The sequence below is a fragment of the Lutra lutra genome, chromosome 7 (genome assembly GCF_902655055.1).
Source record: "Lutra lutra chromosome 7, mLutLut1.2, whole genome shotgun sequence".
Lineage (NCBI taxonomy): Eukaryota > Metazoa > Chordata > Mammalia > Carnivora > Mustelidae > Lutra > Lutra lutra.
Window position 1 is genome coordinate 29,513,710 of NC_062284.1, and position 278,932 is coordinate 29,792,641.

The 278,932-nt window shown below is 54.8% G+C and overlaps 2 protein-coding genes and 1 long non-coding RNA gene across 8 annotated transcripts; 1 reads left to right on the forward strand and 2 right to left on the reverse strand.

The window, feature by feature from the left end:
• The first annotated feature begins 1,878 nt into the window (after positions 1-1,878).
• LOC125103779 (uncharacterized) lies at positions 1,879-9,425 on the forward strand. The gene is made up of 3 exons (XR_007128495.1): positions 1,879-1,943; positions 2,870-3,076; positions 9,196-9,425. It is a non-coding gene; the product is annotated as an uncharacterized LOC125103779 (long non-coding RNA).
• Positions 9,426-21,872: 12,447 nt separating this feature from the next.
• LINGO1 (leucine rich repeat and Ig domain containing 1) lies at positions 21,873-213,740 on the reverse strand. Of its 6 annotated transcripts, XM_047738958.1 has the most exons (6): positions 212,557-213,740; positions 191,008-191,122; positions 181,509-181,630; positions 96,137-96,311; positions 82,305-82,390; positions 21,873-24,793 (listed from the first exon to the last, which is right to left on the reverse strand). In XM_047738958.1, exon 6 carries the CDS (start codon positions 24,779-24,781, stop codon positions 22,937-22,939), a length of 1,845 nt encoding a protein of 614 aa, XP_047594914.1. In that variant the 5' UTR covers positions 24,782-24,793; positions 82,305-82,390; positions 96,137-96,311; positions 181,509-181,630; positions 191,008-191,122; positions 212,557-213,740; the 3' UTR covers positions 21,873-22,936. The 6 variants fall into 6 exon arrangements, with proteins under 6 accessions (XP_047594914.1, XP_047594917.1, XP_047594915.1 ...); XM_047738961.1 differs by lacking the exon at positions 191,008-191,122; XM_047738959.1 differs by lacking the exon at positions 181,509-181,630.
• A 49,248-nt stretch (positions 213,741-262,988) lies between these two features.
• On the reverse strand, positions 262,989-267,217 carry ODF3L1 (outer dense fiber of sperm tails 3 like 1). Its single transcript, XM_047738042.1, has 4 exons — positions 266,877-267,217; positions 265,954-266,064; positions 264,915-265,028; positions 262,989-264,298 (listed from the first exon to the last, which is right to left on the reverse strand). The coding sequence occupies exons 1-4, from the start codon at positions 266,995-266,997 to the stop codon at positions 263,817-263,819; spliced, it is 828 nt and encodes a 275-aa protein (XP_047593998.1). The 5' UTR covers positions 266,998-267,217; the 3' UTR covers positions 262,989-263,816.
• Between the last annotated feature and the right edge of the window lie 11,715 nt (positions 267,218-278,932).

Here is a 278,932-nt window from a genome sequence, read left to right on the forward strand (position 1 = left end):
GTTATAGATGAGCAGATTAAGGCTCAGAAGTTACATGACTTCCCCAAATGCACTGTGTGGCAGGTGCCACTGGGCCCGGTGGTCCTGACACCAGGGACTAACCTGGGGGGAAATGGAGGTGACGGGGGTAGGGAGGTGGTTTTATGTCAAACACAGACTCATCATCCTGTCATTAAATGGTCACTCGATGGGAAAGTTAGTCTGCCTCCAGTTAGTCTCAAAAGCCCTCAGGAAACATCGAGAAAGGCTCAGTTGATTCACCTTCAGGACTCCGACTCTTGCAAATCTCCTTCCCTTAAACAAAAATGACCTAAATGACAGGCTTCAGACTCAAAGACTGTTGATTTCCATGATTAGTTAATGTTTTAGAATGGAGTCTCATTTTTATCACTGTCATTGTATTTGGTTTTACACATACCTTCTATTTATGAAAATTGAGACTAGATTTTTTCTGAAGTTACTAGTAGAAAGGTTTTCTTTTAATTTTGTTATGTATATGAGAGAGAGCATGAGCAGGAGGGGCAGAGAAAGAGGGAGAAAGAATGTGCAGCAGACTCCATGCCAAGCAGACTCTCATGACCCCAAGATCATGACTGAGCAGAGACCAAGAGCTAGATGCTTAACCGACTGTGCCCCCCCCAAGTACCCCTGGGTAAATATATTTTAAAAGAAATATCTCTGGGGCTCATGTCGTGATCTCAGGGTCATGAGATGGAGCCCCATGGAGAACCCGCCTGGAGCTGGGCATTGGGCTCTGCAGAGTGCAGAGTCTGTGACCCTCTCTTCCTCTGCCCTGGCCCCCCAGCTCTCTCTCTCTCTCTCCCTGACTCTTAAATGAATAAACAAACCTTTTAAAATAAATAAATAAATAAATAAATAAATAAATAAATAAATAAATAAAATTTATCAAAGTAAAAAAGTAAGTTGGCTTAAAGAGTATTAGGAAAAGAATACAGATAGTATAAAGCTTTAGCAAAAGTCGTGGGTGCACCCTGAAAGCCTGCAGCTTGGGAGTCTCCTAGCTGACGTGGGGAGCCTGTTTGCTGCTCTGCACTCCCTCTGCACTTCCCACACATAGAACAGACACGGAGGTGCCAAGGTCCTGGGTCCTGAGCCACGCTTTGCACTTCCCTGTGTCTCCAGGCCTCCGCAGGCCCCCAAATCCATTGCCTCCCCCGACCAACCAACCCGGCTCTCTCTGCCTCTCCCCCATCCTGCTCTGGAAAGGGCCAGTGGGTCGAGGCCACAGGCTAAGAGCTCGAAGAGAGGGTGCCATGCAGGGTAAGCCTGGTACAGGAAACCCACTGATTGCTCTGGTTGTCCCTTGGCAACAGGAGATGATAGCCTTTGCCACCATCTCCAAGGTTGGGTCCTAAGAGTAGGGGGAGAAGGCACTGGTGTCAGGAGGAAGCTGGGGAGGATTTCAATCATCATGACTGTCACGACCCAGAGCCAGCCTCCCGCTCTCACCAGTCCCTTGGGAGCTGAACCCCCGTTACATTTTCTTAGCCTTCTCTTTAATCTCAACTAGCCCTTTCTCCACAAGCAGCCCCTACATCATCCTTGAAGGCTGGCACAAACCACAAGGGAGGGAGGTAAGGAGGGGAGTGGCCTGTGGGGACGTCCCCAGGAAAGAGCTTTGTTTGTGCTCCAGGGCAGCTGTCTTGAGGTTCCATTCAGAAGGCTGGGCCGGGACAGCCACCAGCCCAACCTCGGGACTGGCTGGAGCCCTCTTGTCCTACCCCCCCACAGCATCTGTGGTCTGGGCCAGGCCGGCTGAACCTGGGGCTGGCCATTTTGAGCAGTGTCATGGTCACTGCCTCTGACCTCATTGACCGCATTGTCCCACCCATCCATTCTGCATCCAGTGCTCTGGAGCTCCCATTCTGGCCACTCTCCCGCTCAGGCACTGGCTCCCTACGACCTACAGATTTGGGTTTGGAGTAAGCACATTGAGTACCTTCTGCTCTCCAAGCAAGATTCTGGGTGCTTCCATAAATATCACCCCCTTTGAAAGATGCTTCCAGGATTCCAAGACTGTTTTGGCAGCTCCACTGCCGTTTTGGCTAGATATCAGACCTCTGCTGCCTGCCTGCCCTTGCTGCTCTGGCTGTTGCCCCTGGGCCGAGCCCCTAGCATCTCTCAAGGTCAAAGTCTCAGTGCAGAGTTCAGGTTCTGGTCCTGAATCCCCTGACTGTCCCACCTGGGAGGCCCACACCCAAGAAAGACTAGGAGGACAAAGGACATGCAGCCCAGATGTCCAAGTGTGACCCTTTGGTTGTTCTCCAGCTGTATGAGCTCTCCCCCCAACACCTTTCTCTCCGGTCAGGAGTCCAGCCTGGCTCTACCCCAGACTTACTACTACATTAACCAGGACTGTGGTGAGTGAGGATGGACATTGCACAGAGAGGCCAACTTTAGACCCCAGGATTGGCTGGCCTGGCCTTGCCCACCTTGTTCCTTTGTCTGGACTCTACCCAGCCTCAGCAGCCCCACCCTCTCCAAACCCTCCCGGGATGCCTCCTGGGTCCTTGCCACCTGTTACACAGGAGCTAGGCCATCTCGGCTGGTTACTGAGGTCCCACGTGGCTCCTTGAGGGCTTCTTATCCAGGTTTTGTCAGATAGGTTGGGAGGAGGGTGTCATGGATGCCGTGTGTGGCCACTGTACACTTGAGACTTGCCCCGTCTGGATCGAGATGTGCCCTAAGTAGAACATACACACCGGATTTCAGAGACTGACAGCTACAAAAGAACGTAAAAGAGCTCAATAGTTTTTAATACTGATTATATGCAGAAATGATGATATTTTAGATTCCTTTGGTTAAATATATATTTAAATCCATTACACCTGCTTCTTTTTTCTTTCAGTGCCGTTCCTTACTAGCATGTGTGCCTTACCCTTGTGGCTCATGCTGTTTCTGCTGGCCAATGTTGATTTAAGGGCAGGGTTTCAGACGTCCCTGAACACAGAGCTGTCCGTGCAGAAGAACTCGGAGGACTTGGAGGTGTTGACGGTGGGAGCCCTGGAGGAGTTTTAGCCTCGCACCTGAAAGCCTGTTCTGGGCTTGTGAGGAGGTACATGAAGAACGATTGTGGCAGGTGTGGGGCCGACCAGGATGGGGACTGGGCAGTCTGCTGGCTCCTGGTGATGGAGGTCACAGGGTCTTAGCAGTGAGGTCCCAATGCCAGGGCCCTGAGTGCTTAAAGCTCTGGAACAAGCAGCGCTGGGATTAAATCCTAGCTCCACCATCAACTAGCTGGGGACCCCGGGGGCTCTGGGCCTCAGTTTCCTCATCTTAACATGGAGTTACTCTGAATACCTCCCTCACGGGCTCTTTGGAAGAGTAAATGGGTTAATGCATGTGAAGGAGTCAGAATAGCGTATGGCACATGGTAAGTGCTCGGCATGCAGCAGCCTGTGGCGTCAGAGCCCTGAGTCACCCCAAGGGGAGAGGAGAGAGGAGGTAGGTGGGGGGGGGGCAGCTTGAGAGTCATTTCCACTATGGCCTCACTATTCTCAGTTTCCTCCCTGTCACGCAAGGGCAAGTGGACCTGGGATGGCCCCAGGGTGGTCATGGCGACCCAGGGAGCTTGCACCCTCCACCTGAATCTCTTGCCCTTGGAAGGCCCCACCATCTCCTCCAGAAAGTCTGTGGAAGACTAGAGTCCCACTGGGGCCTGGCCGGCTGGGAAGGTGACCTTGAGGCCTGGTGGGGCGGGGCACAGGCCAGGCTGGTGAAGGGCTAATAGCTGGAGGACCCAGGAGCCTCAAATCTGCCAGCCCCTTGGAAAGCCTGGTCTTAACACCGCTGGAAATTCTTAAGCTGGGATTTCAGTTTAATTACATATTGATTAAACGGAACAAAGGCACAGGGGCTCCAGGGAGCAGGCTCAGTGAGTGCCTGATGGAATTTCAATCCTGCCTTTTTCCTGCCTCCTACTCTCTTAGAGGCTTGGAACCCTCCCTGCTGAGGGGGCCTGGTTCTACATGGGCTCTGTGGGCATCTCAGTCCCTGCCTTGGACAGAGGAACCTCATGTGCCCTGGGCTCAGCTCCCTACCCCAGCTCCCAGCATTCTCATCTACCCACCATCCCCAAAACCTGGTCAGGCTCAGAGAAGTCCTGCCCAAGGTCACACCTAAGGTCAGGGGGAGACCTGGCACCTGAACTTGAGTCTCCTGACCTGGCCTCTCCCTGGGCAGGGTACTACTCCCTAGAAGGCCCTGGGTGGTATGGAGACCTGCTCTGTCTTCTCTCTCACCACAATTCTACAATGAGAAGTGCCCAAAGATGGTCTTATTCAACAAGTACCTACTCTGTGTAGGTTCTGTGCCAGACCCTGGGAAGTGAATCAGCTATGGTCTCTGTCCCTCATGGAGCCCTCGATCTGATCTGGGGGACCAGGTGTGGTTTTCCTGTGGAAACAGCATCTGGCCTGAAGCTTAGAGGACAAGAGGAAGTAGCCAGGCAAAGGTGGGGAGAGAGGCGGAGAAAGGGAAAAGCATTCCAAGGAGAAGGAACAGCATGTATGAAGTCTTACAGACAAAGGAAGGCACTTCGATGGACCCGAGGAGGTTAGATCATAGAGTGTGAGGCCGGGTGTGGGGGAACAGGCTGGGGGCAGGCCCTGAACCCAACGCAAGAGGGTTGTGTGGGAGCAGTGGGTGTCACAACTTCCTCCCCACCCCTCCCCCGCTCAGCAGGAGAACCCACCGACCTCAGCCCTGGGCAGTGGAGTGGCCAGTCTGTATCTTTACCAGTGAATGATTGGCTCGAGGATGGGCACGTGACCCAGTTCTGGCCAATGAGAAGCGAAAGGAGGTCCACCTACTTCGACTTCCTGTTTTGTGCATACATTTGTTTAGATTTAAGGCAGTACTAGTTTGCTATTTTGTTACTTACAGCAAAAACCATGCTGACATATTTCCCTGCAGACCACAGGAAGGGACTTTGGACTTCACTTTGAGAGCAATGGTGGGGGGTTCCACTGAAGAATCTTAACATGAAAATATTATGAATATATTGGCTTAAATAAACTATATCATTAAAATTAATTTCACCATTTTGTTTCATTTTTTTTTTAAAGATTTTATTTATTTGACAGACAGAGATCTCAAGTAGGCAGACAGGCAGGCAGAGGGAGAGAGGAGGAAGCAGGCTCCCTGCTGAGCAGAGAGCCCAATGCAGGGCTCAATCCCAGGACTCGATCATGACCTGAGCCGAAGGCAGAGGCTTTAACCCACTGAGCCACCCAGGTGCCCCTCGTTTCACTTTTTTAATGAAACCACTAAAAATCTTAAAGTACCCATGTGACTCCATTATCCTTCTATGGGATAGGTTGCACCAGACCCAGGACTGACAAACTAGGGCCCGTGGGCCAAATTCAGCCAGCAATCTGTATATGTGCCACCTGTGAGCGAAGGATCCTTGGTGCATCCTGAAAGGCCTGTAAGAAAACAAAGATGAATGTGCAACAAAGGCTGTTCGTGGCCCATGAACCATAAAATATTTACTTCCAGCCTTTACAGAAAGTGTTTACACTAGACTCTAAGAGTGACAAAGGCAGGAACCCGTCCGGGTTTTGTCCTTCACCGTCCCCAGTGCCTACAGCAGGAGGAGCCCAGCCTGGCACACAGTGCATAGATGTTGAATTAATATTCGATGAATGAATGAATTGTTCCTACCCCACCAGCTGGTCTAGCTGCCCTTTCCCAATGTGCCCACTACATGGCTGTACCTGAGGCCCGTGGATTAGTGGTGGGTCGGGAACAATACACTCCCAGCTGTGTGTGCAGCTTCCTCCCACCCCTTCAGAGGTCAAAATCATCTCCATTATTTCTGCTGCTCCATGATTCCTGCCTGGGGGCAAGGGAGGTGGACAGAATTCACCCATCCCTTAAATCAAGAGAAATCCAGATCCTGTAAGGGACAAATCTTTTTTTTTTTTTTTTTTAAGATTTATTTATTTATTTGTCAGAGAGAAAGAGAGAGAGCACAAGCAGGCAGAGGCAGAGAGAGAAGCAGGCTTCCCACTGAGCAAGGAGCCTCATGCAGGACTCGATCCCAAGACCCTGGAATCATGACCCCAGCTGAAGGCAGCAGCTTAACGGACTGAGCCACCCAGGCGTAAGGGACAAATCTCTTGACAGAGAGAGGGAATCAGCGTTGGCCTGGGCAGCTGGGTTTAGATCAGTTCTTCTTCAGGGCCAGTTCTCCAAGGAGTCTGTCAGTGAAAGGCAAGGTGGCCCAGAGCCACAGAGGCCCAGAGCCACCAGGTCCAGCAGACCCAAGGCTTTACTGCCCCGCACAGGAGGCTGCAGCCTTGACGGATTAGAAACTGGGGCCTGTCGGTCATGTTCTCATGCTTTAAGAGAAAAAGTATGTCTTGGTGGTTTGTTTTTGGCTCCTTTGTGCTTTGTTTCTATTTATCTTTTTAAAGATTTGTATCTATTTGAGAGAGAGAGCATGAGGAGGAGGAGGGGGGAGCAGCAGAGGGAGAGGGCGTAGGGGAAGGGGCAGAGGGAGGTGGTAGGGAAAGGGGCAGAGGGAGAGGGACAAGCAGACTCCTTGCTGAGTGGGGAGCCCAACTTGGACAGGGGCTTGAGCCCGATACGGGGCTTGATCCCAGGACCCTGAGATCCTGAACTGAGCCAAAGTCAGATGCTTAACCAGCTGAGCCACCCAGGCACCCCTGGGCTTTGTTTTTACATCCCTTGCAATAAAAATGCTTCTGACCATCTTTACCCATCCAGTATAGGCAGTGAGAAAGGAAAAAGGATTTTGAGGATTTTGGTGGCTTTCCTCGTCCGTACACAACCCAGAGAGGAGGAAAGTGAGAGAATGTGGCTCTTGCTGGGACAGCAGAGGTAGTGGTAGGATTGCCCAGGAGATGCTCAAACCACCCCTCGGAGAGGGTAGGCGTGCTCATATGGGTGGGCGGCAGCATGGTTTCATGGAAAGTGCAGACTTTGAAATCAGACCTACTTCCTAGTGGGGAATCACTTTCTCTTCCTGGGCCTCAGTTTCCCCCCTCTAGAATGGCTTGCGGTAAGTGTTGCTCTGATGATCAGAGCAGTGGTTGAGCCAAGTGCCTGGCACACTGAAGGCCCTCAATGAACGGCAGTTGCAATGGATTATCTTCATTTCGTGGACAATTCCCTCACCAGGGGCCAGAGCGGGAGAGGTCTAGAGAGCTCCTACCAGAGTGGTATGGCCAAGAAAGTCTCTGGCCTGGAGAGGGCCCAGTACAGCTCATCTTGGAGCCAGAGACTAAGAAGGTACCAGTGTGAGAACCACTCTCCGGTCTGAAAGCCTCCCTCCCACCGCCTCTGTCCTGGCTCCGAGCTCCTGGAATGGGACGCCACAGGGAGAGGCTGGCAGCGTCTGCGATTATCTTCCCTCTCCCCTGCCCCCCCTCGTTTATTTGTTACTTGTTACATGAACTGTAATTAAGGAGGAAAAAATCTGTAAAAATTAAGTGATTCTGAAAGTGCTGAGCCTGGACTTGGGAGGGAGTGGGGAAGGGATTGGAGGGAGGCTGTGTCCTTCCTTCTTGACAAGGGCTCTTTGGAGAAAAAGTCCTAGAGGAAGCTCCTAGAACAATTCCCCCCATCCCCTTACCTCCTCTGGAAGTCCAACTGAGGAGGACACCTATGTGTGCCTGGCGCTGGGTGAGACAGACCTGAACTCTGATCTCTCAAGTAGATGTAGCTGGTGGGGGAGACAAACACCAAAATAGACGACCACACCGCAGATGACAGAGGGAAGCTGGGGCTCTGTCCTGACTTCTGCTTTCTTCTTGACTTGCTTAGGAACAAGCCCTTCAGGGCAATTCCTCATGGGGAAAGTGGGCTTTCTTTTATGTTTGTCCAAGACATAACCTCTCTTATGGGTGGTTCCCTTAGGTGACCCCAGAGAGAGCGACTATGTAACCCAGCCTGGGATAGGCGGGGGGAGGTGGCCAGGGAAGCCTTCCTAGAGGAGGTAACACTGGCACAGGGGTTTGAAGGGTGCTCAGGAGTTTAGCAGTCTGGGGCAGGGTTAGGGAAAAAGCAGAGCTGAGTTTCCAGTCAGAGGAAGTAACATGTGCAAAGCACAAATCTGTTTGCAGGGGGATGGGGATGAGGGGCGGGGTGGGAGTAACTAGAGAGGTGGAAAGAACCAGGCCAGGTGGCCTTGAATGCCAGCCTTAGGACCTTAGAAATCTTGGCCTAGGGGTGCCTCCGGGCTCAGTCATTTGAGCATCCATCTGACTCTTGATTTCAGCTCAGGTCATGATCTCAGGGTCGGAAGATTGAACCTCACGTTGGGCTCTGCACTCAGCAGGGAGTCTGCTAAGGCTCTGTCTCTTCCTCTGCCCACCCCCTCAAATCAATAAATACATCTTAAAAAAAAAAAGACTTTATTTATTTGACAGAGACACAGCAAGAGAAGGAACACAAGCAGGGGGGAGTGGGAAGGGGAAGCAAGCTCCCCCCTGAGCAGGGAGCAGGACCCTGGGATCATGACCTGAGCTGAAAGCAAATGCTTAATGACTGAGCCACCCAGGTGCCCCTAAATAAATAAGTCTTTAAAAAAAAATTTTGCCTATAGGTGATGGAAGCTATAGTGCTAAGTGTGTATGCATGTGTGTGTGTGTGTGTGTGTGTGTGTGTGTATAGGTGGTGGAAGTCGGGGGACATTTATGCCCCAATTTATAGGTGAGGGCCCTGAGATGTGAAGGCCTTGCCCAAGTTCCCCAGACTGTGGGCTGGACCTAGAAGGCAGGCGCCAACCTCTGCCGGCCTCTGATAACAGCGTTAATGACTCTAATTCACTTAAGTCCATTAATGAGTCTTTATTGAGCAGAAGCAGGCGCCAGTGGTGAGTGGGTGTGAGCTGCCATGTGAGTGCTCCAGAGTCCTGCCCCCAGAGAAGATGGCCATCTGAGTCACCCTGGACACCGACCTGGGAGGTCAAGATGTTTCCTCCTGCTTCCTGTCACCACCCCTGGGCTGCAGTGCCCCCACATGTCCCTCCAGGCTAGTGAAGACTTTATTCAGGAAGTAGATGGCAGACAAGGAGGTGGGCCATCACTGTAGTTGCTTATAACCTGCCTCAGCCTCATCCCTCTTGGGGTCCAACTTAGGCCTTGGGGAGGTGACAGGATGTGTGGCAGGACCAGCCCTGCTGATGCAAGTGTTCCTTCCCTCCAGGTGGAAGCATCTAGAAGCAGCTGTAGCAGGAACCAGAAGAAGAAGGAAGGCATCCCAGCACCCAGAAGGAGCTTCTGGCCCAGCTTCCCCGCTTCAGCTCCCAGTGTGTGTTGGTGTGGGGTAAAGTGGGCCCATCAGTGGGCTCCCTGAAGAAAACCTAGGAACACTGGCTGACAGAGGGTCCTAGAGCACAGGAGGACCTAGCCAGAAAGTATAACCTCAGCTCAGCTTATAATAGGAATAAATCATACATATGCATGAGGCTTCATGACTATGCATGTCCGGAAGAAGCCTAAATGCTCCAAGAGGCTGGCTCAGCTGAGCTTGGGACAGGGCAGGGGTCTCTGGCCCTACCATTCCTGTGGCCCTAGGACTTTAGTTTGTGTGGTTGACAGCTGTCAAAGCAGCTGGAACTGGAGCCAGCACCCCCAGTTCCTACCTTGGTTCTGCTCCTGTCTCCTGCTGTGAAACAGGGAAAATTACTGTCTGGCATTAGGCCTCAGCTATCCCACCTGCAAAATTGGGATAAATTTCTGCTCAAATGCCTTTGGGGATTGTGCTGAAGGTCAAAGCCAGCCCTGGGAAGTTTAAGAAGTGCCTTTTAGAGTCAGAGGTTGCCCATAACTCGCAGTTAAGGTCCCAAGGAAACAAGGCTACAAAATTAACTCCTTTCACAGACTTGAAAACTGTGGCCCTGAAAGGTAGAGAAGCAAGGGTACACTAGAGGATTCTAAGCCCTGTGGCCTGGCCCTTGCCCTGGTCAACTTCAGGACCGTGGACAGGGCTGCTTCTGCCCAACCTAGGCGCCCATGCTGCTCACTGTCATCTCACCAGGGCTTTCTGAGCCATTTGTTTTTATGTCTGTATGTCGGGCAGCCTGCGAGCAGGGCTGGCGTCCGACTGTGAGTCTAAAACTGACAAGAGGCGCTGGCGGAGTGTGGAAACTGTCAGCAGAGCAGCCGCCTGTGAAATTAACATGATATCGAAAGCGTCAATGTTTATTTACTGGAAATATCTGGACAGGATGCAAAGCAGGGCCGCAGCTGCTGCCTCAGGGGTGAAGGTGAGGGTCACCGCTGTCCATCTCTCTTTGCCAGCTACCAGGCCTCGCTAGCACTATCAGCCGACCTCCTTGTTAAGATTTCCACTTTCTTCTTGACTTGCTGAGGAACAAGCTCTCTTGGAGAAAGTATGGGTTCATTTAAGTTTATCCAAAAGTCATCTCCCTCATGTCCCAGAGTTCCAAGGATGGTGTCCAGGAGCTGGTGAACAAGGATGAGTCCTTGTTCTTCATGGCAGCCCTCCCTGGGCCCTAGCTGATTGGACCAGGTTGAGGTCACCTGACCATAACTCGGTCAATCAGAGTGTGTCTCATGGGAATTTAAAATCAGGGCACGACTATTAGGTTAGCTGCAGGAAATTGAGATTCCGGGTTGTGTGGGCTTCTGGCAGGGGCTGCTATCTTGGGGTGGTCAAGCTCAGCTAAGTGCACGTTGGTAAGTAAAAGAAAAGCTTGCTTATCAGAGATGAGGAGAATGGAGCAAATATGACAGAAGAGCAGAGATGAGAGAACTTCTTGATGGTTTTCAGTTTGGCGCAGGGAAACCTAGCAGTTCATGGTTCACTGTGCTTCTTTAAATTTCTCTGTAACCTGGGGCGCCTGGGTGGCTCAGTGGGTTAAGCCGCTGCCTTCAGCTCAGGTCATGATCTCAGGGTCCTGGGATCGAGTCCCGCATCGGGCTCTCTGCTCGGCTTGGAGCCTGCTTCCCTCTCTCTCTCTCTGCCTGCCTCTCTGTCTACTTGTGATCTCTCTCTGTCAAATAAATTAAAAAAAAAAAAATTTCTCTGTAACCTTACATTCAAAGGGCATTTTTCTGGAAAAGGGGAGAAACCCACTGAAACTGGCCCTAAAACAGAGACTGACCCTAGGACTCAGGTGACAAGAAACAGTGGGATTAGCTGGGAAAGGGTAGTCAGTGGCCCACGGTATGTGGTAGCAAAACCACTAAATGTGCTGTGCCTGTAGTTGTTGGGATTCAGACCTAGGTCCCACCAAAAGCCAGGCTCAGGGTACCACAGAAAAAAGCAGAATCAGAGACTCTCCCCACCGCTCGCCTCTGCTTCTGCCTGGATCCTCTGTGAACTTGGCTCCCAGGTTCACCTTTCCCAGTCTGTACTCAAGAGAAACACCGATATTGGAATTCTCTGGTTCCAAATTCAGATATCCTAGGGAAGGTTTCTGATTAGCTACACTTCGGGAAGGTGCCATTTTTCCTTGTCTACTCACACTAACAAGCAGATGTGGATATGGATCAGCTCAGCTGGGGTTAGCTACCCTCTCCTCCATGGAGCCATGGCCACAGCAGATGGTTCCATTAGAAGACAGAAGACAGTTCTTAGTCTCACCATGTGGTTGGAGCACAGGCACCTCACACAAGGCAGACAGAACAATGGATATCCACCCTGTTCTTTGAGCATGGAGCTCTGGGGGTGTCTGGCTTGCTACCATCACTGATTTCTCTACAGAAGGGACTTGGGATGATTTCCTCCATGACTGCATATCAGCTGCATGGAGCTGATCAGTGGGTAAAGTTATCATTCAGCCCAGTGTCTCCACTTCGCTTGGTGATAAGAATCAGCAGAGCTCCTCTCCAAACATCCAGATTCAGTAAGAATGGACCAGACCGGGGAATCAGGATTCTGACCTTATCTTATCCAGGGGATGGCTTGGGAATCACTGACTTAGGCTGCGGAGGATGAACCTCTCCTCTGGCCTGAAGGGAGACCAACCTAGAGGGATGGATGACACCGCGGTGTGGACTCAGCCAGCAGGAAGTCTTGAAAGTGGTGATCGGTACCCTGGCTGCGCTTTACAATCGCCTGGGGAACTCTTGAAAATTTTATTACTGCAGCATCAACCCAGGCCAATGACATCAGAATCTCTGGGAGTGGGAGTTAGGTAGCAGTATTTTTTTTAAAGCTCCCCTGGTGATTCCAATGTGCAGCCAGTGTTGCAAACCACTGGTCTAGGGAAAGTCACCATTTTTCACTCCACTCACACTCCTACTTAAAGACCCTGCTCCTCCCAAATCCCTGAAGACGTGGCCCTCCCTACCTTCTGGTCCCTCCCTCAGCTGACCGGACAAAGGGTGGATAATTGACCTCATCCTGGCCCATCATGGTTTCTCTGGGGAATGTAGAATTGAACACAGAAGCCATGGGGAGCCGAGGCTGCCCTCCTAGGGTAGCTGTGCTCATTCAGATAGCACCTGATCATTTTTTTTTTAAAGATTTTATTTATTTATTTGACAGACAGAGATCACAAGTAGGCAGAGAGGCAGGCAGAGAGAGAGGGGGAAGCAGGCTCCCTACTGAGCAGAGAGCCCGATGCGGGGCTTGATCCCAAGACCCTGGATCATGACCCAAGCTGAAGGCAGAGGCTTAACCCACTGAGCCACCCAGGGGCCCCACCCCTGATCATTTCTGCAGAGACAGACGGGTGACCCAAGGCCCTGTGCAGCCAGAAGCTGAGCCACCAGGAGAGAGGGGAGGCTGGCTATGATAGGCTTCTCTGAGACTGTCTGCTTCCAGAAAGCCCCTTGTGAGAGTACATCTTTAGGAGGGTTTATGCTTCTTGTCATCAGATCATTTTGGATACAGACAGCACTGAAATCTAAAATGTACCCCAGCCTGGAGCCCCATAGTCCTGGAGGGCCCAGCAAAGGACTGCAGCTAGCCCCTGCTGGGCATAGCCCACAAGCCAGGTACTTTCTACAGGAATCGAGGCCAAGCTTCCCCACAAACTGTATGGTGGGAAAGATTATCTCCGTTTTTAGGAAGAAGTGCAGTGCTATGCTCCTGGATGCCTGGCTGATTAGTGTGGAGCACAGACATAAACCAGGGTGTGCCAGATCTCTTCCAGTGAATCTCACCAGAAGCCAATTATGCAAATCAGGACAGAGTGGAGGTCCTGCAGCAATGGGGGAGTGGGGGGCTGCTGCTTACCCACCCCCCAGAGTGGGAACAGGGCACAAGAGGATGGGGCTGGCCATTTGAAAAACAGCCCCACTTCGCCCAGGCCCTGAGGGAGGATACAGGAGAACTGGAGGCCAGAACCGCACATGGGGCTTGCTCACACGTGGGGCACTGTGATCACTCTTGAAATCACTGCAGCAGTTATGCAGGCCACAGAGTGACAAACAGAGTGATAAAAGAAAATTATAATTGTTTGTCACCATGGACTCTTGATTTCTGCCCCAATGGGACAAGTCTCCCTCTTGGACAGGGCACCTGCCGTTGGAATAAGTCTGTCTGTGTATGAGGGGCAAACCCTCTGTTGCTCACCAGCTTTGAGTCTCCTGCTCCACGGCCTCATGTTCTGAATGAGGCCGGGCTCTGGAAGCTGTGTGGGGGAGGTGGCATTATTTATTATGGGGAGTCCATAAGAATAGTAGAAGCATTTACTGTTCGGTTGCTCCATGCCAGACAGTGTTCTAAGTGCTTTGCAGGCATGATCTAATTTAATCCTCACCAGCTCCACGGGCAACTTGTCCAAAGTCACACACAGCTGGTATGTGGCAGAGCCAGGATTTAGACCCAGGTTGTCTGGCTCCAGATCCCAAGCATCCCTGTACTTGGCCCCTTTGATCAGCCTCCATCTCTTGGTATCCCCTGTGTTTCAAAAGGCTCAAGGTGTGCTCTTGCTAGTCCCAGTGATGACAAGCTCTAGCTCTGGGACTGACTTCAAATGGGGGCCAGGGACAGTGGTGGCTAGGAAAAGAATATCTGGGGTGGTGACCTACACCATGAGCAGAAGGTTGCCAGAAGAAAAGAAATGAGTGTGTGAGAGGGTATGGCGCAGGAAGAGGTGAGTAGGGGACATCCCAAGCAGAAGGGAGAACATGTGGGGAGGTCCCAAGGGGAAAGCTTGGGCATTTGAGGAAAAGGAAGAGGAATGGTGCAAGCTCTTCAGATTCCTCTGGAGAGAGGCCATGGGGCTGGGTCATAGAGGCCCCCCACCCGGAACCTTCAAAGCCAGGTCCTCCCATAGACCTCTTAGGGTGGGCCACACGAGGTATCTTCCGCCAGGATGCTCACCGTCTGTGGCCCATGCAGGGTAGGGTGGGAGAGCTAACATCATTGGGATTTACTTTGGGCACGATATCTCCAAGGTACCCCTTCCACTCCTGCCCTCAGCCTAGCTCTGCAATCTAACCCCGAAAAAACCGAGGGCCTCGGGGCACAAGGGTGGGGAGTGTGGGGCATCCCCATGGCCACGCCCTCCCCCCTTCCCAACCCTGAGCCAGACAGCTCCACTGGTTGCCTAGGAGACAGCACCCAGCGAGCTCTTATTGGCCAGCAGCAGCTCCAAGGGCGGAGCAAGGCTGGGGCAGCTGTCTGTGTGCGCACACGTGTGTGCATGCTCAGGCTCCCGTGTGTATCGCTAGGTGTGTGAGCCCTGAGCACAGGGCAGGGCGTGGACCTCTGTGAGGGGGCGCCCGGCGGCGTGTGTGCGGTTCTTCCATGCGCTGCTCGAAGGGGGCTGCTCTGCGGGTCTGCGCTTTAGTGCGAATGTACAGGTGAGAGCGTGGTGGACCAGTGTGAGCGTGTATTATCTGTACCAATGTGTAGACGCAGGGTGTTTGCTTGCATGGGTGCGTGCACGGGTCTGTGTGGACACATAAATTGCTGTGTGGTTGTGTGGGGGAACAGGTGAGGTTGCAGAAATCCGTTTGCACCTGTGCCTGCTGCAGTAGGTGTGTGTGTGAGTGAGTATGTGTGAGCACAGAGGTGTGCATACTCATGCGTGCATTCTCTGCCTCTGCTTTCTCTGCTCCGCACCTCAAATCTTTCCTCCTTAGACTCAGATGTGTCCCTCTCATGCTCAGGCACCCACCATAGCTCCCCATGGTCCAGATGGCGCTATACAGAACGCCGACCTCGGCCTCCGCAGCCCTGCCATACCCCCTGCACATCCGCCCTCCCTTTCACAGGAACACTGAGAACTCAGAAGAGGGGTTCTATCCCTGTTACAGGAGAGGCTTCAAGGGCAGAGAGGAACCGATCAAAGCATTTTCCCTCATCCTAAACCGGGAAACTGGAACTGAAGGCCTGTGGACCCTTGAAAAGCCTTTGGTCTCCCGTCTGTACTCTCCACATGAAAGGTGACCGTCCCTTAGCCTCCCATTGCCTGTGGGATACAGTACTCCACCACTGTGGGGTGTTTACCAGCTGTTACTCCCTTATCTACCTCCCTACCCCAGCCTCCCCTGCCTACACCTGTGTTTGTTAGCCTCCTTTTGTGGGGAAGGGCTGGATGCCGGCTGGAGGGCCCAGCAGGGACCTGGGAAACCATCATGGGCCTCTTCAGCTCTTCGCCTCATCACTGAACAATCCTCCCTTCTATCCCACACTTCCAGCAGCCCCTTCTGCCTCTGGCCAACTGCAAGGGCCTTGCAGAAGTGTCTCTTTCCCTTCCAGCTGCCCCAGAGGACAAAGGGAACAGCTGGCTTCCTGGCTCCTAGCCAGTCAGGTGCCCACCAGTGGTCAGGCAGTCCTGTTTGGCACACGCGGCTGCAGGGCCTTCCACCAGTCTTACTGCCTTGTTGGTGGCCCCACCTGGACTCACCACAGAGCAGAAGGTTTTGTCTGAGCTCTTGGAGTCCATCTGGTCCAACTCCAGCTAGAGAGGGAGGGAAAGTAAGGTGGCGGGGGCAGGGACCAAAAGGGCAGAAGATAGGCAGAGTCCCTAAGGAGGTCAACTGAGGACTCCAGAAAGGTGATCTCCAGGGTGTGCTTACAGAGATGGGGCTGCTCAGATGGCCAGGCCTGTGGGGACTTTGACCTGGCCCCACACTGAGAAGCACCGAAGGGAGGTTGGAGGGAATGGGTAAGACGATGGCCTGAGTGGGCTAGGGCCCAGGTGGGGGGATAGGCTGGTGGATCCCTTGGGCCTCTGTTCCAGGTGACTGCACGGTTGGTACCAAGCATGGTGAGGGCGATTTATGGGCTCAGACGCAGGGCCAGGCAGTAAATGTCATTCTACGAGAGCAGCTATAATTCCTGCTTTGCTTCAGCAGCCGTGTGGGGGTAGTGATGTGGAATGGGGGACACCATTGAGGTCTGGGGTGAACCCTGAAAGCAGAGGGTGTGGGGAGTCCCCCTTGGTACAACCTTCTCTCAGGCCTGTAGGAAGGGTCAGCCTCAAAGCGCTCAGGGACTGGAGCAAGGTCACACAGTGACAAGTGTCACCTCACAGCACTGGGGTCTGGAGAGAGCCCCAGAGAGATAGACACCCTGTGTCAGCTCTGGGTGCTGCCACCCAGGTCTGTGGCCTTGGAGGGTCTGTAAGAAGCTCTGGAGCTGGCAGGAGACAAAGGAGATGAGGCTGTATTATGCTTACATCTCTCCTCTTTATGACACCACATTTCTTCATAAGTTGGGCAATGCCTGTGGGAGAGCAAATCGGCTCCCTTCTTCTGGGGCGGAGCACCCCTGAGCCAGCCTCACCTTGGGTTTCCCATAAGGATGCTTTCTGGAGGCCACAGCAATTGCCTCCCTGTTGCCACACCCCTGGTTTAGATGAGTCAGAGCTGCTGCTACAACTGACTCCTTCCTTTTGTGGCCTTGGACCTGTGACTTCCCCCTCTCTGAAACTAAGTTCCTTATCTGCAAAGTGGGAGCACAATGAACATTGTGTGTGTGTGTGTGTGTGTGTTTCCCGAGTTGCTACTGCTCAGCTCTGCAACCTTGGACAGTGGCTCAGCTTCTCTGAGACTCATCACCAAACCAGGGAGACAGTCATGCTACTCACAGCATTTGGGCTGAGCTCTGCATCCTGGGAACCAGACATGGTGGTCGTCCCACCCATCCTCCTCCTGCCTGGCTTTTTCTCTCCTCTCCGTCAGCTTCCTCCTCCTCTTGCTCCAGAACATCCTGCCGCCCCCTCCCCAGGATGAGCCTTCTCAGTGTGCCACAGCCCAGATCAAGAGTGAAGGGATGAGGGATACAGCTGGAGGGGCCGTGGAAGAGCCAGGCCCCAGTCCCTGTGACCAGATGGGGTCATATCCAAGGCAGGCTTCAGCACGAGGGCTGGGGCAGGATGGAGGTGGGAGATGAGACACTAGGGCACACTTCGTCTCCATGGCTCCCAAAGGACCTACCACCCTGGACTTCCCAGACACAAGCAGTCTGCTGGCATGATGATAGAGTCTGGGCTGGGGACACAGGATGAGCCATCATAGGTTTATGGGGAGGTTGTAAATCCCCCAATCAACTCCCTCAGGTAGTCAGAGCTGGTGTCCCCCAGGAAAGATCTGAACCCCCAGGGCTGTGCTGCATGGCCGCTCTTCTCAGACCCCCGCCCAGCAGTACCCAGTAGTATCCAGTGTCCCGGTAGGCCAGATTGCAGGTCTTCAGAACAGGCTGCAGGGCCTCTGGGTCCCACAGAGAGGCTAGGTGGCCTGGGGGCTGGGAGGGGGAACTGACTTGTAGAAGCCTTGATTGTGGCACCTGCCCCTGCACTCACCTGCCACCACCGACCCACCCCGGTCCACAGCAGAAGGTGGTCACGGGCGGGGATGTGGCTGTGGCCAGGTCTGCCCATGAGAAGCCTGGGTCTGGGGTGGTTCCATGTGAGGGGCCCAGTCCGGTGCTTTTTCTGCTGTGAAGTCCTGGTGCCCTGAGTAGGAATCCCAGCTTCATCCCCTCCCTGGTGGGGACCCCGGGGCAGTCACTTCTCCCTGAGCCTGCCTTCTCACCAGAAAGGGAGCAGATTAGAACCTCCTTATGGTGGGATTAAATGAGACGATGTAAGTGAGGGGCGCCTGGGTGGCTCAGTCCGTTAGTGTTAGCATCCGACTTGATCTCAACTCAGTTCTTGATCTCAGGGTCATCAGTTCAAGCCCCATGTTGGGCTCAATGCTGGGCGTGGAGCCAACTTAAAAGAAGAAAAAGACAATATAGGGGAAGCATCTGACCTGTAAACAGTAATGATTACTATTGCCATATTACCCCCAGGGTGGTGGGAGCTGCCTCCTGTTCTGCTCAAAAGGCCCCTGGCCAGGGGCAGCAAGTCTGGTTCAAATCCTGACTCTTTTCTCACTGGACTCTTTTCTCAGCTGGAGATCCATCTGTGGGGCAGTCATCATCACTCGCTAAATCCTTACGCCTGGGTAGACTGTAGAGGCTTGCGCACCAATGACCAGATCCTAAGAGGACAAAGAGGACAGAGGCACCTCTGCGGTCCCCATGGAGGTCCCCAGCAGGGGCTGCACTAAACCTCGCGTCCTGCATGCCCATGTCCTGTGACTTTGCGGCTCTTCCCACCAAGAGCTGGCAGCTGTCCTCCCTCCCCTTGAAGCTCGGCGGGCCTGTGAATGGCCTTGACTCCTGGCCTGGGCTTCGAGAGACCTGGCAGTCTCCGTTCGGCCGCCTTGGAGTGCTAAGCCACCAGCTAGCCCACTGGAGAGACTGCACGGAAATGGAGGAGCAGGCTGGCCTCCAGCCGTCCGGCCTCCCCAGCTGAGACAGACCTGGCCGGAACCCCCGAGGATCTTCTGGCCCCAGTCAGGTCTCCCTAATCAACACCACGCACAGCAGTGATGAGCTGTCTTTACCAGGCCCTGCCCAGGTTGCTCACTGGAGCAAAGAAATGGTGGTTGTTATTTTGGACCACTGAATTTTGGGGTGGTTGTCATGTAGCAATCAATGACTGATAGGGTCCCTTAGGCCTTTTAGCATCATCTTCACCTGAACTTGGCTTAGATCAGGTTGAGTTCTTTGGCCTCGGCTAATTGGATAAGGGGATGAGCATCTGAGTTAGGGCAACCAATCCATTGGTTGGCAGGCGGCCAATCAGACTTTTCTCCTCTGGAGATTGTGAATGAAGAGATTAGAGATCCTAGCAAGCCAGATTCCGCAGGAGACTGGAATTGAAGTTTTGGAATGGAAACTGCGGTGACTTTTAACCCTGTGTTGTCAGAGGAACATCAAATTGGGGAGAGAAGCAGGGAAGGTGATACAGACCACGGAACTAGGTTCTGTGAGGTCCTCAGTAAATCACTTGATTCCAGATGGTCTGAGCTGCACCCCTTCCTTATACCTCATGAACCCTGACTCCAGGCCCTGAAAGGCCCAAGTCTCCCAGGACTCTTGATAGCAGCCGGAGTCTACATGGATCCTCTGACCCCTTCTCCCTGGCTCCCTGTCACCTCCATCCCTGCAAACACACGCAGGTGGTGGCCTTGTCCTCCAGGGCCCCAGGGCATGACCAGTCTTTCTGTCCTGGGCAAACAGCAGTGATGGCCTGGGTCTGCTCCCATCCTCCCACACAGCCCTGAGGCCTTTGGCAGCAAATCAGAGGGCATCACCAGGCTTGGCTTCTACCCCAGTCTCAACTGAAGCTCCAGCTCCCTGTTTCCCACTGTCTCCCATATAGTCCCTTTCCTTCCCTGTTCCTGAGTTCACCTGCCACTTCCCTGCCTGTCTGTAAGGATGCCATGTAACAGTGCCAGTGATCACTGCACAGCAAGCAGCTGTCACACCTGAGATAGAATTGGACCTGACCCCAAAGCCCTTGCCCATCCATCACTCTGCTGTATGACTCGGAGTGGGTCACTTCCCGTCTCCGGGCCCCAGATTCTCACTGGTGAGGGGCACACCGGGGGCGGGGAGATGGGGGTGGCCGTGATCTGGGTGCTTGCTGCAGTCTGATTTTGCAACATTCCCCCTTCGATCTCACGGGGCTCTTGAGTTCACAACTATCTTCAATACATAGATGTCCCACGCCTAGGAGGGGGCAGTTCTAAAACCCAGGCTTCCTTTGCTTGGGTCAACCCAACCTCCTGCCCTGGGGCATTCACATTCCCCCAAAAGAACTCTCTCCCATATCTGAAAACAACCTCACAATTTTCTTGTGTCCTTGAAGTTCCTCAGAGGTCTGTTTCCCTCAAGGTAGCCAAGGAGAAATTGGCCCCTTGAACCTCTTGTTCTTACCAGAAACTTGTGAAGTCCCAGGCATCTCAGAGGGGTAAGTAACAATCCCACAGGCTGGCTCCTGAGGGAGAACAGTGCCCACCAACGTATCTAGGGCTGGAGCCATGGACAACCTGTGCACCTGTCTCTCTGGAGGTAAGCAGGCCTATCAGCTTCCTGAAGCTTCACATACCACTGGCCTCTTGTTATGTACAAGCCACGCCCTTGCCCAAGGACTCCCCTCCCTGCTCCTGTGCTCCCCAAAGTGGTGTCCTGCTAGGTGGGGGTCGCCTGGCTCTGAGCAGCCCTCAGCTAGGCTTAGAAGTCTGTGGCTTGGGAGTCTAGACCTCCCAGGCCCTGGTTCTGAAACTTCGAAGCTGTGCGGCTTTGGATACGCTACCACCCTCTCTGGTCCTCAGTCTCTGCATCTGTACCAAAGTTTGCCTTGATAGTAACCACCACCACCATTGGCAGAGGGCGTACTGGGCGTCAGGCAGCACACCAAACAGATCCACCCGCGCCCCTTCATTTAATGTCCTAACGACCAAAAGGAGTATAAGATCATCTCTTTACGTGAGAGATAAGCAGACCAAGGCTCAGAGGGGTTAAGTAACAATCCTGAACACTCGGTAAGTGCTAGAACAGGACCTCCAACCCAGATCTGACCGCAAAGCTGAGCCTATAATCATGTCTAGGCTGCTCCCCAGGGACCATCAACCTTTACCATACCAGCATCCCCGAATCCAATGGGGAGAGGCTCCTGCTTGTTCCGGGGGATAAAACCACAGTTCCGAGGGCTTGAGGCCTCCCCAGGGCCAAGGACAGCTGTGGGGTGGTTGCTGAGGGTGCAGGGGGGCAGGGCAACGTGACCCAGCTGCAAAGCTGCATCAGCAGCAGGCTCTCCGGACCCCTGCAGATGAGCCGAGGGAGGGAGGGAGGGAGTGAGTACCCCTCTGTGCCCGTCTGGGCTCACCATGCCCCCACCAGAGGCTTGCTTCAGAAGGTGCTACCCAGTCCGTGCCTGCTCAGGTTGGGCATGTGAGCCCTGGGAGGAGTCCCAGTCGGAGACGCTACGTTCTGGAAATCTCTGCCGAGGGCTGACTTCCCAAGGGCTTCCCCTCCACGTTCAGCTACGTCTGTGCCTGTCCATTCCTGCATCACGGACCCTTTGACCTGAGGACTTCCAGGCAGCAGGCCTCACCCCGCCTCGGAGCTGAATCCAACAGGTCCCCCAGGAGAAAGAGGAACCGTGGAGGGGAGAAGCCAGGCCTGCCTGACCCCAGCGCCCTCCCTGCCCGACGGAGATACTGGCCTTCCAAGCCAGGCCCCTCAGAGTCAGGGAGAGTTACAAGGCTACCAGACTGGCCCTTGGCACCTCTGTCATCTGGGGCAGCCCCTCCCAGGGCAGAGTGTGGAGTGGCTGGGTTCGGTATGAGTGGGCAGGGCAGCTTCTGACCCTCCAGGTCAGCCCAGTACAGGGGGCCCCATTCCCCAACCCACGACTCTCCAGAGCCCGGGCTAGGCTCAGCAGACGGTGCCGGCCTGGGCTACTGTTCTAGCAGGAGCCTCTCTAAGTCCCTGGAGCGAGCGGCCCTTCCCGGGCCTGCCCAGGGTCTGCCCCCAACCCTGACCCCATGGAGAGCCCTTCAGGAGCCCCACCCCCACGGTGAGATAATAATGACCATAATGAGAACAGTCACCCACACATGTGCACAGCGCTTTACAGGTTACAAAGTGTTTCACATACATCATCTCATCAATTCCTCACAACAGCCCTGTGAGGTAGGCAGGGCGGGGAGTCACGTTTTCCATTTGTACAATGTGGAGACTGAGGCCCAGAGAGGGTCAGTGACCTGTCTGAAGCCACACAGTAGGTCAGCGACAGAGCTGGGACCAGAGGTTAGGCCTCGGTCCCGCCTCCAGCCCCTGGCTCTCTCCACCGACTATGCTGTCCTCCAGGAGGACCCCAGCCCCTGTCCAGAGTCTCAGCCACACACGAGCCAGGCCCCCGACCCCTGGCAGTAGTGCTTCCTGGCATCTTGGCCAACAGCCTCCACCCCCATCAGGCAGCCCTATCTCTCCTCCACCTGCTACCTGCAAATGGCCAGCCCAGAGCCAGCCCGCACCTGCCTCCCCTGCCTACTCCTGTCAGCTGCCCGGGCAGGTGGGGCCGGAGCCTCCTTTCCTGTTTTCCTGAGTGATCCCTCCCCATAGGGGAAGAGAAGAGAAAGGAGGAAGAGGAGGAGAAAGCGGGGGGGTGGGGGAGGAGGAGGAAGAGAAAAACAAGAAACTGAGTTGGAAGAGGGCCCTGGAGCAATCAGGACGTCAAAAGTTTGCATTCCGACTAGCTATAGGAAATAGTTTTTTTTTCTCTTTTTATTATTTCAAGTTTTCATAAAAATCCATAATTATTGAAACCCAAGTTACAGAGGAAGTTCGTAACTTTTTTTTTTAATTGAATTATTGACTGTGCCACGTGTCGGTCTGTCGGCTTCCGACTCCAGTCTGTCAACGTGTGCCCCTGTGCAGGTGGGATCCCCAGGCCTGGCCTGCAGAGGTCCTGGTAGGCAGAGGGCAAGTGGTGAGGGCCAGCGGAGGGGGCGGAGGAGGGGAGCCGCAGGGAACAGGGTGTGTGTGCGTTTGTGTGTGTATGTGTGTAGGGCCAGGGCGGCAAGGGGAGGCGGGAGGGCCCAAGGAGTGAGCACAGCAGCCAGGTCCCTTCCCCTGCCCGGCCTGCCCCGGGGGTCCCTGCTCCCCTGCCCCATCCTCAGATCATCTTCATGTTGAACTTGCGGGGTGCATCGGCGGAGCTGATACCCGCGTCCGACTTGCGGGGCACGTACTCAATCTCGATGTTGTGCTTCGTGTTTCCCTTGCCCCGGCTCCAGAGGAACAGCAGCACCAGGCAGAAGAGGACGACACCCAGGAAGGAGATGAAGCCCATGGTGGTGGCGATGATGAGGGTCTTGATGTCGAAGGGGAAAGGCACGGTGGCTCGGGTGCTGTTGGCCTCTCCCTCACCCGGCTGGTTGGAGATGAAAGCGAAGGTCTTGTTGGGCTGATGGGGCCAGTCAGGCGAGTAGCTGCGCACGTGCAGGTGGGCGGGCATGGAGTCGTTGCCCCCAGCATTGGCTGCGATGCACAGGTACGTGCCGTTGTCCTGCACCTGGGCGTAGCGCACCTCCAGCGTGCCATCGGGAAAGACGGTGAGCCGCCCGTTGCTCTTGGCCGAGACCAGGTGCTTGCGGGGCGACAGCCAGAGGATGGCAGGTGGTGGGTCGCCATCTGCCCTGCACACGAACTGCACTGTGTGGCCCTCATCCACGAACACCTGCTGGGCTTTGCGGTCCCGGATGCGGGCGCGGCGGCAGGTGAAGTAGTTGGGCAGGAGCACGTCAGGAAAGTCCTTGAACTCCTTGCCCTGGACGAACTCGGGCGTGGCACATGTGGGCTGCTGCCGGTTGAAGTTGAGCCGCCAGCGGCGCCGGAAGACCCACAGCAGCCGACAGTCACAGGCCAGCGGGTTGGAGTCCAGGATGAGCGTCTCCAGGTTGCCCACCGAGTGGAAGGCCGACTCCTCCAGAGTAGTCAGCTGGTTGCCCGAGACGTTGAGCACACGCAGATAGTTGAGGCCGCGGAAGGCATAGGGCTCCACGACGGCCAGCTGCCCGCCCACCAGCTGGAGCTCCTGCAGCCGCAGCAGCTCATGCAACATGGAACCCTCGATGGCGCTGATGGGGTTGTAGGAGAGGTTGAGGAAGCGGAGATAGACCAGGTGGCGCACAGCCAGGTAGGGCACGGAGGTCAGGTTGCAGTGCGTGATGGACAAGGAGGTCAGGTTGAGGCCATAGAGGCAGTTGGGGGTCATGGTGTCCAGGTAGGGCCAATGCGAGATTTCTAAGACCTTGAGCCGGTACAGCCTCTTGAAGGAGTAGTCCCGGATGGCATTGATGCTGAGATGCCGGAGCCGGAGGACGATGAGACTGTGCAGGTGTGACAGCGCCTCTGTGGGGATGGAGGTCAGGTTACACTTCTCCAGCGTCAGCCGCTCCAGGCTGTTGAGGCCGCTGAAGGCGCGATGAGAGATATAGACGAGGTCGTTGTCGCCCACCTCCAGCGACTTGAGGTTGTACAGGTCCTGGAACATGTAGTCCAGCAGGATGACGATCTTGTTCTCGCTGATGTCCAGCTTGGTCAGGTTGCTGAGGCCCGTGAACACGCCCAGCGGGATGAGCTTCAGCCGGTTGCTGCGCAGCCCCAGCGTCCGAAGGCTGAAGAGGTTGTTGAAGGCGCCGGGCTCCACAGCGCTCACGATGTTCTCGTTGAGCTCCAGCTCTTCCAGGTGTGGGAAGCTGGCGAACTCGTCCTGGTTGAGCGTCTTGATGCGGTTCTTGCCCAGGTCCAGCAGGCGGGTCTCGGTGGGGATGCCCTCGGGGACTGCCACGAAGCGTTTGCGATGGCAGAGCACCGCGCGGTCCTGTGCCGAGCACTCGCAGCGTGGCGGGCAGCCGGTGGCTGAACCTGACAGCACCGAGCCCAGCACCAGCAGGAGGATGGGCTGCCAGCAGGCCAGGAGGGGGCTGGGCATGCTCCTCGCGCCCCCCGCCAGCATCCTCTCGCTCACCTGCAGCCAGGAGCAAGCACAGGACGGAGGGTGTGGTTAGAGGATGGTGTTTGGGCCAGCCCCGAGCTGGGCCCTCCTGCCCTGTTTGGGGGGGGGGCGGTCCCTGACACCGCCGGGGCGGTGAGGTCCAGATGCCTGGGTCAGAGAGCCTCCCACCACCCCATGCTGCGTCCTCCGTGCTCCTTACCCTGCCCAGAGCCCTCCCAGAGGAACTCCCCAGCATTTCTGGGATTGGGGTGGGAGTGCACAGAAGGGGCAGGGTCGTCTCAGAGGAGCCTGGTATGGGCAGTCCAGGCGGTGTCCACCTCCTTTATATTTTATGCCTCGCAGGCAAGCACCCCATACCCAGCCGCACACCCTGAGCCTCAGCTTCCCCTGGTGCTCATCAGGGATAAAGCCAGACCAGCTGAGTTGCCCTCAGGGATCACACAGGGAATCAAAGGGGCTCAAAGGCTGAAGCCTCTGGGAACAGCCTGCGGAGGAGCGTGTCTGGTCCCGGGCCTGCCAGGCCAGGGCTCCAGAAGCTGCTGGGGGCCACCCTCAGCCTGAACTTCCCCAAGCCCCGATACCTCAGAACCCTCCTTGCCCGCACTGCAGCTAAGCCCCCAGCCCGAGAGCCCTGGGATATCAGCAAACCCAGTTTGTCATGAATCTGCTCCCCAGTGGGCTTTCCGCGCAGAAAGTCCCAGAATGCTGGAACTCTGCCCTGATGCCTTGCCGTGGAGTCTCTCTGACTCTCCCCTTCCTCCGGGTCTGCTGTGACCCCCCCCAGACTCCTGAGCTCAGGGCTCAGGGCCCAGCAAATGAGTGTTCCTGGTCTTGGCCCCTGCAGTTGTTTCTTCCAGGAAGGCCCCTTCCCCTGCCTGTTGAAACCCCATCTCCACAGTCTGATTTAATGGCCACTGCTCCAAGAAGATTTTTCTGACCCCTCAGTGGGAGATCGGGGGAGATGAAGGACCACCAGACTTTGTCTCTCAGGGTTCCGATCTCGCTCCTCCTAGAGCCAGGGTTCTGGGCAGCTGCTGGTCTGAGGTGGGGGCCATCAGGGTCCACCATGGGCTGCCACAGGCCGACAGCTGGAGACCCAGTCCCTACTGAGGCACTGACGATGCAAGGCTCTTACAGCTGGGCCCTGAGAAACATGCAGGGTTTGGGTTCCCATGACAAGGATAATGGCACCAAGGGAGGGGCCTGGCTTGAGCACAGGCTACAGGAGGAGTAGGCAAGAGATGTGCGGGAGCTAGCCCCTCCATGACTCTCTGCCAGCCGCCTTGAGAGATGACTTGTTCCCATTTACGCCCAGACTGCCGCCCCATCTCCTCCGTCCCTCCTCTATTCCACTGCCTGGGAAACTGCCCCAGCAGGGCAAGGAGGGGGCTAGGAGGGCAAGTGTGGACTTCTCCAAACTCCCGAGGGTGGGCCAGAGGGTCTTAAGGGGCTGAACCAGAGCCCGACCGATGGCTGCCTGTTCATATACTCCACTCGCATGGTACCAGGGGGCGTTCTGTGCAGGAAGGGGAAGCCTAGGTGGGGAGGGTTCCCACATCTCTCCCTTAGCTCTCCCAGCCCCACTTCTACACTGGTACAGTGCATCTGCTCTCAAGGTCACAGGTCTTATCACTCAGCGCCCCTTCAGGTGATGGGGTCTCAAGGAGCTTGTGGCTCCAGCCTGCAGAGGGGGGTGGATGTGGGACCAGAGTTCTGCTCTGTGAGACAAGCCACACACCTTCCAGGGCTCCAGCAGTCTCTCCCAGGCCTGAGAGGTGCTCCCTGGTTGGTGACAGACTAAGTGACTGATTAACCAGAGGGGGCTCTGGGTGTCACTGACACGTTATGGCATCTTCAAGGTTTTGTTATCCCCAGCGGCTTTGTCCACAGCCCCCGCCTCTCTCATACTCTCTCTAGACTCTGGTTCGTCCTCCCCCACCCCACCCCCACCAGGCCATTTTCCACAGTCACACACGCTCCAGTGACCCACCAGAGAAGCAAACATCCTGACAGGCGATCAATAAGTAATTGGGCCGGCAGCTGGGGCCAGCGTGGGTGTGAGGCTGGGGTGTGAGGCTGGGGACCTGGAGAGCTAAACAGGACTTGGGGCGCCCAGCTCAGGGCTGGGCTGGTGGGCAAGGTGGGGGTTGCTGGAGAGGGGGCTGTGGACCGAGAGTGGGGGTGGTCAGGGCACAGCTCACCTGAGATGTTGGGAAACCCTCACACACACACCAGAATGAGGCTTTCAAAGCCACCACCACCTTGCCTCACCAGACCCCCATCTGCATCGCCTACCAGCCTGCCTATTACATGTACCCACCCAGGTGTCCCTCCGCCCCTTTTCCTTCTGGAGACCTCTCCCAGCCTCCTAGCCCAGTGGCCTTTGTGACCTCCTCAAAGGCCACCTCCTCCATGAAGCCATCCGTAACCTACGCAGTCAGAAATCATCTTTCTCCTGGAACATCGAAGCATCTTACACTTATTAGTAGAGATATTTTGCGACTCCTGTACAGCACATGCCTGTAAAAATCACTTGAGCCAACTGACAGAAAATATTGGGCCATAAGTCGATAAAAAGATAAGGCAGGCCAGTAAGGGAAGAATACCACCCAGTCCGGTGTAATGACAAAAGGGGTGAGCTTCCTGGCAACCTGAATGAAGAGGGAAATATGTTCCAAAGCCTCAGCACTTGCCACTGCAGCTGTGTGTTCGATGCTGGGTCAGTCATGGTAGCTCCTGCCTCACAGAACAGCCCCCCGTGATATTCTTGGACAGAGCGTACATAGGAGTTTTCTGCAGGGGTTGAGGGCCCTCTGAGTGAGCAGTGAGAGACCTGGGGAATTCAAATCTGTTGATGGAAAAGCTGACTGGCATGGCCTTGCCTGGCTGCCCTCCGCCCCCCATCCCACCCTGACCCCCTGCAGATCAAAAGGCAATGCACGCCAGGACCAACACAGCTTCAGGAGGGCACGGCCCGCAGACTGCCTCACCCCTCACCTTTTACATGTGGCTTTCCTGAAAGGAGAAGAAACTGAGGCCTGGAGAGTTTAAGAGGCCTGCCCAAGCCTGGCACAGCAGGAGCACTGCACACAGGCCAAGTCTCCCAGTCTAACCATCTCCCACCATGGGGTCCCTGTCATCTAGGGGCGGTGCCGGGGCTGTGTCTACGGGGGACACCAGAGCTGCTGAGCAGGCAATGAGTCGCTCCTGCCTTCCCGGCACCGTGAATCCTGCTGGTTATTCCTGCAACTGCAAAGGAGAAGTGTTTTATGCACTTTAATCAGCGTTTTGTTTCGAATCCCTGCCCCCTGAAGGGCTTCCCACAAGGGCAAGAGTTTAAAAATTGGACCAATAAATACAAAGGGAATAAACATCAAAGGCAGGCACGTGGGCAAGCAGAGGGAGAGCTGTGCCCGGGGCACAGTGTTCAGACCCCATGGCAGCCTGGGTCCTCCCAGTGCCCGAGCGGCGCGGGAGGCCGTGCCGTCAGACCTGCGTGCAGCGGGCCGCCTCCACCACCACACTCTCACTCCTGTGCCAGGCCCTAACTGCTTGGCTCTGTTGCTCCCCACACCGGCCACGCTGCTGTGTGACCTCAGGCAAGGCCTGCCCTCTCTGGTCTGCTTCCTCCAATGTGCAGTGAGGGGTGGATTCCAGGCTCCCCGAGAGAGCCCACAGCAGAAGCTGACTTCCTCCAGCTAGAAACTCAACATTCTCAAACCTGGTTAGGGGTGAAGAGGAGCGGGGGCTCGGGCTCCAAACTGTAGCTCCACTGGGGCTGGAAGGATCTATGTGAAAGGCCTTACCATGGGGCTGTGCCCTGTGGGGCTCAGGATGAGACAGGTGGCTGATGGGGACAGAAGGGGCAGGGGACTTAGGGAGGGAGGCCAGGGGTGACTCCATCCCAAAAGAGGTATTTTTTTTTTAACCATTTACAGATGAGAACCCAGGCTTCCAAAAGGGAATTCATTTGCCTTCAGCCTAGGCACAAAATTAGGGGGCAGCAGAGCTCCATTCCTCCTGGTCAGCTTGCTTGCCCGGAGAGCTGCCAGCTGTGAATGCTTGTGGACACATGGTGGGGGGGGGGGCATCAGGGCAGTGGGTGAGGGCCAGGACCCAAGGCAGGCACCTGTCTTCGGATAACTGCAAGCAGGCACCCTGCCCCCCCCAAACCCCACAAAAGCCTTTCCTCAACTGCGTGTGTTGAACACACTAAATTTTTCCTCCAGTGCCTGCCGCCACGGTCTCTGTTGGAGTCTCACCTAGTTCCGGTGCAGCACGGAATGGAAGGGTTAGTTACTTTACTTTTACAGTATCGATATTTCATGGTGTTCCCACTCAGCGTTCTGCAGGGAGCACAGGGCTCCCCAGCACACATAGGCGTGGGGTCCTGGGCAGGGAGGCACCCGCTGCCATGGCTGGGGGCCCAGGACCTCTGGGGGGTAGCCCGGCTGTGGGACCTGAGCGCCTGCAGCAGGCTGTTGCCCCATGTGGAAATGAGGTGTGCACCATCACGCCCTGTCCTGCCAGGCTCCGTGTCTGATGGGGTCTGCAGCAGGGGGCAGTGAGGAGGGATGGCTGGCTTGGGGAGGGGGCCGAGGGGGTCTGCCTGCAGCCCTATCCAGCTCTGCCTACCCCCACCCCCGAAATAAGCTGGAGAGAGGAAAGTTGACAGAAATAGAGAAGAAAAGATACACGGCGGTAGGCGGGGCACACAGGAAAGAAAGGGAGGAGGAGAGGCAGAGAAAACAGAGGAGAGAGATGGGTACCCAGGGCAGCAGGCAGTAGGGGCAGCCTAGGTTGGGGGGCGAGGGGCAGAGAGGGAGTGAGCTTGGCCCGCAGACTCAACTACCCACCACAGGGCCTGTTACTACATCCTGGCCTGGTCCCATCCCACGCAGGAGGGCTGATTGCTCAGGAAGGGGAAGGCACTCCTGCAAAGGTGACCAGGGAACAGGCAGAGTCCTCGTGACTTGCCCTGTCCCAAGTCCCCGCCTGCCTACCTGAGGTCCCCTTCTTGGCCTTCAGTTCCAGACATGGCCGCCCCCCACCCCGGATCCCGCTTCCTGAAATGAAGTGTGTCCGTGGCAGGGAGCAGGGTGGACGTGGGGATGGAGTAGGTCTGTCTAGGAAGCCCTCTATGGTCAGGGTCGGGGCCTGTCTCCCACAGTGCCAGCTGACTGCCCACCATAGGCCCAGAGCACTCCCACTCGGCTTGCAGAATCCAGCTCAAGAAGGGATCACCCCTCTGGGTGCCCCCTCTGGATCTCTGAGGGGGTCTGCTGTGTTTGCCTTGCTCCCTCACCCCCTTTCAGGGGTTTCACAGTTCCTGAGGACTCCCCTCTGTGTCACCCAAATTAGGAGCCCCCAGGGGAGGGCTGGGGCTGATGGAACCACGCCCATCTTCAAAGGGGCAGGAGAGCCAGTCAAACCAAGGCTGGGGCAGCTCCTGAGAACAGCCCCTCCTAGGCTAGGCTCTTCAGAGAGCTTCCTGGAGGAGGAGGAGGCATCCCCTGAGCTGAGGCTCCACAGGCCAAGAAGAGAAGGGGAGGTCATTGTGTGAGGGATGGAAGTAGTGCAAACTACAGGTCTGTGTGTGGGGGGGGGGTGGAGCATCCAGGGACTTCTATTGCTTCTCTCCTACCCCAAATCCTGACCAGTTGGGGCGCTCCTTCTAAAGCTACGTCCATTCATGGCTTTCCAGGCTATCCCTGCTGAGGTGTGAATGGCTGATAATGGTTGCAGCGTGAACTGCTAAGGGTGCAAACTCAGTCCAAGGCCAGCCTAATTGGGCCGGGGTTGCCTCCTGCACAGGGAGTGTGGGAGGGCAGAGAATCCTGAAAGGAAGGGTTGGGTGCTCCGGCTGGGCTCCCACCAGAGAAATCCAGCCTGTGTGGCCATGCGGAGCGACAGCACAGCAGCCATCGGCAGCCTCCGTCTGTCTCCTCCCAGGCTGCTCAGCCTGCCTTGGCCTGTCCTCTCCCTTGTCCTCCCTCCTTCAGCTGCCCCTCCCCCGACGGGGACAAAAAAAAAACAACCTGGGAAGAAAATTGAGGTCATGTCCTTTGTCGTGTATAATTCTTTATTTCCTCTTGCTCTTGGTTCTGGCAGAATTGCCTGGCCCTCAGGGCGCGCGCGTGTGTGTGCTGCGCGCACAGGGGATGGTGGCCCACCATGTGGGTGTAGTGGGCCTGCTGTCCCTCCCTCTCACCACTCCACTGGCCCAGTGCCTCCAGCATGCTTGGGAACTCAAGTTTCTTTCCATAGTGCTCAGCGGGCCTCTCGGCAGCAGCCAGGTTCGAGGCTGCTGGCTGGGCCCGGCGTGACTGCCTGCCTGCTCACTAGGGCAGCTGCCTCTGTGGGTCCTGGGCAAGCACCCACCCCCATGCCTCTGAGGGCGGGATGCCCTACCCACCCCACAGCCCACTCCACAGGAGCACAGCTGCTCTCAGGAGCTGCCGGCCTTCCGGCCAGCCCACAGCTCCAAGCCATTTTCAGGATAAATTATGAATTTTAATTGTCAAAGCATCTTAGTGTTTAAAGGCTTCTATATATAGGCTCTGGCCTCCAGGAGTGGCCAGCTTGGTGGGGCTGGGGTAGGGCAAGGCCCAGAGGAAGCCACATCTCAGGGAGCAAAGGGCACTGGGCCCACAGGTCCCATGCCAAGGCTCCAGTCGGGGCTCACTGCACACCTGCCCTGCTGTGTGACCTTGGGTGAACCCTGGACCACTCTGGGCCCTGACGGCCCCTCCACAGGCTTGTTCTGAGGGAAGAGTCCAGCTGGGAAGCTAGGAGCTGTCCTGGGAAGCGTGGGAGGGAGCCACTGGTTCTAGGAAACTTCCTTATTGTCTGTGCTGAGCCCACCCGAGGAAAAAGCATCCTTCCTTGGCTTGGAGCTGTCCCAGAGGACAGGCAAGGAGGGCTAGGCAAGCACCCACGTGGTGACGTGAGGAGGCTCAAGGAAAACCCATGTCCCTACCCACTACCTCTCCCTTCCCACCTTTTCCCGGCTCCTAAACACCAACCCAGGCTCACAAGGGCAAGAAGAAACCGCTGAAGGTCTCTGGCTTCATCCACCACCCAAGCCATCTTGGTAGGTGCCTGGCAGATCCCCTCATCCCTTCCTGACTGCCCCAGTCCTCAGGGTTCCTCTGTCTTGGGAACAACTTAGGTAGGCCCATCTCAGGCTTTGGAGGCCTGGACACCAGCCAACCCCCACCCTGCTAGGCCATCAGCCTTGAGCCTGAAAGAAGAGGAGCTCATGGCCTCAGAGGCCCAGGGCAGGGAGCAGGCAGCGGTAAAACCAGCAGGGGCACTGGAAGTCCCGAGACTTGATCAATAGGATGAAGACAAGAGCCTTTCATGTGCCAGGCTCTTAAATCTAAGCAGTTTACATACAAAACTTTATTTCTCCCACCACAGCGTGTGGAGGTAGGTTGTGTCATTATTCCCATTTTGCAGATAGAAAATAGAGAAGCACAAAATGAAAAAGGTTCTGTAAGTTGCTCAATCAAGGTCACAAAGAGGTTCTGTAACTTGTTCAAGGTCACACGGCGAGTAGGCTATGAACTCAAACACGAGCTTCCTTCCTCTTCACAACCATCTTATTAGGTTGGTACTATGATCCCCGTTTTACAGATGAAAAAACTGAGGCACAGAGAGGTAGGGCAGCCTGCCATGAATCACACAGTGATGGACAGCAGAGCTGGGACGGGGCCCGAGGTGGCTGAATCTGAGGCTGTCTGACCACTCCTGCAGACTATGCTGCCTTTCTCTGATTCAGTTTCAAGGGCCTGCTGAGCTGTAGGACCCTGTGGGCAAGTGGCTTCCTGTCTCAAGGCTCAAAACTCCTCAGGGAAGGGGAGGACAGTACCCCTCTAGGGGCTGGGGGCAGAGAGTTCAAAGAGAAGGAAGGAAAGAGATATTTGGATCGAACATACAGAGTGCTCTGCAGAATGACCCCAACAACCCTCGCCATGTATCCACTTCGTGGATGAGGACTGAGGCTCAAGACACTAGTTTACCTCCCCACAGTCCCCGAGATCATCTGACTCCAGAGGCCCGGTAACCCTAGAGACACCCCCCACACACAGGTGAGGGAAGTGAGGCCTGAGAGCATCAGGGACTTGTCCTAGGTCCAAGGGCATCTCAGGGCCACGGCCTCAGAAGAACCCAGCCTCTACCCCCCTTCTTTCCCCAGCGTAGTGCCAGGACACCGCGGTGGGGGTAGATCAGGGTCAAGAGAAGCTTTGAGTTACTAATGCCTCAAAAAGGTGAAAAGATTGAAAAACAACCCCCAGTACATCCCAAACCAAGGTCCAGTGAGTTTTTTAGAGCATGGGCAAGCTATAAAGAAAAATGCCCTTCTACCACCACTGAATATTCAAAGTGCTCTCTGCTCCAGTGAATCTTGGCCAACCCCTCACCCAAACCCATTTTTCCAACCTGTACACCGAGATCAAATCAAGAGGCGGCGAGCCCCTCTGCTCAGACGGGGCTGGGGCATGCTCTGCTCTGCTCAGGAACTGAGGACCCCTTCGCCCGGCTACATGTTCATGAGAAGCCCAGGCTTGAGCATAGGCAAACCTCTAAGAGGTGTCCCAAGGCACAGAGGGCAAAGAGCCTGGTGCAGGCCAAGAGGGTGGTGTCAAAACGCACGGGAGGCCCAATTCAGCTCAGTGTGAGGACTCAAATGGAAGACCAGATGGCCCAGGATGGAAGACCTGGCTTCGTAGCAGTGGGTGAGTAGCGTGCCCCAAGACAAAAGCAACCCGGGACACCAACGGGAAAGCCTTCTGCTCCCATACGCACCTCAGCAGCCCCTCTCAGCTCTGAGACACCCCCATCTCACACCCACGTAAAGGGACCTGAGATGGCCACCCCCCCTCCCCCCCAAGCTCCATCTACAGCCCTCCTGGGGCTGGGCCAGGCAGAGGAAGCCTGCAGGCCGGCGGGCCCCGCCCCCTCCCAGAGCCACAGGCAGGTTCTCTATAGAGCGAAGCAGAGGACACGGCAGAGAGAGATTAATTCCCTGAAAGGGGGAAAAAATAGAAAAACACACACACACACCACACACCCTAATAACATGTAATAAGAGGTTGGAGACAAGGAACAATGCCCTGGTAATGTCACCCTGGCGGCAATCAATTTGGGTGTCACATGAAATAGGCATAATTATTCCGCCAGCCCTGTTGCTCGTCTCTAACCAGCTCCAGGGGCCCAGGTCCGGGAGGGGAAAGCGGCCCCAGAATCAATCCTTGGGGCACCAGGCTGGCGGAGGGAGCGGCTCCGAATCACCTCGCCAGCACCGAGCTTCTTGGCCTCTGTGGGGACACAGGGGGCTTGAGGGCCCCCTGAGGGGAACTTGCTGCCGCCAAGGAGCCACCTTGCTCAGCCATCCCCCTCACTCTCTCGGGTGGGCAAGAGCAATCAGGGAGGACTCCCCAAGGAGATGGGAATGAAGGAAGAACAAGATACCTTTTTTCATCCAGATCTGGTTTCCAGTTCACCAAACTCTTATGAAGTACTCCCCAGTGCCTAACCTCAGGCCAGACCCCAGGGTGTGGAGAAAGGGTTTTCAGGGGGGACAATCTCTCTCCCTCTGCCAAGCCAGGACCGCCCCTGCCCATCCTCGGGGTGAACACAGAACCCCTGGGGTCCTGTGCAAGACTTAAGCTCTCTTTGCTCCTCCTTTATACCCCCTTCCCTGGGGAGTCCTTCTGAGTGCCCTTACCCATCCCTGAGCTCAGAGCTTATAGAGACAGCAGCCCCACTAACTGGGGAACTCTGAGGGACAAAGGGGACAATCGCTCCCTAAGCACCTGTTACACATTGGCTACAGGCCATCTCGGCCCCATTTCCTACATCAGAAACCCTGAATTCTGGAAATACACAGTAAGACCATAACATAACACCGTTTTACTCTCAACCAATTGGTAAAAACCAAGATGGCTGACCACACCGAGCGCTGGCGAGGGTGGGGAGCACTGCGGACACTGTTCTCCAACTGCAGGGCATAAGTGGTCCAACTAATCTGGAAGACACTTCACCACGTTTTCGAGGACAGCTGAATATGCCCACGCCCTACGGCCCAGCAATTCCGCTCCCAGCCGTGTGCTCCAGAGACCCTCTGCGTGCTCACGAGACCGGACAAGGTGGCTCCCGGCAGCATTGTCTGTGAGAACCAGAAGGGGAATGACCCACAGAGAAGAACGATAAATCCGTGGCAGTAGGTTCAAATGGCAGCACGTTACACACCAGGGCAAACAAATGAACTACATCTACCATTATTTGCAACAATATAAACGAAGCTTAGGAATATGAAGTTGAGGGGGGGGGAAGCAAATTCCAGATGGCTGTATCCGGTTTCAGGCTCTTTTTCAAAGTTCAAAGGTAACCCAAACTGAACAATTTCCATATACTAAAATACATGGCTTTAAAAAGGCAAGGGAGGGGCGCCTGGGTGGCTCAGTGGGTTAAAGCCTCTGACTTCAGCTCAGGTCATGATCCCAGGATCCTGGGATGGAGCCCCTCATCGGGCTCTCTGCTCAGCAGGGAGCCTGCTTCCTCCTTTCTCTCTCTGCCTGCCTCTCTGCCTACTTGTGATCTCTGTCAAATGAATAAATAAATAAATAAATCTTTAAAAAAATAAATAAAATAAAATAAAAAGGCAAGGGAATGCTAACTAGGTAATTAGGAGAGTGGCTGCCTCAGAGAAAGAGACCAAGGAATCAAGTGAGGAAGCCCGTGGAAGATGGACACGATTGTTAGAGCCCTAGTGTTCAGCTTAGGAAGTAGCATTGTTGTATTTGTAACACTTTTATTATCCCTAATGCTAAATACATTAATCAGTTACCAGGTCATGCCCAGATGAGTGAGCCCTGAGCCCCAGGGGTCAGGCAGAAGGCATTCTAGATCAAGCTTATCAGCTGGGGACTTGGGGCAAGTCATTCCACCTCTCTGGCTCTCTCCCTTTTCTCAGCTATAACATCAAATCTCCGTACCAGTTACAGGGAAAAGACTGAGAACACATCACCGATATAAATTATGAATAGCTAGCATTTCTTGAGAGCTTACTGTGTACTAAGCACTGTTCTAAATGCTTTGCATATATTAGCATACTTAATCCTCCTGCTGGCCCTAGAGGTAAATACCCTTGCTAGCCTTACTTTATGGATAAGAAAACTGAGGCCTGGTGAGATTAAGAAATTCAGCAGAGGTGGAGCTGAGGTCTGAAACCTGGCATCTGGCTCCAGGGTCCACGCTCAACAAGTTCACTATAAAGTGACATCAAATGAACCAAGTACACATGAGGAGAAGACTGTCGTCAGCACGGCTCTCCTGGACCCACAGCACCCAAGGACATACATTCATTCATTCATTCATTCATTCATTCATTCAACACATAAACAAAGGTCAGTATCAAGAATGCCTCAGATGCATTTGGAAATGAACTTGCCTTACCACACTCTTTCTACAAAGAACCCTCCCAATTCTGGAATCCCCGGTTTTCTATGTGTCTGCAAAGTCTGCTACCACCTCAGGACCTACTCGTCTCTCTCTTTCTGGAGGACCTCTGGCGACCGCAACCTCCCCCAAATAAGTCCCACCCTTCTCTGAGTTCGGGTGGGCTACTAAGTGTACTGCCTGGGCACCCTTGACATCACCTAGCTCTGTCTATCCATACAGGTAGAGGACTTCGTGTCCCTTCCAAGCAGTCCTTGCCACCAGCCAATAGATGCTCCCTGGTACCTCCCAGTGTCTTCCCTATCCTGAGGGCCAAGCAGGGGAGCTCAGTGGGTGGGTATATGACTGCCCAGGGTTGAACATTCAAGGCAATCCATGGGAGCCCCAAAAGGGCATAGTCCAGGGCAAAACAGACAGGAGACCCTGCGTCTGGAAGGCTCCATCTGTCCTCTGAGTGCCACACGGAGGACAGCAGGACCAAAAGACCCTGACTAGCAAGCTAAGGCTCTGACTTTGAAATCACCATTGTCTGCCTCCTCCCCTCCCTGGCCTTTCATGAGCCCCACAGGACCAGCTGACACAGTGCCTCATTCCTCCATGGGACCCTGTTTAAATCACTACGGTGCCTCCCTTCTCCAAAGGAATGCACTCTCGGCCCCATTGTGATCCTCCAGCTGTTTGCTCCAAGAGGCACCAGGAGACAGGACCAGATGAGCCATCCCTGCTACCTGTCTGGCTTTATGCTGAACAAAGACCCCCCCCCCCCCCCACACACACACGAGAGGATTTGGGGTCTTTTTTGTTTGTTTTTTTGGTTGTGTGTGTGTGTGTCTGAAATTCTGAGTTTTAGAGAACAGTAACTAGTAAAGGGCAATGTGGGTGCTCAGAGGCAGGGGAGGGAGCACTGGCCACTAGAATCAAAGAGGACTACCGCAAGGGGCAGAGTAGTCTCTCCAGGCACACAGGGCCCTCTGCCCACAAGCCAAGATTCTTGGGTTTTGAACACACACCTATCCCCCAAAATCTGGCCCCTGGAATGAGGACCTTCTTTAACTCCAGGCCCTGGGGGGCATTGCAGCCCTGACCAAGCCCTATCCAAGGCCCATCTCACAATTAAATTGGCAGGGGGACGGGACAGAGGCAGCAAGCACCGTCACAGGGGGCCTGCCCTCCCCTTTGCTAAGCCCCCCTCTCATAGGGGCATCCGGGTGCTGCCAGGAGTCCCTACCTGGGTTCCAGGGAGTTCTTGGCCTCACCCCTCTGTCGCGTTATCCTCTCCCTCCTGCCTCAGGCCATGGGGGAAAAGCAGGCAAGCTGTCCCAGCAGACCAGGTCCCACACAAGGACAAAGGGTCTGGGAACTGGTGACCCTCTCTTCCCTCACCCATGCTCCTTGCCGGATGTGGGGAAGCCCCAGGCAGCAAAGCTGCAAAGCCTGGGGGCCTCAGGCTCACAGTTCCCCAGGCATGGGAGGCACCAGTGTAAGAGCTGTTGGCAGGGCTGAGCCCAGAGCTCTGAGCCAGGCTGGACATAGCACCCTCAGGCTGCCCAAGCCAAGCAGAGGAGGACAGAAGGTGGACTGGGTTGGACAGGAAGGGGCTCATCCAGATGGGACTGATCCCCATCTCAGGGCCTTCCTGCACTCCCAGGGCACCTCCCACATGCCCCTTCTCCCCCACCCTGAAGCCAGGACCTCAGAGAACAAAGGGGATGCCTCCAGCAAAACCAGGGCTGCAAGGGACTGGGCTGAGACTCAGGGTAGGAACAGAGAGGGGAGAGCCCACCGGACTTGGCCCCACCCCTCCCCAAAGTGGAAGCCACCTGGAGGGACACGTTTGGGGCGGGGTGGTGCTCAGCCACCTCACAGAGGGTGGGGAGGGAGAACAGGACGCTCCCTCCTCACCTCCCTTTTCTCAGCTGGTTCCCACCTCCCACCGGCTGCCTAAGAATGAAAAGTGGGGCAGGAGGAGGTGAGAAACCCAAGCTGAAGACAGACAAAGGGAGGCCCCTAAAAGGTTCCAGAGTCCTCCATAGCCCCAACTCCCTCCTCTGCACTCTCCCCACCCCCATTTCCCTTTTCCTCCCTCTTGCTGGGCCGGAGCAGGAAAGGGGCTGCTCCCTGTTAGGGGAGGGAGCTGCTGCCCAGGCTGGAGGCTGTGGAGAAAACTGGTCCCAAACCGGCATCCACCAGCTGGCTGGTGCCTGCTGCTGGCCAGGGCTGCTTGGGGGGGATCTGGGATCTGTGGAGAGGTGCAGCCACCCGCTGAGCAAGAGGCTTACCCTCCAGGATGAATAGTGCTCAGAACAGGAGGGGACACGGGTGGGGGGGGCAGCAAGACTGGGACCCTAGCAGGTGCTCCTCCACAGCTACCCGTCCCAGCTAGCCAACCTGGAATTTGGTGGGGTGGGAGGAACGGGAAAGAAAGAATCTTCATTTCTGAGGCTTGAAGAGGGTCAGATCTGCGCCCCCAAAGGGAAATCTGGGTGGCGCCGGGGTGCCCCGCAGCCCCAGGAGGGCGCAGCCAGGCCAACGGCGGCCCTCACGGGAGCTCGCCGCGGGGCTGCCCGCTCGGGGATGGGCCTCGGCCGCCGAGCTCACCTGCATCTCGGGCGCACCGTCCGTCCGCTCGGCTCGGTCACCAATCGCATGTCTCCCCCGCCGGGCTTCAGCCCCTGCCCAGCCCCCTCCTCCGTCTCCTCCTCCCCGTTCGACACCTCCGCCCGGCAGTCCGCGCGCCCTCGCGGGGCTGTCTGTCCGTCTGTCTGCCCCACGCAGGTGGGAGCCGAGCCGGGGCCGGGGCTGGGGCAAGGGCGCGGGAGTGGGAAGGCGGGAGGCCGCGGCCCCGGCGGGCGGAGGGGCGGGCGCGCTCAGGACGTGCGACGCGGGCTCGGCGAGCCTGGTTCTGCGCCTCGGGCCGCCCTGGAGCCGCCGCCGCCGCCGCCACCGCCTCTGCCGCTGGGGCCGGGGTCGAGGCCGGGCGCGCTCCGCAGCGGGGCCGGGGCCAGGGCTGAGGCCGGCAGGCAGCGGCCCCGCATGCTGCTCGGAGCCCCGCGGCGGGAGAGGGGCCGGAGCGGCGCGGGTGGGGACTCCGCGCGCTCCCGGGGCCGGGGCCGGGACCCGCCGCCGCCGCTGCCGCCTGCGCTGTCGCCGGTCGCCCGCTCCGGCTCCCGCACCGACTGCCGCCCGGGCTCCGCGCTCTGCCGCGGCGCGGGGAGGGAGCGCGAGAAGCGAGGAGCGAGGAGCGAGGAGTGAGCCGGAGAGGGAGGAGGGACCGAGGGAGGGAGGGAGGGAGCGAGGAGCGGCGGGTGCCGGGCGGGGGAGGAGAAGGCGCGGCCGCAAAACCAAGGAGGGGGGGAGGTGAGGCAGGGGGCTCGTTTTCTTCCAGCCGAGGGGGCGGAGAGCGAAGAGCGCCCCAACCACTGCCCTGCACCGATGGGGCAGTGAAACTGGCAGTGGGGGACGCAGGCGAGGGGCGCGCCAGGCTCTTGCCGGCGCCGGGGAGCGCCAGGCCCGCACCGGCCGCGCCCCTCCGAGTCCTGGGCTCCGGGCGAATCCCGGGCCAGCCCGACCCAGGGGAGTCCGGGCTACGGTCCTCTCTGAGTGGGCACGCACCCTCTTGTGTGGCCACATGCGTGTGCACATGAATGTGTTCACACGTGTTAACCAGGGATACTGCACACTGCCCTGTGGACGGACACACGCACGTGACAGGGCAAGGCTCCCCACCCAGCCAGGGTTGTTTGGAGGACGGCGTGGGAAGGGTAAGGCCCGGAGCCTCTGTCCTGTCCCTCTTCTCCAAATGTACGCAAATCTCCGTAGGGCCCACGCCCTGGCGGCATTGGGGCCAGGCAGGTAGAGAGGGAAGCTGGGGGCGGGGTGTAAAGAGGAAGCCTCGCCAGTTCCGCGGCTTTACCCTAAGCGGGGTCTTGCCCCGCCCTTTGCAGCCCGGGTCCCCGCCCAACCCGGCTTCCCGTCCAGCAGAGGGCAGCAGGCCGCTACGGCCGGCTCTGGCCGCGGGCACGGCACCCACACACCAGCAGAGGGCAGTGCAGAGTCTCAGTCTGGGCATGGCTGTCCCTCACTTCGATACCAGGGATCCAGAGGATCCTGGGCTAGAGCCACGCACTTAGATGGGCCTAGAGAAAGCGATCTCTCTGATCTTCCTTAATCAGCTGATGCAGTGGATCCACTGGCCGGGGTGTCTTAGGGTGCAGAATGGACTACCGCCCTTACCATCTCATCTCCTTCTACGTCCCTTCATCTCCTGTAAGCCAGATGCCCTTTAACACTAAGTTAGTATGATTAGAACAAGCATCAGTGCTGACACCACCTGGCACGTCCAACCCTTCCCCACTATTGAGAGCGCATCCCATTAGCACATTAGCCCCCTGCCACCGGGAGCCCACAGGCGTAGGGGCTCTGGCAGGCAAAGAAGGAAGCTGAGGCTGGGGAAGAGGAGACTGGCCCAAGGTCCCTCGGTCTCGGAGACAAACCCCGGGATCCTACTCCCACCCCCGACCGCCCCCGCCCCTGCCCAACAGAGCCTGCCTGACATTCATTGCAGATACCTGCCTGGCATGGTGGGGCCACCAGTCTCCCCAGACCCCCAACACCATCTCCCATCTCCACTGTTCAGTCTCACACACACAGCCCGAAGAGTTGCACAGACCCTCTGCTCCAGCGAAACAGATTCTGGGTACTTCGCTGTCTCGCTGCCACACCACTGGTCTGGACAGTCCTGCCTGAAAAACCGTTCCCTGTGTCCATCCTTATCCTAGGCCTAGCTGGAGCCCCTCCCAGCAGGTGCGGATGCTGTTGCTGTGCACTCTACCTTCATCCTCCAACAAACCTCCGAGGAGGCGCTGTTGTTCTCCCGTGACGGAGAGAAGGAACCCGAGGCTCAGAGAGATTACATGGCTTGCCCGTGGTCACACAGCACCTAAAGCCTGGAATGGGAATTTGAATCGGCTTCCGGGGCTGAGTAAACCAGTAGGGGGCAGGCTTGGCAGAGGGACTTACAGGTGGGCGGGGAAGAGGGGAGGCGGCACAGGTGTCCTCGTCCCTTTCAAGAGCCCAGCGCAGGCGGTTCCCTGGTCCCTCAACTCTCTGCTGCCTGGACCCCCTTCCCAGACTCCCCAGCTCCCCCACCCCGGCTGCTGGTGAGTTACCCGTGAGCTCCCGCCCTCCCGCGCCGCCTCCTCCCACCAGCCCGACAGGAATAGACGCTCTCCAGCTCCTGCGTAAAGGCTCCGCCAGGCGCCCGGCGGGCGCGCAGACCCGCTGGGGGGCGGGAGCGGGGGCGGGGGCTATTCCTGGTGCGGCGACTGACGCAGGCACCGCGCGGCCACGGCATCTCCGCCCCCGACTCACCTGCTCCCAGCCTCAGTGATCTCGAAGGAGAAATGGGGGAGAGCCCACTGCCAAACCCCAGATGCTGGCTAAGGAAGTCGGCGGCGCCGGGGGCTGGGGCCTTCTGGGGCCCACAATTATCTCTTCGCGCCTTGAGGCAGCAGGGATGACCAAAGAGCTCTGTCTGGGAGGAACTGCCCCGCATCCTTATTTCTCCATTATACAGTATCCAGGCCGTTCCTCCTTGCCTGTCTCTCCAGAAGAAATGACTCCCTTATCTTACTTCGCCAATGGAAACAATGGGGTTGGGGAGGAGTTGGGGGAAGAATTTGGAGAAAAGTCCTTTTTGAGGGTCCAGCCTGGACCTGGTGAGAGTGTTGGCCTTGTTACTCCAAGACCCCATAAAAGGGTGAGGAGGCCTGTCACTGTGTCCTCCCCAGTCAGATGTCTCTGCATGAGCTATGAAACGGGCATCTCTCGGCTCCGGCTGGTGGGGTGGGCCCCAGCAGAGCCCTCTCAGGGATCCCAGAGCCATGGAGAATGTGAAACCTTGGAGGGGCCTGGCCCAAGGCTTGAATGACACAACCAGGGGATTGTACGCTTGAGCTACAGCTGAAGAATGTTCACCCACACTTTGAAGCCTCAGTCCTTGCTGGTCCACCTGCCTGGTGTGTCCTCTGCCCGGTTTCCACGGGTGCTTCAAGAGCAAACTAAGGCCATTCTCTTCCTGTCTTCCCTCCCCATACTAAAATGGCCTTAGAAGCAAGGCCCCAGTCTCCTCTATCTCTGTCCTCAGACTAGGAGCTCCCAAGAGCAGGCCTCAACCCACCTGTCTCACTGGAGGGCACATAGCAGATCCTGGCTTCAGAAAGAAAACTTAGCAAGTCCCAATAAAGCAGGAGCTGATGGCCCGAAGCAGCAGCCAGCCTGCAGTGGCCTGAGAACAGCAAAGCAGAGAGGCTGGCGCTCTCCTACCGCACAGATGAAAAACTGAGGCTCTGGGGAGAGCTGGTATCTTGTCCAAGTTCACTGTGTAAGAGGCAGAGCTGGACTTTGAAGCTCAGTGCGTCTGATGTCCCAGCCCAAGCCCTGCGCTCCCCCCAACTCTGGGCGGCTGAGGGTGCAGGAAGAGGGGCCAGGGCCCCCGGGGCCCAGGAAGGAATGGGTGGCACACGCAGGGCTACCCATGTTCCTGCTCTGTGCCTGCTTCCAGCCCAGCAGCCCGCAGATGATTATTTCTGAAGCCACTTGAAATTAATGACAGCTCTAAAATGGCTGGGACATTGGGGTCATGGCTGAGACCTCTAATTAGCAAGAAAAACGGAGACCAGGGTCTAGGGAGGTGGCGGGGGGCGCTGTGGAGGTGGGGGGGTGCTGGGCAGGCCACATGGGGCGTGGAGCAGGGGTGGGGAACAGGTTGGAGCCAGGATCCAGCAGGAGGTCCCTGTGGAGCTGGTGGACCCCATGTTCCAACTGATACTGCAAATTTGATTCTGAGTGCTCTGAATAACTTGCTGTGTGACCTTGAGGGGCCGCCGCCCCTCCCTGGGGAAATTGCCCCAGCCAAGCAATAAGGGCTTGGTTGGGATGGGGAGTGCGCCCCCACCTAGATAGCCAAGAGGGGGCTCCTTCAAGGCTTCTGAGTTCCTAGGAAGCTGAAGCCTGGGAGCTGGGGGCATTGCAGCCTCCAGGAGCAGCAGAAGCCCCATACTCACCTCTGGCTACGGCAGCCCTCTATGCTGGGGCTGCTGGGCTGCGGGTATAATGAAGTCGGAAAGACACAGGCTGGAGTGAAGTGGATCAGCACGTGGCAGAAAATCCATAGGTCAGGGCCCTGCACTGGTGCAGCTGTGGAGGGGGGCAGGATATGGGGGGCTTCTGAAGGAGCTGGCAGAGAAGTCCCTGTAAGAGGTGGGCCTGGAGCTGTGGCCAGGGTTAGGACCTTCTTGCCCCCTCGGAAGCCCCTCCTTGAGCCAGAAGGGACCTGGGGATGCCAGGGTCCCAGTAAGGCTTGTTAAAGAGGGTCAGGCCCAGGAACCTATAAGGAAAAAGACACTCATCCATGTGCACCCCAGCTCCTGGCCTCCATGTCCTACATGGGGCAGCCGGCCCAGGGAAGGACACTGGGGCTCTCAGCTCAAAGGAACCCTGCACATAGCACATGTGGAGATATGCTGATCAATGTGGAGGGACAACACTGTGGCCAAAGCTGAGGCCAAGACTCCAAGGGCAGAGGCGCAGAAAGCCACCACCACTTCCTTAGGGTGTCCTCTTACCTGGTGATCCCCCAGCTCAGGCATGTCTTGTCACTGACAGCTTTCTCAGACTCTCAATCCATTTTCTCCCACCCTTCCCCTCTTCCCTTTCAATTCAGGGCTCTGTGTGGCCCCCTCTTTCCAGAAGCCTACTCTGAGCACCTCAGTCTCCTACTCTGTATCCTTGGTTACCTCTCTGGGCCTCAGTGTCCTCCTTTGGAAGATGGAATAAAAGTAGAACCTGTTTCATGGGGGATGATGTGAGGATCTCATGACTTAAAAAAATATATATATATATATCCAATACTTGATGCTGGGCCTGGCACACAATAGGTGCTTGATAAATGCGGGCACACAGTAGGTACTTGATAAATGGTTATTATACTGTTATGGTTGTTCTCTGTTCCCTGCCCCCCACCCCTAGCCCTTCCTCTGTGAAGACAGGGGTTGACTCTAAGGTTCTTTTCAGCGTTCCCAATAGGAGAAGCCTCGACTAAGTTCTTTGAGAATCAGGAACACCCTGAAGGCAGGGATTGATCTTGTGTCTCCTCTGGTTTCTGCAGAGCCCACAGCCCTGATTCCAGAGCAGCTGATGTGTGCAAATTAAACTCAACTGAAATCCACTAATCAGGAAGGACCAGTAGGTTTCCCCGAGAGGAGGGGGGCCCAGGCCATGGGGGCAGGGACACTTAAGTCCTCAACTCTCACTTCCCCTTATCTTGGGGCCTTGGTCACCCACGCCTCCACTGGAAATGTTCCAGCATCCGTGACATTCCCTTAACTAGCAGCAACGTAGGCAGCAGCCTCCACTACTTGGAGTCGCACTGAGAACTGGGGGGAACCAAAAGGCTCCTGGAGGACCCAGGGCAGGAGCCCTTACTCAGCCCAGCCACACAGTCCTGCTGGGTTGGGTGCCTGGTTCCTGCATCCATAAGAGATGAGAGGCAGGGAATCTGTCTGGGGCCTGTAAAGGGGCTCGTCAGCCCTGCCCACCCCAAAGTCCCTCCTGATGTTCCTGACCTTGCAGTTAAGACCTAAGAAGTGTGCATTCCACTAAAAACGACCCTCCAAAACCACAAAAACACCCAAATGATTAAACTGAAAGCAAAAACAAAGAAGCAAATATAAAAGGCAGTTTGTAAAAAGGGACCACTCCCTGGCTCTTTGGGGATCTGGGCTCCAGGCTTGGCAGAGCAGCTTCTCCTGAGAGCCTGGGCTTGGCTGTCCCCATGGATCATGTCAGGGGGCACTTGAGCTAATGTGTGCAAACAGGCAGCACTATTAGCAAATCCATTCATTAAGCGCTTGTCTTGAGTTCCGTTGTGCAGCAGTCTTGTTTATTAACTTAAGTCGGAACCTGTTATTAAGTCAAAGGCAGAGGGTGGCGGCTCGGAAGGTGTCTAGCCTTATTGCTGAGCAGTCCTGAGTTCCAGTTCTGGCTCTATCTCTAAGCGCTGTGTGACCCTGAGAAAGTCTCTGAGCCTCAGTTGCCCTGGGATAGGCAGCTCCCGAAGACGACTCCCAATGGGTCCCTACTTTCTGGCATCTCCCCCACTGCATGCAATCCCCTCCCCTTGAGCGTGGGCCAGGCTAATGGAATCACTTCTAACAGAGAGAATCCGATAGGCTATCAGAGACGAGCTTTCATCTTGGGGACTCTCTCTCCATCACTTGCTTGTTCACTATGACACATAGCAGATGCAGTATTATTATTAGCCACCCTGTTGAGAAGCCCACATGGAAGGGAACTGATGTCTAACCAGCACCCCGCGAGGCCCTGACACTTGCCAATACCCACAGGAGTAAACATGGACCCAGACCCTACCCAATCCAAGCCTTGAGATGCCTGAGGCTCTGGCTGACACCCGACGGTAGGCTTGTGAGAGACCTGGAGCCGGACGCCTCACGCTAAGCTTCACTTACAGAACCTGTAAGATAACACAAATTTGTCTTTTCAAGCCACTAAGTTTCAGGGTGATTTGTTATGCAGCCATAGATAACTAACTCATACATACTCCATCTGTGAGATGGGCAAAAAACGTCTTTCTCCCAGCGTGGCTGAGATAATGCGGGCCAGGTACCTGCTGCTGGTCAGGGTGAGAAACAGCATAGCAACTTGGCAGGAAAACGTTTGTTCTAGTGAGGAACTGGAGACACCCTGCATGCCCATCACCAGAACGGTGTATAAACACAGAGTGCATGATCACACAGCCCTAAAGAGGGACATGCTGGAGCTCCACGCATCAGCTGGGTGATCCCACAAACACAAGGTCGAGGGAGAAAAAAGAACCAAAGCTACATATAAGATGGTACCACCAATATAAGTCTAAAAGCAAGCCCCAAACCTTATAAATTGTGCATGGATACCTACATATACAGGCAAAGTCTAAAAACATGCATAAGAATGACCAGTACCGATTCCAGGGGAGTGCTCCCACTGGACAGAGTGAAAAGGGAAGAGTTAGAGGCAGGCCTACCCGGAACCCCACACTCTGAGGGGCTCACTGTGAGTAGGCTCCACGGTTCTAAGCAACACATTTTGTCCTCTCAACAATCCCATGGGTCTATTCTATTATTCTTTCTTCTTATAGAGGAGGACTTTGAGGCACAGGGTTTCCAGGGAGAACTTCCTGGACCTTCAAGCCCAGTGGCAGGCCAAGGCTAGGTTCCTCACTCTGCCACATCCTCGGCGGAGCCACAATACCTCCCCGACCTCATTCTATTCTTCGGTAGCATGGGAGGGACTGGTCATCTTCCCCCTTCCTAGGTGTGGACTGAGATGCCGGGAGTCTTGATTCATCCTTCTGGAATATTTGTAGGGCTCCCATGAGCCAACCTGAGGCCACACAAGGAGGTGTGAACAAGAGAAGGTGTGACTAAGAGGATTCAATTCAACACGATTCAGTTCAATTCATTGACTCATTTCCCAGACAGACGATGGTTGAAGTTAAGGAGTATTGTTTGTGCACCTATGACACATTTGGCCTTGCATTCGGTGCTTTTATAAACCATGTCACATAAGCCTCAACCCCACCCAGCAAAGTAGGGACAGTTGTCATCTCTATGCGCCCCCTTCCATGATCAATATGGTCAATGAAGAAATGACCAGCAGCCTCCCCAGGTTACACAGCAGAGCTGAGATTATCATAACTGGCCCTCCCTCCATTCTGACCTGCCCTCTGTCTGGTGCTGGGAGCACAGACAGAGGGTCCAGGCTTTGCTGTCCTTTGGGGATTCCAACCCAGCCAAGAAGAATTTGGAGGAGTTTTGGGGAGAAGGAGGTGCGTGGTGGGAGCAACCAAGACGGGTTTCCTGGAGGGGAAGGGGCAGGTGATTCAGTGGGCTCACTGGTGGCGAGGGAGGTGGGGGATCCATCCATCCATCCATTCATTCCTTCACTCAACAAATATTCGATACAGCTTTCTCTGGGCCCCAAAGAGCCCACAGTCTAGTGTGCAAGACTTAATGGACTGCGATGCTTAGAGACGAGGAGAGCATGGGAAGACTCACGCACAGGAGTCAGGATGGATCTCTGGGAGGTGGAAATCCAGAGGCTAAGTAGGAGTCAACCAATGGAGTGTGGGGGATGGTGTCTGAGCAGAGAGAACAGCAGGTGCAGAGGCCTGACCCCTGGATGGTGAGGACAGACAGCTGGACCCCTGCATAGGCTCAGCCCTGTAGGGCAGGCCGGGCCCTGCTCCAGAGGGACTAAGAGCAGGGGAGTTCAAACTATCACAGTGCATGTAATTATGTGCAAAAATGAAGGCTAGCTCCTTAATAATTGATGGTGGGAGAGAGTAAACATCGGCAGAGGCACCCGGCTGCATCGCCCTGTCCCGTCTGGCTGGGACCCAGGGCGGCCGCCTGGCCACTAATATGCCCATAAATTATTGAAGTTATAAAAAAGGAAGCAGGTGTCATGTCGCACCCATAAACAGCTTGTTAGCTAAGACTAACAAAGGGGCGGCTGGCCGCCAGGCAGGGGCTCCCTAGCATCCCGCCTGCTTCCAGAGGAATATGGATGAGGGTAGGGTAGAGAGGGCCTGAGAGGCTGGCTGGCCCGGGTCCCCACCTCCTCCCCACCCAGACCCTCCTGGGGAGTCAGGCGGTACCGAGGAGGTCCACAGATGGAAAGAGCCAGAACCGGACCCGCGAGCTCTCCCTCACTGTGGTGGGCACGCAGAGGCCGGATAAACCCGCATGGAGGGCGTTACAGGAGCCTGAAGAGCTCTGGGGCCTGCCCGGCCTGATGTGCGAGGCCAGTGCTGTGGAGAACTGGGGGCTGGACCCAGAGACACATGGTGCACATCCCAGGGAAGTCACTTGCTGCTTGTGACCTTGAGCAAGTCACCTACCCTCTCTGAGCTGCTCTCCGTTCATGCCACCTGGGGATAGTCGTGCCTACCTGGGAGATTAGGAGGGTCCCGGGAGTTTGTGGTGTGATATTCCTGATGCATAAGGCACTTCCCCAGCCCCCCAATCTCATAGGAGCTCCTAATTAGATCAGGCTTAATGAGGCTTCCTTCTGTTGGGCTCTCTTTCCGCTCCATTAAGGCTGGCGTCCAGGATGTTAGTAGAAAGGAGAGAAAGCTGAGGAGGGGGGAAGGTGTCCAGCTGCCAGGGCTTGGTCCACCCCAGGCTCCACCAAACACGGGGTGTCCCCACCCACCGGGGAGCAGAGGAGGAAGGCAGAGGTAGGGCTGCCAACAGAGAGAGGCCTCACCGGGCATGGGGAGGGAAAGACAGGATGGAGGGAAACACCGGCATTTGGGGTCCTTGGTGATGAAGAGCTTGGCACCCCACTGTCTCTCAGGCTGAGGATCTTCGGTCTCTGGGATACTTCCTTCAGGGACGAGGAACCGGGCTGCCCGATTTGGGCACTTAGGCACCCCTGGTGTGTTCAGCTCTGCCAAAGGCCACACAGGGCAAAGGGGAGGCAGTCCAGGCCTCGGAAGGCACCCCTTTCCCTAAACAGGCAGCCAGCTCACCCACAACCTGCTGGAGGCTACACAGGGAGCAGGGCTGGGCACATCACCCAGGTTTGGGTGGCCAACAGGCTCCTCTCTCCAGTCCTGAAATATCCCCCACTGATACCTAAGTTCTGGAAGTGGTTTTCTTCTCCCAGAGGAAAGATGGGAATCCTGGAAGTTCTTAAGCACTGCACTTTGGGCTGGGCCTCTCCTCTGGGGGTCCTCTCTGCACCTCTTATCTTCTCTTAGGCAGCCTCGGTCTGTCCCACGGCAGCCTGTCCTGCACATGGATGGAGAGGCCACACAGGTCACTGCTGGATCCCAGAGCTTCAGCCTCCTGCTTCTCCCCACAGCAGCTGGACTCCATCCCAGGAGGAGGTGGGGAGATTCTCACGCCCCGTGCTCGGTGTCATGTTGTGACAACTGGGACAAGTGCTCTGACAGCCACCTTGGTGTGGCATTCCTAGGAGCTCTCTTCCTGCCCAAGAGTTCCCAGTCCTTGGCACCTGCCTGCCCATCACCTGCCCAGCGGGGTAGGGGGCAGCTGGGGCGGGTGCCTGCGGTGGTCGGCAGATGGCCTGGGCAGTGAGGGATGGAGGCGTCTCAGAAGGCTGTTCTTGGGACTGGGTGCTCACTCGGAGCCCTAAGGATACCTCCCTCCTCTGAGAGGGGACACCACTTGCCCAGGATTACATAGGTCATATGTGGGGCAGCTGGAACATGTCTGTCAGGTTTCCGGTTTCCAAGACTACACCAAACTGAATGGCTGCAGGGTACGGGGTGGGGGGAGCGTGCAGAAGGTGCAGGGACAAGACTACTGGCTGCTACAAAGACCCAAGCAGGAGACCGGGTTTGGGGGATGAACTGGTCAGGTCAGGCCATGGCCCCTCATGGCCCCCAAAATTCAGCATCAGCCCTTCTCTGACCCCTTGAGGGTCTATCTCTTCCTGTCTCCCTCTCTCCTTCCATCTCTTCAACTTACTTTCCTTCACTCAGAGGGCCAGGGAGATAAGGCAAGCTAGACCCCTGGACTGGGTAACAAGTGGCCCTGACCAGGCCCTCTGGATGGTGCTGGAAGCTGAGAAGGAATGGGGAGCAGGAAGGCTGCCTGCCCTGGATCCGGTGGGAGAACAGGGCTTTCTGGGGGTTCAGGGAAGAACCATAATTCTGGGCATAGGACAACCTCAAAGGCAGGAAGGGCCCTCTGTCCCCCCTTAATTGGGTCACATCTTAGTAAGGGCTGACGGAACTCTCAGCAGTGGTGAGGTTACATGGAGGGGTGAGAGGCTCATGGAGGCGTGTGGAAGGTATGCAAAGAGGAAAGCCCAGGACCCTCAGGTCCCCAGGGCTCCTTTGGGGCCTCCTCTGGCTGTGTGGCCTACATTGTCTTTCCTGCTGTTCTTGGACATGCCACCCTGCCAGTCACAGCACAAGGAGCAGGGAGGGCAAGTCCTGAAGGTGGCTCCCCCAAGCTCCATGGTCTAAGGTTTGTACCCCGTGAGGAGTCACAGCGCTGGCCCTGAGGCAGCAGGCCAAGGGAAAATCTCAGGCAGAGACTTAGGGGACAGTGTCCTTCCTGAGAGCTTGGTGCCACCCCCAGGCAAGGTTTTGGCCCTCCCACTTCATCTCCCTCTAGTATGGGGCTGGGTGGGGGGGATATCTGCAAACGGAAATGAGTGAGTGTGATACGTGGGAGAATCTTCTGGAATATGGACTCCTCTGGTTAAGGCACTTGGGCAAGCCCCTTCACCTGCTCCAAAGAGTGGTGAGGAATTACTGAGCTAATCCTTTCAGAGCCCTGGGAATTGGGCCCTGCATACACTTAGCCCTCTAGAGGACAAGCCATTGAGATCACGAGTTTAGTAGGTACAGTGGTGTCTGCTTTGTGTGTGTGTCCAATTTTTGTGGTTGTTGTCAAAATATCACTGTGTTGTGCTAGACATCTGTGCTGTGTGCCTCCCAGTTAAACATGACGTGCTAGGGTTCGGTGGCCTTAGCGGGACTCTTCTGTATCTCCCTCCCTTCTCCAAGGCTCATCAGTGCAAACAGAAGACCCAAGGCCTCATTCAGGGTTCCGAGCTACCCTGGGGCAGCAACTGGGGTCTGTATATGGGCAGTGCCTTCCCTCTCTATCCCTTTTCTGCCCATGCTGTCCTAGAAGCCCAGGAGGCCAGGTTGGTGGTGGGGAGGTGTACACTAGTTCCTGGGGTCCCCGGGGCAGGCCTGAGTATCTATCTGCTCCTTCAGGGCCCACCTGTTTGGGGCATTTCTGTTTCCTAGGAAATGAGGTTGACATGAGTAGAAGTGTGAATGACAGCAGGAGGGCAAGAGAGAAGCTGGCCCATGCACCCTGAGAGGCCAGGAAATGGGCTCTGGAGCAGGGCTGAGCCAAGAGCAGGCTGAGCCCTGGACAGCTTCTCACTGGCCATTCTTGCAGCCAGTGGACACAGCAGTGGCTCCCTCAGTCCCTCCAGCAACACATGTAGAAGGTGCTGCTCTGCCCATCTCACAGATGACAAAACGGAGGCTTGGAAAGGTAAGGTGACTCACCCTACTGAAGCCAGAACCAGCAGCCAGGTCCGACCTTGGTGACAGTTCTAGAGATGCAGGGTCAGATGTGCCATGGGGTGAGTGACCGGAGGCTAGGGCTGGCAGCCTGAGGTGGAGAGATCTGGAAGGCAGACAATGGGAGAGCCCCCACACTCTCAAACTGCAACATAGACATTCAGGCAGTGTGTTCACACCACCTGCTGGGGCGCGAAAACCAGCCATGAACACCTGCAGTGTCTGGTGGCTCATCAGTGGGGACAGAGGCCAGGTGTGCCTTCAGGAAACTTCCCCGTGACTCAGACTCATTGACCTCCTTGCACATACCCGGACACTCCTCCCCACCGCACACACCCCTGGAACTCACTTGCCCGGGAGCCACAAAGACAGCGGGGTGGAGAAAACCACCCACCCACTCCCCAAATCAGGGGGCTGAGGGGTCTGGAAGGAAGGAGCCTGGCCACCCAGCTTGCAGAGACTTCCCATGTCACAGCCCAGGAAGCTGGGGCCAGACAGTGTCCCCAGGGCATACAATGGGGTGGGCAGGTTGGGGTGGAATGGAGGTCTGGCTCCTTCTCACCACCTCATTTTTTGTCATCAGCCCATCTCTCTCCACCCGTGAACTCGGCAGGAATATCTTCACATTCAGTGAGCGTGCTGGAGGTTGGGGGAAGGGAGGCATGCTCCTGCACCTAGCCTGGCTAAAGAGAAATGCCCATAATGTCTGAAGTGTGGGAAGCACCGTGAGAAAATCCAGGCCCACCACGCTGGCCTTCCCCTCCCCAGGCAGTCTGGCCCCCCACATTCCCCGGGCTGCCACCTCGGTGAGCCCACAGCTGCACGCCGGCCCTCACTTTGTGCCGGTGCGTGTCTTACTGGTCCCACGGGAAAGCTGGCTCCGGACCTACTTTAGAAAGGCTGGTGGCCCCTCCTTTAGCCAAAGGTTAGCCTTGGGAACTGAAGAATAAAGCGAAGCCGAGTGAAAGGCCTTGCTGACATTTCTCCCCTTGCCGTGGAGACTATCAGCCTTACTCAGGTGCGGAAGAAGAGAGAGCCCCGGAAAGGAAGATTCCAAAAAACCCCCACTGATACCTCTATGGCCTAGGGGAGCCAGTGAAGGAGTGAGAGCATGAGCAGGCCTCCGGTTTCCCCATCTGTAAAGTGAGACAGCACCACCCAGCCAGCCAGCTTCAAGCAAGCACAACAGCATGAGAGGGTGGTGAAGGGTCTTTGGCAAGAGGCTGCTGGGGGTGTGACAGGGAGGACCCTCAGCTGCAGAGGGGCAGACACACCTATGGCCCCCACAGTCAGTAAAGGCACCAACTGCTCCTGCATGGCTCTAGCTGCTTGTCAGGGAAGTGTCTGCGGCCCTGAAGGGGCTCCACCCAAACACCCAGCCCCCACCCCAGCCCGCCCTACACCAGCTTGCAGGAGGACCCCAGTGTGAAACAGAGGGGCCAACCACCATGGGCACACATGCTGCCACACTCTGGTTCTGTCCCCAGTGCCCTGCTGTCATGGCAACCAAGAGAGCAGAACCGGGGGTGTGGATGGGGAAGGAGGAGAGGGGTGAGAGGAATGGGCTGTGGATCACGATTCCTCAAGAGGGCTAAGCTTTCCTTCCCTCCTCTTTGAGCCCCCAGATCTGTGTGCGGGTGGAGCAGGGCAGGAACCACACGCAGGAGAGCCAGTCCAGAGGCCAGCCAGCCCTCTCTCCCAGGAGCAGATGTGACAGAACAGAAACGTGCGTTCGGGGCAGGATTCAAGGGCCTGTCCCTGGCGTGGACGTCTCTATGCTGAGCCTGCCATGATTGCTCTCCCATCTCCTTCCACCAGCCTGAAGTCCCCGCAGGAAAGATTTCCTCCACTGGGCCTCAGACAGCCCTGTCCCCAGAAGCCCCCCAAGATGGATAGGGACTTTGACAGCCTTAAGTGCCTGGCCTAGGATTAGCTGATGGGCCATGGAGGGTGTGTTCCTCTAAACGTGGCCCCAAAGGGAGCCACAGACCCTGGGGAAAAATAAAAATGCCTGACACTTCCTAAGCATTACTCAGGGCCCTCCCATACTCTAGACATGAACTTGTTCCATACTCCCAATAGCAAAACGAAGAAAGCACTGTTAGCATTCCACTTTACAGGTGAGAGAACAGAGGCCCAGAGAGGCACAGAGACTCACCCAAGGTCACAGAGAAGTCAGTGGCAAAACTGGGACTGGCCCTCTGGGTACATTCTAGCTGAAGAGTGTGGAGGTGCAGGGAGGGCGCCCGGCTGGTTGGGTGTAGGGTAAGGGACTTAGGACTTGTGTAGTCTAACTGCCTATTTTATAGATGTTGGTTCTGAAGCCAGGGGACACTTTCCCTGGTGGCCTCCCTGGGTGGGAGTCTAGGGACAGGCGAATGGCCTGCTGAGAACCCAAGGCCCCCAAAAGCTCTCAGACCAGGCACTGCAATGGTCCCCAGGCTGTCTTGCCCCTGGCAGAAGGCACTAGAAAGCCAGAGCTGAAAGGGATCTGGTCCATCTGCCAGAGCACAGGCCAGTGAGGAGGCAGGCCCAGCTTACAAGAGGGTCTGAACAAGGTGGGTAGGCATCAGAGCAGGAAGGGAGGAGAGATGAACCCTGGGGGGGTGGGAATCCCAGGGGTCTCCCTAGAGCAGGCAGTCTTCTAGGACTGGTAAAGTCCTGACATGCAGAGGGGAACAGACTTTCTAGGAGAAAGGAACAGAAGGTACAAGGTGCAGAGGCTGGACAGAGTGGGGTCCGTACAAGGCCCACGAAGAGGCCACAGTTGTCCAGTGTGGGGTCAGCGTCAGTATATGCCAGAGGCCAAGTGGGAGCCCGGAAATTCCTCTCCAAGGCCTCCCTCCCAGCGCTGAGGCCAGCGTTTAACCCACTGCTGAGATGCCTTCTATAAGGCCCAGGGGCCTGAGATTGGGCCAGGAAGACTCACAAATGCACCCAATGTTAACTCTCACAGATGGCTTCTTTAGTCAGCCCTGCCTTTGAACCCGGGTTCGAGTGTGCAGCTCAGAGCAGGCGCTGGGTCAAGGGCAGGCATGCTAGATGTTGCAAGCCTAGCACGGGGCTGGTAAAACCTGGGTGTCCTCTGTGCCGCCACACCCCATGTCTGTCTTTTCCCTGTCTGCTTTGCCCTTCCCTCCCCGTGCCCCACCCTTCTTTCCTTATGTTTTCCTATCATTGTTCCTTGGTTTTATTTTCAGCTTTCAGCACTTTTCCTGAAAGGGAACAGCTGGGCTGCTGGAGTCACACAGGAAATATTTTTTTGACTACTTTGCAGATTCCCCTTCTTTATGAAAACTGACACCACCATTGCTAACTGATGGACAGACAGGGAGCAATTTATTTCCTTGCTTCCTTCTTCCCTCCCTCTCTGTCCTAGGATATCTAGGAAACACAGGGCCAATGGACAGCAGATGGGGGAGGGGATGGGAAGCTGGGAGGACTTTGGTATCAGGTGGCAGCTGGGGCTCCCAGTAGCACCATTAACCCCACTTTACAGGTGACGAGACTGAGCCCCGAGATCACCCAGATACGATAATAATTGCAATATTAACGCTAGCCATAAAGCTAGCACATAAGGACCACTTGCTCTGTGCCAGGCACCGTGCTGGACACTTCACGTGCAATGAACCTTCTGAAGCAGACACACCACTGGCCCTGTTGTATAGAGGGGAAAACTGAGGCTCACAGAAGGGCAGTCCCTAGCGCCAGGCCACACACTTGGGCCAGGAGAGCCAGAATGCCAGCCATGCAACCACAGATGTGGCCATTCCCCAGACGCACCCCTCCCCCCAACTCTAGCTGGCTGGAAAGTGGGAGAACCAAGACTTGAACCCACGTTTAAGCTATTCTCATTCTAAGGCTGGGTTCTATGTCCAACCATAGTTGATCGCTATTGCAGAGAGAACATTAAATGGCAATTCTAATCACAGGATGACCCACCTGATCCTGACCCTGACCTTGATTTCTGAGGCCAAGGGGTACAGAGCTCCTGGCCCCTGGGGATTTGCTGTCAAGTGACAATCACAGGGAGGCCAATTTGATGTGTCTCTGGCACGTAAGCATGGGCACAGCATGTGCACGGATGTGACAGAAGACCTGAGGCTCTCGGCGACTGCCACGGAGGACAGAAGTGAGGGGGAAGAGGAGGAAGTGAGATTTCAGGATAATCTTAAAAGTGAAAAAAAAATTATTACGTGTCAAAAGGAGTCGGGAGGCTTAAATGGCTCCCAGGTGGGACACAGAATAAAACAGACTTCGCTGTTATTTTCTGATGGTCTCCATGCAGGGAAACTGGTGAGGGTCGCCATAGCAACCCCAGGCATCCGGCAGGGGGTGGCCAGCCCCGAAGCTCTGTCTGGGTGGAGCTGGGCCAGCCAGCGCCTCAGGCCCCACAGGGTCTTGTCCTGGGCCACCAGCTCCTCCTGCCCTAGAAGTCACCACGATGGGGAGAGGACAGGCTGGAGTTGCCTGCCAGGTGGGGGGCCTGGCAACTGCATCTGAACACAAAACGTCTCAGGGCGGGGATGGGGTGAGGGGAAGGGCTGGGGGTTGTCGGAAGTAGTAAGCGAGTCCTGCAGGGTGGGCACAAGGCACAGAGTCCAAGCATGGTCACACAGACAGCAGGATGAGGATGGTGGGGGGGTGGGCATGCGGAAGGAAGGTCCCAGAGCTGGTGTGGACCAGGCACCGCGCAGAAGCCGGAGGCTCCCACGCTGCCCCAAGTCTGTGTTAATGGAGGGCAAGTAGACATTTTAGAGGCTGAGTCTAGAGTGAATTTGGCCTCACTGGGAGGCTTCAGAGGCAGGGGAGAGGTAGGAGAGGAACGTGGAAAAGGAAAACACCAACTGGGGACAAGTAGCTACGGCCGACTTATGCATCTGGGTCCACACATCGAGGCCACTTTTGATGGAAAACTGAACAGGGCAGGGGAGGAAGAGAGAGTCCTCCATTTGTGGAAGGAGAACAGGGAGCTCATACCCTCTTTCACTGTGTGACTTTAGTACCTGACACTCAATACCCGCTTTCTGAATAAAAGAATGGATGGCAGAAGACTGAATGAATACTGTTTAGAAAGCTACGTGGAAGCTCTAAGGAGACACCTTCTCTGTGATCATTTGCAGGCTGGTATTCCAAGATTGGAACCGCTAAAGAAACCAAACCCACTGGACAGTCTGCCTGTCTCGGCTGGTAGAGCACGAGACTCTTGATCTTGGGGTTATGGGTTCAAATCCCCACATTGGGTGTACAGATTACTAAAAATAAATAAATAAATAAATAAATAAACAAACAAACAAACAAACAAACAAACTTAAAAAAGAAAATAAAAGGAGCCAAACCGAGCTAAAATGCAAATGAGGAAGTGGCTAGACCTAGAAGCCAGAGTAATCTTCACACGGTGGGGGGCGGGGGTGGGGGGGTGCGGTGCCGAGGCACGCCCAGAGCTTCCCACAACCACTATCTGGAAAATGAAATGTGCTAACAGTTCCTTCTTAAGGCCAAATGCTAAAAGCCCAAATTTGTATCCAGTAGTGACTGATAATAATCAGTTTCTACCAAGAAAGTACCACATCGTACCTAGGTGTGTAGAGCTCTCTCAGTCGTGCTCTGACTTAATGAGCAATGTTTCGGGAGCCCACGCTAGCCTCCTGCTTGAAGCCACACTTGATCTCAACAGCTGCAGAGGCAGAACAAGCACGGACAAACTTGAGGGCCCCCGCTGGAGGAGCAAGGGCAGCACAAGGGTCTACAGACTGGGGGGCAGAGTCATGGCCGGCTCCTTGCCCCGGCCAACTGCCACACTCTCACTTCCTGGGGAAAGATGCCCTATGGAATGTGGGGGCGTGGGGTCCCTGAGTCTCAGGGAGCCTGGGCTGATGGCTGAGCAACGGTGGCCTCGGGAAACGCCTCAAACTTGAGAAGTCAAGGAAAGCCATGGAGTGGGAAACCGAGCATCGCTTCCCATTCAGGCCAGAACACTGCCCCATCTATTTGCCAAGGAGATGTCCCCCTGATGAAGGCCATGGGGCTCCGAAAAAGCAGGTACAGATATACCGTGGAGTCAAACAAGGTAAGCAGATGTCATAGACCCACCGGCTTTGGTCAAATCTTGCCTTCTCTGTGTATCAGTGAATCAGTGGGACAGAGCAGCCCTCCCAGGGCCATTGTGAGGATCCAATAAGACGAAAGCTAGCAAAGTGTTTCATTAGTGGTAAAGTGCCAAAAAGAGTTACTACTGTTCTTCTTGCCGTTATTGATTCACCAGGGAGAGAGGTCCCTTCCCATAGGCCCCAGGGGCGGGGGGCTCAGAAGGCTCTCTGGACTTTCCCGCAACATCCTTCCTCTGCACAATGAAATCCTGGCTGACAGCTCGTCTGTCCTTCTGAACAATCCCAACTGCTCTTGCCTGCAGCTGCTGCTGGAAAAAGTGATTCTGCGTGCGGGCGTGCGCGCACATGCACGTGCATGTGTGTGTCGCCACTAGAACATGGAAATCACATTTCCCCATGTCAGTATATCTTCCAGGTCACGTCTGTCACTCATACTATTCCAGACACACCCCGCCTCCAAGCCATTGTTCCTGCTGTTCTCCACCTGCAACCTGCTGCCCATCCTGGCCCAGCTATGTGGTTCAGGGTCCAGCTCCAATTCCTCCTTCACCAGGAAGTCCTCCTGGATTTCTCCAGCTCAGTGGTGATCAATGGTGGGACCGAAGGGGAGAAGGTGGGAAATTGGGCTCAACCTACAGCCTCTCTGGTCTGTGCCATGGCTGGTGACCAGTGAGCCTCCTTGAAGGGAGTGTGCCTCGCCACACCACCTGGTCTTCGCCAACTACTGCAAGGCAGGGCGGGGTCTCACAGGCCTGCTGAGTGCAGAATGAGGGATAGTAGATGATAAGGCCCTTTCCCCCACACTCACCACCTCACTTTGGGAAGGGGGAATGCTGGCCGGTAAAGAAGGTATCAGAACCCTTCTGTTAGGGTTGGAGATGGGGACTCGGGCCAGTCTCTTAGTGGGGGGAGACTGACAGCCAATAGGGGAAGGGACTTGCCCAAGGATGCACAGCCTTGTGTGGCTGTAGACTCAAGTGACCCAAGTCCTAAGTTACTGTCCCTGCCTGCTGTCCCTTACCCTTTCCACCTCCCCAGGCGCTGTTTACTCATCTTTGGTTCGCACATCTTGGACTCTAGGGCTGACCTGCAGTTTCCAGCCAGGAAGGATGGCATCTTCCAGAGGGATGAGGGAAGGTGCTGAGTGAGAGGCGGGGTCCCAGCCTGATGGGCCACCCGGACCACCCCGGGCCCTCTTGGTGTAGAACAGAACATTTGTTGAACAGAATTGAATTTACTGTTCGATTGCAGGAGATGTAATTTGATCTGGGTCTTATGAAACCCTTAATAAAGTCAAGGTATTACTGGTATCTGCTGCTTTTTTTCATTTGTTAAAAGCAGCACTGGGAGGCGGAGGGCGGGGGAGCTCAGCTGGGGGGTGAGGTAGTCTGTCTGCCCATCCTGGCTCTGCGGCCACCATGCCATGTACCCCTGGGAAAGACACCACCTCTCTCTGTCCCAGAAGCAAAGGTCTTCAACTGCAAGTGGGGACCGTCCATCAACTCTAAGGACCCATTCAGGGAGACAGCCAGGAAAGAAACAGCCAAGGTATAGCTCACCTAGGACCTGGGAGTGAAGAGGAAGAGAGCTGAACATTTATTTGGTGCCTTCTGTGGGCCAGGGTCTTCCCCTCAGCACACTGTATGCTCATGGCATCCCTGAAGGGTAGAGGCCTATGGTCGTCCGGAAAGAAGATTTACTAAGATCCCAGTTTTCTTCCTTTCAGGCAGGTGGTAAGGAACTGCACTTCCCCATCCCCTTGGAGGTTGGGCATGGCCACATGACTCACTTTGGCCAACGATCTGTTGGTGAAATTGACCTGTACCACTTAAAAGAGGGAACTTGAATAGCCAGCGTAGCCCTGGCCAGGCTTCTTCTTGCTGCCCTCACATATAGGGGGTACAGGTTGAGAGGTGACAGCTCCTTCAGCCTCGGATCTGGAGTGACAATGAAGAAAAGACCAACCCTACCCGCCGTGGCCATCAGGGCAAAAAGGGCACTGAAATTTTAAAGGTTATTATTACAGCAAAACCCACTTAGTCTGACTGATACGATGCCACGCCATTCCCTGTTTTTCTCATGAGGGAAGGGGGGCTCAGAGGGCTTCAGTTAACCTGCTGGGGAGCCAGAGTGGATTAGTAGCAAGTTCAGAATCAGTCTCCAGATGCCTGATGCCAAGACGGTGCTCTTCCTAGGCTGGGGTCTGGGGGCTGCCCCGGGCTGGCTAGGTATGGCCAGAGGCCAGCCACTGGGGATGGGGATCGGTCTGCTGCTTAGCAGCCAATCCTCCTCATGGTCCTGTCTTAGCTGAGGGCAGTGTCCCTGCAACCCCACACAGCGGCCCATCAGGGAGGCCAGACCGGAGCCTTGGTCTGGGAGGACTGGAACAAAGGGGCCTAGAACAGTCATGGATAAGGTTCTCATCCAGGCGCTGTTGCCCTTGCTGGGTGAGCTGGGGAAGTTAATCTCCTTCTCCGAGCCTCAGTCTTCTCAGGTGTCAGGTGGGAATAATACTACCCCCTCCCCAGCCAGTTATCAGAAGAATGACATGAGATGTAAAGACCTGGGCATCCAGCGGGGCTTGATGCTTGGGCTCCATTATCGCTGTGTGTTGGGGAGGGGTGGCCAGCGCTGAGGTGGCCCCACTCTCCCCACCAAGCTGCACCACCCCCAAGAGGAATAAAGCCAGACTTTCCTCCAGTTTTCTCTAGACACTTCCCAAAGGAAGCATGGCCCTCATCTCCTGGAGTCCTTCTCAGCCCCTGGTAGCGGGAAGGATAGCAATCTACACGCCCATTTATAGTCGGGAAAGGGCAATCTGGAAAGCAGGAGCTTGGCCAGGGTCACACATCAGGGCGTTCTGGTGAAGCTGCTGTCGCACTCAGTAGCCTCGTTTTCCAAAGATCTGGAGGGGACTTCCCAAGAAGGCAGGCTGGCTCCCCCAGACATGACCAATCAGGCTTCCAAGAAAAGGAGCTGGGGGAGAGCTGGAGTTCACTGGACAGGGTGGTCCTGCTTTAGAGCTGCCCACATGGCCCAGGCCTGCCTGGAACCCGGTTCCACCCTCAGACCACCCTAGCCCTCATTATCACCCACTCTCCTTCGCTTCCAGGAGAGCTCCTCTCTACACTGTTGGCTCCCCAGAACATGGCCATGCGGGGTCCCACTGGCACGCCTGCACTCAGGGTGGGTGCCCCTCCACAGTGGGGAGCAATGCAGGAAACCTGCGCTAGGGGTTATCACCCCATTTTACAGAACGAGGAAATGAAGGCTGGAGGAGGCTCATTTGCCAGAGATGCCACAGGTATGAAGAGACGGGGCCAGATTCACACCCAGATCTGTCTGCCCCCAGAGCCTGTATTCTTAGCACATCCACCCCGCTCCCATCCCTTACCAGATGGATGGCTGGAAACAGCCCTCTCCTTTCAGCTCCCTGCATCCCCCAAACCCCAGCCCTGCACGATTCCCTGTTCTCCAGGCAGCCTTCCACGTGGGAATCCCACTGCCGAACTAATAAAGCCCGAGGAGTGTGTGATGCACTCGGGTTAGAACGTTTGCCTTCTGACCTCCTCTGCCCCAGTGTTGCTACCTTCAGAGTGGGCACTCAGGGGACGGAGATGAGGACGGGAACCCGGAAAGAGGCCAGTGAGTTGGCTTGAAATCTCAGGCAGGGTACAGGCTTATGTGTTGAAAGGAAAAATTTTACCAAAGGCCTGGGCAAGAGTTCAGAGGGGACACCAGGCCCCATTTTGGCCCTGGGCTCAGCTCTGGGGAACACAGCCCCCCCGCCCCGATCAAGCCCCAAGAGCTCCAGAGAGCCCCCATCGCTCCCTCTGCCTCCCTCTATCTCTCTCCCTCTTGTCTTTTCCACCCCCTTCCCCTGCCCTTTTTCCCTTCCTAAAAAACACAGAGAAATGGGATTCAGAAGCCTACACCGCCTGCGAAGTATGGTTCAGCTTCCCCAAAAGAGGAAATGCCAGCGTGCGGGTTCTCATGGCAACCCCAGCTCCTCCCCCTGCGCCCACCCCATGCCCATATGGTGAGCTTCAAATGGCACTGACTCAGCTGGGCCCTGGGGTCCAGAGCTGGGCCATGAAGGGGTGATGCTGCCCTGGCCAGAGGCCCACCCATCTACTGCAGGGACCCTTGCAGTAGGGGGGGGGGGGAGGGGATGTCCAGCCGGCCCAGGCCCTCCCCAAGGAGAAGAGAAGTGGGGACAATATTTAAGAGCTGCCTGAACCCTGACCGGGGGTAGGGGCCTTTCTGTGGTCAACAGTGATCTGGCACAGCCTCCGATGGGAGGAAGGGGAACAGGGGCCATAGGACAGGCCTATACCTCCTCTTCCTTCTGCTTTTGCTCCCTGACATGTGCCGTGGACTTTGGGAGTTCCGTATTAGGTGCAGAGGGCCTCAGGGTGCAGGACAGAGCTGGGCAGCTCTCTGTGTCCCTGGCAGGGGTGTACCAGCTACCTGCCCCACATCACCACAAACCACAGCCCAGGGGCCCAGCAGCCCGGGTTTCTGAGCTGTGGAGTGAGGAAGGGAGGCTGGGGCCCTTGCCACACCAGAGCCACACCAGGGCCCCACCCCTTCATACTCCTGCCTGTTCCCAAGGCCCAGGGCACCACCTACCAGTCCGCCATGGGCACTCCTGCTTTTCCAGGCCACTTGGCATGTCTGTGACTAATGAAATGGAAGCCAGTGCCAGGCAGGCTTGGGGACAGCAGGGCTGGCGGCTGAGAAGCAAATCTTCTAGGACCTGGCACCCATCCTGCTTCCTTTTCCAGGGCTCCACAGGACAGACAAGCATAGCAGGGCAGTGGAGGGACAGCTAGGTCCCCAGTGCTACTACCTGGCTCTTCCTCCCTCCATTCTGCACCCCCGGAGCAGCTGCCCCAGACCTCAGCCAGCCCTGGGTCACCTTCAGAGCACCACCCTGAGGGGGCTTGGTGGGGAGGGGATAAGGTAGTGAGGAGCCCAAGCCCCAAACCCGAGAGGAGTGAAGGCTGGGATGTACTGAGTGTGGCATCATGACCATGGTTCTTTCTGCCACCTTGGGGCCACTATCCCTGGGTGCTCTGAACCCCAAACTTCCCTGTCTTCATTCCTCCAGTATCTTCCCCATTTCTAATCCCTCTCCCCAGGCGTGTCTATGAATGTCAGAGTCATGGAACCCCAAAGGGATGGGCCTGACCCACACACGGGTCGGGGGAGGTCCAGTGAGGGTCAGGAACCACACAGCAAGTCTGCAGTCAAGCTTGGGCCCCAAAACAGGTCCCCTGCTTCCCTGCCTGGCATCCTCTTGGAGTCTCAAGCTGCTTCCTCCGATTGTCTCTTACCCCCAGCTGACAGGAAGGATGGATGGACGGATAGACGGATGGATAAATGGATGGATGTGGGTGGGGGGAGCAGGGATTCGGGAACAGATGGGCTTTGAGGCTCCGCCGTGGGGGCCTTGGGGGAGGGGGAGGAGGCCCGGAGAAACTGGAGCTGTTACAAAGTTGCGAGTTAAAACATTCTCACACTCCCGCCTCCTTTACTGTTCTGATGCACCAAGACGTGACAAAAATGTGTCAGATTTTTAAAAAACCACACACATACACAAATGCCAGTCCCTGTCTCTGCCGCCCGCCCAAGCTTAGGCCATCTGTTTCCCGGGGGTGGGAGGGGAGTGGGGCTTGGCAGTCAGTGCCATCACTCTGGATACCCCCAACCCTGGGTCTGGACCAAGAGCCTGGCCCAGAAATGGCCCTCGGGTGATGGTGGGACATCTAGGAAGGTGAGGGCTGAGACGTCCGCTCTCTCCCAGCCCCGCTGTCCCACCTTGCCACTTGGCCACTGCCAGCTCAGTCAACCCAGTGGCCTAGCGCATCTCAGCCCCTCACTGAGCTGGGCTCTGCCCCTTTTTCTCCTCCCTGCTGCACGTGGGGGCCTTGGGCCTGGAGCCCTCCCTGAGACACCCAGAGCCCACCCTCCTACCACAGAACGGAAACTCCGGCCAGAGGGAAAAGAGACTTGTTTAGGTCCAAGTCTGCGCCCTTCACTCATTCATTCAACAGACCCACTGGGCACACCCTGACACCAGCATTCTTCTGGGCACGAGGGAGCAGACATGAGGTTCCCGCTCTGCTCTCTGGCAGCTCAAGACCAGTAATAGGGACAACTGATCAATGAGGAAAAGCACCTGAACTCTTCTGCTGCTCTTCCAGCTGAAGAGCGGTGAGGAAAAGAAAACAGGCAGGCTCGGCAGAAGGGCCTAGGGGAATATTAAGGTGACCAGTCACTCTGATGTGTCTGGGACTGTCCTGGGTTCAGCATTGAAAGTTTTCTGGGAAAGCCCTAGTCCTGGCCAAACCAGGATGTCAGCTGGTGGCTACTTTAAGTGGGGCACACCTGAGCTGAGCCCCAAGCTGGGGGACTTGACTCAAGGGTCTGGGACCCTGAGTGTGGGGGTGGGCTCTGGGGGGAGCTGGAGACAGATCACATAGGGCCTGCTAGGCTCTGGAAGGAAGCAGGGGGTTATCTGATCACAGAGTCAAACTTCATTGCGGTCAGAGAGCCATCGCAGGGAGCAGCCTATACAGAACTGCAAGAAACTCACTAAGGTTGGAGGCCTGGGGCAAGGACACCGGCCCGAAGTTCGGACACGGGTGCCCGAAGCTGGTAGGGACTAGATATTGCCATGTCTCTGAAGCTTCCTGAGGGAGTGGGGACCTCAGGCCAAGGGCATCAGGGAGCCACTGAAGGGTATAAGCAGGGCCTTAATATGGTCAAGCAAGAATTCCAAGTCAGAAACTCTAAGGCGCCAGGCTGGTCATGGCTCCATGAAAGGCTCCTTCTTACCACCCCCAGAACACCATCCACCACTGTCCTCACCCCCAAATGTGAAAGACTCATCATCCTTCCAGGGCCAGCCCAAATGCCCCTTCCTCTGCAAGTCTTCCTTGACTTGCTGAGAGGCAAGCATAACCATGTCTTACTCTGGACCCCTCCACGCTGAGGACCCCAGGGATGGGTTTTATGGGAACCCTCATGACAGTGGCCACACTGCCAGCTCCCACACTTTGTCACACTGGATCCTCAAAGCTATCTGACCCCGATCCACATCCTGGGTGTGGACGCAGAGGCTCAGAGAAGGGAAGTGGTTTGCTTGAGACCACACAGCATTTGGTGGTTGCAGTCAGTTCAGAACCATGGTACTTCTGAGTTCGGAGTCGCCGGGGCTCTGCCCTCAGGAGCGTGGGGCGGCAAGGAGCACGGAACGGCCCGCTATCTTCCCACGGAGGGATGGGTGGCTTGTACTGTCAACGCAGGCTGCGTGGGATGGGCTGTGGGGTGTGGCGGCCCTATGGGGAAAGCAGGCCGTGCTGGGAGATTGGCAGTGGAAGTCTCCCAGATCAATTACTGAATTTCCAGGCAGCCTGACCTTGAACGCTGGCAGGCAGGAGAGGCTGAGGGGGGCTGGTGGGCGGCCAATCTAGGAGCAGCTGCTCAGCCTCCCCCAATAGGGGGTACCCAGAGAATCCAGGAGACCGCGTGGTAGAGATGCAAAGGGACTGGGCCTGAAATGCCACCAGTACCTCACATTCGTTTGCTTGAAGTGGTGAGCGTCCCTGTTAGAGTGCAATAAGCCTTCCTCAGCCCTCACTGCAGGAGTTCATTAGGCCTGCCTCCTGGGTAGGAAGATTCAAGCACAGTTATTTCTCTTGGAGCCTCAGTCTCCCGACCTGCAAAATGGGGATCTTTGTCCCAGCTCCACTAACATTGCGGGGTTTCTTTGAGGCTTGCGTTAAATCACACTTCAAGACGGGCTTTAGGGCATGTCCAGCCTGGAGCAGAGTCAACGGTGCAGTCAGAAGGCCAGGTGGCTCTGTAGCCGCAGGAGACTCTGAGGGGTTCAGAGACCACAGAACACACTGACTTTGACTCCTCAGGGCATGTGTGTGATGACCCTTAGCACCAAGGGACTTTCTAAATGGTGCTCAGAGATCGGGAGCAGTGGGGGCGGGCAGGCTGCCTAGCCTGGGATGCCACCTCCCAGGCATCCCATGGGAGAACTGTGAGCCCCAGGGAGAAGCAGAGCCTCCCCTGCCCTCCCAAGGTGACCTCAAGCAAACATCTGACATGGTTTGCAGTGCAAACAATTGGACTCTTCTACAGCAAGTGGGAGCTGGGATGGAGGAGTGGAGGGCTGAGAGGCTGCCTTCTGCTTCCTCATTCTCCTCCTGCCCCTCAGCACTCTTTCCTTATCCTCATACCAATTAGAAATTCATCTGGGTTAGTGGATTGATTAGATGATTTAATACATGTCCAGTGTTAACAATAGCACCCGACACAGTAAAAACTGAGTGTTGGAGGTTTATTACTGTTATTTTCAGTACTATTGCTATAATGCTCTTCTGTTCAAATGCAAATACCACAGGTAGGATAAATTGCTATCAGTCACTCCCACCTTAGTATGAATTAGTTAAAAAGCTACTTTGCTTCTCTGCTCAACCTGATCTAAAGTCAGCTTCTCTCCGGATGAGGGCAAATTCTGAGCTTGTTGTGTGTGTGTTGCAGGGGGCAGATGAGAGGGTGGAGCATAATAAGCAAGTTCTGGGCCACTCAGCAACAGATCTCAGGGTGAACCCTGGGTCTTTCTAGCCTGGGTGGATAAGGTGGAGAGAGAGTGGAGAAAAGTCTTCAAGGGCTTCAGAGTCTGCCTCTGGTTCTCAACAAAACCAAGTGTCTAGTTTGGGAGGAGGGAAATCTGCTCCTTTTGGATTTCCAAAAGGAGGCAGGAACGTGACACCTTGGAGCAGGAACATGACACCTTGGAGAAGAGACCCCTCCCCAAGACAGGCAGGAGGGAGGAATAAAGGGTCTGAGCCATACCCGAGTCTGGATGCCTGCTCTCCACGGTGCTGGGCACTGCGGGGAGAGACTGGGGAGAGAGGAACAGCTTGGGGAGTAATGATGGGCAAACAGAGTGGGAAATGAAGACCTTTAGATGGCAAATGAGTTTAGCAGAAATGAGATGGGCAGAGGCAGTGATGAGGTTGGCAATGCTAGGTGAAGGTGAGCTGAGTCTCCAGTAGGCCTCTGTAGGAAGGTTGCCAGGGGTCACTCTCGTCCCCCAACCTCAGGAGCTGGCCAGGGTACAGGGCCCAGTGCCCAAACCCCCAGACCCACCCAGAACCAAGAAGACACAGAGGAGAGGTCGGTACCGGCTTTGGATTGACAAGATCAACAAGAGTGGTGGGGTCAAGTTGAAGCACGAGGGGCTGTGGTCATACTTATAAAAGAAATTCTTGGCGAGCACGGAGAATGAACTGGGAAGTCTGGAGTCCTAAAGACAAGTGGCTGTCCCTCCCAGAGAAGCCAGTCCCAGCTCTGCCTTCAGGCCGGGAGCAAAGCCTTGCTGAGAGTGTTGAGTTGTGGGAGAATTCGCCACCAGGAGCAGGTCTGTGTCCCTCTTGTGCGGGCACAGTCCCTCCCTATCCAAATGCCCGGGGAAAGCCTTGCTTTGGGCCTCCGCATGCGTATCTGTGAAATGGGGATAAAAGCACCTACCTTACCAGGCCATATGAGACTTCAAATGGGATCAAGGGCCAGTCGCTGTCCATCCTCAGCTAGGCCACCATTGCCAAGGGCAGGGCTGAAAGAAGCCCTCATCTGGCCAATGGCTTGGACAACATTTGCTGGGTGAACAGACAGTCCCAGGCCTCATACCACCCTAGACCTTGCATCCAATTTTCCTGACTTCCCCACCGTCTGCTCCTTTTTCCCTTCTGCCCTTCATGGAGGGGCCAAGCAAGCTGGGGCAGAGTGGCCAGCCCCCTACATTCACTGGGCCTCAGTTTCCCTATCTGCACAACAGCTGTCCTGAACCAGAGAACCTTACAGACCCTCCAAGGGCCAGTGCCGGGGAGAGATTATCTCAGATTCTGCCGAACCTTCACAGGCCATCCCTGCCCAGGACACTGCCCACACGACACCCTGCCCAGCTCTTTTTCCGACCTTCTTTCCAGTTTCTGACCCTGCTGATCAGGGAGGAGGCATGCATGTGTGTGTCTGTGCCTCTGGCCCTCGGAGTCCTGGGGCCTCCATGGATGCCGAGTCAGTCGGGCTAGCAGAGGGATGACGTGCGGGCAGCACAAGCCCAGGGCCTGAGTGCAGGGGTGCAGCGTGGCCTGGCTGGAATGGTGGGGACTGAAGGAGGACACGCGGGTATGGCCAGAAGGAAAGAGCGATGGGGCTGGCTGGGGCCCTTGGGGACAAGGGAACAGGGAACTCCTTTCCAAAGGTTCTCAAGGAGGGGCAGGCTGTCCAGGAGCCTCCTAATGACACAGGGAAGCCAGTCTGACCGGGAGACCCAGGCCTGCTCTGGGGCCCCATCTGAGGATGCCATGACCCGGCCCTCACCTCTACCTCTCAAACTCTAACAGTCTCCACCTGTCTTCAAGGCCTTCCCAGGCCCTCCTCATCTCCTCACTGCCAGGCCTCCAGCTCGGGGAGCCTTTCCCCTCTCCAGCATTGCCCTGAGGGCCCCGGCCTGGAGTCGTCACTCTATAGTGACTGGTGAGCCACCCTCTCCGTGGCCTAAACAGCAATCCTCGAGCCCCTTCTAGAGCCGACTGACCTCGGGTCCCACACTCTGAAAGTTTTCAAGTCTGCGAGGTGATTCCTGAGCTATCCAGTGCGCATGTCCTCTCCTGTCATACGCATGTATGTACACAGCGCACGTGGGTGTCAACACACATGCAAGTGACTCCGATATTTCAACAGCTACCCTCCCCTCCCCCCCACCAAGGGGCACACACGTCCTGTGCTGGAAAATAAAATGGGCGTCCCGGTGGGTCCTAGCCTAGAGGTTCTGGGACAGGCCAGAGCCCTGCAGGCGGGTAGGGACAGGCCTCTGGAGGAAGCTGGGAGGCCTGGGGATGTCTCCCTCCAGCTGACAGCCCTTTGGAAGACTTGTCTCACCTCCATCAGCACCAAGCTGGGAGCTAAGACTGCCCCCATGGCATCAGGAAGTCCTTCCTCCTACCTAGCTGAAATTAAGTCAGTTCTCTAACCCTTGAGTCGATTGACAGAGCGGTTGGCACTGAGGACCCCTCAGTCCTGCTGTGGAAGGACACAGAGGTCTGCTAGGTTACCTGAGAACTTTGTGCCAGGGGCAGTAAGAAGGAAGTAGCTTTGGTGTCTCCCAGGGGTGGGGGTGGAGGCTGCCAGTGTCCCTGGGCAACTGAGAGCATGGCAATTCCCCATGGTCTGTTTTCCCTGGAGAAACAGGAAACCCCACCACCAGCGGATGTCTCTCTGCAGTCACTGGGTGTGGTGGGGCCTGTCTCCAGCACCCACTTAACCCCTCGGGACTTTAGCTAGGTCCCCACTCCAAGCTCCATCCTGAAAGGGAAATGGTACTTTGAGCTGTTTCTCTGCCCACCTTCTCTCAGAAAACCCCTCCCTGAGGCAACCTCCCCGGACCCTGGCCCTCACCGCAGTGCTTGGAATCCTGCCATTAGGGATTCCTCCTCTGGTTCGGGCATTCTGTGCATGGGGTTCCTATTTCCTGGGCCCCAAACCTCAGGGGCCGAAGCCAGAGGGTCCAGTAGGGATGAGAAAGCCTCTATCACCCTCAGCATGGCTATCAGCAGAGCATGGCAGAAACGACCTGAGAGTCCCGGCCAAGGGAGACACTGAGACTACAGGGTGAGGTCACCTGGACGGGGAGGCCCAGGGAGGGCCCCAAGAGGGGCAAGCCCGGGGTCCCTCTGTGGGGCCTTTCGGGCAGGCTAGGGCAGGGCTGAGGCAGGCCTTGGCCATCGGACCACAGCCCAGGTCCTTGACACTGAGCATTTGCTGGGGAAGGTGGGGAGACGCTGTGGAGCCTTCTCTGGGAGACTGACCCAGATTTCTCTCCCTCTCTCAGCCACACAGGAACACCGAGCGCGTGTGTGTGTGTGCGTGCGTGTATGCATGTGTGTGTGTATTCTCAGCCCTGGCAGGCGGAAGGGTGGGAAGGGAGGAGGCTTGCTGAAAGCTCTGGGAAATGAGAGAGAAATCCTCCCCAAATCCCTTGCTGCTGTCGCTAATAGCTGAAATACGCCCTGACAACAAGGTAAGAGGCCCTGAGTCCCCAGGTCTGCCCTTGCTGCCCGGAGCCGAAGCCCCAGCTGAGCCAGAACCCTACCCTCTGACTCTCCTGACCTCTCTTTTCTGGGCACCTAGGTGCTGCTCTGGGAGGCGCTGAGCTCCCCATCATGGGGACTATGTAAGGCAGGGAAGGGGACCCTCCCTGTCATGATCCGCAGGCACTTAGAGATGGGTGGGGAACATGAAAAAGGGATGGACAGCCCTCTCAGCCTGAGCTGTCCCCGTGATGCCCACCTCCCCCCAACAGTGTCTGTGCCCAGAAGGCCACACCTGAGCACTCAGGGCCGGGCCTTGGGAGTGACAGGCTGCGCAGAGCCGGGCCCAGGCCTGCCAGCAGTGGGTTTGGGAGCTCTCCAGCTCCAGTGGGAAGAAAAGGGTGTGTCCTGTGGGGCTCTGGCTGTGTCCAGGGGCTCTCACATCCTTGTACAGAGGCGGCTTTGTACTCCCAAGAGCACCCTCTTCATTCATGTGGACATCCAGCCATATACATAGATAACAGGGGCACACCCATGACACGCACACAGAGGCCTGGGTGTACAGACAGAAGCAAGCCTGCACATGCATGAACGTGAGCTGCACACACAGGTGGACAGGTGCATGTCCATGCTTGTACACACGTGAACCTAAGCTAGGCCATGCCTGGTTCCTTCATGGGCTGCTCCGGGCCCCAGGAGGCAGGTGAGAGAAATTCTCCCCCAATCCTGGCCACCAGGTGCTCCAGAAAAATCTGGGAAAACCTTCTGGCAGTAAGTCTCCAGAGGGAAGCCTCATCCTCTGCCAGACTTCCGGGGCTCCTTGTCTGACCTCTGCCCTTCTGGAGCCCTTTACCACCTCCTGTCCAGCCAAGCATACTCTCCACCCTACCTGGTGGCACCCTGACTCTGCCCTAGACCCCGAGAGCAAAGGGACTCGTCCTCTCCAAGGACCCCAATATCCCTCGAAGGGCAGGAAGTACCCTACCTCAGCCACTGCTTGTGTGTGAGTGAGCTGGGGTGGGACCCCACCACTGTGGGGACCTCAGTGTCCCTCCTCCACTGAGGACCCCATTGGAGGGGCTGCATGGAGGGCTGGGAGCGCTGGCTGCTGGGAGGTGCGGCTCAGAGGAACGCAGCTCTGGTCTGGGAGCATCTGGTTCCTGAGCCCAAGGCAGCCTGCCAGTATGTGCAGTCAGGGGGCCCTTGGTCCTCACATGGCTTCCCCCAGGCTGGCTCAGACACCATGTTAGGGAACAGCACCTCCAGCCCCACGGACACTGGCCTAACACACACCACCCCACACTGGGCAGGAAAGGAGACGTACCGAACTTCCTGGCAATGTGCCCTGGGCCTGTGACCACTTGTAGATGCCCTGGCCTTTAGGGACTGTCCTCACAGACCCTCCAGGGGTCCCAAGCACCTGCAGGGGTAGGGATGCACCTATCCTCCCAATGGCTTCCACAACCAGCCCCACCCCTCCTCAAGCAGGCCCACCCACCTGTGTGTTTTATAATCGACCTGCCTCATTCTGAGCGCGACCTGCTCACTCAGACTCAGAGCTTTGTACAGGCTGTTCCCTTTGGCTGGAGTGCCCTTCCCTCTTCCTCAGCTTGAAAGTACCACCTTCTCCTGGCTGCCTTCCTCCCATGTCCTGCCCATACCCCACGATCAGAGTCTGCTCTGGTACTGCCTCCCCTGGGCAAGTTTTAGCCTGGTCAGGTCAGGTTCAGGTTTTGTCCCCCACAGGCTGTGTGCACCTAGAGTGGGGCTGGGAGCCCGTCATCTCAGCATGCTGAAGACCCTCCATAGGGCCCGGGGTTTGAGTACACAGTGGTAGGCAAGTGTTTGTCCAACAAAAGAATTGGCCTCCTTGCCAAGTCCCAGAATGAGCTGAGACACAGCTTCGAAAATCTCTTTGTGGCGGGGGGGAACATAACCCAGCAGGTAGGTCTGGCTCTGTCGGCATCAGGGAGCCTTGTAATCAGACGCTGGGGCCTCGTGGAAAACGCCATGGGCGGGGCATACAGTGCACGAGACCCAAGACCCTAGTCTGCAGAGAGCACACAGGGCTCCCTGGGCAACGGGTGCCCTCCAGAGAACCATGGAAGAGGAACCATCTGCTGAATGCAGCGCTCAGAGGACTGTGCTTTTGACACCATGATCCTCACTTGCCCGTTATGCTGCCTGCTGTGGGCCCTGCACTGGGCGTGGCAGGGGGACCAAGGAAGACACGACCGTTGCCTGTCCTGGGGAGCCCAGGGAGGAGAGAGGCAGGGGAGGAAATGACTTGATGTACTACAGCTGGAGGCAGAGAGAGGGCAGCTCAGCAGGAGAGCTTGGGTGTGCTCAATTTCCTTGTACCTCAGTTTTCCTCATCTGTAAAATGGGGATGATAAATGTATTTATCCCATAGGGTTGTTTTGAAGATCCGATTCTCGTAAGATGCTTTTAACAGAACCTACCACAGGATAAATAGTCCAGAAGCAAGAGCAGCCCCTAGAGCTAGTTTTACCATTAGTGCCAAGCAGCCCTACACTAGGCACGCATCAAACAGGCAGGCTGGTATCTAGGCGCTGGGGAGATATCAAGGCAAAGTAACTTCTCCCTGGATGATGGTTGGTTGGGCTTCATCTGCTCAAGGAACTGAAGGTTCTAGAGAGATATAAGTGGAGGGACACTGAGGGAAGAAGTTCCTGGAGTGGAGGGAAGAGGGGAGCCTGAGGTGGTGGACAAGGAGACTCCCAGGGGTCTGGGAGGACTCATCCTAGCCCTCCTGTTTGAAACAGAGCACGGCCGTGTGCAGTGACCTGCAGGAAGGGGCTGTGCTTCCATTGCCATGGAGGATAGCACCTTTGGGAGTATGCAGATCTGACTGTGGCAGGGCTGGGGGGATTCTCCCAGCTGGCACAGGGCAGAGGGCTGAGGAGCTGCTCTCCTGCCTCTAGCTCCCTGGGAAGGCTTCCGCAGAATCTTCCCGGGCTATCTTGCACGGACACTTATGGGCTTTCCCGGGGAGTGCGGAGGCCACTCTTCAATGGAAGCAAGCCTAGCAAAACAGTGAGGGGTGAGGGGCCAGAGAATGGAGAAGCCAGTCTGGGAAGTTAGCTCCCGGGGGATGGGATGAGGGCAGCTCTAGAGGGCTGTGATCAAGGACAGCAAGTCCCTGGGGGAGAAGGGGAGAGCTGCTGACCTTCTACTCAGCCCTCCACCTCTCCTCCTCCCTACCTAAGGCCAGTCCCCCATCAGCCTTGTCAGTGTGACATTAACAGGCTGACATGAATAAGCCGGAGCTTCTCCATTTGTCTGCCAGATCGGGCCTCAGCCGTGGAGGAATTGCTAATTACAGCCACAATAAAGAAATATCAATGATGGACATCAATATTATTGCCTCCTGCGGCCCTGCCTGTTGATGTAGACTAGAGATGGCAAGAGCCCTGGGACCATCTCTCCATGTGGAGAAGGAGGCACAGGCCAGCAGGATTCATTCATGAAATTAGAGCTTCCTCTGGGAAGCTTTCCTCTGGGCAAGCTCCCCTCCACCCGGGGCCACAGGCTGAGTCTGGGGACCAAGGGTCCCTGGGCAGGGAGGAGGAGCTAGTGCTCTTGCTCAAAGCCCTGGTTCACTGGGTGACTTCAGGTGTGTCTCTTTGCTTCTGCAGACCTCAGTTTCCTCATCAGCCAAATGAGTATGGTAATTCTAGTCCCGCTTATCTTGAGCAACGTGGAGGAGAGAATGAACTTGCAAAAGCAAGATTTAGTAGGGTGACGCTCAGACCTTCTGTGCAAATACAAGATTTTATGGGCTGGATAAAACCAGTGGGGTAGCTGAGGGGCTGGGGTGGGCGGACACTGACAATGGGACAGACATGTCCCAGGTCAGTGAACTCTCAGAAGCAAACGTCCTTCCCACCCTCCCAGCCCCACATCAAGCACTCAAAACTCGGTGGAAACCAAGCACGCTGAAGTCAGAAGACAGGCAAAGCCTGACTCACACATACGGCAGGCCGGCTGCCATCTGGTATCTCCGAGCCCCTGAGCCGGTGAGGGCTTCAAGGCTGTCAAAACCCTGTGTGCCATGCCAGGCACAGGCAGAACTCACACACTGGGGCAGCCACCCCCCTGAAAGGATGTCACACGTACCCTCTAGCCCTGAGAATCAGAGATCAGGGCAGACTGGAGAAGCATCTTCAGAGGCAATCCAGAGAGCTGGCAAGCTGTACCGTCCATGCCAGAGCGTGTCCGCACACAGACACAGGCACACCCAGAACACACACTTGTGGCCAAGTTCGTAAACCAGCGTGCACGGGCTAGAAAACAGGAAGCGCGCATGCACGCGCAGGCAGCATCTTAGGCCCAAAGCCCAGGTCCTTCCTAGTCCGTGGAAACCTCTCCCAGCTGAGAAAGAAATAAAAGGCCCCAGGTGGCCCTCCAGACACGTGTGGCCCCTCAGGCTGTGGCCAAGCCAAGCAGCAGCGATTAGGTGGCTGGGAAGTGAAGCCCAGCATGGCCTGAATATTTCACGGGAGTTTTGCTTCACAGAAAATCCCTTCTTCGCCTCCGTGCATGTCAGGGTGTAATTACCCATTAGGTAGCAGAGCAGAAGCCTGGGAGGGTGGGCGCGCAGCTCTGGGTCTGGGCCTCTCGCTCTGCCTCTACCCTGGGCCTCATCTAGCCTGGCAGGGCCCATCCCACCTCTCCCCTACCCCCGAGGGAGGGACAAGCAGATGCCATTTGGGGACACGAGGTGTCCTGGCCTATGGTCACCTCTGCCCGAGGTCCTCAGACTCTGGCCCCAGCTAAGGAAGTACCAAAGTTCTCCATCCTTTTGCCCACCCCGCTTAGGCTCTCACTGCAGGGGCCGCTGGCTTCTCACTCCTTCATCTTCCCCTTCCCTCAAGCTCCCTATAGTTCCCTGAGCAAATGGCAGAAAAGACCAAGAGAGAAGATGGAGAGAAGGTAAGAACTGGAGGAAGGGAGAAAGGGCATGTCAGCTGGGCCCTGGGGCCTCCCTTGCCTCCCAGTGCTTGCCCACCAGGGTGGGGAAAGGGGGGAGGGTCTCACACCTTCCCGCTTTTGTCTCCCTCCAGGAGGACTCTTTTTGCCCTAGAAAATGTCCGCTGGGCCTCAGTAAGCTCAAGTGGTATCTCCTCCAGGAAGCCCTCCAGGACCCCTCCCTGAGTCAGGAGCCTTCTCTGTCTCCTACAGCAGCCCCCCCATTTCCCTCCACCACTGTTCTGTAATCAAAGGCTGAAAACTTAAGACGCCTACAGGGGCCAGAGAGGAGATGACCAAGAGTGAAGGGGAACCATGATGCCATCGGAAGGGGTGGGACCTGAGCATGGAGAGCACCTGTCCCGACTGAGGCAGAGATGCCGAGTTAGCCCAGGGCCCAGAGATCCTGGCCTCAGGACAGATGCGAAAGGATAGAAAGCACGTTCCCACAAGGACAGGTACACATATGCTCCTAGTGGCATCTCTCATAATTGCCAAAAAAGAGGAAATAATCCGAAAGCCCGTGAATGAACACTTCAACAAGATATGGTATCTCCTTAATATTGGGCCATAAAAAGGAATACTGATACATGTTATAATGTGGATGAACTTTGAAAACAGTATCTTAAGGGAAAGCTGTCAGACCCAACAGGGGACCTGTACATGATTCCATCCATATGAAGTGTCCAGACTAGGTGAGTCCCAAGAAAGGAAGGAAGGTGGATCAGTGTTTGCCAGGGCCTGAGGCATGGCGGGGTGGGGAGTAACCACTAATGGGTACAGGGTTCCCTTGTAGGGTGATGGGCAAGGCTCTGAAATTAGAACAATCATTGTTGTACCCTTTTGTGAATATACTAAAAAAAATGACTGAATGGTACACTTTAAAATGGTGAGCGTTATGGGATGTGAATTATATCTCCATTGTAAAAAACCAAATTGTTTGAAATGGAACAAAAAACATGTGCCAGCCACATCCCTGGTTGGGGCCTCCAATTTTTGTCCTCCAGTTCACACATCAGGGTCTCCCACAAGAATGGAGAGTTGGTCCTCCCCAAGGCCCCTCTGTGGTCCCCAGAGCCAGCACCCAAGAGCCGGTTCTTGAGCCAAAACCATGACCGAAGAAGCACATGAATGCAGGGCGCAGCGCGTTCTGTGCTTTCCAAAGCCTGCCTCTGGGGGCTCTGGCCCAGAGACCCAGCCATGTCTCAGATAAAGCCACTGGGGTCCAGCTTCAGGCTCGCCTGTCCTGTGGTCACACCACCAGCTGGAGACAGAACCGGGCAGAGAACCCAGGCCTCCTGACAGGGAGGAGGCACAACCCAGGGCAGCCAGTGGCTAGCCCCTCGTAGGACAAACAGTGCAGGCGCCCCTGTGGCTGCTTCCTGCCTCAAGGGCCCCCGGTTTCCCTGGGCCTCAGAACGGAGTCCTTCTGCTCCATCTGGCCTCAGTCTTCTTTGGAGCCCCAAAGGCAGTTCAGCCACCACAGGGAGGCCCCTCCCCTCACTCCCTCATCAGCACACCCAGCCAGCCTGTAACTCTTCCCACAATCCTAGGCATAGCCGGCACCATGATCTGGACACCGAGTTTCCTTTGAGCTGGAAAGGTGTCTAGGAGTCTCAGGCTCTGATTGCCCCAAGACCAGGGGAGGCAGGCAGGGGAGAGCAGCGGAGGGAAAAGACAGGGAGGAAGAGAGGAGATGAAGGAGAAGCTGGTCTCAACTCCAGGATCCCAGGAAGGCTGTCAGAGTCCAGAGAGTGATGAATGGTTGGGTGGCCAGTCACCTTTAGGCTCATGATATCCCCCAAAGACACAGATCAGTCTCCCTGCGCAGAGTGAAGTAAAGGGGGAAGGAAGCCCTTCTGGGAGAGAAAGGCTAGCTTTAGACACGCAGTGACATCTTTATCCCCCACCCTCCTGCACCAATGGGCTGGGAGGCTGCCAGGTACTGACCTGGGGCCTCACACCGAGTCCTGACCCTGCTCTCACACTGAGCCCTAATCCCGGTCACACACTGAGCCCTGAGCCTGGTCACACACTGAGTCCTGAGCCTGGTCACAGACTGAGCCCTGACCTAGCCCTGACCCTGGTCACTCATTGAGTGCTGACCCTGCTCTCACACTGAGCCTTAATCCCAGTCACAAACTGAGTCCTGACCCTGGTCATACACTGAAACTGACCCTGCTCACACCTAGCCCTGACCCTGGCAGGGTAGACTGGCCGTCAAAGACTAGAAGAGGTTCCAGACACCTCAGCCTCTCTCCTCTGACTGCTGCTCAGCACTAGGTAACAGATTCGGTCTATGGGTGTCAGAGACAATTCCCAGCTCCAAGTGATTGCTGCCAACAGTTGCCCAACATACTTAATGGGTGGCTGATTTCCTGACCTTTTCAAGGCCAAGCTTGAGAATGTAACCAGCCTCTTCTGCTTCCAGGACAGAGCAAGTGTCTAATAGATGTCAGCTCCTCTACGAGCCCCAGCCCCAGGCTTCCTAGAGTAGCTGCCATCCCGCACCCACCCCACCACCTGGATCCAGCTCCACTTCTCTCTCTTTCCCAAGGGCCCAGAAGAAAGCTGTGAATTGCTGGGTCCCTGCCTCTTCCTCTATCACCCCTCCCCATTCCTGGCCTTTCCCAGCCCAGATACACATCACACCGGCCCCCATTCAGTGTCCTCAGCTGGCTGTCGGCTAATCCCTGCAGAGGTGTTAACTGATAATTAAGATGTTAGCTGTAAACTTAACGTGTGATTCCCTGCCAGGAGTATTCTGGTTTTAACAGGTTCCTCTTCAAAATGGGAAAACCTTCAAGACCCAGCCAAATGGCGACGGGAAGCAGAGTGGGGTGGGGGGGATGCATTTGTGCCTGGAGCCCTTCCAGCCTTCCTGGAAACCGCTCCCTTTTGCCTCTCCCTTCACCTGGGTGGACAGAACATGAGAACTGCCCCCCAGTCTCAGCTCTACCTCCTAAGAGTTGATGCCATTGGACACCAATTCATCACAGATGAATTCTCACAGAGCCTCAGTTTCCTCATCTGCAAATGGGTATATAGAATACCACCCCTGCAGAACTACGAGGGCACACAGGAGGCCCTCCATACTTGAGAGCTCCCATCCCATCCTCCCTAACTTCCTTTTGCCTCTTCTCTCACTGAAGGCAACTGTGTCAGCTTGCACTCCTGCCCCCACACCCTCCACCCCGCATCAATGACCAAGCCTCCATTCTCTTGACTTCCCAAATGTCTCCCCAGGCACAGATCAGTGGGACCAAATGATGGCCATGGAGCTACAGAGCAGAGAGGAAAACTTACTCGGTGAGTTATCAAAGCAACAGGCAGTCACTTAGGAAAAAAAAATACTTGGGTCCCTACCTCAAAGCACACACACAAAAACATTCCAGATGAACTACAGATTTACATATTTTTAAATCTCAAGAACAATTAGGAAACAATGTAAGACAACATTTTCGATTCTTTGTAGTTGGGGAAGACCAGAAATTGTAAAGGTCAAGAGTGCCCGACCTGACCACGGGATAGTTTTAAACATGTAAGGGGTTAAAAAAGCTCTGTAAACTTAAATGACAAAACCCCCCACAAACTGTGAAAAAATATTGCAACATATGACAGATAAGGGTTAAACCCCTTAACCCTCTTATAAATCAATTTGTTCCTACAAGTCAATAAGATGCATTTCACACATCCGCCACCTCCCCATCATTGAAACCAAGGTCATCTTGATCTCCCGCAGCTAATGCCTGATCAATGTTCTTCTGCATTTACTTGACCTCATGCTTGAAGCATGTCTTGCCCTTGGCTTCCAGGACCTCATACCTCATGGTTGCCCTTTCTTATTCACCCTTTTGGTTCCTCCCCCAACTTCTAACTGAAGGAGGCCCTCTGGCCAACCAAGTCTTTGGTGCTTCTCTTTTCTAGGTATATCCACTCCCTTGATGCTCTCAACTGATCTCAAGGCTTGAAATACTACCTTTATGCTGATAATCCCAGATTTGTGTCTCCAGACGCACTCCCCCCCAAACTCCAAGCCTCACACATCCAACTGTCAACTCCACCCTTCTGGAAAGGCATGACGCATTTTGCAGGTCACCAGCAGGGGCCTGCTCACCAGTGTGCCCGAGTGTGGTTTCTAGCTCTTGGTTGAATGCCCTACTATTATCACTTCACAGCTCTTAATACTTCTTTTAAACAGAGGGCTATCCGTTTTCATTTTGCTCCAAGCCCCACACACTATGCAGCTAGTCCTGTCCACAGATGAGCTCCTCTCCTACCCTATACCAAACTCACTCCTCCTTATTGTCTGTCCAGTCTCCGTTGATGGCAGCCCCACCCCTCCAGCTACTTGGGCCCAAACCACTGGAGTCACTGTTATTGACTGAATGTTTGTGCCCCTCAAAATTCATCAGCTGAAGCCCTAACCCCTGATGTGGTCCTGGAAGGTAGGGCCTTTGGGAGATAATTAGGATGAGATGAGGTCATGAGGGTGGGGCCTCTTGATGAGATCAGTGTCCTCAGAAGAAGAGGAAGTGACACCAGGGTTCTCTGTGAGGGGAATAAGTTAGAGGTGGGGGGTGGGGAGCACCCAGTGAGATGGTGGCTTTCTGCAAGCCAAGCAGAGGGGTCCTCACTGAGAACCGAGTCTGCCAACACCTTGGATCTTGAACTTCCTGGTCTGCAGAAGTGTGAGGAATAATGTGTGTTGTTTAAGCCACCCAAGCCTGTGGTGTTTGCTTATGGCAGCCCGAGATGACTAAGGCAGTTGTCCTTGGCTCACTGTCTGTCTCTCACACACACTCCACCTCATCCAATCTGTCAGCAAATCCTATTGGCTCTACCACTAGCACGCACCTGGAACCCATCCACTTCTCCCCACCCCCCATCAAGCCCCCCTCCCACTCTAAGCCCCCACCATATCTCTTCCCTAGATCATTACAAACACCCTATTGACTGATCTCAATGCTTCCCTGGCCCCTTCACGGCAGCCAGGGGGATCTGGGTAAAACAAAATTCAGATCCCATTTGCCACTATTCAGAAACTTCCATGGCTCCCAGCTTCATCCTGAGTAAAAGCCAAGGGTGGTCCATTTGGCCCTGAGTGTTTTGCTCCCGATCCCTCTCCGACCATACCTCCCGCTCTCTCTCTCTCCCCATATCCCAGCCACTCTGGCCTTCTAAGTGAGCCCCGATCAGACCCAGCCTGCCTGGCGCTCAAGGCTCCCATCCACGTGCCTCACTCTCTTGCTTCCTGCTGGTGCTGCCACAGTGCCATGTCCCAGGGAGGCCTTCCTGACTAGCAGACTCAGCAGCCCAACCTTGCCCATCCCCTGCCCTGCTTTATTTTTCCCTCCCTCACACTTAACACTCAACACACACACTAGATTTCACTCATTTATCTGTTTCTCTTGGCTGTCTCTTCTCCACTAGAGCCTGAGTTCCAGGGAGCAGGTCTGTGTTGTCAGTGTTGTTCTCTGTTAGGCCTGTAACCAAAACAGTGCCCAACCCGCAGTTGCTCAGTAGATGCGTGCAGAATGAATGGATGGAAGAATAGAAAACCCAGCTGAGGACAAGCCATCAACGGGCAATTCGCAGACAAAGGAATGAAAACAGCCAAAACCCGACAGAGATATGCTCCACCTCATTTGTAATCAAAGAAATGACAAAAGCCATTGTACCTAACAGATGAGCAGAGACTTAAGTGACTGCTAATGCCCACAACTGGCAAGGATGAGGGGACGAGGCCTCTTGTGTGTGGGAAGTCGGCCCAACCTTCTGGAGGTTGACCTGGTCGAACAGATCACACCTGGAAAGGTGTGTGCCCTCTGGCCCTGCTGGTCCACTTTCAGAAACACTCCTGAAGGACCCGTAACACAAGGGCACACGGAGGTACCAACGCGGAGGCCCCTTGAGGGAGACTGGTACACAGCCACACACTCACAACAATCTGAATGGCCACCGACAGGACTGAGCACCAAGACGTACTTTAAAGATCACCCAAACAATGGGCATAAAGGGATAGGGAAGAACTCTGGCATGATCTATACAGTATGTCATCAGGTGAAAATTCACGACGGAGCAGTGTCACTAGGATGAGCCCTTGTTTTTGCTTTTAAACTATGTTTCTGGGTGCCTGGGTGGCTCAGTGGGGTAAGCTGTTGCCTTCGGCTCAGGTCATGATCTCAGGGTCCTGGGATTGAGTCCCGCATCAGGCTCTCTGCTCGGCAGGGAACCTGCTTCCCTCTCTCTCTCTCTGCCTGCCTCTCTGCCTACTTGTGATCTCTCTCTCTGTCAAATAAATAAATAAGGTCTTTAAACTATGTTTCTAAGTACACAGAAAAAAGAGTCTGGAGGGACACATATTGAACTAGTTAGCAGTGTTTAGTCCTGGGGAGGAAGAGATGGTGGGAAAGGCTCACAGTTCAAAGCTTTAAATGCTTTGGGGTTGTTGGATAGATAGGTAGAGGACACACAGAGAACATTACCTTACTGGTCAGAAAAATGACTCCACTCGCCATGGGAAAACTTCCCGTGTCCCCAGTGTTACAAGATGCAGAGAGAGGGCATTCCAAGCCCTCCACTGTCTGGCCCTATCTTATCCCTGTTGCCCTCCACCTCCACCCCACACCCCAAGCACTCTGGCTTCCAAGCTCGTGAAACAATTTTCTATTGTTGGTTCTTCTCACAGCTCCAGGCCTGTCTCACAGCTCTATTCACAGGCACAGAGGCCTGGACAGCCCCACCCCATGACCTCCTCAGCTGGGACTCTGCTATCAGAGAGCCATGTGGGGGACAGCAAGGACCCTGAGATCACTCTCAATGGCTTTCAGGGGAACCCCCAGGTCTCCTGATTGTGACCTGAGCAGGCTCCCCCCCCATGCCTGGCTCCAGGACATCTGGCATAGGCACTGGAGGCAGCTGAGCTAAGGGAATCAAAGTGGGCCCAGCAAGGAGGACTTACCAGAAGAAGAGGGGGACTAAGGGCTTCAGAAAACTAGCATTGTTAGATTTAGCAAAAATTGTACAGCCATTGCAGTATTGGGGATATATTTATGCTAAAATATGATTTGTTATCTGTCTGAAGCTATAATTTAACTGGACATTCTGTACATTTTTCTGGCAAGCCTAGCCCACAGCCCATCCCACCTTTGGGGCTGAAAGCCTCCAGCTGGGGTGCCCAGGGGCAGCAGAGAAACGCCAAGTGGACTGAAAGTGAGCTGGGCTGCTCCTGGGGCCTGGGGGAGTACCTTGGCCCCCCACCCCAGGGAGTCCTGCTGAGAGCTGGGGCCTTCTGGGGTAAGAGCCGTCACTCAGGGAAGCACAAACACAAGGCTGGTGCAGCAGTTCTGGCAGAGAGAAGCCAGAGTGACAGCAAAGGGACCCCCACAGATGCAGAAGCTACCAGAGCTGAGGTACTTAGCGAGTGTGCACAGGGAAAGGATGCTGAACAGACCACAGCTAGCAAGTGTGTCAGGGAACAACTGGGCTTGCAGAATTATATGTCCTAGGGCCTCTTGGTGGCCCCCATTCCCCCAGAAGGCACTACTGTGGCTAGAGCCTTCGAACCCCATATGTGTCCCATACCATCGCCCCTGCTGGGGGCTCATTCACCAAGGCCCAGCCTGCTTCTCGCTCCCAGAGCCCTCCCGCCCAACACAGAGGCATGAGACAGTGGGAGTCCCTTGCTCTCCCCCTACCTGGGTCAGACGGCGCCGGGAGGCAAACAGATCAGTGTCTGGGGGCCCGGGGAGCAGCAGCCTCTCAGTCGCAGTCCCAGCATGCACTGCAGTGAAGAGCAGGAAGGTTAGTGCAGCTAAGAGGGGCTTCTGCTGCTCAACCCAGGATGGCCAGCATCTGCCTTCCCACGGCCCCACAACACCCCCCCTCTGCAAGCTCCCAGAAGGACCGCCCCCACCATCCATGCTGGTCCCCTGGTCCAGCCTGCGAATCTCTGGATGGCTGATCCCTCCTCCCTAGAGGAGGGCTCCCTGACCCCTCTCTTTGATTTCAGGGTGCCCCTCCATCCCACCATCCTTGGTCCTCCTCCAACATGGGGTCACAAGCTGCTGTTTCCTGTCCTCCCCTCATCTCTCTGCCTGGGCAGCCTGACCCACATGAGTTTCCATCACCCTCTATATACGGCCCCCAGTGGCAACCCCCCGCCTCCTCCCTCCCTAGTGCCAGCCACACCACCACCCTGCTGCTCCCTCTCTCCAGGGGCCCCCACCTCCTCCTGATCCTCACAGGCCTGGCTCCTTCTCCCGATCCAGGTTCAGCTCAAGGCACCTCCTCAGAAAAGCCCTCCCTGACCTCCGCGTGCATGTCACAGGACCCTGATTGACTGATCTGTCATTCGGGTTTCCCCGTCTCAGCAATCTCACGGAGAGCTTTTTTCCCAGGCAGGTTAATTGAGCTATAATTTACCTAGAGTAAAATTTACTCTTTCTAGCACACAGTTCTGAGTTTTGACAGCTGCACACACAGCAGCCGTGTAACCACTACCACAATCAAGACAGAGAACAATTCTATCACAAATCTCCATGTGTCCCTTTGCTGCCAGCTCCCAGCCAACCCCAGCCCCTAACAACCACTGATCTATTTTCCGTCTCTATAGTTTTGCTTTTTCCAGAATGTCAGACAAACAGAATCATCTCCATGTAGCCTTTTGAATCTGGCTTTATTCATTTAGCATATAATGCATTTGAGATTTACCTTCGTTGTTTCTTTGTTATTCCCAGTTTCATTCTTTTTTTATTGCTGAGCAGTATTCAATTGTTCATCCATTTACTAGCTGAAGGACATTTGGGTTCTTTCCAGCTTGTGGTGACTATGAATAAAGCCACTATCAATACTCACATACAGGTTTTTACATGAACATAGGTTGTTACTTCTCTTGGGTAAATACCTAGCAGTAGGATTGCTGGGTTATATGGTAAACATATTTTTAACTGTATAAGAAACTGCCAAACTGTTTTTTTGGGGTTTTTGTTTGTTTGTTTTTTGCCAAACTGTTTTCTAAAGTGGCTGTACCATTTTACATTCCCTACAGCAACCCACTAGAGTTGTAGTTTGCTCTGTATCCTCACCTGGACATGGCATTGTCCATTTTGTTGACGTCAGTGTAATAGACACGCAGTGGTGGCTCCCTGGTTTTAATTTTTCATGTACTGGGACGCCTGGGTGGCTCAGTTGGTTAAGCAGCTGCCTTCGGCTCAGGTCATGATCCCAGCGTCCTGGGATCGAGTCCCACATCGGGCTCCTTGCTTGGCAGCGAGCCTGCTTCTCCCTCTGCCTCTGCCTGCCACTCTGTCTGCCTGTGCTCACTCTCGCTTCTCTCTCTATGACAAATAAATAAATAAAAATCTTTAAAAAAAATAAAAAATAAAATAAAAATTTAATTTTTCATGTACCTGATTTATTGTTTTCCTACCATCTCTATTCGAAATTATCATCTTAATTTAATTATTTACCTATTTTCCATTTCCCCTATCATATGTGAGCACAGGGACCTTGATGTCTACTCGCCCAGCACTTAGCATAGAATATGGTACTGGAGGATGATGATGATGGTGATGATAGGAATGATCGTGGTGATGATGGTGATGGTGGTAATGATGGTGGTGATGATGATGGTGATGGTGATAGTGGTGATAGTAATGATGGTGATGGTGATAGTGGTGATAGTAATGATGGTGATGGTGATGATAGCGATGATCGTGATGATGGTGATGATGATGGTGATGGTGGTGATGATGGTGATGGTGGTGGTGATGATAGTGGTGGTGATGGTGATGATGGTGATGATGGGGATGATGATGGTGATAGTAATGATAGGGGTGATGGTGGTGATGGTGATGGTGGTGGTGGCGGCTGCAGTGGTGAGGGTTAACATTTACAGAGCACTTATCACGTGCCCAGCACTGTTCTGAGTACTTCACAGTACTGAGAGAGTACCGAGAGATAAATACTTTCAATATCTCCATTTTAAGAGGAGAAAACTGAGGCAGAGGGAAGTACTTAGCCCAAGGTCACATTGCTGATGAGGGGCCAAGTCAAGTTTCAATCCCAGGTGTTCTGGAATCAGACCCCACAGTTGTAATCAGTACACTCCATGGCCCACAGCGGCCACATTTGCTGAAGGCATGAAAGCCTGGAAGAAAAGCAGTATCTTCCCACTCTCTCTCATGGCAAGGGTATGCTCTTGGGCTTGGGCTCATAGCCAATGTGCCATAGACTGAGTGTGGGTGTTCCCTCCACCCCCAAATTCAAATGTTGAAACCGAAGCTCAGTGTAATGGTATTTGGAGGTGAGGTTTTGGGGGAATGGATTAGGTCATGAAGGTCTCGTGAATCTCAGGAATGGGATTAGGGACCCCGGAGAGATTCCCTGGTCCCCTGTGCCATATGAGGACACATGGAAAGATGGCTGTCTGTGAACCAGGAAGTGAGCCCTCACTAGACACCAAGTCTGCTAGCACCTTGATCTCAGGCTCCCAGCCCTCCAGAACTGCGAGAAATGAACTTTTGTTGTTTATAAGCCACCCTAGACTGTGGTGTTTGGTTCGAGCAGCCCAAATGGACTAAGACACAGCAGCTTCTGGGTGTCTCCTCTTGGATTTTCTCCCTCCAAATTGAACTCACGCTCATTCTCATTCCTGCTTCTCCTCTTGAGCAATTCATTTGATGGGATGGTGTTGGTATCAAAAGCAGTCAACGGGGTAAGGAGGGAGGAAAGGCTGAGTCAAACCTAGAGCCAGGTGGGTGGAGGCCTTGGATCTGCGCCTGCCAAGGGGCCTGTTCACTCACAGGGACTCTTCCTCAAAGCTCTTCCCATCAGGCCCTCCTAGACACTCTGGGCTTCCCCCACCTCAGCCACCTCAGGTGGAAAGGATGAACAGCAAGTTATGGCCTTGGCTCTTCTGAAACCCTGGCTCTGAGAGTGGTCCCACCACACCCCTCGTACAGAGGAGTTTACTGGTCGCTGAACATCTGGGTGCATTTCCTATGTGCCCTCCTCATCCCAGCACCATGTCCCCTTTCCTCAGCCTCCTTACAGTTAACAGAGGCTACATGAGAAGTTCTGGCCAATGGGTTGTAAACAGAAGTGACGTGTGTCATTCCTGGGCCAAAGGCATTTAAGAGCACAGTGCGACTCCACCATTTCCTCCTCTTTGCCACGGTGACTGAAAGAGACCACATGTTCCAGATGGGGCAGCTGCAAGATGGTGGAGCTTCTGTCAGTCTGGGTCCCGGTGCTACTGTACAGACCAGAGTCCACCACCCTCCCTGCTTCCCACACTGGACATGTAATGTGAGGTCAGACTGTAAAGAAAGGAAGGAAGGATATGGGAACCTCTGTTGTGCTAAATAACCGAGAGTTCCCAGAGAACCTGTTAGTGCAGCACAACCCTGCCAACCCTACTGCATCCCCCCTGGCCACCCGGGGCTCGTGACCTTGACATATTTGGTTTGAGAACATGTTTGGATGACATTCTGATTTGAGAGAACCAAGCTCCATTTGCGAGCCCCTAAATAACAAGGATTTCAGTGGGGGACAGAAGTATGTCAATCCCCAATTTCAAGTTTTCCCTAGCCACAGGGAAAAGGGGGAAATTTCAGGCCCTGTAGCAGGATTCATCAGTAGGACAATTCCCACCTGGAGAAGGGAGGTGTGAGCAGAGGCAAGTGGTAGAATCTCCATGAGAATTGGGACCTTGGCCTATGTTTAAGGGCTTGAAATTGACATTGGGGGTGCTTGAGTAGCTCAGTTGTTAAGCATCTGCCTTCGGCTCAGGTCATGATCCCAGGGTCCTGGGATTGAGCCCTGCATCGGCCTCCCTGCTCAGCAGGAAGCCGCTTCTCCCTTTCCCACGCCCCCTGCTTGTGTTCCCTCTCTCTCTGTGTCTCTCCCTGTCAAATAAATAAATAAAATCTTTTAAAAAAGAAAAAAGAAACTGACTTTAGAACAAAGGCTGGGGCATCTTCAGAGATTCACCCCTGGCTCAGGTCTGGGATCGGCTTTAGAAAGGCCCTGGGGACCCCTACTTGTCTGTCCTGGATTGCCAAGAGGGTCTTGGAGCCACAAACAAGAGCAAGCTGCCAGCTGAAATATGCATTTATATTTTGAACTTACTGGCACTTCACTTTGGCAATTATCACCTTAAATGTTGTGCACTCCTGTGGGACAACACAGGGAACAGGGAGAAAAGGCAGCCCCTCAAGGTAACAGCGGGCTCTGGCAGGCAACCCGAGGGGACAGCCCTTGATGTCCATAAATGCCCCCTGTGATGCCTCCTTTTCTCCAAAAAGTAAGATTTGTCTGTAGGGGATTATACTGCCTCCTGTCCAACCCCTCCTCGGGGGAAAAAAAAAATGGGTACCATATAGCTTCCTTGCCACTGTTAGAAAGACTTCCCCTTGGGGCACCTGGGTGACTCAGTGGGTTAAAGCCTCTGCCTTCAGCTCAGGTCGTGATCCCAGGGTCCTGGGATCAAGGCCTGCTTCGGGCTCTCTGCTCGGTGGGGAGCCTGCTTCCCTTCCTCTCTCTCTGCCTGCCTCTCTGGCTACCTGTGATCTCTGTCTGTCAAATAAATAAATAAAATCTAAAAAAAAAAAAAAAGAAAGAAAGAAAGAAAGAAAAAGAAAGAAAGACTTACCCTGTAAGGGCAAACTTGAAAAATTTCTTATGTATGAGTGTTGATGCTGGTGTCAGTATGTGCATCCAAAGGCTGGTCTGGCTTTGAACTTGGGCCAGGTTAGCTGGAAATCAGAGCGTGGCATTGCCCCCTGCAGAGGTCCTGGGGTGTACTGCAGAAGGGGGCTTGGGTTGAAGGTTGGGGGAGATGTTGAAGAAACCCCAGGGACAAAGCCAGGCTTGGCGGAACCTGAGGACAGGCCCGGTGGAACCCTGGGAACCCGGAGACCAGGCTTCCCAAAAGTAGTCATAAAAAATCCTCTCTCGGAGGTTTTGGGGTGGGGGTCTCTGTGTCATCTGGCGTAACTGTCCCCTGAGAAGCACTGAAGCAAGTTCTGCCATTATTGTGTTCAAAATAAACAGGTGTGCCTGACAACCATGCAACTGAAAACAAAATCCTACAAGCAACAGGCAGTGACTGCTCCATATTCACCTGGGAGTTTATTCTGATGATGAGAAATCCATAATGGTTAAGTTTGGCCAGTTTGGCAAGAAATTTTTAACTGGGTGCAGTCCTGAAGTTTTAACCCAGTCTGAACCCCTTGCACAGACCCTCAGAGCCAGGGATTTGATTGGATAGGCTCATGGGAAGAAACTGTGCCCAGAATCCGCTATGCTTTCTGCTTTTGTTTCCTATGGGCAAGTTCCTGGCCAATGATGCTGAGAATGACTCATCCATGGTCAGGGATCTGGTGATGGCTATGGCTAGAGGGGAGAGCTGGCTGGGCTGAGGTCTGCTCAGAACCCCTCTACCCCCCACCAAAAATACACCTGAGCATCTCCATTCAGGGAGGAAGGAGTTTTAGATTGGGCTGTTATGGTCTGGTTCTCGGAGACCGGATAATGTTGGGATGAATGCATGGGCTTGCAGAAAATGCCTAACTAGAACTGCTTGGGGGAGGACTCCCTGAGTGCAACATTGAATTGTTCTTCCCTGAATGGTTTTTGCTGACTGATTGGTCTTTAATTCACTGTCTGCCGAGGGCTTGGGGGCTGAAAATGGAGGACAGAGCTTCAAAGGCTCTCTCTCTCTGAGGAAGAAGTTCCTCAGAGAACTGAGGAAGAGCTGGCACAGGAGTGAGGTGACAGGTGGAAGGAAGATGCAGGGGAAGGAGGAGGGAAAGAGAGGCACACAGACACAGGTGAAGGTAAACGCCTGCCATCACCGTCATCAGGCTCATCCCAGAGAGCATTCAAGGAGACCCTCATGGGCTAAGCACTTCCTAGGCGCTAACACATTTAATCTCCACCAAAACCCTGCGAGGAGGTTACTGTGATTGTCCACATTTTCAGAATGGGGAAAGTGAGGCACAGAGTGGCGTAAGTAATGGGGCTGTATGTGCAACCCAGGCAGTCTGGTTACCGCACTTGTCCTAAGAGTCCTTGATGAAACTGGGTTGGTCAGATGAGAAGTGAATGAAAGGCTCCTCAATGCTGTTCGTGGGAATTCTGTCTGGGTGGGTCAGATCTGAGGTGCCGGGTGGTGGGGGGTGGGGACTTTCTGTCACTTAGTGTTGTGTCACACTGAGCAAGTTACTTAACCTCTTTGAATCGGTTCCTAGTCTGTAAGACATGCTTCATACGGCAGTCAAGAGTACAGAGTGCGCATGCGCGGTGCCACGTCTGTACAGTACGTGGCGGGGAACAGATACTCCACACCCCCGCCCGCTCCGCGCAGCCGCAGGACAGACAGATGGCCCGCCTCCAGAACTTGAAGCACGTACGTGTGTGCATACATGTATTCATCTGTGCCATGCCCCTGCATGCATTCCCCCCCAAGTCCTGCCCCCAGCTCAGGGCGGTGGTGGCACCAGCCACACAGCGCCCCAGCCTCACACCCAGGCATCACTCCGAAGTCCTTTCTCTCTCTCTCTCTCATCCTCACATCCTCTCACCATGGGCAGCCAATCCTCGAATATTTCCCAAACTCACCTTCTCTCTAATATTCCCCTACCCGTCCCACCTCCCGCCCAGTGCAAAGGTCTCAGCTGCTTCCTTCCCTAGCTTGCTGTCCCCCTCCACCCACCCTCTGCACAGTGGCAATCAGAGCGACCTTTCCCAGTCCCCAATCTGACCTCCACTTAAAACCCTTCCAGGAAACCTGGCCAAGCAGGATGTGAAACTCAGAAGCTCTGAGGAGAAGTCTGACAGATTTGACTAAATAAAGATCTAAAGCTTCTATATGGCCAAAGAGACCATAAACCAAGTTAAAAAGACAAACAGCAGACTAGGGAAATATTTCCAACACACACAACAGACAAAAAGTTTGAAAATTCCTAATATACTAAAAGCTCCTTTATATCAATAAGAAAAAGGAAAAAAAAGGAAAAAAAAAAAAAAAAAAAAAAAAAAAAAAAGAAAGAAAAATGGGCAAAGGATATGAACAGTCAATTCACAGAGGAGGAAAAACAAATGGTCCCCGACCGCATGAGAAGATGCTCAGCCTCGCTGTGGAGAAGGCGAGTGTTGAAACCACAGCAAGACGCTTTCCTGGATGAGCACGAAATTAAAAAGCTTGATAATGTGCAGCGTGGAGGACGGTGTGAGGGAAATGGCCAGCCACAGCTACAAGGGTAGGAGCATAAACTGGCCAAACCTTCTGGAAGAGCACTGTGGCAGTTTCCTATCCAAATGTAATAAACGTACCCTTCAGCCGGGCAATTCCACATCTGTAAATCTATCCTACACAAATGCTTACACATGTCAGCAAGATATATATCAAGGATGGTCACTGAGGGCATCATTTGCAAGAGTGAAAGACTGAAGATGGTCTATGTATTCCATCAACCCAGGACTAGTTACATAAATTACACCCCGGCCAAACAAGGGAATATTAGGCAACCATCAAAAGGGACACCATCAATCTGTGTCCCGTGACACTGACAGGTGCCCAAGCACACCAGAAAGTTGAAAAAGGGAAGTTGTAGAGTAATGTGCATAAGATGATTCTACTTCTTTTTTTCACAAAGTAATATACAGGGCACCTGGTTGGCTCAGTTGGGGAGCGTTTGACCCTTGGGGTGATCTTGGGGTTGTGAGTTCAAGTCCCATGTTGGGTATAGAGATTACTTAAAGATAAAAATCTGAAAAAAAAATAACAGACAACAATATATTTGCAAAGCACAGAAAAAAGTTCTGGAAGGAGGGCACATCAGACCAACAACAGTGGAGATCTTAGAAGAACAAGATTTAAGGGCAAAGAGGGAACTTCCATACTTAACAGGACACATGTCTACTGTTTCAATGTTTTTGCAATGAGCAATAATAAAAAAGAAAAAAATACCCCATTCCATGTTCCCTCACAGGCTGTAGGGTAAAGTCCTCAGTGTTGCACCCAAGGTCAGTCAGGACACAGTCCTGTGTGCCAGCAGCCTGGGATCTCCCCTTGACCTGTTCTTAAGTCTAGACAGAGCCAGATCCCTTGCATGTCCCCCAGACAGCCTCTGGATCTCGTCTATATGGTTCCCTCTTCTTGGCATGTCCTCCCCTGCCTCTGGGCCTCATCTTTCAAGTTGCTGCCTCATGTTGTCACTACCCTCTGGAAACTCCCCCTCAACACTCTGCCTTCATGCCCCCTCGCATGGCCATGGTGATGACCAGTGGTCGGGAAGCCACACCGGTGTATCTGTGTCTTTACTGTATGCTTTCCCCTGTGTTGACCTGCTCAGATCCTCAGAGCAACCCCAGGTGGGTTTGTCATCACCTCATTGAACAGATGAGGAAACTAAGGCATGAAGCAATTCCAGTCATCAGCAGAGCCAGTGAGTAGAGCTGGGGAGAGAGACATGAAGAGTGTCTCCCACCAGCTTGGGACGTGCCTTGTTCTGCCCACCACAGCCTGGGCCCCGGGAAGTCTGCTGGGGCCACCGGCCATCCCCCCCATCCTCCCCAGCCAGGGCTCTAGGAAGCATCTGGCCAGCCATGGGGCTGGTTTCCTCAGGGCCCGGGAGCAGGGCCATGTGGGACTAGCAGGCCCGGACAGCTGAGGAAAGAGTGGAGTTTGTAGAGGTGCGCCACTCACAAGGCAAGTCCCCCCACCTACCTCCTGTGCACCTACTCTGTGCCAGGCCTGGGGGTATCTGGCCTGGGAAGCGAGGGCCCTGCCTTCCACACAGCTGTCAAGTCAGACACAGGAAGCCAGGAGCCTTGGGGGGAGGATGCCGCGAGAGAGCTGCAGGGTGGTGTAGCGGAGGGTGGTGGGTGACTTCTGATGGCAGTGACAGCAGACAGGGTATCTCCATGAAGGAAGTGGCATTTGGGCCCAGCCTGGAAAGAGGAAGGGGTTTGGGCAGATGGAGTGGGGAGAGGAGCTCCAGGGGGCTGGAACAGCTTGAAAAGGGCCTGGGGGGGGGAAAGCGTGGGGAGGGCTGGGGAAGAGTCACTGGTTCTGGCTGGAGGACACAGCAAGGAGGGAGGAGGGATGTGGCAGTGGATGGGGAGGGAGGCCTGGTGGGAGGAGGGAAGGCTTAGAGAGAAAGAGGGAGAGAGGCGGAGCTGCCCAGAGGCAAGGAGCGGGTAATCTGGAAGAGTGGCTTGGCCTAGGTTTTGAGCTTGTTGGGCTAGAAGTGTGAGTAGGCCTAGTTCCTGACCTTGCTTGGTTCCCTCCCTGGTAAAGTACTCCTGGATTCAGTGAGACTGTGGTTTAGGGAGGGGGAGCTCAGGCCTGAGGACAGAGGGCTGACTCCCTGGGGCTATCTCCTGTGTAGTGTGAACTTGGGTGTGTACACCGTCACCAAGAGTTCCAAGTGCCATCCTGTGTTTACACTGGAGACGATGTGATTTCAGACCCTCTAACCTTGAAGACAGATGAGAGGCAGAGCCCCACAACCTTGGCAGGTCCCTGCCTCAAGTTCCCCCTGTAAATGGTGGGTAGTGGCTGGGTAGCTTCTCTAGGCCTGGTTTCTCAGAAAGGAGAGAAGAAGGAAATGGGGAAGAGGAGGAATCTGGAGGAATCTAGTGGAATCAGAAGGGAGGAGCAGGGGCGAAGAATGAAGGAGAGCCTCCTTCCTGGGACTTGTCCCCTAACTAGCTGGGACCCTTGGCCTCCCTGACTACCCACGCCCCAGCAGCCAGTGTTACCAGCCCCTCTAGGGGAAGTTCATTCCCAGGCAGGTGCACAGGAACAGTGGTGTGCAGGCCTGGAGGCCTGCAGGCCCTGGGAGCTCGCCCCACCCACCAAGCTAGTGCGGGCTGATCAACTTGCATTCCGTCCCTGCACACCTGTTTCCTCTTGGATGAAATGGATAAAAATACTGTCCCTATAAGGTAGCATTATCAGTGTCCCCCAGCCCTCTGGGCCTCCCCCACCTCAGCTCAGATTGCGCAGTGCCTGTTTGCTCATCACCTCCCCCACCAGCCTTGTGGGCAGGGACCACATCTGACTCATCTTGGCCATTCCAGAGACTAGGGTGGGGCCTGGCGCAGGAATCCTGCCCACAGGCAAGAGAGCTGGCAGCGAGGACTGACGAGCTGGCAGCGAGGACGGACAAACTGGGCCTTTCACCCTTCCCACCCCAGCACCGGGTGAGTTAATCTGTTTACATACCCATGACAATGCTGGGCTGTGTGGGACTGGGATCAGGGCTCCATCTAGGACTGGGATCAAGGTCCAGTCTGTCCAGATCAAGGCTCAGTGTGGGGAAGTTTTCTCTGCCTCCCCACCATGAAAGGCACAGGATTCTCCCCAGCTTTACCCACTGCTTGAAAACCACAGGTTCTGCCCTTCGGGTGCGGGGCCCTGTCTTCTGGGTCCTCATTATGCCCACCCCCTACCCTGGCACAGCTTGTCCTACACTCCACCCCACACAGCTATGCTGGGATTCCCATATTCCCTTTACCCTAGCCCCCAACTGACCCCAGCAGAAGTGGCCCCAGGCAAGAAGTACTTCCTTGCCTTCCTAACTGGCCTTCAGAAGCCCAGCAAGGATGGGCATCCTTCTGGCACGGATGCATTCCCAGGTCAAGGAGAAGCGGTTTTCGGGTTATCTCAGATTTCTCAATTATCCACCCCACGGCCCCACTCCATTAGCCCAGAGAGAGCCAACAGAGGTAAACCACGGTCTGGCTAAACACGCAGGGAAAGGTGTCCACTGGACCATGCAACGAGATGTGATCCCCGAAATGCCCCTGCCACTCCCAGCGCCTGAGATCCCTCCTTCACGCTCTTTGCTTTAAGCCACTTTTGCCAAACGTCCTCTGAAACCTCCGTTCTGGGTCAGTGTTCAGCTCTGAGTGCGGGGACTGTTGCATCACTCAGCCCTGGGTGACTCAGGCCCAGCCCAGGCTGGGCACCCACAGAACTCAGAAGTGATAGCAAAAGCAGAGGCTGCCCTGGGTGGGCAGCAGAGCTGGGCTTACTTCCAAGAATGGGGGGGGCTGCACCCACCCCCTGCAGCCAAGCCCCCCACCATCTCTGTCTGCTGCTCCCAAGCAGAGGGTCAAGTTGGTTTGCTGGCAAGACACATGGTTCTCATTTTAATTAATTAAAGAAAAATCTAATCACTGCATTAAACTTCTCATTACTCCACTTGAATACCCGTTAAGTAAATTTAATTACCAGAGGATTGGGTTTCCCAGCCTCTTTCATTAGCTTCTGATAAGATGAAAAGGGGGAGATGGAGAGGGGAGGGAAACAGAACAATGTCCCTCCCGACACACGGACGGCAGGGTGGCACTGTACCAGGGCTGCCGTGGTCAAGCTTGGGTGTCTCCCGGGGAACAGGCTGAGCCTGGGACCTGGAGGAGTCCCTCCCACCCCAGCTGCCCTTAGGAAGGGGAAAGCCTAGCACTCACCTGAAGGCTTCTACCAAGGCCACTCTTGGCTGTTATAATTTATACCCCACCACCTTCTAAAAGAATTAGAGGCTGCTGAGAACAGCACAAGCCGAAAAATAAGAAAAGAAGTCAGAAGAAGGGAAAAATGAGAGAGAAGAAGCCAGAGGGAAGGCCCCTGAACAACTCTATGCCAGAATCCTGAACATTTAGGAGACATGGGCCACAAACCAGCCATGAGCTTCCTAGCAGCCAGGGTAAAGAGAGCAACACACTTTGGCACGGCTGCTGGAACCCACAGGGTACTCATGAAGAAGGAAGTGTACACTGGCCCTTGGCCTTTCCGTCTGGAGAAAGGATGGAGCTGGAGGAAGGACTGAAGGAGAGAAACATTGGCTGGAGCAGTGAGTAGAGGCTTCCCAGAGAGGGAGGGACCTACAGAGGCCCTAAAGAGAGGATGGAGTAGAGAGCAAGAAAGGGCATAGCAGGTGGGGGAACCACATGGCTGAGGTTGAAAGGAAAAACAAAGAACAATTAGAGGAGAAGACACAAGGGGCAGAGGGAGGACAGGAAGGCCTGGCGTGGAAAAAGCTTCTCGAAAGGAGGGAATGAAGGTCTGCCCCATCACCAGACCCCAAGCCAGGCAGCCCAGCTCCCCAGGGTGGAAGGGACTGGTCCTGTTGGTGGGGCAGAAGGAGCCAAAGGCAGAGAAGGCAGCAGGCCAGGGGCCTCCAGGATGTGCCAGGTTGGGGACTTGGGTCCTACCTTCCTGTACGAGACGGTGCCAGCCCAGAGGCCCTCCACAGCCGCTGGGAGTGTGGGCTGCTTCAGCTCATGGCAGCCCCGTCTCCAGAGCACTGCGCTCTGCCAACAAGGAGCCACTACAGGCATGGCCCACAGTCAGTGACTGACTGGTGCAGGGGTTCAAAAGCCTGGCCTCCTCATCTGGGCGGCAATCCTACAGTGTCAACTCTACCCCAGGGCCCCCCTGGACCAACCCAAGGCTAGACTTTCCCTGAGACCATGACCTCATTCATTCCTGGGCTCTCATTCCTGCTCCAATTTTTTCTCTTCCTCCCTTCTCCCAAGAGCCCCCCTCAATAAGTCTCATGTTTACAAATCCTTGTCAGACTTTGCTTCTAGGGATCTTGACTGACAACACTCGCTCTGCAGCTCCTTCCCCGTTTGAAGAAAACAGGATGTTCCAAATTCCCCAGGAGGGAAATGGAAAGGGAAGAGACTGAGGGTTTACAGAGTACCTGCTGGATGCCTGTGCTTCCCATACATCATTTCAAGTAACTTTCATGGTATCCCTGACAGGGTTCATCATCAGATAAGGAAACTGAGGCTCAGAGAGGCATAGTAATTTGCCCAAGGACACACAGCACATCTGGGATACAAGCTGTCCAAGCTGCACAGACTCCACTGATCATTTGTCACTTGCCTCCCTCAGTGGGTGACTCCTTACACCAGCTAGACCCCAAGCTTCCTTTGGGAAATACCCTCCCCTCATTCCTGGTCAGATGGTTGGGGAAAGACAGACCCTGATCCCGCCCCTTCATGTTTCCAGGACCTGCAGACTTAAAGTGCCAGGACGATCCAAACAAGGATCCAATAGGGTGCAAGAGATCAACCCCAGGTTTTTTATTTCTTCTATCAAGAAAGAAGAAGTTGTCTCCAACCCTGACCCCAGAATTAAACCTGGAAGCATGTTGCCCCAGAAAGTGTTGGCAGACATCTTGTGACCATATCAGGTGAAATGCTCCTAGGAGTGGAGCCATCACCCAGGAAAAGAAGCAGAGAAATACAGACAGGAAACAGGTCCTGGTCACATTGTTCGAACCACTGGATCAAACCCTGCCTGAAGCCCAACCTATCTCTAGACCCTGCAGTGACATGAGCTGATAATTTTATTTTATTAAAACCTGTTTTTGGCTACATGCAACCAAGGGAATTCTGACAGACACAGTGTTCAGAAAGGTATCCTTCCCATTCCAGAGACCAATAAGTCTTAGCTGACTATCCCCAGGAGCCAGGGAGTGAGCAGAGAGGGGATGCCACCTACCGTGACTGCTACTGTGCCCCTCTGAGTCCTAAAGCTTGCAGAGTCCCCAGGCTGGGCTGAGGGGTGGGCTTGGGAGCAGGTCCAGGGGCTGCACTGGGACAGAGCCCTGTAGACGCAGGTGGGAGGCTGTATGGCCTCACAGACTCAAGGCAGCGAGGACATGGCCATGGGATCCCTGAAAAACAGGAGAAACAAGAGTGAGCAGTAGGGTTTATAGGGGGACAGAGGGGCTCGTGGACATGCGGGTAGGGCAGAAGGCAGCTACCCTGTGGCAAAGGTGAGACCAAAACCAGCCAAGTTCCTCTTCATTTCCTCATACCTTGCTCTTATTTCCCCTATTCACTGCACTCTGCACCCCGGCCCCATACCTCTCCCTCCCCTGTGATACCTCCAGACTGCAGAAAAGCCACTGCAAGAGGGGTTCCCTCTAACAAGAAGGGAGAGGTCGGGGGCAGGTGTGGCCGGAATCCCTGGGCCGCCAGCCCAAATGTGCCTGTTGGTGGGGAGAGAAGCAGCTTCGCCCTCGTGCTGCGGTATCACTTCTCCCGGCTCCTCTCCTGGCGGTACCCAGAGCTGGCTTAGGGCCGGAGGCAGCCAGAACATGGCAAGATGAGCGAGGCGGCCCTCTCCTCTGCTCTCTAGTCCAGACTTCTAAAAGAATCCTAGAGAGGACAATGCTTTCCCTGAGGGAACCAGCGATGTTTCAGGTGGGGGCAGAGAACAGCTCCAACAACCCCCAGCTGCCATCCTGCCTGAGGAATCAGGAGACCCCTCCCCCACTCTGTCTTCATGCCAGCCTCCCTTGGGTACTGTCCCTGGTTGGGGCCACCCCTCTCAGGGCCCACACTCTTGCCCAGCTTCTCTCAGAGGTCATGCTGGGACCTCTGGGGAGAGAAACAGGCATGGATATTTCAGACTCTAGATGCTACCAGAGGTCCTGGCCTGTGCAGAGTCACGAAGCCTTGTTAGGCCCTGGATGAGTCCTGTGAGCTCAGGGCTGCCAGCCTTCTTCTTGGTTCCATAAGAAGGCATGATGACAGAAATCCCGAACCAGAGCAGGTTAGGACTGATCGCATTTCTGGAAATGTCTCTAAACCAGCACAGTCCAAGAGCTTTCTGCACAAAGGGTAGCTGAGCTGCCCAGTGTGACAGCCACTAGTCATGACTGGATTCTGCAAGGTGGACAGTGTGACTAAGAAACAGATTTCAAATTTTTATTTAATTACTTTTTATTTAAATCAAAATAGCCACAGGTGGCTAGTGGTAAACAGAGGGGACAGTGCAGCTCTGGACCAAGCCTTGCCCAGCCCCTGGCCACAGCACACCAGGAACACTGAGGTCCACAGAGAGAACAAGGTAATAGATGCTCAAAGTCATAGAGACAGAGTGTGTGAGTGAGTGACAGAGACACAAAGGCCAAAGCAGAGCCTCGTTCCTCCAGCTCCTGGTGCCACAGCCCGCCCCCCGGTGGCCTCGTGTCCTCCCCCAGTGCTCATCCCTATCACCCTAGATGCCCTGCCTTTCCCACCACGCTCAGGACTGTCGCATGGAGTGGATTGCTGCCACTCCCGGAGTGGGCTGTCGGGCCCCCTTGGAAGGGACCCACCTCTCCCAGCCCTGCCGCTGGCCCATCCTTCCATCTTCCCCACACAGCAGCCTCAATCAATGTCCCTGAAGTTGCCTAGGGAAATCATCCATCAGAGGGAAGGGCTCCGGGCACACAGGTATTCACAGAAGGGTTACTTATAACAGGAAAGTACTAGAAACCGCCTAAACATCCCACGACATAAATGACACGTGACACCTCTGTTCGACGGAATATTATACAGCCGTTACAAGGGATAAACACGAGGACTGGTAGTGTCATGGAGCTCTAACGACACTGAGCAAGAAAGCAGAGAGGATGGGTGAGGGAGGGGGTCAGGCGGCAGTGGAGGCCCTCAGGCCGGACTTCCCCAGCAGCCTTTCTGAGCCATGATGGCGGCATCATGGGTGCCCCCTTCCTTTCTATTTATTTACATACCGAGTGCCCAGCATCTTCCACAGCACTTTCTAGATATTGACCTGTGTAATCTGCACAAGAAGTGTAAGAAGGAGCAATTATGATGCCCTGATTTTTTTTTTTTTTTGGACAAGGAAACCAAGATATGGAGAGAAACCAGTTAGCTAAGGTCAAGGGCCCCTTGTACTCCCCACACGTTAGGCAAGTTTCCAGCATTGTCTTCACAGGAAAAGGGCAAGGAGGCAGAGAGGGAACAATTGTTGCCTGAGGTGGGTGAAAATACAGGTGTGTGTGTATTTTCCCTTTTAAATTTCATAAAAATTCTTCTTGTGGCAATTGAAAGAAAAAAGTTCAAAGAATAAAAGGAATGTCTCAAAATGTCTTTAAAAAACAAGCACACACACACACACAAAAGGAAAACATACCAAGGTCAAGCTCCTGATGCCTCCAAGAGACCTCCACTGTGAACATAATCCATCTCCCAGCAGCAGAGCTCATGTCTCCGGGCTTTTCTGCCCACTTCCTGTCGCCCGGACTGCTCCCCCCTGCCTGGGCGAGAGCCTCACCTCTGAGGTCAGCAGGCAGCAGCTCTGTGTGGAGGTGGACTTCAATAAACACCTCCCGGCCCCCTCCACACAGCACGGCAGGCCAGCAGGCACACTGCCTGTGGGGTCCCGCCGCCAGCCAGGGCTGACCTTGAGAGGCCTCTGCCTCCTGTCCCAGGCAGCCCCATTCCACAGGGGGAGCAACTGAGGCCTGAGGGCTGAAAGACCTCAGCAGAGGTCACAAGGCTACCCAACAGGGATACACAGGTGTACACACACCCATGTGCGCGCGCATGCGTGCGTACACGCACGTGACCAATATGTTCACGCACGTCGAGCTTCAGGTTCAGGCCCAGCCTTCTTGTTAAAGGAACAGACGATTCCCAACTTACCCACACACGCTCACACACACACACACAATCGTTATACCATTAACTGCTACTGTATCCACAATCGGATAATCTGCTTTTTCTCCTTTCCCTGTTTCTGTGTTGTTTTTCATTTTTGCACCACACATTTATTGAGCACTTGCTGTATGCTAGGTATATTCTAGGGCGTGAGGATTCAGTGGGGGTACAAAACAGACAAGCCTGGTGCTCTCGTGGGGAAGGGGGGCACAGATGATAAGCGAATAAACAAGGAAGGTGATTGCAAGGAGCAACAAGTACAATTAAGAAAATCAAGCCAGGTAACATGAGAGCAAGGTCCTGGGGTGGGGCTAGGGCTTCCTCCAGCTGATGAGTCAAGGAAGGCCTCTGTGTAGACGCCACACCTGAATTCATACCTAGAGGATAAGGAATCAGTCTTGCCTTGGGCAGGAGGAAGAGAGCAGAGGGGGGCACCCGGGGTTTCTGAGGAGCAGCAGGATAAGGCCTGGCAGGAGGTGGGCAGAGGTGGGGACAACTGTGAGAAATGAAGCCTCAGAGGGAGGGCAGGGCCTGGGGGGGGGGCCAAGGCCAAGGCCTTGGGCGTCGCCTCTCCTGTGATGAAAGTCACCAGGGAAGGGCTGTGAGGTCTTCTTCATTGTGAAAAGTTCCCTGGGGCTGCTGCGTGGAGGCTGGTTTTAAAGGAGAGGGCACGGGAGCAAGGGGCCGGTGAGCTGACTGTCTCAGCTGCCAACCACATGCTGATTGCAGCCGGGGCCAGATGAGGGAAGACAAGCTGGACTGGGGATGCATGCGGGAGCAGGGCCAGCTCCTCCGCAGTGGGCAGGGGCGCAGGATACGAGGGAGTGGAGGTAAGGAAAGGAACCAAGGATGACTCCTAGCTCCCACCACACACCCGTCCTCCTTTTACCAACACCCCCCATACAATTTACACGATTAGAAAATGACACCGCAGATGAGCCAGTCCCACCCCCCACGCCGCCAAGGCTCACATGCCCTTGAGGCATCGGAAGTCCAATCCTGTCCTGCGTGTGGCATGTGGGAAGGAGCAAGACTGAGTTCCACCCTCAGGCTGAGAAGATTGCCCAAAGAGACGGGAGGGGCAGGGACGTGAGAAGGTGTGGGGCTGGCCCGGAGCCCTTGCTCCACCCCCTGCCAGCTGTGGGACCTGGGTAAGTTCTCCCACACACCCAGGCTTGGCCCCCTCGTCTTCCCCACCACCTCCCACACGAGGCTGGGATGAAGGGTCTGTGGGATGAGACAGGTCAAGCACTGACATTTATAAATATTAGCATCCTTCCCTTTTGTTTTAAAAGGGGGCCAAAAAAGCCAACTGGGGTTTAGACTGGTAAGCCCCCCATCCATTCTAATATAAATTCTAGAAGTGCTGCAAAGAACACAGGAAAGGCAATGGCAAGTTTGAGTTCACTTACCAAAGAACCCTGCAGGATACTCATTTCCCCTCTTGGTTGTTCAAAAGGATGACATGACAGACAGGGTCAAGGCCCTCATGACATCCTTACACAGGAGGTAGAAAGCTATGGGCCAGCTCACTCAGTGGTTAGCTAAATGACCATGTCCAAGAACGTGGGAGAGCAACTCACATTGGCTCCTTGCACGGGCAGGGGCTGGTCCTTGGCCATGCCAGAACACACTTTTGGCAGAGACTAGGATGGAACCTTAAAGGTAGGTCCAGCCTGAGAGGGGTCAACTAGAGAGGCAGGGTCCCCTGTTCAAAGCCTTCAATGAACCCTAGGAATGGGTCACAGTATAGAAGACAGAGTTACCAGAACCTGGGTAAGCTCCATGAGTAACTCCAGGAATCACTACATAGAGTGGCCATGGACTCTGGTCATGGACTCTGTGTTCCTGGTGGCCAGGAGATGTAGAGGCTGGGTAAGCCTGTTGCTTCAGCTTTGGAGACAATGCAGCCACTTCCAGAAAGCCATGCCCAGGCATCTATGTACCTGTCTAGAAGGTCTTTGATAATGTGAAATCTGCCCTTGACAGGAAGAGGTGGGCCTGGAACCCATGTTCCCAGGGAAAGTCTCAAAAGGCGTGGTCAGGATGTTAGGTCCCTGAAAAAGATACCTAGCATTTATGTGCCCAGAGAGCAGAGCTAAGCCCAGTGAAAGAAAAAGTTTCTAGGAAAACAGATTTCTGTCCATCATGAGGAGTAGTGAGTTCCCTGTCCCTGGGAGCATGCAAGCAGAAGTCTGGGAACCATGATGGGGATTTTCCACTAAATGGGGAAGTTGCTTTCGGCCATGTGTTTCTTTAATTCTATCAGCATGTGAATCAGGGCTAGATTGTGTGTATCAAAGTGGGTGTCACTAAAGGGAAAGGAAGGTAATGACCATAATAATAATTATTAGTACTACATTATAGATCACTGCACATTCCCATATATTCTCTAACTGGATCTTCTACCCATCCCAGGGCAGGATGATTAACCCCATTTACAGGATGAGGCAACTGAGGTCCAGATCAGGAAATGGGATCAGCCCAAGTTCCCATAGCACATCAGCCCCCAGATTCCTTCTACAGCCCAACACCTGGGGGGGGGTCTTCCCCTCCTGCACCCCCAGTGGTCATCCCACCACCCTTGCCCCAGAAGGAGCAGAAACCTCTCCACCACCTGGGATTTCATATAGCTGCCAAGACTCCTCATTCCTGATGGTTAGAAGTTCTTTTTGCTCATCCCCCTAGAACATGGGAGGGAATCCCAGCCCAGAAGGCTTTTCCTCCCAGGCCACCCAGGCCCTGCTCCTCCATTCTCCCTGCCTCTTCCCCTAGTAAATCCATCCCCAGCCCCGTACGTGGGGTCCTTCAAACCAGACATGCGTCCAGACCCCAGGCTTTGTCCAGGCAATGAACTCGAGGAGAAGGGTCCCTCCACATTGGCCTCATTCTTCTCACACCTACAAAGGAGGCTTGTGAATAGGGGAACCAGAGCCCACCCTGCCAGGTACCCCTCCTGACCACCTTCCCTCTTCCTAGCCAAGAGGGGCCGAGAGAGAGGGAGAGGTGTTTGGGTAGGGGAGGTAGGCGCATCCAGAGGAGGGGACTCATGGGGCAGCCACACCTGGCACCAGTCCTCACCACAGCACGCCCTGAGCCCTCAGGATCCTTTCACTTTCCAGGTAAAAGGGAATGAAAGCTCAGAGGGGTTAAGGAGCCTGGCCAAATTCAAAATATTAAATGGAACAGAAGAAACAGCTTTTAAGTCCCAGAGTCAGGGTTTGAACCCAGGACCAGCTGAATCCAAACCCTGGCACTTTCATGTGCCCCCAGTGGCCGGCAGGGAAGTCTCCCACGGCTCTGACCGGCAGCCTGGTGAGCAGAGGACAGGAGTAAGAGAGCAGGACAAAGGAAACACAGGGCAACTGGACGGATGAACTGACAGGTGGGTCCTGCAGGGGCCAGAACGAGACAGCTCCAGAAGCCACCCTCGTGATCAATGAAAGCCACCAAGTGCCACTCTGCTGCCATCTGCCCCTCAAATCCAGCCCCAAGTGTTCCCTGGGTCCCTCCCAGATATCCAGGTCTGAGCAGTAGATGAAACCTGCTGCCTTAGGCATCTCCCATTCATGGAGGGTCCAGGGCCAGGCCCCTGGGGACCACCCTGGAGGTGGGGTTGGGGAGAGGGGCGGGCAGAGGGAGTAGGGGAACCACTCCTAGCCCCAGGCAAGGCCATCTGCCCAGCTTCCACCAGCCCACGCCCAGCTAGAGGCCCTAGCGTCCAGAATGCCCACTGGGCACAGCGCACCCTCAGGCCCCATATGGCCGAGCCAGGTGTCCCCGCGCCCTGCCAGCGGCCCAGCACAGTCTGCCTGTCCCCAGAGTGCGCAGGGTTTAAGCAACAGCCTCTCGACTGAATATTTAAGAAGGAAAATACCTTTTTTTTTTTTTTCAAGAGAGAGAAAGGGAGGGAGGAGGAAGCCCGCAAAAAAGGAGGAGGGAAAGAGGGAGGGAGAAACCTACCCCATCACTGCAGTCAAGGTCACAGGCATCGTTGTGGGGCGGGCGCAGGCTAGGAGCCTTTAATCTGAGAGTTCAGGCTGAGAAAACTAAGCGCTTGAAGCCGGAGTACATTACTGCCCTGAATGATCTGTCGGCTTCTATTAGGCTAAATATCTCTGTATAATGGGGAATTATCCTCTGAAAAGGCAAACTGCCGGCCTCTCCGGGGAGGGGGCGTGGTGGGAACCTCTCGTTGTCGTGAGGGTTCTCCCACAGGAGGGGGGAGGGAGGGAAGAACAGGACCAACTCAGAAAGCCGCCCCCCACCCACACCCCCTCCCCGGAAAGTCACAGTCAGCAGCTGTTTGACGCTCCTGGCGGGTGCTAGCCTCCCTCCCCCTCTTCCTCAGACTCTGCCTCACTCCCTCCGCTTAGGAGCCTGAAAAGATGCCAGACCTGGGGTAGAGGACTGACAATGCCTTGGTGACAGCAGGTGACCCAGGGGCAGTCCCTGAGCCTCTCTGAACCTCCATTTCCCCATCTTTTAGATGGAGCTAATAAGAGCCACCTGAAGGCTGTACCAGGGCAGGACTTGAAACTGGCCCAGAGCCCAGCAGAGTGGGCACCCAGGACAATTTCACTCACGCTGTTCTGCCCACTGGTGAGGACCTCCCCCTCCAACTCGCCTCCTCCTCATCCTCACTCCCCACTGGGCACCAGCACCTCCTCCAGGAGACACTCCCTCAAGAACTCTGCTCATGGATATGTCCTCCAGCCAGAAACACAGAAACCCACCTTCTGGGCTCCCCCCCAGTGTCAAGCAGTTATGTGCCTGTGGACAATCCAGCCCGAGGGATTCTCGGACCAGGGCAGCATGGCCTCCTTTTCGGACAGGGCACCTAGACCTCTGCCCAGATTTGGCAGGCTCAGAGACAGGGGCTGGGGCCCCTGGAAGGTGACACTCAGGGGAAGGCAGTCAGCACCAGGGCCGCAGAGCCAGCAAGCCAGAAATCCCAGGAACCGAGTCCATGAGAGCAAAGCAGTGGGGAGATTGTCCGCAGGACCGTCAGGGCCCAAGGCAGGGCTGGAGCTGGGTCAGAGCAGCACCAAGGTGGACCTTGGTACTGGGTTCCCTGCACAGGGCTGCGGTGCTGCAGGCTCAGGCCCAGAGGGCTCCTAGGGATCAAGAGGGGCAGGGCTGACCTGGGAGGGGATAAGGGTCAAATGGCTCGCGCTAGGTGGGGAACAGGGCAGGAGGACTGTGAGTTGGGTGGGAGATGGTGCAGACCCTGGCTCCTCAGCATTCCCCTGCCACTCTCAGTCTGCTGGAAACCCCGGGACAGCGTGGGACCCCTCACTGCAGATACAGCCAATGCTGTTGTGGGGCACATGGCTAGGCCAGGAAGGCCGTTCTGAGGGCGATTCCAGAACCAGTGACTACATCCCAGTGGGACATCAGAAAGGAAGGCCGCCCTGAGGGCAGTTAGAGGCCGCCGTGCACTCCCACGTCCCACTATAGACCCAGAGGTCCAGCCCAGAGTCCCCACAGCAGGTGACGGCAACTTATTCCTTGATTCATTCATTGATTGATTCAGCAAATGCTCTCTAGTGCTTTCTGTGAACTGAAGGTACAAAAATTCTCAAGATTCCTACATCAGGCAGTTCAGTCCTAATGGGACAAGTGTGTAGGGGGAGCCCACAGGGAGATAAGAGACAATGACTCAGGGACTGTGTAAGAGTGAAAGCCCAAGTTGCTGGGGAAACAGGGTAGGGGGGCCCCAATCCAGGGCTGGGGTTCCAGCCAGGCTTCCAGGGGAAAGGTCTTAGAGATGGGCCTTGAGGGAAAAGGAACTGGGTTTGAAAGCAATGGTGAAGGTTTCTGCAGGCAGAGGGATGGCCTGTGCCAATGCCCAGGGGCACGAACGATGGGTGCAGAGGGAGACAGCTCCTCTCCCCTGGGGAGGGCCTTGTGTGCAGAGACATGGTGTTAGCTCTTATCCCAAGAACCATGAGCAGCTTGAAGGATTTTAAGCAGGGCTTGACAGGCCCCAATCTGTGCTCCAGAAATATCACTGCACCTGCCCCCAGGTCGAGGATGGAGGACACAGGAGAAGGTAGGAAGCAGTGAAAAGTTAGGACCGTGGCAATGAGGACACAGGAGAAGGTAGGAAGCAGTGAAAAGTTAGGACCGTGGCAATGCAGGGGAGAGAAGGTGGGCCTCAAGGCAGGCCAAGGGCTTGAAAGGAGGGGAGGGGGCAGGAGGGACTTGCCGAGTGAGGGCCGCGGTTCTAACACGGCAGTAAGACAGCAGCAGTGTCCCACCGAGCCTGAGAGGTGCTCCTGTCCAAACCACACTGTCAAACGTTGCAAACCTTTCTAAATCCCAGAGCTGCTTTGATCACACAACACTCAGGTGAGCTGGAAAAGCCAGGGATGAGTTACTTCGTTCACTAATTCAACAAAAATTCATTGAGCGCCTGCTATGTTCCAGGCCTTGTTCTGACTCTACAGAATGGGAACAGACCCATGAGTGCTGCCCAGGAAGTTCCAGGGTCACACGGCATGGGTGTGCATACATGGCTGTAGCCAGTCTCCAGTGGTGAGAGCTGGGGTCATAGCCCAAGAGACGGAGGGGCTGCCCGGGGATGGCCACCGGCCCGGGGCACTCATGGACTCCAGAACTTGGGAGCAAAACCTGAAGAGGAGCTGTGGAAAGGGAAGGCCTGACACTGGGAGCTGGCTCGGGGGCCGGGACAGGAATGAGCCTGGTCTGCAGTGGGAGCACCCCTTCTTCCAAGATGGGGTGGGAAGCCAGAGAGAAAGTATGAAGTGAGAGGAGGCAGGTTCATGGTGGAAAGCACCAATCTCCTCTGCGGGCAGGAGGCTGGAAAGGGCAGGTGGGGCATAGAGAGCAGCAGGGCCTTTGGGCCCACCTGAGAGACAACAGGACACGCAGGCCAGGCCAGAAAGAAAGAGGGGTCAGAGTGGGAGATCTGGGCCCCCTGAGGTGGCTATAGAGAGGGGAGATCAGGGAACCCAGGAGGGAAGAGCAGGCCCCACGACCACCCTAGCAGGTAGCCCGTGCAGTGGCCTCAGGCTGCCCTGTGCTCAAGGGTTACTAAGAGTCACCCCAGAGTGCAGGCTCCCAAGGGCCCAGCCAGATGTCTGGAAGAGGCCAAAACTGCCTAACGGCCTCCAGCTCCTGCTGCCACTGAAGGGATCACCGGGGTTGGCACAGGAGCGGCTCCTGCACTCTCGGCCCCAGTGGAGTCCCCAAGGCCAGCCCATCCATGCCAAGCACTTGCAAGCAGGCTCCCTACTTCCCTGGACCCTATTCTCATCAGTAAGCCTGGGCAGGACCCACCTCTCAGGGGCTCAGGCAGGGAAAGCAGCACCCAGTGCCCAGCAGGTGCCCCAGATGACTGTCCCCTTCCCTTCCCTGCTGGCGGGGCCTCTTGGAGTCCAGTCTCACAGAATCCCCAGGGCCTGGCACACACTTTTGCTCAATTAACTTTTACTGACCTACGTTTTTCTGCTAACCAGCTGGTAGTGATGAGAGATGATCAGAATCTTGCCTGCTGGGGAAGGGGCTAAGAGGAAGGTGGGACATCCACAGGAGGACACAGCAGGTGCCCCAGGGAGCTGACACGCAGACGCGGCAGAGGCCAGTGTCGTGGGTGGCGGAAGGAAGAGGCCTGGGTCTCACCACACCTGTTAGGGTTCTACAACAACCGGGCAAGCCGGCAGGGGAGGCGGGGGGGACGGTGGGAGCGGGGCTGGGGCACACCCAACTGGAGGACCCCTGGGTAGATGGGCCTTCTGGCTGCAGAGCCTTATGAGCTGCTCCTCCAACATACCCCTTCCCCACCTTGGAATTCACCCCACCGTGTGCCCTGCCCAAGTTAGAGCACTGGAAAGAAACTGAAATAAGTCAAAAGAAAGGAGGAGCCACTTCTGGGAGAAGGGGCAGAGCCTGGAAGGCTTCACAGAGGTGGTGGCTTCTAACTGCTCTGGGCCTCACCTTGCTCTTCCATGAAATGGGACTGCTATTCTCCTCCTCCTCCACCTCCTCCTCCTCCTCTTACTACTACTACCAATAATAATAGCTAAAGCACATGGATGCTAAGTCTGTGCTGGGCTCTGTGTGAGTACTTGGAGCCCAAGAGATAGAGGTAGAGATCAGGCTGAGCCCGCCCGTCTCCCAGACTCCCTTTGGATTGGCTTGTGGAGGGTTGACTGGGGTCTAGGCCTTGGGCGGCAGGCAAGTTAGGTGTCACTGGTGGCCAAGGTCTGTAAGTTCCCAGTGTTGGCAGCATCACTCTGAGTGGCCCTCTTGAGCTGGGTGGAAAGGGGCTGGGAGCTTCAGGATAGATGCTTCCAGACCCGGGTCAGAGGTGGCAAGGTCAGAGGCTATACTGTGTCTGCAACAGCAGCTCAGCGTGGCCCTTGAGGGGTACAAAACATGGTGCTGAGTATGTGCAGGGGAACCTGCAGCATCCCCCCTCCTGATTTCCCAGGACCAACCTCACCCACACGTCCGGTTCCAGAAGTTCTTGGGCTCAAAGCAGGGAGGGGTGGAGGAAGAGAAAAGAGGAGAAAAGCAGCCATGGCCATCACTGTGTGTCTATGCTGGGACTGCACACCAACCCAGGCTGGTATGATTATTCCCACTTAAAGAGGAAACAGGTTTCCATGGGTATGGCCCCTTGCCCAAGGTCACAGCTGGGAATGACTGAGCCGGGGCTCACACCCAAGGCTGTCTGTTCCTCACGGACCAGGATGCATGAAAGGCCAGAAGGGCTCATGGGGCTGAATGTAGAGGGCACACAAAGCATTATCAGCAGGGCAGAAGGGGTTCTTAGGAGCAAACTCTTCCTGACACCCAGGGCTGCATGTTGTCCTATACATAGGGCTGGCAGGGGCCTGGGCAGTTTGAGAAGATGAGGCAGGAGAGGGTGAGAGAGGTCTCTCCTTTGGCTTCCAGCAGCCCTCTGCTAGAAACCCTCTGCCCCACTCACCCCTCCCTGAAATCATCCCATCTTCCTGGTGAGATGGGGCACCTAGAAGGCCTTATGTGGCCAACAGGGCTTGAGAAGGACCTTTGCATGGGCAGGGCGGGGGGCCGGGCAATGGGGTGTGGTTAAAGGGAGATGAAGCTGAGCCGAGAGCTATGACAAGGCCACCTATGGGCTGAGGCTGGTGCAGGGAGAGGGTCGGGGAGGCCCAAAAGAACAGAAGTCACAGTGCCTGGACCCCCGTGGGTAGAGCATCATTCCTTCAAGTCCTCAGATGTGTTCAGTTTCCATAAGGCTTCTGAGCCTGGGTGAGGCCCACCTAGGAGTCCTGGCAGTGGGAGAGGGAACGCTGAGGACGGTCCCTTCCTCTATACTGTTTCTTGGCATGAGCATCTTTCCCTCTCTGGTCCCCATGTGCCCCATCTGCAACATGAGATATCCAGGCCTAAATGCTGGCGGACACCTAAGGGAGGTGGTGAGGTCCCAAACAAGCCTCCCGGCCCAGTGCCTGTATCGACTCCAGGCTGCGAGCTCAGCATGATCCTCACTGGTCTTCCCTTACCCTCTCAACAAGGCCACCATACAAATATCAGCACTTGATTTGCCAGAAAAGCAAACTGAGACTCGGGCCTAAGAAGGAACTCTCCAAGGTGCCCAGGAAGAACTGCCGACAAGCTTTCTGCACCCGGGTTTGTTCAGCACTGGACAGCTCTTGGCCACGGACCTCCTGGCCCCAGGCCTATACACACAGCCTCTTCCTCCTAAACTTCACCCAGCCTTCCCCACTGCTCCGGCTATGCTCATCTCTCCTGGGCCCCTCGCACAGCTGCCATCAGTGCACACGGGACTAATGAAGCTCTTCCTCCCTTTTACTTTTTTCTGGCTTAAAATCTCATTCTCTACCAGCTTCTTGAAGGCAGGGAACTCTCACCCTCTCTCCACTCTATGCCCCAGTCTGGGTACATCATGGGGACTGGCTTTGGAGCAGGCAGATGCGTGTGAGAACCAGGTTGGAAAACTCTAGGCCCATCACTGTACCCCCTTGAGCTGCAGATGCCCCTGCTGGAACACAAGATGGGCCTGTCCACCTCACAGGCCTCCAGGGTTTCCATCTCACAGGGCAAGTAAACCACACAAGGGGCTGACCCTCCCTCAATCCCCTCCCTCTTGGGACTTCACTCAAATTCTGGACCACTTCTTTCCCCCTGAAATTGTCCAAATGACTTACAAATGGGCAGACTCTTATCACTGATAAATGTCTGAGAAGGGTCAGGAAGCCCCAGGAGAACAGCTGGTCCAGTGCTCAGAATCCCACTATTAGAATATGATTGCTCTGTGGGCTCACCCATGAGCTTTGAGCCTGGGAGAGGGAACATCTAGGAACACTGGTGAGGGATAGGCCCTGGGGTACTGGTCCCTCTTCTCTACTAACATACCATGTGTCTTGGCACAAGTGTCTGTCCTCTCTGGCCCTCAGTTACCCCCTCTGTAGGATGAGGTATCCAGGTGGTGTCCAGGCTGTGTCCAGGACACAGGATGGCCCTCTTCATACTATTTCCTGGAGGCAGAAGAGGAAAATGCCTGTAGGGATGATGTCAGGGGTACTGGAAAGAACCCTCCAAACCTCTCAAATTCAGGACCGTGATTTCTAAATGCCTCCACTTGATCTGCCCCCCTTCCCTTCCCTTCTAACAAAGGGACAAAGCCCAACTCCTGGGCTTTCTGGGGCCCGAACGACAGGCCCCACCTATTCCCAGCCCCCGTGAGGACAGGACCTGCCTACATGCCTTGGACCTTGGAGGAAAGTCTCCTAGTGCACCCTCGGGCCCAGCTGGCCTACCCAGGGAGCTTCAGCCTGAGGAAGGCTCAACTGACAGCTCCCAGTATACATGGAAAAGGGAGTAAGATTCCCATAGGGTACCTGGGGAGGAAGAGCTCTCTGCCCCAGGGAGGAGTGCCGAGGGAGCCTGGAAAAGGGGAAACAGATTTATCCTAGTTCTGCCACCTAACTGGCTGGCTAACCTCAGAAAGTACCTTCACCTCTGAATTCCAGTTTCCCAATCTATAAAATGGGGAGAATAATACACACACACACACACACACACACACACACACACACACACACACACACACACAGTGTCTGGTACACGGCAAGAATTGGAGGAGCTCCAGACATTATGTATGACCAGATTCTTGGCCAGGGCATTGGCCTTTTCACATCAAGGCCCAGAGTAAATGACTCCAGTCTTGGGCACTTAAATAATAAGCCCCATGGGGGGAGATGAGCACTGAGAGCTCAGAGGGAGGGTGGCTGAGGAGTGCACTTGGCCTGCCCCGTGGGACTCCACTTAGAGAACCAGACTGAGCCCTGATCCTGCTCACACACTGAGCCTCAATCCTGCTCCCATACTGACCCCTGATCCTGCTCTTGCAGGAGCCCTGACCCTGGTCACACACGGAGCCCTGACCCAATCACCAGCTACTGTGGCCAGTTCACACCAGAGGCCAATGTCACAGTAGGCTCTAAGGAGGGCTGCTGCTCTCCCATCTTCTCATAGAGAAACTGCTGAGTTAATCTTTCATCATATGAACTGGCTCATGCCTATGTGTGCGTCCTAATCCCTTGTCCCTCCCTAGAACTTCCCCATGCCACTGGCTTCTGCCTTGAAGGTGCACCCCCCACCCCCTAGTAGCTTGGAATCCATCACTGTGGCCACGATTTCTAGGCCCCCTAACCAGTTCTCTCCCCTGACCACAAATCCACAATCCAAGCCTTTGGTTTCTCCTCTCTGACCTCAGAAGATGGAGATCCTGGAATGCCTGAGGGAAAAAGCCTTAGGCTTCATTCATTCACTGGATTCTCCATCCAGGCAGGGACACTGAGGTCACTAGGGGTGAATGGCAGCCCCAGGACTCCCATCCTGGTCCTGTGCTTTTTCTACCAGCCTTCTGACTGTCCCACCCAGCCAGCAGAGGAGGGTCCCCAAGAAATGGGGGTCTGGCAAGCCCTGAGCACCCTCCCAGATGCAGGAAGGGAGTAGGAGTGGCAGAGCCCCAGGGACCCACTCTGTCCTGGGCTCCCCTGCCTCAACTCAGGGCTAATTGTAGACCTCTTCTCAGGCTGAATATTGAAAGGCTCTTCTAGATCCTCCCTGGCGTAATGGGGCCACAGAACTCAGCTGCCCCTCCGCCCTCCCCTGGGCAGCTAAGAACTCCTAACCAAGGGCACTACAGATGTAACACTGGGGAGAGGGTCAGAAACTGAACCCAGGTGTGACCCTGGGTGAAGACCAAGTTGGCAACACTGGGAGAGGCCCTGCTCACCCACACCTAAAATCCCACCCCTTGCAACTCATCCTTTCAGGTAAAGAGCTGCTCTTATCAAACATAAGACTGCCCAAGGGTGGGGGTCACCTCACGGGGTGATGGCTCTGGGTTCCCATCCTGGCTGAGCAACCCCAGCTGTGTGGCCTTTCTGAACTACAGAGCCATCATCTATATAAAGGGGGTAAGAATAAGTCAGTCCCCTGATTGCAACTGCAAAGATCCTGACATCCCTGTCATCTCCCTCATCCACTGATATCCCACAAACACCTCATCCCTCCTCTTCCCCCCAAGCCCAGCCTTCTTTTGCCAGCATCCCTATATCTGTGGATGTCTCCACCACTGGCCCAGCTGGGCACACCAGAAACCTGGGAGTCCTTGGGACTCCTTCCCTACTCTCTCCCTCAAACCCAGCACCAGTCCTCAATGTGTCTCCAACCCCACGTTCTCTCGGCACCTCCATCCCCAGGCAGCACCCCCACCCCACCTGATGGATACATTCTTTGTCCTTGTGCTTCTCCACTGTCTCCCACATGGCGACCAGGACAGTATCACTGAGGCCCTGAATTAGACGAGGTCCCTTCCTGCTTAAAACCCTCCATCAACTTCCTCCTAGAACAAGAGGCACCCACCCTCCTTACCATGGCCCACATACTGTGCCTGACTCAGCCCTGCCACCCACTCTCACCCCGACCCCTTCCGGCTCTCTTCTTCCCATTCCATGAATTTTCTTCCAGCTCCTCAACATACCAGGGTTCCTCCAGGCATGGAATGCTCCTCGCCCCTCCTTGTACACAGCTTCCTCATCATCATCCATCTGATTATGGGATGAGACACTGTCTCAGAGAAGCCCTCCCAGACTGCGCTGTCTCAGTGGGCCACCCCCACCTCTGCATTCTCTATCATTCCCTTGTACCACTTGTCACAATCTGCAATTATACATCTCTTTGTTTACTTGTTTATTATTTGCCCCCCCCAACCCTTAAAACCTGTGAGCTGCACAAGGGAAGGGGCCATGGCTACCTTGCTGCTGTGCCTGGAACATTGGAAGTGCTCAGGGGACAGGAATCCCTCGAGGTTCATCACTCAGGAGCAGACGGGACAGTGCCCTCCCTGCTTCACCAGGCAGTCCCAGAAGCCATATCTGGAGTCCCAGAAGAGGATGTCAGCAAGCGCAGACACTCAAATAGGCATGGCTCTGGTTCCTTGGCCAGTGCCCATGGTGGTGGCTTTGCTAGGATGCCATGCAGACCTCTGCAGGAGACAGGGCAGCTGGAGACTGAGCAGAGCAGGGCCTGAAACAAACCACGGCCATGCGTGTTGTGAGCGCCTGGGACCTCCTGCTCCATCCGCTGGGCAGGCCCAAAGGACAGACATCCAGGTGGAGCAGGGAAGGGGAGGAGACACCTCGGCCCTCAGATGAGCCTGTCTCAGAGACAGGCAGGGCCCCTGCCCCTAGGGCTCCTTGGTCTGGTCAAGGAGACTTAGCCATGAGGCCCAACCCTCCTATCACTCGATCTCTGCATAAATCCATCCCAGGCAGTCAGCATGGTCCCGAGTGGCTCCTGGGAGAGGCGCCCACACAAACATGACTCCTTCCAGCCCACCTATGCAGCCCCTCCAGGGTCCTGAATGGCGAACAGGAGAGGGGACATGCGCTTGGTTATAGCCATCTAGGGCTGAGGGGGGCACAAGTGGAGCCACCTAGACCAGACTGGGAGGGAGTGAAGACCCACGGAGCATGCTTCCTAGGAAGGTGTCTGTGCTGATGGGGCTGGGGAGCGGTGCAGCAGCAGGGAAGGTCTGGGACAGGCCAGTACTATGCTCCGACTGCCCTGTCTTCCCTCCCAGAGGCCTTGTCACACACACACTCCCGCCAGCTTCTGACCACCAGGCTGGTGGTCCGGGGAAACAGGTCTCTCTCCAGAGCTGTCCTATCACAGGCACAGTAGCCCCTGTCCCAAGGGAGTCACTCTGCCAGGCTCTGCAGACATCACTGACATTTCCACATGCCGCCAGCCCCTCACTGTTGCCCACCTAACTAGTCAGTGGGGACCAGAGTAGTCTCAACAGCCTATCAGAATACTGAAAACTGAAAAGGTCAAGACAGAAAAAAAAAAAAAAAAAGCCCCACGGTCGGTATCTCCACCGAGGGACACCCTGAGGCCCTCATTTCTCCCTCTACAGCTCCCCTGACACATGCTGGCAACCTCAGGGGAGGGTAAGGCTTGGGCATGGGCCCCTGCTGTACCCACAGCTCTGGCCTTGGCAGAGCTGGGAAGGGGATCAAGAAAAAGGGAAGCAATCATCCCTATAAACACCCGCCAAAACACACACCTAACTCCCCGGGAGGGGGAGGAGCACAGGGGAGAAGAACCACACATACCCAGGGCCTCTGAGGGACACCGAGCTTTTCTTAGCCTCCCCTGGGGCAAGGGGAGTAGCATGGGTTCGCTTCCCACTCTGTGCCCAACATCAGGCATCACCCACACATGGCCACAGCCTGTGCTCACCACAACCCTTGAAGAAGAAAAAATCCCGCTCACTTTGCACGTGAGAAAACAGCCTCAGAAAGGTCATGTGACCTGCCCAAGGTCACACAGCCAGGAGGAGAGGAGCTCGGCATCAGGTGAGCACTGAGACAACAGGAGTTGCAGCCAGACACAAAGGAAATCCTGCAAACAGTTTGGACAGAAGCCTTGGTTCCGGGAAGACAATCCCAGGAAGATGGGCTGGGGTCCCGTCTCAGGAGGCTACTTGGGGGAGGGGGGGGGGGTTTGCTGGGCAAGGGGCTGAGAGCAGGGGCTGCACCTATTGACTTCAAGGGTCTCCCCCTGCTGTGATTTTCTGTGACCACCAGACAAGCTCTACCAGGCTCCAGGAGGGTGGGCTTGGGAAGAGACTGGACAGTCCCTGACAATACCGGGGGGGGGGGGGGGGCGGTTCTGACCATCACAGCATGAGCACCAATCCAAGCCTAGGGCCCTCAGCAACTCTGCTCTTTCTGTGGGAGGCTTTGACTTTCTGGGGCCACCGAGAGAGAGGAGGGTACCCAGATCCCAGGAGACAAAGGGTCCGAGAGGATGAAATGGGGGAGAGGAGAAGCTCAGCCTCCTGGCCAGACTAGCCAGTCGTGAACCCTGTCCCATGGTTTTAACAGCTCCAGGCACCAGCTCGTCCGGAAACCCCCATCTTGAGCAAGGTAATTACAGTTCTTCCTATGTAATGAGATGGTTTTTAAAGGCCATTCAAAAGAAATTCCCTATAATGAGGTGAATGGGTTTATAGTGTTACACATCAAGGCAGCTGGTAATTGGTGGGACTGGGGCTCAGTCCCAGAGTGCAGCCTTGGGAGTCCCAAACCTAAAAGGTGAGAAGAATAGGAAAGACTCCCAAGCCCGGGAGGGAAGACAGGCCCTTGGCCAGATAAGTGTCTGCGACACCAGCAAGCCGGTGTGCCAGGAAGAACAGACAAGGGCCTAGTGGGGCTGGAACCCAGCTGGGGCATGGGAGGCTGACAGAGGGGGGGCTGGACAGAGGGAGAGCCTGCAGGGGTGAAGTCACAGGATGGACATCTGGGCTCAGGGGAAGGAAGATGAATGTACCCAGTTGAACTGTGTCCCCCCACCCCGCCACCACCACCACCAATTTATGTCCACCTGGAACTCCAGACTGTGACTTTACTTGGAAACGTAATTAGTAATTACAGAGGTAACTAGTTAAGACGAGGTCATACCGGATTTGGGTGGATTCAAATCCAACAACTGGTGTCTTTACAAAAAGAGGTAAATTTGGACACAGACGCACACACAGAAGAATGTCATGTGAAGACGAAGGCAGAGATTGGCGTGATGCATCTGTGAGCCAAGGAACACCAAAGAATGCCAGCAACCATGGGAAGCTGGAAGAGGCAAGAAGGTTCCTCCTCCAGAGCTTTCAGAGGGAGCATGACCCCACCCACACCTTCATCTCAGACGTTCAGCCTCCAGAACCATGAGAGGGTGTATTCCTGTGGTTCTGAGGCAGCAGGTCTGCGGTCATTTGTTCCAGCAGCCCTGGGAAGTAAATAGCACGGCCATTCTAATGAGGACAACTAGCCAGCAGTGGAAAAGGCATTCTCAAAAGGTGGAGACGGCCCCACCTCGAGAAGTGTGCAAGCAAAGCTGGGAGTGAGTCTAGTCCCCCCTCCAGTACCCTGGACAGCTCCTGGGGGCAAGTCTGTGATTAGTCCCCCATCTGACCTCACTGTATGACGTCCAAGAAACTGGACAAGATGGAGCAATCATTCCCAACCCACAGATTTGGAAACTGAGGCCCACAGAAGGCAGACAACCTGCACAAAGAGGTCAGTGAGCAACAACAGCAGGCCTGGGATCCTGGAATCCTGACTGCCAGTCTGGGATTCTCTCAGGCTCCCTGTCCTGGGTCTGCCTCCTGCACCTTCCTGGTCTCTAGCCTCAACAGCAGCGAGTCCTCCATCCTGGAAGGCAGACAAAAGTCCAGTCTACCTGTCTCCACCTGTTCCATACTAAAAGTGCCGTCAATGCTGACAGCCTTGCTCAATTCCAACCAGATAATTCCAAAGGACACCGCTGACATGTGGCCTCTGATGTGTGTGCCGGGGTGCAGTCACTGGGACTGGTGCAGTCCCAGTCACTGCTGGGACAGATGTTACACTGGCCAACGGACCCTTATTGAGCACCTGCTGTGTGCAGAGCCCTGGGCACAGTGGAGGATGGGGTCAAAACCAGGGGAAGGCAGGACCCTATATCTCCTTGGGGACTCAGAGTCCCTGCAGATAAGACCACCCAGAGGACCCTACGGGGTGTCCTCAGACTAAGTGTTACCTCTGGTTGGGCATCCAAGGCCCTTTCCTAGACCCTCTCAGAAGGAGCCCTATCTGGAAGGGGAAGAAAGGGAGGAGAGAGCATGATCAAAAGAGATCAATGGCTCCTCTGGCTCCTTCCAGGCCTCTGGGCCCTGTGAGGAAAGGCCACCTGTGCCTGGCACTTCTGTCCCTCCCCCCGCCAAGGAGTAGCAAACTGAGTGGAGACCCCCAGCTCTGGCACCAACAGGGCATGCGTGCAGCCAAGCTTGCCAGCCAGGGCAGCCGGCTCTAAATGCTGGTTAATCGGCGCTACTCGGCAAAGAGACACAGAGGAGCACGCTTTGAAGTCACCTGGTGTGACTTGTCCAGTGGGAACAACGGGCCACCCAGCCGGTAGAGAGTTGTGGCTCCTTCTAATTAGGTGCAGCTTTGAACAAGGAGGCATCAGATTAATGAGGCTGACAGCGCTTGGTTTCACTGCATGGCGGGCTGCCTCTGCTCTCTCATCGCAGTTTGGTGCCAAAACCTTGTTCCCTAAATCAAAGGTTCTCCTGAAACTGCTTTCCGACGCGCCTTGGGTTTCTGCTGGGCGTCTCTGCCAGAGAGCTGAAAGCCTTCACCTCCCTCCCATCCCTCCCAGCACCGGCTTCTGCTTGGCTGAAGAAGACTTCACACGGCTGTGACACCCTGCCAGTCCCTGGGGAGGGAGCAAGGGGCACCACGAGAGCCCCATTTGCAGAGTTTGCTGGCTCAAGGTCACATGGCAGCTGGCAGGTCACACCCTGGGGCCCATTCCCCCCACTCTCCGCCTACAGGTCCCCTGCTGCAGCTCTTGGCGGCTGCAGACATGCTGGGCCACAGAGGATCCACTGGCCACTTTCCCATCATTGGCATCTGTTTGCAAGCCTCCAGGTCATCTGGTTCACCCGTCTTCGGAGAAGACTGAGATGTCTCAGGAGCCAGCCCACGCAGCCTTGTCTTCCCGCCTCTTCTGCTCTAGAAGGACACCTCCTCTTCAGCCCCTCTCTGGGTCTTTGCTCACACAGCTCCTCTCCCTCATCCCTCTGGTGCCCTTCTCTCCCACCTCCAGTTTGCGAAGCTCACATCGCCCTTCAAAAAAAGCTCCTTCACCACCAGGGTCACCAGACTTCTCTTTCCTTCTCTGAGATCCACTGGCCCTCAAATCCATCTCCTTAAGCAACTGTCCCTTGACCTGTCTTCCATTGTTTAATGTTACCACCTTTGCTCATTATGTTGTCCTGTCTCCCCTATGAGATGGTGGCACAGAGACAGGAGCAGCCTCTGTGTCATCTCTGTGCTCCCCATGGTAAAGACTGGCTGACAGAATCAAGATTCTAACCTCCCTTGGCTCTCTGGGAGATGCAGGGAGTGAAGACAGCGTCTTGTCCTTGGTTTCCCCATCTGTCAAATGGGAATGAGATCCTCACCCTGCTTCCTCCGTGGGGCTGCTGGAGCACCCAGGATGACGCCGGACAGAGGCATGTGTTCTGGGGAAGGTGGGGGGAGGGGGTCATGCCGTGGGTGGATGCCCCTGGGGCAGGGGGATGGGCCCTGGCAGGGAGGTTGGGGACCACTGGGCTTGGACACATCAATTCCTCTCTCTGGCTCTCATTTTCCCTATACGTAAAAATGGTCGGCCCAGGGATTCACAAGATGGATGCATTAACTCATTCAATTCTAGGGGCCACCTCTGAAGTATGTACTATTAATAGCTCCATTTCAGAAAGGCCAAGAAAGATGTAAAAAACAGCCTCTGGGTGGAAGAAGCAGTAACAAACCAGGGCAACATGCTAGTCCAGAACCTGCCTTCTTCCCTATTCCACTGACTTTCAAGCAGGCCCTGGCCAAGCTCTGGCCATTTCTGAAATTTGTTTTTACCTCTCTGGGCCTCTGTTTTTCCATCCGAGGGCTGGGTACATAGTGACACTTTGTAGATGGTTTCTGCTAGGCCAGGGCAGGCTGACCTGTTCTGGCTCTTCTGAGCCCCTTCCAGACCCCAGCTCCAAATCTTCCCACCTAGAATTTTCTTTCTTGCCCCTTTAATGCCTACCCCATCAAGCTATGGCCCCCTCCTCTCCTCCTTCCAATTTTCTGGCCACCTCTCCCCATCCACAGAAATGTCCTGTCTCCCTCTGCACTCTGACCAAGCCACCAAGGTGGCTTCACCGTGGTAGGGATGATCAGGGCCGGGGCTCACTGTTTCTCACCTCCAGCCTCTAGTGACCTTGGGCCTCCATCCCCCACAGCCTCCCTACCAGGCCACAGTCTGCCCCTTGTCTCTGCTGCAGCTCTGGGTCAGGCACCAACCCCCCAGCCCCCCACTGCCTCCCCTGAGCCCTCTGGCTGTACTTCCTTACTGCATTGAGACCATCACACCTGCCTCGTCTCATCCCTGTTCTTCTGTCCCCACTCCCTTCGCCTCACTTGGGGTCTGCAGTCCATCACTGTAATGTATCCTGCAAACCACTGTCCTGTCTCTCCCTCGGCAACCCTTTCATAAACCTCAATCTGAATGAACCCAACAGATACCCACTTCACATCACAGCATGGAGGTTTCGCCCTTCATGAGTGGAAACTCAGACCTCCAGCCCTGGCGCACTCACTACCCTGCTCCCTGAGAGGGTACTGTCGTACTTTTTCCACTGGCCCCATACCTCCCACCCCTACCTGACTGATCCCTGTCAATGGACACCTCTGTCTGCCCTCACCAAGAAAGCAGACTCCCTCATGGGCCCACTGCAGATTCTAGAACCCCGCCTGCTGGGGCCCACAGCAGAGGATCTCCTCTTCCTGCCTGGGAAGGGGTCATGCTGCCCATCAAAGCTGAACTGTTCCACTCAGACTCTGAACCCATCATCCGGTCCCAGGATTTTGGCTTGTCTTTGGGCACTGTCCATCTCGCCTTCTCTCCTGGATCCATCATCCTTCCCACTGGCAAACAATGGTGTTTTGGTACCTCCCATCCTTTAAAAATCCCCGCCTTTCCTTGTGCTGAGTTTAGAGAAACTCCCATCTCAGAAGGTTCTGCATGGTGTGATTCCATTTACGTAATACTCTCAAAGTAACACAGCTACAGAGATAGAGAACCAAGCAGCAGGAGCCCTGGGAGGGACGGTGGCGGGGCAGAGGGGTGTATGGCCACACAGGGACCCCGTGTGGTGTGACAGTCCTGCGTCCTGAGTGCGGTGCTGCTTACACAAAGCTACGCTGCCCTGGGCACACAGTGTGCACACCCACACACAAGCGCTTGTACAACTGGGAAATCCCAGTAAGGTCTAAGCCTCACCCCAGCGTTGAGGAGCTGGTTCCATCCTGCGCTAGAGTTGCACAAGCCTCCCCCACCCAGGGCGGCGGGCGGTGGGTGGAGGGCGTCTGGGACACGCCTGCGCCTTCCTCAGTGGTTTCCTGGGACTCTCCTGCCACCAGCCACCTCCCTGTTTCTTCTCCTCTTCCCCAGATTTCCAAGAAGAGTCGACGACGTCCTCTCTCCCTTCCCGCTCCTCCCACTCTCCTCGGCCCTCTGTGAAGTGGATTCCATTCACCTGACCCAATACCCATCTCGCCCCAGCCCCCCATGGCCCCCATGTTGTCTGCTGCAGGGCGGCATCTGCATGTCTATTGTGCCCACCCTCAGTTTTGGCTTCTGGGACCCCCCACCACCCTGACACTCCTCCATCTCCCCAGACACGCCCCGTCAGCCTCCAGTGCGGGCTCTTTCTCCCTCCTGACTATCCAGGCCAGCGAGCCCAGGGCCCACGCCTGTGTTACTCTCGAAGTAACACAGCTACAGAGATAGAGAACCAAGCAGCAGGAGCCCTGGGAGGGACAGTGGCGGGGCAGAGGGGTGTATGGCCACACAGGGACCCTGCGTGATGGAACAGTCCTGCGTCCTGAGTGCGGTGCTGCTTACACAAAGCTACACCGCCCTGCGCACACACAGTGTGCACACCCACACACAAGCGCTTGGCCTCTCCCTCCCCCAACTGCTCCTCTTCCCGGGCACTCTGCACTGTGTCTGTAAAGGCTGCTGGTAGCTGCTGACTCCCGCATCTCTGTCCCTTCTGTCCCTGGCTCAACCCTCCCCCTCTGCTCCAGGAAGTGGTCACAGACTTCTGCCTGTCTCCCAGTCCCGAACCTCCACTGGTCCTCCCCTTCTTGAAAAACAGTGTGGCTCAAGCCAAGAACCAGGGGTTCCTCCTTGCCTCTTTCCCCAACCTCCCCCTAGCCCCAGTTCTGACTCCATAATGGGTCTAGAATCATCTTCCGTTCTCTCTGTCACCATGGTTACCATTTTGGCCCTGGCCTCCATGACTTCTACCTTACCCTGTTTCCCCTTCGGGTCCCTCCTTCAGCAGCCAGCGAGATCTTCCAAAAGCAGAAATCCTATCAGTCACCCCAGCTGACGCCCTGTTTAACCCACCAGTAGTAGGTCACTGCCCCTTAGAAAACATCTCTGGTCCTCCCCACAGCCCCAGAGTCCCTGGCAAATGCATTCATTTGGCATCCCTCCCCCTGCCACACAATCTCCTCTTCCTCACTCAGCACCCTCCCTCAGGTGCTCCCTCACCTGAGAGAGGGCTGGGCCTCCTCTCACAGGTGATCCCATCCATCCCATCACTGCACCATTAGCAATTTCAAATTCCCTGTTTACTCTTATTTTACTGATGTCCACCTTTCCCACCAGCTTCAGAGAGCCTGCATGGTCAGCACCCAGCACACAGTAGGTGCTCAATAAAGCTTGTTGCATGAAGGAACAAGAGCTCCCTGGTCTCCTCCCCAGCAGCATCTCCCCCCCAACCTACTCCCCGTGGAGGCTGGCTCGCCTGTGCACGGGGACGTGCACGCGTCTATAAATACCCACACACTCCACTCTCCCCCAAACAGTAACTGATACCCAGATGACTCGACGACATGAGAGTTTCCCACGTCTTGCTGGGAGCTGCTTCCAGTGATAAAAGTTTGCTGTTTTATGGACCCGAGAAGACATCAGCCGTAATGTGCTAAAATTATAACCTAGCAGAGTCATTTGCTTAAATACTCTGGAAACCGAAGACTCGGGGCTGAGCGCTTTTCTGGATCACCCCGGATGCCACGCAAGGGCCTGGCTGTCTGGGATGCAGAGCTCCTGGGGCTGAGCACCAGAGCTTGGCCCAGCCTACTCTATAGGGTGGTTGTGTCACCTGTGGGATGCGGCGGGGTCCCGCATCAAGGCTGGCATGCAGCCTCGGCTCACACCTGGGAGCACCTTCCATTCCCGCCACACATCTGGTGGACACTCGGAGGAAACGGTGTGGCCTACTCAGCATTAGGCCACCAGGCAGCATCAGGACCAGGCAGGGCACGGCTGAGGGGGTAGGGGCATCACAGGGCTGTGTTTTGGCAATGAGATTTTGGCTGAACCTGTATATCATTGTCAGAAGGAGTAGTATCATATGAAAATGGCCTGAACCACCCCAAAACGTAGTAAGCTCCCATCACCAGGAGCCCAAGAGAACGGGACATTGTAGGGGGTTTTGGACTGGCTGCCCTTCTCCAGGCTTACAGGGCTGGGACTCAGTCGATGGGCAGAATACAGCTTCAGGGTCAAACAGACACATGTTCCAATCTCATCTCTGCCCCTGGTGGCTTGGGTGACCCTGGCCAAGTCACACGTTAGTGCTCAGATACAGTATCTTCACCTCCACAGAGAGTTAACATATACAAAATGCATACAGTAGGTGCCTACTGAACATTAGTCTGTCCCCTCCCTACTTCCCTCTAAATCAATGTAAACACCTCCATCTGGACCTTGGCACTCTCCAAACATCCTTCCTGCCCTTACCCAACAGGTGCCCAGGTCTACCCTCCTCATCATATGAGCCCTAGTGCTGGTGCCACCTCCTCCAGGAAGCCACCCCTGGCTGCTCTGATAAACACTGGCCTCCTTCTCACTTCCAGGCTGTGGTGCACACCTGGGGCTGGAGGGCTGGTGGGTTTGGGCACACGTGACTACTGCCCCTCTGGTTTCTCATGGTCAGTAGGTTTGGGGAGGGGAGCGTGCTGTGTGGGAGTGTGGGTGTCTTACAATAATGACAACAAACACTTACATTGCACTTACTATGTACCAAGCACCTTACAGGCAACTAACTCATTTAATCTGTACAAAAAAGTAATGAGAGAGGGATTATTCTGGTTTGGGTTTGTTTTTTAAGATTTATTTATTTATTTAAGGTGGCGGCAGAGGAAGAGGAAGAGAGAGTCTAGAGCAGATGCCACGGTGAGCACAGAGCTGGACACGGGGCTCGATCTCACAAACCTGAGATCACGACCTGAGTCAAAACCAAGAGTTGGATGCTTAACCAACTGCACCATCCAGGGGCCCCAGAGAGGCTCTCTTCTTATCTCTGTTTTACAGATGGGGAAACTGAGGCTCAGATAGGGTTAAGTGACTTATCCAAGGACACATGGCAATAAATGGCAAAGCCAGATTGGCACCCAGGCAGTGTGGTTCCAGAGTCAGTGCTCCTAATCTGGACCTGTACCCCTCAGCTTGTCAATTCAGACACGGTTTTCCACTGTGGGCCCTTTCACAAGTCCTACAGATGGTCAGGAGTCACCCTAGGGGTATGGTCATGGTGCTTCATGATCCTGGAGGCCAAAATGCAAGAAGAGATGCTCACACACGCACACACATGCGCACACGCGCACACACACACAGGCCCAGGCAGGCATTAGCGGACACATGAGGATTCATGCACACAAAAGAAGCTAAGAGGCCCTTCTCTCGCCTCGGTGCCACTGCCTGAGGGTCTGTCCAGTCTCCTCTCCCCAAGTCACCATGGGCGGGGGAGTAGAAGGCACGTGAAGTGCTGCCCACCACTGCTGGTCTGTCCCTATGGTCAGCTCCCTTTGCATAGGGGGTAACCTGGTGACTCGGGGGGTACTGGACACCCCCCAGATCACATAGCTGGTATGGGCAAAACCAGGCCCACATCCAGCCCAGGCCATGCCTGACAAATGCCTTCTCACACCATCCCCAGGCCCCTCCCACCCCATAATCCCCAATTCCAGTCATTTCCTCTATTCCAACTTGCTTTGAGCAGGATGGAAATAAGCAAAGAGGAAGAGAAAGATGGGAAAGAAAGGCAAGGAGGAAAGAGAGCCAGGAGAAGTGACAGAGAGGGCAGCAGCTGGGGAAGTGGGGTGACGGCCCCCCTCAGCACCCTGGCTTCCCACATGCCAGCCCCCTTGTGCGGCCACCAAAGCCACCTGGAGAGGAGCGCAGCGAGGCGGGGGTTAACTCTGCTGTGGAGCAGAAAATGAGGTTCCAGTTATTAGTTGATTTATTGCTCTGTCCTCAATCTGCGCTCAGGTCCTGGAAGGAAATGTTCCACTCGAAAGCATTAAGCGTCTTCAAAGAGCAGAGGCATTAAAAATTGAAATCATAAAACAGACACGTAAATACAGTGGAGGTGAGGTGGGGGGGCAGCCCCCTGGGCAGGCTGAGGTGGGAGTGGCAGGCCCAGGTCCCGGGCAGCCCATGGGGCCTCTGCTGACATGAGAGAGTCAGCTGGGTCTCGTGAGGCCAGGGGGTGTTCCCGCCCAGAAGTGGCCCCCCAGCGTCACGCAGGTGCCTGAAGCCCCACCATTACCCACCATAAGCACAATGCACCTTAGGGCTCCCAACTGCTCTGGCTTTGCAAACCCTTTCCTCCTGATAGAGGGCCATAAGCACAGCCCCTGTCTGTAGGATAATGGGGGGTAGAGGGGTGGGGAAGCAACGCAGACGGGCCAGAGAGCTTGAGGGCTTCTTCCTTAGCCATCATGTTGGTGGTGAGAGGAAGGGGCAGCCCTGGGAGCCTGGGGTGGGGGCAGCTACTTCAGTGCCCAGGCCCAGGTTGCTCTACATGGGAGGGGGACCCAGGTCCTCCTCAACCCTGCCCAGTCCCCACTGCACCCCTAGGCTTGCTTATGCAGCATGGGGAAGGGCCCACCCCAGCCCAGAGGGGAGGGCACTGTGTCTGCTCCGGTCCTCAGCACATCTGGGCAACAGAGTCATAGAACACGATGGGTAGCCCATGCTCTCACCCTACAAGGGCTCAGGGCCTGGTGAACCAGTGGGATCCAGGGCCTCCCCCCCAGCCCCTGGAGACAGGGTACCATCTCCCCCGATGCCAGCTCCTAGTGGGGACCTGAGCTCGTGCCTCCAACTTGTCACCACCTGCCCAGAAAGCCACTCTCTTCCAGGGCCTAGGGAAGGGCTTTACCACTTCCCTCAGCCGCACGTACAGACCTGCGTGGGAAGACACACACATGTGAAGACAGAGGGGTGGGGCTGCACCCCAGGCACACACATGTACACATACTCACGGGCATGGACGTGTGTACCCAGGCGGCCTTCATACACACGTGTGTATGTGTGAGCACACGCCCACACGTGTCCATGGGTATGCACAGCGGCTGTCAGCACTTGCACGGATGTATACGTGTGTAAATGTACATGTGTGAGCACCCACACCCATGTACACAGTAAGCCTCTGGGCCCTGAGAGCAGGCCTCAAAGGTGCGAGCCAGGAGCCGGTCTACACGGTTTTCATGAGAAAGGGCCAGGAGCCTGAGGAGTTACTAGCGGCACTTGCTCTGCAAGCAGGGACCCCTCTGCCTCAGCCCCTCTGCCTTGGCCACCCTCATAACCCTCAGAGGGGAGGGGGCCTGGGTTCTGTGCCTTCCCCAACCCTGGCCCCAGGTTGTGTGACTGTAGCCCCCACCCCCCGGCCCCACGTACTCTGCGGGCTACAGGGGCCTGCCCAACTGCAAACACGTCTCCCTCAACCAGGCCACACAATGGAGAGGAAGCCCCATAGCTTATTTCCTCATTTTTGGCAGCAAGAGAGTCCAGGACTGAGCTGGGGGTGGAAGACAGAAGCTGAGATGTCCCCCACCTTCTGTGGGGCCTAAATGCTCTTCTCCATACAAGACCATCCTGCCAACCCTCACGGGCCCTGGCAGACCACAGAGTCATGGGGCGCCTCTCTGAGACCAGGGTTAAAAACTCAGACACCCCTAAGTCAGGCTGGAATGTAAAAGGGGAGGGGATGGGAAGGCAAGATCAGCGGGTCAGCGGGGTGCAGCCACTGCTCCTCTCCACCTGGTGCTGCTGGTGGGGCACAGTCTGGCTTCTGACTTTTCCAGAGACACCCAAAGCCTGGTTTTCATGGCAAACCTCCCAATCTCTCCAAAATCTATGGACTGTGAATTCTACCGCACCCTAGAGCTGGAAAACACACTCTCTCACACAGGGACGTGTATCCAGACACTCACACTTGCACATATCCACACCCATAGTCTCACCAATACATACACACTTAGACATGTAAACACACAAATAGCTCTCATATTCTCACACACACATACACACGTAAACAGACACACATAAGAACACACTCACGCACACGTACTTGCACACAGTCACATACTCACACCTACACTCACACTCTCACAGAACTCCCGTGTGCCCGCATCTATGGGGTGGATTCTGCCTCTAGCCCCCATTCAGAACCTTGGGCCTAACCAGAGATGAGGAGTCAAGGCTGAGCAACAGGGAGACTCAGAGTCAGCAGAGGAGCCTGTCCCAGAACTCCCAGTTTCTGGCATCAAGGCCCCAGCTCTCATCCCCTAGTTCCACTTCCCTGGGAGTAGGAGACCGGTGTCACCACATCCTCCCCTCTTCCTACCTGCCTTCCCTCCCTCGGTCCCCCTTTCTCTGTACCTCCCAGCCCTGCACAATAACAACCATCTCGACTTTACCAGGGACTCCCCCCTTTTTCCTCCCCAGGGGCCCTTCCTCCTCACCCCACGCTGCCCCTGCCTGTCCCAATCCTCCACCCATCAGACCCAGGGTGGGGGCGACCCCCAGCTCACTCTTCAACCCTAGAACCACTTCCGGCCCAGGCACCCCCTTTACCCCACATGTAATTTTTCTTAATTGGGAGCTCGTTAATTATCCCCATGCTTTCCAAAGCAAATAAACAGCAATTAGAGAAATAAGTGGTATTTCTATTCTCCAGCAGACTCAGCAGCACGGTGTCCCATCCCATCCCCACCTTCTAATGACCCGTCCGGCCACCTGCCCTCTCTCCCGGAGTCCATCCCCACATGTGTGTGAGCGCAGTGCCCGCCACCAGGCCACCCCCCAGCAGCAGGTCGCCTCTTGGAATCTGTGTGAAGAGCCATAAATTGCTGAGAAAGGACCTCCTTCCCTGTGCACAGAAGGTTAGAGTATTTAAAGAGAGCAGTGGAACTGTTTTTATTAATCAGAACTGCTATAAAGAAAGCATTTTAATTAACATAATTATCCCGATTGAGAAAACCAGTCCTTACCCCATAGATACTTTTCAGACTAAAGATGCAAGCTGTCACAATCAGTCATAATTAAGTAAAGCAAGCCATTTTTTTTTTCTCTTGCTCCCTTCCCTTCTCGGGCACCGGCTCCTCCCCAGGTTAGATCTCAGAACGGAAGCAAGGCAGATGTCAGACCCTCAACCAGCTCAGACTCTCGCCCCCCAGCTGTCTCTGGAGCTGTATTTCTGAGAGGGAGATCCGCCCAGGCCAGAGGGTCCCCCGCCACGACCCCTTCCCATGCCTGGCCTCAGCATGGCCTCCCCGCCTCCTAGAGAAGGAAGGGACCCCATCTCAGACCAGCACCCACCTCACCGTCTACCCCACTGCTGAGTGATCAGTCCCAGAGCACCAGCCCTCCCTGGGGAACACCTGCAGGGACCTTCCTGGGTCTGCACACCTAGGGGGAATGAAGGGCAAGAACAGACAGCTAGAAGGAACGCTGGATCACCACCCTGGGCCAAGCCACCAATCCCTCCTGCCTGGATGCATACATTCACCCCCATCCACCTGCCCAGTCCACTCTTGACTCACCTTCAAGCCATTTCCCCCACATAATAGCCAGAAATCTGTCTACACCACAAATCTCAGTGTATCCCCATCCCCATTCCAGTCCACAGGGGGGCCTGGCCCAGCCCCCTCCAGTCACACCACCCAGAGCTTGCTCCACACCAGCCACACCGGCCTTTCCTCATCCCCTTGAGCTTCCACCACAGGGCCTTTGTACATGCTAGTCCCTCTGCGTACTGCCTCCACCCTCCTGGCTCATCTGTTCATTCCTCAGCACTCAGCTCAGGTGTTACCTCCTCAAGGCAGCCCTCCTCAACCAACCCCTCTTAAATTCCCTGGTGGCACCACATACCCTAACGGAGGTGGTAGATACACAGTAGCCTTGTGACCTTGCTGTTGGTTCTATCTTCAGCCTTAGCCTCCTCCGCTCAACTATTAGCTCCATGAAGCAGCCAGAGATCTTATTTCTGTTTGTGTATTTGATGTTTTGATTACACTTTTTGTTTGTTCACTACTGTATCCACAATGCCCACCACAGTGCCTGGCTCCTGGTAAGCACTTAAGAAATACTCATGGGGCGCCTGGGTGGCTCAGTGGGTTAAGCCGCTGCCTTCGGCTCAGGTCATGATCTCAGGGTCCTGGGATCGAGTCCCACATCGGGCTCTCTGCTCGGCAAGAAGCCTGCTTCCCTCTCTCTCTCTCTCTCTGCCTTCCTCTCCGTCTACTTGTGATCTCTGTCAAATAAATAAATAAAATCTTTAAAAAAAAAAAAAAAGAAATACTCATGGAAGGAAAGAAGGAAGAGGGAGAAAGGAGGGAGGAGGAGGGAGTCCCCACCCAGGGCATTCTCCAGGAGACGGCCCTTGCCCTGTGTCCGCTAAGGGCTAGAGGAAGTGAGGATGCCCCACCAAGCTGGAAACTGTCCACTCTCCTCATCCCATCTGGGCATCATTATACCATCCATTTTGTAGATATGGCCCCTGAGACAGGCAAGATGTACCTAAGGTTACAGGGCACCTACGCGGAGTCCAGGGCTGTCCCCAGGTCCTGAGACTGTCTGATTGACGTGGGTTGAGGAGGAAGGAAAGAAATACAGGAGGATCCTTTGTGGGTACAGTGTCCCCCTAGGACTTGGGGGGCACCAAGAGCCACTGGGGGCAGCTCTCAATATACGTGACCTTGGACCTTTTCATCCCCTGCTCTGGGCCTCAGCTTTTCCATCTGCAAAGTGGGCTGCCTGGAGCAGGTAATTTCCTCTGCCCTCCCCACCAGATCCCCCTCCATTCCACTCCTCCCTGACATCCAACACCTCCTAAGCTTCAGACCTCCCTCCCCCTCCCCCTGCAGAGCTGGAACTGCTGACACATGAACCCTCTCCTCAAGGCACTGCCACCCTCCCAGCCCACCCAGGGAGGTGAGGCTGGGTGCCGGCTGCTCCCCTCAGCCAGCACCTGCAGGGTGACATGTGCGTAGGTGACACCATGGACATATTTTAACCCGACATCCTGCAGTTTCCTCCCTGAAAAGGTGCTTATTTTTTAGTACATCTTAAATAGGAGCCACAAAGTGTGTTGTCAGCGCTTTTTAAATGGCTTGTTAATGTCCCCGTAAAGCTCTGTGCTGGCCGGAGGAGACAGCTCACTCCTGGCCCCTGTGCAGCCTGGACACCCTCGCAGCCTGCACTCTGAGCACAGACTCTCTTGCCAGGAGGTCCAGGAACTAGACATTCCCCAATAAAATATGTCCAGAGCCCCTATGGGGTCACAAGCCTCAGCAACACTTGGAATGGCAAGGGAAAGAGGCATGAGCACTGGTTTTGTAGTCAAGTGTTCTGAGTTCAAATCCCTTCTTAGCCATTTATCAGCTCTGTAACCCCAGGCCAGTGACCAAACCTCTCTGTGCCTGATCTTTCCTCATCTATAAAATAGCAATGCTGCCTACCTCAGGGCGATTCTGAAGAGTGAATCAGGTAACAAATACCAAGTACCAGGTAACATTTGATTCTTAAGGTCTGGTAATGGCATGACGGTTATGTATTTGAAAGGAACCTTTCTTTCCTTTTAGAGATATATGACACTGAAACATTAATGGATAAAATTTTATGATGTCAAAATAACCCAGTGGTGGTAGAGAGTGGGTGAGCATACAGGAAACAAGTCTGGTCATGAGTTAATGCTTAGTGACAGGAACATGGGGCTCAATAGATTCCACTTTGGTAAGTGTTGATATCTTTATATTGAACCCCAACACAGACCTAGTGGTATTCATTAAACCCAGGGCGCACTCTCTCCTAGCCACAGAAGACTCTGATGGCAAGAATCAGAGACAGGCCTCTGTAAGACAATGAAAGGCATCAATAAGGAACATTAGAGGCTCCAACAGACCCCAGAAGGGGGGCCAGGCAAGTGGGAGCCTCTAATAACCTGGACACGTGGGAGCCCAGAGGAGTCAGGCAGCCTCTGTTTCAGAGCCATGGTCCCAGCTGTGTGACCCCTGGACTAATGCTTTCCCTCTCTGAGCTGCAGGTTCTTGTCAAAATGGGAATGGTAATGTCCCACCCCATTCCACCCCGCTCCGCCCACAGAATGGGAGTCTGGCCTGAGGCAGAGGCTTCATTGCCTCAGAGTTGCCTCACCTTCTTCCGCCATTTTAAAGACAACCTCCACCACCGCTATGGTGGGCAGGCAGACCTCCGTGCTGGGCCCAGGGCTGCAGACCCACTAACACCCAGCCCTGCCCTCCGGAGAGCAGAAGTGCCAGGGAGAAGTCCTACTTCAAACTCCACTGCACCCAGCAATACCACAGGAAACGGGGCTGAGAAGACCTGGGACCTTGGGAAAAGAGGGACTCCTGGCCTGCATGAAGGGGAGGCTGGTAATGACAATGACCAGTCAACCACGGCAGGCCAATGGAGTGCTTCTGCCACCTCTAGAACCATGTCCCAGCCCTTCCCTGTCCCTCTCCTTCACCACCGCTGGCCAGGTGAGCAGCACGGCTATCCCCCGCGTGGCTGGGGAAACTGAGGCTCACAGGGCCAAGGGTGGAACCGGTGAGTGCAGAGCCAAGTCCTGCCCTCAGCCCCTGCCCCCACACCCAGGCCCAACAGGGCACGAGGATGCTGGCCAGGGCCCCCTGAAGCAAGGCCCCTCTAGGCCTCAGTTCCTTCCCCTGTGAAATGGGGGCAGCAAGACCCCCGCCCTAGCCAGTGAGCACCAGAGGAAGGTGGCACGGGCAGCGGAGGAGGAAACATCCCGAAGGTTCCAAACGGAGCCGAGGCGGCTGCGAGGTAAAGTTGGGGCGCGGGGGTGTAAGGCGAGAGAACGAGACAGATCTCTCAGGCTGGGGCTCAGGCGCTGTGATATTTTCCCCGGGTTGTATTTTTAGATGGACTACTTTCTCTCCCCTCCCCCTGCCTCAGTAGGAGGAAGAACACAGAAATAGCTGGGTGTGCGTGTCTGAGCAGCTATATATAGGGGCACAAACCCTGCTACCCAGGGCTTCTCCCACCCCCTGCCCCCTGGAGCCCGAGCGGGGAGGGAAGGGCGGCGGCGGGAGGAGAGGGTGGCAGGAGGGGAGGGCGGCGGCGGGAGGGGGACCATCCTCTTGCCCCACGGCCACAGGGTCCGCTCGGCAGCACCGGCTTCTTCCAGGCACCCCCTCTCCCTGCACCCACCCCTCTCCCTACGCCCACCTGTGTGCACACATGGATGGCCACACACACATCCCTGCACTGACCCAAGTCCCATGGCGTGCTGGAGAGGGACCAGAGCCACAAGCAAGTCCAACCCAGACAAATTCCTACCTCTCTGAGCTCAGTTTCCACATCAGCACAATGGGGAGAAGGTTCTGCACCTGCTTCATGGGCAAGTGTGAAAACGAGAGAAGATGAAGCATGTGAAGACCCCCATTCTGTAACGAGGAAGAGATCCACAAGGTCCCGGGACTGGAGGTTCCCCAGAGTCTCCTACCACCTCTCTTGGCCAGAGCCTTGACAGGGCCACAGCTCCAGCCTCAAGGTCAGGGGCTAGTCCATCCCCCCTGCCCAACACCCCACCCTGGCATGTCTCCACAAAGCCCATGCCTGGCCCACGGCAAGTGGAACCAGCTGCTTCCCAGGCGGCAGGTGGACACTGTGGCCACCCTCCTGGGGTGGCGGGGGGTTGACTGAGACTAAGGCCTGGCTTCCTGCCACCCTCCACTGGTTGTACAAGCCATGGCAGGAGCATTCGACCCCACACTTCATCCTCTCCACTCATGGCAGGGCTTCCTCCTGGGTGTCTGAAGCTGGTCTGGATGTGCCCAGTCTGGAAGCAGGTATAAATGAGTTTTGCTGCCTTTCTACCCCAGGACCTGAGGGGGACAAAGAGCCCTGGCTGGGAAATCTCAGGGACTGGAGTCCAAGTTCCAGCTCAGCCCTGTGAGCCTCGAGCTATGGCTTTCACCATCTACACAGAGCAGTGTTCTTGGGGGGCCTTTCAGGTGTTCAATCCAGGACTCTGAGTGCGGCTGACTCCCCACAGAAGAAAGAACTTCCATCCATCATCTTGTTTAACTCTCAAAATTCCCCTACGAGAAGGAAACCAGGGTCGTGTTACAGATGGAGAAACTGAGGCTCAGGGAGAGGAAAAGACCTGTCTGGGTTGCACAGAGAGCGAATGGCAGGGCCTGTTAGCCCGCTGGCTCCCCAGCCAGCCCCCATCAGAGGCGGGACCTGCCCCTGCCAGGCCTGGGAAAGCCAGAACATCTGGGACACCGGAGTCGAACAAGTGGCTCATAACCTTCCTGAAGAGTCCAGAGGGCTCATGAGGGAGGTATGCAAGCTGCTGTACACAGCTGTGCCAGTGGGGGTGCGTGGGAGCAGCCACCCCGTCCCCACTCCTGTGCCCATTCCCCAGCCATCAAGTGTCTGTGCCCAAGTGCGGAACTTCCTTTCTCTGGCTCTAGAGTCCCATTTGGCTCTCTAGGTTCAAATCTCCATTTGGCCACTGGGTTTTAGCCCAGAGCTTCCATCCGCTGAGCACCCAAGGTGAGAACTACCTCTTGCTGGCACATGAAGGCCTCTATGCCTTCATCTAAGCCAGGAGAAGCTGAGAACGTGACAGGCCAGGGCCCTGAGGTGCCCTGCGGGTGACCTTCCTCCCACAGACAGGCATCTGCTGTTGACTCCTTGAGCCCCGGGTCCTGCTTAAGTCCTCCAGAGTGGACCACCACTGGGTATCCACGGCCACCCTACCGCAGGACTCCCGAGCCCAGGCAAAAGCCCCAGCAGCCCTGAAGATGGATGGATGGGGCCAAGGCCAGCATCTCTGGGGTGGTTCACACCACTCCCACGGGGCTGCCAGCCCCTGCCCTGGGGCAGCCAGGCTTGTCCTAACTGGCCTGGGTGCAGCAGTGCCCAAAGAAGGCAGGACGAGGAACTCAGGTCCAGGGCAACAGCCAGCCCCCAGGAGGAAAGTATGTGAGCCCTGTTCTCAATGGACTCATACACCAGCACTGCACAAAAGAAGTGAACTTGAAGTTGCTGTGACCTACGTTCAGTTTCTGGATCCCCAGTGCTAAAGAATGAAATTGGAGGGCGCCTGGGTGGCTCAGTTGGTTGGGCGACTGCCTTCGGCTCAGGTCATGATCCTGGAGTCCCGGGATCGAGTCCCGCATCGGGCTCCCGGCTCCACGGGGAGTCTGCTTCTCCCTCTGACCTTCTCCTCGCTCATGCTCTCTCTCACTGTCTCTCTCTTCTCTCAAATAAATAAATAAAATGTTTAAAAAAAAAAAAAAGAATGAAATTGGACCCTGATCTTACACCATATACAAACATTAACTCAAAATGGATTAAAGACCTAAACGTAAAGATCTGAAACTATAAAACTCCTAGAAGAAACACAGGGGGAAATCTCCATGATGTTGGATTTGGCAATGATTTCTTGGATATAACACCAAAAACACATGCAACAAAATTGAAATTAGACAAATGGAACTATATCACACTTAAACGTTTCTGCACATCAAAGTAAATCATCAACAGAGTGAAGAGACAACCTGTGGAAGGGGAGCGATTATCTGCCAACCACCTATTGAAAAGGGGCTGATATCCAGAATATACAAAGAATTCCCACAACTCAACACCAAAAATCAAGGAATCTGATCAAAAGTGGGCGAAGGCCTTGAATACATGTTTCTCTGAAGAAGACATAACAAATGAGGCGGAGGGGAAGGAGGAGTGCCCTCAAACTGAGCCTCTTCAGAGAGGGACCCCCAGGCCAGGCCTGTGTCTCCTCCCTCAGACCGGGCCCCCTCCCTGACTAGCTGCCAGCAGAGAGCCTCTGGCTGCCCCCTCCCCCTACCCACCCAGCCAAGCCTGCTGCTGGTGGATTCTGCCCGGGGGCAGACACTTGGGATAGTTCCTCTCCAGCTGTCCAACAATGAGATAAACACTCAGCCTGCCAGGAGCCCATTCATCACGGCCACACCATGTGCCCACCGGCCCAGGGCAGGGCGCCAGGGCCCGTCTCTGAGTCTCAGCCCCCAGAGCCTGCCCAGTTCCCAGCCAGACTGCAGACCAAAGCCTCACTATTCCACTTCCTCTTCTCCCTCCCAGCCATACATACTCAGGCAGGTCTCACCCTCTCTGAGCCTCTCCTCCTCGTCTGTAATTGGCGGGGGGGGGGGGGGGGGGGGGGTGCATTATTCCCTCCCCAGTCCTCAGGAGGGGCCAAGGAGTCAAGGAGTTAGTGCGCACCAAATGCTTGGAATATCATGGATGCATAATAAAAGATGGGCCCCTTCCCTTTCTGTGGAATCCGGCTCTCTGTGTTCAAATCTCCACTTGGGCACTCGAGCGCTGTGTTGCTCTGGGCAAGTCACTTAGCCACTCTGTTTCAGTTTCTTCAGTAGAAATAGCCTCAGGGGTTGTGGTCAGGATTAAATAAATAAAGATTTGTAAAATGCCTGGAACAGTTTCTGGCATCCGGGAGGCACTCTGGAAGCATCAGCTGGGTTTGCTGTTGGTATGCTGTTGGTGTCCTATTTCATGGGCCCTTCCGAGGTCTGGACTTGACTGAATATATGCCCAGATTCTGCGCACTGAAGAACCCATCCAGTGCCGTTCCTAAAAGTACCATCTTCCTAACCCTCCTTCCCTGCAAGGCTTTATGGAGCCCCCGCTCCTCTGGGAATCCAGGCAGCATTGGGAGGGAGCAGGCAAGACTCCCCCCTCCCTGTCTTTGGAGTGTTGGGGGGGCAATGGGGAGGAGAGAGGAGGTTGGCACCTCCAGCAACCATCCAGACCCATGAGCACCTGCAGAACTGGACCACAGGAGAGTGTGCAGAAAAGCCCCAAGAGCTGAGCTAGGCTCAGGGCTGAGAGTCGGAGAGGCCAGGCACAGGGAGCTGCAGCCCAGGCAATGGGGAGATGCTGATAGTTCTTGAGGTGAGAAGTGGAGCAGCAGAGCGGGCTTCAGGACCTGCCCTGTACATGTACAGCCACAGCCGAACAGCAGACCCCCGGGGTTGGGGGAACTGAGGGGCACCAGCAGCAGGAGCTGTGGCCCAGTGCCAACCCCACATTGTCCTTGCCCTGTACCCCAGCATCACCTTTGTGCAGAGAGGGGGTCTTCCTGCCTGGAGCTGGCCAGCCCCCTGACCCAGATCAAGCATATGACCCCACTCCCTAAATCCGGAGCTTCTGTAGGGCACAAATGCTGTCCCCACCATGGCCGGCCAAGATTTAGAGAGGAAAGAGCACCCTTCATCTCCTCCTGTCTCTCGAGGCCAGACAGGCCTGGGTTCAAGGCTGGCTCCTCCCAGCTGTGCAGCCCTGGGCAAGTTGTTCAATCTCCCTGAGCCCCGGCTTCCTCATCCCCACCCACAGGGCACAGTTAAGGAGGAAGTGGGTAGTGGCTTTAGAACAGCTGACATATAGGAAGTACTCAAAAGTCCCCTCTGGACCTCAGTTTCCACATCTGCAAAATGAACGTTAAAAGAGATGGCCTATGAGAGCCCTTTGGCACCAGATGAGATCTCTGAGTTGGGCCCAGCACTGCCCTGGAAAAGGGGGAGTGGGGTGGGGTGTGGGGATCCCAACAGGATCAGGCCCACTTCGCTGTTCACCGAATTCAGCCTCCCTCAGCCCAGGTACCAAGTGCAAATGACACAATGGAGGGCTCCCCCCAGACCCCAACCAAGCATTCCCAGGTACTCTGTCCTCAACCTCCCCACCCCGCTCCCCAGGCTTCCATGTGAACTTCTAATCTCAGGACTCCTGTGCTGAGGAGGGGGCTGTGGCTGCTTTGATCCAACCTGACAAGTGTGGAGAAGCCTGTCAGGTCCCATTCCCCCAGACCCCTCCTGGAAACCCACTGCCTCTGGGGACCTATGCAGCTTAACTCCCTAGGAGGGCGGGAATCTTATAGCTAACATTTCCCTTTTCGCTCTGACCACCAAGAAGCACAGCGTTAAATATGCAACCCAGCATCTGGCTATATGCGTCTGTGCCCTAATGTGCCCCAAGCCTTTTCTTCCTATTACATCCTATGTTCCCCGCCCCGGATTATGTCTGTCTTATTAGATCCTGTATATGTTTGAAAGCCCTCACAAATACTTCATGGAATACGGTGGGTATAAATACGGACATGGTTAATAAGTAAAATGGCCCCCCTCCCTACCTCCCACAGAGCTGCTCCCCTATTACTCCTCGGGTAATAGGGAACTCGGTGCAGAAGGCCCCGAGTGGGGAAATGGGGCAAGAGGAGATAGAGGCAGACTTCAGCTTTGTCCCTCTTGGCTCTGGCCTCTAGTGCCACAAAGGAACTGGGAGGCCCTGCTCTCATTCTAGAACATTCCACAGCCCGGCTAATAACATCACTGACAACTATGACTGGAATTTGTTGAGAGCATATGACCTAGAAGACATCACTGCTAATGCAGGGTGTGAACACTCCAGCTAATCTTCTAACTACCCGGGGGCGGGGGGGGGGGGGGGGGTGGTTTCTACCATCATGCTCCCTTTTCCAGATGAGAACACTGAGGTATACAAAGCTTAAGGATCATGTTGACACAGGTCACACAGCTGGCACGTACTGGAGCTGGGGTCCACCTGGCTTTCTGAGGCCATGGCTCTGGTCCTTACCAGCGACTCATACTGCCCCAGGCCATTGAAAGGACCTGTGACTGAGGGCGGACAGGGCTCAACATGATATCCCAGCCTGAACCCAGAGTCCAGTCCCTGCTCCACACCCACCTGTCTGTGTCCTTCTATATCTAGACTGGCCCAGGCCTCCCCCTCCCTCCAGCTTTATAAGTAGGCATCAGGCTTAGCGGATGGGACAGGATACATTTACTCCACAAGTAGCAATGGGGGGATGAACAGCCAGAGGGGATCGCCAGATACTCTGGGGTAGCAGGACCGTGGGACAAAGGCCCAACCTTGATATCACAGTGGTGTGAGCCCATTCTGAGCCTCAGCTTCCACATCTGTCATATGGCCCACATCCTGGCTTCTTGGGGCATTGAGGGGCTCTCCTGAGGGAATGCCTATGAGCAAAACCAGAGCTGGGCCCCACCAGCCCCGCCCCACCACGTGGGTCAGAATCGTGCCCATGACTGCTCACCTGCGTGACCTTGGGGGAGTCACTGTACCCCTCTGGCCTCCATTTCTTTAGCAGCAAAATGAGGATAACAGAACAATTTTCACTTACCCATGCCTGACATACAATGTCTTAGCTACTAATTATCTTTATTATCCCTGAGCACCCCCCCCTTCCTGACAGGATGACTGTTTGGGGGGCTGGACAGAATCATAGGAGGCATGTGAGGGAGAACATGCCAGGCCTAGGTACCAGGCTCCAGGGCAAAAACTGCCCTCAGGTGCCAATACTGGTTCAGAGCCTCCCCCTGCCCTCGTTTCCCAGAAGGCTTTCTGCTGAGGGGGTGGGCGGCACATCATGGAACAGTCCCACATGTACAGGCAGCCAGGACCGCGCGTGACCGCTGCCCTGGACAGCCAGAGCCCAGGAGGGCTGGGGGCAGCTACTTTGGGGTGGCCTCTAGAGGGGGACAAACTGAGTGGAGGGGCTGTCTGCATGCAGGCACGGAGGAGAGGAAAGTGCGTCCTGGGAAGGATGGCTATGCCCCGAGAGGGAGCCTGAGAGAGGCCCAGCCCGTGCCCCCCTCCCACCACAGCCCCGCCACGTTTGCCCACTGACCTGATGCGGCCCCAGCTCCCACTCCCCGCACCAGCTCCTCCTCACCAGAATGGCAGTGGCTTCTCAGCTGCCAAGGGCTGCAGCTCTCCGTCCAGAGTCCTGCAGTACCCCGACCCCCGCAATGCCCCACACGAGGCTCTGGGCATGCACAGCTCGGTCCATGCTGTGGAGTAACACACGTGTGTTTTCACATTTATTGAGCACCAGCGGCGCCAGACTCCCTCCTTGGCCTTGCCTTTACCCCACATGCCGGAAGGATGCACCGGATGAGGAAATGGAAGGGCATGGGTCACACAGACAGGGGCAGAGCCAGAACTCCAGCCCCTTATTTCAGGGAAGCCCTGCCCCGGCTCAGTGTGCGGCACGGCTCCGCCCGATGAGGGTGGAAGGCCAGGTATCCCCACCAGGAAGGCTCTGCAGCTTCCCACCAGCTGCTGCCGCTATGGCAGGCTCCGGGGGGGAGGGGGAAGCAGTGCCAGCCCCACCCTTTTCACCCCTCTGTTCCCTCTGTGGAGGCGGTGCTGACTCAGCAAACCCACTCAGGCCCCCTGACACCAAGCTAGAAGCTAGAAGCCCTCCCAGAAATCATCCACTCAGCGAAGCTCCCTCAGAAATGGAGTCAGAGGAGATGTGGAAGTTGATGGGGAGGAGAAGCTGGGCAGAGGATGACATGTCTGTCCCCTGAAACTTCTGGGGCCTGCCCCTCATCCAACCACATTCTCTAGGCACAGGAGGCATAGCCTCCAAAAGGCTGACTCACCACAGAGCACGACCAAGCCTCCGAGGCCAGTGGCCGGCCACCCAGAGCAACCACAGCCTCAACCTGGCCTGCCCACCCACCCCCAACAGGCAGGCCCACCTCACCTGAGGGGCCCACAGCTCTGCACCCTGCTTCCTGAGGGGCCTCCAGGGTCCCCAAGCCTCATTCCTGCTGGTGCCTGACCCAAGCACCCCCAGGATCCCAACAACTGCTCCCTAGGGGGCTCCCCAGCACTGGGAACCCTAATTCCATCAGAGGAGCCACCCTCCTTCTTTCCTCCTGAGAGCTCATCCCCAAACCTCCTCACCCCTATCTTCACCCTGTGACTCAAAAGCCCCAGGAATGTGGTTGGAGGAGGCCAAAGGCAGCTCCAGAATATGGGAGTGGAAAGGGGCTGGCAGAGAGAGGGCCAAAGAGGGGAAGACGCTGGGCCTGGAACCCGCCCCGCACACACCCTCGGCCCCCGGCTCGTGTACCAGCCCCGGGCAGCAGCAGCTTACTTCACAGGCACATGCAGGCTCAGGGGCTTGTGAGGGGGACGCCTGCAGAGAGACAGGAGAAAAGGACGAGACAATAGTTGGATGAGGGATCCACAGACTCCCTGCCCATAGGACCCATCCTGCTGTCAACCTCAGCCCAGGCTCTGCCCAAACCCTGGAGTAGAGGGAGCCTGAGGAGACCTGCACACCAGACGGAGCACCAGCCTTCACTACCCGCACGTGCCCATGGCCAGGGGGATCCCTACCAGCACGTGCCCACGGCCGGGGAGACTGTTCTCTGGCCCCTGGACACAGCACTGAACCTTAAATCCTCCCTCTTGGGGCCAGATACCATGGTCAGAAAGGCACCTCCAGGCCTTCTCCTTTACCTCTGACTGGGACCTTGAGCTCAGTGGTCTGGCCCTTGACCCTGGGCCAGTCTCAACAGGCTCTGATTTCCCCCAACACTGCCAGCAGGCTCATCGGAGTCACCTGGAAGGCTTATGAAAATACAAGTGCTGGGTACTGGGCCCCCAACCCCCTAAATTTCTGCTTCAGCAGGTCCAGGCTGGGACCTGAGAATCTGCATTTCCCACACACTCCCAGGTGATGCTGAGGCTGCCATTTGGGGATCACACTTTGAGAACCACTGGTCTAGACGTGTCCAGACCACAAAGTACACAGCACACACCCTCAAGGAGCACGTAGGCTAACAGAGGAGATCACACACATGGGTGCACACACTGACAAAACATGGCCTCAGCGGGAAATGTGGCTTCTACCCACTAAGGAGAACAGATAAGCTGTGAGGTACAGGTTGGTGCAATCATGGAGGACTGCCTGTAGGAGGTAAAGACCTCACTGTCCACCTTTACCTGTTGTAGTCTCATTATACAAACAATACTTGAAGCTTTCTCTTGGTAAGAACCTCAGCTACAGGCTCCTGTCGAGGAAACACTCCTGGTTGCCTCTCCAGAGGTCCCGACCACCATCCCTCTGGTGTGAAACCTTCACCACACACTTACCCACAGAGAGGTACACCAGGTGGATGATACAGCAGGGAGCAGGCCCTCTGTGTGGGTGTATAACTGTGTTCCTCACCTACCAGTGGATCTGGGAGACTGCCTCTGTCCATGCAGAAAGATAAGAAGGGTCCCTGCTTGCATTCCCTGAGTGCCTACCAGATGCCAGATGCCACGTGCAATACTTTATGTATGAATCCCCTTAATTTTCATGATGACCCCTACGGTCTGCTTAGCTGTGTAGATGAGCAGACCAGAGCACAGAATGATGGTTGATAATGGGACGGAGAACCCTCAGCCTAACAGGGGGGCCGCTGAAAAGACGACCCAGCAGCATCCACACTCCCGATGGAGCCCAGCCTGCGCTGAGGTCCCGGCGGTGCCACACGGGGGCGGGGGGGCTCCACATGGGGGCACACCTTCACCTGTTTAAGCAGACCCCCGAGGACAGGTGCTTAGGGGCTCCTGGTTTCTATTTCCAACCTTGCTAGAAAAAGATACCACACCTCCTGGTACATGTGTGCGAGTACTGCTTAAGGGCAGCTCAAAGGGTAGACCCGTTTTAGATTTTGGTACTCCCCGTCAAACTGTCCTCCAAAATTGCCTAACCTGATGCCTACCTGCCCTTTTCCCCCGGGGGGACCCTTACTTTGTTCTTACTGAGAACAGTTCGCATTTACTGAGCATCTACTACGCACCAGACTGCTAATTTCCCCGTTCTGCAGGTGTAGCACTGAGCATTTAGGCTACCTGCCCAAGGTCACAAAGCTAGCAAGAAGCATACGGAAAATCCTCATTATTGTGAAGGAAGGGAGGGAGGCATGGAGGGAAGGAGAGAGGGAAGGTCCTTGATCCCACATACCCTTCATTTTTCTGTTCCTTTCATCGCAAAACTCAAGAGCTATCTCTACCAAGCGCCCAGGCCTCCACATCCCCTCCTGTTTTTCCCTCGCTCCCTTCTCCAGCTGGGCTTCCGTCCCGACCACTCCACAGAACTGCTCTTATCGAGCTTCCCAGAAACCTCCGTTTTGCCAGACCCGGTGGTCATTCTCTGAACCAGCTGCCTGCCTCCTCCTTTGGGAAACACTTTATCTCTGGGCCCCCAGGACTTGGCCTCTCCCGGTTGTCCTCCCACGCCTTCCTCCCCTCCCAACATCTGAGGCCCCAGGGCTCACCAGGGCTCCCTGCTCTCTCCTGTCTACTCATCCCTTGGCTGGTCTCCGCGGGCCATATGGCTTTCCATCCCAGCCATGCCCCCGATCTCTTCCGAGCCCCAGCTCTCTCCGAGTGCCAGCTGCCATGTCTGGAGGCCACTGTGTCACCTCCGCTTGCTCAGCCAACAGAACTGTCCAAAACAGAATTCTTTATTCTCATCCCCCAAACGTCTCCCTCGGCCTTGACTGCTTCTCTCTCACCCCATGCCCCAGGCCACAGCAAACCCAATCAGCGTGGCCCCTGGGCAATCCAGCACCCGCCCACTGCCCCTGCTAGTCTTCCCCTGCCCTCTCCAGCCCTTGCTTGGAGCACTGCTGCCCCAGACTCCTGCCTTGATGGGCCCCCTGCTCCCGCCCTGGCACCAAACTGTCCCGGCAGCCAGAAAACGCTACAGACCAGATCTTGTGGCTACTTTGCCATAAGCAAGGGGTTTCCACAGCAGAGAGAACGAGATGCCCCGCAGCCTGTCCACCACTTAGAACTGGCCTTCTGCCGTGTTCCCCCGAACCCCCCACACTGGCCAGTCTCAGGGTCTGTCCTTGCTGCTCCTTCTGTCCAGAAGGTGCTTCCCCCAGACTTTCCTGTCATTCAGGTTTGAATGGGACCCCCTTCATCTTCCTCGGTCACCTTAGGGCAAATGTCCCCATGCACCCCAGTCTTTCCCATTTTTTCATTGTATTTATGCCCACCCAACATCATCTTGCTTCTTTATTTGCATCCTTGTCACTTCGGGGTCTCCTCACAGTAACATAAGCTCTGTAAGGCAGGGAGGGACTGTGTCCTTCTCATCTGGCTCTGTTGCCACCTCTGTACTGTGTACAGTACTTGGCACACAGTAGATGCTCAGTAAATATTTACTGAATGAGCGAATGAACAGGCAGAGCCAGCTCTATGGGCTCCAAAGCCTGTGCTCTCATTTCCCTACACAAACTGCCTCTCGTCTGAAGAAATGGGGAGGCCCCGGAGGGCACACCCAGTGGGACTGGACCCTCCAGAGAAAGGCAGGCTGGTGGGCGCAAGGCTGAGCCAAGGCCAGCGGGCACAGCCGCTCTGTATGGGATAGCAGCGGGGCCTCAGCTCTCCCTGGGAGGCCAGGCCCAGCAGCCCATGCCCCGAGGGGGCCTGGGGCACTCACACCTGCCAACCTGTCCCATTCAGAAGAGAGCCTTGGGGGCAGCTGGCAACGGAGTGTGACAGGCAGGGGGCCAGGAGGCCTGCCAGCGGCTGCCAAGCAGCCAAGTAATCGTGTTAGCCAGCGGAAACTGGTCCAGGGAGTTTTTCCCTTCGCCTCCCATTTTCTCTCTCTTCCCTTCCCCCCTCCCTTGAAGCTGCAACGCTGGGAAGATTGATCTTTGCCTGAAACGGAGGAGATAACTCGATATAATGAACTCCGCCGTCCCTCTTGCTGTTTGGAGCTTTTAAAAAATTTAAAAGGGCTGGGGACAAAAAAGCTCGTCCTCAGGGCTCTCCCCCCTACAAAAGCCCCTGCCCCTCTTCCAACTTTCCACCTGCCTCCTTCCCCCTTCTTTTTCCCTTGGGGTGTCTTGATGGAACAAAGGTTAAAAATATCCCCTTTCTCTTGCAGGTTTTAAAAATAATTTTGTTGAGGTCAGGGCTGGATCCACCAATGGTCCTACCTCCCGTAGTCTCCGCCCATGTGGCGGCCCCCACTCCTCAGAGCCACCAGCCAGTCTGGGGGTGACCAGTTGACTCAGTCCACCTGTTCTCAAAGCATTTCCAAAGGGAGCAAGCAAGGCCGGGCCCGCCCACTGAGGTGCTGCCGGAGACGGCTTTTGTCCCACCAAATAGCTCTTTAAAGACCCCCCTAATGACAAAGGGAGCACAGTGCCAGCTGGGACCCAGTCCTTGCCCCCACCTCGCTGGAGGCCTGTGCCTACCCCTATCAGCCCCACTCTCCACCAGCCTGGCAGCCCTCTAGCCTGGAGCTTGGGGGCTCTGTGCCCCTACAGACATTCACATATTCAACCAACATTTACTGAGCACCTACTCTGTGCCAGGCATTGGGCCAGGAACCCAGGGGACAACCAAATCCCTCTGATTCCTGCCTTTAGTGGCCTTACATAAAGCCTGGTGGGCAATGCATGGTCACATGGGAGAGGGGGTGCACCCTGGGATAAGAGCTTTAAAGGAAAGGTCCTGGGACTCTGAACACGGACAGTGGCCAGGAAGGACTTCACTGAGGAAGTATTCTTGGAGCAGAGATCTGTAGGACAAGTAGGAGACCACCAGGCAGGGGCCAAAGTGAGGGGGAGAGCTATAGACATTATAGGGAGGGTCTGCTCTCAGGAACACGGGGCCCAGTCTGGGGCCTCTCACCTGGTGCTCTCTGGCTGCAGAGGGAGGTCAGAGCCCAGATTCCTTACCTGGCATTCAAGGCCCTTCCTAGCCTGATCTCTGTCTCCAAGAACCCCTCATCCCCAGGCTCCCTCTTCAAGGTGCAGCTCAAATCTTGCCTCACGGGCCCCAGCCCAGGAGTTGTTACTCCTTCTGGGCTCCCACATTAGCACAATCACACCGGCCTGCTGCTGGATATTATAGCCCTTCTTCCCCCCTCCCCCCCCCCACAGGCCATGCAGAGCAATCTCCTTGCGTCCAGAGCCCCATACAGAGCCAGGAGTGTGTGCCAAGGAGTAGGAAGCAACTGGGGACACCATCAGAACTTTCAGACACAGATCAGTAAGGCATAAAGGCATCAGGGAGAACTTCTGGAAGATGCAGGTTAGGGCTCGAATAAGTACAGATTGGGGAAACAGACAGGGGAGCCCAGGGCCACAGAGACAGAGGTTCAGGTAAAGGCCTGAGGAGGTGGCCTCCAAAGATGGAGGCCTGCCTAGGCTGATCTCCAACCTTCAGCCCCTAAGAAGTCATGATGGAGGGGGGAAACTGAGGCTCAGAGGGAGGAGCTGCCTCCACTAAGCTATGCAGCCTGGCAAGCGTGACAGGTGGGTTCTGTCTACAGGTGGCAGCAGTCTCCCTTGTCCTCATAAGCAGTTACTGCCACCATCACCCCCATGTGAGCCCGGAAGAGCTCACAGACCAGAAGTCAGGCAGTTACGACCCCAGGTGGCTAATGGAAGGGGGTAGGGAAGCAGGAGACACGTGAAGGCGTTCTGCAAGAAGGAGATGCTTGCTGGGCTGGCATCCCAGGGCCGCATCCTCAGCAAAGCCCCAATAATGCCTCCTGCAGATTCGCTTCCTTGCCCCTCAGGGGTTCTAGCCCAGCTGGGCTCCTGGGAACATGGCTCTACCCACCCAAGCCTGAGCCCTGAAGGAGCCAGCCTCCTCTCCACCCACTACATTGGCCCAAAAAGCTGTTCTGGGAACCTCTTGGAACTTGCCCTGGCCAGTCTCGGGTTTTCTATCATCCACTTTTCAACCCTGATGACCCAATTCCTTTCAGCCCCCTTGGGTTGAGGACACAACAGAGACTAAGTAAGGGCTCTTGCCCAGGAAGGCCCCTGACTGAGCCTTCCCTGGGTCCTCAGCTTAAGCCCCAACAGCACGCAAGGAAGCCCCGGAAACAGACAACACTGGCCGGCCACTCTCCCCCAAGGTCCACCACATCCAGCAAGAAATGGAAAGATGCAGCCTGACCTAGTAGTTCTATAAGCAAGGGGCTTGCCACCTTGGCCTCCCTGATGGAGCCCAATGGGGCTGCAGGCTCTCCAGGCACCAGGGACAGCTGGAGTTGTGCGAAGCTCGGGGTAACGGGCCCTGCCCTGCCTGGGGGCTGAAGCCCCAGTCCCTGTGAGGTTCAGGGAAGCCTATCCCAGAACACAAGGATTCACAAGACTTTGGCTGTAGCCAGAGAGGAGGGGGTCTTTAAGGGAATCGGGGTTCAGGGGGAAGGGGAGAGAGTCTGGCAGGGAAGAGGGGCAGAGAGGGGCTTGGGCCATACCCAGGGGACAGACCCCAAATATCAGGCAGATGGAAATGCTGGGCACCACCTTCTGTGCCCGGAGAGCCATAGGCTGATCTGGACAAAAGAGTGGGACTTTCAGGCTGTTACGTGGCCAAACAGGAGGCTGGACAGAGGGCCCTGCTCCAGTCCAGGCAAGCCAGAGGAGCTACGACACGCATGCGTGGAGTCGAGCGTTCTCTCCTAAGCCTCTGAGCGGGGAGAAGGCCAGGGGCAGCACCCCCACCGGCTTCCCCAGCAGGCCAGCCTATCTCCACACCCTCTCCTTCTGGGGGGCAGTCGTGGCAGACAGGGCCTTCCCAGAGCTACCCTCTAAGTAGCTGGCACACAGCTCACATCCCCTCCCAGCCACTGTCTGAGGGGGAAACCCAGGCTGGGTAGAAGCCGCAGAGAACATGGTTCCCAGCATAACAAAGAGAAAAAGCCAAATGATCTGCACACCCGTAACTCTGATTCAGCCCAGCAGAGTCGAGGTCACAAGGCAAGCAGGGGAACCAAACTGCAAAGGGTGACAAGCTGCTCCAAGGACAGTGGTCCCACACTCGGCATCACCTTCAGCAGAGACTGGAGGAATGGGTGCCACCTGACCACAGGGAGACAAGAAAAGAGATGCAGGTGTAAGGAGCCTTAGGGGTGGAGTGTGGGGTCTCCAGAAGCTTGAGAGAGAGCGGACGCATGAGGCATGGTGGAAGAATGGGGAAAGACCCCTCCGTGGTGCATTGGCAGGACACCCAGCCCACCACTAACTGCTCTGGTAGGGAATGGGATCTCTGGGCAGCTGGACTAGAAGGGCAGGGAGGCTGAGGGAGCAGAGCTCTCCCAGCTTCTCTGCTGCCTTGACTCTCTTGACTAGCCCCCTCCCTTCCCCCATTCCCCCAACCTCCCCAAATTCCCCAAACTCCCCGCCAGAAGGGATCTCCATAAAGGATTTGGGAAACTCCCTTCTCCCCTCTGGGCTCCTTCCCTCCTCCCCTCCATCAGTTGTGACCATCACTAACACACCTCTACCCACGGCTCCCAGGGACTACTAGCTAAGGGGCCGCTGGGAGCCCTGGGGCAGGGTGGGGGGCGGGGGGACAGGAGGGTGAGGGCCCTCCCTCTCTATAAAAGAAGGAGCATGACCTGATCCCCCAAGACGGAGGTGAAGGCTGAGTGGGTACAGATTCCTGCACACGTGGGCAGAGAGGGCAGAGCAGGCGGAGATGAGGCTGCCTGAGCTCTTGCGTCCTGGCTAAGCGGAGCCCCAGTCTAAAGAGGGTTGGCAAGGTTGGCCCCATCGCTTCAGCAGATAGAATCTCCTCTGAGCACAGATGGGGAGTGATTTCTTTTCCTCTCTCCTCTAGGAACCTTTAGATAGTCAAATTATGGTTCGAAATAAAAGCAGAAGCAAAGACATCAAGTTCAAGAGTTATTCTCACCTTAATGACCAAGTGGGGAGGACTGGAGAACGCAAGAGAGAAGCTGAAGATGGGCGGGGTCTGGAGAGTGGGAGAAGAGGGCAACCAAGAGCCTTCGGGCTCTGGGCTCCAAGAGAGAAGAGCAACAAGGCGGGCAGCTGATAGGTATTGCAAGTATCAAGGCGGGAGGTGGGTGCTGCTGGGGGCCAGGGCGGGGGCCCACCCAAACAGGCACAAAAGATGGAGGTGTGAGGAGCTGGGGAAGTGAGCACTGGGAGCCATACCAGCAGTTGGCCTGCCCTGTCTTGATTTAACCAGCCAGTCAAGTACCAAGTAATTTCTAAGCACCTACTATATGCCAGGCCCTGGGGGTCCTCAGGGAATGAGACAGACAAGGTTCTACCCACAAAGGTCTTGGAAGAGAACACACTAGGGTCAGAGCCTGGGTGCAACACCTCAAGGGAAATCTCTCCCCTGGTTGGACATTAGACTCCCCAGGCAGACACCAGGAGCACCCAGAGTAAAGAGAAGAGGCGTGGAATATAATGGGCTCTGGCCTAGATCCGGAACCTTCACCACAAGCTGTGTGTCCATGGGCAAGTCCCTTCCTCTGAGTCTCAGTAAGAACAGCAGCTAACTTTTACTAAGCACTTACTATGTACTGGGCATTATTCTAGAACTTTAAAAATACACTCATTTCCTCAATACAACACCATGAGGTAGGTACTACCAGTATCCCCCTTTCCTTGGAGGAAAGCAAGACACAACAGAGAGGTTGAGTGCTTTGCCCAAGGTCACACAGCTAGGAAGTGGAGCAGCCAGGATCCACAGTTCAAACAGCCTGGCTCCAGAGCTTGCACCCGTCATCAGGAACACCTGATTCAGAGGCTGCAGAGGCCCTCAGTCTGGTTCAGGCATCCCTTTTCTACCTAGAGTCATTGCCCCCCACTTCTGTCTTTGCCCACAGAAGTCCTAGTCACTCTCTGGAGTCCATTCCAAATGCTCTCTCTGCAGCGAAACGGGATGATCCCTCTCAAGATTAAGGAGGATTCAGGCTCAAAAAGATGAAGGGGCTTGGGGTGCCTGGGTGGCTCAGTGGGTTAAGCTTCTGCCTTTGGCTCAGGTCATGATCTCAGGGTCCTGGGATGGAGCCCCGCATGGTGCTCTCTGCTCAGTGGGCAGCGGGCTTCCCGCCCCCCTCTGTCTGCCTCTCTGCCCACTTGTGATCTCTGTCAAATAAATAAATAAAATCTTAAAAAAAAAAAAAGATGAAGTGGCTTGTCTAAGGTCAGGTAGATGGCTGGGGACAGAAGCTGCCATATGCCACATGCCTCTCACAACGATAGCTGTGGGAGTACTGTGTGACTGACGGTCAATGTCAGGGTCACCTGATGTTTTCTGAGAAGGATGTAGAGCACCCGAACCCGAAAGAACAGAAGATTACAAAAACTGGGGACAGGTTGGGTCAGCTGGTCAACAAGCCCTGCCTGGGTGTCCTCCGTAAGGAACAGGGATGAGCGAGGGACCTCCTCCCCTTTGACCCATGGTCTCCCAGGCCTCTTCCAACCAAGAAAAGCACCTACTCTTTTCTCCTCCTGCCCAGTGCCTGCCCAGCTATTTTTAAAGGTCTAGAACCAATATTGCTACCTCCTTCAAGAAGCCAGCCCTGATTGCCCCAGCAGCCCTTAGGGTACCCTGAACCTGCAGGCCAGCTGGAGGCTGGAGCAGGCTGGAGGGCAGAATTGCCTCCATGCCCCCTGGGTAAAGGGCATTCAGGTACAGGAGCTTGATAGGGGTGAGGGGAGTCCTCTTGGAGGAAAATAAGGCACCCTACCCTGCAGGAAGCTCAGGCAAGAGCCAGCCGTGCCCTGTGGCAGCAAAGCTAACACGATGGATAACACTATTCAGGAAGAAATAAATCCTGAGGCTCATGCACCAGGTGACCTGGGCGGGGGGCTGGGAATCCATCTTAGAGGTGCTTAATGAGTGTGCCAGCCTCATACATCTGCCTCCCACCCCTCTCTAGCGCCTTAGGCTCTGAGCCCACCTCTACCACTAGGTGCAGCCCCTTCCCCAAGCTTTCTTAGAATCAAGGATAAGGGTACAAAAGACATCCAGACCAAAACTCCCGTTGCACAGATAGGAAAACTGAGGCCCAGAGAGGACAGAAACTTACCCAAGGTCACATAGGGAGCCAACTTCAAAACTTGGACTAGAATCCAGGCCTCTACCCTCAGATCATGTGGTCCCTCCCTCAAGGCTGCACATTCTCCAGGGGCCTCTCCAAATCCCCTCTGCCCTCAAGCTCTGCTAAGGCCTCAAAGAAGAGCTCCTGTCCACTCCCATCCCCAGGCCCAGGCCGGCTCCTCCACAGCACTGATCCTAGATCCCTTGGTGCCTCTCTGTCCCTCCACTACTCCCGACAACATGACCATGTCATGGTGGGCACCCCTTGGGTAGGACCGAGTGTATGACTCAGGGCAGGTGTGCAAGCAGGCCCTTGTGGGGTCTATGTTAGGGACCAGATAAGTCCCATCTCTGGGGACTCTCCCCTAGGACCACACCCCCAGATCCCCTCCCCCGGGGTTCATCACACTCCCTGTGCCCATGTTAATTACCCTCTACCCAGTGACCACTCACTTCCTAGAAGAGCAGAGGTCAGCCTGGTCTGCCTGCCTCAAAATGCCCAATTCCCAGGCCAGGCTTCCACAGAGCCGATGAGCAAGCAGCTTGGAACAAATCCCTCAATCAAATTAACGAGAGACGCTGACCTGCCTGTGAACAGAGCAGTGGGAGCCACGGGAGTGGGGTGGGAGAGAGCCAGAGAACAAGGCCCACACACGAAATAGGAGCCAGGGAGCCTCCCCCGCCACCCCCGCCCCCCGCCCCGCATCTCCCCACAGCTGCCACCATGCCTGAAGTGTCACCATTAAAGGGAAACATCGTTCCACTGGGGTTCACAGGCATTAAAGCCTCCTATTAAAGGGAAAACATCCCAGAGAGAAATTGTACCCTCAGCCATTGCCCATCTCCACGAGTAAGCAGAGGAAGTGCGTGAGGGGAGGGGGAAATACCAAGAACCTACTATGTGCCAAGCATTGGTGGCAACACTGAGGCTTGGGGGTCAAGCACCTGGACATATGTCACTTGGCCTAAGAGTGGCAGAGCTAGGATTCGAGCCCAGGTGGGGACAGACCCAGAGCCAAGCTCTCTCCTTCCACACAATCCAGACAGGGGCTGTGGCTGCCTCTCTCCTGAGCCCTCCTCTGACGGGATGAGCTCTGGACCTCCACCCTCAGCCCTGTGGGGCCTCAGGGCAGAGCTTCACTGGGCCCCCAAGTGTACACAAACCAGGACACTGAACTCTCCCAGTGACCCGGCATTTTTCCCACTGCCCCACCTTCTGGAAATGCCACCCTCACCCCCACCACAGGACTACCAAGGTTTATGCTGAGGAAAAACAACTGTCTTTGGAATCAGGTGACCCAAATTCTAACCATGTCCCTTAACTTCTGTGGGCCTCGGTTTCCCCTTCTGTAAAATGGAGAGAGTAACACCCACCTTGCAAATTCAGTGCAGGGATTCCATCAGAGATCTGAAAGAAGCCCAGCACAGAAACTGGCACAAGGTCAGCCCTCAGGGTAGCCCACTCTGCCTCTGGGTGCAGCCACCCATCTTGACTTCCTGCAAGAACCCAGCCCTCCGGGTGGTCCTGCAACTCTAAGGTGGCTGCCGCAAGGGGAGGGCTCAGGCACAGTGAGCAAAACAAGGAGAACAGAGGAAGAAGCATTGGGTGAAGAAAGGCCAGGTCCCTGCCCTGGCCCACCAGGACAAGGTCTTGGCCCCCAGTCCCAGCCCAATTTTCCCTGAAGGCGCTAGAGGGAGATCCTGGATGAGCACCAGCCTGGCCCACTCCAGGGCTCCAATGAGGATCCTGCCTTGACCTTGACCGCAGGTAGCACCGGCAGAACACAGGCACACCGCCATCCAGGGAGCACAGTTCCACACCCCGTCTCTGGGCTGAGATCCTCCCTGAAGCTCCTCCTGGGTCCTCCCTCTCAGTCCTCCCCCACCCTGGCCCCACAGCCCAGAAGAGAAGACGGAGGCTCAGCAGGGCCGCCAGACTGAGTCTCCACAGCAGAGCGAGACCTAGAGCTAAGACCTCTAACTCCTGACCTTGTTCCTCCAAAGCTATCCTTCCCCAGCCCGGTTGCACCTAGGAGTCTGGGGCTCCTCCTGAAAGACTTCCTGAGGAGTCTGTTTCCTGCTTCCACAGTCCTGCGTGGGCCTCCTCACTGCGGCTCGTGAGGCTGCTCTGGCACTCCTGGGGTCCTGCCAGAAGCCCACCCTCAAGCCACCTCATGCCTCTAGGCTCTCTACCCACCCCACCCCCACCCTGCCACCCCTACCCCAACCCCACCACCAAGGGAATCTCCTGAAGAAAAGGGGCAGGACTCCCGCCATTCATTGGCCATCAAGGGAGTCGCTTACTTTCTCTCTGCCAATGAGCTGAAAACAGTCCAGGAATGTCAAGAGAGGTTGAAACCCAGAGGACTGGCCAGCTTGGGGGCTAGTGATGGGAGTAAGGAGGTACAGGAAAAAGCACTCAGGGAGCACTGGCTATGGGGCAGCCTCGTTCTAATTTAATCTCCCCAACAGCCCTGGGGAGGGGTATACTATGCCCACTTCACAGGTAAGGAAAAGTGAGCCTTTCTGAGGTTAAAGCACACAGCTGAGTTTGGATCTGAACTCAGTCTGCCTGACTCAGGCTGGGGCTCTCCCCACTGCTTCCCTTGTCCCTGCCCCCCAACCCCGAATGCCAAGGAGACGAGGAGACGTAAGCATTTGAAGGAACTGTCCTAGAGAAGGAGCTGAGGCCATTTCCCAGATTTCCCCTTGGAACAGCCTTGCCAATGATCCCTTCCTCCCTGCCCTCAGGGTCAAAGGCTGGGCTGCCTGACCCCAGGGTGGGAAGCGCCTGCTGCCTTCCTGTGGGGCTGTCTCCCTCTCCCTCCCTCTCCATTCTCACTAGCAAATGAGTAAGAAGAATAGAATTACAGTTTGGCTACACAAGACACAGAATTAGCAGGATTAAATATAAATAGCTATTAAAAGTGTCTTATAATTAAATTCATTTTCCAGTTATTTGTTTTACACACACACACCCGCCTACACGTGTGCACACACGCACGCGCTCCCATCCTCAGCTCCACACAGAGTGGGAGTCAGGGCCCCAGCTGCTCTCCAGCCTCCTCCCTGCTGTCGTCTTCTTCAGAGTTCTGTCCCGGCCCCTCCCGGGCTTCTCCTTCCCTCCACCCCCCCCCCGCCCGCTTCCGGTGCAGCCCCCCAGCCCCTTGCAGAAGAATGGAAACCACCGTTCCTGCTCTTCCCCAGTGCTGAGCCTACAACAGGCCAGACGCGTCACACTGTCACCTCCTTTATTCCACCCAAAGATATTTTTCATTCAATAAATATTTGCTGAGCGCCAAGTACTTAAACATGCACAGTCAGATTTATTCCATGAACCGACACTCATTCCTTCATGAAACGACTACAAGCCAGCGCCTGGGAAGAGCTAGCCATACTTTGGCCCACCGGAGCGGAGCCTCTGTCCTTGTGGAACCCACTCCAAGGAAGCCCAAGCCGGGGGTCAGGGCCAGGTGATGGGAAAGATACAGATGCCACCTGATTCAGAAGACGAGGAGGTCAGGAGGGACAGGGAAAGCCTGGGGGAGGGGTCTGATTCATCCCACTGTGAGCTCCCCGAGGGCCTAGAGTGTCCCAACATCTCTGTGGGATGGAGGAGAAGCAGTGGAGACGCAGAGCAGAGACATCACCCGGGACTGTCAGCCTAAAGGGACCTGAGCCGGGTATGAGCTCCATCTCTGCCCCCTTTTCTGCTGTGCCCTCAAGGGGCCCCTTCACCTCCTCCGGCCTTACATTCCTCCTCTGTAAAATGAGGATAAACTGAACCCCATCTCCTTACAGTAAAGCAGTGATTACACGTCAAGAGATTTGAGCTGTGCCTGGCACACAGTAAGTTCAATAAGAGTTAGCGGCTTTTGTGATTACCATTATTACTACATTATTGCTTGTACTATTATCCACCTCGCCTATGGAGCCAATGAACCTGGGGAGGAGAGAACTTAGAAAGGGCCTCGTAGAAATAGGAAGGATCATAAGACCATCAGAGTTGGGGGAGGGGAGGACCTAGGAGGAGCACAGTGAAAGTCTATGATGTGGCTGGGGAACACCTCCAGCTGGTCCCCAGAGAGCTTCTTGCAGAGGGGACCAGGGCTTCAGGCCTCTTCACCCCAGCCCCCTCTTGTCTGCTCATTGGCCTGCTCTTCAGCCCCTTCCCAAAGGCCACAGGGAAGCGCCAGCCCCAGAGCCTAGACTGTAAGGAAGGGGGCACTTCAAAACCTTTAGCCTTGGGACACCTGGGTGGCTCAGTGGGTTAAGCCTCTGCCTTCGGCTCAGGTCATGATCCCAGGGTCCTGGGATCGAGCCCCACATCGGGCTCTCTGCTCATCGGGGAGCCTTCTTCCTCCTCTCTCTCTCTCTCTGCCTGCCTCTCTGCCTACTTGTGATCTCTCTCTCTCTCTCTCTCTCTCTCTGTCAAATAAAAAAATAAATAATCTTAAAAAAAAAAAAAAAGCTTTAGCCTTTGAACCCAGGCATTCAGCTGGCTTCCATTGCCTCCCGAGGCCTAAGAAGACTTCATTCTCCTAAGGGGTCAGATGGCTGAGAGGTGGGATGCAAGTACAGGAGGAATAAGGTCTGACACCAAGGTAAGGGCATGGCCCCAAGAGATGAACCGTAAGGCCACCAACAAGTTCTAAGTCTCTGCTGTGCATCGAGTACTCCGTTCCATTGTTCTATGCAAGCCAAAGAACCACCCGCTCAAGCAGCGGGATTACCATGGCCCCATTCCTCAGAGGAGGTGAAATGCAGAGAGGTCAAGTGCGACTTGCCCAAGGTTCCACGACCTGCAAGTGGCAGAGCTGGGGACAGAACCCAGATCTATCTGATTCAAGGCTTTCCCTTATCCCAGGCTGCTCCTAGGAGACAACATTCCTGGAAAGCTCTGCCTATGTGCCCTGCTTCCTCCAGCCCCTCTCCTTTTTCCATTGTTGCCCTCAAGGCAGACTGTGACCCCACTGGCCCCCTGCAGAGCCCCATCCTCAGCCAGCCCCAGGAACACAGCAGTAAAGACTTTTTGTCCTCAAAGTAGCTAGCTGAGCTAATTAGCAGAGACTCCATCCTTTCCTCAGTGAGGACATTATTTCATTATCCAAAGCCAAACACAGCCCCACGGTGTCCAGCAAATACATCAGGCAGCTGCAAATCGATGGGCAGCAAGAGGCCTGCTCTGGCTCAGCCTCCCCACCGGGCCTGGGGCTCCGTCCCATCTTTCTGACAAGCGCCGGGAAAGAGAAAGAAGCCTGTGTTGGATGGGAAAGATTACAGGCTGCAATAAGGCACAAAGGCGCCATAGACAACTCACGCCTTTTGTCACGTCCAGATGAAATCGGCCAACTCCAGGTAAAGGAGGGAGGGCAGGAGAGGTTGGGGGGGGGGGATATAGGTAGCAGGCCAGGCTGTAGGCCTGGAGAGCCCAGTAGAAATATCTGTCTCTGGAGCTCTTCTCACAGGCCCCACGGAAACAAGCCCATGGTTCTGTTGTGTCTGCCATGCCCAGCTCTCGCCTTTGTGGTTCTGGTTGTTGATCTGTAGGTCCTGTTGGGGAGGGAAAAGAGATCTTGCCTCTTCTATCCCTCCCCATCATGGAGCTTGGTAGAGAGACAGGCACACAGTAGGTGCCTAATAAGTGTTTGCTGACAGAGCATTAGGAAATCCTTCTGTGGAGAACACTCTGAGGAGTTCCGAGACCAGGGCTGTGGTCAGCCCTAAAGCGAAGATTCTGTGTACTTTTGGGTAAGTCACTGGCATTCTCTTGGGTTACTGTCCCAGTCTTTGAAAGCAGAGTTTGAGGCAAAAGGATCTCTGAAGCTCTGTTCAACAAGGAGAAGGGTTCAGAGCTCTGGCTGTGCCAGGCGCTGTTCGTGGTCCTGAACCTGGGAGCGGCCCTCTCTGGGGCTGGTGGGTGCAAAAGATGGACAAAGTCCTTGAGACCGAGGATTGGAGCCTGGGAGGGTGGGGGCGAGATGGAATGTACAGCCGAGAAAGATAGTTTATTTGATTGCTGGTTCTGGGCACTGCCAGGGGCTGTCACCATGGGGCCTCACGCTCATGCATGTGGCCATGGCTCAGCCTCAGCCCTAAGGAACCAACAGTCTAGCCATTGAGACACATTGAGAACCAGTCTGATGGAAGAGGGGGCTGGAAGCACACACACATCAGCTGTGCACACACAAGTACCCACGGAGCAATATTTATGTCAACAGTGAGTGGTCAACCTCACAGGCATGGAGCTTTCTAATCCAGAATGTCTTCCAAGCACAGCCGCACTTGATTCCCCCCCATATCCAGGGAAGAACAGGGAACCCCTTACAGCCCCATTTAAAAGAGGAGGAAAGTGAGACTTGGTTCCTGGATCCTTCTCACTTCCAGAGTGTGAGAAGCTATTGCCCAATCCCTTCCTCCCCAAATTGTGCCAGGTGCTTGTCTTCAAGAGAGATGAGACAAAGAAGGCATGTGCTGTGGGAGAGCAGGCAACACGCCCAGAGCTTGGAGAAGTGGAAGCCAGGAGGGACTGGGGCGGGGAGGGAAGGAGGGAGGGAAAGGGGGAAGAAAGGGAGGAAAAGAGGATGGGGGGAAGGGGTACGGAGGGAGGAGGAAGGAGGGGAAAGAAGGATGGAGAAGGTGGGGAGGAGAGGACAGGAGGGGAGAGGTGGAGAGAGGGAGGAGGGGAGAGGGAAAGGAAAGGGAAGGATGAGGGAGGGGGAGGGGAGAGGGAGGGAGGGGAGATGGTGGGTGATGGGCCCAGGCAGGGAGATGGGATGGGGAGGGGAGAGGGAGGAGGGAAGGGAGATGAGGGAGGGGAGAGGGAAGGAGGGATAGGGGGAGTTGGGAGAGGGGAGAAAGGGAGGGAGTGGGGAAGAAGAAGATAGGTTCCCCTGCTACTGAGGAACAGATCTTGGCAAGGCCCTGTGCTGGCCCAGCCACCGTCCGCTCTGAATAATTTCTCCAACAGAAACTCCATAATTATGGGTAATAATCACTCTGATTTGCATGTATTGAGCACCTTTCAGCCTGAGATCTCCAAGTGCTTTGCCAACATTAATTAATTCATTAGGCACACCAGCCTCCCCGGGACAGGGTGACATGACACTCCGCCCAGAGCACAGCTGGCTCCAGGGTACTCAGTGGGTGGCCATCCCAGCCTGGTGCATGCTGGGCATCCTGGGGTGAGGAGCTCCGAGGAGGAAGAGCCAGGGAGTGTCCCCTCCGGCTCTGAAGCCCACCTCTGGCTGCCCCCTCAGCGGTCAGGGCTGCCCTCTCTGGGCCCCGAGAATGCCAGGCCACAGGCCATCAGGTGCACTGAGGCAGCCTTGCCCCGGCTCTGCCCTCAGTCAGTGCAGACCTTGGGAAACTCACAAGCTTCCCAGAAAGTTTTTTCACCTGTGCCAAAAAAAAAAAGATAAGGGGTCCAGCCCCCAAGGGGGTTGTGAAGCTCCAGGTAGGCAGTGTAGGTGGGAAGGGTTTAGACCTGAGCAGGGCTGTGCACGGGGAGGGCATCCCTTCCCCTCTGCTGGCCAGGCCTATGGAAAAGCGAGCCAGAAGGCCACAAACACATGCACAAGCTCTCCCTTCATGGCCAGGACCCGCCACAGTCCCCTTCAGGAGCACGGAGATGTCCCTCACTCCAAAAAGCTCGCAGCCTTGCCCCTATTGCCCACCCCGGGGCCTGGGCCCACACTGGCCTCAGTGCCAGCGGCCCTAGAGATCTGACTGGGAAGGAGGTTTCCCAACAGGCCAGGCTCAGATCAGAGCCAAGAAAGAACACGGCGGTGTGGGGGCAGGGGGCAGCAGGCTCTAGCCCCAAAGCAAGGCACTCCCCACACTCCCAGAGCGGCCAAATCCAAGGTCATCTCCTCCCAGTCCCAACAATGCTGATGGGCACACTGAGGCACGGGGGACGGGGCGGGGTGGAGAGAAACTCAGGCTTCGAATCAAATCCTAGGCCCATTGTTTATTTGTACCAACACCTTGAGTGAATCACTGCCTCTCTGAGCCTCCATTTCCTCATCTGGGAAGGAATGTAATAATACTAACCCTGGGCTAACAGCATGGCCCCCACCGTGGGTGTCAACAAATAGAGTTGTTATCATTTATTATGCCGTAGTCGCACTTTCTATTTAACACCATCCCTAAGGTCACATTGAAAAATCATTAGACCCTCGGTTTCATGTCACCAGTATTTCCTGAGGTTCTACTATGTGCCAGGCATTCCACTGCCCAACTTGCTAACTCTTGTCTTTTGTAAGAACCCTGTCCCCAGCTGGCTGGCTTCCTCCCGAGCTCCTCCACACTCTTGCCTCCTTCCTGATGCCAAGCATTTGCTCTTGTCGTTTCTTCCACCCAGATTGCCCTCCTTCCTCCCCTCTGCAAAACCAAATTCCTTTTCAATCTGCTGAGACCTGCTCCAGGCCCGTCGCCTGCAGGGGGCCTTCTCTGATTGTCCCAGTGTGGTTTAACACTTAACTGCTCCCAAGTTTCATCTCCCATCTCTTGGGTGGGACCAAGGGCTCCTCCAGAACCAAGACTGGCCCCTTCCTCATCTTGTCTCCACAACGTGGCGTGGTCCCCAACTCTGCTGGGCAGGTCTCCCTATACCTATGGCCCATACTGCCTGGGAGAGTGAGGCAGGAACCCTAGGCTAGGTTAGATGCTCAGACCCCTGCTGTCTCTCTCCTTGGCCAAGCCACCCTCCCTCATCCCTCTTCAGCCAGCATCCCTGTCTCAGGGTCACCTTCTCCTGGAGGCGTCTCTGGCTCCCAGGAATCATCTTGGTTCAATATTTGACACTACGTCATCAAGGTGCTTTTCTTGGGCAGTCTATCTATAGGCCCTGACTCTGGTCTGACCAGACAGGAGGGCTGAGCCCCCAAAACAAAAGTGGCCAGGCTGGGCTCAACAGACATGTGTGGGAGTTGGCCCCAGGGACAAAGCATCACAGGAAAGGGGCATCCAGTCAACCAGATAAAACTGACGTAGGGGTTAGAGTATCACAAAGACGCAGGCTGAGCCCACTGGGAGCCCTTTCCACCAATAGGCCTGTTTCCTCCTCGGTCAATGGGGATATTATATAGACTGAGTCAAGGTGGTTTTTGACCCAAAAATGCCATGTAGGCGTGAGGGTCGCATGGTGTTTTCCTGCAGGGCATCCTTAGGGAAGTCTTCTATTTCCCCCACAGCAAGAGTCATCAGTGGACCCTGAGCAGCAGAGACGTCATGTTGCATCCCCAAAGGAAAGGACAGAGGGTACAGAGCCAGGGTAAAGAGGAGCAGCAAGGGACCGGAGTTGCCCTAGAGAAGAAGAAAGAAGAGAAGAAAGGCAGCCGCAGGCCTCTCATGAGCAAGGGCCAACTAGCATTGCCCAGAACCTGGGGCTTACAACCCCCCCAGCCTGGCAGAGACGCCAGGACACCCATCCCCTGGTAAGGAGCCCATCTCCAGCTCTTTAGCCAAGACCTGCTCGTTAATCACCAGGGCCTGCCTCTCCCTGCCTTGGCTCTGTCAGGCCATAATAATATATGAATAACATTCATTTATTCACCAACTTCCCACTCAGGAAAAGATATATGGCATTGTAGGAATGGATTTATCCTGACACCAAGCTTTCAGCAAAGTGAGGCTAATTTAAACATTTATGTCAAAGGCTTGCCCCTCCTTTCCTCTCCCCTCCCCATTTTTTTTTTTAATGGTGGGAAGGTGAAGGATGGGAGGAAAGTTGAAAACGCACAAGCCTGCATGGGGGAGGGGCAGAGGCGACAGAGTGGAAAAGGGATCTCGGCCCGGCTTTCCCTCTGGCCTCACGCCCACCATCCACCCTGGCCCGGGCTCTGAAATGGAATCAACACAAGTGGGTGCAGAAGCAACAGCGCTGAATGGGAGGGGGAATTGGGGCGGGGGGGGGCAGCGTCCTGTTTGGCCGCTATCTGACCGTGCGCCCCTAACAAGCCCCTGCCCCCTCTCCGGCTTCCACTCCCTTGTCTGGGGAGCCAAGGGCCAAGCAAACTAGACACCATCCAGGTCCTCTCCAGCTGCTGGAGCTGGGTTCTTCTGTCCTCTCCTGGGCGTCTTCTCACCCCTGTGGTCCATCTGCAGGCTCCAGGGAGACAGAGAAGCCCGACTGGGCTCTGCCGCAGGCAGTCCTCAGCTGTGGCCAAGATAGCCAGCCTTCCAGGGAAGGAAGCTGAACCAGAAGGAGTTCAGAGCAGGCTGGGGCAGGCAGGGGAACAGCCAGACACTGCCCTCCTCAAAAGGATAGCCTCTGGGATGGGATGCCTGAGCTCACATCCCTGCTTTCTCATCTACTCTGTGGACTTGGCTGATTGCTCACCCACTCTGGACCCCCGTTTCCTCATCTAAAAAGTGGTGACATGTGTGCCTACCCCACAGGGTCTTTGGGAGGATCAGATGGGGCAGGCATCCATGAAAAAGCCCCCGGCACCACGCTCAGCACAGAAAAGGAAACGCAGACGACGCCAGCATCACGGTCATCGGGACAGACTGAAGGAACAGAGGGAACTATCTGGGTGAGGTCAGTCTGACCTGAGTCTCCCCAGGGCTTATCCCTACTTCTGCTCAGGCCCAGACCCGTCCAAGTGGTCCCATGGTGGGATCTGTTCCACTCAGCCCTTAGGAGCCCACCAGGCCCCTGGCAAGGCAGCAAGATTTCTCTTCACTACAAACTGAGACCAAACCAGCCCACCTCCAGTGAGCTAGATGCAAAAGCAGCAAAATGCTTAACAGCAGGGTAGGCAAGATGGTATCGGGCAAGGGCTGGGGGCAGGGGGCGGGGGGCAGCCTATGGAAATAAACCACCCCCGTGGGCACACACACATACACACACACTCACACACACCACCTTTCCCATGGCTTCCTCACCCTTCTGTGGCCTCTGGTCTGAGTTTACAAGCCCCTGACTGCCCCCAGGACAGGCCCCCTGAGCCGCAGGGTGAGCTGGTATGGGGGAGATGTACAGACTGGAAGGGCCCTGCTTAGGTCAGAGGCCGAGGGCAGCAGGGAGGGAGGATTCGACCCATCAGGCCCACTAACCCCATACTGCAGGGCCAACTTGACCCAAGTGAGCCCAGGACCACGGACCACGGCCAAGTTACCCCAGAGCCCCCATGTCCCCTTCTGAAGAAATGGAGCTGGGACTCCTGGATGGCTCCATCGGTTAGGCACGTGCCTTCGGCTCAGGTCATGATCCTGGGGTCCTGGGATGGAGCCCTTGCTTTGGCATCTGTCGGGCTCCCTGCTCAGCGGGGAGCCTGCTTCTTCCCCTCCCTCTTCCCTTCCCCCATTTGTGTGCTCATGTGCTCTCACCTCATTCTCTCTCTCAAATAAATAAAAAAAATCGAAAACAATGGAGCCAATGACACCAACTTCACAAGGTGGTGGTAAAGAGTAAGTGGGGCCTGTGGGGACACCGCAAGCCCAGTGCCTGACGCACTGTAGAGGCTCAAGGGGCACCCCTTCCTCCGATGCCCCGCCCCCCACTCGGGAAGAACAGGGACCTCGGAAAGCAGCTCGAATCTCATGCCCCACTGGAGCAGGAGACCCCATTAGACAGTGACGGAGTGGAGTCAGCCTCTGGGGAAAAGGGGACCCGCTTATGTGCGGGGGTCAGTTTCTCGGAAATCTTGCTCTAATTGAGTATCCTATTACAACACGCTGATTGGTAACACTGCCATTTTAATAGAAGAGTTCCTGTGTTATTTATAAAAGTCATAACCGAATAAACATGCCGGACCCTCTTCCCTGGTCACGCCCTCGGGAAGCCCAGCATCTGAGCCTCACCCTATCCCCAGGACACCACAGATGGGACCCAGGAGGTGGCGACACCCCAAAAACTGACCACCAGGTCTTAGAAGCTTCCTCCTTCCCCAAGCCCGGAGGAAGCTTATTTTGCTCCTCAAAAGGGAGTTTAGCAGTTACTCACACCTGTGTCCCCGAAGCAGCTTGCTTCTGTGTTGTCACTCAAACACACACCTCAGGACTCCTTCACCCCATGGTGGGTGGAGGGCGCCCACTGGGGTTGAGGAGAAGAACACTGAACAGCCCAGGCTGGCTATGGGGAAGGCCAAGGAGATGGCGTGAGCCAGGCCACTGAGGGTGTCCCAAGCCCAGCTCCCAGCCCCCACCTAGCAACCCCAGCCTCAATGGATCTGTCCTAAAAGCAAAGGTTGGGCCATCCACAGGGGTTATAAACTGGGCACCAGGTTCATCGTTTCGCCCGCACTCTGGTTCCCCATAGTCCCCACCCAGCCTGCTTCACTCATTTCCCCTCCCGGCCTGGCCTCTGGGAGATGGAGACACCCAGGCATCTAGTTCTGGGGTTCCAAATCTCTAAATTTGTATCAAGCCCCGCTGTGCTCAGCCTGGGGCTGGGGAAAACGAAGCCCAGGAGAAAGAGGATGTGAATATATCTCGGGGGTGGGGGGGGTAACCGGACTCACAGCTGGACCCAAATTGGGAATACAACCCAGGAACATACAAACCACAGAATTTATCATCAAAGGTTTTATTTTGTTGATGTTAACAAGTTTCCATTTTTAACTCCTGCCATTCTATTAAACCAAACATTTACTCCTAGGTATGGGGTGGGACAGTGCTCACACCCGTCACTCAACTGTGAGGGACGAGGCCACGGCAGCTCAACCCAGACACAGGACCACACTCAGTCAAAGACTTTTCTAGCGGCCTTGCTGATAGTACAGGAGCTAGGATGGATGTTCTTTGGTCTCAGATTTGGGGATGTAGTAACCAGTTTAAAGGATTGAAGTTGTTATTGTGCAAATATATGTAATGAGCTAAAAGCTTTTTTTTTCTGCTATGATTGCACTCTTCCTGGTTCAAATACCATTAATCTGGTCCAGGTTAGGTATGAGACACTGAAGGTAAATAACCTTCCACTGTAATTAAGTTCTAGAAAGAGAGATTCCGACAAGGGTTCTCAAAAGGAAGGGCACCAATGGCTGGGGGAGCCCAGGCAGTTTCCCAGCTCAGGGCATGGAGCCAAGTTCCCCAACTAGCTGCCTGGAGCCCCTTTGCCCAAGAACTCCCTCCAGGACAGTGGTGTCAGAGAAAATGACCAGAAGGAGCTCCCTGAGGCCCTGCCACATGCCTAGCCCCTACAGCTTCCATCTCCGACACATGGCCTCTTTGAGCCTCTGTTTTCCCGTCTGCAAGGTGAGCATAAATGATGAAGTAAGACCTGCCTGGGCAGCAGTGACCAGGGGGCAGTCCTCTGCTTCCATTTCCCTCATTCCTGAAGAAAAGGCCCACTGGCCTCCCTGAGACCCTGTTCTAGGCTATGCTGTGTGACCCCACTCTGGGCCCTGACCCTCTCTGCTTTCATGCCTTCCATCTGTGAAATGGGGTTTTATACCCACTAGAGTCTTTTGAGCCCTAGAACTTGATGATCCAGCCCTGAAGTCACCTGGACATGCTTGGCAGTGGCCACAACAGCCTGAGGCTTCCTGGAACCTAGGGGTAGTGGGTGAAAGGGAACAAGGAGAGGGCCAAGGCAGTTCTGGGTGGCCTTACTAGGTGAAGGCAGAGTGGGCTGAGAGCAGTAACATGAGGATAGGGAGTGCAGGCCAGTGTTTTAGGCCCCTTGTGGTGCTGGTCACATCTGGATGGGACTTGGGGCCATGGCACATACCAAGCACATCTTACAGTCAAAGACTCAAATACAAGGGCAAGATACAGTCTCACAGCTCCAGAGGAGGAGGCCTGGGGCAAGACTTCTCCAGGAAGCCTACCCTGACCACCTTCCTCCCTGGGTGGGGACCCCCTCCCCACAAGCCCTCCAGGTAAGTAAGATAGAGTGAGGCCACAAGAGGAACAGATATCTGCCCAAGATATGGAGGCTTCAAGCCTCCAAGCCTCCGCCCAAGAGATCTGGATTGGAGGCTGAGAAAGCAAAACCAGAGCAGGAAAGCCCTTTGGGGAAGGTACACAGTAGTCAAGACATCAAGCACGAGGTCTTTATCCCAGCAGGAACCCCCACCCAAACCCAGGTCTCCAATCTACCTGGTAAACACCTTTCTACTTCTAATACTCAGTCCATAGGCCCCCTCTTCCAAAAAGCCCTCCCTGACCCCCCACCCCAAGAGACATACCACTTCCTCCGCCGATTGCCCTCTGGCCAAGCAGCCCAATATACTTCTACCTCAGCCTCTGCAGTCCTCCCCACAACATCTGCTTACAGAGCTGCTTCCCCACAGGGCTGGGAGCTCCCTGAGGCGGGGAATGGGTCTGACTGCTCTCTGTCACCCCAGTACCAAAGCCGGGACTGTGCCTGACACAGAGTAGGTGCTTACCAGATGTCTAAGGGAGGAACGGAGGACAAGAGGTGAGGAAGCCCAGGAGAACCTCCCAGAAAGGGGGGTGCCCACGGGCTCCCGCCACCCCAGGCAGGCGTGCCCCGCCCCACCCCGCCCTCGCCTGGCTGGCAAAAGCTGCAGAATTAGGCACAAGTTATAATTAAGACGGGATGTTTGAAGAGAAACATAATCTCCGTTTCCGTGGGATCCGCGGGCACAACAGTAATTAACGTCTCATTAACATTCGCCTAATTAAGCAGTTTATGAAAGTGTATGGATTTGCATACCGCCACACCAAGCTCGCTCAGGCGGCAAAATTAACCCCTCAGGCCCGGGTGGGCCAGGAGCAGCGGGCTGGGTAAGGCCTGGGGAGGAGTGCGGCAGGGTGGTGACACCAGGCAGCAGAAGCCAGGGCTGTGGGGGGCGGTGATCACACCTCCCCAGGCCCACCTCCCCAGCCCCTGCTCCCCGCCCAGTGGACAGTCCACCCCTCCCCTCATGCCTCTGCCCACTCCCTGGGCCAAAATCAGAGTTTCTCAAAAAGGCCCTTTTTGAAGGTGGCTGGTCCCACCACCCCAGGCTTTGCCTGCCCACCCTGACCAACCTCTGGAAGGAACATTCCTTCCACCTAAAAAAAACCTTTTCAGCTCCAGGTACGTCTACCTGCAGAGTCTCAGTCAGCACTCCCAGCTCCCTCAGGGCCATGTTAGCACCATTCTACCCAGGAGGAGAGGCTCAGAGAGGCCCAGATCGGGCCCAAGATCACAGAGCAGGTAAATGGCAGAACCCCAGGCTCGGTGACCCCAAAGCTCCTTCTGCTTGCCCAGGCGGCAAGATGCTGGAGTCATGGACACTCCACTGCAGCAGCAACGCCCACGGCCCCAGCCAAGGGGAAAGGCAGGCTGCGCCCCATCACCGCCCCTGAACCCCAATTAACCACCCTCCCCAGGGGCCCCTCATCTCCCAACCCAGCCTCCACGGCTGGAATCAAAGTCACCTGTGCCCAGGCCACCACAGAGGCCTCGGTTCTCCAAGGGAGAAAAAGAAAGGGGCCTTTTAGGACGGTGTCAAGGATCAAGTAAAGCATTTCCATCTAAAGCACTTTGAAGCCTTGAGCAATGTACGCACTTGAGCTGCTCATTAATTATCTTACTCCTTGATCCCTGCTCCACGGCAGTCCTGCCCATCGTTTGTGCACCTGGGATGCCCGTCAGCTCTCGGCCCATCCCCAGGGCAAATTAGGACAACTTTCCTTGGTGGTGACGTAGCAGTATATAGCAAGAGCCCGAAAAATGCTCATTCCCAGCAAGCTATAAAAAGCATAAGCCATAAAGGTGAGAAATTTGACTTTGTTACAACTTAAATCATCGGTGCAACGAAAGACATCACAAAGGGAAAAGACAAGCCATGGACAGACCAGAAGAACGTACCTGCAGTACAAACAGCTGGCAAAAAAATGTGTTTCCAGGCTATATAAAGAACTCGGCAAATCAATAAAAAGACAAATCACCCACTTTTTGTAAAAGGTAAAGAGCAGAAGCAGACACTTGGTGGATGAGGGGACCCAAAGGGCCAACGAACATGACAAGACTTGCCTCTGCACAGAAGAGTTCCCGGAAATGCCAAGGAAAACTGCAAGACACGCTCTGGACCACTAAGTTGGTGGGGATCCAAAAGGCACGGGGCCGCGTGTTTCCCAGGGCCGTGGAGCAACAGGACCTCTCGTGCGTTGCTGGGGACCGTGGAGGCGGCCACAAGCATTTGGAGAAACAATTTGGCCTTATCTGGTAGAGCTGAAGACGCGCACAGCCTACCACAGAGCGATTCCAGGCCAAGAGAAACTCTCCCACACAGCGCGCAAGGAGGACGGACAATGCTCACAGCAGCCTTGTTTGTAAGAGTGAAAAGGGGAGATGCTCTGCACGTTCCCCAGCAGGAGAACAGATCAACGGGGGAGGGGGGATGTGCAGATTCCCAGCCGCAGCCTGAGCATATGCATTTACACTCACTCCTTTCCAAAACCCCATTACAACAATAAAGGATCTTTTTGTCTGTAAATCCACAAGGACAAAGAATGGGAGAGGAAACAGCAACATAATTTTGGAAGTTGGAAAGCAAATGAGTGAGTGGTAATTGATTTGGCAGAGCTGAGATAGGAGCATCCCAAGTCCCGGTCCTATTACCTGGCAGAACCCACCAGAGGCTCTCAGACACTGGTGGCACCAGGCGACCCTGGACAGAGGAATGAAGGACTGGTTGGAAGGCTATGTAAGAAGCAAGTAGACCCCCAAGAGGGTCCATCCTCAGCTCTGCCCAGGGAAGACTAGAGAGACCAGGCCAGGTGGAGGGAGGGGCCCCCACAGAACATGGTGGGAGCACGGCAAAGTGCAGATGCAGATTCCAGGGCTCAGCCCCAGCCTCCCTTTCCCACCTGGCTCCAAGAGGCTCAGCCGTCAGGGCTCCCCAGCCCAGGCAGGCCAGCCATGGGGAAGCACAGCTGTTGAGACTACCCACACACAAGGGACGCCAGTCAGACTTGGTGCCCACTCCTGACAGGATCTACTAACTGAGCATTCCCAGACATCCGCCAGACCAGCTCAGAGACTTCTGACCATTTTGGCCAAGGCTGTGGGATGGGGCTGGTACAGAGCCGGTGCTCCATGAATCTCTTGCCGAGGGAATTAACTGAGGAAAGCGCTAACAGGAAAGACAGAGTCCCAAACATGCCAGCCAGCAAGGGAACAGGCCATGCAGACAGAAGGAAGCCTAAAGAGATAAACGGGAGAGCTATTACTATCTTCACAGAAATCAAATATAGTATCCCTGAAGCAAGAGCGGGGTACAGCATGTTTTAAAGAGAACATTCAGCAAATAAAAAGGAATCCTTGAAATTTAGCATGTATGCACCAAACACTCTATGAGAAGCATAGAATGGTAACAGAGAGGAGACCTCCTCGAAACGGGCACAGGAAGGCACGGAGATGCGACAAAGGAGGGGAAGGACCAGGAAGTGAGGGGTCCCTCCGGGAAGCACCACATCGGGTTAACTGGGGCTCCAAGAAAGAGAACAGAGGAAATGGAGGTCAGGAAATCGTAAAGGAGTCCATCAAAAACTTGCCCAGAGCTGGAGAATGTGAATTGCCAATTCGAAAGGGCAGGCCCTCAGCAAGGCACAGCACCGTGGATTATCAGCACAAGGGGACAGAGCAGGTCCTACAGGCTTCCAGAAGGACATGTCCCAGCTGGCGGGCACAGGATCGATGCCCCACCGGCCAGGGAACCCCACCACACCAGCCCTGGAAGCAACAACAAAGCAACGGCTTCAAAGGGAGGGCCCCCCGTTAACGTTGTGGGGACGAGATCTCCCGCTGGAGTTCTATACCCAGCCGCCATCCAAATAAACCGGATGGGAGCAGGTCCGAAGGATCAGGGAGAGATTCTCCAAGATAAGACTGACACAGTACTTCATGTGTTTACTTACATTGAGTACTTTATATTTACCCAACTAGGGGAGAGAGTGGAATTGAATTAGCGATAAGCATAAAAAAGAGAAATTAAGCCCCCTTCCCCACTCCAAGAAAAAAACTATTATTAATGCCAGGGAACACAGCCAATCAAGAAAGGAAAAATCATCCGAGTATTCTACACGGCTCAGCTGGAGAGCTCAGCCAACCAAACATATGGGGGGGGGGGGTTAGTGAGAGGTGGTCAACAGAGCTAAATCCTCAGCTTCCACAGTAAAAGTCACTCAGCAATGTCTGAAACTGGAAAACCAAGGAACAGCCATATAAGCTAGTTGTTTATTTTTTTTTTAAGATTTTATTTATTTATTTGACAGAGAGAGATCACAAGTAGACAGAGGCAGGCGGAGAGGGAGAGAGGGAAGCAGGCTCCCCGCCGAGCAAAGAGCCCGATGCGGGACTCGATCCCAGGACCCTGAGATCATGACCTGAGCCGAAGGCAGTGGCTTAACCCACTGAGCCACCCAGGCGCCCCAAGCTAGTTGTTTAGAATGAGGGATGTCAACAGAGAGTCTGCTCCAGAGGAGTGGCAGATGGCCCACGGAAGGGCAGAGGACTATCAGCTTTGTCACATGGCAAAGCAACTGGCCTCCTCCCACCTCAGTGGGGCCACACTGGGGCCCAAACACCCCCTCCTCTGACCCCCCGCCCTGCCCTCCCCTGTGTCCATTGCCCAGAGCACCCCACCCCCCGCACCAGCATCCCACACTCCTGCTCAGCCCCTGCCCCACCTGTGCTGGGTTTCAACACCTGGGCCCCATCCCCTCCTCAAAGGGTCAGACAGGGAGGACTTCCTCTTCCTCCTCCTCTGCTCTTTGGCTGGGGGGTCTGCTTCCCGAGCATGGGGGTCTGCCCAAGCCAGCAGCCTACTAAGTTTTTCTATCTGTCACTTAACAGATAGTTCCTAAGCACCTCCTCTGTCCCAGACCCGGGGACAGGGCTGGGAACAAGGCAGCTGAGTATGAAGAAAAGAAAGCAATAAGCATAAATTGGAGGAAGAACCATGTGGGAAGAGAACCAGGTCTGCAGAGGGAGAACTCGAGTTCTTCAGAAACAATGACCCTGAGGGGCTGGCTGGGACAGTGACAGGGACGTGACGTCTGGGCTTGGAGAAGGGAGGAAGGGAACAGGTGATAGGAAGGGGGGACCAGAGATTCTGCAGCCCAGCCCCAGCTCTGTTTTGCCTCCCTGCTTTTGCTCCCCACGCATCACCCTGGCCAAGCCCAGAGCCAGGCTTGTGAGAGGACAAAAGGAAAGAGAAATCATGGCCCAAGCTTTCAGTGGAAAGTGATGCCCACCTCGCCAGGGTGATCTACTGATTCATTCCCCACTCAGGTCAGATGAGGCACGGCTGCCATGAGGGGAGCGCGGGCAGCAGGGTGTGGGCACAGATTCCCTATGTCAGGGAGTCCTCTCTGCCTGGAGCAGCCATTTACCACACGTGTCTTCCTGCTCTGTCCTTTCTCCTAAGCTTGACTTTCACTCAGGCCTCCCCTGCTCAAGATCTTTCCATGGGTCCCACAGCTCTCGGGAACAAATTATGGGTCCTGCCATGTAGTCGTGGCCAAGCCTATGGCCACAGAGCTGAATCAGGGACTAATTCTGACCAGAACAGAGAAGGTCGTCCGAGGCAGGGCAGAGCCCAGAGAGGGAAACCTCTATTAGCCGCCACAAAGTCCGCAAAAGCCTCCAGAGGGATCACATTGAAGCCAGCCTGAGGATGAATGGAAATCTGCTAAGAGCTCACACAGAGGAAGAAACCCCACCAGGCCTGTTCCCACCTCTAGGTCTTTGCTCTTGCTGGACCACCTGCCTAAAGGGTCCTCCCTTCTCCAGTCTAGTTAACCTACTCCAAGCCCCCCTGAGGTCACCGTTTCAACCAGTCTTCTATGACCTCTCGCAGCCCCCCCCCGTGACTTGGGCCTTTTTCTTTCCTCCCCCAGCACATAGTGGGTACTCCGGGAGATCTGTTGGCTAACAGAGTGGCCAGGATCAACAAGGGGGCGGGAGGGTACATTCTTCCTCCCACCTGGCCATACCCCGATATTGGCCTGAGCAATGTCAAAACCAACTAGGGTCAAGGACGGAGGCAGGGGGATTGCTGTGGTGACGGGTAAGGGAAGAGTGCGAGCTCCTCAGCACTCCAGCTGGTGGACAGCACCCATCCTGACAGGGTTGGACAACGGTCGTCCACTCACTGGCCTTGGGCCCCACCCCCGCCCCACACCAGGATCAGAGACAGTACAAGGAGGAGGGGCCAGGGAGGGCCTGAAATAACCACCATCACCCAGGACCCTGCTACAGGCCTCACAGCACCCCATTTAAGACCTGCCTCTCCTTACATGCTTGCTCTGTGCTAGATGAGCAACACACATGCACTTAATTCTGAGACCCTGATTTTCCAGGTGGAAACACTGAGGCCTAGAGAGGTTTAGGGAATTACCCACAGTCACAGTGTGGGAAGAGATGGGGCTGGGATCTGGGCTCCAATATGCCAGCCTGGAGAGCTTGGTTCTTGGTTCTCAGGGGCTGCCTGAGATGCAGGTCCTCAGGACCATATGACTTGGCACCTGAGTCCTAGGAAGCAGATACAACCCCTGGTGCTCTCAGCTGCAGTGGAGGACCCCATGGCACCTCTTCCCAGGCTTAGCCCCAGAGAGACAGGCCCCGGAACCAATGCCTTCCTCCCAGGGAGAGAAACTACTGAGTGCTGGGTGAATCTTCACGACTGCACAGAGGACTGGATCATTGCTGCACTTACAGATGGGGAAACTGAGGCTCTGGGAGGCTAAGGTACTCAGTCGGGTAATCCACTAGGAAAGAGATTCAGACCCAAGCCTGACTCCACACTATCAGGAGCCCTTCCCCGGGAATATCTTATCCTCCTCCACTTGGCTGGCCCTGGACTAGGACTGGCCAGGGCAGGGCTTAGCCACTCAAGGCCAAGGACCCAGGAGGCTGACACTCCCGGCCTGGCCCAAAGGGAGCATCTAGACACCACCACCTTCTATGCCTGCCCAGACCAGTCAGACGGATGGGCCCCAAAGGAGTGGACTGGCTACCAGCCTCAGGCCCCTGAAGTGAGGATGGCAACCCTTCCCTGCCCTCAAGTCACCCAGAAAGCCAAATCCTCCCCCACCCCATCCCACTCCCGACATATCACCTCTGCTTCGCCCACAGGTATCTGGGTGAGTGAGACAGGGTCAGATAGAGGAAGAGGACACACAGAGGTGGGTTGACAGCATCACAGCCCTGAGAGGAGGAACAAGCCCCCTTCTAGAGTTGGGGTTGAGCCAGGGGCTCAGAGGGTCCCTTCCAAATTCCTTGATGTTTGACCCTGGACCTCCAAAGGTCTGTGATGCTAAAATCTCATGCTTCTGGAAATTTTATATCAGCTACCAAAATCACACAACCTCCTACTTATGCCCCCCATCACCCAAACAGGAAGTGGGGTTTTCACCCACTTTTCTCCTAGGAAAAAGAGATCTGCCCAAGCCCCAGTGATGACAGGCCAGCCAGGGTCTCACTCTGGTGCCCTAACTAGGGCTGCTGTGCACTGAGTCCACAGCCCGCATGTCCTCATGCTTCAGAGTGTCCCATGAATCTGTCCACAACAGATTCCTCTGACCCAGAAAACCCAGGGTCTGAGAGCCATTACTTTGCAGTTGGGATTCTCCATAGAGAGTCTCCCAGGGTAGGAAAAAAGCCCCCATCCTCGCCCTGCCTGCCTCCTTAATCTCCACAGACAAAGGCTCTCAGTTGCTCACTGAGACCCCCGAGAAAAAGCAAAGGAGGTTTGACCTCTGGGCCCAGAAAGTTGGGCCAAGAGGCCTGGGGCCCAAGAAGTCCCGGGGACTGGACTGAGCCCAGAAACTACTGCCAGCCCATGGTCTGCTTGTCAACAGGGTGTGACTGGGCCCATTCCACAGATGCCGTAACTCAGGAAGGAAGATTCCAGGCTTCACTCCACATCCTGGGTACAAGGTACCTGCTCCCATCTCAGCTCTGGCCCTGAGACACTGTGAGGGACTGGGCAGGCCACCTGCCTCTTTGACCTTGAGTTTCTCTCTGTTCAGGGCATCCTCCATGTGGAGAGACAAACACTGGGGCCTTCCTCGGTATTGGTGTGACCACAGATGCTTTGGGGCCAGGGCTGGCCTGGATCCACAAAACCGCCGGCCTTCCCTAACTTGTGCTCTGTCCCCAGCCCTGGGAGTGATGTGGCTGGACTCCCACATCCCCTGGGTCAGGCAGGAAGACACAGGAGTAAGAGGACAGAGCTTGGTGTCAGCCCAGACTCAAATGTCACACACCAACCCCTAAAATTCTGAAGGGGTGGGGGACAAGTCTTTGAACTTCCCTTGACCTAGGTCTCCTCATCCATAAATGGAAGCCATAAGAGCTCCCCTAAAAGGAGGGGACATGTGTGAGCAGGCAAAACATGAGGCCCAGGAGGGGGGCCTCTACCCAGGCCTCTCTATTCAGTTCTCCTGCCCCCGCAACCCCCACCCTGGGGTCCTCCCACCCTGACACCTCAGCTTCTACTTTTGATGCCCAATCCACAGACATGGGGCGGGGAGGAGGGGGGGGTGCACTATGTAGTTTAAAGTAAAGTGGAATTTGCCTCTCATTAAAATGAACTTTGTCGGGACGCCTGGGTGGCTCAGTTGGTTAAGCAGCTGCCTTCGGCTCAGGTCATGATCCCAGCGTCCTGGGATCGAGTCCCACATCGGGCTCCTTGCTTGGCAGCGAGCCTGCTTCTCCCTCTGCCTCTGCCTGCCACTCTGTCTGCCTGTGCTCACTCTCGCTTCTCTCTCTATGACAAATAAATAAATAAAATCTTTAAAAAAATAAAAATAAAAAAATAAAATGAAGTTTGTCACCTCTATCATAAATTGGCCTTCTCGACTGCAGAAAAAAAGTCCATTAACACTTTTTTTCCTGCTCCAAATGAGGCAAGAGGGGTAGGTTTGAAAATCCCCATGGGCAGTAAAAAAGCCAGAAAAGCCCTCTCCCCCACCACCTCCAGCTGCCCCCCCAGAAGCCAAAAAATCATTGTAATTATCTGTCTGGGAGCAGGCTTGGGGAGAATGTCTTAGCATGGTTCGTTAAGGGGCTAATTAGCATGAACCGGCTTGGCTACAGGAGTTGGGGGACCCCAGGAGCAGGCTTCGGTCTCTCCCTCCCCTCCTACCATCCCCCAGCCTTCTGCAACCCAGCCTTACCTGGTTCTCGGGCATCTGTTCCCAGGACCCAGGTCCCCCGCAGTGGCCCTCTCCCTTAAGGCCTCGGTCTCCACCTCTGAGCTATGGAGGCCAGCCTACGTGATGCCTGGGCCCCACAGAGCCATGGAGACTCTATTCCTGGGAGGCTCTGTCTTAGATAGAACAGAGCACAGACAAAGCAGGCTGGTGGGAGCAAGGGTCTGCCTAGAGCTCTAAGTACATTCAATTCCAATATTGTAACAGTGATGACCAACATTTAATATGTGCCTACTATGTGCAGGGCTTGATTCAATGGACTCATTCCATCTTGGCACCAGAGCCCCCTCGAGGCCATCCCTTCCAAGATTCTTTTTTTTTTTTATTAAAGATTTTATTTATTGATTTGACAGACAAAGAGCACAAGTAGGCAGAGAGAGAGGAGGAAGTAGGCTTCCTGCTGAACGGAGAGCCCAATGCGGGGCCTGATCCCAGGACCTTGGGCAGAGGCTTAACCCATTGAGCCACCCAGGCGCCCCCCTCCCAAGATTCTTAACAGATGAGGAGGCTAGTCTCAGCCAAGTTTGTGGTAGCTAAGGGGTGACATCTGCACAAAGGCAGCCAGACTGAGCCCCCCACTCCCACCCACCCACCCTGGAAGCCAAGGCACCCCAGCCCCCTGACTCCAGCCCCATGCAGGAAGGAACAATGATTCCCCAGCTCTCAGCACCTTCTGACACAAGGGGCCCTAGGAGACAGAAACAATCATTACACAGTGATACACAGGAACAAAGGCACTCCCTAGGAGTCACACAGCCCAAGAGAATGAGGAGTTTAAGAATAGGGTTCTTGTGACAACTGGGTGGCTCAGTGGGCTAAACCTCTGCCTGCAGCTCAGGTCATGATCTTAGGGTCCTGGGATCAAGCCCGCATTGGGCTCCCTGCTTGGCGGGGAGCCTGCTTCCCCCTCTCTCTCTGCCTGCCTCTCTGCCTACTTGTCATCTCTCTGTCTGTCAAATAAATAAATAAAATCTTAAAAAAAAAAAATAGGGCTCTTGACCCTACTTCATAGCCCTGGAAATTCACTTGGGGCCAACTGGCCCCTCTCCAGAGGCCCTGCCCAGAGCAGAGCTCCTCAGTGTCCTCACCCTAAGGACACCCCCAAGGAGCAGCTACTCTTTCTGTGTCCAGAAGCCCACCTCCCATCCCCCACCTCCACCCCACTCCAGTTTCCTCAGGGGCCAAGCCCCACCCACCCTTCCTTAAATCTTGAGACCACAGCTCAGGCTCCCTCCAGCCCCCAGTAAGCAACATCCTCCTGAATCCCACAGCTCCAAAGGGGTCTCCAAGTCATGAGTTCTGGACGGGCCCATAAAGCCTCCCGAGCTCTAACCACCAGAGCAGCAGATACATGACCCCACAGGGGGAGCCCGCCCCAGCCTGCTGTCCTCCTCAGCGGCTCCCAAGGCAGGAGGCTCCCATTCTGATCCCTGCCCAGCCAGAGGGCCCTTTCTGGGGAGAACAGGCACGGGGAGCTAGAGGCCATGGCGGGGCAGTTGGGGGTGGTGAGTGCGTGCAGGGAGGGTGCCTTGATTTCCCAGAAAGTTCTCTCAGCTCCTCAAGTAAGCAGGAGAGTGTGGGCTCTCACTCCCATGAAACACAGAGCTGGAACCGCTGCCCTCGCCACGCCTGACAGGTGGTCTCCCCTGCCCGATGCCCACTCAGTCCCCAGCCAAGCGCTCCAGCCCCTGCCTGCCTCACTCAGGGCCACTGCCCCTCCCACACCCTGCAGGGTTTCGCTTTTGAGTTTTTGATTTTAATTAGTGGAGGGGAGTGAGTAGAGGGATGGGTGAAAGAGGTGAAGGGAATTAAAAGTACGTTTACCATGATGAGCACTGAGTAACGAACAGAAGCGTGGAATGGCTGTGAGGCACAGCTGACACTAATATAACACAGTAGGTTAAGCACCTGTCAGGTTAGAGACCACTCACACATGCTGGGATGACAGAGGTCACGCGGCTCCAGCCCCCAGCACTTGGTGCACACACACAACACTCACAACACTCACAGACGCATTCCCGGTGCCTGCCCCCCAAGCAGAGCCTGAGTGCCCACCACACGCACGGCCCATCGGCTCCCCTAGCTCAGGCCAGTCATGTCAGTAATGAGGGCAGCTGGCCAGCAGGTCATGGAGTCCATGGCTCTTCAGACGCTGCGGATGAAAAGAAGCTTGCTGACCCCAGGCTAAGCCTGGACCTTGCTCACAGAGCTCATCGATCCACGCTCCTGGAGTTGTGGCCTCACCCTTCCCCTGGCTCCAACTGTCTATGGAGCCAAGTGGCCAAGAGGGCCCGGAGTCAGGGTCCAGTGTCAGGCCCTAAGGATCCCCCTCAGCAGCTCCCAGACCAGAGCCCCGGTGCTCCTGGTTCCTGCCCCAGAGAGGCCGAGGGCTTCAGCTGAAGTCACACAGCACATCGGGGCTGTGCTGGCACTGGAACCCAGGTCATGAGCCACCTGTCCATCTGTAACTCTAACCGGAATCCCCCTCCCTGAATCTGGGGCTTAGGTGTGGTGCAGATCATGAGTGGAGCAGAGCCACAGCCCCATGCTCAGGTTATGGGCCTGCTTATTTCCGAGAACTCAGGATGGCAGAGCCTCGGGCCATGAAGGACAGGCCCAAACCTGCCCCTCTCTCCATTTCTCCATTTTCTCCCCAGGAATTTCTTCCCCAGTCTCCTTGACCATGCCCATCAAGCTCCTGCTTGCATACTTCTGATGACAGCAACCTCACCACCACTCAAAGCAGCCTGTGCATCTGTAACCCTAATCGGAATCCCCCTCCCTGGACTGAGCTCTGCTCTGGGGCAGCTGGTCTCCATTGCAGGTCAGGCTTTGAGGGGCAGACTTCTGGACCCTCAGAGATTTCTGGACAAGCACCGCCCCCTGTCATTTCCAGCTCACAGATCCCAGTCCTCCCGGCCTTCCACCTCCTGGTGTGTGTGCACCGAGTGTCCCTGGAGGGCTCCAGGCTGGCCACCGACTGGCTGGGTAGCTGAAGGCTAGCTCCTCCTATTCTCTGAAACAAGACAACTTGGATAAAGCCCTCACCCCCAGAGGCTCTGGCCGTGTGGTCCCATCACACTCAGACAGGGACAGAGTGGCCCATTCCAGGTATGTCTGAGCCATCCTAGTCATCAACTCCTTCACACTGGCTTCGCTGCTCCTTGTGAAAGAGCCTCCCCCACCTGGATCAAGGCTCTCCAGCACTCTCACTGATGTATGTGCCTCTCTAGGCCTAGAACATTTTGCAGGTGGGTCCCATGTGCCCATCACTAGAGTTAGGGAAGGCCTGTAACTTCATAATGTCTCCCTGACAGCTTGGCTTCTCTCTGAGGTTGGCCTCGGGCCAGAGGCTAGCAGCTGGAGGATCTCCTCCAGACCCTGGCCAGCACTGTCCCCCCAGATATCTGGTTCCAAGCCCCGATCCCTCCCTCAGCATCCCCACCATGCCTTCATTGTATCCCGCTGTCCCCGAGCCCCAGGCCTGGTGAGTTACAGCCCATCCATCCCTCCCAATGTCCCCGCCACTGCCACCATGGGCCCATATTACCGCGTGCACATCTGTCAGCCTGTGACCGCCAACCGCCGCCACCGTTTCCAGGGAGACAGACTCCATTTATGACATTATCAGAAAGTCCGGCCCCTCCCTCCCCCTCCCAACCCCTCCCACCACCTCCCTTTATGAGGACAGAGATTTGGGCTGTAAATATCACCACATGTCTTCCCTGCAGACTCCAACGGGGCCTGAATGGATGCCGCCGCTGAGGCCGCAGAACCCCACACAGGGAGCCACAGCTAGCTAATGGACGTGTGAAGTCTTCTCTGGCTGCCCTGGCCACGTCCCACCACACCCAGGGCCACCAGAGAGTTTGTCAATGCACCACGCCCTTGCTGCCCCACAAGCCCTAAGACAGAATCTGCTCCCAGTAGAGGTGGCCTGGGGGATGGGCACCTGCCCTGGGCTTTGATGGCTCCCAGCTTAGGGGCCCCAACATTACAGGGCCTTTCCATATCAGCCACCAAGCCCTCTCCCAACATCCCTGCAGGCAGCTAGCATGAGGAAGAAAAAAACAGAGACTCTAAGGTCACATAGCTGGTCAGTCTGTGGGGGGAGCAGGGATTTGAACCCAAAACCATGGACTGTCAAGCTCTTCCCCACAGTCCTGGCTTCCCCAGGCCTGAGGGTTAAAAACCGGACATGTTCCAAGTGTTTTCACATGTTTCTATGCACTAATGTAAGCCTCGGGGTGGCCCCCGGGGCCAGCACCACTAATTCACCCAATTTACAGACAGGACACTGAGGCCCAGGCAAGGCCATGGGACCAGCTTGCGGGTGGAAGAGCCAAGATTCAAAGCCAGGCAGGGTGGCCTCATAGCCTAGCTCATGAGGGCTCTGCTTGGAGCAGCCTTCTAGCCTGACCAGGGAAGGCCTGCCCACCACCCTGGGGGGCTCGGCCCCTTCCTCAGAGCCCGCCCTGCAGCGACATCCCCCCACTGAGATAACATTATAGAGGCCAGAAGCCCCAGCCTGGCCATACTGCAGGCGTTCCCTGATGCCTTCCCACCGCCCCCCACCCCCTCACACTCCCCCAGGATTCAGGGGCGATCAGTAGAGACAATCTGACTCCCAGCATCACTGTCCTCACGGTGGTTTAATGCACTCGTGTGGGCCCTCTGACCCCACAGCCCACAGGCAGGCATGCACCCCTCTCTCCCAGGGCCAGGACATGGTGGGGGGTGGAGGGCACCCCACCTGGGCACTCCCCAGGCGAGTGACCCCCGCACCGTCCCCCTAGGGCTGCTGTAACAGTCACCACAGGCCGGTGACTTACAACACAGGGACTTAACCTCCCACAGTTCTGGAGCCCTATACTCCGAAACTGGTTTCCAGGGACCCAAACCATGGTGTAGGCAGGGCTGGCTCCCTCTGGAGGCATTCGAGGAGAATCTGAGCCCTGCTTCTTCCAGGATCCAGTCGGTGACTGTCAGGACTCCTTGGCCTGTGGCCACATCATGCCAGTCTCTGCCACGGTGGTCACTCGGCCTTCTTGTCTCTGTAGTCAAGCTCCTTCTGCCTCCCCTTCTAAGGACGCGAGGGGCAGCGGACCACCCCCACCCCCGGAGAATCTGCCCCTCCCGAGATCCTAAATGTCACCACGTCGGCAGAGACTTTTGCCATACAAGGTAACTTGCACAGGTTTGGGGGATTAAGACACAGATGTGTCTGGGAGGCATCCTTTAGCCCACCACAGTCACCAACTAGCTACTGGACACACACCCCAGACAATTCAGAAGGACCTCGCCCTGCCATGATCACAGCTAAGTGCCTCATTTTACCCCAAGCCTGATCCTGCTGGCTTCTCCTTTCAGGTAATGGAATCCCCATCTACCCAGCCCCAAAACCGTGGGGTCAGCACTTAGCTCCCCTCTTTCTCTCACCCCCACCACTGACCCACCACCAGCAAGTCTTGTTGGGTTTACCTTCAAAATCTATCCAGAATCTGAGCACTTCTCTGAGCACCCCCACGGCCAGCACCATGGTGCAAGCCCCTAGCCCTTCCTCCCGATTCCTGCCGCAGCCTCCTCCTTGGGTACCTACCTCCCACGATGTTCAAAATGCTGCAGCCAGAGGGACCCTGAGACACAAGTCACAAATCCCACAGTGACTGCTGTGTCACTCAGAGCTAACACAAAAGTCCTTACAAAGGTTCTGCAAGTTCTGATCATGATTGCTTTCCAGTATCAGTTCCTACCCTTCTCCCCTTCCCCTTCTTCTCCTGCCACTAGAGCCTCCTCTCTGTTCTGCACACAGGCCAGGCCGGCTCCCACCTGGGAGTACTTGTTCCCTCGGCCTTCAACACTCTCCCCATGTAGCCACAGGTCTCCTTTACCTCCGCCAGGTCTTTACCTAAAAGTCACCTTTTCAGTAGGGTACCCCTACCCTTCACATCTCCTCTCCCCTCTTCCCTGATGTTCTTCTACTTGACATTATCACCAATACAATACATGCCTTGCTTACCCATCTTGTTGAACGTTAGCTCCATGACGACAAGCCTCCCAGGTCCAGTCTCCCACAACTAGTAGGTTCTCAATAAATAATCATCCATTCATTCACTCCCCAGAAAAGGACAGGACCAAGACACTGAGGAGGTACTGGGACCCCACGGTGAACGAGACACAGCCCCTGACAAGGCCCATCCCAGGGTGTTAAGCACAGCGGCAGGGAAGCCCAGAGTGTCATGGGGGTTCACAGTAAGGAGGGACCACTCAGCCCAGGGGATTGGGGAAGGCTGTGCGTGGGAGGGCTCTGCAGGATAAGTAGGAGTTTACTGACTGGATGAGGAGAGACTTTATACCTGGCAGAGGAGCAGCACGCACAGAAACAGGGAACAAAATAATAAGACCAGAATAATAAGGGGCAGGAGTTGGAAATCCCCCCAAACTGTGGCCCCAGCCAGGGAGGCTTGAGCTTGCCATGTCATCATGGAGCCCCTGGTATGCCCAGGACTGCTCCAAGGGAGACCTTGGGAGACATCAAAGCCAACGAATTGCAACAAATGACAGAGCATGCCGCTTCACTGTAGCCAGGGGACAGGAGAGCGGGGATGGCCCCCTGGGGACCAAATTGTGTCCCCAAAATTTCTATGCTGAATCGCTAACCCCTCACTAAGACTAAAATTATTTGGAGTAAGGAAATAATCAAAGTTAGATAAGGTCACACGAGTCAAGTCCTACTGTGATAGGATTAGCATCCTATGAATACTGACAGCAGAAAATCTCTTCATCCCTGTCTTTCTCTGTCATGTGAGCACGCAAGAAAGCAGCCATCTGCAAGCCCGAAAGGGGGCTCCTCAGAATCTAACAGTGCTGGCGCCCTCATCTCAGACCTCCAGCCTCCAGAGCTGCGAGAAAATTACCATCTGTTGTTTAAGCCACCCGGTCTATAGTACCTTGTTAGAGCAGCCAAGCAGGCTAAGGCAGTGGTGAAGTCAAGGGGAACTTCCTGGAGGAGACATGATTTGGGGTTGTCCTATGGCTCAGAGACAGGCCAGATTCTTGCCAGCTGGAACTGTGGCCACACACGGGACCCCAGCCAAGGCTTATCCTTCACTAGACCTGAAAAGCCTCGGCAGTTTCTTTGGAATTTAATTCCTCTGCTGAGGAGTACAGGGACAGGTGTGGGACTGAAGGAACTTCGCATCTTCCAACAGCCAGACTCTCAGAGATGGGGGTAGGATGCTGGGCTTCTGTGGCTCCTGAGCCCAGGATCCCAGGTTCCCTTTCTGCCCCCATGAAAGGTAACCCAGTCTGGCCCAATCCAGCCAGGAGTCAGCCTGCTAGGGCTTCCCGCTCCCCATGTTCTCACCCCTAAGGGGGCTGCCTGCAAATGGAGACCTGGGCTGGGCTCTGAATGACAGAAATGATTAGGATATACAGAGAGAGAGCAGGTCTGTAAATAAATATACATTTTTATAAGACACGTTTAATTAAAGTGGATTAAAATTAATTTGCTTTAAGAAAATGAGAAGTGTCCTGGAGGATTTCAGAAGCAGGGCAGGAGTCGCTGAATCTAAAGGCTCCGTAGAAGGGCCTGGGAAGAGGGTGAAGGGGGGCATCCCACTCCCTGAACGTGGGCGGCGTCCTCAGAAGGACGTGGGTCACATTACACGGCACTCTACACCACAGGTGGGTTCACTGGGGATGGCAGGTATGTTTAGACCCACTTTCCCGGGGGGATCTAAAGCCCAGAAAGGGCAGTGTTGTGCCCCTAGTTGCACAGCACGCCCGTGGTAGGGCTCGGGAGGAAGCTACCCATCTTTCTGCCAACCCTGAGCATTTCATTCATGTTCAGCACACCCAAAGTCCCTTACCCTCTGCGCCCCTGGCCTGAGCCGCTGCCCCCCAGGTTCCTTCTGTCGGCAGGGTGGGGCCTCTTACTCAGTGGCAATCTGGCTCCACCAGGAAGGCGGAGGGAAGAAGCCCGGGGTTGGGGACAGGAGGCAGAAAAGGAGAGGACCCGAAATCAACAAGCATTCCAGAATTTGAAGCAGTTTTTGGAGGAAAATGAGGTGCAGGTTCAGCTGTAGCAATTTGCTCCAGGGGAAAATTATGTTCCCATGCTCTATTATACAGAACAGAAGGAACATTTGGTGGGTTGAATACTTGTTAATTTATTTCTCTGTTTGCTAATGGGCCCGACACACGCGCATGCTTGTGGGCACGCATATGCTTGTATGCACGTGCACGCGCACACAGACACACACACACCCGGCGTCAGCAGGAGATGGTGCCAGGCTGCCCAAGGTTTCCTGCCACCCCCCTACCAAGCATCACGTCCAGAGGAAGGCCCTGTATGCGACTGAGGTGAGCCTCTCATTTCCTCATCGAAAAAATGGACTTGGCAAGGAGATGATGACTCGACGTGTTAGAGCAAAGCCTTTGACCTTGGAAGTAGTGTGAAGGGACGTGAGAAGCCGTTTTGAGAGCAGCTACAGACAAGCAGGGGTTCCAATACCGGCGGAGAGAGTGATGCTCCACTGGGGGGTTCCTTGGCACCTTAAACGAACCAAGTCCAGATACCGACAGTGGTCATGCTTCCCCTGGGCCCAGATCCATCTCGGAAAATGGTGCCCTCACCAAGCCTGTCACTCCGGCCAAATGGACAGCCCACCCCCGGGCCAACTCCATGTCTCCCCCTCCCATCCATCTCTCACCGTCCACCACCCCCCACCCCGGCCATGACCCCAATGCTCTCCTCCAGACTGGCCCTGGCCTCCCCACTGGGCTCCCTGCTTTCCCTGCCACTGACTCTAATCCATTCTCTCCCCACGGTGGCCAGATTTGAAAAGCACAAATCAGATCCTGTCACTCTCCTGCTTAGCACTCTCCCGAGCTCCCCACTGCACTCTGAATAAAACCTGCTCCTCCGTAGGGCCTCTGAGCCCCCCTCTCCTTTACCCACCCCCATTTCCCCCCCTCCCTCCTTCCCCAACCGCCTGCCAAGCTGTCTTCCTCCTGGTTTTTGAACACACCCAGCTCCTTCCCACCACCCGGCCCTTGCCTAACGGTCCTGCCCACCTGGAATGCCATCTCTTCTCAGACTTGAGATCCCAGCTGCACTGACACCTCTTCAGGGAGGCCCGCCCGGATGCCTCCTGCTCCAAAGCCACTCAGCCTACCCCAGCCACTCCCTGTCTACAGCCCCGGCTGCTCCCCTCCCAATTCCATCACAGTATGACATGACCCACATTATTTGTGGCCTGGCTCACTGTCCCTCCCTCGAGAACAGACACCACCTGTGGGCAAAAGCGGCATGTATACCCTTCCAGGAACTGCTTCCTGGGACTTGAGCAACACTTGGCATCCAGGACAGGGTTTCATACTCATTTGGGAAGGGAGCGAGGGAGTGAATGGATAGTCAGCTCTAGGCCGGAGCGGCTAGTGAGAAGGGGGCCAGGACGCTCTGTGCCCAGGGTCTCCGGTGCCCCTCCTCTTCAGCTGAGGAGAGGGAGGGGTTGGAGACAAGCCCTACAGAGCAGCACCGGTGATCCAGGACCCTTCCTCTAAACATTAGGAAGCAGTTCCAGGGACAGGTGTGCATCCTGAACCAACCACTCTACACAACTTCCCCGTCCTCTCTCACCTGTTCCCTCTGCTGCCTAACGGGCTAATACAGGACCCTCTTCCCCAGACTGTTGCATGGGGGAATGAGACCGTGCTCTCAGAAATGAGAGGTGAGGGTGAGGCTAAGAGCCCCCTCTCTCACAGGGGAGGAAGCTGGGAAAGACTGGGGAGTGGCCTGGGTGCCAGATCCCCAACACAGCCCTGTGTGACTCAGACCCCCATTATCTGGTCTCTGTGTGGGCCACACCTGGGCTGGGAGTGGGAAATGGAACCCAGGAGGCCTTTCTCCGCCGCCAGCACCTTCGAGGTGGTGTTCAGATTGTGAGCTGGCTTAGCCTCCCTTCCCCAAGTTCAGCACAAAGCGAGGAGGCAGCAGGGAGAGAGCCGGCTGGGGAGAACAGCGCAGCCCCCAGCCCTTCCCATGCCAGAGGCAAGGGATCTGGGAAGGAAGCACTTACCCAAGCTGATGGGTAAACCGAGACCAGTCCGTGTAGAGACTCCCAGAGTGATCCGAGGTGGAGGGGCAGGCAAGCCTGAGTCCTGGGAGGTGCGGGAGGCTGGAGAGGAAGAGCAGGACCACCTAGAGGAGGAGAAGGAACTACTATCTGGCGGGTACCGCTCCTTCCCACCTGGCCAAAGGCGCAGAGCTGGGGGAGAAAGCAGGGCTCCAGAGGTCCTGGTGTAGGTGCTCTAAGGACAGATTTAGGGCCTGCTCACTTCCACTCAACTGTCTGATGGGAGTGGAAGGTCATCACTGAAAGTCCAGAGGCCTGGAGGCAAGGCTGCCCTGGCAGAGACCCTGCTCGGGACCAGCTAATAAGTGATCGTGGCTGCCCGCGGCCAAGGTGCCTTCCGCTTACAGCCGGTGCACATTAAGAATTATTCCTCCTTCGAGCAAACAATTTGTTACAATCTCCATCGCACGCTTTTCCCGGCTGGGCGCCCTCCCATACATCCTGGATTAATCCCGGAAGTCACTCCATTCATTTAGGATATGCCTGAGTGTGCCTCCTCTTTTATTAGGGAAATTTTTCATTGTTTTGAAGCCCTCATAGGTTTTAATTTGGGGCTGAGACTTTAAAGCCTCCCTCAGGGACAGAGACTGGAGTAGGCTTGGGGCTGGAAGGCTCCCTCTGTCCACAGCAGGGGCCACCAGACTCCATCAGGGAGAGGAGCGCACTCATCTCTTCTTCAGGAAGCCAAGGATGCCAGACCCCAATGTTGTGTGACACTAGGACAGGCCCACAGCTCTGAGCCTCCCCAAGAGAGACAAAACCAGGGTGTCCTTTTAACTGAGCTCACTCAGAAGAGTCTGTCATCACCTCTAAAACCACAGCGTGGGGCCACTGAAAAGGCACGAAGTCTGGAGCTCAGATTTGAAATGTGAACCGGGACGGGTGAGTCACTAGCCTCTCTGAGACTAGTTTCCAGGGCCCTAGGCCAAGGCTAAGTGCCAGCCCCCTCTCTGGACTGTTGTGTAAGCCCAAGTTCAGAGCAAGTCTGACTCAACCTGGCACATAATGGGTGCTCAGTAAGGGGGAGCCCCCCAGCTCTCCCGTCCTGCCAGAGACCCCTCCCACTTCTCCAGCTCTTAGTCTCTTGACCTTGAGAAGCCAAACTGCCTGGTTCCTTCACCCTGGCTCGACACTGCCCTTGGACTGACCCCACCTCCAGTCAGAGCTTCCCCACAGGCCCATCAGGGCAGCTGCCACCAGCCCCTCCCAGGCCTCACCTCAGGCCTTCATCTCCCACCTGAGGCCCTGCAGCCCAGGGAGTCCTGTCTGTGCAAGAACCCTAGGCTGAATCCCCACACCTCCCCACAGGCTCCATGCCAAGCTCCTTGCTGGGATCTAGGCTGCGAGTTTGCTGTCCCCTTATGTCAGGAGACAGCTGTCCCACTCCCAACTCCCCTACCCCCACCAGGGTTCCAGGACCAGGACCTCTCTGGGCTTTGACCTATACACCCACCCGTCCGCCACCCTCCCACTGCCTGCTTTTAGGAACTCACAACCTACCCTGTGTTTGGTCTTTGCTCACACTTTGCTCACACTTTGCTCACACCAGATGCTCCACCTGCTTCCCAAAACCTCCTGAACGTTAAGGTCTGACCTTCCTCTAGGAAGCCCTCCCTGACTTCTCCAGCTCCCATCTCCCTTTCCTGAGGCTCAGAGCCTATCTCCTCAGGCACTCTAACTACACATTGCTACCTAAAAGCAGGGACAGTGTCACCTATTCACTTTGTGGCCACCAAGTCCAGGCAGAGCCCACTAGGTTCTCAGGAAGAATGGGCTCATTAAATGATTCAGGGGGAAGGGCACAGAGGAGTCCCACAGATGAAGTACACAAGTGTGAGAAGGGTATTGTTCTGCCTGTTATGCAGAGGTTAAGAGAGGTGAAGCACTTGTCCAAGAGGCGGGGCTGGGATGTCCACAGATCCACATTCCACATACATGGCCCCGTCAGCCCTCCACTGCGTACACATCATCCTCCCCACCTCAGCTCCACTGTTCTGCTCCTGGTGCTACCCAGGAGGAAACGGAGGCCCAGAGAGGCGTGTCATGTGCTCAAGAACACACAGGTGGTCAGCGTGCCTGAGGTCTCCCCAGGGGCCCACCCTCTCCCCGGCTGCCAGGTGGCCCTCTCCCAGGCCCCAACCAGAACAGCATACTCTCCCAATTACTGGCCCAGCCCCAGGGCTCCAGAGAACGCCTGCATGGTCGGCTGGCCTTTCTGAGGGGCCCAGCTCTCACAGTGCTGGGTGTGTACACAGACAGCCTCACTGCGGTGGCTTCCAGAAAGTAGGACATTCTGCAGGAGGGGGTGGCCGGTGTGAGCTGAAAACACTCCCGCCACCCTCCACGCCGCCTGGACAGCGGAGCCATCCATGGCAGGTCTCTTCAAATGACCTTGGCAACTCCTAGGCCTAGACCCTCCAGGGCTGGGGTAAAGGCCTGACCTGCCCACTGAGGGGAGGGTTTTGGCTAATGTATTCCCCCCCTCCCCACCCCACCCAGCTCCTTTCTGCTCAGCGACCTGGAAGGCCTCGGTGGTCAGGGGGAAACAAGCCCCTTTGAGCAAGAACTCCTCTCCACGTCGAGGGGTCCCCTCACTTGACTGAGCCTCTGCTTCCCCATCTGTGAGTAGGGTTCGGACAGGAGCTGCCTCTAATATCCAAGGCATTCGGGAAAGCGAGGCTGCCTGTCTCCGGCAGGATCTGAGGGTGCTCCCTTCCCGGGACACCTAGCAGATACTCAGCCCCTACCAGGCCAGCTGTGGCCTCCCAGGAAGCCGGCTGGGGGTGCTGGGGTGGGGGGGCCAGGCTGCAGGGCAGGTAGACACACCCCACCACCCAGCAACAAAGCCATCCCGGAACATCACCAGGAGAGCCGGGGGCGGGGGAACCTGCCATCTCACTAGCCCCACCACCTGGCTGGCCCCCGGGCACTAGGTCCAGGCCGCATCCACCATTCCAGAGGCCCACCCCGCCTCCTCCCAGGTCCATCGGGGCATGAGGGCGAGAGCCCAGGGTCCCTTGAGGAAGACAGAGAGGTCCTAGCAGAGGGCGCTGGTGCATTCAGCTCAGCCTGGGGCCAGAGGGGCTTAAAGGCTGAGGGGGCTTGTGTGGAGACAGTGCCCCCTCTCTGCCCTCCCCGCACCAACCCCCACCCCACAGAGCCACTGTTCCCAAGGCTGGGGCGTCTTCAGCATCCCCCCCCCACCTTCTCGCTGGCAGCTCAGGCTCCACCCTTCTCTCCAAACCCAGCTCAAGCCCTTTTCTTACTCAGAAGAGCCTCTTGATTGAAAAGGCCTCCAAGGCATCTCACAAATAAGAATCCTTTAATTGGGAAGTTGTTCACTTCTCAAAGAGGAATTTTAATTTGGCTTCCCCACCATCTTCTCTGCCCGAAACCTGGGGACTAAACACAAAGGCTAACCAAACCAAGCACCTCAGCATCCCTTCCACGCCCGCAGAGCACCCCAGAGGCAGAGGTAGGAGTGGCAGCGGCCACCCCCACCCCCGCACGGACCCCCAGAACACTCCACCCATGACTGTCGAAAGGTCTCGAGCCTCCCCCTTTGGGTCCACCTGCCCCACGTCCCTCTCAGCACCCCACACTCAGAACTTGGGGTGAGCAGGCTGGCAGGGCAAACCCCAGGGCCCCAACTGCTGGGTTCCCAGAGCCCAACACTCCCTGCATAACCGCTCGTAACCCCCTCTACCACCCTCCATCACGCTGGCCTGTAGCTGGTGACTTAGAATGGTGCTTACTGAGTATTTACTGAGTATTTACTATGGGCCGGACCCTGGTCTAAGCTCTTAGGTGCACCAGCCTACTTAATCCACACAAGGTGAATGCTGTTATTACTCCCGATTTGCTGATGAAAACACTAAGGCCCAGAAAGCTAAAGTGAACAGCCTGAACTCATACCTTTAGCAGGAGGCCGAGTTTGAACTGGATCCCAGGTGGGCTGACTCCAGAGGGGCCCATAACCTTCACACCCCCCACCCCTGCTCACCCATGGCCTATGAGCTCCTTGAGGGCCTGAATCCTAACCCTCTCATCTCTGTGTCCTTGGGAGAGCATAGGGCCTAGCAAAGAGCCACAGGTAATAAAACACCCACAGAGTCAACAAATGAAAAGGAACAAAAGCAAAGCGCCTTCCTATTCATTCTCTCCCTAGCTAAAAGCACGGGGGGGGGGGGGGGGGGGGGCAGGTAGACTGAGCTCCCCCCCCAGAGAAAGCAGCTGCCCCAGGTCACTCATCCTGGGGCGCAGAGGCCAAGGACTTCTTCCCAGCCTGACTCTGTGTACCTGCCTTCCATCCAGCGTGTCCAGGGACTGGCTTGTTGGGGGCACACCCTGGGAACTACGTTCCTGGGTCCCTGTTAACACCCCGAGCTGAAGCAAACCTCCTCCGAGGAGTCCTGGTCCCAGTGCTGATGTAGAAATCCCTCTTGGGGATTGGAGCAACCTTGACACTCCCCTTGCTTACTTCATGGCATGAGATGTTCACCACCACCAAAGCGACCTGAGCCACCATGGTCATTGCTGCGGAAATCCCAGGCCATCTGCCCGCTGTTATGAGTTGAATTGTGACCCCCCCTCCCCGCCGCCAATGGACATGTTGAACTTCTAAACCTCAGGGCCTTAGAGTGTGAGCTTATCGGGAAACTGGGTTACTGCATGTGTAATTAATTAATTAGGGTAAGCTCATAGTCAAGTGGGGCACTTAATCTCATATAGCTTTATGCCCTTAAAAGAAAGGGAGATTTGGACAAGACATAGAAGGAAGATGATATGGCCAGACACAGGAAAGACAGCCATCTACAATCCACAGATGGGTCCTTCCCGTCCAGTCCGGTCGACACCATGTCTCCTGACTTCCAGCCTCCAGAGCTGGGAGACAGCACATTTCTGCGTAACCCCCAACGTGTGGTGCTTTGTACACCAGACCCAGCAACTATGACAGCCACACACCCGGGTTTTCACTCCACTCAGCTGCAATAAGGAGGAGATGAGGAATGGGCCATGCTCTTGAAACACCCTGGTGCTGACTAGGGCAGCAGAGATGCCCAGAGGGCCAAGCGTGTGGCTGCGACCACAGTCTGAACGTAGTGGGAGCTGCTCCAGGGAGGCAGGTGTAGCTGGGGGCGAATCCTCCCTCAGGCCACAGACATCACCCGAGTCCCCACGCTTTGCCAAGACCCCTTGCCCACCGCGAGTTGGAAAGCAGAGCTCCTGGGTGCCCAACATGGCCCCCGGCCCATTGGAGCCAATTGAGACCCACCCACGGAGGCTTCCAGGAAGCAGGTTCAGCTGAGTCAGCACAAGGAGGAGCTGGGTCCAGAGCAGCGCTGCCTCCGACACCTGGGCTGGCCTGGAGAGAGCGAGGTCCCCATCCTGGCGAGAGTGGAAGGAGAGGTCAGAGGCCAAGCTCCTGGGGACCTCGGCACTCCCCTCAGCGTGAGTCTGGGCTGGCCTGGCACAGTCCCAGCCAGCTGACCCTCAGAAGTGACAATAGGGCTCATCAACCATCCAGATTCCTGGGTTCCCCTGGTGACTCTGGATCAGAGGTCCTGATAGGCCCCTGACGCAGAGCCAGGCTTGGGCCCCCGGCCCAGAGAGCTCCAGGGCTTGAGCCCGATCCCATTTGGCAAGAGCTTGGATAATGGGGCAGGGGACGGGGCCAGCACTGGGGCAGGGAACTGAGGCAGGAGATGATGAACAGGGCAAAGATAAAGACAAAGGTGAGGATAATAACAGCAAATGATGGGGTAGCACCCTACATAAAAGGTACAGCCATTCAAAGGGGCCAAAGTGTACCCACTTTGAGTGGGGGAGGCGTTCTGGAAGAGGTGGGATTTGGCTGGTGGAGAGAAAAGCTTTCAGGAGAGAGGTCATGGAAGGTGAGACCGAGCCTGCTGTGGATGGGGATGGGAAACAAGAGTCCCCTGCTGGAAAGAAGGAAGGAAAGGCCCTGAATGCCCAGGAGGAGGAATTTGGAGCTCCACCTGAGACAGCAAGGAGCCCCTGCGGGCATGTTGTGGAGGAGCCTGGCATGAAGGCAGGCCTGTAGTGACCACCAGGTGGGCTCAGAGGTGGCTGGGCTGCTCCAGACTCCTGGCTGAGAGAAGCTTGGGCCCAGCATCAGCACTCTGCTCCCTGCCCACAGCAGCCCTGAAGGATGTTACAAAATGGCGGTGCCAACTGCGAAGCCATTGGGGAGGAGCAGCAGGGAAGGTCGCTGGCAGCATTCCCTCTAGGCTGGTCATTCCAGAGAGCTCGTCCATCCGCAAGGCTGGAGTAACAGGCACCCCCAAGGGCTGGAACCCCCCATGGGCTGAGAGCTGGTCCAGCCCCAGAAGCTTTAAAACACCCCATCCCGGTTGCCCCGACTCCCTCCAGCACTCGCCCAGCCCCAGCCCCTGCCTCTGCTGCAGCCTCAGAGACCGGAGGCCTGCCCAGACCCGCCCAGCCCTGAGGATGCTGGCTTCTCCAGGGCACCACCTCCAGGCAGCCCTCTTCCAACTATTCCTCAGCTCCGCCCCCCCACACAACCGTCAGTCAGAGGCTGCTCCACCCACCCTGTTCTCTGGCTCTGATCTCCCCTGCGGGAAGCCCATCCTCAGGCTGTCACAACCAGCCACACCTCCCCGCCGAGGCCTGGCCTGCCATCTCTTTCTGGATGGAGGCTGGGACCTCCTAACCACCAACCAGCCTCTACTCTTCCCCCTCCACCCCCATAGCCTTGTCCCCATGAGCCAGTGAGCCGTAGCCCCTGAGCCACAAATCACCTCCAACCATCCTAACTCAAGGCCCTGCACAGCCCTATTTCCTGGCCCCTCTTCCCCACCGGCTGCTCCCAGCTCAAGGCCTGTCCCCTCCCCTCAGGTCTCTCCACTGCAAGGGCACCTCACCTAAGATGCCTTTTCCTGACCAGCCTGCAGAGAATGGCTTTCCCTGCTCGTCCATTCCCTTTTCCCGCCTTATTTTTCTCCATGGCACTTATTACTCCCTAAGCTTATACGATGAATTTACTTAATCTGGGGGGTTTTTTTTTTGCTTTGTTTTTTTCTGTCTAGTCTGAAGTACTGAGGATGGGCCTGGAGCTCAGAAAAGCCTCCTGAAAGTGACACCACACGCCAGTCTCCATCCCTGGCTCTCCACTTCCCGCCAAGGGGATGAAGGAAGGCTCTGATCTGGGAGTGGGTAAATGCCCAGAGCTTCTGTGCATCCTTGCTCCAAGGTGGAGACCCCAGCGGGGCTCTCCAGAGAGAGAGGCTTGAGTTTAATGTCCTGGAGCCCACCAGTGAGTGAGAAGTCAAGGGCTGCAGCCCCTGGGCCCCTAAGCCTTGCCTGTTCTTCCCCCACCCTGCCATCCTGCCCCCTCCCCTCCAACCACAGGAGCACCAGTGGACTGGGCAGGGGAGCTGGCACAGGAGGCAAGGAGGGAGCAAAGCAAACCCTGGCTTCCTCCAGCTGTTCAGAGCTTTGCTGGGTCAGGTCTCAGCACCCCCTGCCCCAGCACCCCTCAGAGGCCCCCTGGACCTGCACCCTCCTAGGTAAGGCACCCGCCTAACCCTCCAAAGCCCCCTGCTTCTACACCTTTGCTCCGCCTGGGCCCTCCCCCTCCCCCAAACCATCAGAACCCCACATACGTCTTCCCGCTCAAGCAAGTCCTATTTATAATGAAACACGGTTGGAAGTCATCAAAATATGTAACAGAGAATTGTTACCCATGCTGCAGTACACACAGGCTGGAACATTATGCTGCCATTAAAAATCGCATTACAGAAGAGTATTTCATGATGGGAAAACTATCTTGGTATAGTATGAAGAACAAAAGGCAGGTTAGAACACAGTAAGTATAGTCTGATCCCAATTATGTCATAAATACATATTTGGTAAAAGACTGACAGGCAAAACACCCAAATGCTCATGTTTTCTATAGAGAATGTGTGCTGTTTTGTTTTGTTTTTTTTAAATAATCAGAAACATAGAGCATTTTAAAAGAATCCGTTAGCCTTCATGGTTCAGCCCAGGCATCCATTCCTCCAAGCCCCCCCCCAGCCCCAGTGAGGGAGCAGCCTACGCCCAGCATTAGTTCCCCAGTCTATCTCTGTCTGCCCAGCTTCCCGCTGTCTGGGGCTGTCCCCCTGGGCAGCGGGGAGGACACTGTGGCCCCTGACAAGGCTGGGGACAGGGCCCAGCCTCCCTGATGCCCCTGCGCACAGCCCTCCCATCGCCCTTGGCGGCCTTGAAAATAACCCTGAACATATCCCCTCTCCCTGTCTCCCAGCAGCAATTACAGGTTAAACCAGAGGGGCTAATTAGCTGCTCGATCCACCCAGAACTGACTGATTAGCAGGAATATTTCGATAGAGAAAACTGGACTTCAAAGTGAGGCTTAGAGTTCAGAAGGAAATCCAGCCTTCGGCTCCCTGCCACACCCACCAGCTTCCTGGGTGGGAGGTGGGCGTTGGCTAAGCCTCGGCCACACCTTCCGGTCACCTAATCCTTCAGGAGAAGTGGTTCAAGGCCCATGGCCCTGCTGAGCCTCTGGGTTTTCTCCTTCTGAAAATAGGGATAACATTCCAGTCTACCCTGCTGCTCCCAGCCGTCCCCTATTCCTTCTCTTTAGTAAAATCCCTCTGCAGCCTTCTGGTGGATCCCAGAAGCCTGTCAAGAACAGCAGATTGGCCCAGATAAAAAGTAGAAGTCACTTGTCCAAGGTCATAAGCAAGCCAGGAGTCAAGTCAGGCAGCACCCCAGGTCCCCTTCCTTCCCCATCTACCATTTCTTCAGGACTCGCCTCACATGGGATGCACTGGGAGGGCCTGTCACCTCCCACATTCTGAATATCCTGTTCCTCGTGATTCGGTCCAAGCCAGCCACTCTGCTCATGCAGAGCCAAGGTCACCTGGCTGCCAGTACTTGTCACATGCACACACCTGAGCCCGAGCCCCCTCCTGCCCTGAAGGCATCTGGATCTGTGCACTGACTCTGGCTGAGAGCTCCGGTAAACTCCACAGGCTAGGGTCTGTGCCAGTGTCACTTAACAGTTTCTTGGGCCCTGACTGGCTCAGTCCACCCGTTCCTGCTCCCTCCTAAAGTCACGCACACATCTGGTCAACAATGTGACCAAACCAAGGCCAGATCCCCTCGGCTCGCTATCGGTGACCTCCCACACCACATGGGGACCTGTCAGCCAGCGTGTCCATGAAACCATGTCTTCAGAACACCCCAGGCTTGGGATCTCAAGGGCCAACAGAAGGGGGCACTGCCACATCAAACCGCCCGGACTTGGCTTCACCTAGGGCGGGAGAGAGGGGGGCACCCTCAGAAAGACTGCTCTTCCGTGGCTTCCCTGCAGCCTCTCCCTTGGGGACCCCACACCTTCCTCCATGGCTGCTGCCACCCCCACTGTGCCCTGCACCCCACAGTGGCCTCTTACCTCAGGTCAGGCGGGCGTTTGGGAAATGCAAGTGGGCTGGGGTCAGCCTGGGATTGACTCAGTAGCCCTCTTTGCCTGTAGGCAGCGGAGCCTCACGGCCTGTGGGCACAGGAGGCTGTGGGAGAAAGAGGAGATGATCTGTCAGCCAGAGCCAGGCCATGGTGGGGGGGGGCAATTCTAGAGAGTGGGGCTGGGGAGGGGGCCCAGGCACACAAATAGATCTGATTGTACCTGCATGGGCAATAAACACACATCACACACACACATGCGCGCACACACACACACACTCTCTCTCTCTCTCTCTCTCTCACATGCCACCAGCTGGGGCAGGTGAGGCCCTAGGAAGGGTGGGGTTTCTGGCCCCAAGTTGGGGGTGGGGTTCTGAATATGATTCCCCACCCACTGGCTCTATGACCTTGGGACAATCAGATCTCTGAGCCTCACTTCCCTTCTCTGTAAAATGAGGATACCGGTGTTCTTGCCTAGTCCACTGGGAAGATAAACAGAGAGAAGGGGTCCCCTGCCTGGCACTCAGTGGTATCCAGCCAGCACCAGGCCTGAGGGCTGGCCCTAGAGAGGGATGCAGGCAGAGCCCCCCCGGGAGGGGTTCTCTTCTGGAGACTGAGCTTCCTGGTTCCCAGGGACCCACCCACCCACCCTTTCCTTCCCCACCTCTCCTCATTTATTCCTTCACCATATAGTCTCCAAGGGCAATTTCCATGAGTGGGGGGTGGTCCTGGGGGGCTCTGTCTCCTTGGCAAGGCCCCCAGACACAGGCCTCGGGCTGGAAGTTCAAGGAGGCAGCTCTCGGGCATGCCAGCTGTGCTGCCTGGGCCAAGCTCCCTCCTGAGCCCTGGTTTCCTCCACTTCTCAGATGAAGGCCCGAGCCCCTTCCAGAGCCATTGCCAAGAGGTGCCCATCTGATCAGTGCTTCTCAAAGTGTGTGAAGGCCCAAGCCCCTTCCAGAGCCATTGCCAAGAGGTGCCCATCTGATCAGTGCTTCTCAAAGTGTGTGCAGGCCCAAGGGGAGTCTAGGTGGTACGCAGACAAATGCTTTTATTTTCACAGATATGTGTTTATTCTTCTGTGTATCAAAAATAACAATAATATTAGCAATACATCACAGCAGTGACTTCACGGACGTTTGGCTTGGGGAGCACTGAGAAACCCACCTTCAAATGTGAGTCAACAAAAAGGCAAGGATTAGGAAAACATGAGTACAAGCGGCCTCCAGTGGGGGCTCAAGCCCGAGACGGTGGGAAGGAGAGGCAGAGAGTGGGCCTCTCACCTGGCCTGGTTTCCAGCTGCCCTCCCCAAGGGTCAGCAGCTCCCTGCCTTCCTGGAGGGCCAGGCTGACCCCTCATTCCCCTCTTGGTTCCCCACCTGGCACCGTCCAGCACAGGCCTAGGTCCCTAGGAGGACTCACGAGGCCTTCCAGATGGGATGAATGGAAGGAAGCTTGGGTTGATGGGGTGCAAAGATGGCTGCCACCATGTGGGCAGAAGATAGCAAAGGCCTCTGGGTCCCTCCCAAGATCAATATTCTGTCAAGTCCAAGACGTGAATGGTGGAATTTCTCACCTACATAGAAGGTTAAGATGGAGGGATTCTTTGGAGGCCAGAGTCTTCTTGTTTCGTGGGCTGCCAACCTCTCGAAGAATGAGGCAGGGAAATGGGCACTGAGCAAGTCTCTGGGCCCACCGTGGCTTTCCTGACCTGACAACAGAGCTATGGGCAGGGTAGATCCCATAACACGGGACTAGCTTAGCCCCACAGTTAGCCAGCCCCAAACTCCACCCCGGGCTGCCAGCAAGCCCCAGCCCTGCCTTCCTAAGGCGGCTGTTCCTAAAGGACAAGATAGGACATAAGGGTGCCAGCCTGGGACAGATTGGTAACCAGAGCCTGGCCAGTCCCTCAGGCCTGAGTCCTCCAAGCCAGCCCTAGCCAGGCAGGGGTGCCCCCGGTGGCTGCCCAAGCTGGCTCCAGGTAGACCGGCACAAGCCAGCCAGGCCCAAGCCAACCCAGGCAGCCCTGCTCCTGGCAGGCCTCCAGACCACCTGGCTGGCAGCCCCGAGCCCAGTTCCCCCTGAGCCTGGCAGGGCAAGCCATTCCCACAGCACCACCCCAAGTCCCCAGCTGCCATGTTCCAAGATAATGAATGGGCCTCCGGCTTCCTTCTCCCCAAACCTTCCTGAAGCTCCCACTCTCCTCAGCGGCATCACAAGGAGTTGCTATGGCAATAGGACCACAGGCAGAGCATGACAATGATTTGGGGCAGGGAGACGCAGTGGGAGCCAGGAGCTCCCCTGGACCCGGGCTGGCCTGTGTGCAGAGTTCCACAAGGGACAAGAGATCCCGGCTGCCGGCCTCACAGCCAAGGAGGGGAAGGAGACCACCACAGAGCGGGGGGCTTCCCCCCTGCCCTCCTGGCTCCCTGCCCATTCAGGGAAGCCCAGGGAGCTGCAGGAACCAGAGGCCTGTGTGTTCAACAGGACTGCGACGTGCCCTGGGGACATGAGAACTCTACAGAAAGCCCCACTCCAGGGTGCTGCCACAGGGGGTTCCGTTCTGTGGAGCGGCGCCCAGCAGGTGCTGAGCAAACACCACCATCGAAGAGGACGGTCCAGGGGTGGGGGGCGCAGGGGATGGGGAGAGAGACCGAGAGACATAGATAGGCCTGTGCCTGCTCTGGTCAACACAGTCTCGGGACCACAGAGCTTGAGGGACCCACGCCCACCGAGCAGATGTGCAGATTGAGGGTCAGGGTCACCCAACCTGTCAGCAGGAAAGTCAAGCCCAGAACCCATGTCTCTTCTTCCCCAGACCTGAACACTTTCCCCAGCTTCCCATCCATGAATCCCTCCATCTATCCGTCCATTCATTCATTCACTCATTCATTCATTCTAGACTTGGTAAGGGCCTATTTTGTGTTGGTGATTGGGATAAACAGACGTAAAGGACACCGCTGCTACCTGCCAGGACCTCAGAGAGGAGACAGGCCATCATGGACAGAAGGAAGGTGCTGGGACAGAAGTCTAGAGGGACGCGGGGGAGCCCAGGGAAGGTCCCCTCAGAGACTTCAGTGCCCCACTTCTGAGCCATGCTTCAAAGAGACTCCAGGTCTCCCTGACTCGTCTCCCAGCTGCTCCTTCAGCCCAGAGCCTCCCGACGGCCCCATACAGAGATCTCCAGGGCGAGGCAACACTGAGCCCACCTGGGGCCCTCAACACCCAGAGGTGTTCCCCATGAGCACCCCCAGTCCCTAGGAATAAGGACTCATGAGGATAGTGCCTTGCTACACAGAAGGAGGTCCCAGAATGCCATGCCTGCCTGCCTTCCCCCTCTGCCTCCCCCAGGCTCAGCAGCTTCCTACCTTGTTCCTGCCTTCCCTGGCACTTCCCTCGAGCCAGACCTTGCACTGGGCCTGGGGCCCTGCCCTGAGCAGAGAACAAGTGAGCCCTAACCATCGGTCACTGCCTTTGTGGAACTAAGTCCCAGTTTCTCTGTCAGCAACAGGAAAGTTCCCTCCCGTGGTGTTTGGTTTTTTGGTGGGGGAGGCTAGTACTGAAAGAGCAGGAGGGAACACCTTCCAGAGCTGTATCCTACACGGGCCACACCTCTCAGCAGCTGGTACAGACCCCCAGGACCTATTCTAGCCAAGTGGAAACCGAGATCCCAAGAGGTGAACCCAGGTCGTGCAGCGCTGAGAAGGCAAGATGGGGAATGACGAGTGAGGACAAAGAGAGGCTGGGTCTGGGGCCTTGGAAGTGACAAAAAGATCTAAGAAGGCTCCCCAGGGGAAGGGAGACTTAGTTTGGCTCAGAGACTGCCCTAAGGCTCCCAGCAGGAAACGAGTGTCTCTGAAAACAAAACAAAACAAAACAAAAAAACTGGCCCATAGCCTGCCCCATCAGCCCACAAGACTTGGGGCTAGGCTAGGGGGGCTGGGCACGTTCTCCGCCAACCTGCCAGCCTTGCAAATCCACTGAGGACTGCCACAACTGCCATCACCTGTCCCTAATTACTGCTGTCCTATGGGAAACCAGCTAGGGGTAGAAAAACAGCAGAGACATAGAAAGGAGGGGGTGAGCACATGAGAGACAGAGGCCCAAAGAGATACAGAGTGACCACGACTCCAAAGCCAGAGAGACGGAGGGAAAGGCAGTGACAGAAAAGAAAGGACAGACGTGCCGTCCCTCCCTCCCCCAGAGCCAGGGCTGCAGCTGGCAGGAGAAGCCTGCAAACTGGAGCTTTGCAAAGATTTTTCAGCAATAAAATTCTTATTTGAAATGAAATCTTATGCAGTGGGGGAAGGCTTTCTATGCCAGACATTAAACCCAGAAGCCATAAAGTGAAAATTTGATAAATCCAAGTATATAAACACGTAAAACATCTGTGCATCAAGAGACACTATAAGCAAGCTAAAAGGCAAGTGAGACACTGGAAGGAAACATCACTAATATACAAAGAGCCGCTACAAATCAATAAGAAAAAAGACAAAAGAAGAGAAAATTGGCAGTGAATTAGAAATCCACAGAGGAAGAACTCAATTGGCCAATAAATGTATGAAAAGATGTTCTATCTCACTAGCAATCAGGGAAATGCAAATGAAAATGACATGATACCATTTTTTGCCCATCAGATTGGGAAAAATTAAAATGATTGATAACAACCAGTGCTGGCAAGGATGTAGGGAAATGAGCACTCATAGACCACTGGAGGGAGGGGGAATTGGCTCAACCTTTGGAAGGGTAATTTGGCAATGTCAGAAAACGCTTTAAACCCACACACCCCATAAGCCAGTAATCCTACTTCTAGGAGCTTCTCCTATAGAAACCATAGCAGAGACACTCACTTATAAATAGTCAAGGATGCTCACAGAGCATCACTGGTAAGAGTAAACAAGAAATTAGAAATTACCTCGGTACTTATCAATAAAGGAATGTTCATATAAAATCCAGCACATCTCTACTCTGGCATAGTCTGCAGCCATTTGACAGAAAGAGGCATATCTATGTATAACAATATGAAAAAAACTAAGCTGTACCATGCTATTTCAGAATGATCCTATTTTTATAAATAGCAATTTGTTGGTATATGGCCCAAAAGGCTGGAGGACAATACCCAGATGTTACAACGAACACCTCTTAGGAGGGGACGAAGGAGCTGCCATGGGCTCTTATCCACAAACGCACTGTTGGATTTTCTTTTGTAATCAGAAAAGCAAAATCAATAAAGAGTTAATGGGTTTTTCCTTTAAGTCCTGCCCAAACCTTCATATAAAATGCAGATCTAAGCAGCCGTGCTGTGATGGGAAGGGAAGGGGCCTACCCAGACACCTGGGCTCTGGAACAAGTTTGAAAACCTATGCTGGAGAAGGTGCAGCCCATATGCCTGCACCCCAACACCAAGGCCAACAGGCCAGAAGGTTACCCAAGGTCACACAGATGATCCAGACCCTCTGGGGCTAACGCCAGGGCCTCTGGCCCCTGAGCAGGGCTCTGGTTCTCTGCAGCTAGCATGGGAGGCTTCCCGAGGTGTCCAGAAAACCCTGGGATATCACATTCTTGGGAAAGTCTAGGCTGCAGCTCAGGGGAAGCCCAGGGGGCGGGGTAACCTGAAAGGGTCTTGACATAAAACTCGAGGGGAGGAGACTTTGAGGCTCAGCTCTGGGATCTTACAGGGTTCTCTGTATAAAGAGAGGGGATGGGTGAGCCCATGGGCCCACCAGGCAACAGGGCCTGGTGTGTGCAGGTGTGCAATGCTCACAGAGGAGGGGAGCCCACGAGGTCTGTGGGGAGGAACTGTGGAGGGTGTGTGTGTGCTCACGTCTGCAGTTAGAGTCAGTGGGACTGCACGCATGTGTGGGTGTGCATGTGTGAGCATGCGTGCATATGTCAGCACAGGCAGCCAGCAGACCTGCGGACAGGCCAGGAGCAGGTGGCAGACAGCAGAGCCCCATCCCCAGCTGGCCCTCAGCCTCATGCCTGACCCAGTGCCTCCCAGGGCTCCCCTCCCCTCCGCAGACTGGGCCGTCTGCCACCAAGACAGAAACAGGCCTGGAAAACTCTGTGCTTGTTGCTTCCTTTGCAGGGATGCCGCCCCTCCCTGGCAAGTCCCAGTGTCCTCCAAGAGGCCTCTCCCAAAAGGCTGGGGTGGGAACACCTCTGTCCTGTCCTGATGCCCCAAGCAGTGAGTGCTGACGGACATGATTTCCAGGGCCAGGGGTGGGTCCTGCTCTCCTCTGCGCCCAGAGCCCAGCGCAGGCCTAGCACCGACAAGGCATCAAGGACTCATGTTTGTGGAAAGAACGAGCAGGTGATCCTAACACTCCACCCCAGCTGGGCACAGAGTGGCATCTTCACGGGGTCAGAGCAGAAAGAGCACGGCCTGGGGACTGGTGACATTCTCCAGGTCACATGGGGAATGATGAAAGCAGGAGTTTCTAACTGGGGTCCCCAGGGAGAGGGGACTTGGGAGTCTGTGAGCCTTGAAACTGCACCAAACTAGATGGGAATTTACGCATACTGTAGGGGGAGGGAGCTCAAACCTCCCTCAGGTAGAGGGCAGGGCTGCCTGGGGAGGGAATGAGCTCCTCATCAGCAAGGGGTGCAGGCACAGGCTGGACCAGGCGAGGCCACAGTGGGTGAATGGCAACCCCGAGTCTCATTCTTGGACTCTCTGGGCCTTGGCTCCTCCTGTCTTACACCTCAGGGCTACCACACAGCGTCCTTGTGAGTCCACTCTGAGTGTGAAAGGAAGTGCCAAGGTCATGCAGGGGTGAGGCTCCAGACTACAGAGCTGAGTGTACAGTCCTCCCACTTGGTTGTGGCCTGAGTCCCTCATCCCTCCTCGGGTATGGGACAGACAGGCTTCCCTAACAGCCCCTTACTACTAGCTGGACCTGCAGAGCCCAGGTCCTTCTTGGGTGCCCCGTCACTATGTCCCGCAAGACGGTGAGCCCACAGAGGACAGGAGCAAGAGGTTTCATTATGAGTCTGGCCTGGGGCCGAAGAGCCCAGGGACCAGACAGTAACACTGAGCAGGGGTGGCAGCCAGGCCAAGGGCCCACGAACTCTCGGGGGCCCCCAAACTCACTCTGACCCCCCACGGGGCCTCTCTCAGACTGGCCTGGGGAAACTGAGGCACAGAGAGAGCCCACTGCCCAGGTCACACAGGGAGTGGGTGGCAGATCTGGGCCAGGATACCGGGCTTTCTGCCCCTAGCTGAGCTCACTCTGGGCATAAATGCACCTTGGCCCCCTCAGGCAACTGAACTCGCCTCAGCGCCCCCATAATCCTGCCAGAGAGAGGCACCAGGGCTCCAATCAAGTGATTCAAACGCAGGCCTAAAGCGTGTCCCAGATCCAGCCACTCTGAGCCTCAGTTTCCTCTCTAAAACAAGGCACAAAACCCCACCTCCTGCTCCTGTTGTGGGGGTCATACCAGCATGGACGTATAGTCTGCTTAGAGCGGAACAGGGGCCCTTCCTAACCACCCCTATCTGGGCCTCAGTTTCCCCAGCTCTAAGCTAGCAGTTTGCCCCAAGTTATTCCCCAGGTCCCCAGAGCCTTACACCTGTGTGAGCAGGGAGACCAGGGCCTGCCCTCGGGAGCTCCCTGATGGTGGGCAGACGACAGCTCTGGCCGGCCATTCACAGGACTCCCACACCCTGTCTTTACACTGCCCATCTCTACCCCTCCTGACTGGATCACACCCAGCCCCCTCCACTCCTCAGCTGCCTGTCCCCTTCAGGCACCAGGTTTGCATCCCCATTCCAGGGGCCACACGAGGCTCAAAAATGGGAAACCCAGTGGGAGCCAGGCAGTGATCAAGGAAGGCTTCCTGGAGGAGAGAGAATGAAGTGGGTTAAGTTCACAAGGGGCCCTGAATACCCAGATGAGGAATCCAGACCCCAAGGAGCCTCTGGTAGTTCCACAGGTACCTCCCCTACCTGAGTCCATGCATTGATGCCTGACCCAGCCCAGGCCAGCCTCGGGGCTGTGTCTCCAGCCCAGGTCTAAAGGGGAGAGGGGGAGAGGGGACTGGGCACGAAGCTTCCCCTGCCCCTCGTCTGTAGCCGTGGACTGTGACTCCATCCCAGAGAAATCAGTCCTGGCTGGTGAGGCCCCGCAGCCGCTGGGGCCTCACTGCAAACAGCGCAGCTGCCGGAGAGCAACGTCTGGCCAGGGAGGGCTCCCCGACAGATTAAGAGCAATGCCGGCCCCGGACTCATTCATATTCCGGTCGGGCTGCCGGCTTCAATATGGCTGAGAGACGCGAGGGCAGAGGCGGCCCTCCGAGAATGCCCGGCGATGATTCCTCTCCGATTCCAATTTATTTTCTATCATTAATGCTTTTGAAAAGCCCCACACGCTCTGCAAACAGGGAAGGAGCACAGGGCTCGGGAGGGGAGAAGAAGAGAGGAGGGCTGGGGGCAGAGGAGAGCACCGCAGAGGGGGTGGGGGCAGCCAGCTAGGGCCCTGAGACCTGGGTTCAAAACCCCAGGCCCTCTCCACCTGCCTATACAACCCTGGGGCAAACCTGGGCGATCCCTGGCAGTGGGAAATGGCCACCTGCTCCACCACCTCAGCGGATGGTTTCTAAGGTCACCTGAGGGGTCAGAGGTCAGCGGGCTCCGTACACCCTAAAGGGTCTTGAGTAACCCAGAGCCAGGCAAACCTGACTGACTCCGGCAACAGAGGACTATGAGCTGGACTCCTACCCTGGGGGCCCCCTCACCCCAGGGCCCCGGGAAGGCCGGGGCACCTCTTGTCACAGCACAAGCAGAGGAGAGAAGCACCAGGAATTTGGATCCTGTCTCATTCCCACCAGCTCACCAGGACCAGCCTCGCAGTGGGCAGCCCCTCCTCCCCGACCCCTGCTGTGAAGCCAAAGGGATCTCCCCAACATGTCCTCAGTTCCAAACCCTTCCAGGGCTCCCCCTCACCCTTGGGATCATGTCCAAACTCCCCACCTCCATGGAAAGCTCTTCCAGGCAACTCGGGGCCCAGCCCGATAGCCTCCCCTCCTCCACGGCCAGACCCCACCCTCGGCTCTGGTGCTCACCACCCCTCATCTCCGCACATGCTTTTCCTGTCTGGAATTCCCTGCTCCTTGGCCTCTGTTCACCTGCCACACTCCTTCCCCCTCATCACAATGCAGCCCAGGCCCTCCCCTGGGCAGCTTTTCCCGACTGCCCTGCCCTGCCCTGCACTGGGATCCTAAGTAGCCAGCAACCCCCTGCATGAGGTCTCAGAAATGCAGCAATAGATTTGTCTGGAGGATCCTCGCCCATCAGTGAGCTCCTGTGGCCAGTGGCTGCCTCTGACCCATCCCGGTGCACCCCTGGGGCTTGGCAAAGCGCCTGGCTCACAGTGGGGCTGCTGATCCAGTCCACTGATCTTAATTGAGCTTGTACTCTGCGTCACACTCTGTGCTGGGTGCTGGGGATGCGGCAGCAAAGACAGAGCCAGTCCTGGCCCTCGAGGGGTGTGCTCCAGGATGTCTGCTGAATGAATGAACGGACATAGGACCACCTTCTAAATGGGGAAACTGAGGACCGGAAAGGCAAAAGGCCCTCTCCAAGCGTGCTTCTGCTTCCCCACCCACATCTCTCTCTACTCCGTTTCTCTCCCAGAATCTTCTTAGCAGCCATGAGGAGGAACTCCAAACGAAAAGTTAGAAAAAAAAAAAAAAAAGGAAGAAGAAAATGTGGTGGATTTTTCCCCCTTTCTCCATAATGTAAAGAAAATTGCTTTTGCCAACTATCGCAGCTTAAAAGCAATTAGAGTTTTTGGAGGGGACTCTGGGCACAGGCAGAAGCGACAGAGTGAGCGCCCAGCACAGAATTTTTCCAGCATTCGTTTGTATCAAGCAAAAGGGAAAAAAGGTGTTAAAAGCAGCAATTTCCGCAGCGGAGATGGTGGAGATAAAATATTTACAGCCTCCAAGGGAGGGGCTTGGGAGGGGCAAGGGACCCCCGGCTCCCCACTCTCACTCCACGCTCTGGGAGGCCGGGAAAGGGAGCGCAAAGAACGGAGACAAGCAAAGATGAACCACGCCCTCAGCCTATACTGATAGGGGCTCAGAACAAGGAGGGGAGAAGCCTCCGGACGCCCTCTGCTCTCTCACCTCTTCACCCATGGCCCATGGCCACTAACCAGCCCAGCCACCAGACAGCCATCCCTCCAGCCTTCAGACCTGGCCCTGCTCGAATCCGGAGAACATCCACGGCTCCAGGCTGGCACTGGAGGCCTGCACAGCCCGGGCCCCCCCTCTGCCTTCATTTCCAGATGCTGTCAGCATGGCACACTGCCCTGTTTCTGTCCCACCTCCAGGCCTTTGTCTGATCAAGAACCATAGGAATGTGCACCACTCCCCTGAAGGGGAGTTAAAGCAGGTTTGAGGATACACACCCAGAGCCAAGGACATACAGCCCTAGACCCCAGCAGGCCTCTCCTCTCCACCTTTCACCTGACCCTTGGTCCCCTCTCTCCAAATACAGAGCAGCCACCAGAGGTCCTTCCCAAAACTTAACTGCCCTCCTCCCAGCAGCAGCACAGACCCCAGCTCATACCTAGTTTCAAATGCCAGCTCCCCCACTCACTTGCTGTGTGATCTTTGCAAGTCTCTCAGCCTCTCTGAGTCTCAGCTCCCTTATCGTTAAACGGGAATAGTGATAGTCCATCTCTCATGGGGTTGTTCTTAGATTAAGTAAAGTAGTGTATGTAAATCCCCCAGTCCTGTGACCAACAGTTGGTGTTCAACGAACTCAGCCTGGCCCTACTCCACGCTCAGTGCTCAAACGTGCCTCCCCAGGCCTCTGGATGGCCCACATATATGCACACGGGCTCCCCCACCGCCTTGCAGTCACCTCATAAATGCACAGAAGGCACCCACCAGCTAGGAGCAAAGAGGGCGGGAGGCTCTGAAGGGCTCTCCACACACCCAGAAGCCCAACCCCTCAGCACAGCGCTGTGGAGCCTCTCACTCAGTTTGGCTGGAAAGGATTCCTCCTGGCAACGGCAGTAAGCCTCAACCAGAACCCCCAGCGTCTAGCAGGCCTGGTGGAAGCTCAGCCTCCCCTCCAGCCAGTGGCTGCAACCCTCAGCTGCCTCCCAGGCCCCACTGGCCAAAGGCAAACACCAAGGCCCAGGGAACAGCAGTAAAAGGTGTAGCCGAGAGCAAAAGCCAGGTCCCAAAGACAGCGTGGTCCAGCAAAGCCAGGGTGTTCTAGCCTCAAATCCCAGGCTCCTCATTGACCAGCTGTGAGACTCTCTAAGACTCAGTGTCCTCGTCTGTAAAACGGAGCCCATGATCTCCACCATGCAGAGCAGTTGTGTGCATTAATAAAGGTACTGTTCTGTGCCCTGCCTCAGTTCCAGCAGGAACTGTCCCACCTGCCCCCTGGACTCCAGGCACTGTGCTCATCCTATCCCTCCAGCACTGGGAGAGCAGAGGAAAGGGATAGGGGAAGGGGCAACAAGGACCTGCCCTCTTTCCTCTGACCCTTCCCAGCCCCCTTTCCACCCACCATAGACAGGCTGACACACATACCCTGTCCCCCCTGCCTCATTCTTGGGACAGACGGAGCCCATTACCTGCCTCATTATAGCAGGAGGAGTGGTGACGTCATCCAGATCATACAGGCCCTATCCAGCCTTTCATGCAAGCTTGGGTTGTTTTCCTCTCCTTCCCCAACTGCCAAGAATACATAGGCTTGATGCAGAGTTTGGTAGCACCATAGGACCACAGACCAGGGATCAGAGAGTGCTTTGATATCTCTGTCTCTTGCTCTCCCTCTGGCTACCTCTCTCCCAGGGGCCTCTCCTGCCCCACTTCCTGTCCTCAAGAAATAAGCCTGGCACTATTCAGGGCTCTCCTCATTGCAGAGACAAAGATAGGAGAACAGCAGGCAACTCTCAGCCCTGGATGGCTGGACCTCAGGACACCCCATTAAAGCCTTCTTCCCAACTTGCACGCCCATTCTCCCCCAGATAAGTAACTAGGAGAGCGTGACAGTGTGTGCATGTGTGTGTGCATGCACACACACACACACACACACACACACGCAGAAGGAGGCAGGCCCTAATAGGGGAACCTGGGCCCACCCCAGGAATGATTGGCAGCCCTTTCCTAGCTGGGCCTGCCTTCTCCCTTTTGCACACTGGGGAGCACTAGTGTGTCTAAACCACAAGCCCAGCTGGCCCAGAAGCAGGGGTTCCTGAGACTGAGAAGCCAGATACCAGACTATTGCCAAGGCTCTACAGTGCTTTTCATTCACTGTGAGCCCTAAGACAAGGATAACCATGCCCTGTGCCTCAGTTTCCCTTCCTGAAACCCATAACAAAAATGAGATCATCTCTGGGGCTGCCTTCTAGTTCCAACTTTCTCCAATTCCATACCCGGGACCTCAGTGACCTTGGCAAAATCAAGAGATACTAAGTCATTAACAGCCGAATAGGGAGTCCCAAGCACGTGTGGGTGCTGGGGGCAGGATCCCCTGGCCTTAGGGAGACAAGGAAGCCCAGGGAGGCCCGCACCTGCCCTGAGCTGGCAGAAGACACGGTTTATAAGAGTCTCCCCAGGGAAGGACTGGGCTCAGATAGGAGAGCAGGAGAGAGAAGGACAGCTCCTCAGTATGGCTACAAGCATCCAGGGCTCTCCCTCTTTCCAGCACACAGTCACGCCAGAAGCTCACCCTTCTGGTGCCTCACTTCCATCTGTTCTGAAGGTACAGTCTTCAGCCCAGCCCAGATCTCAGGCTCGGCCCCAAGCCCCTGATACGCAGATCCCCCCGCCCCCAATGAGAGCCCAGACTGGGATCCTAAACCCTCTTATCAGGCAAGACCTCCCCTTGCCTTCCCCACTGTTCCCCCCAAGCTGGATAGTGGGGGGAAGCCCTGTTTCTTGTGCCAGCAGAAACTCCCCTCACTTGTATGGCCAGAGCCTGATAACATTCTCCTAAATTAAACAATAAACAAGACGTTGTTTTAGGTTTCCCTGACGCTGCAGTTCCTGATTAATCCCGCAGCAAACAAAAGGAAGAGAGCAGATTAACCTAAAAGACAGTCACTTCCTGTTTGCAGGCAGAACCCCCAGCCTGAGCCAGAGGAACCCCTTCCCCCAAAGATGGGGATCCTGCTGCAGCCACCTGCCCAGCTCTGGACCACCAATGCCCTCCCCCTCCCCCTGGCGACGCTGCCAGTCCCAGGCTGACACACCTGTGGCCACCTCCTAGGTCCCGCCTCTCCTCCCTTACCCATCTTTGCTCTGCGACCTTGGACATGTCAGGCCACCTCTCAGGGTTCAGTCCCTCATCTGACAGCATCCTCATCTCTCAAGGATAAAACGAAAAGGAATATATGACCACTTGAGGTTAAACAGAAATTTTCTCATATCTTTCAGAGACCAATGCTGAAATATTTAGGGGTGAAACGGCATGATGTCTATAATTTACTTTAAAATACTCTGGGGGAATAAAGATAAGGCAAAATGTGGCAAAATGTCAACAATTGTTAAATCTAGGTGAGACTATATAAGGTTTCCTATTCTAGTCTCTCTACCTTTCTGCATGTTTGGAAATGTTCCTAAGAAAAGTTTAAAAAAAAAAGGCCTTGGTGATGTGAGCCAGGAGCCCCACACACATGCCCTGTGCTCCTGGCGAACCTGAAAGGCAGCTAGGTCTCTCAAGTAGGTTAAACATCCTTCCTCCCTGCCCCCCACGCTGGTTCCTTTATGTGGTTTCCCTAGAAATCGCTTTTGCACAAGTTCCACTGAGTCCTGACTCCACATTGAGAAGCCTTAGCACATTCAGGAGCCAGACAGAGCACTTGAGAGAGACAACTGTAGTCTTCCAAGCAGCCCGTCCCTCCCACCCACCAGCTCACTGTCCCTTCTGCTGAGTAGCCCTGGGCTGAGGACTGTGATGCTGGCTCCCATCGCCAAGGGGCCACCACACTCTCCAAGCCTCAGAACGCCCTCACCCATTCAGCACAAATGAGGACAAGTCAGTGACGGCCAGGCTGTCTCACTCAAAAGCACAGTGTTACCCAAAGACTGAGATCCCCATTTAACAGATGGGAAAGCTGAGACCCAGGGCCAGTTGAGACTGGGATCGGAGTCTGCCTCCTATGTTCCGGAGGCAGAACATAGAAGCTGGGGACAGAGGGAGGCAGAAGGGAGCAAAAGCTCCCTGCTCACCCCAGTCTCCCCTTCTCCCCAACCCTCTATCTCAGCCCTGGCAGCTCCAATCTAAGACAGTGTGGCCTACACCTCCTTTCCTCTGACTCCTGTTTCTGGAGCTTCCCGGTCAGGAAGTCAGTGGTCATGGTCGCAGTCTCCCAGCCAGGCCCGGCTGACCCACACCAACACTGGCTAGGCCCTCTCCACCAATCGATAATGGAAGAATTATCAGTACCCCAAATAATCAGTCACTAATTGCCAATGCCATGCAACTCCCTGGAGCTAGTTATGTGCAGCCAATGACTAGGCACCCCAGCCGCAGCCTGGTGGAGCCTCCAGGAGCAAGGAAGTCCCTGTCTGTGGTGAGCACCTCAGCAGAAAAGCCATCCATAACTCGGGGGCTTTTCAAGTAGACGTTCCAGGCCTCGCCCACATCCCCAGGCTTAAGAGGCAGGAGGAAGTGGCACTGGCCACAGGGGCCCTGGGGGCTTCCCCTCATGTCTCTGAGCCCGTCTGGCCCCAGGTGCCTGGACATGGCAGGTACCCAGGATGGAAAAACCTGGTCCCTACCACCAAGGTATCCTAGAGAGATAAACCACCATAGTTCACAGGCCACCCATACACTAGGCCTTGCACACAGTAGGTGCACAGTCCTGAGGAAAAAGCAGCTACTTCTAGCTGGGGACTTGAAATACTGCACGTGGGCCTAGTATTAAACAGTGGCAGGGAACCACAAGGGCAGAGGCGGAAGAAGGCACCAGGTGGTGGGGACAGCACGGCCAGACCCCGGAGGAAGAAAAAAGCCACAACAGGTGTGAAAGGGACAGTGAGTGGCATTTGGCTGGCACCTGAGGGCACACAGGGGACCAGAGGGAGATGGCTGGAGCAGAGGCTCGAACCCCATGCAAGGCACTGAGGAGTCCAGTTGCCGGACTGAAGGCAACAGGGAGCGCTGGAGGGCCACAGCCAGCGTGGGCTTGGGAGACCGTTAAGAACTACTGAGTGCAAGTTTGCTACTGAGTGCAGGCTGCACACCCCAACAGGCCAGGGTCTGGGGTGGCTCATCTCTGTCCCCAGAGCGGCTAGCACAGCCAGGCCCAGAAGAAGCACCCCAAAAGTGAATTGCTGAATGATCCCAGGACCAGCAGCTGCAGGACTGGGGACTCCTGGACTCGCAGCTGTGGAACAGCATGTCCGTATAAAAATAGGTATTTTGAGGGGTGCCTGAGGGGCTCAGTCTTTAAGCGTCTGCCTTCAGCTCAGGTCAAGATCCCGAGGTCCTGGGATTGAGCCCTGCATCGGGCTCCCAGCTCGGAGGGACACACCCCCTGCTTGTGTTCCCCGCTCTCACTGTGTCTCTCTCTATCAAATAAATAAAAACTTAAAAAATAAAAATAAAAATGGGTATTTCGGGGCACCTGGGTGGCTTCGTCATTAAGTGTCTGCCTTCAGCTCAGGTCATGATCCCAGGATGTCTCTCTCTGTCACATAAATAAATAAAATCTTAAAAAAAAAAAAAAGAAAACTTTTTTTTTTTTTAAGATTTTATTCATTTCATTTGACAGACAGAGATCACAAGTAGGCAGAGAGGCAGGCAGAGAGAGAGAGGAGGAAGCAGGCTCCCCGCCAAGCAGAGAGCCCGATGCGGGGCTCGATCCCAGGACCCTGGGATCATGACCTGAGCCGAAAGCAGAGGCTTTAACCCACTGAGCCACCCAGGCGCCCCAAAAGAAAACTTTTTAAAAAATAAAAATAAAAATAGGTATTTAGAGTTGAGCCTCGAAAACAGCCTTGTGAGGCGGGCACAGAGGTAATTCTCTCCCATTTACAAAGAGGGAAGCTGAGGCTCAAAGAGGGCCCAGACGCTGACCTGGCCAAGGTCACACAGCTGGTCAGGGGCAGAGCCCAGTGCCCTCCCCACCCTCTCCACCCTCCCCAAAAGGCAGAGCCCTGCTGGCCTAGGCTTCACCAGGAGGTGAAGGCCCCCTCCTCCCTCCTCCCAGTCCCCACCTCCACTTCCACCCGGCCAGCAGAGCAGAGGGTGTATGTGCTGCCCCATTGAGGGTCACCCATACCCACCCCAGCTGGGACCGACTGCTTGTCACCATGACAGCCTATCCCTGTATCTGTAACAAAGACAGGGCTGGGTGGGGAAACTTTAGGACTCCCAAGCTTGATCTAGACAGGCCTTATCGAAGACAGACCAACTTCTCCACAGTCTCTACCCCCAAGGTTTGGGAAGAAAACCCATGGAGCAATTGTCGGAACCAAGGGTGCACCCAGCATGCTGTGCAACTCTGAGAATCCCTTCCCGGTTTCCTCAAACGGGGCAGGCTCTCTGCCTCCTTTGCAGAACTGCCATGAGGTCTAGAGGAGGGAAGGAGTAGAAAAACTTACAGAAAGCTGTAAAGCAGATTTTGTTCTGGAAAATAGTAATAATAAGGTTTCTCTCTACTTTAGTCTAGATATGGATACTTTGAGAGGCCTCATTTCCCTCTCCCAGCAGAGAACAAAAATGAACCAACATTCCCTGAGATTCTTGTACACATCAGGCCAGTGCCTGCCTTCCTCATGTCACTTCAAAGTACACCCATGACACCCCGACGAGGCAGGGATATCACTCTTTCGTGGTACGGATGAGGAAACCGAAGCTCAGAAAAGTGAAAGGCCTTGCCTGAAGTCACCCAGCCTGGAAGCAGCTGAGCCAGGATTCAGACCCAGATCCAGACACCATCCACTCCCACACCCTTTTGACCACCCCAGGCTGATTCGAGGGACCCGTTTCCACACCCCCCAAATCTTAGAGCTACAGAACCCATGCCCAGGGCAAGGCCGCGTGTCACACACACATACTCCCCTGAGCCCTGAAGCCCCAACATCAGATGCCCTGTAGCACCCACGGCCTGTGCACCGCCAGGCCATCTGAGGGGGGGGGGAGCGTGGAGGGCACCTGGCACAGCTGGCCTGGGCCTAATTGGATCAGGCCTGGGCCTGAAGCCGCCTGTCTGGCCACTCTGGCAGATGGGTGTTGGAAAGGGACCATCTGCCAAGACCCAAGCTTCATGTCCAAACCAACCTGGACACCAAGGCTCCATTCTGGCCTCCTCCCGCCCCGACCCCAACGGCTAGCAGTGCCCACGTAGATCCAGAAAGCCAGGATGGCAGCCGCTCCTTCTCCTTCAGTGGCTGGCGTCTCCCCTGATGGGGCCATATGGCCCCATATGCTCCCTGACAGCTGGACTGCAGAAGCCACTGCCTGAGGACGTCCTCTGCAGAGGCCTCGAAGCCCTGGGCATGCCACCCGCCCCTGCCCCGCAGACCAAAGACCCAGCCAGGAAAACCCCAAGCAGGAACACCCTGCCCCCAGCTTGTCCTGTGACCTCATTCAAGCCACCACCCGTCCCTGGTCCTCCAACTCTTCCTCTGTCCAAGAGAAGTGTGACAAGCACTCTACCCCTTCTCTTTGTAGCCCACTTCCACAGTCACAGATTTCCACCCAAACCCACCCCATGTCTCTGGGGAGACAAACTTATCCGTTTTGCAGACCTAGACACAGAGGTGGGAGGGATCAGGGGAACTGCTCAAGCACACCCAGTGGGAGGGCCAGTATTTGTGAGTCTCTGACACCCGCCACCTCCCTCTGCCCAAGTGGTGGGACCCGTGATATCCCCGAGGCCCTGCCCAACTCGGGATGGATGGCATCCTCCGCCCCACAAGGCTCCTCGCCCAGGTGGAATCTCTCCACATTCCTGGGTTGGAAAACCATCCTGTTGCCCTCACCACCAGCCTGGATTCCTTTGGCAGCCTCAGGACCTCGACCCGCCTCCGGCTCCCCTGGCCAACCCCTCCCACAACCACCAGAGGGAGCTGTTGAAACTGCAGATCCCCTCGCCCGTCCCTCCAGAACTTCCACCCCGCAGCCCCTAAATGTGGAATCAGCCCACACTCTCAGCTGGGCACTCCAGACCCTCCTGGGTCTTGTGCCAACCTGCTCCGGGTCGGCTGTGCCCCGGCATGAGCTACTCCCTTGCAAACATGCTCCACCCATGCCTGGTGCTTCCCACTGCCATGCCTTCCCTAACACCGTGCCATCTGCCTGGAAAGCCCTCCCTTGTTCGTGCTCTCCATTCACTTATGCATTCAGCATATTCACAGGGCTTCTACCAAGTGCCAGAAACATCTGAGCAGGTCAAAACACACCAGCCTCCAGTCCACCTGAAACCCTGTCTCACGTCCCTCTGCAGCTGCCCAGCCCACTCGGCCTCATACCCAGGGTGGATACCTGTGTCCCCTTCCAGAACCCACCCAGGGAGGGACTCAGGCTTGTCACTGGAATCCCCAGGACTCAGCCCAGGCCTCAAACCAAGAGAGGACCCCAAATGTGGAGCAAGCCCCTTACTGGAGAATTCTAGGCAATGAGGAGCAAGGCCAAGTCATGGTTCTCGGGAGCAGATGTGCAAGCCCCAGAAACCCGTGGAGGAGACTCTGGTTGGCCAGCGTGGCCCCCAGTTCCCCCCAAACGAGGCCTGAATAGTCAGGGATAAACTTCCCCCGACTCAAATCACCCCAAGGCCCAGCCCACCCAACAACTTATCACAGAATTTGTTAGAATATGACACTTTTCTAATTTAAAACACACCCACAGCAGAGTCAGAGACTGGCTGGAGAGGGAAAGAAGGGGTCCCACTGGTCAGAGGTCTGATGGGGAGTAGCTCTTCCTAAAGCTAGGGGCACCTGGCTGGGATTCACACCCCTGACAGCACAGACCTAGGGCCAAAGAGGTACCCTCCTCCTCCCTCGCCATGGCTCGAGACCCCAAATGGCAGGCTCAGCCTGCTGGAGTCCTGCGGTGGGAAGGGGCCAGAAAAAGCTGGGCAGGGATTAAAGTGGACCTGTGTGGCAGGGGTGGCACCAAGTAGGCACCAGGCCACGCTCTAGCCACCTGGGTGTCAACCAGAGCATCAGTCGACACACAGGAAAGCGGAGAGCTCAGGGAGCCACAAGGGGATGGAGAAGGGGGAAGAGAGAGAGAAAAGAGAAACGATGGGTAAGAAAGGCCACTGAGTGAGAGCAGGGCTACTGGAACATGAAACCAGTAAAGAGGCTGAGCAGCCACCACAGAACACAAGAGCACCCCAACCTCAGGAGGAGCTTTGGCCACTGCTGGGCAACAGCTCTCCCTGCCCCAGAGGCCTCTAAGGACCAAAGTGGCCCTGGGGATGAGTCCAGGCTGCCACCAGGTCAACATGGGGAGAGGGCTCACAGAAGCCTGCCTGGGGCTGAGAGCTAGTCTAGTTTCCTGTTCCTCAGGTGGGCCACCAGGGTAGGAAGTGGTCCCAACAGCCCCCAGAGTCCATTCCCACCAGTGCACATTTAGATGTCTGTGAGGAAGCCTCCCTGAGGTGAGCTCTCTGGGCCAGATGGGGCTCTAGGATGCAGATCTCAGGAGAGTGGGAAGGATTCCAGGGCCCACACAAGAGGGCAATGCCAGGACCTAGCCTACAGGGCCAGGCTGGGGGTGGGGAAACCTTTGATCCCCAGAACAATGCAGACATCCCAGTGCGGAGGATTGGAGGATTGTAGGAAGCCGGTTTGCAAACCACGAGGCGGAGCCCAGGTAGACTCCAACCCCAAATCTAAGAAGCAAAACTTAATGAAGCTGGGGACAAGAGGTGCCAGAAGCCAAGCCAGGGGGACAAGGCTGAGAGTGGCTGTGCCCACCTTCCTGCCCATTTGGGGAGGGTGCTGGTCCCAGGCAGCAGGACAGCGGCCCCAGGAGACTCTCCAGAAGCAGATAGCCAGAGTCCCTCCCCATCTCACCAAGACTAGGATGAAAGGCTACCTTCCCAGTGGAAAGGGGCTGCCTGGAGCCTGGAGTTCTCCTAGTTCCATCTCTGTCTCAAAACCGCCGTCTGTGAAATAGAGTGGCCTTGTGTCCATGGGCCTTGCACTCTCACCAGGTAGCTGACAAGACTCGGGAAGGATAAGGAAGTGGAAGCAAGGTTTAAGCCTGAAGGTTGGTCAAACAAAATATTGCCATCCCCGAGAGCCAAGTAGATCCTGCATAACGCATAGGCAGAGAACCAAGACTTCTGACCCCCACGGGCTAACACTGAGTGCCAGGAGAGAGCACAGGAACAAGGACTGCTGGGGAACCCAGCTGCTCCAACCCAGAAACCCGAGCCCAGAGGACAGATTCAAGGAGCAACCAGGAAAGACTTCCTAGAGGAGGAAAAACCTGCCCTGGCAGCAAGGAGGATTTGTATAGGGGAAGTCCTGACCTCTGACCTTTCCTTGGGTCTCTCTCTGGAGGGGACATGGTCCCTCCATCTCAGGGGCACCACCTAAGGCTACTTCCCCTCATCCATCCTATCCAGGGGCAGGATTGCCATTTGGGGGGGGGCCTGGGAAGTTCCCTGAGGCTGCCAGCAATGGGCGGGACAGGAGTGTGGAAGGAGACTCAGGAACAGGAGTGGGGTGGGGAGGTGTACAACCCAGGCACAGCCCTGACACATGGTAGAGCACACAGAAGCATGGCTCCAAGCAAAACAGGCATGGGGGCGGTGGGGTGCACCAGGCCAGGGACCTAGAGGTTCCCCTTTCAATCCCTGGCCTCTTGGGAGCTCCTGGGGGCCAGGTCTAACGCGATGCCCCTATCTGGCAGTTCCCTTCTTTCAGCCGCCTGTCCCACGCAGCAGAAGGCGCGGGCACACACATGTACACACAGGCACGTCTCCCCACTTCCCACCTCAAGCCCTGTGTCCTCAGCCTGGCTGCAAAGACGACCTTGCGGCCCCAGGGCCTGGAAGCTGTCGCCGCGCGGTCCCGCCGGACCCTGGAGGAGTAACAGGAGTCCAGCGCCGGGAGCGGCTCCAGCGCGGCGCCAGGGTAAGGGACTGGTGTCCCAGAGAACCGGCGGCTGTGCCGATGGGGTGGTGGAGACGCACCCCTTGGCCTGCCGGGTGGCACAGCCGGCGCCCCCGTCCCATTCCTCCCTCGCGTTCTCTCCTCAGGAAGGCAAGGCCGGAATTCCACCATTAAAACGCCTCCATCTCCTCTCCCCCCACACACAAAGTTGCTCCAAGTCGCCAGGGTTCCGGCAGCAGGCGAGGGTTAGGCGGGGCCGCGCAGCGGGCGGGAGCGCGGTCACGAACTGGGGTGCCGAGCTCGCCCCATCCATCTCCGCGCGTGCACGCCCCCCATGGGCGCGCACCCCACACCCCACCCCCACCCACTGCCCCCGAGGCTCCCGCCCAATCAGAGGCCGCGCACGCGGCGCTGCCGGCGGGCAGACACCCCAGCTCCCCGGCCTGCGCCCCGGCTGCCCCGGCCCAGCAGCAGCGTCCCAGCCTGGCCGCACTCACCGTCCCGGGCGCGCACTTTGCGCGCCGCTCCGCTCCGGGCCCGCATTCCCCGGCTCGGCTCTGCTCCACTCCGGTTCCCGCTCCGGCTCGGGTTCCCGCTCCGCAGGGCTCGGCTCCGAGATGGTGGCAGCGGCAGCGAGCGAGGCAAGGAGGGCGTGTGCGTGTGTGTATGTGTGTGCGCGCGCGGCGTGTGCGTGTGCGCGGGAGGGCCCCGCGCTCCCCTGCGCGCCCCACTCCTGCCTCCTGCTCTCCACGCTGCGATGCCAGCAGAATCCCTAACGCGCGCTCCCACCCACCCGGGCGCTCACACTCGCACACACACGCGCAGCCCCGGGCGCGCACACATCCCCGCCGCCGCACACCCGGCTCCGCACTCCTGGGGCGCTCACAAAGGCCCCCTTGCCCCGGCCCGCCGGAGACCCCGGAGCGCGGCCCGCGGGGCCTATGGACTGGCCCTGCGTCCCTTTCCCGGCGGGCCCGCCTCAGGTCCCCCGTCGCTTCCAGAGGGGGCCCCTCCGGCTTCCCCGCTCCCCCACCATGTCCGGCCCGGCCGCACTCGCCTCCCGAACCCCGGCCGGGGCGCCCAACTCCGGCTTCCGGCGCTCCCACCCGAAGAAGCCGGCCCCCTCCTCCTCGCCTGCGCCGCCGCCCGTGCCGCGTGTTCTCTCACCCCTTTCTGCCCCCCCTTTCCTGTCCTTGCCTCTCCTTTTATCTCTTCTGTTTTCTTCCACCTGCTCCCTGTTCCCTGTCCTTTCTCTCTCCCGCTGTCTCTCCGTCTATCCTGCCGCCGCCCTCTCTCGCGCCCCCTCCTCCCCACCGCCCGCCCTGCGCTGCCTCTCACATTCTCCGCATTGCACTGGGCGCCGCCCGCCTTGCCGGGCCCAGAGTTGGAGAGCTCAGCGGGCGGCGAGGGGACCTGCCGCGCCCGGCTCCGCCGCCACCTCCGCTCTCCGCTCGCTCCGCGGCTCCTGCCTCTGGCCTGGCGGGTGGCGACGTCCCGCTCTAGCCTCGGTTGTCGCTGACAGCTCCCATCTCGCCCGGGCTTAAAGGGATAGCGCACCGGGCTCGACCTGCCCCACCCGGGGGTGCCAAGGAGGGCGGCCTCGCCGCGCCGGAACAGTCCGGGGCGGTGGCGCAGCCGGGGCGGTGCGGGCGGCGCCTTGTCAGCCGCGGTTGATCCCGGCCCTCCCCGGCTGGAGGTGAGTCAAGGAGAAGGGCAGTCGGGAGCTGTCCGGACCGTGCCATCCAAGGGGCGCGCAATGCTTGTTGGCGGCTAAGCCTAGGGGCAGGCTGGGGTGTGGGGCACTGCGTGCTGGGCGCCCGAGACTGCGAGGCCAGGAGGAGGGATCAGGGAAACAGCTGTCCGGATCTGAGCCCAGGATGAGGACACCTGTCATGCTGGAGGACAGGGCTCATAGGATGGCCTCCCACTCCTGCTGTGTGACCTTGGGCAAATGCCTGCCTCTCTTGGGCTTCAGTTTACCCTTCCTTGGAAGGACATTGGCATACATCATCTCTGGGGCCATGCCGAACTCTGATACGGTGTTAGATCCCATAGGAGAAGGAGTCCCAAGCCAGCCCTTAGCGCTCAGAATCCCACCCACTCCTTGCCTCTGAGAGCTGGGGCAACGGCAGAGGCTGCACTCCTTCCACCCCACCCTCACCAGCCCTGCTCTGCCCCCTCCCTCATTCTTTGACCTTTCTCTCCACCCTCATCAGGGGAACAAGGCAAAGTTGAGAGGTACAAAGACCTACCAGGGACAGCACACTACAGTTTACAGAATTAATTCACACCCAAGATCTCCCTGGAACTTCATGATGCCCCTGAGAAATAAAGTTTAAGTTCACCCCTAAGGCTCCCTGTCAGCCTGATCCTGAACAGGCCTGATGCATAAGCATTTCATCTTCTGTGTCCCCCACACCTACTTCCACCCCAGACAGACCCTCACTCTCCAACCTCCACAGAGGGATGTTGCCCAGTTGTTTACTAAGCATCTATTATGTGTCCCATCCTATGCTAGATACTGGGGACACACAGATGATTTAGACACAGTCCTGCCCTTAAAAGCATGAAAGAACAGGAGAGAAGATGGAGTTTGGGGGAGGGAGGAAGTCCAGGAAAGCTTCTGGAGAAGGTGGCATTGAAGCCAGGTATTGAAGGATGAGTAGGAGTTGGTCAGGCAGAAAGGAACCAAAAGGGCATCCCATGCCAAGAGAAGAGCATCTGCGAAGACATGGCAGTGGAAAATAGGGAAGGATGGGTGTATTTGAGGAAAGAGAAGCTATAGGAGCCTTGAATTGATGTGTTTTGACTGTTCTTGGGCAGCAAAAGAGCTGCCTTGCCACTTAGCGAATCCAGGCAGAAGTCCTCCCCATCTCTCAGCCATCACAGAGGCATGGCTAAGGTCTTCCAGAATCCAGAAGCTTTTGAAAGGAGCCTCCTCTCCTCTCCTAGCAAAGCCAGTCCCAATCTCTGCTCCTAATTCCTGCAGCCAGATGCAGCACAGCCTCCCCCTGCTGACCGGAGCTGGAAATAGGAGAAATCCAGGCTTCGCTCTGGCTGTGATGTGAGTCCAGGGAGAGCCAAACTTTGGTGCCCCCACCCCATCAAGGTGCCCTGCAGAGTCCACACTGTGGTGATACCTGGTGCCACTTCCAGCCTCAGTGTCCTCCTCTGTACAATGGGAGTAAAAATACTCAGCCCCCAAGGAGGCTGGTGAAGAATTCGTAAAGAATAATGCTCACAGGGTCACCTGGGTGTTTCAGTGGGTTAAAGCCTCTGCCTTCGGCTCAGGTCATGATCCCAGGGTCCTTGGTCATGGTCTCAGGGTCCTGGGATCAAGCCCTGCATTGGGGTCTCTGCTCAGCAGGGAACCTGCTTCCTTCTCTCTCTCTGCCTGCCTCTCTGCCTACTTGTGGTCTCTGTCTTTCAAATAAATAAGTAAAAAAATCTTTAAAAAACAAAAAAGGAAGAAGAATGCACACAGGAGCACCTGAGTGGCACAGTCCATTGAGTGGTCTGCTTTTGGTTTTGGCTCAGGTCGTGATCTCAGGGGTCATGAGATCAAGCCCTGCATCAGAATCCCTGCTCAGTGAGTTGTCTGTTTAAGACTCTCTCTCCCTCTTCCCCTCCTCCCTGCTACCACACGCTATCTTTCTAAAATAAATCAATACATCTTAGAAAAAAAAAAAGAGGGGCGCCTGGGCGTCTCAGTGGGTTACCGTCCGACTCTTGGCTTTGGCTCAGGTCATGCTCTCAGGGTTGTGGAACTGAGTCCACATCAGGCTCTGTGCTCAGTGCAGAGTCTGCTTGAGATTCTCCCTCTTCCTCCTGCTCTCTCTCTCTCTCTCTCAAATAAACAAACACAATATTAAAAAAAAAAAAAAAAAAGAGGAAGAAGAATGCACATGAATGACCCAACACAGTAGGTATTCAGCAAATGTCATTTTCTTTCCCCGCACCTGAGCTTGGCTTTATGGCCTATCCCAAAGGCCCTTACTGTCTTCCTGTTCCCTCCTTTCCCCACCATTTCTCCTCTGCCTTTGTACCAGACTTCCTGGGGGCCTCCGGGGAGATGAGCTCACGGCTGTTGCCTGCTCTGGCTCAACACACCTCCTGAGGAGTCTTCCCAGGGCCTCCAGGTGGACCCCAGGGAAGTCAAACAGAGACAAACAGCCTTTCCCCGGAGTGCCTGACCTCCAAGCAGAGCAACAGTTCCAGTCCGTTTCTCCCACTTTACTGTTCTGGGAGCCATGCAGCCTTTGTGTCTATGCTTGGGAATTTATGCCCCCAACTTTGCTGTGCAACCTCAGATAAGTAGCACACCGTCTCTGAGCCCCAACTTTCTCCCTAAGTTGCCCAGAGGGGCCATAAACGTAACTCACTTATTTTCCTTCCACAGCTCCAGGCCTCAGGCTTCTATCCACGAGTTCTCCACAGAGGCAGGCAGGTACAGAGGTCTCTTTGGGACCCCCTTGTATCCAGCCCCTGTGCTGGTGGCCTGGACCTATTGTCACCTCTGGCTCCCAGCAGGCTTTACAGAGAGGCGACGCATGAGTAATGAACAGGCCCACTTAGAGGAATCACTCCCCACTGCCAGACAGCAGCATCTGGGGCCTAGGGGCCAGAGGCTGGGGGTGGGCCAGTGTGGGCAGCTTCAGGAAGGAGATCCTTCCCCAGAAGCTGGGGGTTGGCTGCTTCCTGCCACGAGGGCTGGGTCAGTGCCCCTGCAGATGCCTGCCCAGGGCTCCTCTGCTATTTTTAGCTCTATGCGTAGGCCAGTGGGGGAGACCCTGGCAGTGTCCCAGACCCCATCACCAAGGCAGGTCCAGCCTGGGGCCAAGAGACCTACATGGGGTCCCAGGAGGTAGTGGGCTTTTCCTGCCTGCCTTCTTAGTCAACCCCGGGCATCCTGGGTCAGGCTGAAAAATAAATAGGGTCACCCAAGATTCAAAGAATGGCCCCACCCAGCCAAGCTGTCTCAATGCGTCTCACATCCCAGCTCCCCACCTCCAGTCTTTTCCCCCAGATCCTTACTACTTGGCTGGCACAATCCATCTAGCTCTAAAGTCCTTCCACCCCTGAACAGCCTTCTTCAACTACCCACTGCCCACTCCAATCTCTGGCCTCCTCCTTATTCTTAACTGACTATGTGGCGGGAGTCCTCATTTACTAGCTCACCCTCGCACTGATCCTGGTGTTATCATTCCCATTTTAGAAAAGGAGGAAACCAAGGTTTGGTGTGAAGTTCCATGATTTTAACTGAGAGCTGTTGTTTTTCATTCTTTCCACAAACATGTTTGTTTTTTTTAAATTTTTTATAAGATTTTATTTATCTATTTATTTGAGAGAAAGAGAGCACAAGCAGGGGAAAGGGCACAGGGAGAGGGAGAAACAGACTCCCCCGCTGAGCAGGGAGCCCAACTCAGGGCTTGATCTCAAGACCTTGGGATCATGACCTGAGCTGAAGGCAGACAGTTAACCAACTGAGCCACCCAGGCACCCCGCTTTCCACATTTATCAAGGGCTTACTCCCCACCTGGCACTGTGCCGAATGTGGAGAATACATATCAGAGAACTTAGAGTCTAGAGGAAGAAAAAGGATTCAAACCACTGTGCAAAGAGTGGTGGAATTATACCTCGGACAGGGCTATGAAGAGTTATGGGGCTGGTAGGTGGAGGCCCAGGCTGGTCTTGGGAATCAGGAAAAGATAGGATGTGACATTTGACCTAGCCCCAGGAGGTTGGGTAGACATTAATTTGTAGGAGTGGGGCTACAGAGAGAGGGAACAGCACATGCAAAGGCCCTGCAGTGAGAGGAAGGAAACCAGGCCCATGTTGTCAGAGCATGAGAAGAGACAACTGAAGATGGTGCTGCAGTGGGGATGGGGCCGGGACCACAGGTTCTAGAAGGCCCTGTCAGAAGTTGGGAGTTTAGCCTTGTGGCTCTGGGTTAGCCCTGCAGTTCTGAAGCAGAGGACGGTGTCCCACAGCAACTCCAAATGCTTCTCAGCCCATCACTTCGCCATCCTGCACCTACCGACCATTTCTAACCCTTTTTTCTAATGCCAAGACCCTAGCACAGGTAGGGCATGCTAAGGACTCAGACTTGACTGCCAAACTGGCAGCATGGTGAGGAGGGCAAGACACCTTGGCTCAGCCTCCACTCAGATTCTAGCTAAATAACTCTGGGCAATACATGCCCTTTCCTGTCCCCCATCACTATAAAGCAGGGATTGGACTGGTCCTCTCTGCCATCTCTGATTGATTCTGGTCACACCCTGTAACAAGGGGATGGAAAAGATAGAACAGTCAAAATGACCCCATCAGAGCCAGATTCCAGACCCTAGAGCCCCAGGGCCCAACGATCCAATTCAGCTCTTACAGGCCAACAGGGCCTCCCAGACATCTGATGGAAGACATGGGTGAGGGCTCAGGGGCATGGGGAGAGAAAAGCCCCTTGAAATAGCGCATTTGAGAAGGGCTGGGGAAGGTAAGCTCAGGAATGGAGGAGGGATGAGAAGGCAATAGGCCAGCAGCGAGCTCCAAGCTGAATTGGATCCTCCGGCCTTTGGTTTTCCCACGGGTATAATTCTTCATTCCTCGTGTGTCCCTAGGTAGGAGGGAGGATAAAGGAAGCTGGCAGCTCGAGCTACTCTATGAGGGGCACTGACCCCTTGTCAAGCATTCTCCTGGGAACCTGAGATCATCACCAATGGGGGACACAGACACATGCAGCAGGAGGGGTGGATGTTGGGGTCTTGTTCCTAAGAGATGGGGTTGGAGTTGCAGTTTGGGAGGCCAGTGGGGTAGGGGGCATTTGGGGACCTGGGAGGTCGCGATGCTATGGCTGGGAGTGGGGGGGGGAGACAGACCTGCCATTCAGCTCTCACTCACAGAAAGTGTGCTCTGTGCCAGGCCATGGGGCCCTGCCCTCGGGAGACTCACAGGCTCTGGGCAGACAGGCACTTGCACAGCCCCTTCCACAGAGTAAGGCCAGGGTTCCAAGTTCTGGAGAGGGCACGGGTTGATGTGGGGGACTGGAGGCCGGCAGGGTCAAAGAGCTGAGAGTCAGGAGCCCCTAGAGCCTGGTCCTGAGCCTCAGAGGGGAGCAGAGAGCCCACAGCCCTCACTGGGCCAACATCGGCCTGATCTGGCTCTCCTAAAATGGCCATAGAATGGCAGCCCTTAAAGGAGCATAGGCATTCACAGGGGTGTAGAGGGTAGGGGGCTAGGGAAGGAGGAATGTGGGGGTGGGGTGGAAGGACACAACTGGGTCTGGGTCACTTCTGATGCCTTGGCACCCACTGCACCCACCAGCCCAGGCCTGGCCACTGCGGGGCTCCAGGGAGCGTGTGCTGGCCACATGAATGGTGCTTGAATGCGAATGCGGAGAGGGAGAGGGTGAGGGGAGGGAGGACTGCAGAAAGATTAGAAAGCAGCCACACTGTCGAGGGGTGTGCGCTGCTGGGAGGAGGCAGGACAGGGGATCAGGCCTGGTCACCAAGTCCTTGGATGCCATTGGGAGGATGATTGGACTTTGAAGGGTTTTAAGGGGAGGCAGAGGATCAGATCAGAATTTGCGGATACTCCCTCCAGCTCCTTTGAGGAGGATGGATTGGAGGAGGTGAAACTGAAGGACTGGAGCCTAGAGAGGAGGCTATGGAGGTCACCCAGGTGAGAAGATGCGGGTGGGGTGGAGCAGTCCAAGGGTAGATACTTAGGAATTCAAGAGACAGGACCTGGTGAGTGTCTACGGGGAAGGCAAGAAAGGAGGGGGTCCCCAAGGCCTTTTCCACAAAACCACTGCAGTTGAACTATAAGCTGACTCCTGTCCGGTTCACAGCCCTGTTCCAGGGAACCCTTACACCAGCCTCCCTCGACTGTCTGCAGAGTGTGGGGAGTCCCACGGTGCCCTTCCCAGACCCCTGCAGGCTGAGACTCTCCTCCCTGCTGCTGGGGGTGATAAGTGAGTGACTTGCCCACAGTTGCCCAGTGTTAAGTGGTAGGTCAAGGTCCGGCTGGGGAGATCTGGGCCCCTGGCCAGCTGAAGATTGGAGAAGAGTCCGTCCCCAGGGAAGACCAGTCCAGACCATACGCCAGCACAAGAACCCAAAGGAACTTATTCCATCTGCCTCTCTCTCCCCATTCCACAGATGGGGAAACTGAGATCAGAGAAGGGACCAGACACCCAGACTCAAAATGTCAGTTGGTGATGGCCCCATGAGTATTCCCTGGGGTTCTTCTTCCCAGCCCATCATGAGCGTTTCCTCTGGATCAGAGCGATGCTATCTTCCTGCCTGCCCCCGTTTCCAAGCCCAGCACCAGGTCTCAGGCTGGGGGACCCAATTATGTTGACCCCTACTTGACTTCCCAAGGTGGGAACGAGGTGCTTGCAGCTCCGAGGCCCATGGCAGACACCACTGCAGCCGCCTGAGCTGCCCAGTCCCTGCCTAGAGTCAGGCTCAACTCGACCAGGCAGCCAGGCAGGCATCTGACTGGCACAGCAGAGCAAACAGACGGGAAGGAAATCAATTTGAGTGTTTGATTAATTTTAATTTTTAATTTGCACGGAGAGTAACGCACCCCATTTGACACTGCCTACTCACTGTGAGCTGCTGGCACTGACCGTGGCCGCCGCCACTGCAGCTTGCCGGGCCCAGCGGCTCCCTGCCCTTCTGCTGGGCAAGCCAACCCTTCAAATGGCAGGCCTGCCTTCTGTGAAGCCAGGAGGATAGGACCCCTCCGGGGACCTGCACCCCTTCTGCCTAAGAGAGAAAGGTCTGGGAAGGGCCCTCCATGCAAAACGGGCAGGACCAAAGATGTGCTCCCTCCTAGGAGGAACCCAGATGGGCAACGTCTCTTCCAAAGTCAAGGCACTAATGGGCTTTCAGGTGTAGTGATAGGCCAGTTTGGGGGCCAACAGGGATTCTCCGTGTAACTTAGCTGGGAGATGGTAAGTGGTCACCCAGGCCACCTGGGTGCAACCCTATACCTAGAGGCAGATCTGTCTTAAAACTGGTACAGTCCCAGCTCTTGTGTTCTATGACTTCAAGGGTCAGAGCTCTGTTGTCTCTTCATTTATCTGGAATTTGACCACACACACATGGGTTGGGGAAAACTGGTCTGAATTGAGAGAGACTAAGTCCATCGCATTGTCTAGCTCCTGGCCCTTCCCTCTCCCCAGACCTGGCCTCATGCCATGAGAGCACTATCCTATGGGATTGATTGAAAACAAAGACCATGGAGTAAGGCACACCTTGTTGGAGTCTTGGCTCTGTCACAAGCTGTATGACTTTGGGCAAGTCACATCATCTTGCTGAACATGGCCTTCAAGGACCCTTCTGACTACGCTTCTGTCTTGTTCCCCTTCAGACCTCACCCTCTCTTGGTATTCAGTGACCTCCTCCAGGAAGCCATCCCTGATTAAGCCTTCTTTTCTCCCCACCACTACTATTCCCAGATGCTGGGCCTGCCCTGAACATGAGCCCTCTCTGACCCCTTCTCGACCTTCAGTGGCTTGACTATACACTGCATACTCTGCCTCAAGCTGCATGAGAATGTGGCCCTTGATAGGAATAACCCTGGTTCAAATCCAAGCTCACCTCCACGCTGGCTGCTTAAGCCCATCCCTTAAATACCTTAAGTCAAACAGATCCAAAACTGAACTCATGATTCCTCCCCAAAGCCACTATTGTCTCTTTTTCTTCCCTATCTCAATAAACAACACCCCAGTCAACCAATTGCTCAAGCCAGAGAGCTAGGAACCACTGAGACCCCTCCCTCTGCTTCATTCCCCACATCTTATTCTACCCCAGGTTCTCTGTCCCCACCTTCTATTACATATCCTCTGATAGGGCAGGCAAGGTAGGGAGAGGGATTCTCCACTACGTGACTGGGCTGGAGAGCCTTCAGAGAATGTCCAGTCCTAACTTCCCATTTTACAGAGGAGGACACTGAAGCCCAAAGAAGGACAAAGACATGCTCTGACCCCGATGGTGGGTTGCCCATAGCAGAGCCACACTGAGAAGCTGGGTCTCCTCTGTGGCCAGGTGGGAATCTCAGAGAAGTCATAGTCAAGGCCAGGGCCTGTGATAGTGACAGTAGGGAACCTGAAACTCTTGAGGTCCTAGCCCAATTCCCCCACACCCCAGTCCCAGAGAGGCAGCAGGGAAAGAGTGAGGGGTTGGGACTGTGTTCAAATTCCCAGGCAGAATGAATAATCCACAAATGAGAGCTCATGATCATCAGACATCACTTTATGATGACTCCACAGCCAGGCCCCTGGAAGTCCTGATTGGATGCGATCCCAAGAGCAAAAGGGAAGGAGCTTTAGCCATGATTGGAGCCAATGATCACTTTCTGTGTCCCCTTCCTCACCCAACTCATAGAGCCTGAAATTCCACCATTGTGCCTGGCTCAGCTACAAATTAAAGCATTTCTGATGCTCAGAAGGGCTGGTATGAGGGTGGGAGAGAGAGCATGAAGGGGGTCATCTCAATTAGGGGTTCTGGAGAGGAACTTAGGGTGGAAGGGCTTTTATTGAGCACCTTCTGCATGCTGGGCACTGTGTGAAGTACTTTATAAACTTCTTCCCAGCAGCTTCAAGGCCCCTCCATGTGACCCAAGCATCACTGAAACCCTCCAGGGCTCAGTTTCCTTTCCTGTAAAATTAAATTAGTAATAATAGCTACCTCTAGAACCAGTTGGGTGGTTAAATAAGAAAACATGTGTAAAGTGCTTCCTACATTGCTAACCGCAAAGTAGATCTAATTAAAAGCTAATTATAAATGAGACAACTCACATGCCAAGACCTAGAACCCATCCAGTTCGCACTTGTCAAATCTGTGAACAGGATCAGTGTTTCACCACTTGCTACTGGAATGGGACAAAGCTGGAGGTGGAGAGTGGTGTCTGCCCAGGGCTATGGGACAAAGGAGTCACCTAGAAATCCAGGGCATTTCCTCTAAGGCAAAGCCTAGAGAAGGGGTGAGCCTACAAGGAATGGGCCACCAGGAACCAGCACCCTCTCTAATCCTTTAAAAGCCTCTCTCTGAGGTTTGGGCCTCGATGGGCTGACTGCAGAAATCCCCATGTCCTCCGAGTGGAGCAATCCAGGAAGTCAAGGAGAAGGAGGAGAATCTCATCCCCTGGGAGGGAGAGGGGAGTGGCAGAAACTCAAAATGAAACAGAGACACTGGGAAGACAGCCATGTGACAGCCACGACCACGCAGCCCTCACAGCACCTGTGCTTGGCCTCTATTTCCATGCTCTTATTTCATCCCCTGCACAACCATGCCAAGGGGTCATCAGAGCCAGACACAGATGAGTCTATCACAGGCCAATAATGACTTACCCAGGGTCATTGCCTATAAGCCCCAGAGCCAAGATTTGAGCCTGTGTCTTGCTGGCTCCTCAAGATCATGCTTGGAACCAACATGAAGAAGGAGCAGGGAGGGAGCACCCCTCAGGGCTCCCAGAGCCCCTGGGCCAGGGCACTCGGGTCTCCCAGTTCCCAAATCCATGCTTCCTCAGACATGCCAACAGCTTACAAGCCCAGGAAGCAATTGCCTCTTTCAAGTCTGACCCTACAAGTAAGACTGGGGTGCCTGAGTGGCTCAGTTGGCTAAGCATCTGCCTTTGGCGCAGGTAATGATCCCGGGGTCTTGAGATCAAGCCCTGTATCAGACTCCCTGCTCAATGGGGAGCCTGCTTCTCCATCTCCCTCTGCCCCTCTGCCCACACTTGTGTGTGCATGTGCTCCCTTTCATAATAAATAAGATCTTTAAAAAAAAAAAAAAAAAAGAACCTGGTCATGCATCAGAGCTGGGGCAGAAATGCTTGGATTTAAAAATAATAACAGGGCACCTGGGTGGCTCAGTGGGTTAAGCCTCTGCCTTCGGCTCAGGTAATGATCCCAGGGTGCTGGGATCAAGCCCTGCATCGGGCTCTCTGCTCAGCGGGGAGCCTGCTTCCTCCTCTCTCTTGGCCTGCCTCTCTGCCTACTTGTGATCTCTCTCTCTGTCCAATAAATAAATGAAATCTTTAAAAAAGTAAAACTAAAAATAGTAACATTTTACTGCACTAACCACATGCCAAACATTGCTTTCAATGCTGTATATGTCATGTTTAATTCTCACAGCACCCTATGATGTAGGTGTTTTGTCATACCCATTTCACAGACAAGGAAACTGAAGAATAGAGAAGTTAAGTAATGCACCCAAATTCACACAGCCCCAGAAAGGAAGAGCCGAGATTCACTTTCAAACAGTGAGGTTGCAGAAGTCATGACTGTAACCATTCACCCCACTGCCCATCCAAACAACCAACTACTGCCCCCCAAGCCCAGAGCCACCCAGGGTGGTGTTGGGAGTAGGATTCAACTCACAATATTTCTATTTAAACACACTTTTCAGAGTACAGAAAGTGACACCTGTGTCTGCAGACTCAGCACAGAGAAGCAAGCTGTAGTGCCCCTAATTTTGCTTCTGTTGCAGAGGACGCAGTCCCTGGCAGTTAGGCCACATGGAAACATGAGGCTACTGACCTATTGAATGACTTGGGTATGTCATGTCCCTAGGGCCCTAGGCCCAGGTCCCATGCATATGATGACTTCCCAGGATGAACCTGACCAGTGCCTTATTCCACCCATCTCCAGAGTTTGGAGTACTCTCCAGGGTCCTGAAATACTTCTCCTGCCTATAGGCAGGACTTCTGTAGACCCCAAAGCTGACTTAGTTCTCTGAACACGTTCTTTAAAAACAGACAGGTAAGTCAACATTTTAGACATGGACTATTACCATAAGCACACACGGGGAACTATTTCTTAGATTCACTGCCGTCACACCAAGGAGAATCCTTTGGTGAAGTTCATGAATTAATGCACCTCTCCCTCTCACCTGTCGGTGGTTCTGTTCCTATCTGAATTTTCATGTAAAGGCTGTGCCTCACTAAAGTGGGCTGGTCTATAGCCCTGAAATAGGGTGCTTGTGGCAGGAGGTATACAGGCCAGGTGCTCAGTAAATGCCATCAGTTGCTATTATCACTACCATTTTCATCATCTTCCCCGGGCAGCCCCCATCCTGTGGGACACAGATGTGAAAGCTCACCCAGAGAGAAAGCAGTGGTTTCCATTGCTGTGCTTGAAAGACAGCCAGATGGCAGCATTAAGAAGAAGGAAGAGAGAGGCCCTCTTTTCAAAGGATCCTCAGATCCTCTCTCTCCTAAAGTGCCCCCATTGGAGGACCTGGAATATCCCTGCCCTACCTGTGCTTTAGGTTAAAAACTGAGTAAAATGTCTTTCTCAGTATTCACACCCACCATTCACAAGTCTTGATGGGGCAACCGCATGAGTTAACTCCAAGACCAATTGATTATGGGGCTAGCTGTTCCCTCTATACCTTGCTTCTCCGGGGCCCCCAGACTCTACCTTTCAGTTGAAAACTAGGCAGCCAACAATCTAGTGACTGAAGAAGGCAGGGACTATCCCCATTCAAGGAAGGGGCCCAACTCATGGGGGAAAGGCTGTGTCCCCACTAGAAGGGTGGAGGATGGGGAAAGGAAGGAGCTACACCTACCTTTTCTTCCTCCTCCCATATTATTCCAGTCACCAAGCCTGGAAAGGGAAATGTCCCAAGGCAGAGGCTCCTTATTCTTATCAGCACATCCAGCCCCAGCCAGCCACAGGACACCGTTACTCAGTCTCCATTGCAGAGCAACTGTGCAGGCTGCACTGCTAGGCCTGGGAACCCTCAACTCCTCCTTTACTTATTAAGTCCCTATGGTATGCCTGACCTGTGTCAGGAAATTCTCTTACACTTGATCACATTTGATCCTATGACAGCGCATGGAAGTAAGTATTTTACATGTGAGGAAACTGAGCCCAGAGAGGTTAAGTTATTTCCCCAAGGTCACACAGCTGAGAAGGGGTGGGTTATGAACTCCATCTTCCAGCCTGAGGAGAGAGGCTCTCCTAGCGCTGCCCCAAATGGTTGATTCCACAGAGCTGGTCACAGCATAAACATTTGCCTCAGTACAAGGGAGCCTCACTGAGGGATTAAGGAGAAAAGAAATGTCTGGCTTGCTTACACCTGCTCTGGAAGAACCTGCCAGCTGGCTCCATGGGTCTGGGAAGGATATGCCATGTGGGCAATGGTCAAGGCAACGAAGGAGGAAAAGTGGTCACATTCAAGGGTCAACTCCTTCCTTGCTTCCTACCTGGCAGGAAGTCAGGCTTCCAGATCACAGATGGAGCTGAAGGGTGGGGAACAGCAGGGGTGTGCACTGAGGGGTCCAGGAGGCAGCTGCGCCCTCCTCCCCCACTTGAATACAGTCCACTCACTTGTCTGGGTCACTGGGAAGACCCCACTTCTTCCGAAATGTCAACCTTTTCTGAAAGGGCCAGGGGTCAGCTCACCCAGAGGTCAGGTAACCAGAAATGGCCCTGTTCGTTTTTCAAAAGAAGCCAAAAGCCAACGTTTCCTCAGAAACTGCCTATTTTTAAAATGTTGGTCACTAGTTCAATTTTTTCAAAGTACTCCTTGGCCAAACATTCACCACCTCCTTAGATACTCCCATTGGCCAAGGCCCCAGTGGATACCAGCTCAGTGTGAGCCCAGCAGCTCACAGGTCCTGGAGACCCTGCCATGTTCCCTCATCTGAGCCTCAGGGTTTGGAAGTCCGGTTTTATAGATGTAGAGGCTGAGGGTCAGAGAGGACAGAGTCCTTGGTGAGGCCAGGTCCTGGACCCAGGCCAGGCTGCCTCCTGCTTGCCCCAGGTCAGTAAAGTGACTCCTCGATGTAGCCCAGGAACACAGACAGGTCCTTTGATGAGAAGAAACCCGGGGTCTACCCAGATGGGCCCAGCCTGAGCACAGAGGAGGACACCAGGCTGCTCAAGAGAACAGGCCCAAGGGCCTGGGCCAGAGTGGGTCACTGGTTTTATTCATCCCTCTATCCTCTCTGGGCCCTTGTGAGTGACATTCCATGTGGGAGCAGATGCACAGGGCACCGAAGAAGTAAAACTGGGTGGCACGTAGGCTGCCAGCAGCCCTGGCAGTGGGAATATATGACGGATTGAGTGGATTTTCTCCATTTGGAGGTGATGCTGGCTCCGTTGTGTGCTAGACTCATCAATATTTTGTCGCTGTGCTGGATATTGTTGGGACTGGGTGGGGACGGGCTCAGGGTCCTGAGCCTGCAGAGAGCTAGAGCCCAGGACCCAAGACCCCAGGCTTCTCATGGGAAGATGGTAGGGAGGTAAGAAAATCCACAAGTCCAATCAAGGAGGAACCAAGCAGTATCCTTTCTTGGCATTTAACACACATACACATGTGTGCTCAAGGCGTATGCGTGGAAGCACCAACACATGCATGCATGTTGTGTATACAGACAGATAACCAAGCATACATTCTCATACACATCCCCAAGCCTTCGCTCACACAGTGCTCCCCACATAGGACACCCTCCTCTTCTCTCTGAAGTCCCCATGTCATTTTGGGGAGTCTTCTCCTTTCTCAGCCTCTGGAGCCAGACAGGAGCATCTGGACCATTACTCAGGCCTGGGGATAAAATACAGATTCCCAGCACTGGGCATGAGCCCTGAACATGTGTGAGAGAGAAGAAAGGGGTTCTAGAGGAGGGTGGATCCCAGAGACCAGGACAGTGCCAGGACTGGCAGAGGGGAAGGAAGGTGTCCCAATACTCCCAGGATGAGAGTGCTGAGGCTGCCAGCAGAGGACTGAGAAGGGCACCCATTCCGGAGAAAAGGAGGGCAACTCTGGGTCTGAAAACCCCTCCTTCGGCGCCCCCTCATGGAAGTTCTCCAGGACGGCCCCGGGCAGCGTGCTTTCTCCTCCTGAGGTCCAGCAGCCCTGATGGTGGGCAGAACCCATTGGACACTGCGCCCAGGAAAGCTTAAATCCATCTTCCCGCAGCACCCAACCTCCTGGATCGGCTCCAGACCAATAATTAGGCTTTTAAAACCCAAGCCCTTCCGCTGTGGGGAGGTAGCCTTCAGCTCCTAGCAACGGAGAAACCAGATCAAGTGTGATTGGTCAGTTCCAGCTCAGGGAAGGCATGAGCTGATTGGCTGGCGATGTTTATAAAAAGGAGAACCAGCGTCCGCAAGGTAGCAAGTCCCTGCAAAGGAAGATGGTGTGGTGTGGCTGAGCTCCATTCCTGAAACTCAGAACTCCACCTCCCACCCAGGCAGGCCAGAGAGGACCACTCCCAGTGGAGGTGTCCAGTTTCAGCCATCCCAGCAGATCCCGAATTTCCCAAGCAGAGGGGCCAGACTCAGTCTGCTTAGGAAGGCAGAATTAGTAGCAATAAAGCAAATGTTTTGGCACCCAGAGAGTTAAGCCTGGATCAACCAGGACAAACCTAAAAGTATTCCCTAGAGGGTCACAGCGCCTGTATACCCCGACAAGATACTGGAAGGGTGCCTGAGAGCTTCCAGGCTGGACGGACTTTGGGGATAGAGTAGCCCAGTTCCCATTACACAGATGAGGAAACCGAGGCCCAGAGGCAGCAAGGAAGGGGAGGGCGGGAGGGATTTGTCCGTGGTCATGCAGATTCTTACAAGCAGAGCTGTACTGGGACCCTGTTCTCTTGACACCCAGTCTGCCTCACACTCTTCCCTCTGCTGCAGACAGGCCTGCAGATCCTTCCTGAGGCCCAGCTGTTACACGCCAGTGTGCCTTTGCGTGTGCACCTGGAATGCTTTCCTTCCATCTCTGCCAGGCAAACTCCCATCCATCCTCAGTTATCAACTTAGGGATCACCCTGTCTAGGAAAGCTTCTCCATCTTGTGCGCCTGTGGCTTCCTGCATGCCATCTCTTGGAGTTCTGGTAGAACTGGAGCCTCTCTGTTCACATGTCTGTCCCCCCACAAGGCTGTGTTCCCTCAAAGGCAGGGTCCATCTACTCCATCCTCACATCTTCACCACTCAGGCAGGGCCCAGGGCGCAGCTGGAGGCTGAGAAGGAAGCGTCTCTTCAAAAAGAAACAAAAGACTTCAGTAATTTAATCTGGAGAGTTTGCCTCCAACATGATGTCTGTTTTCCATGTGTTCAGCCCTATGCTTGATAGGGGAGAAGGGGAGGGCAGAGGCCTAGGCCCTTCCCTTAAGAGCTCCCAGGCTGCAGCTGGGGGCAGAAGATGTGTTAAGTCAGGAGTTCAGGCATGGTGTGCTCAGGGTTATTACTTAGAGGTCCTGATGTGGGTAGGTGCAATAGCCCCAAGCAAGGCACCATGCAGCAGGCAGACCCAGGCAGGGGACTGTCTGCTTCCCAGGTCTTCCCAGGGGTTATGGAGCTATGAGACTGCTACCCTACAGCTCTCAAGGGCCAGCTGCACACCTCTAGGGGGCATTATTCATGTTGTTTCCTGTGTCAGAGGTGCCCCTCTGGACCCCAGCTTCATAGTCTGCAGTGGGAATGGCTTCCCCTGGAGCTGGGTAATGTGATGGCCCTGGGTGCTCAGGGCAGCCAAGCTGACGGTGGGCATCGGCAGGAGTCCTTCATCTCACCTTTACAGGGTCCCTAGCGGTGGTCCTGGCTGGCGCTGACTAAAGACAGCCAGCTCCAATGCCCCTGCACAGAATGGGACACTGCATCTCTGAGCCTCTCCCCTCTGCCCCTGCTCTCCCCTTGGCAGCTAGCTGACAGCTGCCCAGACAGGCTCATGGATGGCGTGTATGCCACACCCTGAAGGCAGTCAGGCCATTGGTAACCATAAGACACTCATTTACTGTGGCCGATATGGCCATTTTCCAGGACCAGGCAAAGAGGTGGCCAGCGTAACAAAGATGGGTGTGTGAGGACCTCCCCATGTGATGTGGCATCATTCGAGGACTACCTTCTGCGTGCCAGACACCTTGTAGCATTTCTAATTCTCACAAAAGTCTTGGGAAAGAAGTATAATGACTCCCGTTTTGCATATGAGGAAACCGAGGCTCAAAGAGGCTCAAGACTTGGGTCCTGTCGGGGCGCCTGGGTGGCTCAGTGGGTTAAGGCCTCTGCTTTCAGCTCGGGTCATGATTCCAGGGTCCTGGGATCAAGCCCCGCATCGGGCTCTCTGCTCAGCAGGGAGCCTGCTTTCCTTCCTCTCTCTGCCTGCCTCGCTGCCTACTTGTGATCTCTGTCTGTCAAATAAATAAATAAAATCTTAAAAAAAAAAAAAAAAAAAAGACTTGGGTCCTGCCTGACACCAGAGCTTTCCACTGGCCCCTACTAGCCCAGCCCCCAATAACCCTCCTTCCCCGGGGGCTGTCAAGGCGGCAGCAACTCACATCTGCAGTAGCTTTGGCTGAGCCGGTGTGACAAGAGGACTGCACATAAGGGTCCCCTCCCTGAGGCTGTGGACTGTCCTTTCCACAGCAGACAAGAGCTGTCGCCTGGTGCTGTGTGGACACCAATGTAGTTACACGTGCAAGTGACCCTGTGTTCGTATGTTTCAGGAAACAGCCATGCGCCGTGGTCTCAAACAGGTTGGCTTCAAATCTCAGTCATTCACACACGAGCTAAGAGCATGGACCCTGGGGAATCACGTCTCAGCTCTGCCACTCACTGCCATGTGACCTCGGGTGAGCTACTTAACCTCTTTGTGCCTCTAAGTCTTCATCTGTACAATGGGATAATAATGGCACTTGCTCAGAGGTAACTGAGTTTATCTATGGTACCGCATGCATGGTAAGGGCCATATGAGTGTTAGCTAGTGTTTTTTCAGCAAAGACTTACTGAGCACCTACCATGTGCCAAGAAGCTTCTTAATGCTCCAACCACAATACTAATGAAGACAGGCACAAGTCCTTCAGGGGAATCAGTCTATCAAGGCTCCTTATGACTGCCTCTTTGCACAAAGATGTACTGACGGGGCGGTGGTGGGGGGCGGCTGGGTGGCTCAGTCGGCTGGACGTCTGACTCTTGATGTTGGCCCGGGTCATAATCTCAGGGTCGGGGGACCAAGCCTGGTGTCCCCGCGTCAGGCTCTGCACTCAGTGGGGAGTCTGGTTGAGATTCTCTCCCTTGTTCTCTGTCTGCCCCTCCCACCATTCTCTCCCTCTCTCTAAATAAATAAATAAATCTTTAAAAACAAAAAGAAGAAAAAACTGTACTGACAGAGGGGACAGATAATGATTGAGACAGAGGACAGAGAGGTGACATGAGGGACCCCATTGTCTATGGTTTTCCTCCTGCTTTTCTGGCTGTATCTCCTGTCCTCTGCCAGCCCCAATCGTGGGGGACTCCCAGGACTCTGTTCTTTGCATTCTCTTTCCCCACAGCGCACCTACATGGGCCCACCCACCCTATTCCACCTCCAAACAGATTGTCCCCACATCTCTGCCTCAGCCTGGCGTGCCCCACTGCCTGAAAGCACCTCCACCTGAATGTCCACCATGTCTGGATACAAAACACTCTCCCCCACCACCTGGTCTACCAGTGCCTGCCACCCCTAGCCACCCAGTCACCCAAGCCAGGAGCCTGGAAGCCTCACTCTCATCACCCCCTCATTCAACCAACCACTAGGTTCTGTCAATGACCATGAGTCCATCCATTCCTCCCACCCCTGCTGGGCTCCCCTGCCAGTCCAAGGGTAGTAGGTGCTGTTGGAGCTCCATGCAGATCCCTTTTACCAGGCATTTATCCCCCAGTTGCTGTGAGTGCTGGCTGCTAACAGTGCGGCTGCCCACAGTGAAGCGTAGTGGCTGGGGGTTAAGCCATCGCCAATGCTGAGAGATCCAGGCACAAAAGCCCGCCGCAAGCCTCCTGACAGTGCTGGTGCCATCCAAGTCCAAGCTCGCGGGCTCAGAGCACCACTCGGATAGCAACTGACAGCAGACTTCGATGGACCCCTTGTCCTTGCCTAGCTTCCTCCCCCTCCTACCCTGCCCCCTCACTCCTCTGTGGATATCATTCATTTAATAAATCTGGCACTCAGACCTCCTTTTCTGGCTGCTACTCAAGAGCACTAAGACATCCTCTCCCTTGTTGAGCCAGTCAGAGCTACACATCCCGCCACCCGTCCGCCTCCGCAGAACAAACCTGGGGGGATAAGTGGGGGGTCCGGCTGGGGCAGGGGACCCTGGAGGCCCCGAGAAGGGAATGCCAGGAATGGGCTCAGGTCCTCCCTACCCACATTGCCCCGGCTGGCCTGAGGGAACCAGGCCAGGGCCCACCTGGCCTCCCAGACTCTGTGATTAAGTCTTACGCCAGAAGGAGAATTGGGAACCGGTGCTTTGCCTCCTCCCTTTTTTTCTTTTTTACTTCCCTTTTGCTTTTTTCTTTTTTTTTCAAAGCCTGAGTCCAAGTTAATCAGATAAATTCCTCGCCAGTCACACCAACAATTTTTCTAAGGTTCAGTCTCCCCAGAGCAACTCATAATTACTCCAGACTGAGACATTAAAGCAAAAGGGAAAGAAGTGAGGGAGAAAAAGATGTTTTTAATTAAAAAATTAATTTTTCCAACAGACCCACCGACAGCTGCCCGGCTGTGGTGCCTCACTACCCCCGAGACAATCCCTCTCCATCCCTTTCTTCCTCATTAAACCTTGAGAAAGGATCTGGGCCAGGCAAGAACAGTCCCCTCCCCCCAGCAAAGCTTCCTCTCCCTCCAACCAAAGCCTCTAGCTCTCCGGTCTCCGTCTCCTATAAAGTAAGCAGTTGGATTGCAGGGTCCTCGGTGGGACCAGAAGACACAGAGCACAGGCTTTGGAGTCAGGCAGACACAGGGGCCTGTCCAATCCCTGAGGACATGTGCAACGTGGCCAAGCTCCCCGGTTCCTCCCTACTCCAGTGAGGCCCTCAGACCATCGGAGTCGGCATCACCTGTTAGACCCCAGAACCTTGCCCCCCTCCCCAACAGATCACATGAAACTCAATCTGTGTTTGAATAAGGTCCCTGGTGATTCACATGTACATTACATTTTAAGAAGCCCTGCTTTGGTGGTTGAGCCTCAGCCACCTCCTCTGGAAAATCAGGAGAATAACAACCTCTGCCTCGCAGCTTAGTTTGCAAAGATTATGAAGATATACAAAAGAACGGTCTGGCAAACAGTAAAGCAGGAGCCGCAAAAAACACTCACTACTTATTACTCTGAGCTGTTCTGTTGTTCGGTGTCAAAGCTCAGGCCGTCAGTCAGGATGGTTCTCTAAATCCGTCCTCTGTGGACCCACCACTAACCCCCTCCACGTGTCTGCAGACCCATAGCAGTGACAGAAGAAATGCTTTAAGAAAAAGAAGAAATAAAGTCTAACCCAGGGAGGACAGAGGAAACTGGCCCAGCATGCTGCCTCGGGACTGGATTTGAAATGCCCACAAAGTCACCAAAGGATAAAGGTCCTGAACAGAGTTGTTTTTTTTTTTTAAGGATAAAACTAAAATTTGGGGGGCATCTGGGTAGCTCAGTCAGTTAAGCATCTCCCTTTGGTTCAGGTCGTGTTCTCTGGGTCCTGGGATCAAGCGCTTGGATGGCTCCCTGCTCAGCGGGGAGTCTGCTTTTCCCTCCCGCTCTGTTCTGTCTCTCTCAAATAAATAAATAAATCTTTAAAAGATTCAACAAAAAGAATAGAAGGTAAGAGGGATTGAGAGGTTCTAATAAACACCTAATAGGAATTCCAGAAGAGAGTCAATGGGATAGAAAAGAGGGGATAGTCTTCTATCTTCTTTCCTAAAAGGAGAGAAGAGAGTAGATTCTCAGAGTAAACACCGACAGTCCGGCCCCTTAAATCCAGTTACCACACACCCGGGCAAGGGCAGCAGAACCGCAGGCTGCTGGAGAGAAGAGACACCTCACTCACCAAAGAAGCGACAGCAGGACAGGCAGACCTCTCCCCAGCAAGAAAAGAGGCCAGAAAATCACGGAGCAAATGTCACAAAGTGCTGAGTGAAAAAACACAGAAGGTACAGTTCCATTGGCAACTAAATAATCCCTCAAGATTAAAACAAAATAAAACCTTTCTCAAACACAGGAAGATAGGAGAGTGATATCTTAGAGACCTTTACTGATAGAAGTACTAAGATATGTACTTCAGCAAAATGTAAAGTAAACCTAAGGGACGAAGGGGATAAAGAAACAAGAATGAGTGCAGAATGTTGTTTAAAAAGCGGGGGGGGGGGGGGGGGCAGGGGCAGGGGCGCCTGGCTGGCTCAGTCAGTAGAGCCCACGACTCTTGATCTTAGGGTTGTAAATTTGAGCCCACATTGGGTAGAGAGATTACTTAAAATAAAATCTTTTTAAAAAATGTTTATATATAACTGAACTATTGGCCATAAGATAATAATAGTGACAAGAACAACTAAAATTGTGTTTCACAAAAAAGGCATAAGATTTAGGACAACAATTTTTAAAATTCCTTACTTGTCCAGAAGAATGATAGAGATACCGAATAACCTGAACTTTCTCAGAAAAACTTATAAGTAAATACGTATATTAAAATGTAAGAGTAGGGGTGCCCGGTGGGCTCCATTGGTGGAGTATGGGTGAGACTCTTGATCTCAGGATAGTGGGTTTGAGCCCTACTTCAGGTGTAGAGATTATTTAAAAATAAAATCTTTTATGTGGAGAAAGGGGAACCTTCCTACACTGTTGGTGGGATTGCAAGCTGGTGCAGTCACTCTGGAAAATAGCATGGAGGTTCCTCAAAAAGTTGAAAATAGAGCTACCCTATGACCCAGCAATTGCACTACTGGGTATTTACCCTAAAGATACAAACGTAGTGATCCGAAGGGGCACGTGCACCCAAATGTTCATAGCAGCAATGTCCACAATAGCCAAACTATGGAAAGAACCTAGATGTCCATCAACAGATGAATGGATAAAGAAGATGTGGTATATATATATATATATATATATATATATATATATATATATATACAATGGAATACTATGCAGCCATCAAAAGAAATGAATTCTTGGGACGTCTGGGTGGCTCAGTTGGTTGGACGACTGCCTTCGGCTCGGGTCATGATCCTGGAGTCCCGGGATCGAGTCCCACATCGGGCTCCCAGCTCCATGGGGAGTCTGCTTCTCCCTCTGACCTTCTCCTAGCTCATGCTCTCTCTCACTGTCTCTCTCTCAAATAAATAAATAAAATCTTTAAAAAAAAAAAAAAAGAAATGAATTCTTGCCATTTGCAACAATGTGGATGGAACTAGAGGGTATTATGCTTAGCAAAATAAGTCAATCGGAGAACGACAACTATCATATGATCTCCCTGATATGAGGAAGTGGAGATGCAGTATGGGGGGTTTGGGGGTAGGAAAAGAATAAATGAAACAAGATGGGATCGGGAGGGAGACAAACCGTAAGAGACTCTTAATCTCACAAAACAAACTGAGGGTTGCCGAGGGGAGGGGCATAGGGAGAGGGTGGTGGGGTTATGGACATTGGGGAGGGTAAGTGCAGTGAAGTGTGTAAACTTGGCAATTCACAGACCTGTACCCCTGGGGCTAATAATACATTATATGTTTATAGAAAAATTTAAAAATTATTTAAAATATAATAATAAAATAAAATCTTTTAAAAAATAAAACATAAGGGGCGCCTGGGTGGCTCAGTGGGTTAAGCCACTGCCTTCGGCTCGGGTCATGATCTCAGAGTCCTGGGATCGAGCCCCGCATCGGGCTCTCTGCTCAGCAGGGAGCCTGCTTCCTCCTCTCTCTCTGCCTGCCTCTCTGCCTGCTTGTGATCTATCTGTCAAATAAAAAAAAAAAATCTTTAAAAAAAAATAAAAAATAAAACATAAGAGTAACCACTAAAGATTATAAATATAATTTCATAGCTAATGAGATGCAGCTAAAACAATATTTAGAAGTAAATGTATAGCCTTAAATGAGTTTAGTAAAATAGAGAAAAATTTAAAATACTACATTGAATTATTTAACTCAAAAAGGAAAAAAAAATGACTGATTCTTGGCAGAGGGGAGGTGGGTGGGAGAAACAGGTGATGGAGATGAAGGAGGGCATCTGTGTGGACCAGCTGATGTACAGAAGTGTTGAATCCTGAAACTAATAGGACACTGTATGGTAGCTACATGGAATTTAAATTCTTTTGAAGAAGGGAAAATGAACACAAGAATAACCCAAAGAAAGTAGAAGAAAACAATAAAGATCAAAATTATTTATAATAGAAAATGAAAAATAACAGAGAGATATGATTTCATGGATCAACAGGACATGATTTCATGGATCACACCCACATTTTTCCTCTTTACCTGCCATAAAAATTTTCATTCTCGCTTTGCCCATTTTCAAAAGTTATAACTTGTTTGGGGAGGTATTTTTCAGGAGGTTTGATGACAGACTTTAGATTCAGGCCTGAATGGTTTTTTTGACCAGGGGCTGGGGGTAGAACTCTGTGCCAAATACTTTTAGGATTCCCACCTCATTTTTAACCTCTCAACACCCATGAAGTGGGGATGGAGGAGCTGTCACCTCGGGGCCCCCAGGGGCTGAGACTTGTCCACAGTCATGCAGTGGTTAATGGCACAGCTAGACACAGAACCCATGTCCCCATCCCCCACCACCCCAGACCCCCTGCCACCTCTCCCGGCCACCTCCAAGTGCATGGGGAACTGCCAAGTCTCTTTCCCTGAAGTCTCCTTCCTGGGGTGGATTCGGACCTATATGTGACCTCATGGGAAATGCCAGTGGTGAGAAAACCCCAGTGCCCCCCTGGGGGACACCTGCACAGTCGAGGGTCCCCACACTTCGCACTGGGAAGCATGATGGATCTTGGAACCAGGAAAGTGACACACTCATCACAGCACTGTCTCATTCACCTGGTGTTCTGGTGTGCGCAGGCTCCCCTTGGTAGGTAGTCAGGAGGAAGGGCTGTCTTACAAGACCTGAGACAGCTGGGCACCGGGGTTGGGACGGGGTGGGGGAACATCATTCTCTGGATCTGCTTACAGTGAAGTCCAGCTGTTCTTTAGTTTCATACTGCCTACTTGGGAAGAAAGGTACATCGTCAACTACTTCTTCCTAGAATGACTTGGCCCAATATTGCAGTAATAAAACCCAAGACAGGTTGCACTCCTTGCTCAGCAGAGAGCCTGCTTCTCCCTCTCCCTCTGCCTGCCATTCCCTGCTTGTGCTCTGTCTCTGTCAAGCAAATAAATAAAATCTTTAAATAAATAAATAAATAAATAATGAAACCCTAGACTGATCAATTCCCTCAGCTGGGAAATGTCCTTCCCCAGAGAACTTCTAGAGCATGGCGAATGTCCAGCCATCTGAGATGGGCGCAGTTAGAGCAGGGGCTGGAGGGGGCATCTGGGTTCTCTGCTGGGTCTGCTCTGCCCCCTCACCCCCCCTTCTCTGGGCAGGCTGCTGGCATCTGACATGCCCACAAGGTCTGACCTAATAGTTTGGACTCTAATGCACCCTTGAAGACAGGCACCAGCTCACTGCTTATGCTGACCTGGGGCTAGTGACAAGCTTCCCCAGAGGAGAAAGAATGATGCTCTCGTTGCTTGGGGCTCCTGTGGAACAGAGGGAAGACGGGATCAGGTGCAGCAGTGGCTGCTTCAGTCCCGCCCAATCCCTTCACACCATGATGATCTTGGAAGAAAATGCAATGCAATCTGCTTTGAAGTCCTCATAATAAGTCACAGAGTTGTCAGAGCTGAAAGGAACCTCAGAGTACAACGGGTCCAACCCTGTTGTTGCTCTGAGAAGGAAACCGAGGCCCCAGGTCACACCATGAGGGTGAAGCAGAACTGAGTCTGTCCTGAGAAACCCATGCAGCGATGGGACCGAACCTCCGCTGCCCAGAGGGGAATCTTGAGAAGCAGAAGCTCAAGGAAGAGGCGGGGAGAGCAGACACAGGGGCAGGAAGCAGCATGAATCTGCCCAGCCCGGTTGTAGCATGATGGATCGCAAGGGGCAGCTGCAGCGGCTGCTGGAACCATAGCTCCCCCGAGCCCCATCACTCAGCGATATGATAATAAAGTGGCCAGGGCTGGAAAAATGCTATGAGACTCCAGAGAGCTCAGGCTCATCCCGCTGGATTACAACCCTGTTATCGACACCCCTGGGGCTAGTTCTGTCTCCTTCAACCCCAGCTCTAGAGATGAAACTTTGCCAGGGGTGTCAGGGGGTAGGGGGGCAGCTGGGATGCAGCCTGACCCAGTCCGAGGGCCAGGGGAGAGGGGAGAGGCCATGGATATCTGGGTCAACTTCTCTCACTGAGTCCCCACTCCAGTGTCCACGGAGGCTTCAGCCCCCATGTCCCAAGGAGGGGGACAGGGAGGGAAAGCCTGGGAGCAAGGCCTGAAGGTATTGGAGTGCCCCCGGACACAGTCCTCACGGGCAAAATTTACCTTACCAGATAACAGGGATTGTATGCCTTCCGCCACTGATACTCAGAAGACAGAAAGGGCCATGGGGTTTCTGAGGGATAGAAAAGCTTCCTGGGGGAGGTGAGGCTACATCAGCCCAGAGGGGTTGTAATTCTATTCTATTCTTTTTTTTTTTTTTTTTTTTTTTTTTTTTTGACAGACAGAGATCACAAGTAGGCAGAGAAAGAGAGGAAGTAGGCTCCCTGCTGAGCAGAGAGCCTGACTCGGGGCTCAATCCTGTAATTCTATTCTAAACCATCGCCACAAATGCCTGCATGCTCCCTGCCCTTCTGCCCCTCTTGCCACACGTGGATCACGAAGCACCCTAATAGCAGGGGCCGTTCCTTCATTCTATGGGAGACTCTCCCGGGCACGACAGCGTTTCCAGGAGAAAGTCAAAATCCCATCACGTCATAATAACATTTACCATAAACAGAAATGAAATTCTGATATGCGCCACAACATGGGTGAAACGCGAAATCGTTATGCTAAGTGAAATAGCCCAGACACAAAAGGACAAACATTCCACATACAAGCAGTACCTAGACTAGGCAAATTCACAAAGCCAGGAAGTAGAATGGTGGTTGCCAATGGGCTGGGGTCTGGGGGCAGGGAAGTTACTGCTTTGTGGGTACAGAGCTTCTGTTTGGGAGGACGAATGAGTTTTTCAAATGGATAGTGGTGATGGTTATACGACATCGTGAATGGACTGAATGTGGCTGACCTGTACACTTTAAAATGGTTAAAATGGTCAACTTCGTGTTATATATACTTTACTGAAATAAAAAAAAAAAAAGCCATCACGTGCCGCCATGCCATGCCCCTGCCGACTAGAATTAGGAGAGGGAGAACTGGAAGTCTTGCTGGGCACAGGTAATGCCACCACAAGCACATAGCTCATTCCCCGGATGAAACTCTGTCCCAGCCACTGCAAACCATTCTCTGCCTCCTGTAGGCACTCTGTCTGCTCACGCCCCAGTGCATTTGCACATGCCATTCCTTTGGCCTTGAGCTCTAGCTTCCCCTTCTCTCTCTGATAACACTGCCTGGTTCTTCCAATTCTGCGGATGTGCCACCCTCTCTGTGAATTCTCTGCCACCATGCTCCCTGCAGAGAGATAGGTCCACCCTCCTCCAGGCATCCACGTCTCCCAGGATGGCCATGCTGACATGTGCTGAATTTCTGGGTGAAAAAGACCATGCACCCCCTTGAAGCAGAGCTAGATGGGACAGCCCAAGACATCACAGCAAAGACTCCAGTGTCACTTCCTGTAGGGACTCTTAGTTAAAGCAACAACAAGCCACCTGGCTGATCAGAGGTAGAATTTGGGTTACCTTCCTCAGCATTTCCTATTCAGATGTAAGCCATGGCTCAAACGTAGCTGAGGTATTGCTGTAACATTAGGGTCAAGCTTAATATTAACTTCTCAAGACAGTGCAGTGATATTTTGGTCTACCAGCAACTGAGAAAAAAAAAAAAAAGAAAAGAAAAAGGCAGGAGCTTGGAGAAAATCAAAAGAGCAGCTAAAAGCCAGAGCTGCCCCATCTCTCTAGGGGAATTTTTAAGTGGTTCCAGCTAGAATTTAAAACATGGGTATTACTTTAGGAACTTTCTAACCTATAAAAATGATAATCCACAAATCAAAATCTGGTTCCCTGTTCTAGTCCAGAATTGAGGATGCTGGATTTATGTAAATAAGATCGCATTCATTAGATAGATAGATGATAGAGAAATGATAGATGGATAGGTAGATAGATTAAATAGATAGATAGATAGATAGATAATAGATTCATAGAGACATAGGCATCTATATAGGACTAAAAATACTAAGGTTTTTTTAATCCTTGTATAATCATGCATATCTTCCTTATTCATCTACATGGTACAACATCTACATCCCTATTTCCCCATCTCGACTGTGAGCTCCTTGAAGGCAGTCCCCTTTATTTATCTCAGCCCAGCAGAGTCTGGCATCTAAACAGGAGTCAATAAATGTCCACTTTGTAAATTAATGAGTTATCATCTGTTTCTCCAGCACCCAGCACAGTGCGTGGTTCACAGCGGAAGCTTAACACACATTGGGAAAAAGAAAGGACCTGATCGCTGACACGCTGTCCTCAGCTCTAAAATGGCCCCGCCTCCTGATGCAAGACAATGGCTTGGAAAAGCAGAAGTTGCTGCCTGTGGGCCAGCTGCTGTGTCTTTGCTCATTAGTCAGCCAGCCTGGGCCGGTGGGGGGCCGGATAGCAGGAAGGTGAAGCCGCTCAGCAGACTTGCCTCCGTTGATGAGAGGCCCACACTGCCTAGGTTCTGGGGCCTTGAAGGATGAGGCAGGAGCGGCACAGAACTCTCTGTGAGTTCCAAGTAGCCCACAGTCTACAGCGTGGGATGATGAAATCCAAGTGAAGGGGCGCCTGGGTGGCTCAGCGGGTTAAGCCTCTGCCTTCAGCTCAGGTCATGATCTCAGGGTCCTGGATCGAGCCCCGAGTTGGGCTCCCTGCTCAGAGGGGAGTCTGCTTCTCCTTCTGCCTCATGGTCTCTCTCTCAAATAAATAAATAAAATCTTAAAAAAAAAAAGAAAAGAAAAGATATCCAAGGGAAGTTTCAGGAAGAGACTGTTCACAGTAGCAGTGTTCATAACAGCAAAACAAAAAAAGTCAGACAATCCAAATGCCCTTTGAAAGAAGAATGGATACATGGCATAGAACCATTCCATAAAACACTGGGCCTGCAATGAAATGTAAGAAACCACAGCTGTGTACGATAATACAGATGGATCTTAGCAACATACTGTTGAGTGAAGAAATAAATCTCAGAAGATCACTTATAAGAAAAGATCAATGAAACTAAGAGCTGGCTCTTTGAAAAGATAAACAAAATTGACAAACCTTTAGCCAGACTCATCAAGAAAAAAAGAGAGAGGACTCTAATAAATAAAATCAGAAATGAGAGAGAAGTTGCAACTGAAAGCACAGAAATACAAGGGATTATAAGAGTCTAATATGGACAATTATATGCCGACATATTGGAAAACCAAGAAGAAATGGATCCATTTCTAGAAACACACAATCTTCCAAGACTAAATCATGAAGAAAGAGAAAATCTGAATAGACCAATTACTAGTAGAGATTGAATCAGCTCTCAAAAAACGTTCAGTAAACAAAAGTCCAGGACCCAGATGGCTTCACGGGTGAATTCTACCAAACATTCAGAGAAGATTTAATCCTCTCAAACTATTCCAAAAAAATAAAGAGAAGAAAATGCTTCCAAACTCATTTTCTGAAGCCAGCGTCATCCTGATACCAACACCAGTCAAAGACCCCCATGAAAAGGAAAATTACAGATGAATATTCTCAGCAAGATATTAGAAGCCAAATTCAACAAGATGTTGAAAGGATCATACACCATGGTCCAGGGAGGCAAGGAGATTCAACATCCACAAATCAATCAACATGATACACCTCATTTTAAAAATGAAAGATAGAAATCATATGGTGATCTCAATAGATGGAGAAAAAACATTTGACAAAATCCAGCACCCACTTAAGATAAAAATTTTCAACAAAGTAGGTTTAGAGGGAATATACCACAAGGCAATAAAGACCATATGTAACAAACCCAGGGCCAACATTGTAAAGTGAAAACCTGGAAGCTTTTTCTCAAGGTCAGGAGCAAGACAAGGATGCCCACTCTTGCCGCTTTTATTCAACATAGTATTGGAAGTCCTAGCCAGAGCAATTAGGCAAAAAGGAAAAATAAAAAGCATCCAAACTGGAAAGGAAGAATTGTCACTATTTACAGATATATAAGAAACCCTAAAGATTAAACACACACACACACACACACAGAGAGAACTATTAGAACTAATGAATGAATTCCTTAAAGTCGGAGGATACAAATGAATATACAGAAACCTGTTGCATTTCTATACACTAATAATAATCTAGCAGAAAGCAAAATTAAGACAACAATGGCATTCACGATGACATCAAAAAAATAAATCACACTCTCTCCCTCCCTCTTCCTCTACCCCTCCCTCCACTCTCTCTCTGTAAAATAAATAAATAAATAAATCTTTAAAAAAAAAAAAAAGGAATAAAGCACTTGGGAATAAATTTAACTAAGGAAGTGAAGGACTTGTACTCTGTAAACTATAAGACGTCAGGGGTCCTGGCTGGCTCAGTCAGTGTAATGTGCAACCCTTGATCTCCGGGTTTTCAGTTCAAGCCCCACACTGGGTGTAGAGATTACTTAAAAATAAAATCTTAAAAAAAAAACCAACTATAAGATATCAATGAAAGAAATTAAAGAAGACACAAATAAATGGAAAGATATATGGTGCTCGCGGATTAGAAGAAACAATAATATTAAAATGTCCATACTACCCAAATCAAGCTACAGATTCAATGTAAATCCAAGTATCAATGACATTTTTCACAGAATGAGAACAAATAATCCTAAAATTTGTATGGAACCACAAAAGACCCAGAATAGCAATCTTTTTTTTTTTTTAAAGATTTTATTTATTTATTTGAGAGAGAGAGACAGTGAGAGAGAGCATGAGCGAGGAGAAGGTCAGAGAGAGAAGCAGACTCCCCGTGGAGCTGGGAGCCCGATGCGGGACTCGATCTCGGAACTCCGGGATCATGAACTGAGCCGAAGGCAGTCGTCCAACCAACTGAGCCACCCAGGCGTCCCCCAGAATAGCAATCTTAAGAAAGAACAAAGTTGGAGAGATCGTGTGTCCTGATTTCAAGCTACACTACAAAGCCATGGTAATTAAAACAGTATGGTATTGACATAAAGCAGAAACATAGACCAAGAAGACAGAATAGAGAGCCCAGCAGGAAACCCACACACATGTGATCAATTAACCTATGGCAAGGGAGGCAAGAATATACAATGGGGAAAGGACAGTCTTTTCAATAAATAGTACTGGGGAAACTGGACAGCCACAAGCAAAGGAATGAAACTGGGCCCCTTTCTTAAACCATGTACAAAAATTAACTCAAAATAGATTAAAGACTTGAGTGTAAGACCTGAAGCCATAAACTCCTAGAAGAAAACTTAGGCAGTAAGCTCCTTGACATCAATCTCAGTGATATTTTGGGGACCTTACTCCATAGGCAAGGGGCAACAAAAGCAAAAGCAGGGGCCCTGGGTGACACAGTCAGTTAAGTGTGTGACTCTTGGTTTAGGCTGAGGTTATGATCTCAGGGTTGTAAGACGGGGTCTGTGTCAGTCTTGGTGCTGGACATAGAGCCTGCCTAAGACTCGCTCTCTCTCTCTCTCTCTCTCTCTCTGTCCCTCTGCCCCTCTATACCTCTACCATCTCAAATAAATTTTTTTTTTTAAAAGCAAGAGTATGGGGTGCCTGGGTGGCTCAGCAGGTTAAGCCTCTGCCTTTGGCTCAGGTCATGATCTCGGGGTCCTGGATTCAGCCCTGCATTAGGCTTTCTGCTCAGCAGGAAGCCTCTGTTTCCCCCCACCCCCTCTGCCTGCCTCTCTGCCAAATAAATAAATAAATACATAATCTTTTAAAAAATAAATTTAAAAAATTTTTAAAAAGCAAGAGTAAACAAGCGGGAGTACATCAAACTAAAAAGCTTTTGCACAGCAAAGGAAACCATCAACAAAATGAAAAGGTCACCCAGGGAGGAAATATTTGCAAATTGTATATCTAATAAGGGGTGAATAGTCAAAATGTGTAAATAACTCATACAACTCAACAGCAAAAAATCAAACAATATGATTTTAAATGGACCGAGGATCTGAACGTGTTCCCAAAGAAGACATATAGACAGCCAACAGACTCGCGGAAAGATTCTCAACATCACTCATCATTAGGGCAGTGCAAATCAAAACCACAATGAGATCTCACTTCACACGTGTCAGAATAACTAGTATCAGAAAGAAAGAAAGAGAGAAAGAGGAAGGGAGGGAGGAAGGAAAGAATAAGGGAGGGAAGGAGAGAGGAAGGAAGGGAGGAAGGAAGGAAGGGGGTTGGCAAGGATATAGAGGAAAAGGAATCCTTGAGCACTGTTGGTGGGAATGTAAGCTGGTACAGCCACTATGAAAAACAGGATGGAGAGTCCTCAAAAAAAATAATAATAGAACTACCCCACAATCCAGCAATTCCACTTCTGAGTATTTACCTGAAGAAAACAAAAACACAGACAAAACGATACATGCGCCCCTACACTCCCCGCGGCGCCGGCTACAGCAGCCGATTCAGAAGCAGCCCAGCTGCCCATGGAGAGATGAATGGGTAAAGAAGATGGGCTGCTACTGAGCCACGGCAAAGAATGAAGTCTTGCCATCTCTGACAACGTGGGTGGGACTTGAGGGTTCTATGCTAAGTGAAATAAGTCAGATGGAGAAATACAAGTATATGATTTCCCTTTGAATGCAAAATCTAAAACACAAATAAGCAAAACAACACCAGACTCATGGATAAGAACAGACTGAAGGTTGCCAAAGGATAGGGGGTTGGGGGATGGGGAAATGCATGAAGGGGATCAGGAGGCACAAACTCCCAGTTATAAAATAAGTCACAGGGATGTCCTGTGCAGCGCAGGGGATATAGACAATAATATTGTAATAATTTGTACTTGACAAATGGTAACTAGACGCAATATGGTGATCACTTCATAATGTGTATAAATGTCGAATCACTATGTTACACCCTGGAACCAATACATATTGTATCAATTACACTTCAATTTTTAAAAAAGATCCCTTGGGGTGCCTAAGTGGCTCAGTGGGTTAAAGCCTTTGCCTTTGGCTCAGGTCATGATCTCAGGGTCCTGGGACAGAGCCCTGCATCGGGCTCTCTCCTCGGCGGGGAGCCGGCTTCCCCCTCTCTCTCTTGCCTTCCTCTCTGCCTACTTGTGATCTCCTGTCTGTTCAACAAATGAATAAATAAAATATTTTTTAATAAATAATAAATAAAGATCCCTTATAACATGACATCCTTCTGTAAAGTTCATGAACAACTCCATGCTCAGCAGGAGTCTGGCTTCTCCCTCGCCCTCTGCCCTCCCCATCACACCTCTCTCAAATAATAAATAAAAATCTTAAAAAAAAAAAAAACGGCTAGGGAATGGTAAACACATAATTCAGCACAGCATATACCACTGACAGGGAAGCAGGGGTTATAATAAAGAGGAAAACAAGATAGGTGCAAACATCGTTAAGGCTCAAGATCTCAGGCTGAATTCTGAGTTCATATGTCCCCCATTGTCAAAAAGAAAACCACAGGCCCCAAATAGAGTCCCTTCTGCTAGGCCACATCACCAAACCGGGACTTCATGCCTAACCTAACCCCACTTTCACCCTCCCTCAGAAATGTAGTCTTAAGCAAAAATTTTAATTTTTGGTGTTAGTTGTGGTTAAATTAAAAAATTTAACCAGAGTGGTGCCTGGGTGGTTCAGTTGGTTAAGCCTCTGCCTTCTGTTCAGGTCACGATCTCAGTCCTGGGATCCGGCTCTCTGCTCAGCAGGGAGCCTGCTTCTCCCCCACCCCGCCTCTCTGTCATATAAATAAATAAATAAATAAATAATTTAACCAGAAATTTTCTGGCATACAAACAAGGAGATCTGTCACACAGGATCTCTTCTCGCCCTAAAGGAAGATGAGTTAATCCAACTAATAACTAATAAGTCCCTTTTGTCCCACCAAAGGAAGGTGACCTGACACAAAATAGTCCTTTTTTTCTGTTGACGGCTTCCTTGTCTTGCCTTTAAAAATCTTCTTTTTCCTGCACCTCGATGGAGTTCCTTTCTGTGTGTGGAGGGATGCAAACTGACAGGTAATTGTTTAATCCAGCCAATTTGATCTTTTAACTAGTCAGATAAATTTTTGTTGTTTGATGTCACTGTTAATATAAACAAAAATATAGCACCGTAAACAAAGAAATTAATTAATTAAAGTGACCCCGCATGGGCCAATAATGCGAGTGGATCATAGGCAGTGTTGTGATTAACCCAGTTCTATGTACCTGGGGTTCATTTGAAAAGGAAAAGGGGGTCACCTGGGTGGCTTAGTCGGTTAAGTATCCGACTCTTGATCTCAGCTCAGGTCTTGATCTCAGGGTTTTGAGTTGAAGCCCTGCATTGGGCTCCATGCTGGGCTCCACGCTGGGCATGGAGCCTACTTAAAAATAATAATTAATAATAATAGGGCACCTGGGTGGCTCAATGGGTTGAGCCTCTGCCTTCAGCTCGGGTTATGGTCTCAGGGTCCTGGGATCGAGCCCCACATCGGGCTCTCTGCTCTGTGCGGAGCCTGTTTCCCCCTCTCTCTGCCTACTTGTGATCTCTCTCTCTGTGTTCAAATAAACAAATCTTTAAAAATAATAATAGTAATAATAATAATGAAAGGAAAAAAGGGACTGTCATTTAGATATGAGCTGGAAACCCAGCCACCGCACCTTGCTTCTCATTTTGTAGGCAATGTACACAGTGTAACCAAAGTGTGTAAAGAAGGATGGGATGAGCTCAGAGATGTGTTTCTTTTCCTAATTCCCCTGGTCCAGGGCCTGAGATTCCATTCCTGACAGCCCCTCCTTCAGCAATCCCCCTAAGCTGTTATTCAAGACAGCTGGTTGGGAAAGTGGGAGACAAGAGAGTCCCAGAGCCTTTGTTCCCGGCAGCTTGTCAAACCTGCCCCAAAGCCTCATTTCAATACATTTGCATGAAATGGTTTCATCGCAGACATCTCGTCCTCCCCCCCTCACCCCCACCCCAGTGGCTCTGGCAGGCCTGGCTGGGCCAGGGGACCCCATAGGCCCCTGGACCCACCCCAGGCCCCCTTTGATGATGTCATATTTACCACGAAGAACTCTGTTTTTTCTGTACCCGGGCATGATGAATCTTACATAACTCGGCCTCCTTGCCCTTGATGCTAGAATCATCGCCTTCAATGAGAGCCACCAGGGAGCTTTAAGGAAGAGAGGGTGCAGTGGTGTTTGCAACTGGAAAGTTGCTGTGGTGACCAGTGAGGGACAAAGGGGGCAGGGGGTGGGGTGGGGATGGCAGGAAGAGGTGTTGGAGGCACTGGGCAGCCCTGAGGGCCACTGGGAAGGTGGAATGGAGAACTTGGTCATGAGTCAGAGGGACAGAGCCTAGCTCCACGGTCCCTGGGGGCAAACAGGAACAAGCCCACCCACCCCGACTCTGCTCCCAACACTGCAGGGGGCAAGGGGGGGGCGTCCGGCATGGAGAGAGAGAGAAATATCAGGGGGGACAGCTGTGGGGTTGTGGGATGGTGGCCTGTGGAGGAGACTGGGCTCAGAGCGGGGGGAGGCAGGGACAGCGTTTATCTTTGGACTTTTACGACTTTTACTTTGCATACATTAATTTGACCATAAAAATTTGCAACTGGGAAAAAAAAAGAAAGGAAAAAGCATGTTAGATTCAGTCATGTTCTTACACATGCGAATTTCAGGGAGTTCAGAACCCTAGAAATTGTGTACCAAGTCGTGGGTACAGCTTTCTTTTGAAAAGGGGTCTATATGTTTTATTGGGTTCTCAAAAGAGTCTGTGACCTGGTGATAATATAATTATAATTAACATTTATATAATTCAGGCTCTGAGATACACACACACACACACACGCACACACACACACACACACGCACACACACACACACACACACACACACACACATCCTCACAACAGCCCTAGGAAAAACATTCTATTATGTTAAATCATAAAAATTCAACAGAGTAAATTTGAAAGATCTAATTGGCTTTATCGATTCATGAATCAGGAAGCATTCCGTCTAGCAAGTAGAGGGGACTCCAAAGGGCTACGGGAAAGTGAGACAGAGAGGAGAAAAGGAAAATATTAGCAGAGAATCCATTGTTTTAGGCAAGGTGGCCCTCCCAAGTAGAAGGGAAGGGGCAGATCAGTAAATGTCCTAATGCCCACCAGAAAATGTGGACTGGCTACAGGTGCATTCCTAGGGCGTTCAAACTACAATTAGGTTAGGTAGTAAGTCTTGGTTTACTGACTTGGGGCCTTAACCTTTGTGAAGCCATTTTGGGCCTCTGGGTTTCTTTTTAACAATTATCATCCCCATTTTACAGATATAGGGACGGAAGCCCAGGGAAGTTAAGCAAATTGCTGAAGATTGCTGGGTTAGTCAGATTTGCATCTCCAGAATGTCAGCCACTCATCTGGACTGGGTCTGGTCCAATACTGAACGTGCTGCTTACGTGGGCAAGTCAGGCCCTTGGGTATGGAAGACTTCTCCCAGGCCCTGCAGACAGTGCTGGCCAGCCTGGACGTGTGGCCCTCTGTGTTCACAGCCCTTCCCATGCCCCTCACTGCAGGAACAGTGGGAAATCCTGGTCCCTCATTGTCATCTCTGACCACACCAGGGAAGACAGTTTGGTACCAGGGACATCTTAGGAACTAGCTTTGCGGAGGGAACCTTCTCACCCACCAGCATCCCAGCCACTCCGGGCTCCCCAGGCACCCCTGCAGAGGCTGGCCCAGCCTGGCTGACCCCTCACAGGGGCAAGGACCCACCATCCTCAAAGACTAAGTCCTATTTTCTCCCTGGCCTCTCCTCCACTAATGCCCTCAGCTCCATCCAGGCTGAGGAAAAGCATCACATTGGCAACCTTGGGTGGGACCCAGCCCCTCTGGCCTCAGTTTCCCCATCTCTCCTCTCTGCAGTCCTGCCCCAGCATGGATTGGTCTCTACTTCATGGATTGTCCTCCAAGGCCTCCTCTAGGTCTATCCTGCCTCCTCGCAGGACTGCGTGAGCCCCTCGGCCTGACCAGAACCCTTCCCCCAAGGAGCTCGTGGAGAGGGAGGACCCTGGGGAGAAGCCGCCAACAGGGTGGGGAGGGCTCAGGAGGTAGTGAGGGCCCCTCCCAAGGAGACCTGTGAGTAGAGGCTGGATGGCCAGGCATTGGGAACGGGCCTGGACTAGAGGTCATGCCCGGGACTTCCTGTGAGGTCTGGTGATGTGGACATCCCACAAAGATATATAGAGATATACAGCTCCAGCCTGCTGGGCCTCCCACAGCCTGCTCTAGATCTTGACTCCCTGGAGGCCCAGAGAGAGACAGGAGTTTGCTCAAGGCCTCAGAACATCTAGGGCCACACTGGGGGAAGGGAAGCACCCCCAACCCCCGGTTGGACGGTGTGGGTGCAGGGAGAGTTTAGATGAGTGGCTGGTACTTTGAACAAAAGAATCAGAGAGGTTTTCTGGAGGAGGAAAGAACTTCATGAGCAGACCCCAAGGTAGGGAAAGCTTGAATAGGCTGAGAAGTGGGGGACCAAGAACAGGACATGTCCAGGCAAAGCAGGAGATCGCTGGAGTCAGGTAACCCGATGAGGGTTGGGGGACTGTGGACCACGAATGTGCAGCTGGGCAGGAGAGTCCCCTAATGATCCCCCCCAGCCCTCCTAGGACAGAAGCCTGTTCTGGTGCCTGTTCCCAGCCTGAGATGGGGATTCCTCGCTCATCCCAATGGTGTGAGGGTAGGGGAGGTCCCTCTGGGCCATCAACTCAGAGCTCTGTTTCCCTGCCGTATTCCCACGCCAAGGGGAAAGGTCCCCCACAAGCTGGCCCTTGCCAGCCTCCCCAGCCCCGGCCCACCTCTGGCACCAGCCGGCGGTACAGGCAGGGTTTCCCAGGGTTTCTGTGTCAGGCGAGAGCGGGCTATTTTTAGCAGGCTCTCCACAGCAGCAAGCTGTCTCAGAAGTGCCAGCGCGGTCGGTCCCACACTGTTCTCAGCTTTTAGCTCTTGTGGGGAGTGATTCTCACACTCAGCACGCTCCGATTACCCGAATGACCCGAGCAGCTACCTCCTGTCTCCTCCTCCACGGAGCCCTCAGACCAGTGACGTGAGAGGAGGCTGCCGGGGTTGGGGGAGACCCACGGCGAGGGGACCTGGGGGCAGAGAGTGGGCTGGACTGGCTGACTTGATGGTTTAGATTTGCCTGATGTCCCTGGTGCTTCATGAGGTGTGGGGAACGCTGGAGGAGCCGCGCCTGCCTCAGCTCTGCGCAGAAGGACACCCGGTGGGGTATACCGACCCAGGGAAGAGGAGCCCCACGCTCCCCCCGACCCAGGCAGAGACACACTGTTTTCAGGGGTTCAGTAGTGCTTAAACAGTTGGCACTGATCTCCGGTTGCACCCTGCGTTGGTAGGTCTTAGGCCACGTGAAGATTCAGAATCTGCTGTGGACTCTCCCAGGTTTTGAATGTTGGCACCTAGGTCAAATTTTGAAAAGAATGTTGTGTGGCTTGAACAGAACACACCCAAGAACCCCGCCGGACACACCAGCTGGGAGATGGAGTGATGCCCAGAGAGGGTCCGGCTCTCCAGCACCTGCTCTGCTCCAGACCACGATGTCCCAGCCCGAGAGGCCCCTGCAGGGGCAGGGGGCAGCCTCAGGACCCCAGATTCCAAAGGGCGGGGTCCCACGCAGGGGCCCAAACAGCATTTTGCAAATGGTCTTCCAGGGAAATGAGCTCTGAGAGCTGTTCCTGGATGTTCCTTATTTATGCGCAAACACTCTGGGAATCTCTGGGTTCAACAAAGCCAAACAGACGTCAGCGCAGGCCTTGCCCAAGCCTGTAACATGACACAGAGTGCCTCGTGAATTTCCAGGAGGGGAGGCATATGCGGCATTTCTCAAACTATTTCCCCATGGCACTCATTTTTAACACATACCCATTAATGGTGCAAAGGTACTTACGACCCAACGTCGCATTTTGGCAGTAGCATGAGCATGGGGGTGGGGAGCATGGCCAAGGGGAAGCCAGACCAGAAGGCGCTGGTCAAGAGCCTGGCTTTGTCTTGAGGGCAGTGGGAGCCACCAAAGGCTGTTAGGCCTGGAAGGACATGGGGAATGGGAAGGTAAGCGCTCACTACTCAGAGACCTGACCAACGGAGGAGGACCAGGCCAAGGTAGGAAAGGTGCTACGGAGTGGCCAAGTCCCAAGGATATTTTGGAAGTGGAACAAATAGTCAGGACTCGGCGGCTGGAAGACTGGCGGGAGAGCAGGGAAGGGAGGAGGTGAGGATGGGGCCCAGAGATGGGCTAGATGGACAGAGTCCAGACAGAGGCTTCCCTCGGGGTGCCCTTCCCCACTGCCCATCTCAGAAGGGAGCCGAGCTCAGGCAAACTTAAGCCACCTGTGGTTCCCATGGCAACCATGGGAGAGAAGCTGCAGAGCACCTGGGCAAGCAAGAGAGGAGGTGGGAGGAGCAGCTTGGGAGGGGCTGCTGGCCTGATCCGTGCCCTGTGGGCCCCAAGAGTTCAGACCCTCATCACTGGCTTCCCCCAGGCAGCTGACAGTGGCCAACTGGCGGCCAGGAGAGAAAGGCAGGGCCCTCCCTCCTCCTGTCCCCCAAGGCTCCTGTTCCCAGGAGCCAAGTTAGGAGGTTGGTCCGAGTTCTTGCTGCTGCAGTGAACCCCAACATCACTCTGGGTCCCAGCCTGTGTCCGTTGACTTTCAGTAGCCCTTGGTCACTACCTCTGGGAGGAAAGGCGGCGGCAATTCCCATGACTATCTCTCCTGCTGCCCCCACAGCCACAAGACTAATTTTAGCCCTGACATCAGGCTGCAGCCAGGGGCGTTGGGTTGGAGAAGGCTGTGGGTCTGCCCAGCTCTAAATTCTGGCCCTGGGAGCCCAGCAGGAGGGCCGGCCGGCTGACCATATTTACCCCCAGACAAACGGAGCCACTCAGCCAAACAGGCCTTCCCAACACTCTCCTCCTACCCCCCAACTGCCCACCTCCCTCCAGGACTTTCTACTCTCATGGGGACCCACATCCAGACAACAGCTACACCCCACACCCTCAGCCAGACACACAGGCCCTTCGGGGGCTGGCCCTGCCCAGTTTTTGGTTCATTCCCATTGCTCCGGGCTCTCTTACCGACCTAGTTATTCTGCTTGGGATTCAGCTGTCCCCACCGGCACACAGAGCCAATATATGCCATCTGTGTCCACACACACAGGAGGTTTCCAGCAACCCCAGAACCGCATGCTAAAATCCTACCTGTGGTTCAGATCAAATATCCTCTCTCCATGAAGCGTTTCCCCATGCCTCAGTCAGAGCTAATTCACCTTCCTCTGTGTGTCCAAGCTCCTTGTATCCCTCTATGGGGCTATCTGTGCACATACTGTCTCCCCCATGAGACTTTAAGCCCCTGAGAGCGGGGACTGAGCCTGTTCATCTGTTTCCCCCATGAGCCCAGCCTGGTGCTTGGCATATGGCTGGCATTGCTGGGGCCTGGAGAGTACAGAGGGTGAGTGTGGCTTCTAAGAGAGGAAGAGGCTCCTGATGTCAGCCACTACTTTGCTGTCCCCTCCCAGGCCCTGTCTGGGTCACCCTGGACTGGGCATGAATATCTGACTCCAGAGGACATTCACTGCTCTCTGGCCTGGTGGGAAATGACTCAGGCCAGACTATCCCATTAAGTAACTTGACCTGAGACCTTCCACGTGAGGTCATCAGTTCAGGACAGAGGCAGAAGCCAAGAGCCTGTGTCCAGAGCCACCAGGACACAGAGGCCGTGCCATGGTGGAGATGTAGGAGACGAAAATGAGCAGACAAGGACAGAAGGAATGGTTCTATAGCCCCGGGCTCTGCCGAAGCCCTCCTTCCGCAACACCCCGCCCACTGTCTGGTTCCCCCTGGCCTCACCGCCACCCCTGCACGGGTGTCCAGGCCCTGGGCCACTGTGCCTGGCATGTTCCTGATGCTGACACAGTGCCAACGGTCCCCAGACAGCCCAGGTGACTGCCCAGCTTGGAGAAGGGAAGCCCAAACTCACCCCTCTGGGAAGGGGGCTTCTGAGACCCTAGAAGGACCGTGGCATAGAGAACACTGTGCTCTCCCATGCCCTTCTCTACTGTGGGAATGGGGGCTCTGAACACAGCCCTGGACCCTACGTCCCAGCGCACAGGAAAAGACACCTGTCAGGAGTCCAGGCCGCGGGGACCAGGGTACCCTGAGTCCATGCTCCAGCTCTGGAGAGACAGGCTGTGGCCTCAGGGCCTCCATGTGCCAGCCCACCATGTAGGGCCCGATCCGCTAGCACAGAGCAAGGTACCCGCCTGAGAACCATGGCCTCCGCGGTCCAACCTGATGCCAACACCCCGAGGCTTAGCCTCCAGGCTGGGGCCACGGACATGCTGGGCTGAGGCCGGACATGCGGAGGACACCCCCGGCCCTGTGACTCTTCTCCCTGGGCCTCACTTCCCCCTTGAGTGAGCTCCTGCGGGCCAGACCTCGGGTGGCTTCTCTGTTTCCCAGTCGGGAAGCTTCCACAACCGGGGCTGGAGCTCCTGTGATTCCATCTAGTTCACCGGGGCTGGGTGGGCACCTGGCCTGACACAAACGTGTGTGCTCCCTCCCTCCTGAGTCAGAAGGTTCTGGAAAAGGGGAAGGCGGGAGAGGCCTAGGATGGAACAGGCATGACCATCCCCGCCTGGCCCCTCCCCCACCACAGGCAGCCATCCCTGAAGAGCCATTTCTCCATGAGAGGGGACCCAGGTGGCAGCCGGCGGTCATAAAGCCATCTCGGAAAGGCTCCTGATGGCCCAACGTAAGTGCCCGTGCCACCAGGAGTAGTGGAGCTGCTAAATTACCGCCAAGGGCTGCACACCCTCCTCCTTTGTATTTATATCCGCCTTGGTGCCTGAAAATGGATATTTATGCATTTTCAATATTCAGGGCAAACGCTCCATCACTCAGCGCTGCGTGGCTGCCGCACAAGACACCAGCCCCGCAGAGACATTCCTCTTCCACCTGGTTTGCCAATTTGGGGGCTTCCAAGTGGAGCCTGGACCTGGAGGCACCCCCCTGCAAAGCCCCTGTCTCCAAAGCCCTGGGGGAAAGTGGAGGGAGCAAAGGGCCCCCGCCAGCCTCCCCTTGGAGCCTCAGGACCAACTCAGAGACAGGGTGAGTCCCCAACCCCCACACCTCCACTTTACAGACAAAGAGCCAAGGCTCAGAGAGGTTGGGGGGTCAGGGCAGGGTCACACAGCATCCTCTTCAGGTTAGTTGTCTTCCCTCCCCATCCCCACAAGGGGTGACTCCCTCCTGACCAAGGAAAGCAGCAGAGTTGGGCTATCTCTCCCCATCTCCACATCTTTCTTTGTATGTCTTTGCTGAAGGTCTCCCTCACCCTGGCTCTGACCCCTAAATTCCTTTCTGGGTCTCTGGGCCTGTCAGCTCTCACTGGCTAAGTCTCAGTCTCTCATGTCTATTCTCTCTCTTTCACCCCTGGTCCCTGTGTCTCTGTCTCACTCTCGTGCGCCAACTTCCCTCTCCTGTCTCACATCCCCTCTCGCCCTCAAAGTCCCCATCTTTGTCCACCCCGTCTCCCTGACTTTGTCCTTGGGGTTGAGATGGTGGGGGGGAGGTTGTCCTGGTGTCCAGGAGGGCCCCCTTATGGGGTCGCCACTCCCCCCATGCTGGCCCTGAGAAAGGAGAGCCCCCACAGAGCTCAGCCCCTGAGCCAGGGACCCACAAAGCACAGGTGGGGCCGAAGTCAGGAGGTTCTGGGGGCAGATCTCCACTCAGCAGAAGTCAGTAGGACATGGGGTGAGCCCCCCATCCCCAGAGCTGTGTAGGGGGCCCTGCAAGGAGATTTCTGCATTGGTCCAACTAACCTTGAAGGGCCCATCTGGTTTTGCGGTTGGGGCTGAGTGATAGGGACCCTGGGCCTGTCCTGAGCTGAAAGGGTTAAAGCCTGGACCTTGAGAGCTTCTTGACCCTGCTCCCACTCCAACTTCACTTCCCCAGCTGTCCCTTTTCTTCTCTCCCTCCCTCTCCTTCTCTGTCTCTCCCCGTCTCTCTCTCCATCCACCCATTCCTCTCTCCCTCTTCTCCTCCCTCTCTTTTTGTCAGGAACGATAAGAACTAAGGTGTCCTCGTCTCCCTCCTCCTCACTTCCCCAGGGACTGAGGCAGCCCCAGCACTTCGGGCCTTGTTAGATTCCAAGAAAAACATCACACTCTCATGCTCTGTTGCACGCATACGTGCATGTGGGCATTCCTGCACATGATGGCGTCTACGCAGGAACGTGTCGTCTACCCTCGTGTATTCTGTAGTTCTGCTCTGCTGGTTCATCGCCGTGTCCAGGGCTGTGTGCCGTCCCACATGCACTCCTGGGTCTGGACACACGTGTCAGGACGCGCCTGTGAACATACACATGAGTGTCTTGGTGCGGGTGAGTGTCTGGGTCCTGGATGGGCATTGGCACGTGCGTGCTGTGTGTCTTTGGCACTGAAGTCTGCCTCTGTGTGTACACGTCTCTCTCGAAGCTGTGTGCTCTATGATGTGTCCGGATGGCCTGCGTTCCTGAGGCAGCCTGTCTGGATATAGACATGCACGTCTCTGTGTTCTACATGCATGTGTGCATGGTGTACACTTAGGCACACAAGTCTAACAGCACGTGTGCACTGCTGGACGACAGTGTCTGTGTGCTTCGTATGTACATGAGTGCGTGTGTGTGTGCACACCATGTACCTGCACACAGCTCCCTCCTGTCTCCCCAGGGGGCCCGCAGCCTTGTCCCCAGCAAGAGCAGTTGTGCTGCGTCTCTGGGGTGATAACGACGGTGGTGGTGGCAAGACAGGTGGCAGAAGCCCGAAGATAGGAAGGGGGAGGTGGTACCTGGGAAGCCACTTGCTAATGAGGCCACCTTCCTTGCAGGCCCAGGAGCTGGTTCCACTAATTATCAACTGAGTAAGCAGCTCCCAGGGGAAGGGCTGCTGCCAGGACCCTGCTCTCTCCCTCCCCGAGGACCCCATTCTCCACCTCCTCTCCGGTCTTGAAGACACTGCAGGAGCCCTGGGCACCAAGAAGAGAGGCAGGTGGAGAGGGGAGCCAGTACCTGGTCCCACCAGGGTACCCAGGATGAGAGCCTGCCTGCCCATCAGCCCACTGCCAGAAAGCCAAACTTTCCACATACATCTCTGTGTTTGGGCACAGTCTCCGAAAGGCCTCTGGAAACGCAAATGTGCTTCTGGGGAAGCAAAGGCCTACACACCCTGACCAGTCATTCCCTCCCCAGACAACAAGCACACTTCTGAAAAATGAGCCCTAGGCCGGGAGTCAAGTGGGCTGGATGACAATCCCAGTGCTGTGTGACCTTGGGCAAGTTCCTATTAACCCTCTGGATCTTGGTTTCCTTGCCTGAAAAATAGAAGAGGACTAGAGCTACTTTTCTCAAAGAATGGCGTGTGCACCATTGATGAGACACGGAACTATTTTGGATAGTACGTAGAAATGTGCATCTGCTATTTTCATTATGTATTTTCATGTGTACATTCTCACATATGTGTGTATATGTGTATTTAACTAGCACATTGGACCTCTGATTTCACAAATATTGCCAAAGACAAGGCTAAAACACATACATACATTTCAAAACAAGCCAGTTTAACGAAAAATGTTACGTAAGTGAAAGTAAAGACTGGCATCTGAGTGTGACCAACGTCCCGGGAGAAGCTAGCAGATGACTGCAGTCCTTGGTCAGAGAATCTCTGAGACACTACTGTCTCTGAGAGGCAGTGGGTTCAAGGCTCCAGACCCCCTGGAACTGGAAATACACAGACTGATCCCTGGTTTCCACTTTTGTCCTCATCATCACCGCAACAGACCATCACCCGGAGCCACAGGAGACGCTGCTATGGGGTACATGGGATGGTCCCTCCTGGCCACAGGTCCCCACGAGATCTCAGAGGACACAGGGCATCTGTCCATGCATATGACAGCTAGGGTAATTCAGCCCAGATCAGGCCAGGGCACGGGAATGGCCCGGATTAAAAACAGAAGGTAGCCGGGGTCTGAGCAGAGATGGCTCAGACTGGGCCTGGGGTGTCCTGGAGGGCTCAGCAGCCACACATCGTGTGGAGCCTGAGGAGGGGCTGTCTGCACCGGCCCCCTAGGTCAGTGATCAAGGTACTCCACCTGTTCTGCCCAGGGAAAAACAGCCTGTCCCACACCCCAAATATCTCTGTCCTCCAAGAGGCCGGGTGTGAATCACAGAAATTTACAGCCCAGGCTGGAGTGGGATTTATGAGTCCGCCTCAAGCCCGGCCAACAGGGAGGGGCTGCCCGTCAGCCCCCCATTGCCTCTGATTGATGAGGCTGTTTCCTGCCAAGACAAGCTCCCCTCTGTGGCAGGCAGCAGAAGGAAAGACTCCCAGGCGCAAGGGCCAGTCCATCACCCCAGACCTAGCCCAGATCTGGACCCCTCTCCCGCTCTTACAGCCCGCAGCCTCTCATGACCCAGCTCCACACACTGACTGCCAAGGAGGACACGCACCTGGGGGGCCTGTCTCCCCAGAGCTCTGCCTGCCCAGACCTGCCACTTACTCAACCCTTCCCCGTGCCCTTTAAGATAGAACCGTTCCAGGGCCTAAGGCTGGACAGGCCGAACTCCAGAATGGGTCTCAGAAGAAATCGAGCATGTATGTGCATGTTTCAGGTGAGCCAGAGGTCCAGAGAGGGATGGACCTTGCCCAAAGTCACACAGCAGCAACAGTGCGGTGGCTGAGACCTGAGCCCCCAACACCCTGGACTGGTCATTTCAGTGTGTGGTCATAGCTGAATTTTCATGGTGCCGTGGGGATACTTTCCATCTCCAAATAAGGGCTCCTCTCTAGAGAATGGGTGGACTTGGGTTTGAATCTGTCCTCCACCACTTTGTGTCTAAAAGTCACAACTTCTCTGGGCTTCCTTACCTGAAAAATGGGCTCAAAAGTAATCCCGAGGGGCGCCTGGGTGGTTCAGTGGGTTAAAGCCTCTGCCTTCAGCTCAGGTCATGATCTCAAGGTCCTGGGATCGAACCCCACATCGGGCTCTCTGCTCAGCAGGGAGCCTGCTTCCCTCTCTCTCTCTCTCTCTCTCTACCTGCTTCTCTGCCTGCTTGTGATCTCTGTCAAATAAATAAATAAATAAATAAATAAATAAATAAATAAATAAAGTAATCCCGACCTTATGGGGTTATTATGAGGTTCAAGTGACATGATGCCAAAGAAGTCCCAGGACAGAGCTGAGCCCCAAGCAGATGCTTCCTAGGTGGTGAAAATGGCCTTCCATGATCCCTGATGACTTAAGGGTTCCCACTGCCTGCTTTGCTAGGAGAAGAGGGAGCCATTTAGGGCAGGTAGAGCAGGAAGAACAAAGAGAAGATGTATATAGGGCCACAGGATGGGAGTGAGGCCGCTTCCTGCTGGAAGAAATCCTGAAAAGCTCGGTGGAGGAGGTGGCTTCAAGCTGAGGATTCAGAGCTCCACCACTCTTGCCCTAAGGTCACTTGGGGGCTTCCTGAGCACGACAGGGCTGAGGGGAAGCACTCTGTCCTGAAAGCCAATAACAACCCAAGCTTCTTCCCTGGGTGACCTGAGGCCAAGTCCCTCCTCTCTCTAAGCATCTGCAAACTGGGCCAGAAAAGACCAGAGGACACTCCCGAGAGGCATTTGCAAGCCCATCCCCTGCAGTACCCAAATTTTGCCACTGGGCGGCAGCAGGGAGTGAAGCTGGGGTCCCGCCCCGTTCCTGCTGCTGAGGCTGCAGCTGCTCCCCCGCCCCGCCAGGCCCACCCCCAGGACCAGGAGTTCTCTTCCCCTCCACACCCTCGTTGCCTCCCGGTAACCAGGGCTGGGTAACCACCCACATCCAAACGTTTGATCCTTCCTCCAGCCCCACAGAGCAGCCAGAGTTCTCTGCACTTTTCAGATGGGGAAACTGAGGTCCAGAGAGGGGAGGACTTGTTCTAGATCACACAGCAATCATGGCAGAACCAAGTCTCCCTCTTTCCAGCCGCCAGCCCCCGAGGAGGCTGTGTGAAGGGACAGACTTGGGCTGGAATCCTGGTACTTCCAGCCCCAGCTGTGCATTACTGGGCAGGTCAGCCACACTCTCTGGCTCTCAGCTTCTGAAGTGCTGAACTGCTTTGTTGCAGGTAAATTTCACACACACCCTCTCCCCAAGGAGCAGCCACATGTCCATCTTACCCCTCTCCGTGTCCCCAGAGCCTGGCACCGGTGGTGGACGTTCAGACGAGAATCATTGCCTGGAGGACCCTCCTGCCTGCCCCTCTCCTCAGTCTAAGGGTCTTTGTCCCCCCCCAGGTCAACATTTTCATTCTTCTCCACCCCTCACAGCCCTGACTGGTCCCCGCATACCCACACCCCAAGGTTGTGGCGGCTGCTCTCTCTTGGCCCCCAGGCCCCTTTTCTCCTCCCCTACCTCTCCCTCAGTCCCTCTCTCCCGCGAGACTGCTCTGCACTATATACTGTGTTTACAGGACAAGGATGACTGTTTTGTATTTCTCTCTTTTGTCTCCCTTCCTCCCCCGAAAGGGAATCGAAGGGAATCGTGTTTCCCCTCTCCCAGGAAAAAATGAAGGCTCTGAAGAGAAAAAGCAAACAAAGGACCGTGGCCTGCACCCACTCCCACCCACAGGCCATGCATGTGCACACAATCCTCCCTCCGGTGTCTGGAGGGTAATTGAAAATGTCAGTCTTTATTGTTGAGGATAAACAGGGCCGAGGGACTGGGAGAGCAGGAGGGAGAGCGAGAAAAGAGAAAGGGGAGGCAGAGGGAGGCAGGAAAACTTAAGAGGGGCAAGAGCCAGATGGGGAGAGCTGGACACAGAGGGACAGACGCCGGAAGGAGCAGGATCCAACAGGCACTGTGCCTCCACTGAGCTTGGAGATGCAGCTCCTGACCCGCCCCAGGAATCCAGGGGATAGGCTCTCCAGCCCGACCCCAGCTGCACCCCAGCCGAGGGCCAGGAGCAGGATTGTCAGGGGGCTGGAGTGCCTATCCCAGGCCTCCTGTCCTTGGGTGGCCCCCAGAGTGGGCATATCTGAGCACTGAAGGCAGGGAGAGGGGACCTGGCTTGTCTTCATCGACGAGGGTTCACAACCAAATGCACCCCACCCAGAGGCAGAATGACCTGATCCAGACTGGATGACTGGCCCCCAGCTCCCCACCCAGCTCCTTCCTGAACACGGAGACCATCCCAGCCTCCCCTCCACAGCCCAGCCCGCCCCCACCTGCACCAGTGCATGGGGGTGCCCTGAGGTGGGGGCGTTCTCCTTGTTTACTTCTCCAGGGCAGCGGGAGGCACAAGGGAGCCTAAGGGGCCTTAGGCAATAGAGAGTCACCTGGAGAGGTGGTGTGGCAGGAAAAGGCAACGTAATGTGTGTCATGGGTGTGTGTGTGTGTCATGGGTGCATGTGTGTCTGTCTTCCATGTGAGCACAGTATAAAGCCTGTGTTTGGGTGGGTCTGGTATCCAGGGTATACACGGGGACAGTAAGGGGCGTGCCTAGGTGCGCATGCGCATGTGAGCCCGTACTGGATAGAGTACCCGTGTCTTATCTCCGTGTATGTGTGGGTAAGGGGTGTGGGTTTCTGCACAGACCCTGCCTGTGTGCCTGTGTACAATGGCTCGGTGTCTCTCTCAGACAGGGCTCCTCTTGCTCTTGGCCCCTGGCCACCCACCATCCTCCCAGCTCCTGGGAGTCAGAGCAACAACTGGCACTCAGGGTCTCTCCAGCAACAAGAGAGTAACAGAGAACGAGACACCCCCCCCCCCCCCCAGCCCATGTCTGGGAGAGTCGTGTGACTGCAGTTTTGCCACCACACCCTGGCAGCAGTCACCGGTGGAGCCCAGGCTTCTCCCTGCCCCTGGAGAGAAGGGAGGAAGCTCTGGTGGGCTCACCCCACCAGTCACTGACTGTTGTCCGCAACCCTCCAGTGTCTGCTCTTGGCTGGCGAGAGGGGCTTCTCATCTTCCCACCGAGCCACTCTCTGAACACCTGGGGTACACTAATGGGTCTCCACAGTCTTCTGGTATGCCCAGGCGTGCAGCCAGAGCCTGCCTTAGGGCGGGAGCGCATCAGATATCTACTGAATGAAACAATGCACCTGAGGGCATGGTTTTAAGTCCTCAGAGAATTCAGACCTGGGCTTCCTGCCCGGTCAATGGTGCCACGCCCCTCTCTGAGTCAGAAAGAGTGGGGTCAGCACTCAGCCAGGTGTGGGAGGCCCAGCCCACCACCCTTCTGCAGGTCCCCTACCCAGTCACCACCACAGAGGCGGCAAAGCCAAGAGAGGGGCCCTGCTTTGTCAAAAGGTCAATCCCAAGCTAAATGACCCTATCATTCTGTGGGCAGAGGCACAAGGGAAGTCCCATTCATCTTCCCCAGAGGCCGCATCCCCTTCTTGGCTGGGCCATCTCTCTTCCAAACATCTTCATCCCCCAAAGACTCATTTTGAGTCCTCCAGCCTCCTCTCCTTCCCTTGGGATCACAAATCAAGGCTTAGTTCTAGCTTTGGGGCTAATATCCAGTCCCTACCCATATCTGGTGGCAGCTGGAGCCTGTCAGGTTGAGGGTCTGTCCCAGACTGAGCCCTGACTCTAGTCACAGACTGACCCCAACCTAGCCACACGCTGAGCCCTGGGCCCGGTCCCACATGGAGCCCCAGACCCTGGGCACACACTTGAGCCTAGACCTTTATTTAGAGACAGGCCATTCATTATTTCCCTGGCTCTGGACCTTAGTTTCTTCCATTTGTCCAGTGGAGGGCCTTGGAACGGGATAGGCACTAAATCCGAAAAGCTCTGTTCAGAGGTTGGCCTGTAGCTTCCCCGACCTGGTGACACAGGAGAGCAGCAGCCACTGCCACCTGCCAGTCCCCCCACACCCAGCACTTTCAGCCAAGCATCCCTAACTTTTGCAGCTGCCGTGATAAATGGCATTGTCGGCAAAATGACATCTTTCTAATCTGCTGCAAGACAGATGGGTCCCCAAGCTCACTGGCTCTCCCAAGCCTGCCCAGACCAACCTCGCTGAGGAGTGGGAGGACAGGACAGACACAGTACCTCAGGCCTGGGGGGCTAGCGCTGTGGCAGGGGGTGGGATTTCCAGGCCCAGAGTCAGGTATGATCCCGGTGGGCTTTCCGACCAGCCCCTTTTAAACATACTCAGTGTTGGGGCTGTTGTTTTAATATTCCAAAAATACTCTCTGATTCTTTCTATCCAAAGTTAGTTCTTCAATTTTCATTTTCAGTTAAAACCTGAATATTGGGGGCGCCTGGATGGCTCAGTGGGTTAAGCCTCTGCCTTTGGCTCAGGTCATGATCTCAGGGTCCTGAGATCGAGCCCCACATTGGGCTCTCTGCTCGGCAGGAAGCCTGTTTCCCCCTCTCTCTCTGCCTGCTTGTGATCTCTCTCTCTGTCAAATAAATAAATAAAATCTTTCTAAAAATTAAAAAAAAAAAAAAAACCTGAATATTGCTCCAACTCGACCCCAGCCTCCCCAGAGACCAGCAGGAGAGCAGGCACCTGGCGCAAACATCGAAGGGGTCCGGTGGGCAGGTGGGCCAGGCTTGGACTCATGAGTAAGGCAACACTGCCCCCTCCTGGCTGCTGTGCGGCTCCTCCTCTCCTCTTCTGGTGAGTCTGGGACAGGCGAGCAGCTCTCCAAAGACTGCATTGGGCAAGCAGACCCTTCTCCGAGCAATCCACTTGGCCCCTTGGCTTCCTCCCAGGCTGACTGCGGCCTCCAGATTCTGCCCATTCTGTCCAACCCTCTCTCACTGCCCAAAGAATCCCGAAAATCACACATCTTATCTAGCCCTGTCATGCTGAGGACAAAGCCAGAGTGCCCTCCAAGTGCCCACGACCTGGTCTTCTAAGGAGAGCCTCCTGCAGCCCGGCTCCTGCCCTCAGAGCTTGCCCCGGGGTCCTGCCCTGCACACTTTGGTCCCACGTGCCTGTCTTTGTTCTCATCTTTACCGACACCAAGAACACCCCCCACACCCACTACACAGCATCTCCACTTGTCCTCTTGCGTCCCTCTGCCAGGAAAGAACCCCTCAGCCCTCATCCCCAACCAGATGACCCCTCCCTCCTCTGTCCTGCTCCTCTATCGCATGGTGACCCCTGTCAGGGACCAGAGTCTCACCGTTGCGGAGCTGGAGGGAACTTGGACATGCTCCAGAACTACATTCCCCCCTCATTGTCCCACGGGCAGCCCTGAGGGGCCCAGAGGACAGGAACTGCCCAAGGCCACATAGCATTTTAGTGGCAGAGTTCGGACTAGCCGACCAGAGTCTTCCCAGGGCTTCTGGCTGCCTTCCCTGCTGAACTGGAACAGACCTTCCCCAGATAGGGATCCCTACATGGCCTCCCAGGATCCCAGCCCCTCACCCAGAGCAGGTCCCAAAGGAAGCAGCCGTGTTTGCAAAACAAAAAATGAAATAAGTGAAAATGTTTATCTAATGCCTTCTGTGTGCTAGACACAGCAGGCACCAGCTCAACTACTTGAAACCTTGGTAAATTGCTCAGTTCCACATATAAAAATAAATTCTGTGGGGAGAGATGGGTGAGGGCCCCAGGAGGGGCCTTAATCGTGAATGTTGATGACCAGCGGGCATAGGTGGGGTGAGTGCTTGATGCCCATGGTGAATGCAGGGGTGCGGGGCTTGTGCACCCAGACCTGCTGGACATCGTGGGAGCCAGGGCCGGGCCGAGGAGTGTGGTCCATTGGGTAGGCGAATCGCTTGGCCATGCTGTAGTCAGGGCTACGGTTCTGATACACGGAGGGCTCAGGCCGGGCGTGCATGGCCGGCCCAGGGCCTCCTGCCACATCCTCCTTGTAGAACCAGTTCTTATGTTCCAAGGCCAAACTATAGCAAGGGGCAGCTCGGCTGACGGGGTTGTTGGGACCCAGCAAGAGTGGCAGCTGATACCGGTTGGGGGCTGGATTGGGGTCCATCACTCTGTATGGGCACCGGTAGCCAAAAGCATACTGGGGAGCCCTGTGTTCCCCAGGTGGGTGGGTCTTCTCCAAGGAGTAATGGCAGGAGGCTGGGTTGGGGCTCACACCTAAAAGGGGATGAATGGAGGAAGGGTCTCAGGGTGGGAACCAGGCCACGGCTCCTGGTGTCCAACTGAAGGGTCCAGGTAGAGATATAAGAAGTCTTGGTTAGCCTGATGTGATGTTACTGTAACCACTTTGTCGTCAGGCAGGGACACCACCACCCCTGAATAGGGCTATGGACAGGAGAGGGACTTAGGCCACAGTGACATCAGGACTGACACTGTTATCATAAGATAAAAATCACAAGTGTCATCAGAACATCACCCTTGGGATGTCAGCATCCTGATATCAACCCCATGACAGTACCCAGAAAACATCCTGGAATCACTACAGTCTGTGTGCTCATTAGCATGACAATATCCCCATGCCCTGGGAACCCCATGACATTTTTATCATAACCTTGCCTGCTGACACGCATGCATAACATTGGCTTCCAGACTAAGCATGGTGACACCGACATGGTGACATCAGTGTTTTGATATAACATTTCAGGGAGATGCCAGGATCCAAAGACACACCTGGCAAAGGGGAGTCATGACCCTTGTCCCTGCTCAGGTCCTAAGGGTAGATTCCCATTTCCCATCCTCCCAACCCCCACATCCCTCTCTCATCCCATCTTACGCAGGTTAGAGAGGCGTTCCTCCATGAGGACCTGTGGGCAGCTGGACATTCCAAACCGGGTTATTTTGGGATCCAAGAAATGGCGAGGCCCAGGACTGCAAATGTCCATGACCCCTGCAGGACAGCCCCAGAGAGGCCCAGTCAGCCGCAGAGGATGCCCTAGGGTGAGCCTGGACTGCCTCAGGGTGAAGAGCCCCTTTGCCCAGTAGAAAAGTAAGGGTTCCCTTCCGATTCCTTGGACGCTTGGGTGTTCCCCAACCTTTGATCTCCTCATCTGCAAAATGGGGCTTTTAATGACTGAACTACCAGTCTCAGGAACTTGCTCGGAGAAGCAGAGAAAATCACAGCTGCTGTGGTTGGCTCCCATCGGGGAGCGGTGCCAAGGGGTAATAATAGGCACAGTGGCTATTGTTAGTACAAAGAAGGGGCCCAGTCCTGGACAGGGGGTTCCCCTGCTGAGGAGGTCATGTCATGCGAGGGAGGGACCCAGCAGGCCTCTGGATCTCAGACCCCTCGACAGCGCCCCCCCACCCTCCCCTCTCGCTGGCCTTGACCAGCAGCCAGAGCTCTTCTGTGGCTTTCTGCTCTTGCCCTGCCAGGAGGTTCTAAGCCACCTGGAAGGCTTGGGGGGCCACCATTCCCAGCAGATCCCCCCCACCCCCCAGCTATTTCTGCCCAGCTTCTGTGGCAGGTGAACCCACAGAGGCCAGAGCTGAAGGGACAAGGGCAGGGCCCAGGACAAGACAGAGAGGAAACTCTACCCCGCCTGCTGGAAAGTGCCATCGGCCTGCGGGGCTCACTGAGGCGGGCCAGCTGGGAGATCCCCACAGAGCTGGCTTTGGAGCGGTGGGTCCCCTGGGCATCCCTGCTGGCTTCCTTGCCGACCCAGTGAGCTACCTGGGTGTCTTCTTCAGGGCAGGCCCGGGTTCCCAGGGTCCCGTGGCTACAGGTAATGGCTCCCTAGCTCTCACCGTCACCCCAAACACCCAACAGTAATAACCCTGAGCCTGAGGGCACGGCGGGCGTGGCGAGCACTCACGCTTCTCCGAGTGCCTGGTTTGCAGAGTGTAGGCTGGCTCCTGGAACATGGAGATATCGTGGTGTGAGTAGCCCGTGCAGGATGGCCGGAGGTACTTAGCCGGGCCCGGACCTGCGAGGATGGACAGGGCAGCCCTCAGCCTCGGCGCAAGGGACCAGAGCCTGGGGAAGCCCCGAACGCAGGATGCGGGGAGGACATTGGGATCTTTGCTTCTGCTGACATCACACAGCCGCAGATCCCACCATCCAGCTTCCTCTGGGGAAGGGCAATGTTGCGATCTATCTTAGACAGGCAATGGGTAATAGGAAAGATAATCGTTACAGTTAACGGAGAACTTACTCTGTGCCAAGCCCTACTAAGTATTGACACAGATTATTTCAGCTAAGCCTCCTGACAACTCCATGAAGTTGATAGTCTTTGTGTTTCCCATTTACAGATGAGAGAAATAAGACTTAGAAAAATCAGGATGCTCAAAGTCACTCAAGCCCGGTAATGTGAAAATTCAGAGACCATCCGCCAGGAGACCACAAACATCTAATCACATACTAAACTACCTCCCACACAGACCAACAATTGGTCATTAGCAACATAGTAAGAATTAGTTTGTCTGCTTTCAGTAGAGGGTTAGATTTTAGGGAAGTGAGGAAAGCTAAGGGTGGGCTAAAAGCTCCTTTGAATCCCTAGCTTTTGTCCCAAACTGGAAAATCATACACCATGCTCCCTCCCACCCCACCCCACCCCCACCCCGCCAGAAAATCCCCAGCAGCTAATACTGCTTCTGAGGTTCAGCTTGAAGCGGCAGGTCTTCTTCGGGCTTGGAGGAGTCCTTGGGAGCTTTGCAGGAGGCAGGGCTGGAAGGCTGGGGCACCTTCAGCAGCCCAGCGGAAAGAGGAATCCCAGCTCAGGGAGGGGCCTGCTCTCACCTTTGATCATTGCCATGATCACAGGGGTCTGCTTTACCTCCTGCCGAGAAGGCACCTGAATGTTCTCCTCTGGGTGCTGCCCATTGAACCCAGAGTTCCCGGCCCCCTTGGGCGGTTTCATGGCTGGGGCCCAGGAGGGGGCAATGGCTACTGAGAGATCAGGGGTGGGCAAGGGGCTAGGCTTGTGTAGCCTGGTGCAGACCGCCCTAGCCCCAAGCCCCTGTGTCCACTCTCTCCCCGACTCGAGAAGCTGCTTGGGGGTTGGGAAGGAAGTCAATCCTCTGGCTTGAGCAGCTGAGGCCGCCCAGGGTGCAGCCAGCCACAGGACCTAGCAGGCTAGAGCTGGGGATGACATCACCGCAGAATTTGGACCATGAGCCCCGGAGTGTTTATTTCCCCCAGTTACCGTGGCAGCTCAGCTATAGAACCCTGAAAGCTGGGCCCCACCACCCCCTACTCCCCACCAGGCTACACGGCCTGAGGGTGCCCACAACGGAGGGTCAGGGAAGGAAAAGAGAGAGGAGGAGAGACAGGGCCAGCTGTTCTCTTCTAATGGGTGCCCTGAAGACAGAGAAAGGAAAGGAAAGTGTGGGCAGATCCTGGGGTAAAGGTTCCCGCAGCCTGGACTGTCTCCTGGGGTGGCCCTCTAACGCCTGCCCCTCCCACCTGTCTCCCCAGGTTCTGGACGTGCCCTCCCTTCTGTCTGTTTCCCCTTGGAAAAGGATCAAACCAATTATTTCTCACTAAGGTGTTAACTGTCTGATAGCTTCCCAGACTCCTATCCCAGGGCACAGTGTCTTTAGAGATCCATGTCTGGCTCAAGGAAAGCTTGCTTGCCTGCTGCTGGCATTTTAGGCAGGGAATAGGGAGCACATAAGAAGGATGGAGGCGTGGCCCGAGGCCTTAACAAGCAACTTCCTGGCTTGTGGTCCAGAGTACCCCACTGGGGGAGGGGCAGTGTGAGAGGGAACATCGTGGGGTAGAGAAGCCACCTCACTGCCAAATGATGGATGAGCCCTAGGACTGAAGAAATGCTGGGGATGCCTTCACCCCCTAAAAACCCAGGATGTTTGGGGGACTCTAGGGTCTGCCTGCACCTACCAGTTCGTAGTTTAGACTGGGAATTTGATCCGAACCAGCTAAGAGGGGTTTCGGTCTTGGGAACAGATGACTTCCAGCTTTAGAGACAGTGTCTGTCACAGGCCTGGTGCATAAACGAAAAAACTGAGGCCCCTGAAGGGGCAAGGACTTACCCAAAGTCTCCCATTATGTCAGTAGCAGAGATGGAACCAGGACACAAACCCAGGGCTACCTTGGCTCACCACCTCTGATCTAATGGAAACCAAACCCCTTTCTGAATTCATTCCAGCTGGCAGGCTCAGAGAGGACTCAGAGCAGACAGGCCAGACAGGCAGGGCACTCCAGAAGCCCTTGTGGGACTGAATGGCTCAGAATAGAGAGCAGGGCCCCACCCAGTGGCCGCAGACCGCCATCCCCCCACCCCGCGCCCCAATGTGTCCCTCACCTCACCCAGGGGGCCGCCAAGCCTCTGATTTCTGGAGTGAGAGGGCTAGGCAAGGCTGGGATTGGCCCAGCCTCCACTGGCCTCAGGCCACAGGCAGTGCCGCCTCCTCACCCCCCATCCTCGTCAGCTTTTCCTGGAGGAAGCTGTGGGCCTGCTGGGCGCAAGCCCTGATGGTCCCCTCCTGCTGCTAGGGGCCAGATGTGGGGCTGAGACCTCCACCTTCCTGATCTGGGGCGGCAGGCAGGGTGGAGTTTCCAAGTGTTCAGACCCAGGGAGCCTTCCTACAATACCGCCCCTCCAGCCAGCACTGCTCCCGTCTGTCACCTGTATGCTTGGCTCTCTGGGGCCAACTGACCCATGCTAGACCCCAGCCCAAGCCACCAAATTCTGCTCCAAATGCTCCCTTCTTACCAGCTTTGGCAGAAACCTAGCTTACCCCTGTAGGCAGCCCTTGTTCCTCTCCAAGCTGCTTGTCTCACACCCCTGCCCCTCAGAGTCCGAGGTAGAGAGGATTCCTGGTCTCCTTGGTACTCACCTGGGGGCAATGTCCCCTCCCTGTCAAAAGTACCACCCCTCAAGGGCTTCAGCATCCAGGGCCCCCCCACCCCCATCTGCTCAGGGCAGCCGTCTGTCCTTACTGGTAAACCTGGCTGCCTTGGCTCAGGACCTTCTTCCCCACCTGCCCCACCCCTGCCATCACCTGGGTGACTGAGGCTTCCCCGGGGACCACTCATTCCTTGGCCTCCCAGTTCCCAGACCTCCTCCTCCCCAAGTACCTACCCCCCACTCCGAAGTCTGCTCTCCCCAGCACATTCTGAGCTGCTCACCATTACCCACAGCCCTGACCCTATCCCTCCCTTTGGAATGTCACCCTGGCCACCATCCTGTCACTCTGACACTCTGGTTGGACAAACTGCCTGCTAACGTGGAGACCCCATCATCACTCACACTCCTCTCCCTCCCTTGGTCCCCTCCTGCCTTCGCTGCCCTCCTCGTCCAGCTGCTGTCCTGGGAAACCCCGGCCCTGAGTCCCCAGGTCTGCCTTGTCGGCCTGCACTAGGCAGCAGAAAGCTGTTGGTATCACAGTTTCACAGTATCACAGCCTCTATTGATATCACAGTATCACAGCCTCTGAACCCCGGACTTGTCTCCACGCCGCCCACTGCCCACCTTGCTCTCGCTTGCTCCCAAGGTCAGCTTGCTCTCGCCTGCTCCCGAGAGGCCATCGCCAACGTGGCTTATTCCCCTCTGCATGCCCAACCCTCCTTTCAGCCCCCTGCATCCGCTCTTTCTCAGCAGAGGAAACAGGCCAGCAGAGTGGTTTCTGGCCCAAACCCACCCCACCATGCCATCGGGACACGGGCTCCCACTGCTTCCAGCAGCTGAGGAGGACACCAAGGACTTCTTCCATTCCCTCTGCCTAAGCAAAGTTGGTTAACCTTCCAAGGGGTCCCTCCCCCTGTGGTCTCCACACCCTATGTCCCTTCCATATTTTAGAAACCATCTCCCTGATCTCCTCCCCAACACACACACACACACACACACACACACACACACACACACACACACAGTCTCAACAGCCTGTCTCCCTCTGCCCCATCCAGACAAACCTCCCCTGAGAAGCATTTTCCCTGTTGTCTCTGTTCTCTCCCTCCTTTCACACTTCAGCTCTGCAGGTCATCACGCCACCGAAAGGACAACCTCCCTGGGGAAGTTATAGCCAATATGCTTTTCACCCCTGCCTGCCGGACTGGCCTCCTGTCTGCCCCAGCCCCAGTGACCAACGGCTCCCTCCCTTCAGCACTTCCTCCCGGTGCCGAGCTGTTTTGGTCTCGCTCCTGTGTCCCCGTTGCCCCTTCAAAGGCTTTCCTCCTGGCCCTTCCTCCTCAACCTGACCTTTCAGTGTTGGCTTAAGTTTATTAATTGCAAAGGGAAAAACAGTCACTTTACAGGGAGAATCCTGGCAGCCATCACCTCAACCAAGTGAGGTAAACTGACTTCGCCAGCAGTGGGGCGGAGACACGCGGTGGATCTCCGAGAAGGTCCCCTGAGGAGGCACAGCGTCACCTGGGCCGGTCCTGCCACAGACGCGGGACCCGAACCCGATCAGGAAGAAACCACATAAACTCAAATCAAGATTCACTTTACAAAAAACTCATCTGCACTTGCAGAAAATGGCAATGTCATTAAAGCCAAAGAAACAGTGAAGGAAAGAACTTTCCCAGATTAATAGAAACTCGAGAGGAAGGCAACTCAACACAGTACAGCAGCCAGGATTCCCCTTTGCTTTTAAGGATGTTACTGGAGAAATCGGCAAAACGGGACAAAGGTCTGTAGCTGGTTAAAAACATGATACCGATGTTAATTTCCTGATTTTGATCATTGCTGTCTGGTTATGAAAGAGAAGGATCTTGTTCTGAAAAAAGAGCCACTGGATGGGGCGCCTGGGTGGCTCAGTTGGTTAAGTGTCTGCCTTCCACTCAGGTCATGATCCTGGGGTCCTGGGATCTGAGTCCTGCATCAGGGTCCCTGCTCAGCGGGGCGCCTGCTCCTCCCTCCCGCTCCCGCTCTATCTCACTATCTCTCTCAAATAAAGAAATAACATCTTTCCCACAAAAAAGAAAAAAGAAAGAGTCACTGGAGTGACTATAAGGAGGTCATGCCTGCAGCTCACTCTGGACTAGCTCAGGAAAAAATATGCATATACACAGAAAAGAATCTAAGATCTGGCAAAATAGTAAGATTTGGGAAATCTAGGTGAAGAGTATGTGGGAAATATTTGCAATGGCCTTGCTGCTTTTCTGGAAGTCTGAAATTATGTCAAAACAGAAAGTTGAAAGAAAAACCGTTGGTGTCCCCGACTTCAGTCCTGGACCTTCCTGTTGTTCTGCCCCGCCCTCCTCACACCCGGGCTGCCCGCCCTCTCGACGCTTCAGTCCCACTGTCTCTACTGCAACGGTTTCCAAACGGATGTGCCTCTGGCCCGGACTGTCCCCGGGGCTTTCAGCCCACATAGCCATCGGCCTACACAGGGTCACTGGCTTTCTCACAAACACCTCAAAATCGACGTACCCAAAGCTTCTCTCCTAAGATATAGCCTGCCCCTCATTTATCTCAATGAACGACACCACGAGCCACCCGCCTGCCCAAACTGGAAAGCTGGGCTTGTCCCGGACCTCTTCCTTGTCTTCTGTCTCCACATCCAACAGTCACCGCATCACTCTGGGGTGCCTGTGAGCTCCCGCAAGCAGCCCCTGGCCATTTAGTCTCGTGTCCCCAGCACCCAGCTGGGTGGTATATGGTATGGTATATGGTAAGTACTTAAGAAGTGTCTGTTGAGGGGCGCCTGGGCGGCTCAGTCAGTTCCATGTCCAACTTGTGATTTCAGCTCAGATCATGATCTCAGGGTCCTGGGATCGAGCCCTACATTGAGCTCCACACTCAGTCCGGCATCTGCTGGTCTCCCTCTCCTTCTGCTCCCCGCAACTAGCTCTCTCTCTAAAATAAGTAAATCTTAAAAAAAGAAATAAAAGATGTGTTGAATGAATGAATGAGTTGATCCACTGACTGATCAAGGGAAGGTCTGTCCATGCAGGAGCAGAGTCCTACTTTCGGAGTCCCAGACCCATGCAGGCTCCCTGGACTGTCACTTATACTCCCACAGATTCACATCTGTTACCTGCTGCTGCAAAACAAATGATCTCCCAAACCAAGAGCTTAACGTAGCAATATACTCTTACTACTAAACATAGTTTCTGTGGGTCCAGCTCAGGAGCGGCTCAGCGGGATGGTGCTAGCTCCAGGTCTCTCAAGAGACAGCAGTCAAGAGGTCAGTGAGGGCTACGGTCATCTGAAGCTTTGAGTATGCAGGCAGACCCACTTCCAAGACGAGCAGGGACCTGGGGCTGACTGTCAGCAAAAGGCCTCAGTTCCTCCCCTATAGGCCCTCCACGGGCCCCTCAGTCATGGTGGCCACCTTGCCCTAGAGCACGCAGTCAGAAGCTGCCGTATCTTTTAAAGATTTTATTTATCAGAGAGAGAGGGAGAGAGAGAACACAAGTAGGGGGAGCAACAGACAGAGGGAGAAGCAGACTCCCCACTGAGCGGGGAGCCTGATGTAGGACTCGATCCCAGGACCCGGGGATCGTGACCTGAGCCGAAGGCAGACGCTCAACCGGCAGAGCCACCCAGGAGCCCTGGAAGCTGCCATATCTTTGATGACCTCACCTTGGAGGTCCCACTCCGTCACTGCCGCAGTTCTTAGTAGCTTTGCAGTTCTGCCCTGTTCCGTGTGGGAGGTGGCAACACGAGGGCTGAATGCCAGAAGGTGGGGACCGCGGAGGGCCATCTTGGAGGCTGGCTACCGTGGGCTTGTCACTACACCGGGACCACAAGCCCATGGGGCCCCAGGAGGCGGAACTCCAAGCTGTGTGTTCTCGAGTAAGGTGGTTTATGCACTGAGCCGCACTCAGGCTGGAGACTGTCCTGCCAGCTCCCCCTGGCCATCTCTCGGTTGTCAGTCTTGCCGTTCCTTCAAGCGGCTCCTGGGAGGTGTGCAGAGGGCAGAATCCTGGCATCAACATCATAACCACCAGGCACTGCCCCTTCTCAGTTTGTAAGGCCCAGCGTCTCCGTTGGAGAACATCCCCAGACCCCCCCCCACCGGGGTGGTTCTACAACTTATAGGTGAGAGAAGAGGCACAGAGATGTGAAGTGGCTCGCCTGCGGCCACACAGAAGAAACTTGGCAGACCCGGACCTCTGGCTCCTAACCCGACATTCTTTCCACTGCCCTGCCCAGCAGCCAGCCCAAACCCACGTCTCCTAACGCCCGTCGCAAGCCTCATTTCCGTCCTAAGCAGGTACTTCTCATCCCTCTTTTAGGAGCCCTGCCCCAGCCCCCAAAGGCCAGACTCTGAGCAAGTATGTTCACGAATTTTCCATCCAAACAGGAACTCTTGGTCCCCCCTCCCAGACACGCTCTCTGCAGGCAGCCAATGTCCACTGGAGGAGTGAGTGCAGCAGGGGTTAAAAGCATGAACCAATATTTAGAAATAGCACAATCCCAGGGGAGTCAGCTGTGGCCAGCTGCTCATAGCCACTGAAGCCACAGGCTTTTGTGGACGTGGTGTGGCCTGCCCCAGGGACCAGAGATGGAGGGGATGCTACACCACCCCTCACCCCTGTCTCCCCCATTCGGCCTGGGTGTGGCTCCAAGCCCGCTCCCGATCAGGGCAAAGCCCCGCCACTAGCCTCCCATCCGAAGCTGGCTCCCGAGGACAGCAGACACAAATTTTCAGCTCCTGAATTGTGTAATTGTTGGGAATGGCTGCCTCCACCCCTCCTGGGCCTGGCTGCCCAGGCTTACAGGAGTCTCACAGATGCCTCCAGCCAGGAACAGAAGCAAGACCACTCCTAGCAGAGGCCCCTGGTCAGAAGCCCGGGACTGGGAGCCCCTGGCCATGTAACTACAGGGCCACAGAACTGGAGCCAAAAACCTGTGTCCCCTTGCACAGTAGCGGCCTGGGGTCTGTGTCCTTCATGGCAGAAGGCCAGTTCCCTAAGGGCAGGACCTGGGCAGCTGGAGTACACCCCAACGCAGACACCAGCCCATCTAGGACAGAAGCACCCGCCGTTGACCAGCTGCTGGCTTTGACCAAGGGTTCCCTTGGTGGAGCGCATGTGGTCAGAGTGCAAAACACAGAGGTACTTGGAGGGCCCAGCGCTGGCCAGGGGCAGGACGAGGCCGTAACTGCTGCCAGAGCTCACACTGAGTCCAGGAAGCATGGAGGGTAAGAGTGACCAGGAGTCCCTGGCCAGCATCATAGCAGAACTCTGCTGGCAGGGAAGTGGCTTAAGCTGGGCTTGCTGCTCTCTTGTTCTCGCAGAGGCCGATCACTTAGAGAAACTGAGGCAGCCCATACCACAGGTCCCTGAAGCTTCAGAACATGCATCCTCCTTCAGCTGAGCTGTGGGCATCCTTCTTCATTCTTCGAGTGTATTCTGAGTTTCCCTCTCCCCTGCCCCGAGTGCCGTCCTGTGCTTTGCTGAGAAGGAGTTAGTCCAGGGGCAGGGGACACAGGGAGTCACACTTCCTGACCTGGCTAGGAATGCCCTGGGAGGCACTCAGAGAATTCAGAGATCATTATTCCAGGGAGTCTGTGGAAAGGCAGGAAGGACTGGGAGGGCTTCCTGGAGGAGGGTGAGAAATGGCTGGGGAGGCAGGGGCCATCCAGGATGGCCACCAAGGGCAGCTGGCCAGCCCAAGCCAGAAGACTTCATGGCAAAGGCTAGAAGGCAGAGGGAGAAGGCCTGAGCCAGGGAGATCCCAGGGAGGCCCTGGTCCACTCTGCTCAGGACCCAGCCTTCAGGAACCCAGGGAGGCATACTGAGGAGGCCGGGGAGGAGGCAAAAGAGGAGCTCCAACAACCTTTGCTCTTGAGACAGTAGGAGGCGGTCAGGGATCAGCTCCAAAGCAAATGGGGCCTCAACTTTCTGCCAGTCTGCTGGCGTGACATCACTCCGCACCAACCCGGGGTTCTGGACCCGGGCTATAGGCTGAACAAAGGCCAGCCTGCGTATGCTGCTCCCATGTCCACTGGAGCCTCAGTGTTCCCGTCAGTGCAAAGGGAACGCTAGCCCCCAACACGCATACTTCCCAGGGTTGTCAAGAGCACTGGTGACTGTTTTGTAAGCTGGGAAGCCCCAGCAGAGAAGCAAGTGTGGGTTATGACCACTGCGCTGGTTGCCACTATTTTCCTGGGGCTGTGTTTCTCTCCCTAGCTAGCAACAAGGCCGGGGGAGGCTGCGCGCTAATCCTGACTTGAACCTCAGCTGTGGGCTGTGGGCTGTGGGCTGTGGGCGGGAACTCCGTCTGGAGGCTCCACAAAGGACTCCTGGTAGTGGTGGGTAAATGTGCGTGGGTGGGGGTGGGGATCAGGGAGAGAGAAGATGGGAAAGGGAAGGAGGAGAAAGGAGGGGAGGGCGACGGGGCGGGTAGAAATCTCCACCCAAGTTTTTGATTCATAAAGAAGCAGCAGCCTTCTCTTCTTTTTTCATTCTTAAAAGGAAAGCTCTTTTCCTCCAAACATAGTCTTCCCAGCAGCACCCCCAACCCTAGGCCCAGACTTGGCCAGTAATTAGCCCCTAACAAGGACCAGGTGCTTTGCTGACTGGGGTTGGGGAGGAAAAACAGGGACAAGTTGTGGAATCAATGGCTTTATTGCCACCGGAGACCACGGAGACCAGCAGAGCACAGCCCCGCCCCAGGCCTCCTAGAGTGAACCAGATGGGAGTTCTTCTATTTGCCAAAATCCCCACAGAACAGCAGCACCAGCTTCTTAGTCAAACCCAGTGCACATTTATTGAGCACTTACTGTATGCAGCTGCCTCTGGCAGGGAAAATTCAGCTCTCAAGGACTGACTTTTCATCAGAGGAGGTGATGAGTGTGGAGCTGTGTACCAACTGTAAAGGGCAGGGACATGTGAGGGCTGCAGAGAAGGAAAAGACAAGCATTTGTGGAGCTCCTACTGCACACCAGCCCCTGGGCTGGCCACGTGAGGTACCTGAATGCATTTAATCCTCACTAACCCAGTTCCACAAATGAGAAAACTGAGCCACAAGAGAGGTGAAGCAACTTGCTCAAAGTTGGACAGCTCCAGTAGGAGAGCTGGGATTTAAACTTAGGGCCTGGGTTCAAGATCAGCATTCACAACCACCACACAGACGAGCTATATGCTAAGAGCACCAAGTTTGAGGTCAAAGACCTAGTGCTGGGGCGCCTGGGTGGCTCAGTGGGTTAAGCCTCTGCCTTCAGCTCAGGTCATGGTCTCAGGGTCTTGGGATCAAGCCCTGTATCAGGGTCTCTGCTCAGCGGGGAGCCTGCTTCCCCCCACCCCGCCTGCCTCTCTGCCTACTTGTGATCTCTGTCTATCAAATAAATACTTTAAATTAAAAAAAAAAAAAAAAGACCTGGTGCCACCTGATCACAGCTGCATAGACTTGCTCAAGGCCCTTGATCTCTCTCAGCCTCAGTTTTTTCATCTGCAAAATGGGGCTCAATTTTGTGGCAAACTAGGAAGTGTTGTACACAGGGTGGGATAGTCACTAGACAAGGAGAGGACCTGAACTCTCTGGAACACAGCACAGATGTTTCCTCAAAAAACTCAAACTAGAAGTACTATCTGATCCAGTATTTCCACTTCTAGGTATTCAGCTGTGCAGAACCGCTGACCCTCCAAGATGCAGTCTTGCCCCTGCCAGGAAGAAGAAAACAGAAACATGAGTTCGAAAGGATACAGGCATCCCATGTTTACTCCCTCATTATAGCTGCAAGATATGGAGGCAGTCCATTAACTAATGAGAGGAAAAAGAAGATGTGGCATATACACACAGTGGAATAGTACTCAGCCATCAAAAGGGACGAAATCATGCCATTTGCAATAACATGGATGGAGCTAGATGGTATTATGCTAAATGAAATAAGTCAATCAGAGAAAGACAAATACCGTATGATTTCACTCATGTGGAATTTAAGAAACAGAAACAAATTTAAGAAACAAACAAGCAAAGGGAAATAGAGAGAGGCTAAGAAACAGACTTTTTTTTTTTAAGATTTTATTTATTTATTTGTCAGAGAGAGAGAGCACAGGCAGACAGAGTGGCAGGCAGAGGGAGAGGGAGAAGCAGACTCACCGCTGAGCAAGGAGCCCAATGAGGGACTCGATCCTAGGACGCTGGGATCATGACCGGAGCTAAAGGCAGCCGCTTAACCAACTGAGCCACCCAGGCGTCCAAGAAACAGACTCTTAACTGTAGAAAACAGATGGTCCCCAGAAAGGAGGTGGGTAGGGAATAAGTTAAACAAGTGATGGAGATTAAGGAGTGCATGTGCCATGATGAGCACTAGCTGATGTACGCAAGTGTTGAATACTAGACTGTACACCTGAAACTAATATTACACTGTAATTAATTATAAAAAATTTTAAGGTAAGCAGGGGCTGGGAAGAGAGTGCTGGTGGGTGGGGGTGGGCGGAAGCAAGCAGCTGTGGAAAAGGGATTCTTTTTTTTATTTTTAAGATTTTATTTATTTATTTGAGAGAGAAAGAGCATGAACTGGTTGGGTGGGGGTGGTGGGCAGAGAGAGGGGGAGAAGCAGGCTCCATGCTGAGCAGGGAGCCCAATGTGGAGCTCGATCCCAGGACCCCAGGATCATGACCAGAGCCAAAAGCAGATGCTTAACTGACTGAGCCACCCAGACACCCCTAAAATTTTAGTTGTATCTTTTTTTTTAAATACTCTGCAAGCCTGCTTCCCCCACCCCACCTGCCTGCCTCTCTGCTCACTTGTGATCTCTCTGTGTCAAATAAATAAATAAAATCTTTTAAAAAATATATTTTATTGGGCGCCTGGGTGGCTCAGTGGGTTAAGCCTCTGCCTTCGGCTCAGGTCATGATCTCAGGGTCCTGGGATCGAGTCCTGCATCGGGCTCTCTGCTCGGCAGGGAGCCTGCTTCCTCCTCTCTCTCTGCCTGCCTCTCTGCCTACTTGTGATCTCTCTCTGTCAAATAAATAAATAAAATCTTTTTTAAAATTTATTTATTTATTTATTTATTTATTTATTTATTTATTTGAGAGAGAACATGAGAGGGGAGAGGTCAAAGGGAGAAACAGATTCCGTGCTGAGCGGGGAGCCGGATACAGGACTCAATCCCAGAGTCTGGGATCATGACCTGAGCCCAAGGCAGACGATTAACAGACTGAAACACCCAGGTGCCCCTGAAAGAGGGATTCTGATGAAAGAAGGGAGGGAAAAGCCACCCACTTGCTGTGCAGAGAAGCTGAGGCCGGGCAATGCCGATGCTGGGGCTAGGCCAAAGTGGGCAGAGCCTCTACATGCTGGAAGTTCTATGGTAGTATCGCCCTTTTTCCTCCTGTTTGGGTCAAGGCTGAGGTTGTTGCCTCAGAGGGAGTCAAGAGGAGCAGGACCCAGCCTGAAGCTGTTGGGTAGGATCTAATGCACGGCCAGATTTCCAGGAGGCAACTCTAGGAATTTGGAACACCCAGATTCAGGAGTTAGGAGGCTTGGAGTCTTGGTCCCAAAGGGCCAGGGACCTACACTCCACCTGGGGCCTAGTAAGAATGGCTTCTGGCTCTGGAGCCAGAGTCTCCTCCATAAAATGTAAAATGGGGTTGGGGGAGGGAGAGGAAGGGAGTGGTTCTCACCCACTTTGTGGGGTCATTTTGAGGCAAATGATACTGCCTTGTGGGAGAGTCTGGAATATCTCTCTTTTGTAGACTAGGAAATGGAGGCCGTGTGGGGCAAAGAAGGCCAAGATCACTATGCCAGGGGACACAGAGCAGAACCTCAGGCTGGTGCCTCTCTGTCCAAATGGAGTCCCAAGGAGACCTTAAAGGAAAGCAGCCCAAAAGCAGTTTGTGTGTTGGTAGGCGCCTGTCCTCCTAGGCCTGGAGCGCACACACACACACACACACACACACCCCAATCCTTGCAAGGGCAGGAGAAAAAGAAG

Bases quoted from the DNA above. Each gene is read 5' to 3' on its own strand.
- ODF3L1 (XM_047738042.1), bottom strand. From the start codon at position 266,997: ATGAAACCGCCCAAGGGGGCCGGGAACTCTGGGTTCAATGGGCAGCAC. The intron at 266,065-266,876 runs GTGAGAGCAGGC...CCATCCTCGCAG, and splicing joins GATCATGGCAATGATCAAAG to GTCCGGGCCCGGCTAAGTAC. The intron at 265,029-265,953 runs GTGAGTGCTCGC...GCTGTCCTGCAG, and splicing joins AACCAGGCACTCGGAGAAGC to GGGTCATGGACATTTGCAGT.